Source organism: Meriones unguiculatus, chromosome 16 (assembly GCF_030254825.1).
Source record: "Meriones unguiculatus strain TT.TT164.6M chromosome 16, Bangor_MerUng_6.1, whole genome shotgun sequence".
Lineage (NCBI taxonomy): Eukaryota > Metazoa > Chordata > Mammalia > Rodentia > Muridae > Meriones > Meriones unguiculatus.
In genome coordinates this window covers 28,295,005-28,529,303 of record NC_083363.1, presented here as the reverse complement: position 1 = coordinate 28,529,303, position 234,299 = coordinate 28,295,005, and the positions used below count along the sequence as shown (strand labels likewise).

General features: G+C 41.6%; 3 protein-coding genes, 1 non-coding gene and 1 pseudogene across 10 annotated transcripts; 3 read left to right on the top strand and 2 right to left on the bottom strand.

Annotated features, from left to right (window-relative positions):
* Window positions 1-14,202: 14,202 nt before the first annotated feature.
* On the top strand, window positions 14,203-67,216 carry LOC110560706 (E3 SUMO-protein ligase RanBP2). 2 transcript variants are annotated; one of them, XM_021656716.2, is made up of 29 exons: window positions 14,203-14,370; window positions 20,074-20,141; window positions 21,845-21,956; window positions 23,380-23,532; window positions 25,671-25,901; window positions 26,418-26,563; window positions 27,272-27,464; window positions 30,106-30,193; window positions 31,375-31,584; window positions 33,707-33,888; window positions 33,972-34,147; window positions 34,290-34,413; window positions 35,131-35,292; window positions 35,516-35,653; window positions 35,734-35,880; window positions 37,257-37,436; window positions 37,529-37,612; window positions 40,197-40,332; window positions 44,607-44,701; window positions 45,510-50,301; window positions 52,703-52,873; window positions 53,693-53,785; window positions 54,233-54,411; window positions 58,209-58,410; window positions 59,910-60,011; window positions 62,247-62,392; window positions 64,620-64,893; window positions 65,015-65,349; window positions 65,992-67,216. In XM_021656716.2, the coding sequence occupies exons 1-29, from the start codon at window positions 14,299-14,301 to the stop codon at window positions 66,295-66,297; spliced, it is 9,297 nt and encodes a 3,098-aa protein (XP_021512391.1). In that variant the 5' UTR covers window positions 14,203-14,298; the 3' UTR covers window positions 66,298-67,216. The 2 variants fall into 2 exon arrangements, with proteins under 2 accessions (XP_021512391.1, XP_060225544.1); XM_060369561.1 differs by lacking the exon at window positions 37,257-37,436.
* Window positions 34,878-34,983, bottom strand: LOC132648427 (U6 spliceosomal RNA). The gene has a single exon (XR_009586829.1). It is a non-coding gene; the product is annotated as a U6 spliceosomal RNA (small nuclear RNA).
* Window positions 67,217-68,537: 1,321 nt separating the features above from the next.
* Window positions 68,538-149,501, top strand: Ccdc138 (coiled-coil domain containing 138). 5 transcript variants are annotated; one of them, XM_060369521.1, is made up of 17 exons: window positions 68,538-68,677; window positions 69,783-69,877; window positions 69,969-70,013; window positions 70,176-70,233; window positions 78,789-78,909; window positions 82,236-82,369; window positions 85,779-85,960; window positions 92,654-92,812; window positions 96,239-96,358; window positions 97,494-97,571; window positions 98,765-98,872; window positions 103,124-103,285; window positions 107,966-108,082; window positions 123,718-123,910; window positions 136,306-136,482; window positions 144,964-145,102; window positions 146,839-149,498. In XM_060369521.1, the coding sequence occupies exons 3-17, from the start codon at window positions 69,978-69,980 to the stop codon at window positions 147,002-147,004; spliced, it is 1,950 nt and encodes a 649-aa protein (XP_060225504.1). In that variant the 5' UTR covers window positions 68,538-68,677; window positions 69,783-69,877; window positions 69,969-69,977; the 3' UTR covers window positions 147,005-149,498. The 5 variants fall into 5 exon arrangements, with proteins under 5 accessions (XP_060225504.1, XP_060225502.1, XP_060225505.1 ...); XM_060369520.1 differs by having other exon boundaries at window positions 68,560-68,677; window positions 69,735-69,877; XM_060369519.1 differs by lacking the exon at window positions 69,783-69,877 and having other exon boundaries at window positions 68,543-68,677.
* Window positions 141,182-141,576, top strand: LOC110544312 (cytochrome c oxidase subunit 6C-2-like; annotated as a pseudogene).
* Window positions 149,502-155,970: 6,469 nt separating the features above from the next.
* On the bottom strand, window positions 155,971-233,982 carry Edar (ectodysplasin A receptor). Of its 2 annotated transcripts, none has more exons than XM_060369518.1 (12): window positions 233,743-233,982; window positions 186,212-186,280; window positions 185,499-185,621; window positions 184,706-184,887; window positions 178,078-178,163; window positions 169,368-169,454; window positions 167,914-168,039; window positions 167,727-167,804; window positions 167,405-167,477; window positions 164,832-164,991; window positions 163,519-163,579; window positions 155,971-161,281 (listed from the first exon to the last, which is right to left on the bottom strand). In XM_060369518.1, exons 2-12 carry the CDS (start codon window positions 186,260-186,262, stop codon window positions 160,959-160,961), a joined length of 1,350 nt encoding a protein of 449 aa, XP_060225501.1. In that variant the 5' UTR covers window positions 186,263-186,280; window positions 233,743-233,982; the 3' UTR covers window positions 155,971-160,958. The 2 variants fall into 2 exon arrangements, with proteins under 2 accessions (XP_060225501.1, XP_021517423.1); XM_021661748.2 differs by having other exon boundaries at window positions 167,727-167,801.
* Window positions 233,983-234,299: the final 317 nt, after the last annotated feature.

Below are 234,299 nucleotides of genomic sequence, written 5' to 3'. Positions count from 1 at the left end.
TTTACTCAAGTATTCAATTCTCCATAGCCAGTTCTTTTTAATATATCTGATTTTGAATATTATTTTTAAACTTTAGACTTAAGTATTAGACTTAATTTTTGAAAACATACATAGAAGGAGATATATAGATATATTGTTTTTTGGTTTTGTTTTGTTTTGTTTTTCAAGACTTTTTTTATGTAGCCCTGGAAGTCCTAGAACTCACTCTGTAGACCAGGCTGGCCTTCAGTTCAGAAATCCACCATGGTGGTTTGAATAGAAATGGCCCCCAGAGACTCATGTGTGTGAATGCTTGGCTCGTGGGGAGTGACCCCATTAGGAGGTGTGGCCTCGTTGGAGTAGCTGTGGCCATGCTGGAGGAAGTGTGTCCCTGTGGGGCAGGTTTCAAGCTCGTATGCTCAAGCTGGGCCTAGTAGGGCTTTCACTTCTGATACCTGCGAATCAAAGTAGAGAAAGACCTTTCAGCCCTTTCTCTGGCATGTCTGCCTGCACACCACCATGTTTCCCACCATGATGATAATGAACCAAACCTCTGAAATTAAATATTTTCCTTTATAGAAGTTGCCGTAGTCTTGGTATCTCTTCACATCTGCCTTCTGAGTGTTGGGACTACAGGCCTGTGCCACCACTGCCAGCTACCAAAGGCTTTATAATGAGAAATATAAATTGATCTCTGCCTCCAGTTTTATCTCTAGAAATGAATTACATTGTATTTGGTATGACTGAAAATATACAATCATTTATATATGCAAATATTCTGAGTACATTAAGAACATTTAATTATAAAGTGGCTGATCATTTTTATGTTTTAATCACCTTTGTTTAAACAATTAATGATAAATTATTAACTCATGAGATTAGGATTTTATAAACTAAGGTAATTTTTTGGTGTGTGGGGGTGGAGGGAGTTTCAAGACAGGGTTTGTGCCCTGGCTATCCTGGAACTCACTCTGTAGAAAAGGCTGTCCTTGAACTCAGACATCTTCCTGCCCCTGCCTCTCAAGTCCTGGGATTGAAGACATACACCACCACTGGCTGGCTAAACTAAGGTAATTTATTTCTGTTAAAAATTTGAGCCTTCGCCAGGCACAGTGGCACACACCTGTAATCCCAGCACTCAGGAAGCAGAGGCAAGCAGATCTCTGTGAGTTCAAGGCTAGCCTGGTCTACATACCAAGTCCACGATAGCCAAGGCTACCCAGAGAAAAACTGTCTCAGAAAAAAAAAAAAAAAAAAAAAAAAGCCTTGGTCTTTCTGTCTTTTTTCAGTGGCAGAGGAAGCAAGGTGATGAAACTGTCACAGTAGAACACACACCTTGTGCTGTGGCTCCAAGGATACCAACTGCAGAAGTGGAATATGCCAAGTGCAAGAGAGAGTGTGACTGGAGCGCTAAAGCTAAGAATCAAAGTGCTCTGAGGACTGGGCAAATGAGCATGTAAGATTGTCTATTGCGCTCTCTTGGTCCTTTCTCTCTTGGTCTCTCTTGTTCCTGGTCTCTCTTGTTCCTGGCTTCTTCGCTCTTGGCCTTCTCCCCTTTCTCTATTGGGGTGCCCCCTTTCTCTTTTCCCCTCTCTCTCATTCTCCCCATTATGTCCTGCTCTCCCTCCTCTCCCTCTCTTTATATCCACCTAATAAACCTCTTTTATAATTTAAAAAAAAAAAAAAGATTGTCTTTCACACCTTAAGACACAGATTACTTGAAGGAACAACACCTAAACCCAAGAGGGCAACTATTACAACATCTGGTTCATCTTACAGCTTTCAACAGTCAGTCCTAAAATAAATGTCTGGTTTCAAACAAACAAGTAGACAAACAAAATGTATAATGAGCCTTACAAATTATATTTTTTGAATTGAAGCTCTTCTCGTACCAAAATAAGCTTTAAACCATAAATACAGTTTATAGGGAAACTGAGAACCTCACTCTCCCAATCCTCTCATATAATAGATGGGGTTTTTGTTTTGTTTTGTTTTTCTAGACAAGGTTTCTCTGTGTAGCCTTAGCTGTTCTGAACTCACTTTGTAGACAGGCTGGCCTCAAACATCAGTCTGCCTACCTGTGCCTCCCAAGTGCTGGGATTAAAGGTATGTGTCACCACAGCCAGCTAACAGGCCTTTTATATTAAGTAGGTGTGGTGTCAAATGCCTATAGTCCCAGAATGTAGTTACAAGAACAATAAGATTGGTTTTCATAAAGGAAGTATCTTTAAGCCAGCTTTTGTTAACATGAATAGTTATAATCTTAGGAACATTAACAAATTTATAACTTATAGCACATTATAAACCATATACATTTCATCCCCCATACACCTCATATAACGTGTTCAGACTTCCTGTGATTTGGCTTTGAGCTTTATAGATTTGTTTTTATCTTCGTTTATATAAATCTTCCCATCTAAAATAATTTATTTTTTTAACTGATTTTAGTTTTTAGCCTTTATACCCTCATTAATCCAGAAAACCTTGAAGCTTCATACAGTTAAGTTTAATATTTATCTTTTTAAATTCTAATATTTGTACCAATAAAGACAAAGGAGGCATAAACTAAGATAAAAACCTGCTAGCTCAGCAAGGTAACTTTATTTTCTTAACTATATACAAAATATATATTTACAAGCCTGGTTCTACAACTAATTTACTAGCTCTTTAGAAATCTTTTTTCTATCAGTGTCCTTTAAACTAGTGTCACAAGTACTTGATTATGCTGGAGGACTTTAACTGAGATGCCACAAAGGGCAGCAAGGTATTGATAAAAGCCAACGCCAGAATGATTTTTGAATGCTGCTTTAGTCACACAAATCACACAGATATCTAAGAATTGCAAAGCACATTATACATCTTATGGGGAATACAACCTGGCCACAGGGCAGGCTCGGGCACTTTTAGCTCCAGCGTCGGTGTCTTCTAGTCCCCGGAACTTCGTAGTTCCAGCCGGACCTCAGACACATTTTCCGATGACTTGATAGGCTTCTGCGCTTTTCTGCTCCAGCCAGGCCTCAGGTGCAAAGGAAGCTGTGGTTGCATGGAAGCCGCCTTCCAGGGCCTGTCTGATAAGGTGGTCCTTTCAGGGCTGGTTTGTTAAAGGTGGTCTGGGATTTTTCAAACAGCCATTCAGGAATAGGCTGGTTATTGGCGATCTTATGGCTTCCTCATCATGAGTCTAGCCTGCCGTGCCTGTGTAGGCTCAGGCTGCAGTTTTATACACTTTTGGGGGGCATGGCTTGGCTTATCATTCTTTCAAACGTGCCAGCTGCTAATCAGCTGACATTACCTAATTTCATTACTCAATATCTTAGGGGCGTTACTTTAATTGTTATATTTTATTCCAGAGCATCGCTTAGCTTATCATTCTTGCGCGCGCACACACACATACACACACACACACACACATACACACACATCAGCTGCCTTAGGGGCATTACTTAGTTACTGTCACTATGAATATATTCTTCTCTATCCTTGACAGCTCTGCTGTCTTACAAGCTCTCAATGTCTTAGGGGCGTTGCCCAGTCACTGTCACCAAAAATGTCTCTTAACTTTGCTCCTGACAGCTCTGCTGTCTTACAGGCTCATTACACCTAGCTAGTCTACCTTTCTCTTGAGCTCCTCGAAACCCAAGAGGGCTCCTTCGCTCTCTCCTAGCTTATGGTTTTAACTGTGTCTTGCCAGCTGCTTCTCTGTCCCTGCAGAGAGAACATCCCTATCTCTTACCTGGAGCTCCTTCCATGAGGGCTCTTCCAAGCCAGAAGAGAAACAATGCTTAAAAGTCCAACTGCTATATCAGAAGTCCCTAGACCCTCCTCTACACCCTTTGCAGACTGGATCTACCTCATGGAGGTGGGGCAGGAGGTGAGGGATGGCTCCAGGCTAAGTCAGCAGGGCAGAACCAGTAACAATTAGGTCCTAGCTGCATGCAACTAGCTAGAAGGAGTAACTGGTTAGTAATGTGAGGCACCCCACCAAAGGAATGTTAATGTTTAACAACCTATTCCGCTTAGAAGATACTGGGCAGCATATATTAATAAAAGATGTAGGGAAATGTAAATTATTATTACCTATGTATCAAATCATTAGGCCTTGTATGTTTCTGGGTAATACAGTTTTTATTAAATTGATGTAATGGCATCTAATAGAACTTAGCTGACTATGATGCTATGGTTATTATCAAGAGAGTTTAGACAGGGTCCTTTTTATCCTTTCCATGTATGAGCATCCCATTAGCTGGTTTTATTATACACACCTTTATACCATGAGATAAACAGTAATAGCCTCTATTGGAAATCGTTTACCTCTTAGCTGTTCCCAAATGCATAATTCCTTTTCCTGGGATGCTCTATTGTTTTCCTTCTCCCTGGCACAGAGTCAGGGGGTCAGTCTGACTCAGGACAGGGGTTTGAAGGGAACTTTGCAACAAACATGCTTGGGTCTGAAGTGAGTAGGCCAAATCCTATCTCCAGAGCCAGCTTTTCAGTGAGCATATAACAATTTAAAAAATACTATCCATGCACATCCCAAAGGAGTTTTTCTTTTAAAAATTTATATTTATTTTATATGTACATGTGTTATGTCCTCACATATGTCTATGCACCATATACATGCCTGGTGCCCTTGGAGGCTCACAGAGGGTGTTGGATCTCCTGGAACTGGAGTTATAGATGGTTGTAAACTATTATGTGGGTGCTGGAAACTAAACCTAGGTCCTCTGTAGCAGCAGCCAGGTGTTTGTTTTTCTGAAAGACTGAATCCAGTTATCTCTATATTCATAACCAGTTTTATGTGGCTGCAGATGGGGCAGACAACCTGAAAAACTTAGTAAGAAAGATATCAGGTGGGGTTGTAGAATGATATAATGATTCCATGAGACAAGGAGATATAGGCTCCTTTATGGGTCAATTATATATCTTTAGTTCTTTTAATCTTATAAGTACCTGTAACCTATAGAACATTAAACAGAAAACCAGACATGTAAGGCACTCAGAAAATGGTGACATCATTTTTTTTCTTTGCCTTTACTTTATCTATGTCTTTATAACTGAAAAGAAGAAACAAAAGCAAGGGTATTCCAGACTTGGTGGTACAGAACAAAGGAGTGTGCACAGGGCAAAGGAGTCCCGAGAACAGAAAGATTATCCTGTCTCAGAAGAAAGGAACTGCATAGCTTCTCTTTCTAGTCTCCAGCCCAAGCAGTGCAACTAAGGTACTTCCCACTCAGGGACACTGGCCCTTTGCCCTAGGCCACACTGAGGTAGATCCCTAGACTCATTAGCTGGCAGGGCTGCAATATGCCTGGGGTCTCCATAGGGGCATAGAAGTTTGGGAAAGAGCTGTGTTGGTCCTGCCTGCATTACAGCTCTTGGTGAAGTGGCTTCAGCAGCTACCATGTGCCCTGTACCACAGGCCCTCCTGTCCTGGATAGAACCTTATGGTACAGGCCTCAGTCATGGAGACTATATGACCCAGTCCCAACTGTCTGGAGGAGCCCTTTGGGAGAAGGTGGGAAGGATGGAGAGTGGGAGTTGACTACTATCAGGCTTTCAGTGAGGCCATAAGCAGGGAGCTGAGAGGAGGGGCTAAAAATGAGGGGATGTGGGTTGTCTCCTCCTCCTTAAAGGGAGCAAACTGGAGATGGCAACAATGAAGACGAGGCAACCCCAATTGACAACCAGGAAGTTGGGACAAGAAAGAGGATGTAGAAGACAAGGAGGTCCTTGTGCTCACAACTATGCACTAGGGGAGTCAAGAATGTTAAACGCACAGGGTTGTCTACACAGGGAAAGATGTACACCATGATTTCTGCCCAGAAGACTGGCCCCGTCATTACTGTCAGCTCTACTGTGCTGCCCAGGTGAGGGGCAGGGCCAGCTCTATGAAGTATGGTGGCCAACAAAGGATGGGGCCAACTCAGTACAGCACCTCATATGGCAGTTTAGATCAGGGATATCTGCATGGCTTTTCATGGTAACACAGGCCTGAGAGATCAACATAGACCCTGGCTGCCATAGGATTATGAACCCAGACATGGCCCCAGGCAGCAACCTGGGCCTGGATATCCCCCTGGCCTCAGGTGGTTGCACAAAACACTCAGATCAGCATGTTCCCCTAGGAAGTATGCTCCTCAGATATCTACATGGTCTCTGGTGGCAACCCAGATCACTGACGTTTGCTTGGCCTTTGGTAGTAACTCATGCCACAGTCATCAACACAATTCTAGCTGCAACAGGATCATGGATCCAGAAATGGCCCTTGGTGGCAGCCTGGGCCAGGACCTCACCATGGACAACTCATCTCTGACTGTTCCTCACCACCATCAAGTGTCCAGTTCTACCTTTCTCCACAATATTTGAACCCCTTGGCTTGCTTTCTCTTTCATCTCTCTACCACATACTCCATCTTTCCATCTCTCCTCATACATTCATCCATCAATAGTGAGCAGGTGCTTGAGTGTCTTTCTTCCAGCTACCCTGACCCAGAATTTTCTTTTTTAAATTCATGTGTCTTCGTTAGTGTTCTATTACTATGAAGAGACACCATGGCCAAGGCAACTCTTATGAAAGGAAGCATTTAACTGGGGACTTGCTTACAGTTTCAGGTTAGTCCATTTGCATGGCAGCATGAAGGAATACATGGTGCTGGAGCAGTAGCTGAGAGCTTTGCTTTTGACTCACAGGGAGCATGCAGAGAAAGAGAGATGCTGGGCCTGTCATGGATGCTTGAAACATTAAAGCCCAACCATGTGGTGGTGGTGCACACCTTTTATCCCAGCATTCAGGAAGCAGAGTTCAAGGCCAGCCTAGTCTATAGATCCATTTCAGCCACATCTTAATCCTTGGAAACTGGGGACTAAGAATGTATATAATGAACCTGTGGGGGCCATTCTCATTCAAATAACTGTATCATATATAGTCCAAGATGGCCTCAGACTCTCAATAATCTTCCTGTTTTAGCCTCCTGAGTGCTGAGATTACAGGTGAGAGCCATCACACACTGATGGATTTTTTTTTAACTGACCCTCTGCATGTAGCAGTGACTGGTCTGGAACATACAGACATCTGCCTGCCTACCCCTCTTCAGTGCTGAGATTAAGGCATGCAACACTGTCTTAGTTAGGATTTCTATCTCTGTGAAGAGACACCATGATCATGGTAGCTCTTATAAAGAAAAATATTTAATTGGGGATGGCTTACAGGTTCAGAGGTTTAGTCCATTATCATGGTGTTGGAGACAGAGCTGAGGGTTCTACATCTGGATCAGCAGGCAGCAGAAAGGAAGAGACACTGGGTCTGACTTGAGCATTAGAAACTTCAAAGCCCACCCCCAATGACACACATCCTGTAGCAAGGCCACACCCATTCTAACATGACCACACCTCCTAATAGCGACCCTCCTTGGTGACCAAGTGTAGTGACAGTTTTGGTTTCTTTAAAAACCCAGCTATGTTATATGAATATGCTTTTGTTTTAATCCCAAAAGGCTACTTCATAACAAGTGATTATGTTTTGCCTTGTGCTCTAGTAGGGGTGTGATCTTTGCCAGCTGCAGATAGTTTAATTCTGGGACTCTGGAGAGGGTATAAATGGGAGATCCCTAGAGGGTCTTCAGTGGCTTCTGCTCCCCCTGCTGCTTCCCCCACTACTGCTGATTAATCCTGCTGCTGTGTTTGCTGTTTCATTTGCTATTGTTAGATTTGGTTTGCAGGAAAAGATGACTGCTGCCAAGCCTGGCAATGTGAGTTGGATTCCTAATCACATCTTATGGAAGAAGAGAATAGATTACCTACCAAAAATTATCTTCTGACCTCCAGACATATAGGTATACCTCCATTCTCTCTCTTTCTTTCTCTTTCTCTCTCACACACAAACAAATAAATAATTCCCTGACACCTAGCTGTGGTAGCTGGATGCCAAGATGGAAGAAGGTTTTGGGTTGAAGCATTACCAGTTAAGATAATGAGGTTGGTGGTCAAGAAGAGGGTGAACTGTGATGCTTAGCTGTGGATTATGGGTGTTTTGTATACCAGCCCCAGTAGGACTCCAAGAAACCAAAACTCCATAGAAAGCATTCCTCTCCAGTTGGCATAGCTGTGGTCTCTGGAGGACACAAATAACCCATGAAGCTTTTCTGCAACTCTCCTTCCAGCTTCTTGAGAAATAGCTATCAAGCCTCAGTTTCTGATTGGAAGACTGAGAAAAGAAACCTCAGCAAAGAAAAGTACCAAGAAAGAAAATTGTTAGGGGAGCTCTTGGGGAAGCAGAGTAATGATATTGCTTATGAGTCTGTGGCTCTGTACCTTCATAGCAATCCCTTCGTAGGATCCAGTGTTGAACTCCTAGGCCATCACTCACACCTGCACAGTATTCTCTGCTTACCATTTGGTGGTGCTCAGTGGAAACAACTGCATTTGACTTTGGATCCACAAACAACAGAAAATGGATTATACTTGGTGCCTTAAACCTGGCAAATAGACTTCCTGCTTCAAAATGAAAGTCAAAGTTTCTGTGCACTAGGTCCAGAGTTTGATCATTTCAAACTACCACTTCAGCTAAACAGAGAATAGTTCACCAAACCGATGTGTGGAATCCTTTCTTTGGTGTGTTGCTCATGCCACTGAATATGTTTGTTCATGTCTCCTCAGGAAAAGTCACAAAACAGTGGCTCTCTCTCTCTTTCTCTGAGACAGGGTTTCTCTGTGTAGCCTTGGCTATCCTGGACTCAAATTCACAGACATCCTCTGCCTCCTAGAGTGCTAGGATTACAGCTGTGCACTACCTCGCCCAGCTTAGCCATCACTCATCTTAAAATAACTCTTTAGTAAGTGTGCATTTAGTTTGCTTCTGCCTTTGGCTACTGTGAATAATGCTCATATCAATATTCATAAATATGTGTTGTGTAGATAAATGCTTTCATCCAATTCATGAGCCCAGGTTATCTGCTCATTTATTAGGATATTGCATAGCTTTAACCTGCAAGTTTTACTTTTCTTTGGTTAAATTAATTCATGATTGTTTTATTCTTTTGATGCTGTTGTAAATGGGAGTTTATCAGATTTAACTTTCAGATTTCTCATCACTAGTTGCCAGTGTAGACACTGACTTTTGTCTATTAACCTCTTATTGTACAACTTTACTAGGGTCACCTTCTCAAAAAATCCAGTGCTTGAGAGATGGCTCAATGGTTAAAAGCCTGGCTGTCTTTCCAGAGAGCTTGGGTTAGATTCTCAGAACCTATGTGGTCACTTACAACAACTACAGTTCCAGAGGATCCCAACCCCTACTCTGGTCTTCCTGGGCAATGTACAAATGTAGTGAATAGACATAAATGCAGACAAAACACTCACACACATAAAATAATAACATATTCTTTTTAAAATTTGTATTCAGCAAATTTTGGTGGCACACCTTTTGGCATAACTATAGCCATTTTTGTTTCGACCCACCAACCGCATAATCTCAGCTTGTTGCTGACATAAAAGAATCTCTGTACAAGGACAGGTTGACCATAAACTATGTTTATGTTTAAGTTCCCATAAATTCCCCAACCATAAGCACAGTTGGCCCCAGCTGCCAGGCACACTTTCAAGGTTAGCTAGAACTGCTTGTCTAGCTAGCAAAAATAACTTGAGTCAGAGCTGACCAACTTGTTCCATCTTATGCCCCCCCCCATAAGAGCTAATTGTGGCTTTTGCCTTTATAAACTGACTCTGAAAAATGTTGCAGTTCAGCTCCTAAGTCTGAACTGTGTCCCTGTTCACAATCAGTCTTGGGGTGTGCATTCAATAAGCAATCTATATCTGACTGAGATTGGTGTCTGAGTGGTTTATCTGGCTTCCTCTGGACCCCAACAGAAATGCCACATGTTGTAACCAGCTAATATTGCTAACCTATGAACATTGCATCTTCGTCTGACCTAACTCAATGTTTACATCAGCCTACAATCAGCAAGGTATTACTCACACTGTAGCAAGAAAAAGATAAAAGTTCAAACTATGAGAGGGGCTGGAGATGGCTCAGTGGTTAAGAGCACTGTCTGTTCTTTCAAAGGACTGGGATTCAGTTCCCAGCACCCACATGGCAGCTCACAACTGTCTATACCTCCAATTCCAAACTACTGAATTTCTGTTGAATGTGTTTTGCTTTTACATCATCATGAAGTGAACAATTTCAAGGCCCAGATGCCTGCCCTCAGGTCAGTGTATCATAATGAAAATGGTCAGTGTGGTGGTGAAAGTTTCTAGGTCCAGCACTGGGTATGCAGAGGCAGACAGACACCTGTGAATTTGAAGCTAGCCTGGGTCCACAAGTGAGTTTTAGGACAACCAGGACCACACAGTAAGACTCAATCAATCTCTCTCTCTCTCTCTCTCTCTCAAAACAAACAAGCAAACAAAAACCCTCCAATAATGCAAATGGAACTTCAGTGTCTTACAAAAAGCATTGTATAAAGTGAAGTAAAACATGTGAAAGTTCCTAATTCATGAATAGTTTTACTGCTTGTAAAACACACACACACACACACACACACCTCACACAAATGGGTAGTAACCAGCCACTAGTTGGTGATCCAGTAAATAGGCACACACAATTGCACATACAAGCAAGTATAATTAAACTTCTGGGTTTTAAAAATAATGTAAAAGTGGAAAGGGGAAGGAGAATATGCTGGGAAGAAATGTTGGGAAGGGGTTAAGAAAGAGGATGAGTTCCTTTCTCTTTGCTCTGGGTGATCAGAACTGAGGGCCCTGTGCAGACTATTGAAATGATCTACTACCAAAGATACACCTCAAGTTTCAGAAGAAGTGTTCTTAATTCCTCAAGAAGGTTCTTTGTCCTAATTATTTTCATTATATCTAACTTAAATTAATTGTATCACTCTTTACAATGATACAGTTGAGTGTGGTTAGGTGATTTACTGGTCATTATCTTGGCTTTCTGGTCGGTTGTAAAAGTGAGTATAGTAAGATATAATGTCATCCTCACAGTAATTGAGGAGATTACGTGAACTTCTACATGTGACATGCTAAGAGCCCAAAACAGTAAGCATTTACTTCTTAGCCATGGTTATTGTTAGTGACACATTTACAAACCAAACTCATGATTTCCCTTGTCATTTCCTAGTGTTCATTATTTCTAAGGCCATCACAGATCTCATGATATGGGCAACTAAGGATTCCAGTAACAACTCAACTACCCTCACAATCTCAGAATTATGTTTTTCTTTTCTGTTATTCACATCCAATATAGTTCTAAATGGTTTTTTAAATATATTTATTCATATATTAGTGTGTGCTTGAGTTTATGTATGTATTCCATGTGCATGCAAGGTCCCTCAGAGGTCAGAAGAGAGCATCAGATCCCCTGGAACTGGAGTTATGGGTGGTTGGGAGTTGCCATGTAGGTGCTGGGAACCAAACTCAGATCCTCTGCAAGAACAGTGAATGCTCTTAACCACTGAACCATTTCTGCAGCCCCAAACTTTTACTTACGTGTGTATGCCTTTGTCTCTCTGTGTGAATATATTATGTATATATTGCTGCATGAGCCTATCTAGGTTTGTGGAGGCTAGAAGAGGGCACAGGGTCATCCTCTATCACTCTCTGCCTTTTTCTTGATGCAATGTTTCTCCCTGAAACTGGGATGTGGATTTAATTTGGTAGGCTGGAAGCCAGCAAACCCCAGAGATCTTACTGTGTATTCCAACCCAACACAGGCATGGGGTTACAGGCATGAGAAAGTATGAATGTTGAGATTTGAACTCCAGTCCTCACTATTATGCACTAAGTGCTCTTAACTACTGAGCTCCCCCTCTCTCCCTCTCTTCCTCCTTATCCTTTTACACTTTCCCTTCCTCCCCCCCCCCCCTCTTTTTTCCAAGACAGGGTTTTCCTGCATAACACTGAATATCCTGGAACTCACTCTGTAGACCAGGCTGGGCTCAAACTCAGAGATCTACCTGCCTCTGCCTCCCAACACTTGGGAGGCACCATCACCACCTGCCTTGAACCAACTCTATTTAGAAACTTAAAAAATAATTCTTAATTTGTTCTTCAACTATTTCACACTTGCATATAATGTGTTTTGATCAAAATCATCCATCCAACCCCCAACGAGGTAGGCAGATCTTTGTGAGTTTGAGACCTGCCTGGTCTATAAAGTGAGTTCAGGACAAGTCAACGCTACACAGAGAAACCCTGTCTGGAAAAATGTTCCCAGCATGAAAACATTTTGTCTTGTTAAAACAAAGATTTTACAATTCAAATTTCCAAAGTATTTTTAATTATTGTTTGTGGGTGTGATTAATGAGGCACAGTAATGGGAAATCAAGTTTGTTCTGTCTTTCTACCATTTTACATGAGTTCAAGGGGTTAGAACTCAGCTTCCCAGTCTGGCAAGCTACTTTAGCTACTGAGCTATCTCATAGGCTTTAAAGGAGTATTTTGGAAAATTTAGAAAACACAGTGTCAATGCAAAGAACAAAACAAAACAAAACAAAAAAACCAAAAACCAAAACCCAAAAACAAACAAAACAACAACAACAAAATCCAGTTTTCATCTTAAAGGGAATAAGTTTTTATTTTGTTTTCAGTATGAGTAACCATGGCCTGGAAACACAAATTTAGGTTACCCCAAACTCCATCTTCTGACACAGAGGTGGGCAAGAGGCTGTTCTGGAGCCTAACCTAGGCCAAAATAGGTGTATGCAAGGGGTGAGGTGCATAGTAAAGAAACTGAAATGGACACTCTATGGGTGAAAAAGGTAAAGTTTATTCCAAACTACCAACGTTGTCTTCAGGAAAAGGAGAGAGAAGGGAGCTGGGAGAATGGGTATCTGGGAAGGAGGGGAGCCTAAGGATTGAATGGGAGGGGAGAGAAGGGCCAGGATGCTGGCAAGGGCCTTTGAATTGTATAGCCAGTATTTGTAAATAGGGACTAGGGGAGCCTGGAGGCTAACGTAGACTTTGATATGCCTATAGGCGCCATAAGCATTTGTTAGATGCACAGCTATTTGTCCGTTTCAGCCAGAGGCAAAGGAAATTACTCCTTTTGGCAGATAGGAACCTGTTTCACAAGTTCCTGAGGAATGCTGGCTTTTATCTAACCGCCAGGAATCCTCGACAATCCAGGCTGAACCTGGGTCTAGACTCAATTTGGAGTCAGTGGGTCAGTCCTTTTTGGGGGGAGAAGGACCCTTTGGATCTACAATAAGGTAATTATTCTCTGGACCTGCACCACTTCAACCTCTCCACTGCAGTTTTAATCAGTCTTTGCTGTCACAGCTTCTTTTCAAGAATTCTCATTTATGACAGTTTATTCACAATCTTGAAGCTATTTAAAAAAAAACAACAAAAAAAAAAGATTTGTGCGTACCTGAGCACGTGTGTACTACCGGGATCAGAACCTGCATTTACATAGATCCCTTGGAACTGGCTTCTGGGTCCTTCGGAGTTGAAACAAGCGTTTTTACCCGCGGAGCCATCTCTCTAACACAAAGATTTTACTTTTAATATTCTAATATAACCCGTTCTGCTAATTGTTAAGTCAAAAACAGGCCCCCCAAAAAGGCAGTGCTGCAGACAATGTCCTAGTTTCTTCCCCGATTCTTACCAGGGAAACAGAAATTTAAATTCAGCATTCCTTGGAAACCTCGTGATGCCTGTTTCTGTTTGTCAGGAAAGCCACCACTTCCCTTCTCTGCTTCTAACGGTCAACTAGCCCCAGCAGACTGCAGCTCACCATGTGACGCTAGTATTTCCACTGTTTTTTTTTTTTTTTTTTTTTTTTTTTTTTTTTTTTTTTTTTTTTTTTTTTTTGCGAGCAGAAAGTCACAGTCCAATATTAACCTTATTCTACTGAAACCGGGGGCAATGATGAAGTTTGTCTCCTTAGAAAGGAAATCAACTATTAAACTTTTGACTAGATGGAGCACCGAAAAGGTCGGATTCTTAGGACGCTGTAAGCAACAGTGCCATTCTGGCTAACCTTTGTGACGTTCTACTAATGAAATAGATAAAAGGAGTTTTTTTTTTTTTGCATTCGTTTCAAAAACAAAAAACAAAAACACATACACACACACAAATAAAAAACGGTAACTTGGTCTGAAAGCGGAGGCAGCGAGCAAGCGCGTCAGGCCGCAGCGCGGCGCACAGTGATGACGCGCGCCGCGCGCCGCCCGCCGCCTACACCGCCCCCATCGGCTCACGACGGAGCTGCGTCACCGGTGTTCGGCGCTCACCTCCTGGAGACGGCAGTCGCTGTAGGCCCAGAGCTGGCCTCCCGCTCTCGGGGAGCCTGGTCGGCGGCGCGATGAGGCGCAGCAAGGCCGACGTGGAGCGGTACATCGCCTCGGTGCAGGGCTCCGCCCCGTCGCCCCGAGAGGTGAGCGGGTCCGGCTTGGCCGGAGGTCTGCGCCGGCGTCATGGCTCCCGGCGGCCTCGGCTCCCGCTAGAGTGGAGGCGGCCGCGGGCGTCGTGGCGCTGCTGAGCACCGGAGGCGTGGGCACCGCGGTCGCCAGCGTTTCCTCTTCCTGGCGGGCCGCGGGCCCTGGCGGGCCTCGGCGCGGTAGGCCGGCCTGGGGCTGCCTGTGGGGCGCGTCCGGCCGGTGCCCTCGGCCTCCGGGATGGCTAGGCCGTGCGGCGGAGGCCGGCTCTCCCCGTGGGCCGTGCCGCTCGGCGGTGGGCTGTTACCGTTGTGTGGGTGGACGGAGCTGGAACAGCCGCGTTCGCAAGGGCGCGTCAGCACAAATGACACGGAAGGCCCGTAATGAGTCTTCTCTTGCTGTGCCGTACTCCTTACATCCCCTTGCCCACACTTTCTATGGAAGCTGCTGTTCTTTTGCTTTGTCTAAGTTTTTTATTTAAAGGAGGAAGGTCAGGTAATTTTAAATTTCTTACAGGCAGTAGTTGCGGTGCCTTAACATCTCTAACGTTTTTCCGTAACATGTTCTGTTGTTTTGTTAATTTGTGTTACATTTATTTTGGGTTCTTCAAGAGTGTTTGCCCATGGAGAGAGATGTACAAAGTATCTAAAGTCAGTTTTTTTTTTTGGGGAAGGGTGTGGAGTTGAACAAATCTGCCATTTGTAAACTGGGATTTGGTAGAGTATAGACTCTTCATCAATAAAACGGAATTTTGAAAGTGTTAACAAGCATGATTCATGTTAAACATTTGGGGCAGACCTTGAGATACAGTTAGCTAGGACTTTATGTACTACAAATACCCGATTCATTTGTATATTATTTTTTAAATTCTGAAAAGAAGTTGTCTCTAAGGGTTTTGTGGCCTGTTGGGATTACAGACTTGTGCCACCTTGCCTGGCATCTTGTTGCCTTATTTAAAGTGGTTTTTTTTTTTTGTTTGTTTTTGTTTTTTTTAAGGAAGCTTCTACGGTTAAATAATTCAGTCCAATAAATCAACTCGCCCCCCTCCCCAAATTAGAATCCAAAGTGATTTTAAAAGTCTCAAGTTCATTTAGTGCCACAGGTGGGAATCCACCCCCACCTCCCACCCCAGACAGGGTTTCTCTGTGTAGTGCTGGCTGTCCTGGATTCACTTCGTAGACCAGGCTGGCCTACGAACTCATAGAGATCTGCCTCCCTCTGCTGAGTGCTGGGATTGAAGGTGTGTCCCATCGCACCATGCTACCAGTATTTTGTGTGTGTGTAAGTATAATCTAAGGTTGGTTTGTGTTTGTTAGTATTGACTTGGATAGTGACAGCTGTAAGAAATTTCTCATTTTAACTAGTTTCTCTCACTAGTCACTTTAGTGGCATTAACATTCATAGTTGTATTGTTCAACCGTAGACTTTTTGAAATTTTTTTTAATTACGCCAAACAAGTTTTATAACCATTAAGAAGTAAGCCATGGTCCTTTTTTTCCCATGTTCCTGGTGACCTCTTGCGTTCTGTATTTTGTGTATTTGATTATTTTGATTTTTCATGTTTGTAGGACCTTATATTTGTCCTTTTGTATCTAGTTATTTCACCTAGTATATTTTTAAGGTCACCCATATTGTAGGAGGTGTTAGTGGTCTCACTCCTTTTTGTTTTTTTGAGACAGGGTTTTTCTGTGTAGCTTTGGAACTACCTTTGTAGACTGGCTAGTCTCAAACTCAAGAGAGCCAGCTGCCTCTGCCTCTTGAGTACTGGGATTAAAGGCTTGTACTACCACTGTCCAGTTGTTTTTGTTTTTTATTTTGGGGGGGGTCTTATTTTTTAATGGCTGATAATTATATGTGCATATTGCCCTTCATATGCCACATTTTGTTTATTCATTCACTGTTGATTGACACTTGCTGTTTATATCTTTTGCCTAATACATATAATGCGAACATTGATGTAAAGTATTTGAGTGCTTGTTTGTAATTCCCTTGAGTTACACCAAGAAATAATTACTGGACTATATGTTAACTGGTGTTTTTCAGAGGAGCCCCCAAACTCTTTGTAGTGACCATACTTTTTATATTGTTGCTGTCAGATTATGGGGCTTCAGTTTATCCATGCATTTACCGATGCTTTGATATCTAAGTTTATTGACTTAGCTGCATTTTATTTTGTGAGCATGTGTGCATGTGTGTGTATGTAAGTAAGTACATGTGTGGAAGTTAAATGAAAATTTACTAGAGTTGGTTCTCTCCTACCATGTGAGGCCTAGGGATAGAATTTAGGTCTTTAGACTTCATGGCATGTGCTTTTACTCACTGAACCCATTTTGCCAGTTGTAATTCTCTTCAATCTTAAAAAAAAAAAAAAAAAAAAAAGCCCACACTATGGCACATGCCTGAAATCTCAGCACTCATTCAGAAGCAGAAGCAGGTGGATCTCTGTGAGTTCTAGGCCAGCCTGGTCTACAAAGCAAGTCTAAGGCTACACAGAGAAACTCTGTCTCAAAGAACAAAACAAAACAGAATAATTTCTTTTTATGTGTATGGGTATTTTGCAAACATGTATCATATATCATACATCATATATATCATACATATATATATCATGTGTGTGCCTATGTCCAAGGAGGTCAAAAGAATGATTCAGATCCCTGGCATTGCAGTTACAGATGGTTGTGAGTGACAGTGTAGGTGTTGGGAATCAAACTTACATCCTTTTAAAGAATAGACAGTACTTTTAACCACTGAAACATTTCTCCAGCCCAGTTATCAAATGATACTCATGTACTTTACAAATTATATTAGTGGTATATCTCCTGTTTGTCCTTCTAATGAACTTGCAAAAGCACCTCTAGTCAGACATACACATTGATTATATAGTTTAATACTTTTTAAAAATAACTAAACAGAATGCCGAATCACAACTTACTCTGGCTTAACTAAGAATTTAAGTGGCTTAGAGATTAAGAGCACTATTGCTCCTGTAGAGGACCCCAGTTCAGTTCTCAGCACCCACACGGTGGCTCTTAATTACAATTAAGAGTTCCAGGGGTTACGTCACTCTTTTCTGACCACCTCTTTTAGCATCAGACACTTGTGTAGTGTATACAACCTACGTGCGGAAGAAGCACTCATACATACAAGATGAACAAATTGTAAAACAATTTGAAAGTAAAATTTAACTTGCTACTGTTTTGTCATGCTCAGTTTTCAAATGCAGTCTTGTAAGTGTGAACCTTTGTAAAGTTGGGTAGCAGAAAGAGGTATTAATAAAAGCTGGGTGTAGTAGCTCATATCTGTAATCGTAGTACTTTGGAGGCTGAGCTAGGAAAATCACTGAGTTCATTTGCAGCCTGGGCTATAGTAGCATGTCAGGTCAGTTTGTGTTAAGAGTTTGAACATGGCTTAAAAACATGTTCTGTTACACATGATAATTTGATTTCTGGGTTGGTAAGATGGCTCAGTGGTTAAGAGCACTGTCTGCTCTTCCAGAGGACCTGAGTTCCATTCCCAGCAACCACCTGGTGGATCACAACCATCTACACTGGGGTCTGATGCCTTCTTCTGGCATGCAGGTGTACATGCGGATATATAAAATAAATTTAAAAAAAGAAAATTTGGCTCCTTTCCAAAATATGGAGAAAAAGATTGGTTGTTTAATGGATGGGTTATTTAGTAGGCATTTCTTGAAAATTGATAGTTGGTTACTGACTTTTTAGAAACAAAAGCTCCTTTGTAGGCTACTCAGAAAAATAAGTGTTAGAATTCAAAGTCATTTTAGAGAAACTGAAAGAATATAGGGATGAAGATTTTTATCAATCTCAAATGAGAGTGGTCTTAGCATAAGAAAGAGTAAACAGCAAAGAAAACATTTTCATTGTTTAAGAAATCAGTCTGGAGCCTGGTGCAAGTGGCGCACGCCTATAATCCCAGCACTCAGGGATGCAGAGGCTGGCAGATTTCTGTGAGTTCGAGGCCAGCCTGGTCTACAAACTGCATCTAGCACAGCCAAGGCTACACAGAGAAACCCTGTCTTGAAAAAAAAAAAAAAAAGAAAGAAAGGAAAAAGAAAAAACAAAATCAGTCTTGCTTTGGTGACCCCTCTACTGCATATTAAATTATCAGATTAAAGAAATGAAAAAACAAAAACAGCTGTTCTTAGACATTTAAATACTGAATAGAACAAATGGATGAAAACTTTATGAAAAGAGTGAAATTTTATATTCTTTGAACTCTTTTTGAAATTAATCCCAAGGAAGTCATGCCTATGCAGATTTATTTGTACTTCAATATGTTTTGAGTACCACCTGTGAGTTCATGCTTGTAATCTAGACATCAGGGTTCTACCAAAGTGGACTCTATAGTTGAAGGGATGGATTAACAAGTACAAAAGCAATAAAAACGAACGGGACTTTGATCACTGCCATTAAAGATAAAAGCATAATGTTGTGGTAGTTACAATGGCAGTGCCCCGCCTGAATCAGTGAGGACACTTGGAGACTAGCTATCTGAAAGAGTGCTGTATTCTAGGTGTTCTTTGAAGCCGTCAGCTAGAATGTTCTGATAATGGTTTAGGTTTGTTAGTTCAGACACTACTATCTCACTTTAGTTGAAGGATGATTGCTGAAACAGCTTGTCAGTAGCAGAGTAAGGTTAGTAGGTCTCATGAATGTCTGAACCAGTTCTGTTAGCAACAGTCCAAAGATAGGTAAATTATCTTTCACAGGAAAAGGATTGCCTCCCCCCTTGAAAAAAAAAATCCACCCCTGAATACTTGAGTATCCAAAGCCACTGGCAACTTTTATTTTTTGATTTCATGTATGTGAGTAATTTGCCTGCATGTCAGTTTATATACCACTTGCATGCTTGGTGCTTATGGAGGTTTGAGCTGGAGTTACAGATGGTAGTGAGCTGCCATGTGGGTGCTACCCTTAGTTAGCCACTCAGCCATTTCTCCACCATAATCTTGTGTGTAGCTGTATTTTGGACTTGGAGTTTATGGTAATAAAGATCAAGGGTATGAAATAGATTTATGTGAAGAATTCACATTTATTTCAAAGCCAGGTATGGCACATGTTTGTAATCCCAAAACTTGGAAGGCAAAGGCAAGTGGCTCTCTTGAATTTGAGGTTTTTCTGGTTCTACAAGAAGCCTTCTTACACATGGTAGGAAAGGAGTGATTTTGAGTGTATGTCCCTTTCCCCAGAAAAGCTGGTTTTTACGTGCTTATCTGTAAAGTGATGTCAGTACAGCAGTACAAAGCATTCTGGTTAACACATAGCTAAGGTGTCCCTAGCTTGTCTGAGTAAAAAAAAAAATTTTTTCATTTTGTGTGTGTGCACATGTGTGTGATGTAGCGAAAGCTTGTTTTGTTGATGGCTTTGAACTCATCCTTTTGCTTCTACCTCCTGAGTACTTAGGACTACAGTGAACTACTTTAGGACTAAAGTGAACTACTTTACCTGCCTTGAATTGTAGCTTCTGATGTCTGTTTGAACTATTCTTGAATTTGCTTGTTATGATATGAATTATAGAATTTGGAACCACTACCTTTTAGAACATACATGCATTTTCAGGCATGTATGTCCTTTTATATGAGAAATATTAGTATTAAACTTGTTAGTCATTTTTTTTTATTCTTTGAAAAGTTGCACAATATTTCAAAATGTAAACAGTAAAACCATTCAATTCTTTTTTAGAAGTCAATGAAAGGATTCTATTTTGCAAAGCTGTACTATGAAGCTAAAGAATATGATCTTGCTAAAAAGTAAGTGCCAAACTGGAAATATGTTTTAATTTTTCATCCTTGAAATAAGAAAAACTGCTAAAGAACACAGTTTACTTAAAGTGTATCCTGTGATAAGGGATTCAGTCACTCTCAGACATTTGTTCGACTGAACCTAATGAGTAATTCTTACTGGCTTCTCTTTATATCTAGTGCAGAACATTTTTGGCTTAAGATACTTTTTCTAAAATTACCCTTGGGTAGAATGAAAGAGAGCATTCCTGTATGTAAAGTTCTTCCTGGTTGGAAATATGTTGCTTCAGTTAGTTGGAGAGAAGCAACAAACACAGTCTTAATTCTGGCAGGGAATAGCCAACCTACCAGCTCAGTACTTGCTTGCTGTCTTATCACTAAGGTAAGAGACTTGTGATTTTAATTTCCCTACTCAGAGTAGCCTAGAGGAGGAAGTTAAAAGGGAGACAGATTATAAAAGCAGTTATAGGAAGAGAGGACTGCTAGTGAGAAAGACTGTAATACTGATTTTACAAATATAGTTCTTTAGAGTCACACTTAGCTCTGATGAATTTATGTTTGAGCAGGGACTTTGGTTTAATCCTTAGCAACCCCTCCCCACTAAAGGAAAGGGAAATGGAGATCTTGTATTATCTGAAACACTAAGGCTGTTAACTATTTTTCATTTTCTTCCTTAGTTTTGGTCTTTGGTCTTTTTCTCTTACATTATTAATGAACCTAGAAGATAACTGATTTTTACTTGATTTAATATTGCTTGGTACAAGAAATAGAAAATAGATGCTGTTGGATTAGTGGGTAAAGTTGCTTACCAATCATTCTGATGACCTGAGCTGTACCCCTGAAATCCATATAGTTGAAGGAGAGAGCCAGCTACTACAAGGTGTCCTTTGATTTCCATATATACACTACACTATATTCACTCTCAAACTGGTGATGGAAACTGTTTGACTAATCAAGTACTTTTTCTTCTGTTCAAATTTAGCTGTGTATGGTACTTAGAAATTATTTTGTTTAAAAGGTAAATATATTCTCTTAGTTTGGGAAACAGGTCTTTTACTATTTTGTATATTCTCACTTTTAAACATTTATTGTTTGTAGATTATAATCATTTTGCATATTTTTATGTGAAACTCTTCAGTGCTTTACTAAATGTGATCAGGAAGAATTTACATGTTCCTTTCTTACCAGTAAAGATAGAAAAATCATTTGGCAAATGTAGCACTTTCTAGTAAAATGAGGGGCTGGAAGTATGGTGAAGAGTGCTCAGTTGCTCTTGCGGAGGACATGGTATCTTATAAATCCCTGTAATTCCAGCTCAAGGAGATCTGGTGCTGCCTTCTGGTCTCCATGGGCACCAGGCACCATTGTGACATACATACTTTATGCTGGCACTTAGATACATATAAAATAAAAGTAAATAAATCTTGAATAAAATAGTAAAATGAGTAAATATGTCGTTAGCACTGTATGATTATTAAATACTTTGCAATTAATATTTTTAGACTCATGTTAAATAAGTAATGATAGCCGGTAATTAAATCACAATAAAATAATTTTGCCTGGCTTAGGATGTACTTTATTTTTTTTTATTTTTTTAGGATGAACTCTTCTGTCAGTATTTAAGTCTAGTTGTAAATAATCTGAAGATTATTTTTGCATTTTAAATTATTTTAATGTTTACATTAATCTATTATTTTTGTATTTTAAAACAGATACATTTCTACATATATTAATGTGCAAGAGAGGGACCCTAAAGCCCACAGGTTTTTGGGTCTTCTTTATGAAGTTGAAGAAAATACAGACAAAGCTGTTGAATGTTATAAGGTAATTATAATACAGCCTATGTGGGGCTGAAGTGATGGCTTCGCAGTTCAGAGCTCAGGTTGCTCGTCCAGAGTAGCTGGGTTTTATTCCCAGCACCACATGGTGGTTCACAGCCATTTGTAATTCCAATTCAGAGGGATCTGACATCTTCTGGCCTTCCTGCTATACATGTGATGCATAGATATACATGCAGGCTAAAAACTTGTACATATTAAAAACAAAAAAAAGGTACAACCTTTGCATAGCCTTTACTGGTGACGCCCATAAGTAATTCATAGGCATTTTACCAATGTAGTAAAAACAAGCATTAATATTATCAAAACTTAGCCATAGCGAAAGGTATACACAGATAAACCCTGTGTTTTGTTTTTTTCAATTTTGCTGTATTTGTTTTTTTTTTTTTTTTTTTTTGTTTTGAGACAGGGTTTCTCTGTGTAGATTTGGACTTGCCTTGTAGACTGGGCTGGCCTGGAACTTACAGAGATCAGCCTGCCTCAGTATCCCTAAGTGCTGACCATCTAAGTTTGATTTCTGCAACCTACAAGGTGGAAAGAGGGGGTTGTCCTATGACTTTGACTGGTGTGCCATGGCACAAGAGCAACTACAGTCCTAGATTAAGATAAATAAAATTGTAATTTAAGAAAAAGCCAAAAATGGTCAGAGATAATGATTTCATTCATTCTTTTAAAATTTTCTAAGCAGCACAAAATAACTTGATTTTCTTTTGCAAAAAAATTGTTTTTGTTTTGTTTTTTTTGAGGCTACCTTATATATTTCTAGCTGTCCTAGAATTTGCTCTGTAGACCAGGCTGGCCTTGATCCCCCTGCCTTTGCCTCCTAAGTGCTGAGATTAAAGGTGTGCGATATCATACCTACTTTATAAAAAAAACTGATGCTTTAACGGCTGTAAAATAACATCATTTAGGAATAGGATTTTTAGAGGCTGGAGAGGTGGCTTAGTTTAAGAGCACTTACTATAGCTGGGCCTGGTGGTGTATGCTTGTAATCCCAGCTGAGGGGCAGAGGCAGAGGCAGAGGCAGAGGCAGATGGATCTCTGTGAGTTCCAGGGCAGCTTGGTCTACTTGGTAAAGTAAATCTAAGACAGCCAAGGCTATACAGAGAAACCCTGTTTTGGAAAAAACTCACTATTGCTTACTATTCTTATTGAGTTTGGTTCCTATCACCCACGTGGACAGCTCACAACTGCCTATAATTCTAGTTTTAGGTTATCTCAAATCCCCTTTTGGCCTCTTTGTGTACCTACCTTGTGTGTGTGTGTGTGTGTTTGTGCACACATAATTTAAATTTGAAAGAGAAATAGGAAGGAAGATATTTAATATGTACAGTAATGTTTTTGATGATTATATGTACTTGTATGCAAATTAAAATTTCTATTTTTGGTATTATTTTTTCTGATACCAGCGTTCAGTGGAATTAAACCCAACGCAAAAGGATCTTGTGTTGAAGATTGCAGAGTTGCTTTGTAAAAATGATGTGACCGATGGAAGAGCAAAGTACTGGGTTGAAAGAGCAGCCAAACTTTTTCCAGGAAGTCCTGTCATTTATAAGCTAAAGGTAAAGTTTCAAACCAGGCAACATATGGACAGAGAAAACCAAGATTTAATAAGTTTTAATATTTTGAAGCTTAAATACTTCTCAGTAGCAAACTTAACAGAGGAACACATTCATGTTTTCTTTAAAAATTTAAGTAATTTCTTTAAAACGTTTCTGAGTGTTGTCTTACTAGGCAGCATAATACTTTTCAAATGATGTCTCAATTAACTCCTTGGAAATAATATTTTAGTGAGTTTACAATTTCATAGTTATGTACAGAGTAGGTGGTATGGTAGATTGTATCATTTTGCATCAGTTTTGTGTGTGTGTGTGTGTGTGTGCGTGTGTGCGTGTAGCTAAGGTGTAAATGAAGTTCTGTCTGGCATAATTTTTGCTTCATTAGATAGTTACCTACACGTCGAAGGCTTAGAATTATTATAGCTGTGTTCTAGCCTGTCATGGTAGTGCATGCCTTTAGTTCTAGCCACTTGGGAAACAGAGGTATATCTCCACGCCCAGCCTGGTGTAACATAATGTAGGAAGTTTTAAGCTATCCAAGGCTGTGTAATGGCACGCTATCTCAAAATAACAGACAGAAATGTGTTTTAAAAACTGGAAGTGTGAGGCTTTCAAATAAAAAATAAAAATGCATTTTATTCAAAACAATTACTAAAAATGTTAAAAAATTCATGTTACGTTTTTTGTTTGTATGGTTTTTTTCAGGGAAGTCTAGGCTGGCTTCTAGTTCTGGGATTATAAAGGGAGCATTACCGTACCCAGACTATTAGGTTTTCTTGTTTTTGTTTTTGATAGTTAACAGTCTTGTTTATGTATTGTAGACTGGCTCCAAACTCATGCTCCTCCTGCCTTAGCCTCCAGAGTACTACGATTAAAGGTAGTTCTTGTTATCCTTCTCTGAGTAAAACAGCTCACTAAATAACTCTTGGAGAAAATATTTCATATATATAGATATATGTATACATTATTAGGCATGTACAGGATTAAATGAACTATAAATTGATATGTTTTTATTTATCTTTATGTCTATTTATGTTTTTATGCTATTACAATCTTTATTTTTATTTTATTATTTTTAAAGATTTATTTCTTATCAATACAGTATTCTGCTTGCATGTGTGCCTGCATGCCAAAAGATGGCACCAGATCTCACTATAGATGGTAATGAGCCACTGTATGGTTGCTGGGAATTGAACTCAGAAACTTTGGAAGAGCAGCCAACACTGTTGACCTCTGAGCCCTAAATTATTATTATTTGCGACAGAGTTTCTCTGTGTAGCCCTGGCTGTTCTAGAACTCACCTTAGACCAGGCTGGCCTCAGACTCAGATTTACCTGCCTCTGCCTTCCGAGTGCTTGAATTCAAAGCACTTCATCTAGCTTATATATGTCTTTACAAGTTTTAACACTTGTTAAATGGTATGATGGAATACAGATTTTGAAGACTCATTTTAATGATGAATATCTGATTTTGGAAGTGAAGTTATGAGATGATTAAAGAACACCTGAGCTACTTAATTGGTGTTATATTTCATTTGCTAATTACAGTGGTAGCTATTAGGGATGAAAAAGTTACTCCCCGTAGAATTATATAAAAAGTATGGGAAATGTGATTTGGAGGTGATAGTGGGGAGTGAAGAAACAATTTTATGTGTGTATAGGCTGCAAGAGGAAGCTGTTATGCAGAGCTGGTGAGGGCTCTTGTGACATGATAGCAATCACTGTTCATTTAAGATCAAGAGGGGAAACTGCTTTGAGAAGATGTTGAGGATAGCAGAACAGTGTGAGACACTGGGCTTGAGGGATTGAGTCACATTCTGTGAGATACAGAACATAATGAAGGTGAGGATCCAGGTGGTAAGGATTGATTGATTGGGTAGTCCTGGGCTTTTGGTGGTGACAGGTGTATAGGGATGTTAAGCGTCATTCTAGTCTCTGAGGTGAATGTGGGCAATCATAGCCACTGTAGTAGCTGGATGCTACTTTGCACATAAGCTGTTAACATCTGGAAATAACTCTGAAGAAGGTAACATGTAGGATGCTGCTTCCTCCTAGTTATAGTGGAAGTTTGTCCATGCACCAGTAGCTTATTTAAAATTGTGTAGATATTACTCAACATTTAATGACTTTTCTCCCAAATAGGAACAGCTTTTAGATTGCAAAGGTGAAGATGGATGGAATAAACTTTTTGACTTGATTCAGTCAGAACTTTACGCAAGACCTGATGATGTTCATGTGAATATCCGACTAGTAGAACTATATCGTTCAAATAAAAGATTGAAGGATGCTGTGGCACACTGCCATGAGGCAGAGAAGAACATAACTTTACGTTCAAGTTTAGAGTGGAATTCATGTGTTGTACAGACTCTTAAGGTAGGTGAAAGCTATTTCTCTACAGTGTTTTCTGACATTTAAATTTCTTTCATTGATAAGGCACAGCTATAAAATGAAACTTTTGTCAAGCACATTTTATGCCTGCAGGCTAGAAGAGGGTACCATATTTCACTGTAGATGGTTGTGAGCCACCATGTAGTTGCTGGGAATTGAACTCAGGGCCTTTGGAGGAAGAGCCAGTGCTCTTTACCTCTGAGACATCTTTCCAGCTTCTTCAAGCCCAATTTAAATGCATCAATTGGGAAAATGAGTTCGGAGTATATGTGTTTTATATTAGGCATATTTATAAGGTTAGTGTACAACACATCTATGATTTGCTCTGTGTATGTGTATGCATATTTACTATTTTTATTTATAAGGCTAGTGTGAAAACTCTCATTTCACACAGTTCTAATAAGAATGGGCCAAGGAGTTTGTAGGCACACAGTGGTCAGTTTCTCAGAATCTGTTAGTTTTTATAATTTACTGTGTTTTTCTAAAAAAAAAAAAAAACAGGAATATCTGGAGTCTCTGCAGTGTTTGGATTCTGATAAAAGTACTTGGAGAGCAACGAATAAAGACTTACTTCTAGCCTATTCTAACCTTATGCTGCTTACACTTTCCACCAGAGATGTGCAGGAAAGTAGAGAACTACTGGAAAGGTATGCTGATTTTAAGAGGGTTTGCTAAATGATTTTTTTTTTGTAATAATTGATACAGGTTTCTCTATACCATTATTAGCATTCCTCTAATTTACCTATAGTTCATACACTAAAACACTTGGAGAAAAATTACTTTTACTATTATTAGGAGAATTACATAATTGTATGCAACTTATTTTTAGAGAATATTTTTTTTAATTTTTAAATTATATTTTTTATGTATGTGGTGTCACATGCAGTGGTGTAGGTGTGGACTTCAGAGGATAATGTACAGGAGTTCTCTCCTTTCATTTTGTTGGTCCTGGGGAATGAACTCATTAGGCTTGACTATAATTGCCTTTACCCTCTAAGTTGTATTGCCATCCCTAGAAGATTGTTACAGTTCACCTTTTAAAATTACTATTAAATATGAATATTCACATTTTATCAAAATGTGATATTTGACTTTTTTTAATGATTAATAGCTATTTTCGAGAAAGATATTCTTGTAGCATATGTTTAAGATTGAAGTAACTGCTGGATGAAAATTTCCATCAGTTGTGTGATCTGTGATTAACCACTAGGATGCTTTATCTATGAATAAGAATATGAATCTGGAAGATGAAGTATAAAATAGGCCTTAGTAATTTTGGTTTGAATTAAATAATGAAACTGATTAGACACAGTGTGGTAGGTTTGGAGTACCTGTTTACTCTTTTCATTTTACAGTTTTGATAGTGCTCTTCAGTCTGTGAAATCTTCTGTGGGTGGAAATGATGAGCTGTCAGCTACTTTTCTAGAAACGAAAGGACATTTCTACATGCATGTTGGCTCTCTGCTTTTGAAGATGGGTCAGCATAGTGACATCCAGTGGCGAGCTCTTTCTGAGCTGGCTGCATTGTGCTATCTCATAGCATTTCAGGTAAGCCTTTTCCAGTTTCAGATGCAGTTGTCATTTCAAAAAGACTTTATTGTATTTGTCATAGAGATATGTGAATAAATATTATGTTAAGCATTGTGTTAAAATTAAGATGAAAATTAGGTTGATAACTAACTATAACAAGGTGAACATAAAGTTTAGGGTGGTGAGATAGGTGTGTTGATAATATTCTTGTGACAGTGTATATTGAGCTAGTTTATTTAGAGATCATTTTGAAGCCTTGGATCTTTTAGCTTGGCCATGTATTAAAGATGAAAATTTATTTATTATAGTTATTATTGTTAACAATTTTATTTCATGTGCATTGGTGTTTTGCTTACATGTATGTCTAAATGAGGGTGTCATCCCTGGGAACTAGAGTTACATACAGTTGAGAGCTGCTATGTTGGTGCTGGGAATTGAACCCAGGTCCTCTGGAAGAGCAGCTAGTGCTCTTAACCACTGAACCATCTCTTTAATCCCTAAAGATGAAATTGTAAATGTAAGTTAAGCTTGATTCAAAGTTATATATGGGCTAGATATCCTTCCCTCCTTCCTCCACTTTCTCTTCTCTCCTATCCCTCCTCTTTCTCTTTCCACCTCTTTCTTTTCTCTTTCCTGTCATTTCTCCTTCTCCTCGCCTCCTTTTGGTCCTTTCTTCTTTCCTCCCTCCCTTCCCTCTCTCCTTCTGTCTCTGTTCCTTTTAACAATTTCTTTTTTATTAAAAGTTTTTCTTTTAAGATTTATTTATTATCTATACAGTGTACTGCCTGCACTCCAGAAGAGAGCACCAAATCTCATTAGATGGTTATGAGCCACCATGTGGTTGCTGGGAATTGAATTCAGGCAGGACCTTTGGGAGAACAGCCAGTGTTCTTAACCTCTGAGCCATCTCTCCAGGCCAAAAGTACTTTTCTTATAATACATTCTGATTACAGTTAGCTCTCTTTTTCCTCCTCCTCCTCCTCCTCTCAGTTCCTCCCTATCTTCCTTTCCATTTTGATCCATACACTTTCTGTCTTTAATAGAAAAACAAAACAGGCATCTAAGGAATAATAGTAAGGTAAAATAAGAACATACAAATTGGAATATGATAAAACCAAACAAAAAAGAGCCCCCCCCCAAAAAAAACCATGATGAAAAAGGCTATATATGTATTGGTGTACATGTTTGCACACTTAGGAGTCCCAAACTAGAAGCCATGATATATGTGCAAAGGAACTGTAAGGTAGAAAAAAAAGAGACAAAAAACTTTCCTGACTCAACATTATGAGGCAAAGAATCTCCAAAGATGCCCTTGTTCGTTTTGTACCTACTGCTGGGCACAGGGCCTACCTTAAGTGTGGTTGTTCTCTGGTGAGATTCCTTTGGAGGAAACTAATTTTTCATTTGCAAGTGGCAATCAATTGGATATAGTTTCTGGCTTAGGAATGGGATGCTTCCCCACTTTTAGCTCCAGTACCCCATGTGGTGCAAACCCATACAGGTCCTGTGCATGAGTCACAGTCTCTGTGAGTTGTTAATGTGCAACTAAGAAGGCCTTGATTCCTTAGTTTCCTTCACATCTGGGTCTTACACTCTTTTTGCCTCCTCTTTGCAGAATTCTGAGATCTGAGGGGAGGAATTTGATGGAGACATTTCTTTTTTAGGATTGAGTATTCTTAGTTTTTGCATCTTCTACATATTGTCTGGTTGTGGGTCTCTATATTTGTTCTCATCTGGTGCAGGAGACAAGCTTCTCTAATGTTAGTTGTGCCATGTAAGGATTTATGAGTGTAGCAGAATGATGTTAAGGGTTTTTGCAACATTTCCTTTAGCAGAACAGTCGTACTTTTTTCTCTAGGTCACTGACCTGTTTTGTCTCAGGTTCTTGGCCACCCAGGCAGCATTGGTTGTAGGTTTCATCTCATGGAGTGGACCTTAAATCAAAGCAGTTATTGGTGGGTTACTCCCACAAGCTTTGTGACACTATTGCAACAGTGTATCCTTTTTTTTTTTTTTTTTTTTCCAAGACATTTTCTCTTATATGTAGTCTTGGCTGTCCTCTGCCTGGGGTAAAGGTATGTACCACCATGCTCAGCTGCACTTTCAGGCAAGTCACCATTGTAGATTGAAGGGTTTTGTGGCTGGGTTGGTGCTTACCTTTTCCCTTTGGTAGTGTGAAGAGTACTGTCTAGTACCATGATTTGTAGACCATGAATTGTGGTCTCGAACTCAGAGCAGTCTGCCCGCTGCTGCCTCCCGGAGTGCCGGGATCAAAGGCATGCACCACTATGCCTGGCTCATAATTACTCTTTGTGCTAGACATGGTGGTACATGCCTTTAATCCTAGCACTTGGGAGAGAGATGCAGGTGGATCTTTGATTTCGAGGCCAGCCTGGTCTACAAAATGAATTCTGGGGCAGCAGTGACATACAGAGTAACCCTGTCTTGAGGAAGAAAAAAAAAGCCTCTACTATTTTGGGCTTTTTTTTTGTTCTTGATTTTTTTTAATAGATCATATAAATTTTTTGCTTGCCAGCTGTTTTCCGATTAAGTTTAATCAGTAACTGACCAGTATTTAAAAATAGTCTGGAAAGGAACATCTGACAGTTGGAAATAAGGATATCATTGAGTTAGATTCTTTCTGTTCTAAAATTGTCAGGTTCCAAGACCAAGGGTTAAATTAATAAAAGGAGAAGCTGGACAAAATCTACTGGAAATGATGGCCCATGATCGTCTTAGCCAGTCAGGTAATAATATTTTAATTGATTAAATCTTGAAATGGTAAAAACTTGGGGTTAAATATTTATTTGTGTTTGTATGAGTCCTTAGGCTTGGTAGCAAGTGCTCTTAAGAGCTGAGCCATCTTGCTATCCCAGACTAAAACTTTGATTAGGCTTCTTAGGTATCCAGAGATAATCTTTAGTATCCAGAGATAATCTTCCATAAGTACTTACTCATTTTTGCCATATTTTATTCCTATTTTGCCAAAGGTGTTAAGGATGACTGGAATTAAAAAAAAAAAAAAAGTAAAACATTTTTTAACACCTCACTCTGGGCGGTAGGTCTGAGGACTGACTCTAGGACCTTGTACTTGCTTTGCAAGCATGCTACCACCGAGCTAAATCCCCAGTCCCCATGGCAATTTTTTTCTTTTCTTTTTTTCTTTTTCTTTCTTTTTTATTAAGATTTATTTACCTACTTAATTTTGTTTGCTTCCTAGTGGAGATAATTTCTGTCTAGGTGCAAGATCATCTGTCTTGAGTGTGTAAAAATATTTCCATAGTGAACAGTACTGCTGGTAAACACTGCTCTTTAGGAACAGAATCTCTGATTGCCTAAATGGAATTTATAAAATGTGTATGGGTGGGTGGTGGTGACGATGACCCTATATTTATATTTTAGTATATTTTTCAGGGTCCATCCATGGCATAATATGTAATAGTACTTAATCCAAGTAGTGGATTAAAACAAATTCTTACCCCATACTTGTAGAATAAAATATTTCTGTCAGTAGACCTAGAAATAGATACTTCCATAGAGCTGTTTAAAAGCAGCAAAGAATCTGAAAAGCCAGTTTTAGTCAGCAGGACATCAGATCAGAGCTTTAGGGCTTGGTCTTGCTGTTTTTCAGAGGCTCACTTAAATCCTACATTTTTCTATCTAAAATGCAAATACCTTTGGCATTTTTTATGCACTTTGCCCTCCCCCCCGTTTTACTTTATGTAGACATACATATTGTGAAACCTGTATTTTGTTTGTTTTTTATAAAGTACCATTTTTGTTGTGCAGTGGTGATTTGCATATTGGAAGATGAGGTCTGATATAATCATTTATTTCCTTCTTGGTCATCTCAATGAAATTATTAAGAGACACTAGTAAGTAAAATTGGTGTTTCAACATAAAATGATGGAAATAATTTGTTTTTCAGGGCATATGTTATTAAACTTAAGTCGTGGCAAGCAAGACTTTTTAAAGGAAGTTGTAGAGTCTTTTGCTAATAAAAGTGGCCAGTCTGCTCTCTGTGATGCTCTGTTTTCCAGTCAGTCATCCAAGGATAGATCCTTCCTTGGTAATGATGATATTGGAAACCTTGATGGACAAGTACCAGACCCTGATGACTTGACTAGATATGATACTGGTAAGTTAGAGCTTTCAAGGAAATGTTCTTCATCATCATCCATTTATACCAGAAAGGCTCAACAGTCTTAATATTTTATTGATTTTTTTGCATGTCTGTTTTGGCAGGGGATGGAAATTAAAGAGTATGAGTGTAGATGACACATTTTTTCTTTGAAATCTGTCTGTCTATATGTATCTATCAGTCTGTTTAATCTTATTTTTGTTTCTACATGTAACAGAGCCCTGGCTGGCCTGGACTCATTGTCTGGCCTCGAACTCAACAGAGATCCGCCTGTCTCTGCCTTCCTAGGGCTGGGAGCCACTATTTTTGTCTTCTGTGTTTTGTGTTTTTTGAGACAGGGTTTCTCTGTGTAGCCTTGGCTGTCCTGGACTCGCTTTGTAGTCGAGGCTGGCCTTGAACTCGCAGAGATCCACTTGTCTCTGCTGGGACCACAGGAGTGTGCCACCACACCCAACTTATTTTTGGCTTTTCAAGATAGGGTTTCTCTGTGTATCCACTTCGTGAATGCTGGAATTAAAAGTGTGTACTACTACTGCCTGGTAAAATATTTATATTTATATATGTTTTGTGAATTTTCTATCTTGTATGTATGTATGTATATATCTATATATCATTTGTACATTGAATTTATTTACAGGTGGTTTTTTTTGTACTATTAAAATAATACACTGAGAACTTTGGACTGGAGACTGGGTCTTTTTTTTTTTGTTTTTTTTTTTTTGAGGCAGTGTCTCTCTATGTATTCTTGCCTCTCCTGGCCTGGAATTAGCTATGTAGGCAATGATGGCTGTGAACTCAGAGACCCACTTTCCTTTGCCTCCCAATGCTGGGATTAAAAGTGTACCCTACCATGCCTGGCCTCATTTAACCAGGTTTTAATGAAAGTTGCATGTAAGATTGATTCTTATATTCTTGCACCTTCTCAGTTGTTTTCTTCCTTGTGTTTGGCCTTGTTCTTTTCTATTTAGTGAGAATTGGCTTTATGTTCTAGGTTTTTTTATGTTTTTTGTTCTGCTTTAGTTCAGTGACAGCCACCTGCTGGGGTGAATGCCTGTTTTGACAGGTGTGCCATTAGCCTTTTCTTGCTCAATGAAGATGACCTTATTCCTGTAAACTTGGACCACTTTGCCAGTCTGCTGACCTTTTTAGTGTCCTTGTACAACCTGAACTACTTCATCCTTTCAGATGGGCAGTGATGATCACAAAAGGGAAGAGTGTGAGAGAACTTCATTGATAGACAGTACATGTTTTAGAATTCATTTTTTAAAATGAAACTACAGAGACAGAGAAGCACTACCTGTTTCTTGCAGATTGCCAAAATGCTAGCATTTCTAGAAAAGTTGGGCTTTTTTACTTCCAGGAGCCCATTAGCTTTTCAGTATTAAAACTTTTGTAGAAGAAAACGTTTTTTTATTATGCTCATTAGTTAATAGAACAATATACCATTGTTATTTAATGACTCCTTATTGAAAGGAAAATCTTTTGAAAAATGTTTGCAAAGTAGGCATTATTGTTTTCTGTTGGATTTGTTTTATTTTTTGTTTTTGGTTGGTTGGTTTTTGAGACAGTTTTTCTGGGTAGCCCTGGCTGTCATGGAACTCCGCTTTGTAGACCAGGCTGGCCTGCCTCTGCCTCCACTTCTGCCTCCTGAGTGCTTGGATTTTATTGTTTATCTTTTAAGTTTAGTTTTTTTTTTTTTTCTCTCTCTCTCTTATTTATTTCTTGAAGAGTCTTTTCAGATGGCCTAGAAAAAACTTTCTCATTTACACCTGTTTAAAAAATTCATAAAGTATGGCTGGATGTTGTGGCACATGCCTTTAATCCCAGCACTTAAGAGGCAGGGCAGATTGATCTCTTGAGTTCAAAGCCATGGAATGAATTCCAGGACCCACAGGGCTACACAGAGAACTCTGCCTTGAAAAGAAAAACAAAGAAAAACAAAATTTATAAAGTATGAGTACATGAAATAAAAATGTGAAATTTTTGCTTTTCTGTTTCTCAGTTTTGAAACAAAAAAAGCAGTTTTGTAATTAAATTTTATGTTAGTTTAATTCTTTATTTTGGTAAATTATAGACCCAGAGACAATGTACCAACCATACATGGTCACTTCTGTTTCAGGTGCTGTTCGAGCACATAATGGTAGTCTTCAGCATCTTACCTGGCTTGGCTTACAATGGAATTCATTGCCTGCTTTACCAGCAATTAGAAAATGGCTAAAACAGCTCTTCCACCATTTGCCTCAGGAAACTTCGAGGCTTGAAACAAATGCACCAGAATCAATATGCATTTTAGATCTTGAAGTAAGCAATCATTATAATTAATTACATATTTTGAGTCTTCATAATTTGTTTTTCTAAATTTTTTTTTTTTTTAAACAAACCAGGTGTTCTTGCTTGGAGTTATATATACCAGTCACTTACAATTAAAGGAGAAATGTAATTCTCACCACACTTTCTATCAGCCACTGTGTTTGCCATTTCCTGTGTGCAGACAGCTTTGTACAGAAAGACAGAAGTCCTGGTGGGATGCTGTTTGTACTCTGATTCATAGGAAGGCAGTGTAAGTAGTAAACCAGTAATAATCCTTTAGCTTATGACCTGGGCTTTATTAGGGGTTTAATTCTCATGTGAAGGTTTAAAGTTAACATATATGTAAGTGTTGAACTGCATTTCTTTAAAGTAATTCTATTAAACTTTTTTAGACCTGGAACCTCAGCAAAATTGCGACTTCTAGTTCAGCGTGAAATAAACACTCTGAGAGGCCAGGACAAGCACGGCCTTCAACCTGCTCTACTTGTGCATTGGGCACAATGTCTTCAGAAAACAGTGAGTTAATTGAAGTCTGAATTTTTTTTAAAGAACATTGCCTTAAACAAAAGTTTTTCCATAATAAATTTAATGCATTTACACAGAAGCAATTAGTAAAAATACTAGTACTAGTATGCACTACATATCAGATTAGATATAGATGTTTAGCTATTTGACCAAAGTGTTACTTTCAGGGTCAGAATTTGGTTATCTAAAAATGACAGTTTTTTTTTTTTTTTTTTTTTTTTTTGCAGGGGGTTGAATTATAGAGGAAATTCACATAGCCTGGGGTGGTCTTTAGCCTGGGGTGTTCTTGAACCTCAGGTGGCCAAGGATGACCTTGAACATATACCAACCCACTTGCCTCTTCATCCCAAGTATTAAGATTACAGTTGTGAGTCACCATACCCACCTTAAAAATAGCAACTTTTTTTAAAGATATATTTTATTTTTAATTTTATTAATTACAGTTTATTCACTTTAAAAGTGTGGAACGCTTCACGAATTTTGTGTCATCCTTGCGCAGGGGCCATGCTAATCTTCTCTGTATCATTCCAATTTTAGTATATGTGCTGCCAAAGTGAGCACATGGCAACTTTTAAAAATAGATTGGGCTGCCTCATTAGTAGAGGCAGTTAATAACTTTTCTTTTATTCCATTTAATTTTGATTTGAAATTTTTTTCAGTTTCTTTAAACTATTTATAAAGTTGTGGACTTCTTACTTTTTATTTTAGGGCAGCAGTCTTAATTCCTTTTATGATCAACGGGAATACATAGGCAGAAGTGTTCATTATTGGAGGAAAGTTTTACCATTGTTCAAGATGATCAGAAAGAAGAATAGTATTCCTGAGCCTATCGATCCCCTGTTCAAACATTTTCATAGTGTGGACATTCAGGTAATAGTGAATGCTAATGAATTGATTGCATATATACTCTATACATATATAAAAATTACTACGTAAGCAAATTGTCTTGATATTTTATGAAAGTGTTTCTTCTAAATCATGTAACTGACAAAAATTATTACTGTAATGAAATGTTAATTTTCTTTAGATAAAATACAATCTTTGAAATTTTGTGTTTTAAGCAGTTTTACTAACAGTTATTAAACATACTTAGGCATCTGAAATTGGTGAATATGAAGAAGATGCACACATAACTTTTGCTATATTGGATGCTGTTAATGGAAATATAGAAGATGCCGTGACTGCTTTTGAATCTATTAAAAATGTTGTTTCTTATTGGAATCTTGCACTGGTAAGTGATGTGAAAATTGAACTGAGTTTTGTTTGTTTGCTTGCTTGCTTGCTTTAAAAATCTAATTGTATTTTGTGTAGATTTTTCACAGGAAAGCAGAAGACATTGAAAATGATGCCCTATCTCCTGAAGAACAGGAAGAATGCAAAAATTATCTGAGAAAGACTAGGGACTACCTGATAAAGATTTTAGATGACAGTGATTCAAATATTTCTGTGGTTCAGAAAGTAAGTTGCTGGCTGTTGTCTGAAGTTCAGTATTGTTGATAAGTGCTCAGGTTTTATATTTTGGCAGCTCTGAAATCTCTCAGTATTTCTTATGGTAGATGTATCAGGGATCTTTGTGTAGTAAATGTGTATGAATGTTTAGTCTCTTTATCTTAGGTTTGGTATATCTTGAAAGAACAACAGAAATTGGCAGTTGGGGCTGGGGAGATTGCTGTGCAAGGGTGAGGGTGGTCATAACCACCCACCTATCATTCCAGTACTCAGGAAGCCATGACAGGAGATCCCTTGAGTAAGCTTTCTAGTTAGGCTACTCAAGTTCTAGGTTCAGCGAGAGACCATGGTTCCGTATATAAGGTGGAGAGTGATCAAGGAAAAATTCTGTCTTCCACATGCAAACATGTGCTCATATTCCTGCCATGCACATAAATATCTATACCACACATGCGCACGTGCACACATATACAAACAAAAACATAAAAGTGTGGTATTTTAGGTACGTACTGGTTTCTAAGATAAATAGTTTTGTCATTTTGTCATGTAATCAAAATGAGCATGAACTAGTGAGGACTAGTTCTCTTTTTTAATACAGCTTTTAAATTTTTATTTAATTTTTATTTTATGTGCATTAGTGTGAAGGTGTCAGAGCCCTTGAAATGGGCATTACAGACAGTTGTGAGCTGCCATGTGGGTGCTAGGAATCGAACCCGTCCTTTGAAAGAGCAGATGGTGCGCTTAACCACTGAGCTATCTTTCTAGCCCCAAGGACTAGTTCTTAACGAATTTTTTTGACGTGAAATCAGATTTTTTTTTTCTTATTTCCTGTGGACTAGCTTTCAGCAGTTTCACATTCATACTGGTTTTATGTTTAGCCTGCCTTTTGAGAATTTCATTTATTAACTGTATTGCTGCTCTTAGATTACGATTATATCATCTGGTGTATTTCTGCATCTGTATTTCACTCTATTTCAAAATATCTTAGAAGAATGGGTAACTGTTTATGGGTAACTTAGGAGAATGGTAATGGTAAGAATGGGTAACTTAGGAGTTTCTTGAGTTTACTTTTCTTTATTACTGTGGCTTAAGATAATAGAAACAACTTAGACTTCAGATTTTATAATGCTTTTATATGTATAAGTTACAGTAAAATGTTTGCTAAAATGTCCTGGTAGTCTTCACACTTGAAAGGCTGATACCCTGGTCTACAAATTAAGATCCTATCTCAAATAAAGAAGTGAGAAAAATGTGAATAATTTAATAAAATAGAGGCCTTTATTTGTAAGTTATTTTGGATTTTTTTTTGTTTTGTTTTTCTTTTCTTTTCTTTTCTTTTTTTTTTTTTTTTTTTTTTTTTGCAAACTAAAGCCTTTTATTTTCAGTTGCCCGTTCCCCTTGAGTCTGTAAAAGAGATGCTGAACTCAGTTATGCAGGAACTTGAAGACTACAGTGAAGGAGGTACTCTTTATAAAAATGGTTGCTTGCGAAGTACAGATTCAGAGATAAAACATTCTACACCATCTCCTACCAAATACTCTCTATCACCAAGTAAAAGTTACAAGGCAAGTAGGAAAGAAACAAGTTATTGCACTGTGACAGTTTTTCCTAAATGTTATAAACATTTTTAACATTTGTGTATATGTTTATATTTTAGTATTCTCCAAAAACTCCTCCTCGATGGGCAGAAGATCAAAATTCTTTACTGAAAATGATCTGCCAGCAAGTAGAGGCCATTAAGGTAACCACTTCATTTGGCTAAATGGAACTCTTATGCTAATATTCTTTCTCTAATCATTTCCTTTCTTTGGTTTTTCAAGATAGTTTTCTGTGTAGCCCTGGCTCTCCTGGAGCTTGCTTTGAAGACCAGTCTGATATTGAACTCAGAAATCCACCTGCTTCTGCTTCTGTCTCTCCTTAGTGCTAAAATTAAAGGCGTGTGCCACAATGTCCAGTTTTTCCTTTTTTTTCTTTTTTGTTTTTATTGTTTTCTTACAGTTTATCAAAATGTGCTCTTGCTATACCCTATAGAATCAGTTGTATATCGTTTTGCATTAGATCTGTTGACTCTTAGCCATATTTTCTAAATTACTTAAACATCTTTTTCCACGAGATGTGAAACTTTTTTAATTAAATTTTTTTACATTAATTATATTTTATTCACTTTGTATCCCAGCTGTAGACTCCTCCCTCATTCTCTCCCAAGATATGTGAAACTTTTAAGATAAAACATTTTACCTAAAACATACGGTTCCTGTTATCCACGTATGAGTAACTTGTACTACTACGCACTATCATACCTTTTTCTGTTTATTTATTTCTCATCATGGCTATTGATAAAGTATGTCAAGTTTATCATTAGGAATTGAAAAGTTGTCTGAGCTTGTTTTTCTGTTTAAATACTTTTAATATGACTGGCTTAACGATAGTGTAGCATTTAACGGGTTTTTATTTTAGAATTATAAATACAGATTTTTTTTTCATCCTTTTTGGCCAAGAACTAAATTATTCCTATACCTAATACTATATATACTAAGTAGATTTTGCTAGGTGGTGATTATTATGGTATGTATGATCCAGCAGTGTTTGGTTTTGAAAACTGGTTAAATAATGAAGTTTTGAATTTGTACAATTAGTTTTTGTTAAATAAATCATGATAACACATTAAAGTTTCTTTCAACATGCAGGTTTCAGTCATTCAGCATTGTTTTCTGTGGAAATGTAGTGGAACATTATTTTGTGAGCCTGGAAGACTGGGTGCTACACTGAGTTTTGAGTCTAGTTACTGTTTTGGACAAATTGATTTCTTTTTATCTTTTTTCTTTTTTTTTTTTTTTGTAAAGTTTGAGAATTGTTGAAACCAGTTATCATATTTTCTGGTTTTTTAAAAAGTACTTTTAAGAATATATATACATGCAGGTGGTTATGTTTTCTGTTAATTTCTACTTTGTCTTATTCTCATTGTAGGTGGAATTTACCAGTTGGGTAGATTTATTGGCCAGTGAGCTCTAGGGAATTCTCTAGGAGTTTTGGTTCATACCACCAAACCCAGCTTTTATGTGGACACCAGAGTCTGAACTCAGATCTTCATGCTTATACAGCAGTCACTTTATGGAACAAGTCATCTCCTCAGTACTTTTAATATTAATGATTATTGTAGATCACGGTTAGAACTATGGGTCAGATACCCCATCATTTCTTATAGTTTTTTACATATGGATGTACAGAATCTAGGCAGAATTGAAGAGGTAGATGAGTGGGAACTATTTTTAACTTGAAAATTGAGGTAAGGAGATATTTGAAACACTTGTATTTATTTGTTTATGTGTTTGAGACATTTTTATAGTACAAAAAGGCCTGAAACTTGTGGCAGTTTTCCTGCCTAACTTTCCCTTGTGCTGGGATTATGTGTGTGAGCTATAATTCCAAATGAAGCACTTTAGAACGAGAAAGCAGGTATACTAGGTTTTTTTTTTTTCTGATTTCATTTGTTTGGATGCCTAGGCAGAGAATTTTGAAGCTGGTTCAAAATTGACACGTCATCTGGTCTACTAAGCAAGTCTAGGACAGCCAAGGCTACACTAGGAAATACTGATTTGCAGAAAAGAAAAAGAAAAAAAAAAAGCAGTAGTGTGTCTGCCATCTCGTCTGGCAGGAGAGAGTTGGTATAAAAACATTTTGAAGTCTGATCTGGATCAGATATCAGTTCTATCTTTTCCTGCATCTATCTGTCTATATCTATGATCTGTCTATTTGAGATATGAGTTATGTTGTTTACTAACAACATGGTATGACTAAGAATGTATACATGATAAATTCTGAGCAGATACTGTTTTCAGTTGCTGCTGAGTAATTTGTCATTACCTTGGAAATTAGCTACCTCCCATGTGGTTAAGAAATGATTTTCAGTGTTGAGTAGTCCAAACAATCAGGAAAATTTATCAGTGTGAGGAGAAAACCTAATAAGCTGAGTAGATAGCTCAAAGTGCTTGTGATTGTCAGGAAAAGAAGTTTCATTTGTAGGTCTTAATTTTTTGAGTGGTTAAGTGTTTTGGGGGACTAAATTTTATGAAGATTAATCTAAGTAAGTATGGAATGGAAGTGGAGTGAGATTTAGAGAGTTCTTTGGGGTACAGTTAAAGTGGACAAGTAGACAGATTTTTAACAAATTAATTAGTCATGTTCTCAGCATTCAGGTTCCAGTGGAAAGTATAGTCTAAAAGATACCACCAAGCACTTAAGTCTAAAATATTTGTTAAGTGTTTGCTGAGACTTTCTAGCATTATGTAATTAAATGTTTTACATTCCTTTTTTTTTTTTAATAGAAAGAAATGCAGGAATTGAAGCTGAATAGCAATAACTCTGCATCCGCGCATCGTTGGCCTTCAGAACATTATGGACAAGACCCAGGTCCTGATGGATATCAGGGGTCACAAACTTTTCACGGAGCTCCACTAACTGGTGAGCTGGCAGCTGAGCAACCCCTAGATTCCAATAAAATAATACTTCTTTAAAATTTTTTTTTCCCTTTTTTGTATTACTGAGACAAATTTGGAGTCTTGTGCTTGCTAGATAGGTGTTCTGCCCCAGCTCAGTCCTCCCCCATTTAAATAGGTAACTTGTGAATTTAACTTCTCTGTGCTTAACATGTCTACTTACATTTTTGCCAAAATACTGTATTTGATATACTGAAAATTTTAGAAATTCAATAAGAAACAAAACAAATCTTAACTAAATCTAAATACATTAACGCTAAATCTTTTTACTTATGTCTATTTACTTACATTAAGCTAACTGTGAAATGTTTCATAAGTTGAAACATGTTAACCAGTGTAGTTACATACTAAGAGGTACCTAATAAAAACTTAGACCTCTTGAATTATTTTGATGCTATTTAGAGAGACAAGAAGTTAATTCATTTATTTTGATTGTGAGCCTACCCTTTAATTTCAGTCATCTCTCCAGCTCTTTTTGAAACATGATAATTTACAGGAAAACTCATAATGAGTTCTCTTGCTCTTTATTAACTATATAGTTTACCTATTTATGTATCTATCATGTATATGTGTGTGTGTGTGTGTGTATGTATTTATCATATCAGTCTATATCTATATCTTTCTCTTAACTATTTATAGAAATTCATTCACCTGCATCTTCCTCCAAAATGCTGAGATTATAGGCATGAGCTCCATAATAAGTTTTTCTTTTTCACATTTTAACTATATAATTTAACCCCTAAAATATGGAGAATGATACTTACTTCACATAATTATTATGAGCATTTATGTATGTGCTAGTAGTTTAGTAAACACTTATGAGCTAAGGTTACTAATAGTGTTTATTGTGGGTTGATTGCAAAAATACATTTTGTATGTAATTTTAACATAGTAACAGGATGTAAATACTTTTGGTAACTCAGTTTTATAGATGAAGAAATAGCTTTAGAGGGGTTAGTTTATCCATTATTACTTACTATACAGCTAGTTACTAATAGAAGTGTCATAGTGAAAATATCCTATACCATACACTAATATAACAGGTTGCTCTCAAAATATAGATTCACTGACAATGCTGTGTGAAATTGTCAGGCAGGGTACGATGGCAGACATGCTTGTAATCCAGTGCTCAAGATGCTGGGGCAGGAAGATCATAAGTCTAAGCCAGTTTGGCCTCCATAGTAAGGCCCTGTCTCAGAAACAAATCCACAGAACTTCAGGATGAATTTATGAAACATGAATGAATTTAGTGTTATTTACTTTCTATTCTTAAGACATTTTTATGTATATGCAACTATTCTGAAACCTGAAACACACCTTTGGCACCAAAAATTTTGGGCAAGAGATACTTAACTAGTATCAATAAATATATTGATTATTTTGTTCTTTTGTTTTTATAGCATCTTTGTAGCCCAGGCTAGATTAGAACCCATGATGTAGCTCAACTGCCTTCAAACTTAAAATGATCCTCCTGTCTTTTTTTGAAGGGTGGGTTGAAGGTGTGGAGCCACTATTCCCTGAAATGCATGCTGTTTTCTACTTGCTTTCAAATCAGGAAGGTTAGAATGAGATCTGGTTTAAAAAAGCACATTTGTGTTCTGGTTCATAGAGCCACATTTAAGAAACTTACTCTGATCTCTTCTTACAGTGATTCTAAGTGTTAGCAGAGTTTTGTGAAGTTAAATTTTAAGTGTCATATCTTACACAGATAAGTATATGTTTAGAGCGTAGTCAGATATTGCTTGCTTAAAACCCCTGGGCATCGTCTGCAGGGCAATTAGGGGAGAACAGGCTGACAACCTGTAGAGTTGGTTAGTGCTTGTGTGCGGTGGGTACTTTAGCATTTCTTTGGTTACTATTTCCAGTTCTTCTGTGTAAAGGCAAAAAGGATCCTTTTGGTGTCATATAAGCATATAAACAATATTCATATCCTCTCATTCTTGTAATGGCAAGGAATTGTGATAACTGGCAAGTACATCCTTGTTTTATAGTGAAGAAAAATTTCATTTGCTTGTTGACAGGGTCATAAACTTATTGGCAGCTTATTTTCCATCTGTGTTCATAGATGATGAGTTCTTGTCTTTTAAAAATGAAGATAAAGATAAAGAAATAAACATCCTTGGAAATTCTGAACAATGTAAAGAAAACTAAAAGCTATCCTTTAAAAACACAGTCTTTAAATTTGTTTGTTTGTTTCATGCACTGGGTGTTTTGTCTGCATGTATGTCTGTGTTGTGCATGTGCCTAGTACATGAGGCCAGAAGATGATGTTGGATCCTCTGGAACTGGAGTTATAATTATGATCTATCATGTGGATGCAGGGAATTCAACCTGGTGTTTCTGGAAGGGCAATCAGTGTTCTTATCTGAAGACCCATCTCTCTAGCCCCTAAACACATAGTCTTAACATTTTGGAGCATTTTCCTTTTGACCATTCTTTTTGTATACATAAAATGATTTTATGAAATTGTTACTATTAATTATTTATATAAGTTAGCCTGCTTTTTAAATGTTACTTTAACTTTGGAGCATTTTAAAATAATCTTTGAAAACACTGTTTTTGGGCTGGGCATAGCATACGCCTTTAATCCCTGCATTCAGGAAGGCAGAGGCAGGTGGATCTCTGTGTTCGAGGCTAGCCTGGTCTATAAAATGATTCTTGGACAGCCAAGGTTACACAGAGAAAACCCTGTCTTGAAAAACCAACAATAAAAAACTGCATGGTATTTCCTCATCTGCAAATACAGCCAATATTCTTTATTTTTTAATGTTTCTAGTTTGTGATACTCTAGAATAATGCTTAGATACATTTTTAGAGTTTTTAGGCATCTATTTCACCTGATTTCTCCTATTTTACTTACATTTCTTCTGTGTTATTTATATAATATATATGAATGTTTTGCCTGCATGCATGTGTGTGTGTGCTGTAGGCATGCAATGCCTGTGGCAGTTGTGAGCTATCATGTGGATGCTCTGCTGCAAGAGTAGCAAGTGTGGCTGTTATGCCATGTGTCCAGCCCCTTATCTGTACATTTTTCAGATTTTTGTCTCATAGCTATCAACTTGTAATTTCTATGCCTGTTTCCTCTTTGGGGTAGTTCTACAATTACCATCTCCATCAGTGCATTCCATTAGCTTTTTAGATTCAAACTTGGGAGTACTTAATTTCCTTCTATACTTTTTACTGCTTTTTCAGAATTACTTGTTCACGTTTCCAGTTTTTTACTTCATATACAGTATGGAAGGTCTTTTGGTTTTTAGTTCTGGTAAAACCATCATAAAATAGATTGAGTATACCATTATAGGTTTTGCCATTATAAAAGTGTCTTTTGATAGTTTCATTTTCTGATAAACCTCAAAGGACAGATAAAGTATATAGTTTATATATCTGTATTTGTATGTATGCATGTGTGCACACATGTGCTTTAAGCCAAAGAACAAATTTTATGTTATTTGCTGATTTCAAATTTTAATGTATTATTTCTGTATGTCTGTATGTATGTACATGCCACAGCATGTGTAGAGGTCAGAGGACAACTTTCTACCTTTACGTGTGTTCTAGAAATGAAAGTCAAACACTGCTAGGTTTGTGTTGTAACTACCTTTACATGCTGAGCCATGTAGTTGGCCATATATGCTTATTGTGAGATTTCTTTTGTGATTGTATTAGGTCATTTTAAGCTTGAAAATTTCAGTAATAATTTGAGTTCATACTCTAAAACCCTGTCATCCTTTAGATTTTCAAGGCCTCTTTTAAACTTTAGGCCATCAGGTGCATTTAGGTTACTAAATCTTTTGTGACTATTTTATTTCTAATGTTGAGCAGTTCTGTGCTCAGATCCTGTTAATCTTAGATGGACCATTTACTTTCTTTGTTTTCTTTTGAAGAAGATCTCTCACTATGTAGCTTTGACTGGAACTTTCTTCTGCCTTTTTTGGGATCAAATGTCATGTGCCACTCTGCCCTGCTCTGGGGTGTTTGTTAAGTACTTGTTCTTGTTGACCATAACACTGTTCTTTTATTATTATTATTAATATTTATGATACTTAACAGATTTTTTGAGCTTTTTAATTCGTTAATTGCTTTATTATATACTTTAATATGTGGAAATGTGAAGACCAGAATAATCAAAACTTTCTTTAATTCCTACTTTATATTATAATTGTCTAGATAGTATTTTAAACTGTAGAATAGAACTTTTAACATTGTTTTCTTTTGTTTGTTCCTTTTTTTTTTCAGTTGCAACTACTGGCCCTTCAGTATATTATAGTCAATCACCTGCATATAATTCCCAGTATCTTCTCAGACCAGCAGCTAATGTTACTCCCACAAAGGTAACAAAGGAAAACTTACACATTTATAACTATTAACATTTTAAATGTTTAGGTATCTTTTAAAGGAATTGAAAGGAATAGTTCGGTATTGGAAGTTACGTGACCTTGACAATACAGGCATTTCTTAGTCACCTTATTTTTGTGTTTTAACAATAAATTGAAACATTTGAAATATTTCAAATACAGAAGGATTGCGTAGTTTTGGTCCATGTATTATTCTATTTTGATAGGAGTTATATTCTTGCTTTGCTAGGCTGGTGTATCGCCATCCTATGAACTCAAACTGGCTATTAATTATGACAGTAATTGAAAATGAGGACTTTAAGGACAAAGAGCTGGGGGTGCATTTAGACTTCTGTTTTTCTGCCTATTGTGACGGTGGGCAACTTTTTTTAATCTCTACCTCTTAGGCCACCTATTTTAAAATGAACTAATACTACAATTAATAGCATTTTTGAGGCTCCTAAAATGAGATAAACTGTTTAGAACAGTGCCCAGTTGATATATTAATAAACACTCAATAAAGTTAAGTTATCCTCACTGCTAACATCATTTTGGTAATTGTTTAGTGAATGAAGAAACTTTTCCTAGGCATTGTAAGTATATATTTCTAAGGTGCTGTGTTATCAACACATGCCAAATATATATTTCGGTGTCTTTGTAGCACCATTGGTGTCTCTTCATGTGCTGTGTATGTTGTTGCTGTCTGCTCAATAATACTAATTTGAGGCTTGTGAGAGTTGAGTTGTATGTAGATCTTTATAGTTTTATGGATAATCCATGAAGTATTTTTAATCTTTTCTTTTAGGGTCCAGTTTATGGCATGAATAGGCTTCCACCCCAACAGCATATTTATGCCTATTCACAACAGATGCACACACCACCAGTGCAAAGTTCATCTGCTTGTATGTTCTCTCAGGAGATGTATGGTCCTCCCTTGCGTTTTGAGTCTCCTGCAACAGGAATTATATCACCCAGGGGTGATGACTACTTTAATTACAATGTTCAACAGACAAGCACAAATCCACCTTTGCCAGAACCAGGGTATTTCACAAAGCCTCCACTTGTAGCTCATGCTTCAAGGTCAGCAGAATCAAAGGTTATCGAATTTGGAAAAACCAATTTTGTTCAGCCCATGCCGGGTGAAGTAATAAGGCCACCTTTGGCACCACCAGCACATACAACACAGCCGACTCCCTTTAAATTTAACTCAAATTTCAAATCGAATGATGGTGACTTTACATTTTCACCACCACAGGTAGTAACCCAGCCTCCTTCAACAGCTTACAGTAATAGTGAAAGTCTTTTGGGTCTTCTGACTTCAGACAAACCTTTGCAAGGAGATGGCTATAGTGGCCCAAAACCATTATCTGGTCAAACTAGTGGGTCTCGAAATACATTCAATTTTGGAAGCAAAAATGTGTCTGGAATCACACTTACAGAAAACATGGCCCCAAATCAGCAGAAGAATTCTGGTTTTCGTCGAAGTGATGATATGTTTACTTTTCACGGTTCAGGGAAGTCCATATTTGCAACACCTGCTTCAGAGCTAGCAAATAAGAGTCATGAAACAGATGGAGGTAGTGCACATGGGGATGAGGATGATGATGGCCCTCACTTTGAGCCTGTGGTACCTCTTCCTGACAAGATAGAAGTAAAAACTGGTGAGGAAGATGAAGAAGAATTCTTTTGCAATCGTGCAAAGTTGTTCCGTTTTGATGGTGAATCCAAAGAATGGAAGGAACGTGGGATAGGCAATGTAAAAATACTAAGGCATAAAACATCTGGTAAAATTCGCCTTCTGATGAGAAGAGAACAAGTATTGAAGATTTGTGCAAATCATTACATTAGCCCAGATATGAAACTGACACCAAATGCTGGCTCAGATAGATCTTTTGTATGGCATGCCCTTGATTATGCAGATGAGTTGCCAAAACCAGAACAGCTTGCAATTCGATTCAAAACTCCTGAGGAAGCAGCACTATTTAAGTGTAAATTTGAAGAGGCCCAGAACATTTTAAAAACGTCTGGAACAAATGTGTCTACGGCACCAAATCATACTCTCAGAATTGTAAAAGAACCTGCAACTCAGGATAACAAGGATGTTTGCAAATCTGATGGTGGAAACTTGAATTTTGAATTCCAGATTGTAAAGAAGGAAGGGTCTTGGTGGTATTGTAACAGCTGTTCATTTAAGAATGCTGCAACTGCTAAGAAATGTGTATCATGCCAAAATATAAACCCAACCAGTAATAAAGAGTTCCTAGGTCCACCATTAGTTGAAAATGGCTTTGCTTCTAAAACTGGCTCAGAAAATGCTCAAGATCGATTTGCATTGATGACTTCAAATAAAGAAGGTCATTGGGATTGTAGTGTTTGTTTAGTAAGAAATGAACCCACTGTGTCTCGGTGCATTGCATGTCAGAACACAAAGTCTGCTAACAAAAATGGGTCTTCCTTTGTTCAAACTTCTTTCAAATTTGGCCAGGGAGATCTTTCTAAGTCTGTTGACAGTGACTTTAGATCTGTTTTTTCTAAAAAGGAAGGACAGTGGGATTGTAGTATATGTTTGGTCCGAAATGAAGCAAGCTCTACAAAATGTGTTGCTTGTCAGAACCCAGGAAAACAGGCTCTGCCTTCTGTTTCATCTCCTGCTTTTAAGGCTAGTACTTCAGATATAAGTAAAACTCCAAAGAGTGGATTTGAGGACATGTTTGCTAAAAAAGAAGGACAGTGGGATTGTAGTTTGTGCTCAGTGAGAAATGAAGCAAATGCTGTAAAATGTGTTGCTTGTCAGAATCCTGTTAAACCAAGTCCATCTACTGCTGTTCCAGCACTTCCCTCTTTCAAGTTTGGTACTTCAGAGATGAGTAAGGCTCCCAGGAGTGGATTTGAGGGTATGTTTGCCAAGAAGGAAGGACAATGGGATTGCAGCTTGTGTTCAGTCCAAAATGAAGCAAGTGCTACTCAATGCATTGCTTGTCAGAATCCAAATAAACAGAATCAGCCTACATCTGCGGTTGCAGCTCCTGCCTCTTCAGAGACAAGCAAATCTCCAAAGAGTGGATTTGAAGGCTTGTTCACCAAAAAGGAAGGACAGTGGGAGTGTAGTGTTTGTTCCATACAAAATGAGAGCTCTTCCCTAAAATGTGCGGCTTGTGATGCCTCCAAGCCAACTCATAAGCCTGTCGTAGAAGCTCCTTCAGCTTTCACAGTGGGCTCAAAATCGCAGTTAAATGAATCTGCAGGAAGTCAAGTAGGAACAGAATTTAAAAGTAACTTTCCAGAAAAAAATTTTAAATTTGGCATTGCAGAGCAGAAATTTAAATTTGGCCATGTGGATCAAGAAAAAACACCTTCCTTTGCCTTTCAGAGTTCTTCTAATACAGAATTTAAGTCTATCAAGGATGGATTTAGTTTCTCCATTCCTGTATCTGCTGATGGGTTTAAATTTGGCATTCAGGAAAAGGGAAATCAAGAAAAGAAGAGTGAAAAACATCTTGAAAGTGATGCTAGTTTCCAAGCTCATGATGTTAGTGGTCAGAAGAATGATAATGGTGTGATCTTTGGTCAGACAAGCAGTACTTTCACCTTTGCAGATCTTGCAAAGTCAACTTCAAGAGATGGATTTCAATTTGGCAAAAAAGACCCTAATTTCAAGGGATTTTCAGGTGCAGGAGAAAAATTATTCTCATCACAAAGTGGCAGAGTGGCTGAGAAAGCAAATACTTCTGATCTTGAGAAAGATGATGATGCCTATAAAACTGAGGACAGTGATGACATCCATTTTGAGCCAGTGGTGCAGATGCCTGAAAAAGTGGAACTTGTAACAGGAGAAGAAGATGAAAAAGTTTTGTATTCTCAAAGGGTGAAATTATTTAGATTTGATGCTGAGATAAGTCAGTGGAAAGAAAGGGGTTTGGGGAACTTAAAAATTCTCAAAAATGAAGTCAACGGTAAACTAAGAATGCTTATGCGAAGAGAACAAGTCCTAAAAGTTTGTGCCAATCATTGGATAACCACTACCATGAACCTGAAGCCTCTCTCAGGGTCAGATAGGGCGTGGATGTGGCTAGCTAGTGACTTCTCAGATGGTGATGCCAAACTAGAACAGCTGGCTGCAAAGTTTAAAACACCAGAGCTAGCTGAAGAATTCAAGCAGAAATTTGAGGAGTGTCAACGACTTCTGTTAGATATTCCACTTCAGACACCCCATAAACTTGTAGATACTGGCAGGGCTGCTAAGTTAATACAGAGAGCTGAGGAGATGAAGAGCGGACTGAAAGATTTCAAAACATTTTTGACAAATGATCAAGTAAAGGTCACTGATGAAGAGAATACAAGCTCAGGTGCGGATGCTTCCAATGCTTCAGACACCACGGTCAAGCAAAACCCTGAAAACACTGGGCCTACCTTAGAGTGGGACAACTATGACTTAAGGGAAGACGCCTTGGATGACAGTGTCAGCAGCAGCTCAGTTCATGCTTCTCCATTGGCAAGCAGCCCTGTGCGGAAAAATCTCTTCCGATTTGGTGAGTCGACTACAGGATTTAACTTCAGCTTTAAATCTGCTTTGAGTCCATCTAAATCTCCTGCCAAATTGAACCAAAGTGGAACTTCAGTAGGCACTGATGAAGAATCTGATGTTACTCAGGAAGAAGAGAGAGATGGACAATATTTTGAACCTGTTGTTCCCTTACCTGATCTAGTTGAAGTATCCAGTGGTGAGGAAAATGAACAAGTTGTTTTTAGTCATAGAGCAAAACTCTACAGATATGATAAAGATGTTGGTCAATGGAAAGAAAGAGGCATTGGTGATATAAAGATATTACAGAATTATGACAATAAGCAAGTTCGCATAGTGATGAGAAGGGACCAGGTATTAAAACTTTGTGCCAATCACAGAATAACTCCAGATATGACTTTGCAAAATATGAAAGGGACAGAAAGAGTATGGGTGTGGACTGCCTGTGATTTTGCAGATGGAGAGAGAAAAATAGAACATTTAGCTGTTCGTTTTAAACTACAAGATGTTGCAGACTCATTTAAGAAAATTTTTGATGAAGCAAAAACAGCCCAAGAAAAAGATTATTTGATAACACCTCATGTTTCTCATTTGAGCACTCCTAGAGAGTCACCATGTGGCAAAATTGCTGTAGCTGTATTAGAAGAAACCACAAGAGAAAGGACAGATTTAACTCGGGGAGATGAGCTAATAGATACAACTTTAGAAGCTAGAGAAACATGTAGTACCTCTGAAACAACACCAAAAGCAGTAGTTTCTCCTCCAAAGTTTGTGTTTGGCTCAGAGTCTGTTAAAAGCATTTTTAGTAGTGAAAAATCAAAGCCATTTGCATTTGGCAACAGTTCAGCCACTGGATCTTTGTTTGGATTTAGTTTCAATACACCTTTGAAAAATAGCAATAGTGAAATTACTTCAGTAGTCCAGAGTGCATCTGAAGGAAAAGTAGAACCTGACAAATGTGAACTGCCACAGAACTCTGACATCGGACAATCTTCAGATGGCAAAGCCAAAAATCTTACTGCATTTCCAAAAGAGGACTCTTCAACTAATTCTACATTTAAAACACCAGGAATGGGTATGTACTTAGTCTTTACAGTTAAGCAGATTTTTTTTTATGTGTACCTTTGACTCTTTAAGGAAACTCATATTTTAGTCAAAGTTGTATCATAAACACTAGTTTGTAAACCTTCAAAAGTATTTGAAGAGACGAGATTAGCCCTTAAGTAAGTTTACCTTTGGAGTATTCAAACTGATAGATTATAAGAGATTCATTTCGGTAACTGGAGAGACACACATAAAGCTGAAGAACCTAGTACAGTACAGAATCTCATGTACTTGAGTCATGAGTATTAGAGTCTTTCAGATGTTGTTTCTTCAGTGTTTTATTTTAAAAATTACTTGAAGCATGTGTTATCGAAAGTTGCAATATGTTATATGAGTTAGTATTGCCACCTCTTTGATTCAATCAGCAAAGAAAGAAACCTTGTGCATAAATGAATATGTAAGACAACCAGATTGGTATAAATTGAAAGTTGTGAATTTTTAAGTCATTCATTTTGTTTCACAAGATGTTAAAAGGTGAAATATTCTTTATTTTCCTAGGATTTAATTTTAGCCTTTTTAAATCTAATCCAATGGCCTTTTGGACCAGCATTCCTACCTCACAAGCTGAGAGCAAAGGTATAGAGCTAGCATTCTCACTGTGAGGTGACAACTAGCTGGTAGTACTTAGCCAAGTAATTGTGGCTGTATGAATTGAAGTATATAATGTTGCAGTGTGCATGTTAAAGAATGACAAAACATACTTTTTGAGTGGTGGAGTAACAGCCTTTAATATTATTTTTAAAACCATACCTGGATGCTATCTCTGTGCTTTTGTGCTCTCTTTGCTTCATTTTTTTTTTTTTTTTGCTTTATAATGTAAGCTCTGCTTAATATCTGTCTCATTGCTTCATTTATCCTTTTTAACTGTTTAATGAAGACCTGTTTTTTTTAACATTTGGCTTTAGCCACTACTGTCTGCCAGTAGTCAGATATGATGGCTGTTGAATGTATATAATGAGTATCTATTTAGAGTTTCGAAACTATATTTGAAAGTAGACTTCATTTTTAGCAGCTATCGTTCTATAACTCATGTTCCTTATGTAGTGCAGATGTTTATAGAAGTAAGTGATGCTTCTTGACTTAGTATGCAGAATTTGTAGAAGCCCATTAAGAGCAAATGAGGGGAATATATCCAGTAATTCATCTTGACCTTACAGAAGTATGAATACCAGTTTTCTTCAGGAATGCCATCCAGTAGAAAGAAAGTATGATCTGTGTATCTAAAGTATTCTGAGAGCAACATAGAAAATGAAACACAAGAAATAGGTGGCAAAAAGAAAATCAGTTTTAATAATTATTCAATTGAATATGTATGCACAAAATTTTTCTACATTAGTCAGGTTTAAAAAAAGCTGAACAAAAGCTAAAATATTTTCTATATTATGCTAAGCCATTTGAATCCAGTGTGTATGCTTATACTACTTCTGGTACATCTTAGTTTGACTTACCCTCTTTCAAGTATAAGGAAGTCACGTGTGGATAGGCTACCATATTGTACATGGCAAGTTTAGAGGATGTTTCCCTTGTAGTTACTGTCACATGCATATTTCGTGACTGGTTTAAGACAACTGGTTTATCAGTACCTATAAATTAGAGATTTTTAATATATCAGAACAGACTTCTTATATAGAGTTTCTTTTTTTCTGAATTTTTGTCTTTTCATTTGCTGGGAGTAGTACGTGGGATGTTTTAGGCACAGAAATTGTCTTTATAATGTAAAGTATGACTGAAGAATGATTATTTAATTTTATCTAGTTTCACACTTGTAAATTTGCAAAAAAATGGATATAATGCTATCACCTGTCATCCTCTAAAATTGCTGTGTTCAGTATGGTAGCTTACCCACATGTGACTCCCTTACATTTTAAAAGTGGCTGAGTCAAACTAAGATGTACTAGAAATCTGAGCATGTCCACTGGATTTGAATGGCTTGGCATAAAAAAAGAATGTATCCTTTGCAATTAAAAGTTGTTTGCTTTCTTTATAGGAACTAATGAAGGTTGGCTCTGGGTATACTAATATTTGTGTTGGATTATACTGGAGACTGTTTTCAGTTGCAAATGCATGGATACTTTGCTGAATTACTGTTCAGTGTATGGAGTGTGGTTATAGCAACACTTTTTAGATTACAGAAATTAGTAACTTCAGTGACTAGTAAAAAGATTTTTTTAAAACTTTGTATTCTCTAAGAATTTTTAATAGGACATGAAACCAGGCTTGTAATATAATTCATGATCATTGTAGAACTTTGTTCCAAAGTATGTGTTTTTATTTTATTGGTGTGCTATTTTTAACGTATAGATAAGTTTCATGTTGTTTGTTTTAGTTAGGCTGTTTATTTTGTCTTATCAGTTGTTTTAACTTGGTTGCAGCACAAGAGAAGAATAAACCTGAAGATCCTCCCTCAGATAGTGATGTTCTCATTGTGTATGAACTCACTCCCACTCCTGAGCAGAAAGCCCTTGCAGACAAACTTCTGCTTCCTCCTACTTTCTTTTGTTACAAGAATAGGCCAGATTATGTTAGTGAAGAAGAGGATGATGGTAAGTTTTTTGTTAATTGAAAATCACTCCTGGTAATCTTAGTAACCGAAATACATTTTGTTAATTGAAAATCACTCCTGGTAATCTTAGTAACCGAAGTATAGTTTAATTATTTAAAGTCTGACTTCTTGACAGGCATGATGGCTCATGCCTGTAATCCTAGCACCTGATAGGCTGAGGAGGATAGCTATGGATTCATATTCGTGGGGAGTTTTCAGGATATCTGGGTTATAGGGTGAGATCTCTTTTCAAAAAGAAACAAAATCCAAACAGACGTTTAGAACTTAGACTAATATCCTTATAGGTAGGTATTTTTCCTGTGTATATGAAATAGTTAGTGCATGAAATGATTAAAAGAATGCCATTCCTTAAAAAGCCCTTAAAAAGATGATTATCATATGCCAGGCAGACATTTTATGGAAACTGGAAGTAATCATAATTCTAGAAGTATTCCAAGTTAAAAAGGGTCACTGGGTGTTGGGCGCTGTGCTGAAGTGACAGAATGTTCAAACATGAGGGGAACACAAGTGGGAAACTCCTAATATCAGTAGGAGGTGGCGGTTGAGCAAAACTGAGTACTATGTGAATATAAATAAATAAATAATAAAATTAGAAAACTTTGCTAAACAGTATGTGAATATACTATGAATATATATATTATATACCTATATATGTAAATATACATATGTATATTCTCTGTGAATATACATATATATTGCATTCTCTAGAGTGCAAGTATGAAGATCCCTTCTAGGTTTGTGGCTAGGAAAACCTACCCACTAAAATTTTTTTATTCAATATGATCAATTGCATTTGAAGATGAAGATTTTGAAATGGCTGTCAAGAAACTTAATGGGAAACTCTACTTGGATGACTCAGAAGAATCTAGATCATTGGAAGAAAATCTAGCAGGTATGTTTGTATGATTTAACTTTTTTTTTTTTTTTGTAGACAGGGTTTTTCTGTGTACAAGAGCCCTGACTGTCTTGGACTTTGTTTATCAGGCTGGTATTGAATTTACTGAGATCTGCCTATCTCTACCTCCTGAGTGCTGGGATTAAAGGCATGTACTACCATGCCTGGCTAAGTCTTACCTTTTAAAGGTACCTCTTAACTCAGATAGTATCTGTAATTTTCAGTTTTATTTGTTGGGTACATTTGTGCTCATTTAAAATATTTTTAAAAAATAATACTAGCTGAAAGACACTGATTACGTTTTGGTAGCCATGGGCTAGCTTCAGGAGCATTCATAGTCCTTGTCATGGAGGTCTTTAAATTTCATTGAAAGCCATTCAGACTGGCAGTTGTGGAGTGCTTGGGTTTCTGATTGTCTTTGCTTGTGTTGTATGGCCTTTTCAGATAATGACAAGGAATGTGTTATTGTTTGGGAAAAGAAGCCAACAGTTGAAGAGAGAGCAAAAGCAGATACTTTAAAGCTTCCACCTACATTTTTCTGCGGAGTCTGCAGTGATACTGATGAGGACAATGGAAATGGGGAAGATTTTCAGTCAGAGCTTCAAAAAGTTCACGAAGCTCAGGTTAGACTGTCTCCATTGTTTTCCTTCCAGTTCTCTTGCCTCTGTTGATGCAATACACTTTAAAATCTGATTATCGAATGGTAATAATTGGCCTTAGCAAGCACATGTGTTACATAAACAGGGCCATGTTACTGTTCATGAAGGATATCAAATGATTAGGATATCAAACTCCAGATTAAATGACAGACTTAAATCCTATCAGTTAAATATCACTAGGATTCTTTGTAGTTATAAACAAATTGCTTTTTAAATTTCTTTTTTTAACAGTTAAATTATAGCTAATATAAGTAATTTTTTAATTGAAAAAAGCTTTTTTTTTCTTACATAATATGTACTGATTACCATTTTCCCTCCTTCAGCTCCTTCCAGTTCATTTCCACCTCCTATCTTATCAGGATCTCTCATTCTGTCTCTCATTAGAAAATAAACGGTTAATATAATAAATATTTAATATAAATACATAAAATGTAATAAGATAAAAACTAATACACCAGAATTGGACAAAACAAATAGCAGGAAAAGAGCTCAAGAGAAGGTATAAGCAACAGGATTCTACTTGTTCACTCACTTAGGAATCCCATAAAAGCACTAAATAAGAAGCCATAATGTATATGCAGAGGATCTGGTATAGCTCCGTGTAGGCCCTTGTAGGCTGCCTCAATCTCTGAGTTCATATGTGTGTTAATCATGTTGGTTTAGAGGATCTTTTTTTCTTTTTCCTCCATCCCCTCTGGCTCCTAATACTTTTTCTGTCTCCATTTCTACAGGGTTCCCTGAGCCCTGAGAGAAGGAATTTTATAGACACATCTTGTTGAGGGCTGAATGTTCCAAGGTCTCTGATGAGCTGGCTCCTTGTTGATTCCACTGGGGAGGCCATCACAGTGGCCTTACTGGGAAGGAGTTTTTTAATCCTAAGTGATTATTGAGTGGTGTTCCATCTTACTGTTTTTACTGAAGTGATATAGATCTTTTTAACTTTCGTATGGTTCTGGCACTCGTAGGAAAGACTTCACTTATGGTGTATTACAGTTTTGTATCATTTAGTTACTATTTGTGAACATTTTGTTGCAACTTTTAAAAACCAGTGTTCCTTGATAATACTGTTGAGTTGTTTCCTGGTATTATCTTTAGCTTTCATATAAAAAAACTGGGGGCTCTACCCTGTAGGGTATCAGAGCAGATGCTGAGACTTATAGCGAACTTTTGGGCAGAGTTCAGGGAATCTTATGAAAGAAAAGGGAAATAGTAAGATCTAGAGAGGACAGGAGCTCCACAGAACCAAAAAATTGGGGAGGGACACAGGTGAATTAGGGAGAGGGAGAGTAGGATTGGGAGGGAAGGAGGAAGGGAGCTACAGGGGGGATACAAAGTGAATAAACTGTAATTAATAAAAATTAAAAAAATTAGTACTGGGGCTGGATAGGTGGCTTAGCAGTTAAGTGTATGCTGTTCTTGCAGAGGCCTGGAGTTCAGTTTACAGCACCCATGTCAGTCAGCTGATATACTACCACCAAGGGCCCAGTACCCTCTTCTGGCCCCTGTGGGTATCTGAACTCACTTGTGCATAATCTCTCACACACATACAAATAAAAATTAAAACTTTACACTGGGCTGGGGGTGATGGCCCACACTTTTAATTTTGTAGGAGCAGGTAGCTCTCTTAATTCCAAGTCAGTCACAGCAAAATAGTAAAACCCTACCTTTTAATGGTATTATTAGTAAATAGATTGGGAAGTACTTTTCTATTTTGCTATTTTCTTTTTTGGTGCCCAGGATTGATTTTTTTTGAGACAGGGTTTCATAGTGTCTGGACTCACTTTGTAGACCAGGCTGGCCTGGAACTCAATGATCCACCTGCCACTGCCTCTTGAGTGCTGGAACTAATGGCATGCACCGCCACTGCCCAACTACTTTCTAAAGGAAATTTTGTCTGATTGATACTGTTTCCTTTTAAGTGTTTGATAGTTTAGTTTAAAGGAACCATGCCAGGTCTGGGTTTTCTGAAGATCTTGAAAACAGTGAAATGGAAAGCTGTATTTGGTATGTCTGTTTATTTACCTGTGACTGAATGAATTCTATATGCCTTTGAAGGAATTCTCAAATTTAAACTTGTAGAACTATATAATAAACTTTTATTAATTTTGGTATGGAGACAGGACCTCACACTATAGTATAGGCTGGCCTTGACCATATTGGGAGCATCTCATCTCATCTCCAGTGCTGGGATTATAGGTGTTTGCCACTACATCTGGCTTTGATTATCAGTCTCCTAATGCTTGTCGGTTCAGTATTACAAGGCCTTATCTTCTTTGCCATTTTTCCAAGGGATGTAAAGGATGTATCGATTTCATGAGTTTGTTTTCTGTTGTTGTATGTTGCTTTCTCCCCGTTCCTGTCCTATATCTTTTTTTATGGTTCTTGGCCTCGTTCCCCCACAGTATAAACAGATTTAGGCTATACATACTTCACCTCGTCATTAAATTTTATTGATTTCTGCTCTTTATTATATCTATTTATGCCAGAATACTTCATTGCGATTCTTTTTGACCTATGGTTGTATGCCATCTAAAATAGTGCCTTAGTGATTTGTAGCTTAATTCAGTTATGTTCTCTGAGCATAATTATAGCTTATATAGTTTCCATTGCTCCATGTAGATTATATAAATCTGTTATGAATTATTATAAATCTGCAATGAGTAGTATCCTACAGAATGATTTAATTGCTGTTGAAAGGAAGGAAGGAAAGAAAGACTGGCCAAAACCTCTATGCTCTATGAATCACCCCTCTTCCTCTGTAATGCCCCAATGTCTGGAGGACATTCATTTTTTACTATGATTGTCTGGCTCTTGGTTTATAGACTATTACAGAACTGACATTAGGGGCTGGTTAGACAGAAGAGGGAGTGAGAATAGATCAGTACTACAAAACCAGCCCTACCCACTTTAACTTCAGTTCACAGTTCACCTTTCAGATTGTTGTGGTTCTTTGGTTAATTTCCAGAGTAGATGAAAGAGTTGATTGTGATCGTCATTCCTTGTGTTTTCATGGAAAAAAAATATTTAAGATGATTCTTACCCTGCCATTCTCAGAGAATAAATTGATCTTTCATAACTCAAGTCTGCTTTTTTGATAAAGATAGTCTTTTTATGTATATGTATATGATATACTTTTTTTAATCTTTCATTTGTCTTTATCATTATGCTTTTATCCCTCTAACTTCCCAGCCTCTTCCTACACCCTGAGCATCATTCTGTTAATGTCCTGTGTGTGCTTCTTTTCCATGGAACCAAACACTGGTCTTTGCAATTGGTTTGCAGACACTTTTGCTACTGAGATAAATCCCCAACCCCAGTGCATTTTGTATTATAAACAAAGAAACCTGATTAAATAATCTCCCCCCCCCCCTTGAGGAAGGGTTTCTCTGTGTAATAGCCCTGGCTCTCCTGGACTTGCTTTGTAGACCAGGCTAGCCTCAAACTCACAGAGATCTGCCTGCCTCTACCTCTCTGAGTGCTGGGATTAAAGCTTGTATGCCTGGCTAAATAATCTTTTACTAGCGCTTAAGACAATTTGACATCCATTTAGTCAGTGAGAGGTAGGTTGGTTCTAAGTTTATTGTTTACTTTCAGTTTTCTGTCACTTCCTAGTTTTCATTACTGTTAATTTTCCTGCCTCTTCAGTGGTTACTGTAAAGATATAAAACACACACCAAACTTTATAGTTACTATTTTTCGATTTCTTTTGGTGGCAGTAGGGAATGGTTTAATGGTATATTTTATTCTTTTCTTCTTTGCAGAAATCCCAGAATGAGAAAGTAACTGATGCAGTAGGTAATGAGCATACAGGTGCAACTGAAGTGACAAACCCTTTTGTCTGTAAGTCTGAAGAACCTGATTCTAACACCAAGCCTAGTAGCTCATCCTCTGTGTCTGGGACTGTGGACAAGCCTGTAGATTTGTCTACTAGAAAAGAAACTGACACAGAATTTCCAAGCCAAGGTAAAATTGACCATGTGTTTATATTATACAATATATAAGATACTGCCTGTATATTTGAGAAAATAGATTTCGAAAGATAGGTTAGAGCCTAAGAACTTAGTTGAAAATGTTTAAAGTGAATATAGGAACAGTGTATTGATCACAATTAGATAAATCATTGCCTTCTCAATAAATAAAACAGTCAGTGATAACATTTTCATCATTTGGTTTATTTTATGTTTTTTTAAAGACGGGTCTTGGCTAACTTGGCTCACTATGTAGATCAAACTGGCCTCAACACTCACAGAGATCCACCTGCCTCTGGCTCTCAAGGGATTCAATGTGTATACTACCACACCGATCTAGCATTTGACTTTATACTATTAGGGAATAGAAAGCATTTTGATTGCCCTGTCTGCATAAAAGAGAATAATTTGCATGGTAATTTTCTTGGTTTTATACGTTTTTACGTGACTATTGTTACTAATATTACTAAAATATTCGCAGTGTTTTAGTTACAAATTATTATAATAGAAGGTTAATATTTTATGATTCTAAAATTTGTATAAGCCTCAAAATTCACCAACATGTAAATTACACTGATTACTGTTAGTATTATTATGTCTCAATTTTTCTAAGTTGGAAATTGTAAATTTCTTTGTGAATTGTGTTTCTTTATAAATGGACATTATTTACATTAACTTTTTCTCTCCTCCAGAAGTAGTCCTAACATAGGTCACAAATACTACATTTATGGGCACTTTCTACTAAGACAAAAAAAGTAACTTCACAACTAAAATCTCTGCATTTTCAGATAAAATTAAGTAGGCCAAATCAATTTCAGAGATCATGAAACTGTGCAGGAGAAACTATTCAGACAAGGCCTCCAAACTTGAGATGCGCACATGTATGAGTTTATTTATAGTAAAGAAAACACAACAATTTAGTACAAGTGCCTACTGCTCTTTTAGAGGATTTGAATTCACTCCAGCTCTCTTTCTGGCATTTTGGCAGCCTGCACTCATGTACACTACCCCCACACAGACACACATAAACACAGAATTTATTACTCTTTTCTAAGGTCTTGCCTTTGACTGAGGGTGCAAGCAATTTGATAAAACAGAAACTGTGTAGTCCCATAATGTAGCTTAGTGTGGACAGCATTACAACTCCATGTATTTTGAAATGAAATGAATTTGGTTTAGGTTTAGGATTTGTTCATTAGCAATAGGATCTTTAAACTTAATGTTACTGAATAAGCTTGAAATTGAATGGATTTTGTAACTTAAAATGTAGTTTGTAAAAACAACCCAAAAATGTGGCTTGAATTTGAAAGCATTTTAGAAGAATAAATACTAAGTTTAAAAATGTAGTTTATTTTCTCCCCATATTTGGAGTACACAGTCCTGTTTCTTTTGGATTTTGGGTCCGGGGTCCTGAGGAAGGTTTTGATGTGTTACCTATCTTAAATAGGAAATTGTTTTTTGTTTTTTGTTTTTTTTTCTTTTCCTTTTTGTCAGGGGAAAGCAAGACTGTTATGTTTGGATTTGGAAGTGGTACAAGCCTGTCATTTGCAGACTTGGCTTCAAGTAATTCTGGGGATTTTGCTTTTGGTCCTAAAGGTAAGATCAAGAGGAAAGATATTAATGATCATGTTAGCCAAGTATAACTGAAGAAGACAGTCCTTTTCATGTTGTGACTGTAAGTAGAATGGCCTTGTCCTTGGTTTGCTTAGTATTCTACTATTTAAGATTTCACTTTCTAATACTGATGATAGTAACTGGGAGGATTTTCTCAATGCTGGTAGCACTTCCTTTCCTCTTACACAGATATGTTTTTCAGTTTTGTAATAACTGTTTTTAGATTTGTTAGTATTTCAAGATTTGTAACTTTTTTTTAAAGACAGGTTAGATCTCTGCATTAGGATTGTGCAAATTTGTTGTGCTAAAGTAAGTTACAAATTAGTGTTCCTTCTCATTTATCTCAGTGGTGTTTTTCTTTTTAAGATTTATCTATTTTATTTATATGTGTGTGTTACATACATGTATGTGTTTTCACCACATGCATGTAGTGCTCTTGGAAGACAAATCCTGTGGACCTGGAGTTACAGAATGTTCTGAACTGCCATGTGGGTGCTATTTGTTTGCAGTTTTATTAGCTTTAGATATTTACTCTTTCATATTGTGAAGATAGCACAATTTAAATTATTGTATGTTTGGAGAATACTTGTTAAAATGCTAAAGTAATAAAATTTAAGATTTCAGTCCTAGCCTGGCACTTGGTAGAAGCCTGTAATCCCAGCACTCTGGCAGGTGGATCTCTGTGAGTTTGAGGCCAGCATGGTTCACAGAGTGAGTACAGGATAGCCAAGGCTACAAAGAGAAACCCTATCTCAAAAAACAAAACAGAAAAGATTTTAGTCTTATTCCTGTATATACATTTTACATGTCAAGATACTTATAGAAACATAATAAACTTTTAGAAATGATTGATAGGGCTGGATAGTGGTGATGTCTGCCTTTAATCCCAGCACTTACGAAGCAGTGCGTTCAAGGCTAGCCTGGTCTACATAGTAAGTTCCAGCACAACCAGGACTGCACAGTAAAACCCTGTCTCAAAAAAAAAAAAAAAGAAAAAAAATTTTATGACTGCTAGAGCTGAACTGCAGAGAGCCCTTCTCAAAAAGAAAAGTAAAACAGATAAATGATTAATAACAATTCAGTTTTACTTATGCCAAGATATGTTTTGTAATGTGTGTCCTCAGCTGCCTGGAATTCACAAAGATCTGTTTTTGCCTCCTGAGTGATGGAATTAAAGATGATATCAAGTTTTTAAACTTTGGTTGTAACGTATTTACTAGCTCAGAATTAAAAGATAGGTAATAATGAGTAAATGTAGCAGTACAGTAGGTATAATTATCTACTAAAAAAAAAGCCAAATGAAAATTGATAGTGATTTGTGTATTTAAAATATTATGCCAGTATTGTACACTATATTGAGATAGAGCTTAAATACCAGGTGATCTTTGTCTTAGTAAATCTTTTTTTTTTTTGGTCTTAGTAAATCTTATTGCTTCATGATCTCTTTCCTTTTTTGTTTTGTTAAGATATGAAGTCACTTTTTTTGTTTTGTTTTGTTTTGTTTTGTTTTGTTTTTTCGAGGCAGGCTTTCTTTGTGTATAGCTTTGGCTATCCTGGAACTCTGTAGACCAAGCTGGCCTCCAACTTACAGAAATCTACTTGCCTCTGCTTCCCAAACACTTGAGATCAAAGGCGTGCGCCGTCACCGCCCAGCTATGTGGTCACTTCTTTTGCACAAAGTAGACTTTTCTTTTTAAAGTAGATTTTGGTTTTTATCAGTTCTTTTTTTGTTTATATTTTTATTTCAGTGTATTTGCTTTTTTCTTTGTTGAATCCTTACTTTAGTTTGCACTACTTCTTTCCCCTTTTTTCTTTTTTCTCTTTCTTTCTTTTTGTTTGTTTGATGGTTTTGAGACTGGGTCCTGTAATATATTGCTGGAACTCACTACATTGACCAGGCTGGCCTTGAACTCACAGAGCTCCACCTGCCTCTGCTCCCTGAATGTTGGGACTAAAGTATGGGCTACTCTGTTTGGCGCTTTCTTTTTTAAAACAGTATTTCTATAAATATGCTTCAATCAGTTGTATATCATAGTTGTTGAAATGGCCAGAATAATACTCCTTTAAACACCCCAAATAGGTTTATGATATTGTTGAAAACTAGATGTACTGATGAAATAATTGAAAAGTAATCTACAAAATACTCTTTTATAAAAATAAACCTCTTTTTATAGAAATTTAGAGTTCACTGTTTAAATAGACTGATTTATTTATCAGATAAAAATTTCCAGTGGGCAAATACTGGAGCAACTGTGTTTGGAACACAGTCAACAAGTAAAGGTGGTGAAGATGAAGACGGCAGTGATGAAGAAGTAGTTCATAATGAGGATATCCATTTTGAGCCCATAGTCTCATTACCAGAGGTAAGTACCAAGGAGTAAACGCTTTACTAGTGACTTAAGTATAAAATATGCTATGAGTTGATTATTTTTTAAATACTGCTACTTACATTTTTTTCAGAACAGTTAAACATAATTTTCTATTTGTTAGATTTCCAGACTTCTAAAAATTACTTATGTGTATGAGTCTTTTGTCTGAATTCATTACTGTGTATCACGTGTGTGATTGTCTGCAGAGGTCCTTCATGTCTCCTGAGGTGTCATATCCTCTTGGATGGGAGTTATTTTTACATAAAAATGGAGTTGCATATGGTTATGAGCTGCCATGTGGTTGCTGGCAATTGAACGTAGGTCCTCTGGAAGAGCAGCCAGTACTATTACTGAGGCAGCTTTCTAGCCTTTAAGAAGGAATTGTTTTGAATATTTTTGTGTATAGTGCTTGGGATTGAATTCAGGGCCTTGCTCATGTTAGCAAGCAGGTTACTACTTCAGTGCATATTCAAGTTTGTCCCAAGGCTTTTATGTAAATGCTGCTTGAAAAATTCTTTATGCAGTTGTTGGAAAGAAATATTTTGGTGGTTTTCTTCTTAGTGTTTTAGCACATATGTGTATGTGTTTAGAGTGGGATGGGAGGGAGGTATTTTATTATGCCATTAGCAGATCATTTTTGTCTTCATAAGATAAGGGACAAAATAGAGAAGAATATTGTTTTTAAAAAATTGTCATGTTCATTTTCAGTCATAGTAGTTACTATCATGCTTTAAGAATCAGCACTGCTGTGGCTGCACAGAGGTGGAGTTTGTACTGTTCTTGTTGGTTCCCAGCATCCACATCAGGCAGCTCACAGCTGCCTATAACTCCAGCTTCAAGGGATCCAGTACCTAGGCTTTTGTAGACACCTTCATTCATCCACACATACCCACATCCACACCTACACATACATAAAATTAAAAATCAAATACATCTTTAAAAAAACAAGCCAGGCCTTTGATCCTAGAATTCATGAGGCATAGGCAGGCAGAACTCTGTGAGTTTGAGGCCAGCCTAGTCTACAGACTGAGTTCCAGGATAGCCAGGGCTACACAGAGAAACCCTGTCTCAAACAAACAAACATAATAAAAGGGTTAGAGAGATGGCTTAGTGTCTAATTCCCAGTACCCACTTGGTAGCTAACAACTGCCTGTAACTCTGCTTTTAGGGTATGATAACCCTTTCTGGATTCAGGGGCAGTAGACGCATGCATAGATACACATGCAGGCAAAACAGCCATATATATAAAATAAAAATAAATGTTACAAAACTAGAAAGAATCAGCACTTCTGGGTAGGGTATTGTTTTTGAGATAACATATTGTTATATTGCACTATCTGGCCTGAAATTAACTGTGTAGCCCAGACTGACTTGTAGCATCTGGTATTTTTGTTTGTTTGTTTTAAACCTACATTATTTTGAGTCTCATATCTACCTCCCTTCTAACCCATATTCCACCCTAATTCCTTCTAACCTCCCAACACCAAGTAGAAAAGAAAGGTTAGAGGGAAAGGGGGGTAGCTTTTTAGGCTACTTCTTGCTGATTAGGGGTGTTGAGTTCCTTGGGGCAAGTCCAATTTTCATCTTGTCAGGACATTTACAACTTCTTTTATCTTGACCACTTAACAAATCAGCAACAGCAGAAAAAGAAGCAGGAACCAGCAAGAGGAACAGCCTCACCCCCTCTCTTGGGGCTCTGGTCTTTTTACACCCTCCCTAGAGTCCCCAGAATTAAACTATCTTCAGCTGGCAGAATTAGGCCCCTGTCAGAGCACACACAGGGCAAATAGTTTGCTTCTCTGGACAATCTGAAGTATGTCCATATCCCACACATGAGCTTAAAACAAAAACATGTTTACATAACTATCTGAGTTTTTAAAGACACCCAAATTCTCTCTACATTGACCTCAAACCTTTAGTAATTTTCTTGCCTCTCAGAGGTCTTTGGAGTGCTAGGATTATTGTATATCTACTCTAGTCTCATATAGCCCAGGCTGGCTGTGAACTCCTGATCCTCATTTTATTTTCACTAAGAAAAGTAAAATAGTATATAATATGAAAGTATCTAATGATAAATCATGTCTTTACTTAACCAAATCAGATACATGACTAGTATAGGGTATTATTAGTTACCATGAGATTGTCAAACCTGTTGGCATTGGTTAATGGACTTGTTATAACCAGTTGTTTATAAAATAGCCATTCTCATCTGTTGTCATAGGTAGAAGTGAAATCTGGAGAAGAAGATGAAGAAATTTTGTTCAAAGAGAGAGCCAAACTTTATAGATGGGATAGAGATGTCAGTCAGTGGAAGGAGAGAGGTATTGGAGACATAAAGATTCTCTGGCATACAATGAAGAATTATTATCGGATCCTAATGAGAAGAGACCAGGTTTTTAAAGTGTGTGCAAACCATGTTATTACCAAAGCCATGGAATTGAAACCTTTAAATGTTTCAAATAATGCTTTAGTTTGGACTGCCTCAGATTATGCTGGTGAGTTTCTTCAAATGCCTTTTAATTTTATTGACTTCTCTGAAATCTACAACACCCACATGCTTTGTACCTTGCTTTAATTTAAGGTCCCAACCCTCCTCCCCTTATCCTCTTTTAACAGATGGAGAAGCAAAAGTAGAACAGCTTGCAGTGAGATTTAAGACAAAGGAAATGACTGAGTGTTTTAAGAAAAAATTTGAAGAATGTCAACAAAATATATTGAAACTCCAGAATGGACAAGTATCCCTTGCAGCAGAATTATCAAAGGAGACCAATCCTGTGGTGTTCTTTGATGTTTGTGTGGATGGTGAACCTCTAGGACGAATAATCATGGAATTATTTTCAAATATTGTTCCTCAAACTGCTGAGAACTTCAGAGCATTATGCACTGGAGAGAAGGGCTTTGGTTTCAAGAACTCCATTTTTCACCGAGTAGTTCCAGATTTTGTTTGCCAAGTAAGTTTCACTGTGCATACATCGTGGTTAAATCTGCTAAGACTAGACCCCACCAACTTGGCAAGGAGTTTCTTGACGTCATCCTCATCTTGGGGATTTTCAGCCTTCCCATACTATAGCTGGCATTGAACTTGAGACTCCTTTTCAAACATTCAGACTAAAAGGCTCCAAATTTCTAATGCTTGGTACCTGCTAGAAACACAATAAGGGAACCCCCTTCCCAAAACAAATTTTTTTTTTCTTTTGTTTTTGAGACAGGGTTTCTCTATTTTGTGTAGCCCTGGCTGTGCTGGATCTCACTCTGTAGACCAGGCTGGCCTTAAACTCACAGAAATCCACTTGCCTCTGCCTCCTGAGTGCTAGGACTAAAGGTATGTGCCACCACTACCTCCCTGTCAAAATGTATTCTTAAAGAAATAGAGCATTAGCTTGGCACCATTGCACATACCTGTAATCCTAGCACTCGGAGAGACAGGTCAGCCTGATCTACAAAGCGAGTCAAGGATAGCCAATCCTACACAGAGAAACCCTGTCTAGAAACAAAACAAAACAAAAAATACAGAATTTGTGATTCAACCTGGTATGCTAATTTCTGTGTTTTAATGTTTGAGTCAGTATTAACAAAGATTTTTTGGTTTTCAGGGGGGAGATATTACCAAATTCAATGGAACAGGAGGACAGTCCATTTATGGAGATAAATTCGAAGATGAAAATTTTGATGTGAAACACACTGCTCCGGGCTTACTATCCATGGCCAATTATGGCCCGAATACCAACACTTCTCAATTTTTTATAACACTGAAGAAAGCAGAACATTTGGACTTTAAGCATGTTGTATTTGGGTTTGTTAAGGATGGCATGGATACTGTGAGAAAGATTGAATCATTTGGTTCTCCTAAAGGGTCTGTTAGTCGAAGAATTATTATCACAGAATGTGGACAGCTATAAAGTAATTTTTCACAGTGAATTTTATCTATATAAGCAGTTTAATTGATGCTTAATTGTTACAGTATGGTAATTATGTTCACCTTTTGAAAACATGTTTCTGATGTATAAATGTAAAATTGTAGCTTATAGCTGTTGCCACTTTTTAATGTGTAATAATTGATCTTGCATGGTGTGAAATAAAAGTTTAAACACTGGTGTATTTCAGGTGTACTTGTGTTTATGTACTCCTGATATATCTGTATTAGAATGGCTAATACTAATTTTGTTAAAAGCAATAGAGCTACCCAGACTATTGAAGGAATATGATATATGCAATCTTATTTTAATTCCTGTTAAGATATTTGGACTTCCTGCATGGTACTTACCATTGAACTATGGGACCACAACTCAGATACTTTTATTTTAGATTTGAAATATATATGGTAATCTTAACTATTTGTGTACTCATTTATGTATAGACTCATTTATGAATGGATAGAGCTACAGAAGATATGAGTTAACCAAAGTGCTCTTTTGTAATTTTTATGCTCCTATATAAGTTAAAAGTTAAGTTTTAAGTAGGTTATTGTCTTTTATGTAGTGCCCTTTTGAAGACATTAACTTTTACATTTTAAATAAGTTAACCACTTCCTTAGCTAGCTTTCTCTTTTTGCTTCTTTCTCCCCATCTTTCTTTTTTTTCCTTTTTTTCTTCCCTTTTTTTTCCATTCACTTTTCTGTTACCTGTCTTTACTACCTCAAAAACTTCAGCTTGGTCCTGATGATAGAATTGAATTTTTCTCTAGTTCTTGTGATAAAGTATGAATATTTTTAAAAGATCTATACCATGTTCTTTGGTTAAAGATTTGCTTTATATTAGATTGTTGCAGTACCTTTTTCTGGTGAATTTTGTAGCAGAAATAAAGTGATAATTGATAACAGCCATGACATTTAAAACATTCATTACTTGTGCATCTAAGTTGTCTGTTGCATTTGTGACTACATGTAAAATGAGATCAGTTAAAGGTCAGTACTCTGAGCTCTAACCTCAACATCAAGAGTGTGATAAACACTGAAAATGAACTTGGATGTGGTTTGTGTTGTTAGGCAAACTCTTAAAGGAAGAGGTGTTCTTATGGGCCTACTTAGTATAGAACTACAAGGAATCTAGTTAGACCATAACATTCTCTATAATCCAATCTATTGAGTCTGTTCTGTTTTCTTGTGTCCAACTATTAGACGAGGGCAAGGAAGGTTTTGGCTTATGTAATGGATTATTTTTCAATATCATCACTACAAAAATCTTATCCCACAGCCAGGTATATGGTACAAACCTACCTCAAGTTGGCCTTGTAAAGAGAACCATGTACGTTTAGTAGCTTCTTTGGAAACCTGTGTAATACAAATTCATGTAAAAGTATTGAAGCTCTTTAGCTGAGAAGTTGATGCCTTATTTCTTAAGTAAATGGAAATGTCTTTTAAAAATAATCTGTAGCCTTGAACTTTTTTGTAGGTGAAGCTGGACTTTATGCATGATTGCAAATGCCTTTTGAGAGACATTTTATGCTATTTCAAACCATTATGGCTATTAAAGATCTTTCAAGACAGGGTTTTTCTGTGTGGCCTTGGCTGTTCTGGACTTGCTTTGTAGACCAGGCTGTCCTCGAACTCTGAGATCCGCCTGCCTCTGCTTCCTAGAGTGCTGGGATTAAAGGCGTGAGCCAGTAGTCCTGGTTAGGTTTTATGTTTTAAACCAGCCTGTGTGCTTACAGAAATTTTCTGAGATAGGTCTCCCTGTGTAGCTGAGGCAGCTGTCCAACTGATTATGACTGGCCTCCTCCTCCCACCTTCCATGTTTGTCTCAAATTTATTTTAGTGCCTTGTACCACCTATGGAAACTGGCAAAGGAATTGTAAAGGTAATCTGCACTTTATGTGCTTAGCGTTCAGACAAGTCCTGATTTTTCTGTGACAGTAAACCACTTTAGATGAAGAGACCTGTTGTTAGGCTAGTTCTAATGCACAGTAATCTTACCCTGTGGCCCACGGCCCTGGGGAGCATAGTGGCTCTCAGTTGTGCAGAAGATAATCGCCCTGCTTTTTACTCCTCACATTGTTTATTGCGGGGTTGAAAGACTTGGAACAGAAGCTGATGCAACGAGCTTGCAGAGTGCCCTTCTCCTCATACTGCCCTTCCTACTGGCTTCCGGCTTCCCTGGGGGCGGGGCCGGCGCCGGCGCCGTGACGTACTGTCCGCTCCTACGCAGCTGTGAGCGCGGTTCCCCAGGCGACCGAGGTCAGCGGCCGAGCATGGAGCGCAGGGTGGTCAAGCCACCCGGGCAGGACATTATAGTGGAACGTCTCAAAAGCCGCTATGGCCTGGCGGGAAGCTGCTCCGTGGAGGTGAGGGGAGTGGAAGCCGCGGTGGGTTCTGCTGGGCGGCTGCGGGAGGGCTCCGGCAGGGCGGCTCATCAGCGAGCGCTCTCAGAGAAACCGCCGAGGTGGACGGGCCATGGCTTTGGTCCTGCTAACTAGTGCTGGCGGTGACCCGCGTGCAACAGGCATGAAGACCGTGTAGTTCCTTCGGGAAAGAAGCTTACTCCGAAGTAATTGCAACCTTAGAGAAAAGTGGCTGCGTGCATTCTTGTAGCCCTCCCCTGAATGCGCCACTCACGGGGGAAGTCTTGCCGTATTTGCTGCCGGTCCCCACAAAGGCAATTTGCTAACACCCTCTGAGAAGTTGGCCAGATCACATCTAAGAATCCTGGAAGAGTACAAGAGGGAAACCAATTGCTGTCCTCAGTTTGCGTTATGAGGCTCATGTTTATCACCCCCTCTTTGATAACAGAGTTAGGAGTTAGAGTTCAGCTAAGAAGCCTCCTTTACATCACAGCATGTTTGAGGTCTTTTATACAGCACAACAATGTTGTCTTCAGAAATAACAACAACCAAAACAAAACAAAACAAACATCTGAGGTATGGGAACATCATTAACCCTAACTGCCCTCCAAAAGTTGAGGAAGGTCTCAGGCATTCCTGTGTTCCTTTCTACATTTGCTGGCATTCCAGAATCTCTTCTTGAGAAATGTTAATATTTTTCAGTGTTCCCATGCCCATGTCACAATTTCATTCTATCCTCACATAATCTTAATTAAGACCCCAACACATACTCCTAGTTTCCTGTGAAGTACGTTCTCTTTTAAAGCCTCATCGATATTTTCAGGAAATTTAGTATTGCCAAAATAATACAGGATAATGCAGAGTTCATGCTCAGATTGCCTCAATTATGACCTTTTGTAGAGAGTTGTTCCTGGTGTGGATACTGCCTGGGTCTGAGCATTACACTTGTTGTCTCTCTTGTTCCCCCCGCCCCCCCTCCCCGCCCCCTTCGTTTTTTTTTCAAGACAGGACTTCTCTGTGTAACAGATTCCTTTCTGAACTTTCTGAACTTGCTTTATAGACCAGGCTGGCCTCGAACTCATGGAGACCCGCCTGCCTCTGCTTCCAGGAGCCGGTATTAAAGGGGTGTGACACCAAGCCCAGCTTCTTTTGCCTTTAATCTACACCAGATGCCCACACTTACACCATTAATGCTTACACAAGGTCAGAGACTGTTGTGTATTAGAATGTATCTCAGTTTGAGTTTGTCTAATGGATACCTCCTGATTTGATTCTGGTTTTGTGTTTTTGGCAGGACGATGACATGAGTGGTGTGTGGGCTGCTCTAATGAATCAACAGGTACATGATGTTTGTCTAATTAGTAACACTAATGTTGGTTAGGGTGGTACCCATAGGTCTTTCCATGCTGACCTTTGTAATTGACAGAAATCTATGGAAAAAAACTTTTTAAGAGACTGTTTCTTAGTGTTTAAGTTAAGTGTATCTTTTTTCCCTCCCTAGCATGAGCTTTCAAAGTTTGCTCAGACTAAATTTAAAAGAAGAAGTCTAACCTCCCCAGGTAAGCCAATAGAATATTTTGTATACTTGAACATTTTTAACAAATTTAATTTGAGAGAGGTTTTTGTAAATGTTTAGATTTAGGATTAGTGTTACTTTTTTTTTTAATTTTTTCAGTCTGATAATCACCTAATAATTGTGAATTTAGAGGTCAATGTGTGAGATGCCTTTAAAAATTAAATTTAATAGGGGTTTTGGTGTGTGTAGTGTTTAACTTATAGTATATGTGTCTTCCACTTATTTATTTATTTTTCTATTTATTTATTTATTGGTTTTTTGAGACAGGTTTTCTTTGTGTCGCCCTGGCTGTCCTGGACTTGATTTGTAGACCAGGCTGGCCTCGAACTCACAGAGATCTAACTGCCTCCTGAGTACTGGGATCAAAGGTATTCGCCACCACACCCAGCCCTTTTATTTCATTCCTGTGGTTCTGAGAGTCAAATCCAGACTCTTGATCATTAATAAGCAAGTGCCCCATCACTAAACTATGTCCTCAGCGGTATGTTTGCTTTTGAAGATGTTACAAATTGAGAAGACTATATTATAAGAACACTAGTTTATTTTAGGCAAGAGTTTACTAGGATAGGCACTAAAGGAAAAATATATCAAGTGAATGTACTTGGAAAACATAATTATACTGTGGGTTATAATATTTTTTATAGTAGTAATAAGTATTTTTTGTAGTAATAAGTATTATTAATTCATTAGTTTGCTGATACTTAAGTGCTATATTTATTAGTTAAACATATTAGTCACTAAACTTTGGGAATTACAGCATGAATACTGTTTTTAATTTCATCAGGATGTGGGAACGGGGTCTGAGGACTGGCTGGTGGCCTGGGAGAGCTGTATTGATCTGATTTAGATAAGTCTGGGGCACAGGTCTGATTTCTAAAGTATATTACATATTGATAGGGGACAAACTGTGTCTTGGATAAAAGCATAAATGAATTTGGTGGTAAGTTAAAAAAAAAAAAAAGCCACTCAGTTTAATACCTTGTCTGCAAGGATTCCAATACAGCACTATCAGGAAAGCTATATGTAACATTAAAGATAGAATGGTTAAAGTTGCTGGAATTTTAAAATTAGGTAGTCAGACAGAATGAGATCATTAAAAAAAAAAAACAGTTAAATTTGATGGCTGAAGTGATAGTCAAAAAGGACTGACAGCAAATATTCTGGATTTTAAGAATGAATTGTTGGCTCGATATGGTGGCACATCTCTGTGATCCCAGCACTCTGGGAGGCAGAGAGAGACAGGCAAATATCTATGAGTTTGAAGCCAGCCTAATCCACAAAGCCAGTCCAGGACAGCTAAGGCTACACAGAGAAACCCTGTCTTGAAAAAACAAAACAAAAAAAGAATTGTTATTTCCACTGCCAACAAAGCCAAAGAAGAGAAGTTAAAAGGCTTTAGAAATCAGCAGACTTTTATAAAGATTTACTTGGTCTAGAAATTAGAAAGTTATCTGGTAATTTCACTAGTTTATAGTCACTGAGTGTATAGTCACTGAGCTTATAGTAGTGGTAACTCTAAAACCCTAAGCATCCTGAGACTGTTTGTTTCTCCGGAGTCTAAATGACTCAATATTGCAGTGATGAATTTTGTCTCTCATCTTGAGTTCATGGCAGAATTTCTGGAGAACGTTAGGGACACCTACAGTTTTCAGGGTTGTTGTTTTTTATTCCTCCTCAGTGTTTGTTTAACTTTTACTTTATGGTCTATAATTTATAAATATCATTTGAAAACTTTTTTTTCCTATTGAGAATCTTTTTGTAATAGACTAATCATCTGTTATTTACCTGAAATTCTTTTGCACTTTGTGATTTTTTTGGTTGTTGTATGAAGAAATTTAGAACCTTACACCCCTAGATATGTCCCTTAGATATAAACACTGTAAGAAGCAGCAGAGTCAGGTAAGCCTCAAGGATGGAGGAGATGGCTCAGTTGGTGAAGTGCTTGCTGCAGAAGCATAGGACCCGAGTGTGGATCTCCAGCACTCATGAAAGCCAGGTTAGGCAGTCAGTTCTGGTAACTCTGTTAGGGAAGGTGGAGACAGGTCTCCCTGGGACTTGCTGTCTTGTCACTTCTCTAAGAACCTAAACTTTGTTGAAGATTCTATGAACATCAGAGGTCTAAGCCATGGCCTTTCATTGTGGTTTCTCCTATGTGAAGTGTACTGTATACATTAATAAACTTTCTGGCTTTATTCTTGCTAACTTGTCTTTGGTCACCAGTGGTTCTCCCCATGTGTGAATTTGTGAGGGTTGATTGTTGGGGTTTGGTCTAATGCTAATTACTAGCACTCAAGGTTTGGTTACTGCCCGCCAGATACATTCATCCTTGTTTGTGTAAATCTGTCTAAAACATTATACTTGATTGGTTCATTAAACAGTATACCTGGACAGGGCAGAATAGGGTAGATGTGGCTTTTGAGGGTGAATGAATCACGAGAATCATGGAGACAGACAGACAGGAAGAGAGGAAGAAGAAAGATTCCATGATGGATTAGCCTGGAGAAGAAACCATGTGGGGCCGGGATGAAGGACTCCAGTAATGGCATGAAAAGGCCGAAATGAAGAATAGAAGCAAGTATTTATAAGATTATGGATGGAAGATAGGATGGATAAGGAGGATGGCATTGGATGGGGGCTGGGAGATGGATAGTGAGATTATTCAGACAGCGTAGGTAGAATATCTGCCCGGCCCAAGGTAAATAAGGCAATTATAAAATCTAACAGGTGTCTGTGTATTATTATTTGTGAAAGCAGCAGGTTAGATAATAATGCTGTGATAATCATAGGGAAAATAATAAACAATATATAGCCCAACACTCATCTTTTTAAATTTATAACAACACTTGAAGAGAGATTGTGTTTGCTCTCTGACAGATGTATTTCTTTAATTAAAATTTTAGGGGAGAGTTGATAAAACACATGCCCTTTATAAAATGAACGATGGGCCATCCTGCAGCCAGCATTGCAGGAGCCCCATCTTCCACCCTACCTCCATTCCTTGGGGACTATGGCTCTCGGTGCTAGTCCAGGATATTAGCTCTCACATCTGACCCTCAGCCTTTCCCTTTCCTATCTCTACTCCTTATGTCAGGTGCCAGTCTGCAGAAACTGTCTACCAGGGACCATTTGTTCCTCCCCCCACCCCCCAGTCACAATTGGCTGGAACTTGGGTAGGCAGTCTTCAGTATTCTTCCTGTCCTCAATTCTGATCTCATCAGACTATTAGTTCTATAGCGCCCTGCCTACAGCAGCCCTTCCTCCCACCCCACCTCCATTCCCTGGGGTCTCCTTTACCTCTTGGTGTGAACCCAGAATCTCCTTAGACTTTGCCATTGACTCTGTCAGCCATCCCTTGTAGCTTATCTCCATTGCTTTGTGTCAACCTGCAGAAGCACTTTCTACTATACTAGCCTAGGATCCAGAGTGGACAACAACAACTAAAGAAAGGAACACCCACCCAGCAAAGACAAGACCAGATATCTACACCAAGAAATACCTCAAGCATCAAAACTCTCCTAGATCCCAGCACAAAAACAGACATGAACAGCGAGTATTCTTATTGCAATAGGCCTTGAGAGACAGTTTAGCTGAAGTATGAGAAAAGGATTTAAGAATAGCAGTTATGCTTGGTGGTGGTGGTGCATGCCTTTAATCCCAGCTCTTGGGAGGCAGAGGCAGGTAGATCTCTGTGAGTTCGAGGCCAGCCTGGTCTACAAAGTGAGTCCAGGACAGCCAGGCCTATTACACTGGAAACCCTATCTCAAAAAAAAGAATAGTAGTTATAAATATGCTCAAGAACTTTAAAGAGACTATGAATAAATGTCTTAAGTGAAGACTCTAAAAACATAGTTGAATGACATAATGAAAACATGAAAGTAGAAATAGAATCACTAAAGAAAACCCAAACTGAAATAAAACTGGAAATGAGGTCAAAAACCTCAGCGGTAAGCCATTAATTGTAATTTTTAAAACGTTACAACACACAGAAGAGAGAATTTTAGGTCTTGAAGACAAGGTAGAAGAAATGGATAGCTCTGTCAAAGAAAATGTTGAATCTAAAACAAACAAACCAAAGAAAACATCAAGGAAATCTGGGACATTCTGAAAAGACCGAAACTGTGAATAATAGATATAGAGGAAGGAGAAGTAACCCAGGTCAAAGGCACAGACATTTGTTTTGTTTTGTTTTCATTTTTTGAGACAGGTTTTCTCTGTGTAACCCTGGCTGTCCTGGATCTCCCATCATAGACCAGGTTGGCCACGAACTCATGAGGATCCACCTGCCTCTGACCTCTGACTAATGACTGGGATTAAAGGCATGCACCACCACTGCCCAGCTAGAAATTATTATCATCATCATTATTATTATGATTGGTTTTTTGAAACAGGGTCTCTCTGTAGCCTTGGTTGTCCTGGACTTGCTTTGTAGAGTAAGGCTGGCCTTGAACTCACAGAGAGATAGATCTGCATACTTCTGCCTCCCTGAATGCTAGGATTACAGGCGTGTGCTGCTATACCTGGCTAAAAACATTTTTAATAAAATCATAGAAGAACATTTCCCCAAGCTAAAGAAAGATGCTTACTAACATAAAAGAAGCATTCACAAAGCCAAATAGAAAAGAAATTATACATGACATACAATAATCAAAACACCAAATGTATACAACAAAGAAAGAATATAAAAAGCTGCAAGGGAAAAAGACCAAGTCACATATTAAGGCAGGCCCATTAGAATAAAACCTCAATAGAGACTGAAAGCCAGAAGAGCTTATAAATGCTGAACAATCACAGATGCCAGCCCAGACTGCTATACTCAGCAAAACTATCAGTGACAATTAATGGAAAAAGAAAAACATTACACAATAAAACCAAATTTAAGCAATTTCTATCTACCAGTTCAGTTCTATGGAAGGCATTTGAAGGAAAACTTCAGTTTGCAGAGGTTAATTACACCCAAGAAGACTGGGAATAAATAATCCCAGAATAGTAAATAAAAAAGGGGAATGGACACTCACACCATAACAATGAAATAACAGTAATCGTAAACATTCTTCCCCCAATCTCATTAAAAAAAAAAAAAAAATTTTTTTTTTCTATGTAGTCTTGGCTGGGCTGCCCTGGAACTCAACGTTGTAGACCAGGCTGGCCTCAGACTCACAGAGATCCACCTGCCTTTGTCTAACGAGTTCTGGGGATAAAGGCATGTACCACCACTGCTGGCTTTCATAAATAATTCTTAATGTTAATGGTTTCAATTCCCTGGTAGAAAGATTGTCATTGGATTAGAAAATAGGATCTAGCCAGGCTCAGTGGTGCATGCCAGCACAGGAAGGTGGATATCTGTGAGTTTGAGGCCAAGCCTGGTTTATAAAGTCACCCCTGGACAGCTAAGGCCTTGAAAAAAACAAACAACAACAAAAAACAGAAAAAGAAAAAGAAACAGGATCTATCTTTGTATGGCATCCAAGAAACACACCTCAACATCAAGGGTTGACATTACCTTAGTGTAAAAAGATGGGAAACAATCAGTGACTTGATCAACGCACATTGGAGAAACATGCTGTAGATGGAAAATGACATAGAGACCCAGAACTAGACAGTGTTCAGAGAGTGAGAAACTTTGGAGCACTCTGCTTTAAAAGGTATATTTTCATGAAGCCGTCAAGGCTCAAGGATTTATGCCCCAGGGAGGTAGAAAGAGCCAGAGGTGATGGATGACTTTGAAGAAACAGTGTCTTTAGACACAAATGCCGCACAGTTCAGACAAGATGGGGTACCGGCACGAGAGGGGGAAAGGGGACATGGGATTCCATTCCTAACCAATAAGCTATCTGTAATTGGTATGTGCTATCAAAGGGAAAATCAGTTTTTTCCAGTGGACTATCACTAGGTATATCACTCATACTTCAGGATGGGTCCCATGCCCAGGAATTTGGCCAACATAAAAATAACTCAATGGTATTTTATGGACTTTTTGTTTTATTTTGCTTTTTTTGAACATTTTTTTTTGCCTTTTTTTTTTCTTTTGATTTTTGTTTTTGTAGGTTTGTGTGTATGTATGTTTCTTGTAGTTTCTGCTTTGTTTTTATTTCTTGGCTTTTTAAAAATTTATTAATACTTATTAGAATTTATTAACTTTGTATCCTGGCTGTAGACCCCTTTTGGCTTTTTTTTTTTTTTTTTTTTTGAGAGAGAGAGGAAAAAAAAAACGTTCATTGGGTAGATCTTGGAGGAATTGGGGGAGGGGAAACATAAAAATATATTGTATGAGAAAAAGGTTTTCAATTAAATAAATGAAGGGCAAGAGAAATGGTTCAGTGGTTAAGGCTACACCCTAGATGCTAGAGAGATGGCTGCTTTTGCAGAGGACAAGTTTGATTCACACATAAATCTACAGAAATGAGTGGCAGTTAATAACTCATTTATATATAATTATTTTGTGTATTAGATGTGGGGTTGTTTGTGACTAGCACTGAGAATGGGAATCTGTATGCCCTACACTGTATCTTACTTGTCTCTAACCTTCTGAACCCCAGCTTCTGGAGGATTTAACTCTTTATATTAAAAGATTAAATATTTAGAGATTTAAAAAAAGTTTATCAAGTGGTTTATTAGGTTATTTCATTTTTTTTCTAAGCTTCTTACATCTTGAAATTTTATCAGTTAAAACAGTAGAAATAGGAGCTTGCTATGTAGCCTGGAATCCTAGTTTACCTTGTGTTGCTATGATAAGACACTATTACCAAAAGCAAGTTGAGAAGAGAATGGTTTACTTCAGCTTACAGTCCATCAGCTTCTAAGGAAGCCGGGGCAAGCACTCAAGCAGGATCTTGAACTGAGGTAGAGACCTTGGAAGAATGCTCCTCCTGGCTTGCTTCCTAGCTTCCTTTTTAGCTAGCTTCTTATATAGTCCAGGATCCCCTGTCTAGGGCTGGTGCCATCCACAGGTACCTGCTACGTCAATTAACACTTAAGAAAATTCCCAACAGACATGCGCACAAGCTAATCTGATGACAATCCTCCAAGTGAGACGTCCTCAGAGAACACTGTGCTGTGTGAAACTGACTGCTGACGTGAACTGAGAAACCCAGGCTGTCCTCTAATTTCCTGTTAGTTTTCCTGTCCCAGTCCCGGGAGTGCTGTAATTATGGTATGCACTACAATGTCTAGCTATTTTGAATTTTTGAAATGTTAGTTTATGGATGCTTGCTATGGTAGAGTAACTGAGTCAATAATTGTGGTTTGAACAAAAATGGCCACAAAAGCCTATAAGGAGTGACACTTTTAGGAGGTGTGGCCTTGTTGGAGTAGGTACCCTTGTTGGGGAAAGTGTGTCACAAGGGGTGGGCTTTGTGGTCTCAGAAGCTCAAGTCAGGCCTAGTAGCTCTTTGCCTCTTCCTGCTGCCTAAGGGTCCAAGTGTAAGAACTCCAGCACCAAGTCTGCCTGCATGCTGCCATGCTTCCACTATGGCTATAGCCATCTAACCTCTCAGCTGTAAGCCAGCCCCAGTGAAATGTTTTCCTTTGTAAGAGTTGTCATTCTCCCTGTTCAAAGGAAGCCCATTGGTTCCTCAGTGTCCAAGTGGGTTCCCTTGGGGGTACAGTTCCAGTGGGTACAGGGGCAGACTGTCTGGTCACTTCCTCCTGGCGGGTGCAGCCTTGCCAGGCCTTAGAGGAGGAGGATGCAGCCTGTCCTGATAGACCTGATAGGCTAGGGTCAGATAGAAGGGGAGGAGGACCTCCCCTATCAGGGGACTAGGAAAAAGGCATAGGGGGAGAAGAGGGAGGGTGGGTGGAAAAGGGAGAAGAAAAGGGAGGGGGCTGCAGAGAGGGGATACAAAGTAAATAAATTGTAATAAATAACGTATAAATAAAATTAAGTTAAAAACAAGAGTTGTTGTGGTCTGCTGGGCAGTGTTAGAGCACACTTTTAATCCCAGCACACAAGAGGCAGAGGCAGGTGGATCTCTATGAGTTTAAGGCCAGCCTGGTCTACAAAGCAAGTTCCAGGACAGCTAAGGCTACACAGAGAAACCCTGTCTCAAAAGACAAAACAACAAGAATTGCTGTAGTCCTGGCATCTTATCACAGCAATAAAAGCCCTAACTAATACAGTAATCATTTTATTTTTATCTGAAGTGAGTGGCCCCTTCCTTGCCACTGGATTTGGATAGAGTCTGCCAGTGCTTAAAAAGAAATGCTTGAGGACCCTACTTAAGAGGAAAGAAAGATGTATTCTGATTTCCAGGTGACATACCTGGTTCACATCAGTTCTCTGGTCTTTAGGGTTCTAACATACAATAGACTTAAATTAAAAGCACCTATTATTTTATAAACTCATCACCTGGGTCAAATGAGAATGGAAAAGCGTTGTGTAATCACTAAAATACACTATGAATATGAAATTTAGCCTGTATTCTCCATGCTCACATTAGAGAAAAAGATGAATCAATCAGTGACTATGGTGTCTTTTAGGAGGCTAAAGTGAGATCATTAGCATCTGACATCATCATGTAACTTTTTTTTTTAAATTGACAGATTGCTTGGATACCTACTGCTCTGGAGATAAAATTGGTTCATCACTAAGATGCTACTCTGTTGAAAGGAAGTTTTCTACAGCACCATTCTGCAGTTCCTTCAAACACGTAAATGTGAACTGGTAAGGCATTCAGAATAGATATTGTTACTATCCTGTTAGCACCTCAGGAAACAGCAATGGAAAAGAGGTGTGTGTGTGTGTGTGTGTGTGTGTGTGTGTGTGTTTTCTTGAGAGGATATAAAAGCAGTCTGGATCCTGATGAATAGTTGAAGAGCCAAACCTCCTTTATTATTTTATTTTATGTATATGTGCTTTTTCTGTGTGTATGTCTATGCACCTTTTGTGTGCCTGGTTCCCCGAGGAGGCCAGAAGAGGGTATCTGATCTGAAACTTTAGTTACAGACAGTTGTGAATCACTGTGTGGTGCTAAGATCTGAGCCCAGATCCTCTGTAAGAGCAGCCAGTGCTCTTAATCTCTAAGCATTACATTCCTATTTATTATTTATTCATTTATTTATTTATTTTGTGTCTGTCAGTGGGAAATGGTGCCAGCATGTCCCAAGGCACCTGTCAAGGTCAGAGCACAATATGCAGGAGTTAGTTCTCTCCTTCTACTATGTGGATCCTGGGTATCAAACTCAGGCTGCCAGACTTGGCAGCAAGTGCCTTTGCCTCCTGAGCCATCCCCTCCTGCCCTAGGTTATTAAGTAGTTAAAAATTGTTAAAGATTAATTCATTTTATTTTATGAGTACATATGCTTTGTCTGCATGTAAGCATGTGTACTATGTGCATGTCTGGTACCCTTGGAAAAAGAGGTCATCAAATTTCCTGGAATTAGAATTATCGATGTTGAGAGCCACCATTTAGTTCCAGGAACTGAACCCAGGTCCTCTGTAAGAGCAACAAGTGCTCTTAACTGTTGTGTCATCTCTCCAGTTCCCCTTTAAAATGTAAAAAAGATGTATTTATTTTACTTTATGTGTATCATGTCTGTATACCATGTATGTGCTTGTTGGATCCCTGGAACTGGGTTATGGAACCATGTGGGTGCCAAGCCGTCTGCTATAGCAACAAGTACTCTTAACTGCTAAGCCAGCGTCCTCAGTCTGTAGGTTGCCATCTGTTTAACGGTCAGATGACCCTTTTAGAGCGGTTACCATTGGAAAACAGGTATTTACATTGTAATTCATAACAGTAGCAAAATCACAGTTATGAAGTAGCAATGAAAATAGCTTAATGGTTGGAAGTCACCAGAACTTGAGCAACTGTATTAAATGTTCACATCATTAGGAAGGTTGAGAAACACTGTACCTACTATATAGTTCTTTGTATCACATGTGTGCATTGCCTAAGATGGCCAGGAGAGGGCACTGTAATAATGGTTGTTAGTTGCCATGTCAGTGCTGGGAATTGAACCTGGATCCTCTGGTAGAGCAACCAATGCTCTTAACCCCTGAGCCATCTCTCCATCCCTATTTATTTGTTATTTTGTTTTGTGTGTGTGTATATGTGTGACAGAGTCTTGGAACTGGCTATGGAGACCAGGCTGGTCTCAGATTCACAGAGGTCCTCCTGCTTCTATCTCTTGAGTGTAGGCTTAAAGTGTGCACCATTATGCCCAACTTTTGTTTTATGTGTCTGAGTGTTTTCTCCGCATTTATGTATGTGTACAACATGTGTATGTGCCTGTGGAAGTCAGAGGAGGATTAAGATTTCCTGGAACTGGAATTATAGAGGGTTGTGAACCACACCATGTAGTTGCTGGGTCTGCTGCAAGAGCAACAAGGGATTTTAAGAGCTGAGCCATCTCTTCAGCCCAGAGCTATTTTATTTTTTAACTAGTTTACCAAGTATTAGCTTCCCTTATGTTTTTGTTTTTTTTTTTTTAATTCTAAATTGGTTCTGGTTGATCCTACTTGTACTTTCCCTGTGCCTGTGCTCTTAGGCCCACTTACACCTCTCTACTTCGTTAGTACAGTTATTTTACTCCCTTCCAGTGCCCCCATTTATATAAATCTGGGTGTAACTACAAATTCCAATGTGAACATTTTGGCCCTGAAGACTTCATTTTCATAATGTCATTGGGCTCCCCCTCTTGTGGTAACTCTTAGTCCTAACCTAGTTTATGAGGATGTTGTCCTGCCAGTAGATACAGTCACAGATAGCTGCTTAGTACTTGAAAGGGGCTGGTCTGAAAAGAAATACGCTATAAATATAAAACACACCGAGATATTTCAAAGACATAGCGTGGTCAAGATAACATAAAATCTTTTTATGTCAGGCTGTTTTTGTCACTGTCACAAAATCCCTGACATAAAGAAAAGGAGAGGGTTTATTTTGGTTTTTGGTTTTAGACTTATAGTCCATGGTTGCTGGCTGCCATCTTTTTAAGCCTATGGTGGTGCAGAGTGTCTTAGTAGAAGGTTTGATAGAGTAGAGCTCTATGCTTTATAGCTGCTGGGAAACAGAGATAAGAGAAATCTCTGAAAAACACCCTCTTAGTGAACTGCTTCTCTACTGAGTCCCTGTTTCCCAACAGCTCATGTAGTAGGGTGGAATAGTAGTGTGTTAACCTGTTAATAAAACTAGCGTGCTTTGGGACTCTGAGATGGCAGCCCTGGAGCCCTTAGGAATACTTTACACACAACCACAGCAACTTCCATGTCTTACTTTCATTCTGTGCTGAAGGACATTTTATATGTTCTGTGAAAGTCTTGCCTCTTTCTTTTTAATGTACTACTATGGGCTGAAGAAATGGCTCCGGGGTTGGGAGCACAGGCTGCTCTTCAAGAGGACCCAGGTTCTCAGTGCCCACATGGCCGCTCACCACAGTCTCTAACCAGACACCTCATTTAAAGGGCTGGAGAGATAACGCAGCAGTTAGGAGCACTATCTGCTCTTCCAGAAGTACTGAGTTCAATTCCCAGCAACCACATGGTGGCTCACAACCATCTATAGTGAGATCTGGTGCCCTCTTCTGGCCTACAGGCATACATGCAGATAGAGCGCCCATATACATAAAATAAATAAATCTTTAAGAAAAAAAAATTTTAATTTAATGTACTACCAGAGGAATGATCAAATGTGTCTGTAACTTACATTATGTTCCTTGTGAGCAGTGCTGCCCTGAGGTAATCTCAGAACATGGGGTTCTGTTCCAGTTCATAGGCTAGCTGGTAATTATCTTAACCAAACTATAGATAACAATGCCCATCATGTCTCAATTACTGGGTATTGGAAGGGTTTGGTAGCCACAGAGCATTCTAAAGCTTTTAAACTGTTTTAAATGTGATACACTTTCAGGATTTTTAAGTTAACTTGTACATTTTACATGCATATTTAAAAGTGATTTTTACATTTTCCTCATTTGTGTTACTGTCTTTGTTTGTTTTTGTCCATTGTTGTAGTGAACTTCTGGATTTCTGATATATATCTATTATTAAAGCCTAGATGATGATGATGAACTGGATTCTTTTAATGAGTTAAAGAAAGGGGAAACAGAAGAAGAATTAATTGAAGATGATCATAGAGATGGTGCCTCCAAAATAATAAAGCAGTCCTTCAAAGAAACAGAAAAAGGTAAGAGAAATATTCATAAATAGTGATTTGATGTATAGGGAAAACCATGCTTACCTCACAGTAGTAACTGCTCCTCAGAAGTCTGTATATTTTTGTATCCAGAGTTTTTATAAACCTTACTATACTTACTTAGCATTAAATTAAAGGAGAAGGGAGATAAAGATAAACATACTATTTTCTGGTTCTGCCCTCCCATCTCAAAACCTGTCCAAATAAGTTCATGATTAATTGAACTTTTGTGATGCCTTTAGTTCTTTTTCATGTTTCCTTTTATGGAAAGGGCTTCTGAGAATTGCTAAGGCTGGCTTCTCTGCTGCTCAGGAGCAGGGCCTCTCTGTCTACCTGAATGTTTCCCATGGTTCTCTCAGGATTTCAGGGAAAGTGGTTTCTGTTCATTGCCCTTTGGCTGCAAGAGTTGGAGCACACTGTTGAAGCACTGGGCCCATACTGTCTGCATTTCTTTTGCTTTCCTTGTCCTCCACCATCCCCTTGGTCTCAGCATCTGAAGATGATAAAATGTGACTCAGCCTGTACTTGTTTTTCCCATTAGGTGGCTAGTTTTTCTACTGAAAATGTAAGAGAAGTTTATTTTAAAAAGTTGAGTGCATTTGAAAGTTGACAAAAGCACTCAGGGAGGCAGATGCAGGTGGATTGCTGTGAGTTGGAGGCCAGCCTGGTCTACAAAGTGAGTCCAGGACAGCCAAGGCTACACAGAGAAAACCCTGTCTCAAACAACAGCAAAAATAACAACAACAGCCCCCCCAAACAACAACAAAAAGAAAGTTGACAATATATATAGATATTGTGCCCAGGCTGGGAATTGATCAGTTAGGTGCCTAGACAGACTTTTTACTCATTTGCTTATCTCAGTAATGAAACTTTTTGTTTTTCGAAAAATTTATTTTATAACATTTTTTTGTTTTCAGTTGCATTCTCACTCGGTAGCTCAGACTGACCTTGAACTTTCGGTGCCTTTACCTCAGTCAGTTGCTGGGATTATGGGTATATGCCACCTGCCTGAAAAATAAATTAGTTGTTTTTGTTTTGAGAAAGAGTCTCTCTCTGTGTAGTTTTGGCTGTCCTGGAGCTCACTTTGTAGACCAGGCTGGCCTCAAACTTACAGAGATCTTCCTGCCTCTGGCTCCCGAGTGTAAATTAGTATTTTTTATTTTGGTTGTTCTGTCTCTCTAAGATGAGGGAATATAATGAAAGACTTTTGATTTCCCAAGGCCACTGTGACAGAGAATTTTGTTTTCTAATGTTTGAGTTTCATTAATTATGTATGAGTTTTTATTGGCATATATTCTTTATGGTACTGGGTTTTATAGGAAACTTTCATACAACTATAGAATGTACTTAGAGCATATTCTCCTCATTTTTGCCCCTCTTAATTCCTGTTAATCTCTTTTGTTTCCAGAAAGGTTGCTTCTCTCTCCATGCTATAGCTATATACATGGCTTTATGTGTCTATTTTTATTTTCTTGTTTTGAGACAAGGCCTCTTTATGTAGCCTTGGCTGTCCTAAAACTTTTATAGACCAGGCTGGTCTTACAGAAATCTGCCTGCTTCTACCTTCCATGTGCTGGTACTAAAGATGCCTGCCACCATGCCTAACTTTTGTATCTATTTTTATTATTGGTTTTTCAATAATAAGACAGGGTTTCACTGTGGCTATAGCCATGGCTGTCTTGGAATTCACTCTGTAGACCAGGATTGCCTCGAATTTAGAGATCTGTCTCCCTCTAAAGACATGTTACACCACTGACTAGTGTGTCTTTCTTATTTTTTAAGTGTATGTGTATATGTGTGTCTTTGTGTGTGTGTGTGTGTGTGCGTGTGTGTGCACGCGTGTGTGCGCCATCAGAGGCCAGAGGATGATGCCAGAGCTGTAGTTACAGGTGTTTGGCAGTAGGGTGCCATGTGCATTCTGGGAGCTAAACTCTGGTCCTCTGAGAGCAACAAGAATTCTCAACTCTTTGTCCACCCTTCCAGCCTTGAGTTTATGCATCCATATAAAAATCTATAAAATGTAAATATGAGAAAACATGCCACATTTGTTTTTGAGATTGACTTAATTCACTTAATATGATAACCTCCAGTTGAATTTATCTTTCTACAAATAACATAATTTTGTTCTTTATAGCTGAATAAAATCCTGTGTGTGTGTTCATGTGTGTGGTGTATCACAATTTTTAAAGTTATTTTTTTGTTGATGGAAAACTAGTTGTTTGTGTCACTTGGGTCTTGTGCATAGTGCCGCAGCAAACGTGTACACAGTATCTGTGTGGCGCATTGCCTTAGAGTCCTTCACCAGAAGCCGTTGACTGTTGTGTGGTAGATACATTTTTAGTCCATTGAAGAGTCTAAACTGATTTTCTTAGAAACTGGTCTAGTTCCTTTTTTACAAGCAGTATATATGAGGGTTTACTTTTTTTTAAATTTATGTGTGTGAATGTTTTACATGTATGGATGTATGTGCTTCATGTGTGTGCATGGTGCTTGTGGAAGAGAGCCTCAGAAGAGGGCATTGGATCTCTGGAACTAGAAGTTTGGATGCTTGTAGCTCATGGTCATCTGAAGCTGGATCCACTGCAAGAGCAGCATGTTCTCAGCTGAGCCATCTCTCTAGCCCCAAGGGTTTGCTGGTGTATATAATATTGGTAGGGGTTAGAAGCAAGTGAAATGTATCCACTACTGTTCAGACTGTTTAATCACTTTGGAAAATAATTCGTCATCATTAGTAAAGTTGAACTTGTACATAAATCCTAAAAGCCAGCAAAATTTTGAGATCTCTCTATGTATCTCCTGGAGACATTACTGACCATGAGGGACAAGAGGCAGAGGTATGACTATGTAAAATCTACATAACCAAAACACCCTAAGTACATGTCTGGGAGAATGTTGTCATATATTTATAAAATAGGATAACCCGCCATTCTGCAGGCAGCATGGGTAGATTTTAGAGAGCATGTTTAGAGGAAGGGGTTATAGAAATTGTGTAACACAAAGCCTAAAATAAACAAAGCAGGCTTTTGCAAAGTTGGCAGAGGAAACTGAAAAGTAAAGGCAATGATTAGCACTATAAATTGAGTTGGTGGCTAATTTTGTTTTAAGGTCTAGAGGGAAACATGATTAGAGTTTGTGAGGTAACATTCCATGTCTTGGCCTGGGCTAGTTAATTCATAGAAAGTCTTTATCCACATGTTAAGTTTGAAACAATCTTAGATTTACCAGAAACGTTGCACAAAGTACAGACAATTCATTTATACACTTTATCCAAATTTTATGTTACATTTTGCTTTTTTTTTTGCTATGTCATTCTTTCTAAATTTTTAACAATACTGTAATTTTTATTTAAAGTAACTCTTTCTGAAGACTCTCTGTCTAATAAAATTCAAAACTTTTGCAGATGCCCTGCTGACTAATATGGCCTCACCAGGACTTCAGACTGAATGTTGCAATGATTCCATTGACTCTCCTTTGAAACATGTCATTTATCCAAAATCCAAAGTGTCAAAGAAGCAGGGTTTGCTTCCACACCAGATAAATCAAATATATGATGAATTATTTCATATATATATGAAACTACAGGTAAAGGCCAAATGTTGAATTGAGAATTCAGAAATATTTGTGTTTTAAGATTATTGCAAAACTTCAGTATAAGGACTTTGATTGGAATTGTACATAAACAGGTCAAGGCAGGTCAGAAGGGGTAGATTTACTTTTAGGAACTGTTAAATAGGAAATGTGGTGGCTGAGAGAAAAGTCGGTGGTGGTAGTTTGCTGGTAATGTTTTAGATTTTAGACTGTCTTATGTTTATTTTCAACCCAGCTGATCCTTAAGCTATAAAACAAAACGTGCTGATATAAAATGTGTTATTTGAAGACATTTTAAGTTCATTGTTATAAATACCTATGTATAAGAGGTCCTTTGTCAAAATTCAACTCTGAATGTAGCTATTTATGTTATCTTTGGGGTTTATATCGACAGGGTATGTATATGTGCTTACCAAGTGTCTAGATGGAGAAGAAAACATGAGTTTATTTAGTGTAGTTTGTGTAATTCTTTCCCTTGGAAGTAATCATACATAACCATGAAGTAGCTAAAACATTTTATTTAGTTAACTGGTTTTTAAATAACAGTGTCTCATCTTGTCAAAATAATTGAAACTATGGTTACTATGGCATTTAAAAACAATTATTTTTAGCCTAAATCACCCAAAAATATTTTGAGAAAGACTGAGTCTGGTCCTTAACTGGAGGTAGAATTTAGAAAAGAGAGCAGTGAGAATGACATTCTGGGTACAAAGACATTGGCCAGGTGAGATGGCACACACATTAGTCTCTGGAAACAGAGGCAAGTAGATTTCTTTCTGTGAGTCAAAACCAGCCTGGTCTACACAGTGAGTTTCAGGACGGCTAGGACTACATAGTGGGACCCTCAAAAGAACTATGATGGTGTTCATGGCCCATGCTGCATCAGAGGGCCATGTTGATGTCTGTGGTCTGTACTTCCACCGGGCACCATGCTGAGGGTGAAGACCATTTGGATGTCTGTGGTCTGTGTTGTCACCAAATGCCATGTGGAGTCCATGATCTGTGCTCCCGCTCACTGTAAATGGCAAGGAATCTTCTTCTGCAGTGCTACTGATGACTGCAGACTCACAGTCTTGAGAAAAAGGGACATAGAAGGCTTCTGTGACAACCTCTACCTTTATCCCATCTTCCCCCTCCCCCCAAATAACAGCTTAGACAGAATCATTGAAGAAAACCCTTAAAAATTAAGACAAGGGGATGAACAGTGGTGGTGCATGGCTTTAGTCTCAGCACTCAGAAGGCAGAGACAGGAAGATCTCTGAGTCTGAGGCCAGCCTGGTCCACAGAGTGAGTTCCAGGACAGCCAAGGTTACATAGAGAAAAATCCTGTTCCAAAAAATAAAACAAAACAAAAACAAAATTGTGAATGGATGCTGGTGTGTAGTTCTCCCCAGTTGATGGCTTTTGCTGGGGTTAACAGGCAAGGAAAGACTCAGTTTTCTGTAAGGGGCTGGCCACAGGGAGTTTGACCATGCTCCAGTGAGTATATAGATACCACAAATCTCCCTCCTCCTGCTTCTGCTTCTGCTTCTGCTTTTGCTTCTTCTTTGTTTCTTTTGCTACTGCTCCTCCTCTTCTGCTTCTCCTCCATCTTCTTTCTTTCACTTTGGGGGAGGAGGTCAGAGGGTTGGCAGGGAGACCTGGAAGGATGGGGAAGTGAGTGATTTCGGTACTTGATGTGAAATTCCCAAATAATCTATAAAAACATTATGTTGAGAAAAAAAAAAAAGAAAGAACAAAGGTGGTATTTATAAGAGGAGATTCTTAGGTTGTGAATTAATCAGACCATGTAACAAAACAGAAAACTCATGCGGGCTATCTTACAAGATTTTAATCTAAGGAGTGAAAATAAAACATCATGTTTTGGGAAGTGCCATGTAGGGTAAAAGAAAAACTATAAAGATGTATCAGCCAACAATACAAAGTAAAAACAATGAAGTTAATGTGATTAATGTTGGCTTTATTTACCTCTAGTTTTATTTGCTTTTAAAATATATTCCGTAGTGTTAGAGTTGTCATTAAACATATAGATTTTTGTGACATGTGACTTTATCCATTTAATAAATATTTTAGTAATATGGTTATTCATATGTTCAGTGCTGTGTATCTATGCAAGTGAATAAAATATCCAGGATCCTGCTACATGTATCTTATTAAAAGCAAATAATGAATAAAATATCCAGGGTCCTGCTATACATGTAGCTTATTAAAAGCAAATAATGAATAACCATGTTAATATAGATATATTACATACATATATATATATACATATATAATTTTTAGACAGAATCTTATTAGTAGCCCAAGCTGCCCTTGAACTCACTATGTAGTTGAGCCATCTTTGAATTCTCCATCCTCCTGTCCCAGCTGATGTGCTAGAGAAGCTGGAGCACAAATTTGTACCACCAAGCCAGGCAAAATTTATAACTTTAAATGGAAGAATAACAGAGGTATATCATGGATATCTGATTATGGGAAAATGATAAGTCAGGTTAAGTTTTGCTGACATTTAAGTTAAATCCCAAATTTAACGCTAATTAGTAAGAGGGATGCATTCTAGATAGTATAAAAAGCTCTTGATTTAAGAAAATAATAAACATCCGATGATTTTTAAAGCAGGAAAGCTACATAAGCTACTGTGCTCATATGAACTAATTGGTGGGGGTTGTAGGAGTAGAATTTGGGAGACTAGATAGGATTCTACTGTAGGTCACTGGATGAGAGAGAGACGGGTGACATGGAGTGGACTGGTGGCAGGGAACGGAGCTGCAGAGAGTAGAGACTTTAGTGTGGAGGTGGACTTGGTGTGCTGGTTTGGATGAAGCATGCAGGAGGTGTGAGGAGCCCTAACTTAGTTCTTACCTTTCTGGTCTGTGCAGTATGGAAGAAAGTGGATTTCAGGAAGGAGAAGATGTCACTGGAAAGGGTGGGTTTGGGTTGCTTTGGCAGTTAAATGTATCAGCCCGATAGTCTCATCATTAATCTTGGGTAAAACCTAATTTGGGAGTCATCTATTCAAGTGAGTATTCCATCTCTGACAAAGTACTCAAAACAATCAACTTAGGAGCCAAATGCATGTCCCATGTAGTGATGTATGCCTGGAGTCCTAGCTGCTGGGAAGGTTAGGGTCACTTGAGCCCCCCACCCCCATTGAGAGTATTCTGGGAAAGATAGGAAGATCTGATTTCAATGAAGAATAATTAAAAATGGTTTGCTTTGATTGTTGCTTTGGAGGTTATGATCTATGAATGTTCTGTTTGCTTTCTATTGCTGTGATAAAGCACTGAGACCAAAAACAACTTGGGGAAGAAAGGGTTTATATGGCTTATACATCCAGATCACCGTCTATCATGAAGAGGAGTCAGGGCAGAAACTCAAGACAGGAACCAAAGCAGAGGCAAGAGAGCAACACGGGTTACTGGCTTGCTCTCCATGGCTTGCTCAACTTGCTTTCTTATACAATCCAGGACCATCTGCTCAAGAGTGGCACTGCTCTTAGTGGGCTGGGTCCTCCCACGAAATCAATCATTAATCAAGAAAATGCCCCCACAGACATGCCTAAAAAGACATGATTTGGATGTATAAGCTAAATAAACCGTTTCTTCCCCAAGTTGTTTTTGGTCTCAGTGCTTTATCACAGCAATAGAAAACAAATAGAACATTCATAGATCATAACCTCCAAAGCTAAAATCAAAGCAAACCGTCTTTAATCTCCATCAGTGTGATAGAGATTTTTTCTCAATTGCATGTCCCTCTTCCCAGATATAAAATTAAATAAAATTGACAAAACTAACCAGTACAGTGACTGTTTTGGATCTGTGATAAAAGCACTGACAGAACAAACTTACTTCATGGCCATGAAGCAAAGGAGAAAGACCAGGGTTCTGTAATGTGCTTCCAGAGTGTGGTCTGATGACCTAAAGACCTTCCAGAAACAGCTACTTCTAAAAGGTTTCAGCACCTTCCCTTAGTACCACTGTGGGGACCAAAGATACATTGGACTTTGAGATGTGTCCAACTCACAGACCACAGGCTATAAAAGCAGTTATTTTGCCCAACCCATGATGTTGCCATTACTGAAGCTCGTGCTTGAGAACTGCAGCTGAGTTATAAGACTAGACAAAACATCATAAACATTTCATGTTTTGTAAGTTTACAATTTTTTTATTTTTATTTTTTATAAGTTTACAGTTTTATATTGGGTCATATTCATATATGGGCCATGAGTTGGGCACGCCTAATTCTCAGCTGTAATATCTAAATGTGGGTTAGTATCTTTTTTAAATTTATAATTACCAATTTTATTTATTTCTTTATTTAATTTTTTAAAAAATATTAATTACAATTTATTCACTTTGTATCCCAGCTATAGCCCTTTCTCTCATTCCCTCCCACTCCCACTCTTCCTCCCTCATCTCCTCCCATGCCCCTCCCAAGTCCTCTGATAGGGGAGGTCCTCCTCCCCTTCCCTCTGACCCTAGTCTATCAGGTCTTATCAGGACTGGCTGCATTGTCTTCCTCTGTGGCCTGGTAAGGCTGCTCCCCCAACAGGGGGAGGTGATCAAAGAGCCAGCCACTGAGTTCATGTCAGAGACAGTCCCTGTTTCCATTAATAGAGAACCCTCTTGGACACTGAGCTTCTATGGGCTACATTTGTGCAGAGGTCCTGGGTTATCTCCATGCAGGGTCCTTGGTTGGAGTACCAGTCTCAGAAAAGCCCCCTGGGCTCAGATTTTTTTTATTCTATTGCTCTACATGAATTAGAAACAAAGAAAACAATTCAAAGAATCCATGAGACCAAGAGCTGGTTCTTTGAGAAAACCAACAAGATAGACAAGCCCTTAGCCAAACCAACTAAAAGGCAGAGAGAAACTATCCTAATCAGCAAAATTAGAGACCAAAGGGGGGATGTAACAACAGACACCGAGGAAATCCAAATAATCATTAGGTCCTACTATAAAAGCCTATATGCCACAAAATTTGAAAATCTAAATGAAATGGACAATTTTCTTGATAATTGATAATAATCAAGATCAGGTAAATAGATTGAATAGTCCTATATCCCCCAAGGAAATAGAAGCAGTCATCAAAAGTCTACCTTCCAAAAAAAGCCCAGGGCCATATGGTCTCCGTGCAGAATTCTACCATATCTTCAAAGAAGACCTAACTTCATTTCTCTTCAAACTATTCCACAAAATAGAAACAGAAGGAACATTACCAAACTCATTCTGTGAAGCCACAGTCACGTTGACACCTAAACTGCACAAAGACCCAACAAAAAAAGGACTTCAGACCTATCTTTCTTATGAACATTGATGCAAAAATGCTCAATAAAATACTTGCAAACCAAATCCAAGAACACATAAAAGATATCATCCACCATGACCAAGTAGATTTCATCCCAGGCATGGGTTAGGATCTTAAGTTGTCATCAGTAGTTAAGATCTAAAGAGATGGTAGGCTGTGTAGTGACGGTGATAGCCTGATGATATCTTGGATTAGGATAAGGATCTCAAGGGTTACAGAGAATTGAATAAACCATAGAGATATTTAAGAGGTGGGTCACATCAATGGTACTGAGATTATTTGATTTGGGATTATGTAATAAAGTTTAGTCAAGGGAAAATTTTATGTTTTTTTATTTTTTTGGGTAGTTGAATAAACCAGCTTTTTGCTGAGCTTAAAAATGCATTTTGAATCCATAACTCATTAATTTTAATGTGTTATTATCTTAATATATGCATGGAGTTGTATACAGTACCAACCAATTTAAAAATACTTCATCATCACCAAAAGACAACCATTAACCTACTTTCTGCCTCTCTAGACTTGTACATTCTGGATATTTTACACATGATGTCCTATAGTATGTAGTAATTTGTGACTGGCTCCTTTCACTTAGCATATTATTAAAGTACATTCTTATTGTATCATGTATAAGTACATGCTTTTTATTCCTAAATATTACTCTATTACATATCAGATTCTCTTTCTTTATTCATTAATTGGACATTTGGGTTGTGTCCTAGTTTCATTTCTGCTGCTGTGATAAAATACTCTGGCAAAAATCAACACAGAGGAGAGAGTGGTTTATTGGTTTACAATCCCAGACTGCAGTCCACAACAGCAGGGAAGTCAAGGCAGCAGGAACTTTAAAGCAGATAGTTATATCCATAGTCAAGAGCAGATGAAATGTATGTTACTCTCTAGCTTTTTGTTCTGTCTTGCATAGGGCAGGACTCCCTGCCAAGGGAATGGTTCTGCCCACAATGGCTGGACAAGCCAGTCCCCCATAGGAATGCACACAGGCCAGCCTGATCTAGGTAATTCCTTACTAAAACACTCTTCCAGGTAATTCTTGTTTGTGTCAAGTTCACAGTTAAAACTGACTAGTTATAGGTTGTTAATACTCTTAGCTCTTGTGATGTTGCTGTCAGCATTTGTGTTTAAGTTTTATATGAATATGTTTTATATGAATATATGCTTTCATTACTCTTGGAATGCTAGGGTCAGATGGTAACTACATTTAACATTTTTGAGGAACTACCAGACTGTGTTCCAAAGCGAGCACACCATTTTACATTGGCAAAAACCATTTGATTAAAGCAGTGTCAGTGGATTAAAACAAAATTTTTCATAATTTGTGAACTAATTAGGAAAAAAACACTTAAATTGGTATTTTGATAGAGTGAAACTTCAGCACAGCAGAAATTTGCTGAGGAACTTAAAAAACGGGAACGGTTTTTAGCGGAACGAGAACAGCTGCTTTTCAAACATGAAACTGCCTTGAGTAAAATTAAAGGTGTTGAAGAAGAGGTTCTGACAAGATTCCGAATTCTAAAGGAGGTAATTATACTTTGATTACAGAGTAATGTTCCTTTCTCTTAGCTTCATTATTACCATTTTGCCATATTTGTTTATTTCACCTTTTTCCTGTTTGCACCTTCTTTTCTTTTTTATCGGAAATATTTTTTTTCATACAATATATTCTGATCACTGTTTCCCTTCCCTCCTCTCACAGATCCTTCCTACCTCCCCACTTATCCAACTCCATGCCTTTTTTCTTTCTTTCTTTAGTAAATAACAGGCATACAAAAGAAAACAGAAAGCAAAGAAAAAGCACACACACACACACACACACACACAAATACACATGCACACACACAAAACCCATAAAAAACAAAATCACAAACCAGAAATGAAAATATATAAGTAAAAAATGTCCAAGCAAAGTATTATGAGACAAACTGAAACAAAGAAATCCAGAAATAGCATTGAGTTTGTTTTGTGTGCTGCTGAGCCTGGAGCCTGCTTCTAAGTGTGGTTTGTACATGTGGTGAGACTTCACTGGAGGAAACCATGTTTTCTCTTTTTGGCTGGTTGACAATTGAAAATAGCTTCTGGATTAAGGATTGGTGCTTGTGTCCACTTATCCTCTCAGTGTTGGGACCCCATCTAGTTTGGACCTATGCAGGCCCTGTACATGCTGTCATGGACTCTGTAAAGTTCATTTGTGTGGCAATCTTGTGTCTGGAAGGCACCGTTTTCTTGGTGTTTTCCATCCCCACTGGCTCTTATGATCTTTGTACTTCCTCTTCAGCATAGTGAAAGGTTTGATTAAGACATCCTATTTAGGAATGACTGTTCCAAGGTCTCTCACTCTTGGCATATTGTGGTGCTCATTAGTTGCTATCTCCTGCAGAAGGAAACTTCTCTCTCTAATGATGGCTGAGCAAGACCCTGATCTATGAGTATAGCAGAATGTCATTAGGAGTTATTTTATCACTATGTCTCTTTAGCAGAATAATAATTTTCAGTTTTCCACAAGGTCCATGGCCTATCTAGTACCAGGTTCTTGGCCATCTGAGCAGTGTCAGGCATGAGTTGCCCTTCTTAGAGTAGACCTTAAGTCCAATCAGATAGTGGTTGCTTTCTCCCACAACTTTTGTATTAAGTTAATGTATCATGCAGGTAGACCACCTTTGTGGATTGAAGGGTTTGTGTTTACCTTTCCCTTCTGGTAGCATGCAAAGAAGACTGGGAAGACTACTCAGTAGGGTGAAGGTTCTAGTTAGGCACCAGCTCAACTTCTCTGTGTTCAGTGGGATTTGTAGGTGTTGTCAGCAATAGAATCTTACCATCACTTTGTGGAGAACAATCATCTGAGTTGTTTCAGGGTCAACAATTCAATAGGTGCAAAAACAATTTTTGGCACTGGTGGTTTCACTTGCTGGCGAGAGATATCTAGTTGGGGCATTGTTTTCTTTGTTATTTGGTGATTTTATTCATATATATATATATATATATTTTAAAGAAGCTTCTATAGTAGTAGGTTTTCATATGACCCCTCAAATGGCCCTTAGTGTTAGCTGTCTCTCTGTGTCCCCTTCCTTACCCTTTCCTTCCCTCACTCTCTCCATTTATTCCTCCCATTTCAACCCCCCCCATTCCTGTCTCTCCTTAACTATAGTCTGTTTCCCCTTCCTCGGGAGTTATTTTCCTTCCCCTTAGTCTCTTAACTAACTCTGTGGTTATACAGATTGTAACATTGCCTACTGAAGCAATCATCCACATATAAGAGAATACATACCATATTTGTCTTTTTGGGTCTGGGTACCTTACTCAATGATTTTTCTGGCTCTATCAATTTTCCTGTGAATTTCACTTTCCTTTAACAGCTGAGAAATAAGTATGTAAATGCACTACATTTTCATTATCCATTCATCTGCTAATGGTCATCTACACTATTAGAATAGAGCAGCAATGACCATCATTAAGTGGGTAAATGGCTCCTTTATATCACATCCTAACCTGCATGAGCTATTCATTTTATTGATCTTGGCAATTCTGACTTGTGTAAGATGAATCTCAAAGTAGTTTCTATTTGCATTCTGTTGATGACTAAGAATGTTGAACATTAGCCACATGTGGTGGCATATGCCTGTAATTCCAGCACGCAGGGAGGCAGAGGCAGACGATCTCTGTGAGTTCAAGGCAAGCCTGGTCTACAAAGCAAATCTAGGACAGCTAGGGCTAAAACAGAGAAACTGTATCTAAAAAAAAAAAAAGGTTGTTGAGCATTACTTTGTCTTTCATCTTTTGAAAACACTGTTTGTCCTGTACTCCATTTTTAATTGGGTCATGATGTCCAGTTTTTAAAAAAATATTAGTTTTCTATCAGATGACTAAATAATGATTAATTTTCCCATTCTGTAGCCTGCCAGTTTGTCCAAATGCTGGTGTCTTTTGCTTTGTTGTTTTGTTCATAAAAGCTTTGCAGTTTCATGAGGTCCTGTTGGTTAATTGTTGTACTTAGTGTGTGTGTGTTGTCTTTGTCCTGGTCAGGAAGTTTTTCTTGTGCCCATGAGTTCAAGATTATTCCCCACTTTTTCTTTTGTCAGATTCAGTTTATCTGGTCATATGGTGAACTTCTTGATCCATTTGGAATTGAGTTTTGTACAGCTCTATTTTTATTTTTCATGTAGCTGTATGATTTGACCAACAATATTTGTTGAATATGCTGTCTTTTTTTTTTCCATTATGTATTTGTTAAGAAATCAGGTACCAATAGGTACGTGGACTTATGTCTGGGTCTTCGATTCTATTACATTGATCAGTGTGGTGTTTTTTTTTTTTAATGCTATCACTGTGTTGTGTTTATTATGATAGCTTTATAATATAACTTGAAGTCAGGTTTGGTGATGCCTCCAGCAGTATTCTTTATTATTCAAAAATTGTTTTAGTTATTCTGTTTTATTTGTATGTGTGTTTTCATAAGAAGATGACTTTTTTTTTCTTCAATTTCTGTTAAAGAATTGTGTTGGAATTTTGGTGGTAATTGCATTTAATCTTTAGATTGCTCTTGGTAGGATGGCCATTTTCACAATATTTAACCTACTTATCCATGAGCATGGGAGATCTTTTCATCCTCTGATATATTCTTTATTTCTTTATTGCCTTAAGTTGTTTATTATACAAGCCTTTCACTTAGAGTTGCTCATATGTGTGTGCATACATATATATAAATATATATATGTTTACACACACCCATACACACATATGTTACCTATGCTTAAATACATTTCACCTGTACTTAAATACATTGATTAGAGTTTTTGTGATGGAAGAATTTCAGTTTTTTAAATTAGTTTATGATTAATAGCATTTGATTTATTATTTTTGTGGTAATTTAACTTATAGCTTTAGTCATGTTAGTGCTCATTAATATGGGACTCTTAGCTGTTGCTTAGATCAGATTCCTCTCTCTTCTAGCAACACAGTACAGAAGTTGAACACTTAATGGAAGCTCTGAAGGAAAAGAATAAAGAGAGCAAGAGAATGAAGTCCTCCTTTGATACCCTAAGAGAGCTGAATGATAACTTAAGAAAACAGGTAAGACCTATTCCATATGTATTAGATGTTAAGATTATATTTAAGAAATTTAAGTGAGTCTTAAAACATTTCAGCTAGAAAGAATCAATTGCATTTGTTAGCTTTATTATAAGATTCTTGTAGACATAAATATTTACATTCTTGTTTCATCTTTATTACACTGTGGTGGCAAGTATCTGGATTTTGCTCATGGGTTCCTTTTTTTCTTTTCTTTTCTTTATTCCTTTTCTTTCTTTTGTTTTTGTTTTCTCCAAACAGCATTTCTCAGTGTAGTTTTGACTGTCCTTGAAATCACCCTGTAGACCAGGCTGGCCTTGAACTCACAAAGGTCTATCTGCCTTTGCCTCCCAAGTGCTAGAATTAAAGGCATGTGCTGCCACCACCCTTACTTCATCTTTTTCATCTAGCTGATTTATTTGGCAATCTGAAAAAAATTAAAACTGAAAGAGCTTTACTAGATTAACAGCAAGCACTGGGATTAGAGAGATGACTCAGTTGTTATGAGCCCTGACTACTCTTCCAGAGGACAGGGGTCATCTCCCAGTACCCACATGGCAGCTCACATTTGTCCGAAACTCCAGTTCTAGGGGATCGGATGCCCTGTTCTGGCCTCCACAAGCACTGCATGTATGTGTGCACAGACATGCATGCAGGCGAAACACCCATGCTCATTTTATTTTTAAAGCAAGCATAAGAAAAATCTTTGTAATTTGAGAATGAATCAACTTTCTCTTTTTATGCAGGCTAGAACCCAAGCTCTCAGATAGCGCCACCCTGTTTTAGGGTAGGTCTTCCAACATCACTTAATTAATAAAGTGGGATTATCTTAATTAATCAAGATAATGCATCTGAGGTGTGCCAGAAACCTAACCTAATTTAATTCCTTCTGAGCCTGCCTTGTGAACAATTACAGACTCTGTCTTATTATTGACAGTCAACACTAGCCTTCATATGAATTTTACAAATTTTTCATAAAATATAAAGTTTCCTAGATTCTGTTAGAGTTTAAGAGTGAAATGGGAATTTTTGGCTGTTTTGTTAGGTATCTGGTAAGATTAGATCATACATTGAGAAATCCTTAGTATTAAAATAGTTTAAAATTTTAATTGAAATTTGTAAGTTTTCCTTTCCTTAGCTAAATGAAGTAAGTGAAGAAAACAGGAAGATGGAAATTCAGGCTAAAAGGGTTCAAGCTCGTTTAGATAACTTACAGGTAAGTTGCCTGCTTTTCTCTCATTAGTTTTTGTTTTTATAATTTTTTTAGTATGTATGTGTGTATCTGAGTGAGTGTATACCCTATATGTGCAGTTGCTCAGAGTCCAGAAGAGTGTATTGGAGCCCCTGGAACTGGAATTATAGGCTGCTGTGTGCTATCCAGCTGATGTCTGTTCCTCTGGCAGAGGAGTGGCTCTCTAGTCCTTGTCATGATTTTTAAATTAATCATTTTATGTATAAGTGTTTTGACTGCATGTATGTCTGTGTACCACATGCATTCTTGGTGCCCTCAGAAGAGGGCATTGGATCCCCTGGAACTGGAGTTAAAGTGGGGTTACAGATGGGTGCTGTGCACTGAACTCAGGGCTTCTGAAAGAGCAGCCAGAGCTCTTAACGACAGAGCCATCTCTCTAAGCCCTTCTTGAATTTTAAATGGTTTGCTTGCTTTTTATAAGATTGGAAGCTAATCAGGAAGGAGGACTCTGGCTAAGATGCTCAATCCCCATTCAGAAAGGCAAAGAGGATGGACATTGCAGGAGGGAGAAAACAGGGAAGAAGACAGGAGCCTACCACAGAGGGCCTCTGAAAGGCTCTACCCTGCAGGGTATCGAGGCAGATGTTGAGATTCATAGCCAAACATTGGGTAGAATTCAGGGAATCCTATGAAAGAAGTGGGAGATAGTAAGTCCTGGAGAGGACAGGAGCTCCACAAGTCGAGCAACAGATCCAAAAAGTCTGGGTACAGGGGTCCAGCCAAGGACCACTCATGGAGATGGCCTGGAACCCCTGCACAGAGGTAGCCCATGGCAGTTCAGTGTCCAAGTGGGTTCCATAGTAATGGGGACAGGGATTGTCTCTGACAGGAACTGATTGGCCTGCTCTTTGATCATCTCCCCCTGTGGGGAGAGCAGCCTTACCAGGCCACAGAAAAAGACAATGCAGCCACTCCTGATGAGACCTGATAGACTAGGATCAGAGGGAAGGGGAGGAGGACCTCCCTTATCAGTGGACTGAGAGAGGGACACGGGTGGGGAAGAGGGAGGGTGGGATTGGTAGGGGAGGAGGGAGGGAGGTACAGGGGAATACAAAGTGAATAAAATGTAATTAATAAAAATAAAAATAATTAAATAATAAAAAAGTAATTTAAAGCATAAAAAAGATTGCTCCTTATTCCATGACTTTGTGTTGCAGAGGAAGTATGAGTTTATGACAGTACAGAGACTGAAAGGATATTCCCATGCTGCTCATGAAATGAAAAGTTTAAAACAAGAAAAAGCACCAGTTTCAAAACCTTTCAAGGTATGATATGATTAAAATTCCTCTAATGAGCCAAGAAATGTTTTTATCTTTTAATCATTTTTCTATTTTAAGCAAACTATATTTTTTGTTTTGAAAGAACTAATCTTAATTATTCTACAGAGAAATATCTGTGTAATTATATATAAAAAAGAATATATATACATATATATAATTATATATGTATATATATTCTTTTTCCTCCAAAAACAAAGTAACCTTTAAGGTTACTTGTTGTTAATTTATTTTCTTATCAAAGCCACACCCTGGCTCTGTTAGCTTTTTATCAACAGATTTTAGTTCACAGTTTCAGTGATTTCAGCCATGGTCATTTGGCTCCCTGTTTTGTGGGCTGTTAGGTTTTTTTTTGTTTTTGTTTTTGTTTTTGTTTTTGTTTTTGTTAGCTTTACACAGCTTTCCAGAGTCATCTGGAAAAGGGAATCTTAATAGGGGGTTTTCCTTATCAGATTGCCTGTAGGCAAGTCTGTGGCATTTTCTTGATGGTTCATTGATGTCTACTCTATTGTTGATAAAAAGCTAACACCAAAGCTAACAAAAAAGAATTCTGTGGACATGTTTTTATTCTTCACTATTTACTAGAACCAGAATTTCTAAGTTACAAGGTAGATGTGTATTTTTTAAAACTGTCAATTTTCCAAAGTGATTGTAACATTTTATAATTCTAGCAATGTATGAAAGTTCTATTTACTTGACAAACTTGCCAACATTTAGTAATTAATCTTTTCCAAAACTTGAACCTTATAATACATGTATGATAGTACTTACCATGGACTTTGTTTCAATATGTTTTGTAGTTCTTCTTGTAAATTGGAAAAAGGTGGACGTTTTATACCCAGGTACTGACTTGGAGAGATGGCTCAGTGCTTAAGAGCACTGGCTACCTTTCCAGAGGACTTGGGTTCAATTTTCAACTTTCTGAAATTCCAGTTTCAGGGAATCCAGTGCTTTCTGGCCTCTGAAGACATTGAACACACATGGTTTGTAGATATAGATGCAGGTTTAACACTTATATACATAAAAAAAAAGTCAAAAATATATCCAGGGGCTCAGGATTATCGAGGTTTCATCTAAAGGTAGTTAGTTTCTACTTGAAGAAAGAAAATGAGGTTTAAAAGTATTCTTGCAGGGCAGTGAGGTGGCTCAGTAGGCAAATGTTGCTGCCACATGAGACTGACATCTTGAGTGATTCCCAGTACCCACTGTAGATGGAGAGAACTGACTTCCCAAAGTCTCTGTTCTCTGACCTCTGCACAAGCATACACTCAATCATACATGCATGCATTATATACGCACAATAAATATTCTTCTTTTAAAAAACATGGTACTTATTTATCCACCATTTGTTTTCACTTGTCTGATTTTTGTCCTTGTGACTGCATACTGCTGTATACTTATTACATCACATTTTTCTATCTATGTCTTTGTCTTCTCCCTTTGAGGCAGGAGCTCACTATTTAGCCCAGTTTCAGCTGCAATTTACATCAGTCCTTCACCTCCACTTGATATCATGTGGGTATCGCAGGAATGAATCCCTGCACCCGGCTTCACTTCGTATGTTTTGTTTTATTTATTTTGCAGCAGGGTCACATGTAGCCTAGTGTGACCTCAAGCTTACCCTGTAGCTGAAGATGACCTTAAACTTGTGATCTTCCTGCCTTCACCTCCTGAAAAGACAAATGTCCAATTGAGCTGCATCCCAAGCCGTGGCTTTACATGTTTAAAAAAAATAAATCTAGCATACTTTCCTATTTAATGATGAATTATTATGAAGAACAGTGAATTAAATTGACCAGAATTATATCTTTTAAAATGATTTATTTATTTATTATGTATATAGTGTTCTGCCTGCATGTGTGTCTGTATGCCAGAAGAGGGCATCAGATCTCATTATAGATGGTTGTGAGCCACCATGTGGTTACTGGGAATTGAACTCAGGGCCTTTGGAAGAACAACCAGTGTTGTTAACCTCTCAGCCATCTCTCCAGCTCCAGAATTGCATATTGAAGGTATAATTTTGAAGGTATAGTTGTCAAGCAAAAAAATATATATATATATAATTGTCAAGCTGGAGAGAGAAGGGAGTGTCTGAAGACATTCACACAAGCGTGAAAAACAGAGTTCTGATCCTCTGAAACTCCGATCCTCTAAACCAAGCCTAAAATGCTGCATGAGTTTAGCCAACCACACAGGGTTCCCCAGAGCAAGCTGTCTAAGAAGACCAGCATGTCTATGAGCTCTGGGTTTGGTAAGAGACCTTAACACAGTGAATATCATGTAAGAGCTATCTAGAATAAGAGCCATCATAACAACCTTGGACCTTCATATGCATATTCATCCACTGCATGTAAAAAACATGTATACACATTCATACCACACACATGAAAACTGGGAAAACAAAAACATAGAGACATGAACTTTCATTTGGAAATAATAAGATTGTACTCCAAGACAGGTCAGCCTCATATAACCAGAAATTAAAGCAAAGTTTGGGAATTTTATTAGGACAAAGACATCTACCAAGTTATTCTGAAACAAAGTTCTTTGGAACTCTTGTTGCTTGTAGAAATGCTACAACATCTGTTCAGCGAGTAGAACAGTTTCTATGTAAAGCCAGGGCTCATAGTTGACAGTTGCTGAGTGAAAACAGTAAAAGATAGGACAGACCATTTGTTAGGTGACTCTGAAGTAGTTCTTAGAGTAGGATCCACGTTTGTCTCTGGGATGTGGCAGGAAGGATTCCATTTTTTGTTGCTTTGTTTTTGTTTTTATTTTTTGAGGTAGGATCTCATGTAGGCTAGGCAGACATTGAATTTGCTCTGTAAACTGAGGGTGACTCTAAGGGTTCTCTAAAGCAACAGAACTGATAGGATGTATATGTGTATATATGTATATACACACACACACATGCATATGCATACACACACACACACACACACACACACACACACACACACACACACACAAGCGGATGGATATTCAAGTGGCTGTCTCCTGGTAGAAGGCTGAGAGTCTGATAGTTGTTCTGTCCATGAAACAGCAGTCCCCGTCTTGTGTTGAGAACTAGAGAGCTGCTGGTCTTTAGTCTACACTGGAGTCCCTAAAAATCAGCTCTTAATACCAGTGAAGGAATGCCTCAGCAGCAGGATCTTGCCAAGAGAGTGAGTGCAAGCAGGCAAAAAGCAAAGCTTCCTTCTTTAAGGTCCTTTTGTTTTAGCTGCCACTAGAAGGCCCAGACTTAGGGTGGGTCTTCCAATCTCAAATGACCCACTGAAGGAAATCCCTCACAGGTTTGCCCAGCTGCTTGGGTTTTAATGAAATTTTTATTTTTTTGTGGGACCAAGCACAGATCTCACACATGTTAGGCAAATGTTCTACAATTGAGTTATATCCCCAGACCTTTATTTTACTCTTTTTTTCTCCTGTTTTGGTAGGCTCCCAGAGAATAGGATTTCCAGAAAAAAAAAATGCACATCATGTTTATATCCAGTTATTTTTACAAAGAAAGTAAGTTTTGTGGGAAGAAAATATGAAATCCCACAATAGAAATTCTTTAGTTTTGGGATTCATTGAGTCTGTATTGTTAGGCTTTTTTAGATAGGGTGGTTCATGCTGTTGAATTAAAGCCCCCACCCCCTTTGGTTTTTGGTTTTTGGTTTTTGGTTTTTTGAGACAAAGTTTTCTCCGTGTAGCCTTGGCTGTCCTGGACACAGTTTGTAGACCAGGATGGCCTCAAACTTGAAGAGATTCTACAGCCTCTGTCTCCCCCAGTGCTGGGTTTATAGGTGTGCTCTACTAACATCTGCCTGTCACTTTTTATATTTTTGTAATATCAAACAAATAATTTTAGTGACAATTATTTAAGAACATTTTTTGTTGGTTTTGAGACAGGGTCTCACCTTGAACTCATTATCTTCTTGCTTCATCTTTTCTAGTACTGGGATGGAGTTATAGTCTAGGGCCACAGAAAACTCTTTATAATAGCAATAAGATATACTTTTATTTTCCTTATTATGATGAATTTACTTGTCTTATCTAAGCACATATTTTATGTTTTTAATATTAATTGAGAATATTTGATTTGGAATTTATTTTTGCAGAGGTAAGCACCTAAACACTTATATAAATATATTTATTCTGTAATCCTCAAATTATTCTATAATCACCAAATTTAAGTTCTAGTTTTTTTGGGGTTTTCAACTGAAGTAAATGTTTGATTTAATATTTGCTCAATAGATGACACTCAATGGACAAGTGTATGAACTGTTAGTTGTTTTCATGGACTGGATATCAGACCACCATCTTAGCAAAGTGGAGCCGGAGGAACCTGGTGTGGACGGTGAAAAGCCATCACTCAAACCTCCTCAGAGAAGTGACATTCAAGAGAAGTGTGTGAAGGTTGGTTTTTAAGATTTACTTATTTTTACTTTATCTGTTTGTGTTTTACTTGTGTGCATGCAAGTGCCACGAGTGTTCCTGGTGCCTGTGAGGCCAGAGAGGATGTTGGGTCCCCTGGAACTGCACTTATAGAAGGTTGTGAGCAGTGTTAGCGCTCCCAGCTAACCTGAGTCCTTTGTAAAAGTAGCAGGTGCTTTTAACCACTGAATTGTTTCTCCAGCCTCCAAATTTTATTTTTTAAATTTTAATAATTGATGATTAAGAAAGAAAAAGCTTCTGGCATTGTTATTTATTTTATTTCTAGAAAGTCACCTCTATTTATTTAATTTCAGGGGTGGGAGCACATGTTTAGCACCACACATGCATAGAGGTCAGAGAACAACTTTCTGAAATCTAATCTCCTTTCACTGTGCACATCCCAAGAATGGAACTCAGTTCCCCAGGGTTGGTAGCAAGCACCTTTACCCACTAAGCCATCTCGCTGGCCCAGCATTTTTATATTTTAAATTAGATTAATATATTTTATTCATGTGACAGTATTTTGCCTGCATGTTTATATATATAGCATGTGTGTGTGTGTGGTGCTGCAGAAGTCAGAGCCTGCTTTGGATCCTCTAGAACGAGAGTTACAGATGGTTGTGAGCTACCATATGGTGCTGGGAACTGTACCCAACTTCTGACATGCTATAAGTGGGAAACGTTAGAAGTATTTTTGTTTTGTGAGGCAGGGTCTCAGTATGTAGCCTGGGCTATTCTTAAACTGTAGTTTAGGATGACGTTAAACCTAGGATTCTTTCTACTCCATGTTTCTGGGATTATATATATGTGCTTCTATATCTGGCTTAGAAGCATTTTTGTCAGAAAATTGTCTATACCAATATTTTTTAAAGATTTTTTCTTTTTTCTTTTCTTTTTTTCTCTCTTTCTCTCTTTCTTTCTTTCTTTCTTTCTTTCTTTCTTCCTTCCTTCCTTCCTTCCTTCCTTCCTTTCTTCTTTCTTTCCTTTTTTCCTTTCTCTTCTTTCCTTCCTCCTTCCTTCTTTCTTTCCTTCCTTCCTTCCTTCCTTCCTTCCTTCCTTCCTTCCTTCCTTCCTTCCTTTCTTCCTTTCTTTCTTTCTTTCTTCCTCCCTTCTTTCCTTCTTTCTCTTTCTTTCCTTTTTTCTTTCTTTCTCCCTTTCTTTCTCCCTTTCTTTCTTTCTTTCTTTCTTTCTTTCTTTCTTTCTTTCTTTCTTTCCTTTCTTCATGTATGTGAGTGCTTTATCTCCATGTACACCTGCATTCCAGAAGAGAGAATTAGATCTCAGTATAGATGGTAGTGAGCCATCATTTGGTTTCTGGGAATTGAACTTAGGACCTCTGGAAGACCAGATAGTGTTCTTAACCTCTGAGCCATGTCTCCTGCCCCTATACCAACAGCTTCTAACTTGATTTTTTCAGACCTCAGTATTAATTTATACTAAATTTGAAAGGTTTGTTTTATGTGTATGTAAGTTTTGCCTACATATGCGTATGTGTGCCAAATGCATAAGGTGTTACTCAGTGATGTGAATAGTTCTTCCTGCATACAGTCTTAGATTTGAAGCCTATTGGGATAATTCTATTTTGCTAGTTCTATTTGGGTTTAAGGGTAAAACCTTTGCTTTTTTTCATTATCAAAGGGAAATATTTCCTGATGTCAATATTGGTACTCAGGATTTATAACTAGTATGAAAGATCTTTAGAGATTGACACTTAATATAAAAACTTTGAGGAAAGGACATTTTTGGTTTGCCTGTTATTTTCAGTAATAATTTCATGATTATTAAGTATAGTCCAAGATTTTGAATAAATTAAAAATGCTTGCATTCTGATCTTCAGAACTTGTCAGTATGTTTTGGTACATGACAAAGGGGAATTAAAATTGCCAGTCAGGTGCCTTTTTTTAATTTTTATTTTTTATATTGATTATAGTTTATTCAAACTCTTTATCCCAGCTGTAGCCCCCTTCCTCCTCCCCTCCCAATCCCACCATCCCTCCCTCATCTCCTCCTATGCCCCTCTCCAAGTCCACGGATAGGGGAGGTCCTCCTCCCCTTCCATATAACCTTAGTTTATCCTGTCTCATCTGAACGGGCTGTATTGTGTTTTCCTGTGACCTGGAAAGGCTGCTCCCCCATCCAGGGGTGGTGGTCAAAGAGCTAGCCACTGAGTTCATGTCAGAGATAGTCTCTGTTCCCCTTACTAGGGTGCCCACTTGGATACTGAGTTGCCATGGACTACATCTGAGCAGGGGTTCTAGGTTATATCCATGAATGGTCCTTGGTTGGAGTATCAGTCTCAGAAAAAAACCCTGTGCCCATATTTTGGTTCTGCTGCTCTCCTTGTGAAGCTCTTGTCCTCTCCACATCTTACTATCTCCCCCTTCTTTCCTAAGATTCCCTGCACTCTGCCCAAAGTTTGTTTATGAGTCTCGTTATGTGCTTTTATACACTGCTGGGTAGAGTCTTTCAGAGGCCCTCCGTGGAAGGCTCCTGTCCTGTTTCTTGTTTTCTCCTTCTTCCAATGTCTGTCCCATTTGCCTTTCTGAGTGATGATTATCTTACCTAGGGTCCTCCTAGCTTGCCTTTTTTTATTCTTTGAGTATTTGCTTAACTTTCTTTTTTTCTTTTTTTTTAATCCCCCTCCCTCATTCCCTCCCAATCTCACCCTCCCTCCCTCATCTCCTCCCTGCCCCTTTCCAAGTCTATTGCTTGGGGAAGACTGCCTCCCCTTTCATCTGACCCTGTTTTATCAGGTATCTTCAGGACTGGCTACAAAGTCCTCCTCTGTGGCCTAGCAGGACTGCTCCTCCCTTGGGGGGGGGGGGGTGGGAGGTCAAAGAGCCTGCCATTGAGTTCCTATCAGAAATAGTCACTGTTCCCCTTACTATGGGAAGCCAGTTGGTTACTGAGCTACCACAGGCTACATCCGAGCAGAGGTTCATCCAGGTTTATCTAGGTTGTATCCATACATGGTCCTTGGTGGAGTGTCAGTCTCAGAAAAGACCCCTGTGCCCAGATATATTTGGTCCTTGTGGAGCTCCTATCCTTTCCACGTCATACTAACTCCCCCTTCTTTCATATGATTCTCTGCACTCTGCCAAAGGTTAGGTTGTGAGTCTTAGTATCTGCTTTGATACACTGCTAGGGGCCCTCTGCGGTAGGCTCCTGTCCTGTTACTTGTTTTCTCCTACGTTCAATGCACCTCCCATTTGTCTTTCTAAGTAAGGATTGATCCTCTTACCCCAGGTCCTCTTTCTTGTTTATCTTCTTTAGGTATATAGATTTCATTATGTTTATCATATCTTACAGGACTATATGAGTGAGTATATACCATGTGTGTTTTTCTCCTTCTGGGATACCTCATTCAGAATGATCTTTTCTAGATCTCACCATTTGCCTGCAAATTTCCAAATACTCTAAATAGGTTAGAAGAAAAAGTGGGGAAGAGCCTAGAACTCATTGGCACAGGAGACAACTTCCTGAACAGAACACCAATAGCACAGGCTCTAAGAGCAACAATCAATAAATGGGACCTCATGAAACGGAAAAGCTTCTGTAAAGCAAAAGACACTGTCGTCAGAACAAAACGACAGTCTATAGACTGGGAAAGGATCTTCACCAACCCTATATCTGACAGAAGGCTGATATTCATCATATACAAAGAACTAAGGAAGTTAAAAAGCAATAAATCAAGTAATCCAATTAAAAAATGGGGTATGGAGCTAAGCAGAGAATTCTCTGTAGAGGAATAATAGAATGGGAGAGAAACACTTAAAGAGATGCTCAACATCCTTAGCCATCAGGGGGATGCAAATCATAACGACCCTGAGATTTCACCTTACACCCATCAGAATGGCCAAGATCAAAAACTCAAGTGACAACACATGCTGGAGAGATTGTGGAGAAAGGGGAACCCTCTTCCACTGCTGGTGGGAATGTAAACTTATACAACCACTCTGGAAATCAATCTGGCACTTTCTCAGACAATTAGGAATAGTGCTTCCTCAAGATCCAGCCATACCACTCCTAGGCATATACCCAAAATTTGCTCAAGTACACAACAAGGACATTTGCTCAACCATGTTTGTAGCAGCTTTATTTGTAATAGCCAGAAGCTGGAAACAACCCAGATGTCCCTCAATGGAGGAATGGATACAGAAATTGTGGTATTTTTACACAATGAAATACTACTCAGCAATCAAAAATGAGGAACTCATGAAATTAGCTCGCCTTTTTTAAGTGTTCAGATTCTTGTGGGTTTATCCTATATTATATGTCTAATAACCACTTATGAGTGACTATATACCATGTGTTTCTTTCTGTTTCTGGGATACCTCATTCAGGATGATCTTTTCTAGATCCCACCATTTGCCTGCAAATTTCTTGATTTCCTTGTTTTTAATTACTGAGTAGTATCCCATTGTCAGTCAGGTGTCTTTGAAACTGGGTTTCCAGGCATGTCCAGCACATTGAGTCTGTGAACTGGAAAGAAGAGTGAGAAGAATATGTTGGATACTCAGTGCACCAGCATTACAGAAATTTCAACTGGCTCCTTTATAGAAATTGATAGACCTAACAGTCATTCATTTTGCCTTTGGAAAATTCTGGCAGTTGGTTTCAGCTATCTAAGAACACTGTGCTTCTGTTTCCCACCACCTTCAGCTTTTGCCTATGATGACAGAGCAGCTCCAGTGGATGCCACTTGTGAATGCTAAACTGCATGAGCCTTATGTAAAGTTTATCTATTGGTCTCTAAGGCTGCTGGATTCTGGCACACAGGTACTGACTCATTGGGTTCTATCTTCTGGCAGACTCTATTTAGTGTCAGTTCTTTTGGGTATGTTTCACAGAAAAATAAAGTGTGTGTGTGCGCGCACACGTGCGTGCGCTTGCACATACATGTACTTTGTTCTCTTTGTTTGAGAAAATATTGCTCTAAGGTTTGATAGGAATTGTATTCAGCTTTCATACCAGTTTCATGTGCTCAGTCTTTTCAACATAGGAACATAGACATCTTTTCACTCACAGCTTTGTTTTTGTATCAGTGTTGCATAAGTTTTGCCCAAAATTCATGTGCACCCTCTTTTTAGATTTTCAACTATTTACATTTTGACTGATTTTTATATGTTAAATTTTGTTGTTTATATGTTTATGATAATAGAATGTAGACATTTAATTAATTAATAAATATTAGGGTTTTTTGTGTTTTTAACTTTGTCTGTTTGATTTACAAAAATTGAAATAATCTCATCCTTTATATTTCTTAGAGGTTATTAGGTAGATAGTAGGAATTCTATCTTAGAATCAGGGAGATTTTCTTCTTTTTATTTTTCATTTTTTTGAGACAGTGTTTCTCTGTGTAGCCCTGGCTGTCCAGGAACTCACTATGCAGACCAGGCTAGCTTCAAACTCACAAAGATCCACCTGCCTCTGCTCCAGAGTGTTGAGATTAAAGGTGTGCACCACCACCACCTGGCTCCTCTTTTTATATTTTCTTTCTTCGTTTTATATGAGTGTTTGCCTGTGTGTGTGTAAATGCACCATATACATGACGTGTCCACAGAGGCAAAGAGACGAACATTGGATAACCTGGAACTGCAATTACAGAGGGCTGTGAGTTATTATGTGGGTGCTGGGAAGTGAATCTCGTCCTCTGCAAGACCAGTAAGTGCTCTCAAGTGCCAAGCCATCTCTCTAGTTCTGAGATTTATTTTGAGGAAAGTTTTAAATTATGGATTCAATTTAAAAAAATATGACTTGTGTGTGTGTATGTGCCCATGTGTGTGTCCATGCAAGTGTTTGTACACCCATGTTCCTTTGTGCCATATGGAGGTCAGAGGACAACAGCTACCATTTAGGTGCTAAAGATTAATCTCTGGTTGGTAAATTTTTTTTTTTCAATGCAGTTTATTCAGGAACCTTGAACAATCATCGGACCCCGGGGAAAGCCAGCCCACAGCTTAAGTAGCCTCTGGGTAGCCAACCCAGGCGTGCCATGTGGGCAATGCAGATAGGTCCACATACATGGAAGCAAGCCAGATCCTCAGCCTTAGCCAAATATGGAGTTGTTTGTGACAGAGAGCACTCACCATCGGGAAGGTGGAAGGCGGAAACCAGCTCCATCTTTAAGGCATAGCATTCCGCAGCTCTCTACAGTTCCCCCTTTTTGTTTTAGACGCATCAGGCAAGAGTAGAGGTCTGATCTCTGATATTAGAAATAAATTGGGACTTTGTACCGATGTTCATTTAGGTGTCATCCACCCAAAGAGCATCAGACCCGTCTGATACCTTTTTCTCAGAGGCGGGACCTGGGGCATCAACCCGCATGCAATCAGACTTGCTCTTCTCTGGGTCGAAAGCGGCTGACCCTGAGTGCAGTGCTTAGCCTTGCATCCTGAGCGTACCATTTTAGCTTTTTATGGTAGCCAACCATGCTTGGGGAGACTGTCCTCCTTCAATGGCTGTAAAGGCCTGAATGGTCATGGCTGCATTACACTGTTGTGAGACTCTAATCTTGCATATATACCACAGGCAAACCAAGGAGACCAACACCAGAAGGCCTGCTAACGCTCCCATGCCCGCCCACTCCTTCAGATGATTCATGGCTGCAGCAATCCATGATGATAATCCTGTGGCTAGTCCTGCGTCCACTCTGGTAGAATTTACTGTGACAATGGCCACTCTCAGCTGCTCCATCGTAGTATCGAATTCTCCAGTCCAATTACCTAAAATATAGCTAGACAATTGTTTAGACAGATTTGCAGCACAGGAAAAATTCTCATGTTGTATGCTAGTGACACAAAGTCCAGCATACTTTCATTGACAGCCAAGTTGAGTGATTTGCCATAGGGTATCAATTTGCTCCTGCACGAGGTCAATCCTCTGATTGAACAACATCAAGCCTCCTTTTAGTTGAGCATTAATTCCTTTTTGTACATCTAAGGCATGAGCTACATTGGCTAAAAGATTATTCAGGGTCTGAGCAGTCTGCACAGTATGACTCATGGCTAATGCCACGGTGGTAGCTCCAACAGCCGCCAATGAGATGGCAGTAACAATGGCGGCTGTAGTTCCAAGATCCCTTTTCTGTCTGAAGAGAGTCATAGCGTGAGGGGCATCAACGGGCACAGGCACCCAGCGAGGCATGCGAGTAACCAGGGCATACGTAAATTCACTAGCATTCCAGCATTGGGCAAAAAAGCAAGTATCATCACCACAATTACTTGGCTCTATCTGGCTAATAATGAATAAAAATGGGGGATATAAACAAACAGGTGTGGGCTTATAGGAAATATTATGAGAAGCCTCAACCCCCTTGTTGGAACATCTTGCATCAGTTCTAGAACTAGCAGTGGTGGTGTCCGAGGTCTGAGTAGGTTCAGGAGACCATTGCCCCCAGGGGCGAGACATGTTCCATGTAAATTGACTAACTCCATGTTTTGCTCCACTTTTGAAAGTCATTTAAGGTTCTTAAATTATTTCCCCCCTTTTGTTTTTAATTTTTCCTCAATTACACTTTATTCATTCTGCATCCCCCTATAAGTCCCTCCCTCCTCCCCTCCCAATCCCACCCTTCCTCCTCCCTCTGCATGCATGCCACTCCCCAAGTCCACTGATAGGGGAGGTTCTCCTCTCCTTTCTGATCTTAGTCCATCAGTTCACATAAAAAGTGGCTGCATTGTCCTCTACTATGGCCTGGTAAGGCTGCTACCCCCCAGGGGGAGGTGCTCAAAGAGCAGGCCAATCAGATTATGTCAGAGGCAGTCCCTCTTCACATTACTATGTAACCCAATTGGACTCTGAACTGCCCTGGGCTACATCTGTGCAGGAGTTCTGGGTTATCTCCAAGAATAGACCTTGGTTGGAGTATTAGTCTTTGGGAAGTTCCCCGTGTTCAAATTTTCTTGTTCTGTTGCTCTCCTTGTGGAGACCCTGTCCTCTCCAGCTCTTACTATTTCCCAGTTCTTACATAAAATTCCATTCACTCTGCCCAACACTTGCCCATCAGGCTCAGCATCTGCTTTGATAGTCTGTAGGGCAGAGGGTTTCAGAGGCCCTCTGTGGTAGGTTCCTAGGTTGTTTCCTGTTTTCTTCTTCTTCTAATGTCCATTCTCTTTGCCTTTCCGGATGGGGATTGGACATTTTAGTTAGGGTCCTCTCTCTTGCTTAGTTTCTTTAGATGCACAGGTTATAGTGGGTTTGTCCTATGTTGTATGTCTATATGAGTGAGTATATACCATGTGTGTCTTTTTGCTTGTGGGACAACTCACTCAGGATGATCCTTTCCAGATCCCACCATTTACCTGCAAATTTCATGATTTCCTTATTTTTCATTGCTGAGTAATATTCCATTGTGTAGATGTACCACAATTTCTGCATCCATTCTTCAGTTGAGGGGCATCTGGGTTGTTTCCAGCTTCTGGCTATTACAAAGAAAGCTGCTACAAACATGGTTGAGCAAATGTCCTTTTTGTGTACTTGAGCCTCTTTTGGATATATGCCTAGGAGTGGTATGGCTGGATCATGGGGAAGCACTATTCCTAGTTGTCTGAGAAAGCACCAGATTGATTTCCAGAGTAGTTGTACAAGTTTACATTCCCACCAGCAGTGGAGAAGGGTTCCCCTTTCTCCACAACCTCTCCAGCATGTGTTGTCACTTGAGTTTTTGATCTTGGCCATTCTCATGGGTGTAAGGTGAAATCTCACGGTTGTTTTGATTTGCATTTCCCTAATGGCTAGTGAGGTTGAGCATTTCTTTAAGTGCTTCTCTGCCATTCGATATTCCTCTACAGAGAATTCTCTGTTTAGCTCTGTTCCCCATTTTTTAAGTGGATTACTTGGTTTGCTGCTTTTCAGCTTCTTTAGTTCTTTATATATACTGGATATGAGTCCTCTGTCAGATAAAGGGTTGGTGAAGATTCTTTCCCAATCTGTAGGCAGTCGCTTTGTTTTAGTGATGGTCTCCTTTGCTTTGCAGAAGCTTTTCAGTTTCATGAGGTCCCATTTATTGATTGTTGCTCTTAGAGCCTGTGCTGTTGGAGTTCTGTTCAGGAAGTTTTCCCCTGTACCAATGAGTTCTAGGGTATTCCCCACTTTTTTTTCTAGCCGATTTAATGTGTCAGGTTTTATGTTGAGGTCTTTGATCCACTTGGATTTCAGTTTTGTGCAGGGTGATAAGTATGGATCTATTTTCATTTTTCTACATGTAGACATCCAGTTGGACCAGCACCATTTGTTGAAGATGCTATCTTTTTTTCCATTGTATGGTTTTGGCGCCTTTGTCAAAGATCAGGTGTCCATAAGTGTGTGGGTTTATTTCTGGGTCCTCTGTTCAGTTCCATTGATCCCCTATTCTGTTATTATGCCAGTACCATGCAGTTTTTAAAACTGTTGCTCTATAGTACAACTTAAGATCAGGGATGGAGATACCTCCAGAAGATCTTTTATTGTAGAGGATTGTTTTAGCAATTCTGGGTTTCTTGTAATTCCATATGAAGTTGAGAATTTTTCTTTCCAGGTCTGTAAAGAATTGTGTTGGTAATTTGATGGGCATTGCATTGAATCTGTAGATTGCTTTTGGTAAGATGGCCATTTTTACTATGTTAATCCTGCCAAGCCATGAACATGGGAGATCTTTCCATCTTCTCATATCTTCTTCTAATTCTTTCTTCAGAGACTTGAAATTTTTTTCATACAAGTCTTTGACTTCCTTGGTTAGGGTTACTCCGAGGTACCTTATGTCATTTGTGGCTATTGTGAAGGGTATTCTTTCCCTAATTTCTTTCTCAGCCCTTTTATCTTTTGTATATAGGAGGGCTACTGAGTTTTTTGAGTTAATTTTGTATCCGGCCACTTTGCTGAAGGTGTTTATCAGCTGTAGGAGTTCCCTGGTAGAGTTTTTGGGGTCACTCATGTATACTATCATATCATCTGCAAATAGTGAGAATTTGACTTTCCAATTTGTATCCCCTTGATCTCCTTCAACTGTCTTATTGCTCTAGCAAGGACTTCCAGCACTATGTTGAAGAGATATGGAGAGAGTGGGCAGCCTTGTCTTGTCCCTGATTTCAGTGGGATTGCTTTAAGTTTCTCTCCATTCAGTTTGACGTTGGCTATAGGCTTGCTGTATATCGCCTTTACTATGTTTAGATATGTGCCTTGTATCCCTGATCTCTCCAATACTTTAAACGTGAATGGATGTTGCATTTTGTCAAAGGCTTTTTCAGCATCTAGGGAGATTATCATGTGTTTTTTTTCTTTCAGTTTGTTAATATGGTGGATCACATTGATGGATTTCCGTATATTGAACCACCCCTGCATACCTGGGATGAAGCCTACTTGGTCATGGTGGATGATATCTTTGATGTGTTCTTGTATTCGGTTTGCGAGTATTTTGTTGAGTATTTTTGCATCAATGTTCATAAGGGAGATTGGCCTGAAGTTTTCTTTTTTGTTGGGTCTTTGTGAGGTTTAGGTACCAAGGTGACTGTGGCTTCATAGAATGAGTTTGGTAATGTTGCTTCTGTTTCTATTTTGTGGAATAGTTTGAAGAGAACTGGACTTAGCTCTTTTTTGAATGTTTGGTAGAATTCTGTGCTGAAACCATCAGGTCCTGGGCTTTTTTGGATGGGAGACTTTCGATGACTGCTTCTATTTCCTTTGGAGATATAGGACTATTTAATTGATTTACCTGGTCCTGATTTAGCTTTGGTAAGTCAAATCGATCAAGAAAATTGTCCATTTCATTTAAATTTTCAAATTTTGTTACATATAGACTTTTGAAGTAAGTCCTGATGATTGCTTGGATTTCCTCAGTGTCTGTAGTTATGTCCCCCTTTTCATTTCTGATTTTGTTGATTTGGATGGTGTCTCTCTGCCTTTTAGTTAGCTTGGCTAAGGGTTTGTCTATCTTGTTGATTTTTCTCAAAGAACCAGCTCTTGGTTTCATTGATTCTTTGAATTGTTTTATTTGTTTCTAATTGATTGATTTCAGCCCTGAGTTTGATTATTTCCAGCCGTCTGCTCCTTCTTGGTGTGTCTGCTTTTTCTTTTTCTAGGGTTTTTAAGTGAGCCATTAAGTTGCTTGAATGCGTTGTCTCAAATTTCTTCTTGAAGGCACTTAGTGCTATGAACTTTCCTCTTAGCATTGCTTTCATTGTTTCCCACAAGTTTGGGTATGTTGTGTCTTCATTTTCATTGAGTTCTAGGAAGATTTTAATTTTTTTCTTTATTTCTTCCCTGACCCAGCTGTCTTTTAGTAGCAAGTTGTTCAGTTTCCATGTATGTGTAGGCTTTTTGCTGTTTTTGTTGTTACTGAGGTCCAGCTTTATTCCATGGTGATCAGACAGGATACAAGGGATTATTTCAATCTTCTTGTATCTGTTGAGGCTTGCTTTGTGACCAACTATGTGGTCTATTTTGGAGAAGGTTCCATGAGGTGCTGAGAAGAAGGTAAATTCTTTTGTGTTTGGGTGTAAGGTTCTGTAAATGTCTGTTAGGTCCAATTGATTCATGACCTCTGTTAGAGATATTGTTTCTTTGTTTAATTTCTGTTTAGTTGACCTGTCCTTTGTTGAGCGTGGGGTGTTGAATTCTCCCACTATTAGTGTGTGGGGATCTATGTGTGGTTTAAGTTTTATCAATGTTTCTTTCACAAATGTGGATGCCCTTGTATTTGGGGCATAGATGTTCAGGATTGTGATGTCTTCTTGGCGAAATTTTCCCTTGATGAGTATGAAGTGTCCTTCCCCATCTCTTTTGATTAATTTTGGTTGAAAGTCTATTTTATCAGATATTAGAATGGCTACTCCTGCTTGCTTCTTGTGTCCATTTGCTTGAAAAGCCGTCTTCCATCCCTTTACCCTCAGGTAATGTTTATCTTTGTGACTTAGGTGTGTTTCTTGTATACAACAGATTGCTGGGTTTTGTTTATGCATCCATTCTGTTAGTCTGTGTCTTTTTATTGGAGAATTAAGTCCATTGATATTGAGAGAGATTAATGACCAGTGGCTGTTAGATCCTTTGAATTTCATGTTGGCTGTGGTCATACGGTTGTGTGCTTGGTTGCTTTTTGTTTTAATGTAGTGGGGTTATTTATTTTCTGTGTTTTCTTGAATGTAGCTAGCTTTCTTGGGTTGTATTTTCCCTTCCAATGTCTTCTGTAATGCTGGATTTGTTTGTAGGTATTGTTGAAATTTGTTTTTGTCATCGAATATCTTGTTTTCTCCATCTATGAGGACTGAGAGTTTTGCAGGGTATAGTAGCCTGGGCTGACATCTGTGTTCTCTTAGGGTCTGCATGATATCCGTCCAGGCCCTTCTGGCTTTCATAGTCTCTGTTGAAAAGTCAGGTGTAATTCTAATGGGTTTGCCATTACATGTTACTTCGCCTTTTTCCCTTGCAGCTTTTAGTATTTTTTCTTTGTTCTGTATACTTACAGTTTTGATTATTATGTGGCGGGGGATTTTCTTTTCTGGTCTAATTTATTGGGTGTTCTATAGGCCTCTTGTATTCTTATTGGTCTCTCCTTTAAGTTGGGGAAATTTTCTTCAGTGATTTTGTTGAAAATATTTTCTGGGCCTTGGTGCAGGGAATCTTCTTTTTCCTCTATTCCTATTATTCTTAGGTTTTGTCTTTTTATGTTGTCTTGAATTTCTTGGACGGTCTGTGTCAGGAATTTTTTAGATTTAACATTTTCTTTGACAGATACATCTATTTCTTCCTTTGTATCTTCCACACCTGAGATTCTTTCTTCCATTTCTTGTATCCTATTGGTTATGCTAACCTCTGTAGTTCCTGCTTTCTTCCCTAAGTTCTTTCTCTCCACAATTTCTTCCATTTGTGTTTTTTTTAATTTTTCCAATTCTATCTTCAGGTCTTGAGCTATTTTGTTGGTTTCCTTCCCTTGTCTGACTGTATTTTCATGTTTTTCCGTCAATTCCTTCAGCTGTTTGTTTGAACATTCCACTGTTTCTTTTATTTCATTCAGTGATTTAAGCATTTCCTCTCTAAAGGCCACAGACTGTTTGGCTGCAGCTTCCCGTATTTCTCCACGGATGGCCATAATCTCCTTGTCTTTAATTTCCTCCATTTCTTTACGGATAGCCATGATCTGTTTGTTTTTATCTTCCTCTAATTCTTTTCATATTTTATTTGTTTCCTCTGTTATCTTCTTCATGAGCATAGATGTTAGGTCATCTCCTTGAATTTCATTTATGCTGGGGTGTCTAGGGCTATTTGCCCCTGGATAACGGGGTTCTGGAGATGCCATATTGCTCTGGCTTTTGTTGGTTGGACTTTTAAGCTGTCCTCTACCCATTGGGCTATCTTAGTTGTTTGAATTTAGTTTCTGGTTGTTCCTGGACTCTTGTAGTGGAGAGAATCCCTTTGGCAGGAAGATGGTTTTTCCTGAAGGAAGCCTTTCCAGCTTTTTGGGTATAGTCACTGGATGTCCGATGTTTTTCAGGAGTTGCTACAGCTCACCTCAGTCCTAGAGACCTGGGTAGTAACTGTGGTCCTGATTAGTCGAGAGGGCTTTCCTCTCACTGGGAGAAGTCCTGGAGACAGTTGCCCTCCTTCTGGGTTTCTTGCTGTAAATTTAGTGATCAACCTCTGTAACCTGTGTGTCCCGTGGTTTGGTCGGTTTTGTTGGGGATAACTGGTTGCCCCTTGGAGCAGTATCTGGGGGGTTGATCTCAGGGTTCCCGGACTTTTGTACATCTGAGGTTGGGGCTCTGTGCCCCAGAACCCAAGAGGTAATTTGTGGCGGGTAAGTACTGCTCTGGTGTCTTGGGGCGTACAGTTCTGCCTGTAAGGTGTATTTGGTACAATGCAGGCCTCTGGGCTGGTGGAGCGTGCGCCCGCCTGCTAGTCCGAGGAAGCTGAGTTTCCGATCACTCTGTGCTCCCTGTTTGGGCCCAGATCTGTGGTGGCTGGGCGTACTCACCTATCTGGGATCTGCAGGCTGCTAGACTTTCCCTAGGTGACCCCAGCAGCACGGTTTCTTCCTTCCCTGTGGGATCCTCTCTGGACAGGGGTTCCCAATCCCTGTTGTACTGGGGCGCGCAGCTTGTCTGTACCGCTGAGCTGAGTGGGCAGATCTCTGCACGGCAGGAGCTCAGTTGTGTTGGCCGTGGGTACCCGCCGTCCTAGCGACCTTCCGGGGATAGACTGGGTGACCCGTGATCAGTCTGGCAAGTTTGTTTCCCAGTGGGGTCCCCCCGAGGCTGGGACTCCCAGCCTCAGGCACCCTTGTGCTCACAGATCAGCCTGGGCAAGTAATTGGGACACGGACGCTTGCGGCTCCAGCCCGGAGACCCAAAGCCCGCGTTACCAAGGATTTCTTCCGGGTTCTGGCTGGGTAGCCATGAGTGGACCCGACCGATTCCCACACCGTGGGAGCCTCCCCTCACCTGGGAAACACGATTGATGTAGTTTCAGGGCCCAGAGTTCAGTCTCCTGGTCTCTGCACGGCGAGTGCTTCTCAAACGCGGTGCTCTCCCGGCGCCGCCATCTTGGCTCCCTCCTAACCTCTGGTTGGTATATTTGACAGCAGGGGCCTTTACCTGTTGAACAGTCTCATCAGCCCCATCAAATTTCCTCATAGTTACAAGGCTATTCTGAATTTGTTTTTAAACTTCTGGCAGTTTGTGCTTTTTGAGGAAATGAACCATTTTGTCTCATTGATGAGCTTACATATCTAGTATTTGGACTATAAAGAAAATGAAAACAGGTACAACATAACTGGCTATCTGAAATCAGATGCTGTAGGGTGACTGTGTGTTTTCACAGTGGCCTGATGTGCCTTAGTGTCCAGAATAGTACCGCCGTTACACATCAGCATGGACAATTTGCAGGCTTTTAAATCTTTACTTAAGCTGTTTTTCCTAAGCATTTTGTTTTTGTTGTTGTTATTTTTTGTTTTTTGAGACAGGGTTTCTCTGTGTAGCCCTGACTGTTCTGGATTTGCTTTGTAGATCAGGCTGGCCTCAAACTCACAGAGATCCACCTGCCTCTGCTTCTGAGTGCTGGAATTAGGCATGCACCGCCATGCCCTGCTCTAAATATTTCTTTGTTTTTCTGACTTTCTATTTTTTTTTGTTTTCAATTTAATTAAGTTCTTCTACGATAAATTTATTTTGTTCTCTTGATTCTACATTACTGAAATGAAAGTTTAGATCATTGATTTAAGAATTTTTCCTGTTTGTGTATGTGGTAGTGTTTGGGTTGACACAGTTTTAGTGTGTAGCGGAGGCTGGCCTTAACTCACAGGCCTTCTGCCTCAGCCTCTTTAGTGCTGGGATTACAGTATATGCTACCAGACCAGCTTCTCTCTCTTCCTATCTCCCTACTCTTTCCCTTTCTTTCTCTTCCTCTCTATCTCTACCCCTTCCTCTTCTCCCTCTCTTTCTTCCTCTCTCTCCCTCCCTCTCTTTCTCTCTCCATCTCCCCCTCTCTCCCTCTTCCGCTCTATTCCTCCTCTCTCCTTCTCTATTTCTTCCCCTTCTCCCCCTCTCGTTCCTCTCTCAATCTCTCCCTCTCTCCCTCCTTTGTCCTTCTCTCCCTCTCTCCCCCTCTTCCCCTCTCTCTCTCCTTCTCCACCTCTTCTTCCTTCCATCTCCTCCCCACCTCTGTGTGTGGGGTGTGCGTGTGTTTGTACTCATGCACATGCATGTGGTTGTATGGATATAGAGAACAGGTGTTTTCCTCAGTCACTCTACCTTATTTATTTAAATATTTATTTTATTGTATATGTATGGATACATGAAGTATAAGTATGGGATGAGTGCCACAGCATGTGTACAGAGGTAAGAGGACAACTTTGTTTCATTTGTTCTTTTTTAGCTTTCTGTAGATTCCAGAGTCAGGGCATGTGGCTTGTGGGACAAATGCTGTCTGAGCCATATCATAAGCCTACTTTTTTGAGACATGGTTTCTCACTGGACCTGGAGCTTACTGATTGGTTGAAATGGCTGGCTGGTGGTGCCCAAGGATATGCCTATATCTGCTCTCCTGCCAACCCCCACAATGCTGGGGTTACAGATGGGAGTGTTCGTCTCAGTTTTTTGTTGTTGTTTTGTTTTGTTTTTACTTTTTATTGATTTTTTTTGTTAATTTCACATAATGCATCCAAATCCCACTCATCTTCCTATCTCCTCATATCCACCCTCCACACTTGTAAACTCCCTTTCCCCTACAGAAAAAAAAATTCATCATGGAAGTATAATGTGTCACAGTGTATTCCACAATATATCGTTTTATCCATACATCTTTACTTGCAAATGTTCATTGAATCAGTGGTCTAGTTTGAGGCCTCTGGCTTCTGCTACACTAGTAATACTGGATCCTCACTGGGACTCCTCTTGGATATTCTTTTATTGTCCTGTGTCATGTCATGGAGATTCTACAGCTTTGGATCTGCAGGACTGGCCCCTTCACATGCTCCAGCAGTTCATATGGTCTAGATGTTGGGGTGGGCCACCTTAAAGCTCTGGATCTGGGCCTGGATGGTAGCTGAGTAGATCGGCCTGCCAGCTCTCCTGCACCATACCACCAAGGCCAGCTCTTTAGCACTGCCCAGATAGCTCACCCAGTGCATCAAGCTAGCAAGTGGCAGGACCAGCTCTACACAGCCCTTGGACATTAACATGGTCCCAGGTGGCATCCCAGACTTTTGGTGGTAATGTGACCCACTGATATCTACGCAGACCCCTGCTGCACAATCATGGACCCAGACATGACCCTCAGCAACATGAGCTTGGACTTTACCATGGCCTCAGGTGTCACATTAGACCATTCCTTTCCACCCTCGAGTCTCCAGTTCTGCCTCTTCATGGTGCTCGAAGGATTCAGCTTCTCTTTCTCTCCCAGCTTCCCACCACATGCTTGCACATTGTATTGGCTCCCCCACCACACACTTCACATACTTGTTCCCGCTGCAGGCAAGCCACATGTCAGGCAGGCTTCTGGGTGTCTGCCACTCCTGCTGCATGGTGGTGGGCGGCTCTGCCTCAGGTTCTTGCTTGTACAGCAGCACTTAACCATCTGAGGCACTTACCTTTTCCCATATGTCTGATATGTCACATTTTCACTTACATTTTTAAAATATTTTATTTTTATTTATGTGTATGTATGTGTGTTTTTATGTATATATTTATATCCTCACTGAAACTTTTGCCTAGTTCTACTGTCAATACTTGGAGGGTAGTGTGTTGAAGTTATGTTATATCCTGTACATTTGTGTTTCTCTTGTACCATCCATTTTTGTTTTAAAATGTTTTAAAATGTGAGCTAGGTGGTAGTGGCACATTCCTTTAATTCCAGCACTCAGGTAGCAGAGTCAGGTGGATCTCTGAGTTTGAGGCCAACCTGGTCTATGTAATGAGTTCCAGGACAGTCTGAACTACACAGAGAAACCCTGTCTTGAAAACAAACAAACAAACAAAAGAAATTTTAAAAAAGTGTGTGTTTTGCCTGCACGTGCATGCAGTGTCCATGGAGATCAGAAGAGAGCTGTTGACTCCCTAGAGTTGGTGTTACAAACAGTTGTGAGCTGCCATGTGCTGTTGGAAACCAAACCTTGGTCCTGTGTGAGAGCAGACGGTGCTCTTAACAGCCAAGCCATCTTTCCAGTCTCTGTTTCACATTCCACAGCTTTGTTGGTTGGTGAAGATACATTTAGGATTATAATGCCTTCTTAGTATATTAACCCTGTTTTTATTATATAATTTTCTTTTTTTCTTGATCATTTAAAATATTTTGAATGATGCACGCTTTAATTATTTTAGACTTTTAAAAATAGAAACATTTTACATGCTCCTAAAAATACATACTTTCCCACAGGGATACTGAAATCATATTTACAATACATTTAAATCAGATCACACTGTTCATACCACTCATTGCCCAATCATTTGATACTCCTGAATATCCTGAATACTCCTCTCAGAATACCTGTTTCTAGTTTTTGGTGTATATATTCAAAATGTGTTACCCACATGCAGCATCAATGCTGAGCTTAGAATGAGTTTAAATTGTCCTCTTCTGTGTCCTGGTAAGGCTGCTTCCCCCTCACGGGGAGGTGATCAAAGCGCAGGCCAATCAGATTATGTCAGAGGCAGTCCCTCTTCCCATTACTAGGTAACCCACTCGGACACTGAACTGCCGTGGGCTACATCTGTGAAGGGGTTCTAGGTTATCTCCAAGAATAGACCTTGGTTGGAGTATGAGTCTCTGGGAAGTTCCCTGTGTTCAAATTTTCTTGTTCTGTTGCTCTCCTTGTGGAGACCCTGTCCTCTCCAGCTCTTACTATTTCCCACTTCTTACATAAAATTCCATTCACTCTGCCCAACAGTTGGCCATCAGGCTCAGCATCTGCTTTGATAGTCTGCAGGGCAGAGGCTTTCAGAGGCCCTCTGTGGTAGGTTCCTAGTTTTGTTTCCTGTTTTCTTCTTCTGGCTTTCAGAGGCCCTCTGTAGCAGGTTCCTAGGTTGTTTCCTGTATTATTCTTCTTCTGATGTCCATCCTCTTTGCCTTTCAGGATGGGGATTGAACATTTTAGTTCTTGCTTAGTTTCTTTAGATGCACAGATTTTAGTGGGTTTGTCCTATGTTGTATGTCTATATGAGTATGTGTCTTTTTGCTTCTGGGACAACTCACTCAGGATGATCCTTTCCAGGTCCCACTATTTACCTGCAAATTTCATGATTTCCTTATTTTTCATTGCTGAGTAATATTCCATTGTATAGATGTACCACAATTTCTGCATCCATTCTTCAGTTGAGGGGCATCTGGGTTGTTTCCAGCTTCTGGCTATTACAAATAAAGCTGCTACAAACATGGTTGAGCAAATGTCCTTATTATGTACTTGAGCCTTTTTTGGATATATGCCTAGGAGTGGTATGGCTGGATCTTGAGGAAGCGCTATTCCTAGTTGTCTGAGAAAGCGCCAGATTGATTTCCAGAGTAGTTGTACAAGTTTACATTCCCACCAGCAGTAGCCACTTTTGATGAGAACTGATAGACTAAGATCAGAAAGGAGAGGAGAACCTCCCCTATCAGTGGACTTGGGGAGGGGCATGCATGCAGAAAGGGGAGGGAGGGTGGGCTTGGCAGGGGAGGAGGGAGGGGCTTATGGGGGGATACAAAATGAATAAAGTGTAATTAATAAAAAAAATGGAAAAAAAAAAGAATGAGTTTACAAATCCTAATGAAGATGTGGAAAATCATGAAAATCAGTGACAAGGCCTGGAACATAGAACACAATACAGTAACGTCTATATTATTTCTAAGTCTAGCTTAAGTATTCTCCTTTTTAGTAGCTGGAAATGATTTCCCTTCATCTGTCATAATGAGTCTGTGGAAGACCATCAGGTCCCATGTTATTTTGGAGATACCTTATTCTGTGCTGACCATTTTCTGGTTGCAATTTATTCCATAAGAATTTTCCATGATTCCAACCCAGTACTTTCTCCTTTTGAAAGTTACATTTTCAGAGTCACTGGGGTTATTTATAGTGAGACCAAGCTGAAAACATAAAGTCAGGCATTTGATAAGGAAGCACTTCCCTGTGCTTGCCCAGGGCAGACTTGGTAAGGTCTGACTGGAGCTAGGGCAGGACTGGAAGGAGTTACGATTTTGGTTCCTGGGAACCTGGCTTTTCCTCCTTGAAGAGACTGTGGTTACCAGTCCCCAGGCCACTGTGTGCTTGGTCTGTGATACACCTGAGATACCCTGTGCTCCCTTGCACAACATGGCTTGATCAGCTTCCTGCAATGTCACCCTTTATCAAGGCCTCTGGGAAAACCTTGGATTGCACTCAAAGGAATCCAACTCTTTTTTTTTTTTAAATGTTTATATGCCAGATTTAACTTGATCTTAATTTCTTTTCTTTCCTTTTTTTTTTTTTTGTTTTTTGTTTTGTTTTGTTTTTCTTTCAAGATAGGGTTTCTCCGTGTAGCCTCGGCTGTCCTGGACTCGCTTTGTAGACTAGGCTGGCCTCAAACTCACAGAGATCTGCCTGCCTCTACTTTCCTGAGTCTGATCTTAATTTCTTTTTTTTTTAATTTATTTATTTATTATATATACAATATTCTATCTGCATATACACTTGCACACCAGAAGAAGACACTAGATCTTATTATAGATGGTTGTGAGCCACCATGTGGTTGCTGGGAATTGAACTCATGACCTCTGGAAGAGCAGGCAGTGCTCTTAATCTCTGAGCCATCTCTCCAGCCCTGATCTTAATTTCTTAAGAAAATATTTTAAGAAGTCTATACTTGGTTTATAAAATTTTAATTATATAGTTTAAATTGTAATTTTGCATATTTTCTACTCTATTTTTCATAAATATTTGTTTTAGGGCATAAATTTGATCAAAGTATATAAAACACATGACTATATATTTTTAACAGCATTCAACTATGACATCAACATTGAGGAGATTGGGTGAAGACATATTTAAAGGAGTTACAATTAAAGGAACTCAGGATAATTCTTTAGAGCATTCTGTAGAGAACAAACCAAAGACAGCAGCATTCTTCAAGAGCTCCAATTTATCGCTGAGATTTTTATCAACCTTAATTGTCCTCAAAACAGTCACTCAAGGTAAGGTTCCGAGTATTCACTGAGTAAACAGTTATGAGCAAGTAGTACATTATAAAGTGTTCTTTTATAGTTAATTATGCTCAACATTTTTAGAATGAGATTTTGAGCTATTTAATAATAGTAGCACATTTTGAAAACAATTCTTTGTTATTCCTGAATTTAAGAAAATAAACTCAGCTGGGTAGGAGTGGCACACACCTTTAGTCCCAGCACTTGGGAAGCAGAGGCAGCTGGATCTCTGTGAGTTTGAGGCCAGCCTGGTCTACAGTGTGAGTTCCAGGATAGCCAAGGCTACACAATAAAACTCAGTGTCTCAAAAAATTAAAAAGAGGAAAGAAAAAAAACCAAAAAGAAAAACTCTTTAGATTGATGCATTCTTTCAGAGCTATTGTTGATTTGTTGTTGCTTTGAGACAGGGTCTCTCTGTGTAGCTCTGGCTGTCTTGGAACTCACTATGTAGAACAGGCTCATTTCAAATTCACAGAGACCCTCTGCCTCTGCCTCCTGAGTTCTGGGACTAAAGGTGTGTGCCATCATGTCCTGCCTTTGTTGATTTTCTTGCATTTTTTTTTATGTGCCCGTTGCTACTTTTGCATTTGTTACATGACTTGAAATTGTATTGGTCCCACTAGAAACTGGGCAGGAAACTACAGTCCATAGTTGCATATTTGGCCACTGTCCGATTTGTAAATAAACTTTCTCCCATTGCCATATTCATTTGTTATGGTCCATGTATGGCTGTTTTTCCATAGAAGATGGATGCTTAGTTGACAACAGAATCCACCTGGCTCCAAAGCCTGTACAGTAGTTCCTGAGCCTTACAGAAAGAGCAGCCCTGCACAGCCTGTGAGTTCACCAAGGGAGACTTGTCACTGTGTCTTCCCCACTAGTCCTTGGTGTGCAAGAGTAAATAAGGAGTGAATGATCAAAAGCAGCACTACAGCCAGAGTCAAACATGGTTAATATGTATTTTTAATGTAGCTATAACTAGTTATCTCTTTCTGGATTGTTTAAAAAAAGAATTTTCAGAAAAAGGAGTAATGTTAGCAAATATACCATTTTTATCTTTTCCCTATGTGCTGACCTATCTCAGTCAGAATAATCAGTTGCCCCAATGAGTTTCACAGTAGTTTATTTCCTTTGCAGTGTGTTCTGCTAAGTCACTCCTGATGGCTTGAAACCAAACTACTAACTCAAACTTATTGCTTGGTTGCCTCATGGTTATGGTTCTCAAATTTGTAATCATAGATTGTTGATAATTCTGAAAGATCTCTCATGAAAAGGCACTGTTAGACCCAAATAAAGTCCACCACAAACCTATCTTAGAAACTTTTCTGTTCACATATGTATGCACATGTATGTACACATGAATACACGCAAATGTACACACACATGCATACACATATTTTAGAAAGCAGTTCCTAACCACACATAAAAACATATATACATGTATATTCCCCAGAGGTAAGTAAAGTCAAGAGCAGGCGCTCAAAGTCACTCTGTCAATCAAGGAGAATAGTCAGAGTCATATGTCAACATATATCACATCATCTAGTGAAATGTAATGTTTATTCTTTTTAAAATTTATTTTTTATTACATTTGAATTATTTATTTATTGAGGGTGCACATGTAGCCTGTCACACATGTAGAGGTCAGAAGACAGTTTGTGGGAATTAGTTTTTTCTCCTTCCACCTTTTAATTCTGTGGATTAAATTAGGCCTTCAGCTTTGATGGCAAGCACCTTTACCTACTGAGCCATCTTGCCAGCCCATAAACTTTGAAATGGCAAACATGCAATAAGGTCTGTTTATTTGATGTGAAATAAAATTGAATAAGATGCTGCCTATCATACCTCTTGTATAGTATATTGAACAGTACAATATTGAACATGCTACTGTTGTGAATATTGGAAAATAATAGAGGAAACTATAGGGTTTTTATAATAAAACCTAAAAAAATCAGTAAAAGAGAAAAAGTGCAGCAAATACACCAAAAAGATGACAGATACCTTATTTTAAAAGCAAAACTTGTATGATGAAAAATACAACTGTATTCTTCCTATAAGAAACTCTTAATATTTAAATTGAATGAAAGTAAATGAAACACTAATAAAAGGAAAACCAACACAATAGCTGGATATGGTTTTGCATATCTTTAATCCCAGTATTTGGGAGGCAGAGGCAAGGGGTCTTTAAGTTATGTAGCCTGATCTACATCGCAGGTCAGACAATCCTACATAGTGAGATCCTGTCTCAAAACAAAAAGAGAAGACATAATAGTAATATTAGTCTCTGGACACCTGGATTGCTTTCAGGTCAGGGTAGCACAAATAAAGCTGCTGTAGACAAATCACATGCAGGCAGTTTGTGCACATATGTGTACATATATGCCCCATTTCTCTTGGGAAAACGTAATGGGGGAAAACATAATGGGGGAAAATGGAGGCATACGTGTGTGCACATATGTGCACAATAAATGGTGATAGAACCACACAGTGATACTACTCGGAGAAAAAAAAGGAAAAAATTATTGACATATGCAGTGGCACAAATTAGTCTAAAAATAATTATACCAAGTAAAAGAAGCTAAAATATGTTGACTATGATTATTTAACTAACATTGTAGAAAAAAAATAGCTTGTATGTATTGTAGCCTGAAAGGATAGAAAATTCCACCCCATGATAGAAACCTTTTTTTTTTTTTAAAGTATAATTACATCACTTCTTCCCTTCCTGTTGACTTAAACCTTCAATGATTACTTAGGTCTAGAAATGTTGAAATTATGAAAGGTTTTGGAGTGACAGGATGTAGTAGCAGTCATGACTAGGAATTTAGAGGTATGAAAACATAAGATTTTTTTCTTTAATAAAGCTGAAAGCATCACATTAATGATTGTTTTTAGCTTGGTGAATCAATGAGTTTATTGGGATTACTTACAAGAGTGTGGACGAGGGTTACTTTAGGAAGCATGGGGGATGTGAAGGCCTCATCAAAAAGCCTAAAGCTGCTTGCCCAGACTGCAGGCAGCTCTCCCAGAGAGACTCCTCCATATGTTAATTGCCATATTTTCTTTGTACACAGTACTCAGTTTCATAAAGACATTGTAAATAAGTATATAACATATTTTGAACGTGTCTCCCTCATACTCCGTACTCTCCCTTTTCTCCTCCTTCCTCTTCCCATCAGCCCCTATGCTCCCCTAGACAGTCCTGCATTTCATTACTTATGTCCATACATGTCTATATAAAATCCAGGACCCACAAATAAGAGAAAATGTGCTGTATTTGTCTTTCTGAGACTGAACTGACTTAATATGGCAATTTCCAGTTGTATCTACTTTTCTACAAATGACAATTATGTTCTTCATGACTGAATAAAATTCCATTGTTCACAGGGAATATTGCTATGCAAGTGTTTCTGCGATGTATTCACTTGGGTCCTCCGGGGAAGTTCACATGAGCGGGCTAGCTGGCCAAGGGGTAGATTTGTTTTTAATTTTTTGAGACACCTCCGAATTGGTTTTCACTGAAGCTGACCTGGTTTACGCTTCCCCAAGCAGTACATATAACGGTGCAGCCCTAGTCCCACACCTCCCAACCCCCTCCTCCTATTCTTGCCAGCATCTGTTGCTTTGTGTTTTCTTAAGGACTACCATTCTGGATGGGGTGAGAGGGGATCTCCTTGTAGTTCTACTTTGTATTATTTTGATGGCTAGTCAAATTGAACATTTTTTCATGTTTTTGGCCACTTGTGTTTCTTTCTTTTTTTGAGAAAGGACCATTTCTTTCATTAGTTCATTTATATATTGTTTTATTTTTAATTTCTTTTTATTTCACTTTTGAGTTTCTGTGTTCTTTGTCCATGGTCCCCTACAAGGTGTATCGTTGAAGACTTTGTCCATTCAGTAGGTTTTCTTTTCGGTTTTACTATATAGATGCCTTTGAAGTAATGAAATCCCATTTGTCAATTGCTAGCCTTATTTCCTGAGCATTTGGAGTCCTTTTCAGAAAGTTGGTGCCCATGCCTATATCCTGAAGTGTTTGTTCTGCCTTCTCCTCTTACAATTTGAGTTTCAGGTATTGCACTAAGGTTTTCGGTCCACATGGAGTTTTTGTTTTTGTTTTGTTTTGTTTTTTGTTACAGGATAAGAGAAGGTTCTAGTTTCATTCTTCTAATTGGGGATTTGGAAGAAATATGCCAGTTTTTGTGGTACATTTGTTGAAGATGTTGTCTTTTCTTTAATATATATTTTGGCATCTTTGCCAGCATTCAAGTGGCTGTAGCTACATGGGCTTATATTTGAGTTATTTATTGATTTTAAAGCTATCAGTTATGAATAAAAGGAATGTACTCCTCTTCAGGAGATATATAATTAATTGCCTAATTTATGTCTTCTACAACTTCCTTTGTTTTTAAACAAATCTTTATGTTTATATATTTGGTTTTTTGAGACATGGTTTATCTGTGTAGCCCTGGCTGTCCTAGAACTTGCTCTGTAGACCAGAATGTCCTTGAACACTCAGAGGTCCTTCTGACTTTGCCTTCTGAGTGCTGGGGTTAAAGATACCTGACATGTTTGTCTTTTCTTTTGATTTTATAATTTTTTTAAACTTATCATCCATGTTTGGAATGTATCTTGATTATGTCCTCCCCTCATTCTTTCTCTCTATTGTCCCTACCCTCACCTCTTCTAACATAGCTTCCTCACTTTTAAGCTTATGTTCTCCTTTTAAAATATTTATAATCCCCTATTCATACTGCCAAGGACAGGTCCATACCAGTGTGTTTTTGATTCCCATTGTAACTTAAAGGAAAATGCACACAATATCCAGAGTCCTTGATGTCCTACAGATGAAGGAAGAGGATGTCTTCAAATTCCTTTCTGTAGGAACCCAACTTTGGTGGCACCAACCTTGATTTCTAGATGGTTCATCCACAGGAGGAAGCCGGAAGGTATCTATATCATAAAGCTGGAGAGGATCTAGGTTGAAGTTATGGCTTACAGCTTGAGCTATTGTTGCTGATGTCTTCACCATCCTTTCTGGGAACACTGGCTAGCAAGTCATGTTAATGGTTGCTGCTGCCACTAGAGTCATTCCAGGTGCTGGCTGCTTCACTCCTGGGACTTCAACTAACCAAATCCAAAGAGCCTTTAAAGAGCCTCATCTTCTGATGGTGACTGTTCCTGGGGCTGACCATTAGCTCCTCACAGAGACATCTTATGTCAACCTGCCTACCATACCCTGTATCACAGATGCTGCTCTGTGCTGTGTGGACATTGTTACACCAGGCATCAACAAAAGGGAGTTTACTCAATAAGTCTGATGCGGTAGATCCTGGCCTGGGAAGTTCTGTGCATATACCATCTGTGAGCACCCATGGGAAGTCATGTCCAATCTGTCCTTCTACAGAGACCCCGAGAAGACAGAACGAAGCACAGGCCAGTTCTGAAAAGCCTGTGCCATGGAGGAACTTGAGGATGGATGGACTGTGCCAGCTCCTGAGATCACTCTGCTCATTCAGAAATGCATACTGGTCTGAAGGTGCTCTCTGTGCCAATCCAACAGACCCCCACTGAGGACTGGAGAGCCCAACTGTCCCCTGAGGACTGGTCTGCAGCTCCTACATTCAGGCCATCAGCTCCTACATACAAGTCATGAGCTCTTCTGCAGACATGTGAGCAAAGGCAAAGAAGGTGGAGGAAAATAAAGTTTCTCAAAGCCAGGGGTAGGGATGGGGGAATGCACACACACACACACACACACACACACACACACACACACACACACACAAACCCACTGATCTGGAATAGAAATGCCCATGTGTGCATGAGTATGGGGTTATCCACTGAGGCATGGGTAACCTTCTAGGGGCCACTCCTCAAAGAAAGGTAACTCTCCCTCCCCCACCAGCTATCAACTGCTAGTAGTTCCTTAGCCTCTTCCCATACCCATATAATGTACTTTCATCAGATCTGTCCTCCATCCCTTCATTTTCAGTTTCCCCTATACTTCCCCCACTTTCCCCTGTCAACCTCATGAATTTTTTTTTTTCCCAGAGATGAGGAACCCAGGGCCTTGCGCTTGCTAGGCAAGCGCTCTACCACTGAGCTAAATCCCCAACGCCTGAATTTGTTTTTTTAACTCACCCAGTTGACTTAGTGCTGCCATATGTGCATGGTTATAGAGCCATCTACTGGAACGTGAATGCTTCCTCAGGCCACATGCTGTCCTTCAGTTGCCAATAGTTACGTAGATGTGGGATTATATAGCCTGACTCTTTTCCATCCATGCTGGGGTTTATTTATCTTTAAACATAAATTTATCTTATTTAACTTCCGGATCCGTACGTATAGATTGAATCTGTTAGTTTTAAAATATTTTGTTTAGTTTTTTTTTAACTTTTTAGCCAGTCATCACTTAATCATGATACCAATGGGATAGTTTACTCATTTATTTTTGCTACTGCAAATATTAACATACACTTACACCTACCTTAGCACTTTTTACCAACATGACACTGATATATGAAAGGACATACCCTAATTTCAGTTCACTTTGCCATCTTTCTCAAAAAAGTGAGGCTATTATATCCTGTCAGCTATTATAATGTGTATGTATCTGTGCGTGTATCTGTGTGTGATATGCATGTACATGTGTATGTATAAGTATGTGTCTGTGTTTGTATATATGTGGAAGTATCTGTATGTCTATGTGTGTGTCTGTACACCTGTATGTACATGTGTTTGTCTTCGTGTATGTCTGTATTTGTGAGTGTGCTACCATTTCTTGAACCAGCCATTCAGCATTTAGGGTGCTGATTTTTTAAAATATTTGTCAGTCTTATTTAATGAAAATATGGCTTCATATAATGATTTTGTTCTATTTTTGTAGAGATTCGGTCTCACTGTGTAGACCTTGGTAGACTGGAACTTGTTTTAGTTTTGAGATAGGGTCTCACTATGTAAACCAGGCTAGTCTAGAACTCACAGAAGTGTTCTTGTCTCTGCTTGCAGAGTGCTGGAATTGGTGGTATGTGACACCACTCCCAACTTAACTTTGTTCAGTTTCTCTTCTATAGATTTTCTGTTGATATCTTTGATCTATTTTCTGCCAGATGAGTTCTCTTTTTCTTACTGTTTTAAAATGATGTTAATCCTTTATCTTTCATAAAGATTTATTTTTACTGAATATATGAATGCTGTGCCTGCATACATATATGTGTACCAGGTACATGCCTGGTACCCATGGAGGTCAGAAGAGGACATGGGTCCCCTGGAACTGGAGTTTGCAAGTGGTTGTGAGCTGCCATTGGGTTCTGGGAAATGAACTTGGGTCTTTTTCCAAGTGCTCTTGGCTATGGAGCTATTCTTCCAGTCCCAACAGGTAACTTTTAAATTACTGCTTACTGCTTACTGCTTTGTGACATGAGCAGATCAGTTTTTTTTTTTTTTTATCATGATATTTTTAGGTGGGTAGGCTTGAGACGTCTCGTTATGTGTCAAGGCCCACCTGGAACTCCAGCTCCTCCTTCTTCATCCTCCCAAGTCCTGGGATTTATATATGTTGTAGCACTGGCCTAATTTACAATTTACTTTTTAAAGACTTATTTATTCAATGTATATGAGTGTTCTGTCTTTATGCACACCAGAAGAGGGAATCAGATATCATTACAGATGGTGTGAGCTACCATGTAGTTGTTGAGAATTGACCTCAGGTCCTCTGGAAGAGCAGCCAGAGCTATTAATTACTGAGCCATCTCTCCAGGCCTACAATTTTACTTTTTAAAGCTTAAGTAAAAGAATTAATGTAAAAGTTCAGCAAAAGTTTATCATATAGTAAATTCTTATTTAGCTGGCTGTTATCAATAGACACTGCTTATTTTTAAGAATTGGTTTTACTTGAAACCACAATTAAGGTTTCAGACTGCATTAGCTGTCTTTTGATGTAATGAAATACCAAACAACTTAAAACAACATATACAGAGCTGGAAAGTATTTAAGAATACCTGCAGCTCTTACAGAGAACCAGGGTTTGGTTCCCAGCACCCATGTAGGATGGCCCACAATTACCTCTAACATTAGCTCCGGGGGATCTGGTGCCCTATTGTGGCCTCTATGGGTATGAGGCATGCATGAGGTGCACACACATATTAGAAAACAAAACAAAACTGTCATAGCCAAATCCACTGGAAACCATGAGAGTCATGAAGCCAGCACAGCTGCTTGACACAGTTCCGGCAAAGCTGAGCATATTGCTGCAATCACTGTCATTCTGTCTCTAACTTTTAGGTTTTGGTCTCTGCATGTTACATTCTTAGGGACTTTCTGGTTCATTTTATGTTTTTCCTGAGAAAATTATGTCTGAGTCTTTTTACAAAAATCCTAAAATTAACTTTATCTGGACACTCTTTGGAAGTCTTCCTTATGCCCTGGAGATTATTAAGCACAGATAAACGCATAATAGATGAGGCTATTACTCCAGGAATCTTCCTGGGGTATCTGCCCCTGAGCAAACTCAAACAGTATAATTTTGTTTTGGTGCAGAGTAAACAGAAACAATTGACAAACCTTGACTGGCCAGGAGAATAGGTTACAGATTCAAGGCTTAGAGCTCTCTGAAAATATAGTTTAAAGATGGGGGGGAGGGTCATATAGGGTACATTCCTGAAGGAATTAAACTTGGTAAATAAGACAGATTGACTGAAATTTTTTTAAAATATTTTTTAAAATAGAAAAAAAACTTTTTCTATTTTATAGCATAGCTGATGGAACATATAGTAAAAGAAGTTAGGTATTAGTATTTGCTATTCATAAAAAGACTGGTTCATATATTTTCTATTTGTCTGGAGTGCTCTCAAACTATAAACACTGCCAGGCTAAATGTAAATGTGTTTGCTTTGGAGAAAATATTTTTTAGATTCTTTAAATTGGAGGAATAATAATAATAATAATAATAATAATAATAATAATAATAATAAAATCTGCTCTGTTTGTATTCTCTAATTGTAACTGAACTTGATACCCTGGACATGTAATGAAAAATCAAACACATACTCTGTATCACTTGGATAACCATTAGTACGTCTTTATTCTGTGAAACTTGTATAAATAAAGAAGTACGTGGTTCCTTGTGAGGCAGAGAGCTGCCAGATTCCCCTGACCAACTTCTTGGCTCCCTCCCTCCCCTTGCTGATTCCTTATCTCCTCTAGGGCTGCCCTGTTAGCAAGGACTCTTGGCCAGGGAAGTCCCCTGTCCCTCCCCACCACAGAACAAATCTTTAAAAAATATATTCAATTTACTAGTTTACAGAGCCTTGTATTAGAAACTTGGCCTGGGCTTAGCTACCTGGTTTTTTCTGGACTGATCGTCCTTGCTCTCCACTGGCTTCTCATCATGGGATCTATTCTGGGTCTTCTTCCAGAAGACTCACGAGCACACGATGCTGAGTGCTTGTCCACATGGCATCATTTCTAGATGCTTTGGCCAGGCCACCAGATTAAGCAAGGGTTGGAGGCTGTCAGCAGCACTCCCTTTTCTTTTTTCTATTTTCTATTTATTTAATTTAATCTCTTTACAGCCTGATCTCAGCCCCCTTCTTCTTTTCTTCCTGGGCTCCCCCTCATGCCCCCGCTCTCCACTCCCCCCTTTCCCCAAGGGGTATCGACCCACCCAGGCTGGACTCAGTGATGAACATGTGTAATTAGCTCTAGGTAAGCCAAGGCAAGCGAACTAAGGCAAATTTAAGGCCAGCCTGATCTAGATATGATGTTCCAGACTATGCAGAGTCTTTCTCGGCAAACAGCCCTGTGACAGTCCACTTGATCATGTTAGCTGTCGCAGGTAATTTCAAATACAGTAGGGGGCACTGCTGCAAAACTTGTTCCCGTGAGGAGGTCTGTATTGTTGCTTGGTGGCTAAAGTATCTGCTGGGCAAGTATGAAGACCTGAGTTTAGGTCCCTAACATCCCTACAAAACCTGAGCACAGCAGTGTGTGTCTCTACTTCTAGCACTGAGGGCTGCAGACAGGAGCATTGCTTGGGCTCACTCACTGGCCAGCCTGTCTATCCAAAATGTTGAGATTCAAGTTCAGTGAAAAGACCGTGGCTCAAAACAAGAGAATAGAGGCCATGAATTTGAGAGTATGGATGTACATATGAGGAGATAGAGGGAGGAATGGGAAAGGGAAAATGATTTCAAAAATAAGGAAAGAGACACCTAACATGAGTGTCTGTCCTCCGCATGCACAGGAACAAGCCAATATGCACAAATGAAGTTGAGAGCCAGAGAAATCTGAACAGAACCTAGTAATTTTTCTTAATATGCATTTGTTCGCAGAGTTTATTTTTAAGTGAAAAAAATTTAAGTAGTATTGGTTTTCTTTGAACTAAAATGCTTCTAGAAATAAAAATAGCAGACCATAATGACCATAATGGATACAGATTAGAATTTCTCAAAATTTCTTTCATACATGTTTTAAAGAATTATTTCTTATTATTTCTAATTTTGTCTATGTGCCTGTGTGATGTGTGTGCATCTGAGAGGCAGAGGTGTTGGTTCCCAGGGGCCTGGAGTTGAGAGGAGGTTGTGAGTCACCTGACATGGGAGCTGGGAACTGAACTGAGGTGCTTCCCCAGAGCGTAACAGTCAAGTGCCATTGCTCCAGTGGGCGCAGCTTGCCCAGCAGGCTACTAGTGCAGTTTGCCAGGGCCACAGCTGCATAAGACTATTATACTGGCCTTTTTCTCCAGCAGCCTCAGTGGCCTCCTCCAGGAATGAGAAAGCCAGCAAGGAAGCAGCTTAGGGACAGCTTGAGTTCTCCATGTTCTGCAACATACTTAGGACTTTGAAGCTTGTTTTTGTTTTGTTTTGTTTTGTTTTGTTTTTTCTTTTTTTAAGACAGGTCCTGGCTGTGTAGCCCTGGCTGGCCTGGAACTCAAAGAGATCTACCAGCCTCTGCATGCTTTATGGAGCGCTTATGCCACCCTGTTTGTTAAGCCTTCTCCTTTAAAAAGAAATATTAACTAAAAAAAATAAAAAGTTAATGTAATGTGAACAGCATGAAGTTTTAAAAATTTCTTGGAATCATATACTGAAAGAATGTTTTGGAAAATGAATTTACACATTTAAAAGTGTTAAAATTTTAAATGTAATAATGGGGGTATCTGCAGAATCAAAGTGTAATGATACAAGTCTCTGATTTTTTTTTTTTTTTTGCATTGATTCTAATTAAATTAATGCTTCTTAGAAGTGGGAGATAGTAAGACTGGGAGAGGACATGAGCTCCACAAGGAGAGCAACAGGTCCAAAAAGTCTGGGCACAGGGGTCTTTTCTGAGACTGATACTCCAACCAAGGACCACTTATGGAGATGGCCTGGAACCCCTGCACAGAGGTAGCCTATGGCAGTTCAGTATCCAAGTGGCCTCCATAATAATGGGGACAGGGACTATCTCTGACAGGAACTGATTGGCCTGCTCTTTGATCACCTGCCCCTGATGGGGAGCAGCCTTACCAGGCCACAGAGGAAGACAATACAGCCACTCCTGATGAGACCTGATAGACTAGGATCAGAGGGAAGGGGAGGGACACGGGTGGGGAAGAGGGAGTGTGGGATTGGGAGGGGAGGGGAAGGGAGGTACAGGGGAGATACAAAGTGAATAAACTGTAATAAATAAAAAGAAAAGAAAATTTAAAAAAAATAGTGCTTCTTGTGATTTAGTGGCTTGCCAGTCACAGGTGGAACATTTTAAAGGGAAATTTAAGGAATCTGATCTCAAAGTGCCATTCCATTGGTGGTCTTGGTAAAACCTTGCTGTCGTTTATAATGATGGATGGGTTATAGAGGGTAGTGGACCAGAGCATAGCCTAGTCTTTTTGAAGTTGTTTTTTGAATGGCGTGATATTTGCTTTTTAGGAGACAGAAATCCTTGTCTAAAATGTGTTGAGCAAGTTGGTTTATAGTTACAGTTTTAAATGGAGAGGCATTTAGAAGCCAGCGGTAAGATCTTAGAAGCTATTTCAAAGATACACTGGTACTGTTTAAATCAGTGGAAGCATGTAGTAATTACAAACAAATATGGAAATATGTGCTACTGTGTTATTTAATATTAATCATCAGTTTTCTTTCTTAGTATGAACAAAATGGAGCTTATTATTTTAATACTAAAATATGAACATGCTAAATGAATTTAACCCTTTGTAATTGGACTGCCATTTCTCTCTCTGTTGGGTTCTAATAAACCAATAAGGAATATGAATCCAAATTTAGTTTGTGATCTCTTGTCATTTAATTTTTTTGTATTTATATTTTTATTAAAACAGTGGTTCTTTTTTTTTTAACCTGTTTCTGATTGAGTAACCAATGATAGATGGTTGTTTATGTTGTTTCTAGCGGACTACCTAGCTCAAGCATTTGATTCCCTTTGTTTGGACTTGAAGACTGATGAAGGGAAAACCTTGTTTTTGGAGTACCAAGCTGTTCCAGTAATACTAAAACACCTGAGAATATCCAGTAAAGGACTGTTATCCAATGTCATTGACAGTTTGCTTCAGATGACGGTAGACTCGAGTAAGTTTATATGTTTTATGTATGTAAAGAAATGGTGCTTTCATCTCCTAATCAGAATGGGTTAACCCCACATAACAGGACTTCAGCTTGTAAGTGGTGACTATTGTTAAAAGTTACTATTCAGGTCAGCACACAGAATGAGACTTCATTGTGGCATCTTGATATGTGTATGTCATACTTTGTTACTGTGTGCCCTCCCCTCCCTGCCCTCCTCTCTGTCCTTCCTCCAAGAGACTCCTGGTATCCCTCCACTTTGTCCTCTTTGTACTTTCTTATTACATGTCTTCTGTTGTTATTCCTATTTTCCACATCCCTTATGATCTCTTCCTCCCCTCTTATGACTCCTTTTCTAGTTAAGTGAATACAAACATATGGATATAACTACATATGTATTTATAAATATATGTATATAAACATATATGTATAAACATATATATGTATATAAACATATGTATATACGTATATAATATATATGTGTATTAGAAATGATGTGATATTTGTCTCTGAGTCTGGCTTATCTGATTTAACATGATTCCATTTACATCTGTTTTCTGAAAATATCATAATTTTTTTATGCTGCATAAAATTCCTCACATTGATGGATATCAAGAATTGCTTCCACTTCCTCAGCTATTGTGAATACTGCAGATCTAAATGTGGGTGCACAAAGGTTTCTGTGGTGTGCTGACTTAGTATAAATGGGTGATAGTGTGGAACTATTTTCAGGTTTTTTTTGGGGGATCTCCACACTGATTTCCACAGTGGCTGTACAAGTGGATTCTCAGTGTTTTCAAATTCCTGGTTGCTCTTTGAGATTCAGAAGCAATATATCAGTATCTCAGGAATTATCAGAAATTTTAAAATTGTGATGACTTTAAACACACCTGCTTCACTCTGTGTTAATTGGATAGCTACAATTCATGTAAAGAATATACTAAATTGAATAGTATTTACAAAGATCTGCATCCTACAGTATTATTTAAATGATGAAAACCATAATTTAAAATTCCTGTCTACTGGTCAGGTAACAGCTTCTCATGGAAACACAGATGGCCAGTGCCCATTGAAGCATGTGCTCTGTGCTGAAACTGTTATTGTCTCGAGAAAGCATTCAGAGGACCTCCTTGCATATAATACATATGTGAACTCATTCATATATATTTTCTTTTTGTTACCCTTTATTGTTCCCCTTCCTAAATGTTATACTCACATGTATATTTGCTTTTATATATACATTGTAAACATTATGGGTTAGCGTTCACATGTGGGGGAGTGTGTGTGTGTGTGTGTGTGTGTGTGTGTGTGTTTTCCCGGAGAGTGGATGAACTTGCTTAATATTATGCATTATAAGTTCATCCATTTTCCTGAAATTTTTCTAATTTTGTTTTTCTTTGGGGCTGAATAATACTCAATTATATATATGTGTCAAAATTTTTTTAATTTTATTTCCTTTTATTTGTTTTTTTAATTTTATTTTATTAATTATACTTTATTCACTTTGTATCCCCCCCATAAACCTCTCTCTCCTCCCCTCCTAATCCCCCCTTCCCTCCCCCTTCTTCATGCATGCCCCTCCCCAAGTCCTCCTCTCCTTCCTTCTGCTCTTAGTCTATCAGATCACATCAGGAGTGGCTGCATTGTCATCTTCTGTGGCCTGGTAAGGCTGTTCCCCGCTCAGAGGGAGGTGATCAAAGAGCAGGCTAATCAGATTATGTCAGAGGCAGTCCCTCTTCCCATTACTTTGTAACCCACTTGGACACTAAACTGCCATGGGCTACATCTGTGCAGGGCTTCTAGGTTATCTCCATGCCTGGTACTTGGTTGGAGTATGAGACTCTGGGAAGACCCCTGTTTTCAAATTTTCTGGTTCTGTTGCTCTCCTTGTGGGGTTCCTGTCCTCTCCAGATCTTACTATTTCCCACTTCTTACATAAGATTCCATGCACTCTGCCCATTGTTCATTGACTTCTTGAAGGATGCCAAGAATGTCTTCCATTTCCCTGTTGTACTGAATAGAGAGGCAGTGAAAATGGGGATGCAGATATCTCTGCAGTAGGATAAAGAGTTCTCTGTGTATGCTCAGGAGTCAGTAGCTGTTTCATATGCTAGTTTTGTTTCCAGTTTGCTGAGGATCCTCCAAGCTGATTTCCATCATGGTTGTATCCTGCCAGCAGTGAATGAAGGTTCTTCTTTCTCCACATCTTCTCTAATATTTGTTCTCAGATTTCTTGCTGACAGCCACTCTGACTGCACTGTGAGTCATTATCTCAAAACATTTCCCTGATGACTAAGGATGCTGAACAATTTTTAATGGTTATTGGCCATTTCTCTTTTCTTTCTTTCTTTCTTTCTTTCTTTCTTTCTTTCTTTCTTTCTTTCTCTTTCTTTCTTTCTTTTTTTTCTTTTCTCTCTTCTTTCTTTTAACTTGCTGTATTTTAAATTCTTTGAATTACCCTATTTGTTGAGTTGCAGGTTTATTGCCTATTTTTGCAGTTCTTTGTAAATTCTTTCCTTCTTCCTTCCTTCCTTCCTTCCTTCTTTCTTTCTTTCTTTCTTTCTTTCTTTCTTTCTCTCTTTCTCTTTCCTTTCTCTCTCTTTTCCTTTCTTTCTCTCTCTCTTTCTCTTTCTTTCTTTCTTTCTTTCTTTCTTTCTTTCTCTTTCTTTCACCCTTTCTCTCTTTCTCTCTCTCTCTTTCTTTTCTTTCTCTCTTTCCTTTTCTTTCCTTTTCTTTCCTTTCCTTTCCTTTTCTTTTCTTTTCTTTTCTTTTCTTTTCTTTTCTTTTCTTTTCTTTTCTTTTCTTTTCTTTTCTTTTCTTTTCTTTCTTTTTGCCTGTTGTCTGAAGTGCAGATGTTAAAGGTTTTCTGCCATTCTGTGGGCTATATTGGTATAGTTTCCTTCAGCTGTATAGAAACTTAACTTTCATGTAATCCTATCTGTTGATTTTTGGGGTAGTTTTTGTGCTATTGAAGTTCTATCCAGAAAGTTCTTGCCCATCTCAATCTTTTGAACAGTATACCCTGTGTTATCATTTATAAGTTTCAGCTTTTCTTTTTACTAGTTTTTAGAAAATTTTGTACAGTGTATTTTGTGTTTTGATCATATTTGCTTCCCTCCCCCAGTTTATTTCAGACCCACCCTCTCTTTCTTATCTACCCCAATTTGTTTTTTTTTTTTCTACCATCAGTTGATGCTGCACAGCTATTCTTGAATGTGTGGTCTTCCACTGGAGCAAGCTTGACTTACCTGAGGTTACATTCTTAGAGGAAACTGACTCTCAGCAGCTAAAAGTTGCCAATAGCTAGCTCCCTGGCTAAGGACAGGATTTTATGTCCAACTCCCCGCTTCATGCTGGGATTTGGTCTGGTTTGGGCTTGTACAGTTCTTGTGAATCTTGTCACAAACACCATGAGTTAATATGTGCAACTGCCTGATGTGTCCAGAGGACACTGTTTCCTTTTAATCACCCACTGCCTCTGGCACTTAGACTGTTCTTTCCCCTCTTCCTCAGTGATCCCTGAGTCTTGAGAGGAGGAGTGCTCTATGTGTTCCACTTAGGGCTGAGCATTCTGTAGTCTCTTATTTTCTGTACCTTTAATCCCAGCACTCAGGAGGCAGAGGCAGGCCTGGTCTACAGAACTAGTTCCAGATATCCAGGGCTACACAAAGAAAAGCTAAAACAACAACAACAACAACAAAAGGGTTATGATAAATCATTAGGAGTTGAACGCTGTCTATTTAGCAAAATAATAGTAGTAAAGTCTTCCCTAAGGCCTATGTCCTGTTTAGCTATGGTTCGTAAAGCATGGCTATAGGGTGAATTATAGAAGTATAGATGGCACAATGAACTGGAAAGCCCATCCTAGTATGGGTTGTATCCATGGAGCTCAATACACAACTTTGCAACAGTTCCATGAAAAACAAAGTGACTGCTTGTTTAACTTTAGGAAGGGACCTTGTGGATCTTGTACGCTTGTGAGCTCCTTTTAGGGGAGGTAGCTCATGCGTTTCTTGCCTCCCTCCAAAGGGAGTGTTTCTATTTAGAGGAAATAGCTACACAGATCTCATTCTCTAGTGCTTACATAGATAACCCCTCTTCTTTTTCTACCAGCCAATTTCTGTTTCCCTGGCTTTACTTATGGTTTTAGATTTTGTTGTTTCAGTAGTTTATCTTAAACAATACAAAGCGAGTCCAGGGCAGTCAAGACTACAGAGAAACCCTGTTTCAAAAAAATCGATAAACAAGCAAACAGTAGAGTCTTGGGAGGGGGCTAATTAGCCTGTAAAGTGATTAAATAAATAGGTGGAAGAAAAGAAAACCATACAGTCCCACTATGGTAACATACAAGCCTTCCAAGTTGTTTTTTTACAATTAAAATGCAAGATGAATGCAAAGCCATCATGGTTTTATATCTTTTATGGGAAGTAACTTTCTTGCATTTATTTATAAAAGCCTTTTGCAGAGGTTTTTTACTAAAGAATGAAATGCTTTAAAGGCCAAAATTGTGTGATTTTTGTTGTTATTTTCATCCTCCCCTAACAAGCTAGTACCAGTGACTTACGCTTTCAAAGTATCTTCACCTATTATCTTGTAATAAACACGATGAATGAAGTAGGGCTTCTTACCTTTGCAGGCATCTCTACTGGATGCTTCTTAAAGGCACAGTTTCTTTCTTTTTTAAAAAATAATTTATTTGGGAGAACCGGAAAGGACGTTGGTCCAGAGGACATTCACTACCATGAGTTCCGGTGCATTGCCTAACCCTCAGATGCGTGGTCTTCTGGCCAAGCGTCTGCGGGTTCATATTGTTGGGGCAGTCAGTTGTGGCCCAGGGAGTTGCTGCTTCCTATAAGTTTGGCGTGGCTGAACAAAGAAAGAAGGCATATGCAGATTTCTACAGAAATTATGATTCCATGAAAGATTTTGAAGAGATGAGGAAGGCTGGTATCTTTCAGAGTGTGAAGTGATTTCAGAATGCAAAGAATTCTTTGGATTGTGCTCCACAGAAGTTCCTCCCTGACGTGGGTTCCTGAACTATGAAACTTGACTATATGGGCTATGGAGTAGTTTTTCTCAATAAATAATTATATGGAAAAATAATAATAATAATATTTTTTTTTTTATCTTATGTGCCTTGGTGTTTTGCTTGCAAGTGTGTCTGTGTGAGAGTGTCAGATCTGGGAGTAAACAGACAGTTGTGAGCTGACATGTGGATGCTGGGAATTGAACCCAGATCCTCTGGAAAAAACATCAGTGCTCTTGACCTGTGAGTCATCTCTCCAGCCTCAAGGCACAGTTTCTAAGTAAAAGGATTTTTGCATTTAAAGCTTTTGGTAACAAATTTGGAAGACTTCTTTCTTTCTTTCTTTCTTTCTTTCTTTCTTTCTTTCTTTCTTTCTTTCTTTCTTTCTTTCTTTCTTGTTTGTTTTTTGAGACAGGGTTTCTCTGTGTAGCCCTGGCTATCCTTCACTCTGTATACCAGGCTGGCTTCATCTCACAGATGGGAGGCCTGCTTCTGCCTCCCAAGTTCTGTGGTTAAAGATATGCACCACCACTTTCTGGCTTATTATTTTATTCTTAATGAGATTGAATATATTGTGTTCTCTTATAGTTGCGTTAGTTGTGCTCATTAATAAAAATACTAGGTACATCTTTTCTAATTATTTATAAGAACTCATAGTAATGGTATAAGTTTTATGGCAAATATATGCAAAGTCATCTCTGCTTTCCTCTTTTCTATGTTAGTCATTTCTTTCTCGTTTTGGCTATTGTAATATTTGTTTATTTATTTATTTATTATTTTTTAATTCTTTATTAATTACACTTTATTCACTTTGTATCCCCCCTGTGGTTCCCTACCTCCTCCCATCCCAATCCTTCCCTTCCTCAACCCTCTGCATACATGCCCCTCCCCAAGTCCACTAATAGGGGAAGGTCTTCTTTTCCTTCCTTCTGATCCTAGTCAATTAGGTCTCATCAGGAGTGGCTGCATTGTCTTCTTCTGTGGCCTTGTAATGCTGCTTCCCCCTCAGGGGGAGGTAATTAAAGAGCAGGCCAATCAGTTCATGTCAGAAACAGTCCCTGTTCCTATTACAATGGAACCCATTTGGATACTGAACTGGCATGGGCTACATCTGTGCAGGGGTTTTAGGTTATCTCCATGCATGGTCCTTGGTTGGAGTATCAGTCTCAGGAAAGACCCATGTGCTCAGATTTTTTGGTCCTGTTGAACAGCCCAGATGCCCCTTAGTGGAGGAATAGATACAGAAACTGTGGTACACCTACACAATGAAATATTACTCAGCAATAAAAAACAAGGAAATCATGAAATTTGCAGATAAATGGTGGGATCTGGAAAAGATCATCCTGAGTGAGCTATCCCAGAAGCAGAAAGATGCACATGGTATATACTCACTCATATAGGCATATAATATAGGATAAACCTACTAAAATCTGTACACCTAAAGAAACTAATCAAGAGGGAGGACTCTTGCTAAAATGCTCAATCCCTATCCAGAAAGGCAAAGAGGATGGACATCAGAAGAAGGAAAAAAGAGGGAACAATTCAGGAACCTGCCACAGAGGACCTCTGAAAAGCTATGCCCTGCAGACTATCAAAGCAGATGCTGAGACTTATGGGCAACCTTTGGGCAGAGTGCAGGGAATCTTATAAAAGAAGTGGGAAACAGTAAGATCTGGAGAGGACAGGAACTCCACAAGGAGAACAATATTTTCAATTTCACTTTTAATTTTTCAAATAAATTCATCTTTATGTGAAAACTTAAATTTTAAAAGATTTTATTATGTTTTGAAAGTATAATTACATCATGCCACTACCCTTTTCTGTCTTCAAACCTTTCTGTGTGTGCTTCTTTGTTCTCTTCTAAATTCAATGTCTTTTTTTCCATTAATTGTTGTTACGCATGTGTGTGCAAACAAAAACACACACACCTAGATACAGGAATGTAATCGGCTCAGACTATGTAATGTTACATGTGTACACATGTTTTCAAGGCTGACCATTTGGTACAGGGTAACCAGTTGGTGTGCTCTTCCCTGGAGAGACTATTTCCCCCACCCTCAGCATTCTTAGTTTCCTGTAGTTCTTCATGTAGGAGTGAGGTCTCGTGAGCTTTTCCCCATCCACTTTGGCATATCTGCTGTCTTTGCTGTAAGCAAAAACTGTAAGCAGTCATGTTGGTGAGCCTTCATAGTTGAGCTTCTGACATCCTGGGAAGCACAATCCCATACCAAACTCCTTGATCCTCAAGTTTCTGTCCCCTCTTGCGTGATGATTTTTATTCTTAGGTTTTTAATCTGTTATGAATCTTTCATGTTTTTAGCTCTTTATGCTCAAAATGTTTTTTCCTGTCTAATACTTAGAATTGTTACTGTGGTTTTAAAGAAAAATAATTTACCACTTTAATGGAATTTCTTACTTACAATCACCCCGACTGGACTTCCAATTAGAAGTTTATTGAAGAAGCTCCTTTCCCCTTTTCTTCAAACGTGCTTTGCATTAGATAATGACCTGCTCCTGTGATGCTCAGCAAGAGCCAGTGGCTGTCAGAAATAGTCCCTGTTCCCCTTACCAGGGTACCCACTTGGATACTGAGCCGCAATGGGCTACATCTGAGCAGAGGTTCTAGGTTATATCCATACATGGTCCTTGGTTGAAGAAACAGTCTCATAAAAGACCCCTGTGCCCAGATATATTTGGTCCCTGTGGAGCTCCTGTCCTCTCCAGGTCGTATTAACTCCCCCTTCTTTCATATGATTCCCTGCACTCTGCTGAAGATTTGGTTATGAGTCTCAGCATCTGCTTTGATACACTGCTAGGTAGAGTCTTTCAGAGGCCCTCTGTGGTTAGGCTCCTGTCCTGTTACTTGTTTTCTCCTACATCCAGTGTCTATCCCATTTTTCTTTCTAAATGAGGATTGATCATCTTATCCCAGGTCCTCTTATTTATCTTCTTTAGTATGTTTATCCTATCTTATAGGTCTATATAAGTGAGCATATACCATGTGTGTCTTTCTGCTTTTGGGATACCTCACTCAGGATGAGCCACATGAACTCAATGGCAGGCTCTTTGACCTCCCCTCCCCCCCCCCCCCCAGGGAGGAGCAGCCCTGCTAGGCCACAGAGGAGGACTTTGCAGCCAGTCCTGAAGATACCTGATAAACCAGGGTCAGATGAAAGGGGAGGAGATCCTCACCTATCAGTGGACTTGGAAAGGGGCAGGGAGGAGATGAGGGAGGGGAATACAGCTGGGATACAAAGTTAATAAACTGTAACTAATATTAAAAAAAAAAAAGAGCCAGTGGCTGTTTTCACTTTTCAAATGATAATTTTCACTGGAAGTTTAAGGATGAAAGAATGAAAGTCCAAGCCAATATGGAGGCATGCCTCACACAGTTCTGGCTTTGCTTTTTAAATTTCTTTTGTATACTTCTTACCAGTAAAGCTTGGTGATTTGTTTTTCAGAGGCCCTGCAGCCTTTCTTGGAAGCCTGCAGCAGCTCTTTATTTTTTCGTACTTGTTCTGTGCTGCTCCGGACCCCTAAACTTGATCTTCACATCCTAGAAAAGCTCAGTATTATCCTACAGAAGCTTTCCAAAATCAAGTAAGAATATCTTTTTTTGTAACATTTTAAATTTATTATTATATTGTGATTATGTTAGGGCTGCATTTTCAGTCTTAATCTCAACCCAGTTTTACTTTGATTACTACTTTGTTCTAATTTGATTATTATTTACAGTCTGTAGATGTAGAAATTTAAGAATCATGAATATTAATGATTATTGAAGACCACATATTTGGGGCTGGGTGGTGCTCAGCAGGTAAGAGTAGTTACTTGATAAGCATGAGGTCCTGAGTTCAAGTTCAAATCCCTAGTACTCACATCAAAAGCTAAGTGTGGCTGCATGCACCTGGGAGCCCAGCACTGTGGGGAACGGCCACAGCAAGATAGCTCCAAGTTCAGTGAGAGACCTTGTTTCAAAGATGATAGATAGTGGAGTGCTGGACATCCTTCCTTGTCCTTTATGCATACACGCACCTGCATATGCCTGTACCCTAACACACACACACACACACACACACACACACACACACACACACTCTTAATAATAGTCTACTAGTCTTTGAATGCATAGTTTCTCAATTGTTTCAGTTATCTAACCAACTTTAAATATCAGAGATAGCATGCAATCCAAGAACAAGGCTTCCTAATTTGAGATGTTGAGAGGGTATATTGAGGGTAGCTTTTAGTTTTTATGGTACTCGGAACCCAGGGCTAACTGTATAGCAGACAAACTATATAGTGGAAGACAAATGCTCTTCCACTAAGAACAAGTTTACTAGTCAAGCGATAACATCAGAACAGATCACTGCACACTGATACTTTATATGAGACAGGTAAGAAAATCAAAGTGATAATAAAAGTGCATTTTTATAATTCCTTATTAATGCCTGAAGTATGCCTTTAGTGAAACAAGCAAAAGTGTGTGTGTGTGTGTGTGTGTGTGTGTGTGTGTGTGTGTGTGTAAGCCCAAGGTTGATGTCAAGTGTCTTCTTTTTTGTGATAGGGTCTCTCATTGAACCTGGAGCTCACTGATTGGCTAGGCTGCATGACCAACAAGCTCTAGGGAAAACACCAGTCTCTACCTCCTTTAATACTGGGTTATTTGATAATTTCTCTGAAAAAACAAATGTAACCAGATAAGAAAATAAAATATGGTTGAGTTCTGTTTTACATTTAAGATAGTATTCCAATTAAAATGAAATTACTGAATGCCTTTTCTTCTCTTCCTCTTCTTTCTCCTCATCTTCTTCTTCAGTCTTCTTTGTTTTTCATTCTTCTCTCTCCTCTTTCTTTTGTTTTGTGAGACAGGGTCTCTCCATGTAGTCATGGATATCCTGGACCTTGCTGTGTAGAACAGGCTGTCCTGGAACTCAACTCTACCTGCCTCTGCCTCAGAGTGCTGAGATCAAAGGTGTGTACCGCTGCATCGAGCTTGAATGTCTATTAGAGGAGTGATTGAAAAGTAGTGTATTGCCTCTGGAGCCTATAGATAGCTGCTTGGATCTGTCTAACTGTTGGAAGGGGAGATCACTTGTTCCCAGTAGTTATTCTCTGTTAGTGAATAGGGTTCAGTTCTCAGAATATAAACTATTTTCTTTTTTGCCTTTGATGTTTTTCCACTTCAGACTTAGCTCATAAAACCTAGTTTTCTTAGCATTTTAATCCTGTAGTCATCTATTTTGTCTGTTGTTTTAAAAAAAATAAGTGCTGTTTCCCCTCATTTGCATAAGTTCCTTCAAGTTTATAAGTAATTAAATATACCTATTCTTTTACAGGAGTAACAAGAAGCTTTTTGAAGTTTTCACCATTCACCTGATGCTTCAGGAAATACAAAGGACAACACATCCAGAGCACGCCTTTCTCTGTATTAACCTAAATTCAACTCTGTTCAACCTGGGTTTAACAAAAAATAACTCCCTGGTTTCCAGTAGCAGCCATTAGAAAACTGTGTGTATGTATGTGTCTGTGTCTGTCTATGTGTTCATTATTTGTCAAAGTATAAAAATCACCAAAGGAAGATTCTACAGAGTAAAGTTATCAACAGCCTCATTTATCATGAAAAATATCTAGAAAGATTTTTCAGCTATGTAATTGAGACCCATAGAGAGTAGGGATGTTTTAGAATGTTTCCGTTTAAAGTAGTGCTAATTACTGTACAAGGTGACACTTCCAGAACTTCAGGCATTGGGGTTACTTTTTATAAAACATTTTAAGAAAAGTCTTTCTTGAAATTATGTGATTATTTGGAATATAATTTGTTCTTATGTGAAAATAAACTAAATTTTTATAGCAAAGTACTTTTTTTTTTTTTCCTAAAAAACAGGGTTTTTATGTAGCACTGACTATCCTGGAACTGGATGTGTAGATAAGGCTGACCTCAAACTCATAGACAGTTGCCTGCCTCTGCCTTCCAGGTTCTGGGATTAAAGGCATATGCCACCACAGCCAGGCAAGTACTTACCTTTTATTTGTTGTTCTATTTTCTTTTATTTTTACTTACCTGTGTTATGGTTACTGGGGGGTGCTTGCTGAGCTACAGCCCCAACATAGGCGTGCCTATGATATATGCAGTATTGTTTTATGAACTGGGTATATATGTGTTAAGAGTCATCATATTCTCCTGGTGGTCTCTTAAGCAGCATGAAATGACTGTCTTTATCTTTTTCACTAGTTTTAGTTTGAAGCCTGTTTTGTCAGATATCAGAACACTAGCACTTGCCTCTGTCTTAGGTCCATTTATTTGGAACATCTTTTGGTGTCTGTTTGCTTTTTATTTCTGGGATAAAACACTGACCAGAGCAACTTGGGAGAAAAGGGCTTATTTTATCTTGCACTTCCACGTCACAGCCTGAGGACAGTCTGGTCTGGGACTGATGGGAGCCTGGAGGCAGGAGCTGAAGCAGAGACCATGGAAGGGTGCTGCTTGCTCCCTTGCTCTCCATAGCTCACTCGTCTTGCTTTTTTATACAACCCAGTAATACCTGAACAGGAGTTGCCCACCCATAGTGGGCTGAGCCCTCCAATATCATTCATTAGTCAAGAAAATGTCCCAGCAGCTGGAGAGATGGCTCAGCGCTTAAGAACACTGGCTGCTCTTCTAGAGGTCCTGGGTTCAATTCCCAGCATCCACATGACAACTCAAAACTGTGTGTAGTTCCAGTTCCAGGAGATCTGGTAGCTTCACCCAGAAATACATGCAGGCAAAAAATACCAATGCGATGATGCACATGAAATAAAATAATTTTTAAAAAGAAGAAAATATCCCACAGACTTGCTTACTAACCAGTATAGTCTGGATAACCATCTCTTTTCCAAAGCTTAGAAAATTGTCTTTTTTTTTTTTTTAATGTTTTCTATGCCTTTAGAACTAGACTCCCTTTCTAGGCCTATTGCCCATAGGTTAGTGTCACTTAGGTCTTGGAATTCTCACTGATATCTTCTAATTTTATCTTTGACCTTGTTTGGTTATTCCAGTTCCTAGACCTTATCTTCAAGCTCAGATTGTCTTCTGTTTGATCCATTCTGTTGGTGAGACTTTGCACAGACCTTCTGAAGTGAATTCGTATGTTTTTCATTTCCAACAGTTCAGATTATTTTTTCTTTAACATTTCTGTCTCTTTTTTTAATTCTCCTTTCATGGCTTGCATTAACTTCCTTATTTCATTAAGCTGTTATCTTCTCAATCAGGAGATTATTTTCTCAAACAACATCAGCAACAAAACACTGCAAACTTGAAGCCCAAACTCAAGAACACATCAAAAAGATCACTCACCATGATCAGGTTGGCTTCATTCCAGAGATACAGGAATGGTTCAACATGCATAAATAAACATACAATAATGTAAAACATCACATAAGTGGATTCAAAACAAAATTCACAAGATCATCTCAATAGGTACAAAAAGGATTTTTAACAAAATCCAAAAGACCTTCAGGATAAAATTTCTGAAGAAAGTGGGAGTAGAAGGAACATATCTCAACATAATGAAAGTTATTCTGGACCATATCAGAGGCTACACTTCTGAGGAAAATGAGATCCCCACCTCCAGCAACCATTAACTGCCAGTATTACCCCAAGGAAAGGTGGAGCCCTCTACCATCATGGTGGAATGACGGGTGTAGCCATAGAGAGGTGTGATGCAGAAAACCACAGTGTCAGTGAGCTCATGGGTGCAGCAGCTTTGTCGGGTCCAGAGGCTGCTGCACACTCCTTTATCCACTGGCCCTTACAGCCTTTCCTCATCCTCCTCTGCATCCTGAGTCTTTCCAGTGCTGCAGATGTCCATGTAGGGTGGAGCACTCCATCACTTAGCCTTGACACTTTGGCCAGTTGTGTTTCCGCATTAACTGCCCACTGCTGTAATAAGAAGCGTCTCTGACAAAGGCTGAGTACAACATTAATTTTAAATGGCAGACTGGCAGACTGGGAATTGAGAATAATAATGTTTTATAAGCTGTGCCTCTTTAAAAACTAGTTTCAAAAATCTTTTTGATAACTTGAAACCTTAAAATTAAATAAATTTTATACTTATAAAAATGTCAGTATCAGTGGGGCTGGAGAGATGGCTCCCTAGTTAAGAGCATACTGGCTGCTCTCCCAGAGGACCTGGTTCAATTCCTAGCTCTCACATATGGTTAACAGCAGTCTCTAACTCCAGTTCCAGGACATCCACTTGCCCTCTTCTGGCTTGTCTAGGTGCCAGGCATGCATGTGGTACATAGACATACATGCCGACAAAACACTCATATACCTATTTTTTTTTTTTTAATCTGAATAATTTCCAAGTAGGTTGAAGCCTATCACTACAACTTTTCCTGTCTTAAAAATTGAAATATTGGGCTGGAGAGATGGCTCAGAGGTTAAGAACACTGGTCCTGAGTTCAGTCCCCAGCAACTACATGGTGGCTCATAACCATATATAGTGAGATATGGTGCCCTCTTCTGGTGTGTATGGCAGAACATTATATAAATAATAAATAAATATTTTTTTTTTAAATTAAAGTATTTACGGAAACTTGTAGTTACTGAATCCAAAGCCCACTTAGAGATTTGTTTTTTTTAAATAATTGTAGTCAATCTGGTCAGTTCCAGTAAAATGTAAACATCAAAGGAATTAACTTATGTAAGGCTTAAAAAGCAATTCTTTGTGTCTTAAGGTCTACAGTTGTTTATGCAGAAGTCTAAAAGCACTTCTTGATAAATCCATAGTAGCTGGTTGAGATGAGGCCAAACCAGAAGGATGTCTGTGGCTGACGTTACTGTTAATTCTATGGATAAACACAAGATCACATATAAGATGGCCTGTTGTATTCTGGGCATTGTCTGGCTTCTGACTTCTTCCAGACATCGGCATGACATAAGAGCTATATCCTTGTACTTTTCCAGACATAAATATAAGCAGCTGCGGCAGGGGACTGAGCCAGTGTGGGCCTTGGTGTTAAGGAGCTGGAGCTGCAGGCAGAGTTGCTGTCGACCTTCTCTCAGGTATTGAGCCTCGATGCAGTTGCAAAGCCTCTGCAACACCCTTGGTCCTGGTAAGGAGAGAGCTCACAGGATCAGTGTTGCCAATCTGTTCGGCTGGGCTAGAATCTTACATAGGGCCCCTCTAGAACCAATTTGCTCCCTTCTCTGCTGGGAGGCTGAAATGAGCTTCTATTGGACGTGGCAAACCTCAAAGGTTTCTTTAAAGGACCTTTAACTTTCCTAGTGTTTCCTCATGTCCATGCCCTGCCAGGTTGTCCCTGCAGGAACTGAGTTTGAAGAAGGAAACAGAGAATGAAAATTTAGACTAACTTCACCAGCAAGAACAGAGCTTATTTAGCCTGAAGAGGCATACTAAGACCAGCAGCACTGTGACTAGTGTGAGTGCACAACAGCAAACAATCTAAGTGGGGCTTTTCAGGGTGAGGGAAGGGCAGGGAGTAATTAGGAACAGAAATAAGCTATTTTATTTTTTCTATGTAAGTTTGTTTGTTTTTAATTACAGGAGGGGGGATAGGTCTGTTGTCTGTTTCAGCAACCACTGGGGTTCAAGTCAGCTGCTTTCCTTTTTCCACCTTTGGGAATTATACAAATGGCTGACTTCCTGGAACTTTGAGCCCAGTTTAGGGTCTTGTTTTTAAGGAGAGATGGGAATCTCCCTTTTTTACACATCAGAGTCACTTCAGACCTAAGAATCCCAAAATAATAATCCTCCCAATCAGGAAGTAGTTACATCCAAAGAAATGGTGCACATATATATGATATCATATATCATGTGATATCATATGATACATGATATCTATATTTGAGAGGAGCTTTGACTTTATCTTGTCAAGTGTGGCAGACTATGATAGCAGTAAGTTGTCCAGGTAGAATCTCTGTAAAAGTTTAAAAGATAAAATAAAAATGTAAGTACCTGAACTGAGGAAGGAAGGGGGCAAGAAAGGGGAGAGGCCAGGATGGGAGGGAACGGAGGACCTGTCTGGAGTGAAACTTGCTGTTGGCATTTTTGTGCCACGTTTCTAAGTCTTTGGGCCCTGTTGTAAACTAGTTTTCATTTGTTGGTGTAGAAGCAGCATTGTTCCTGTAGGAGAATTCATGTTTCTCTGTGGACTATAGGCAGGAGGTCTAGCCCTCTGTAGTTTTGGAGCCCCTCAGTGGCCAAAGAATCAAGTTGACCTTGAAGGGTGGGTGTCAAGCTGATCAAAATTTTCTCAAGGTGTTCTCAGAGCTGGAGAGACAGAGATTGATTGATATGAAGATTTCTAGACCTACCACCAGTTGCAAGCCTGGAGAGGATGCCTAGAGTTGTTCGTAAGGGGGTGAATCAGAGAGCTGTTTTTGCTTTTATTGGAGTAGAGGCCAGCATGGGCAGTAGGTAATCTGGAGAGACAAGAAAAATGGTAGGCAAGAGCAGGCCAAGGTGCAAGTCCTTGTGCAGTTACTAGGCAGGCATATATAGGCGTTTGGCCAGCAGATCCAGAACAGCCCTGTGCTGTAGGAGAGCTGTGGAAAAGGGGGAAACAGGTTATTGGGTACAGTTTACCTTTTCAGTTGTGCCATAAGGAAAATGAGTGCCCTAGGGACAAGGTGGTAAAAGGCTGTAAACCTGGCTAGGCAAGACTGGTTAATTGCGGGGTTTTCCTGAATTAGGTGGAAGGTACTGGTGTCAAGGGAAAACCGGTAAGGTGTGGGGGTGTTTAGAAGCCAACAATTGGGTGTGGAATCAGATATGGAGAGAATTTGGCTTTTTGGAAAAGACTTAACTAGCCCTGAGAAATCAGGTCTCTTCTCTCATCCTCAGTGATCCTGGGAACCTTAGGTAGATTTAAGCAGATTGAAGGTTGGAAGACCAGTAAGGCGGATGTTTTCTGAAGAACCTTGCATTATAGGGGCATCTTAGGTGTTTCTTTGGGGGAAAATATGGTGAGAGTGAGGTGGCCTTGACATAGCTGGAGGTCACCAACAGGAAGGGATAAAGGGAATCAAGGCATAAGGGTGCCTGATAAGGTAGGGCCACCTGGGCTAACATTGATTGATCAAGATTCCATTTCCTGAATCCCCTAAATCAGTCCAGAAATCTCCCTGTATGTTTCTGAATTCAGAACCAATCCACAGGACACCCTTTAGTTTGCTTGTTATTGTATGTGAGGGAGAAAGTAAAGAAACTTCTCCCCATAATTGGGGGGAGGTTTTTATTGTAGAAGAGAGAGAGAGAGAGAGAGAGAGAGAGAGAGAGAGAGAGAGAGAGAGACCATCCAGAGGCATTTGGAAGAGTCCAGAGCACAGAGAAAGAGCAGCAGGCTGGACATGACCAGGGCTACCTACCAGGGAATAGGGGATATGGAGATTAGTGTGGACAAGGGGGGAAACTTTGCTGTTATAAAGGAATGGGGATCTGGAATGGTTTGGGGGCTAGCATAGCCCAGGTGGAATTGTGTTTCTTTAAAAGTTGTGCAGCGTAGTGGTGGCTCCCAAGTTTAATCCCAGCACTTGGGAGGCAGAGGCAGGTATATCTCTTTAAGTTTGATGCCAGCCTGGCCAGCAGAGTGAGTTCTAGGACAGCCAGGGGCTACACAGAGAAACCCTGTTTCAAAAAACAAAACAAAACAAAAAAACCAACAAACAGAAGTTGTGTTGTCAGAGAGACAGTTGGATTTAGGTAGTCTGGGAAAGTATGAGTTAGGATGTAGGTGCCTGAGAGGGGTGTGGGGTGTCCCAGATGACCCAGCACTTGTGAGCAAAAGCAAAGGGTAAACAGAGAAAACAACAGATTCCTAACAGCCTCCTAGATGCAGGGCAGCTAAGGGGGTATTTTTATTCAGATTCCATTCCCTGGGAACTGCTTTGACTAATATAGAAAGCATCAGGCTTATTGTTATTGTCATTATGAGAGTCATAGCGTGAGGGGCATCAACGGGCACAGGCACCCAGCGAGGCATGCGAGTAACCAGGGCATACCTAAATTTACTAGCATTCCAGTATGGGCAAAAAAGCAAGTATCATTACCACAATTACTTGGCTCTATCTGGCTAATAATGAATAAAAATGGGGGATATAAACAAACAGGTGTGGGCTAATAGGAAATATTATGAGAAGCCTTAACCCCCTCGTTGGAACATCCTGCATCAGTTCTAGAACTAGCAGTGGTGGTGGCCAAGGTCTGAGTAGGTTCAGGAGACCATTGCCCCCAGGGGCGAGACGTGCTCCATGCCAATTGACTAACTCCATGTTTTCCTCCACTTTTGAAAGTCATTTAAGGTTCTTAAATTATTTTTTCCCTTTTTTTTAAAATTTTTCATCAATTACACTTTATTCATTGTGAGAGTCAGGCTAGAGTGGTGGCACACACTTTTGATCTGTGAATGTGAGGCCAACCTGGTCTCCAAATGTGAGATGCAGGCCAACTATGGCTACATAATAAGACCCTGTCTCAAAGATAAACAAAAGAACAAAGAAATTTTTTTTTTTTTTTAGTTAAAGGTATTGCAGCCTGTCTTGATGAGACCTGATAAGCTAGGGTCAGATGAAAGGGGAAGAGGACCTCCCCTATCAGTGGACTTAGAGAGGGACAGGGAGGAGATGAGGGAGGGAGGGAGGGTGGGATTGGGAGGGAATGGGGGAGGGGGCTACAGCTGGAATACAAAATGAATAAACTGTAATTAATATAAAAAAATAAAAATTTAATAAAAACAAGGTATCGGTATTCACGAAGTGCAATGAGAAACGTAAGGGTTAGCAGGATGATGGTAGGGGTATTGTAGAGCAGTAGTACAGTGAGCAGGACAGCCAGAGAAGTGTGTTTGTATGAGATACAAAATCAGGAGCTGAGCAAAAAAATTCATGTATTACACAGAAAATTTACCATGTGCAAGAAGAAACTGAAGGCATATTGGCCATCAGTACTGCTCCCTTGTTGGGATGACGTGGTTCCCCTTGCATTCAGTTGTCTTTTCTATCATCTATAAGTGGCAGTGGTGGCTACCTGTCCTAGTTACTCAGGCCAGTTCAGTCCACTTCCTGCCAGAGGTGAGTCCCCTGCCCTCAATTATAGCTTGTCTGGGATGCACAGGGATCCCATCTGAGGTTCTCTGTGACTGAGTCCCTGTGGGGTATGCAAGGTCTACCTATCTGTGTCTGCCACTGTTCCCAGAGGCCTCTTCAGGAGGCTACACCAACCTTGGCATGGCACGTCTCAGGATCCCTGTAGCTTGTTTGGGTGAGCTGGAGTATGGCCTTATCCGGCTGCTATCTCCAGACCCCAACTCTGCCCTTACACCACATCCTTCTTCGATCAATGGTCTCTTGCACTCCGTAGCCACCACACCCCATGCTGTCATGAGTGGCATGACATTCTCCCTGTTTGAGGCGACAAGCTGTCCCCACCTGGCAGGGGTTGGAGCACCACGTACAGCTGGACTCCGGCCTTCCTGCTTCTTGGTGGAGAAAAATCTCAGCTATGCTTGTTTCTCTTGTTTTAGCTCTTTCTTTATAGGAACAGGGCTTTTTGATTCTAACTCTTGCCTTTTATATGGTGGTACAGAGCAGATATTAATCTACCTTATTACCCAGAAGTTAATGCTAATGATCATCTTTTAAGTATTTACCTTAAAATAAGGTTCTGTAAACTCCATTTGTCATGAAAATGTAATAGAATATATGTAACTATTAGCCAGGCTTCTGTGTTTGTAGGACTTGCTTGGCTTAAGTAAATAATTTCAAATAAGGAATATATATTGAAAGTATTTGTGGTGTTTAAAGCAATGTAATTTATATCTATAAAAATTTCCAATAGCAAAAATTCCCGATAACTTACTACATATCTGAAGTTTAATAATCCACTTAACATATTCCACAAAAGTTAGCATAATAAAATGACAATTGTCTGGATACATGGAGAAAACTGACTGAAATCGTGTTAAGTGGAAAAAACAACAACAAGAACAACACAGAGAAACCAAATCTGTAATGTTGTGCACTTACTTGGAATCCCATGGTTACTTAAGTGAAGAGGCTGTGAGTAGAGACTTTTTGGTGAAATAGACTGATTAGTGAATGCCTTCATACAAAAGGTACCAGGCGCAGGGACTGAACAACAGTTAGTGGCCTGGCACCCATTTGGGGGCTAACTTCCCGCCTAGGGGAGGTTGGGAGCAGAACTGCAAATGTGGTCACTGACTATGAGTCTGGGAAGTTGCATTCATGGGAACTTGGCAGAAGTTAAGTTTAATTTGGGGCAGATCTGTACATCTCTAAGGTGTGTACTATGAAAAAGGGTAAGGACCAGGAACATGCAGACAGAGGCTTCGGGTAGGCTGGGTTGCTTCTGAGAACACAGCATGGTTTTCCTGCAAGTAGCTAGGTAATGAGGTCTGGCACTGTGTAGCAGGTCCACACAGCTGCAGTGCTCAAGACCTAGGTCCTACAGCCATGCCTGCAAGTACAGTCCCTCAGGAGTCAGAACAGGTCCGTGTTCTGTTATATTGATAAATTCCCCTATTTAATAAAACAAATACGGAGCGGTAACAGTGGGGTGGTATTACAGTTATTTTTATAAAACTGTTTCTCTTAGTTTCTCTTTTAACCTAGCTATCACCCAACTAATTGAGACTCTATTACATTATTTTAACAAGCTTTACAGCACAGTCCTAAGTAGTATTAACTCTATTCTTAGCCCTCTAAGTTAATCTGGCTCCTCCCAGCCCATAGCTCAGAGGTACTTGCACTTTGTGTCTTCCCCTGCTGAGCTTCCTGGATATCAGCCCATAGCTGAATCCCCTACTTCTTCCTCCAACTCCTCTTACCCCTGACTGGCAGGAAGTCCAGCCCTTTTCTCTCTCCTGCTCAGTGATTGGGCGTAAGCTGTTTTATTGGCATTATCAGGGGACAATTGAGGAATAGTGTTTACACAACATTGAGACAGGAGCTTCTTGGAATAAAGTTTGCAACCAGATGGGGGGGGAGAGTGAGAGAGAGGGGTGTTTATAAAAATCAGCATTTGGATTACACAATACAGGTTATCTGAGTAAGACCTAGTAACCTTGAGATGATGAGATGTTAAGGGAGCAGGTGGAGTGGCACACCTGCCTCTTCCATCCCTGGGTCTGTGTGCTTCCTTCTTATCTGAAGACCAGGTCTTCCTAGACTCATCCCTACTCAATGAACTACCCTGCCCATATTGATTGTGGCATGTCTTGATTGTGTAAAGTGCCCCTTCCTGAAGAAGGACCGTATAAGGTACAAATAAAGTTAAAGATACATTCACACACCATGGCACTGACCTTTAGGTTTTAAGCTAATGGCAGCTTGAACTTGAATTCTGGAATATATAAGTACATTTGTTTGGTGTACTGCAACTTTGAAGGACTCTTTTATCCATGCTGTACACTGAATTTTGAATTGCAAATGAACCATAGGATGCTTGGTTTGTTCTTAGAGGTCAGGTTAGTTCACAGCAATTGTCTCTGGCATTTGGAAAATGGACTTAAAGACCAAAGTAGGAGTCTTGTACCTTTCATGCAGTGGATGACATGACCTAGGGCCTACAGGGTATGGAGACAGAGAGTCTTCTGTGAAAAGGCTGCAACTTCTCAGGGAGTTAAGAATCTGTGTGCCAAGAGTCAAGCGGACTTCCTCTTTCCTTGTATCCTACACAGAGACTAATGCTCCTGGTAGTGATTGTAGCAAGTCATTCAATAATATTTGTTAACCAAATCCTACTTAGAAAACTTTGCAGTAAGCTTATTAGTTTCCGTAGCCTGAAAGATGGCTAATAATGCTGTGATTATAGTGAACATTTATTATTTATTATTACCTGCCAGGGGAAGTGCTGTGTAATAATAAATGTTCACTATAATCACAGTCCCCCAAAAAACATATTATTACTGTGTGTGTGCAAAGAAGAAACTGAGGCATAGAGAAGAAGCTCACCATTGCTGTCAGAAGAGGACTGTTCCTAATCAAAAGGTAAGCCGTGCCAGTGATGGAAAGTGGAGGAACTGAGGGTGGCAGGGGTGGCTCCATTTTGTTTCTCAGACTCTACCTTAAATTGACTGACCTTGGAGTGACTTGACCCCACATTTGGGTTCCAAGAAGGGCCACATGGCCCTCCACCCTGCAGGCTGTCATGGATACCACAGAATGTATATGAATGTGTTAGTGGGTCCTCCACTCCAGCCAACAGGTTATCATACAGATATCTTAGATATCTGTCAGTTTGGCCAGGTGGCTTGGAACAGTTAGCCTAAAGGTCATCTCGATTGCTGAATCCCCCTACCCAAAACTTACCCTTCTCTGTAACTCTAAGGCTTGGAATTCCCCCTCTTGCCATTTTTCCTTTTAAAAATTCTGTCCCCGTGAGACTCGGGGCCTCACTTTGTGACCTGCTATGTCAGGGAAGATTGGCAGCCCTAGCTTAAGCTTGAATAAAGATCCTCATGTGATTTGCAACGGACTCCTAGTGGTCTTTTGGGGTCTCTTGAATCACGCACAACAGAAGATGCACACAGGAGCACCAGCAGCCCTCTCCTTGGAACCGAGAGGTTTTTCCAGGATGTTTGATGTTCATGTTCAGTCACATAGGTTTAGTCCTCTCTTCCCATTTTCACCTTCTTATCTCCACATTTAAAAGTTAAACAGCTTCTAAGGGAAACAAACCATTCAGACACCAGATAAGTTTTGTTCCCTTGCGTTCAGCAGTTCTCCAATTCTCTGGATACTAAGATGATGCTTGCTGCTCTTCAGCACTGGTGGCCGATTAACACACTGTCTTACTCCCCATGGCGCTTGTTATTTGTTCCCACCTTAGTGCACTGGGGTGGTCTCCTTTCTTACTCTTGCCTCTGGGTCTGGCCACTTGGTTTGCTTTGTCGATAGGATGAGCCAGAAATGACAGGAGGTCAGTTCTAAACCCAAACCCTCAGATGGCCTCCATTCTCCTTCCTGGCTTCTGGCATTGCCATGATGAGCATCATGCCAGCTCAGGCTCTCCAGCGGGTTTGTGGAGGAGGATAAAGGATGATGGAACAGAGCTGCCCTAGTCAAGGTTGTCTAGCAGGTAGAGGCCTGAACACAGCCCAGTCAAGTAGACTCCGCTGGTCCTTACTAACTCAAAAGCTACAGTGAGAAATGACTATGTTCTAAGACATAGTAATTTGGGGTTGGTAACACTGTTTATAACTAATGGTGGCGACATGGAAAAGAGTGTTCCATGTTTTTGCATGTTCCCCATATATGCCTGTCGCTGTTCGCGAGCACCTCCATGCTCTAACATTTTAGATTGTTCATTCATGGATGGCCACAATTCCGTAGTCTCATCATACACAGTACAATGACCAGGAGTACTCATTTCTCCACTCCCACTGCAGCACTCAATAAGGGTTCACACGGTGCCAGTCTGTACGTCTTCTTTTTATTAACATGTTTATTGAGCTTATAAAAATATAATAAATTATATAAACAGAATTATATAAAATATTCACAATTAAAACTTTACTGTCTAAGGACCTCAGACCTAGCCTGGGTGTGTACTAAATACCTTTTCTGAAAAATAATGACAGTCTCCAGACAAAAATGGCAGCATAGAATTTTATCGAGCATTGGTCAGTAAGAATCATGGCATTGTTGGTTGGGAATTCTACAGCACAGGCAAAGCTCATTGAAACAAACCCTTCCTGGATTTATTGTCGAAATAAACGACAAAGGACTAGCTTCCCTAAACCAGCAAGCTGGGAGTCGATGAAATGATCTGGATGCTGGCTGCCCTCAAGCCTTGAAATCTAATAGGGCGAACAGAGGCCAGCCTACACTGCTGACTGCAGCTGCATTCTTCGCCAGAGTGACAGCTGGAGAGGAGCCTGCTATCCTAGACCTGCTCACTCATCACAGATGACGTTTACAGTCCAATTAAGGGCAAGCTCAACATCATTACTGAGGGGTAAGGAGCCACAGGCTCTCAAGGAAGAATTAAAAGGGTAATTAAGCAGACCATTTAACTTGCGGGATATAGCAAGTACCTTCTAAAACACCAGCACAAACAGACACAGTAAAATGATCATATTACATATCCAGGACCTATTATGGTCCTCTCACAGTATGGTCTATATTCAGTGGTGGGAAATTGCTTGATGGTTTTAAACACACAACTGATTTCCCCAAAAGGCTTTTGTTCAGTCATATGACTTGTAATTTAAAAAGTCCGCAGCCTTCTAAACCAGAGGCTTTACTGTAATTTAACAATCACTACAGCCAGTGCTTCAGAAGGGAGTGCAGCAGCCAGCTCTGAATTAACCCCCTGGCGGGAAAGCTCCCTTGGCTTCCCATTTCTTGGCAGTTTCAGGTGTAGTAAGAGAATCTGCCAAGAACAATGCCCGTTTATTAGCTCTGTAAATGCTGTCAACACTACAGTTGCCCTTACATGAGAATTGCAGCTGTGAGTTTCCCTTTTACTCCCTTTTTGTGTGGCTGCCCACACTGTATCTACCACATGGAGGCTCCTGTGGCCTCTCCTTTCTTGCCTCCATTTTCTTTTGCTTACCTGACCCTTGACTCTCCTTGCTACAGACATGAAGACCAACCTCTCATTTGCAGAAGAGAAGCTAAATCTAGGGGAAGAGACAACAGCCACCTTGGATGACTCCCCCAGGACTCCAGGCCCCAGCTCTGTACTGTACCTCAGGCTCTACCATACCTCACTGGGCAGGATGCTGTGCTTGAACTCACAAAGCCTTATCCATGAATCTTGGCTACTCCTGAAATCTAGACTCAGGCATGGTCAAACTCTTAGTCATCATTTCCCTATCTAGAGAGAACACACACCTAATATGAAGCAAAGCCAGCCTGACACATTGTAGCTGTTGTGTCTGGAAGTGGCGCTGGAGGCCATATCTGTCCACATTTTTCACTGGGCAGACATGCCTTGTGTGTCAGTGACTGCAAACACAGGTCAAGTTACCTCTGACTTCCATACACCAACAAACTGCTCAGTCTGAAACAATGCAGGAAGTGGGATGTCTGTATGCTGTAATCATTTTACTAAAACCTTCAAGCTATTTTCTTCATTCGGATGCCCCCATTTTTAACTCCATGAGAGATGCCATCACCCTTCTTAGAACTTTTGCTATGTTTTCCTAGCATCCCTTCATTTAGCCTGTGTGATGCTCTGGTGACACGGTCTGTACCATGCCCTCTGGCTCCCGAGTGCCTCCTCAAAAGACAGGATCAAATCCTTCACCTGTGTCATCCCCGCATGGTTTGGTTCATCTGAGCTCGAAGGGCTCTTAGTGCAGCCCAAAGAAGACAGTGACCCACCAGCATAAGCCTTGAGTTTTGGCAGTCTGATGGCATCATCCACAGCTGCAGTGGCCTCATTGGATCCCCAGCTGGTCCCAGGGAGGACAGCCCAAGGCACACTCCTCAGGATGCAGCTTGGGGTGGGGAGGCAGGTGGCACAACCCCGGCCCACTCCAGTATGTCTGCACACAAGGACTCCACAGCGTCCAGCCGCTCTATCTGCACCAGCTTGGTGAGCAGCTCTGGGATGCTGTAGCCCGCAGTGCTGATTCGGTCAAAAAGCTGCATGCCATCGGTCATACCCCCAATCTCATCCCTCTTCAGTCCAAAGCTCTCGGCAAGGTGGCGCCATGTTTTCACGACCGCTTTCTCAGAGTTGTACGTGGAGCTGAGCATTCGGCTTGTCTTCTCAAGGCAGTCAAATGGCAGCTCTGTGGGGCTGAGACCTGAGAGAAGAGTGGTCACAGTTACATGTCACACGTGAAAGTCAGTGGGAGATCAATTCTAAACATCTACCGAGTGTTTAAAAAAGAATTAACATTAGTTCTAAATAGTCTCTTCCAGAAAATAGGAAAGAAGGAAATATTTTCCAGTCTGGTACCGAAAGTAGGCCAAGTCCAATATGCTTAACAAAGAGGATTCAACAATACGACAATTTACTATGATAAGTGACACTTATTCTAGGGACACAATTCTGGTTCTGTATTCAAAAGTTAGTGTGACTTTTATGTAAGCACTGTGCTTATTGGTAAAAGCTGAATAAGTTTGCCTAGGATCAAGACCAGGGCTCTGCTCACAGTCCTTATATGTGACAACATGCCAAAGTAATGAAGCCAGAAAAAAAAAAAAAAGCACACACAGATTAGAAAGGAAGCAATAAAACTGTCCTTGTGTGTGGATATGATTGTCTATGCAGACATTTCCAAAGTCTACCCAGACTACAGAGTGAGTTCCAGGACACTGTAGCCAGGGCTACAAAGAAACCTGTCAGGGGCAGGGAGTGAGCAGGAAGAGTACGTCAATAAAACTGCCTTTCAAAAAGCTGAATGGCTTTGGTGCCATGCTAACCACATTAGGCTCTGGAGGAAGCTGGGCAGGCTGGGTAGGCAGTGAGAGTGAGTGTTAAGGTCTTCATGTGACTCTAATGGTCTTGGGAGCCAAGCCATCCTGGCCTTAAGAACTCAGCCTTGGCTGTGTCTTACTACTGTGGCATTAGGAGGCACACATGCCTAGGCTATCAAGGGGCACCTGAGGGCATAGGCTTGAAGCTTCCACCATACAGGACCCACTGGAGGGCTCTTCTTATGGTTGAAGTTTTAAATTAATTAGAAAGTCACAGTCCTGTGGGTTTGGTCTTTCAAAAGCCAAGACATTCTTTGGAACAGAGAAGAGCTTTTGGGCTGCTGGAATGTAGCTCCTAGACCGTATTCTTCTGGGCAGCCACCATGCCAAGCTTGACTGAGCAGTCTGACCAGGCATGTACTAATGGAGCCATGCCATGTTTTAGAAGGCAGCCAAGAAGAATTCTTGGCCCTGGAATTGCTGCTCAGTGGTTACTTCTGGCCAAACAGAGCATCTAACCGGCCTGCCCCAGCTTAGGACCTGCACTTCTCCCACATGGGACCTGACTGGCAGCATGTGACTCTCTTCAGGCCCATGGTTCAGCCAGACCAGAGGTGTGTGGAGAGATGCCAGCAAGGAAGGAGGAAGGGAAGTCCCTTGACATAAGCAGTGTGGGGCTTATTTCCAGGGTGAATAGAAGTTAATTTAGGGCCTGGATTTCATAACAGGGGAATTACAGACTGGAATGTCTATGGCTCTTGTCCTGTGATCTCTTCCTCACTTGCCTGCTGAAGGCAGTCTGACCTTGCAGCTCATGTGCTTGTTCTGGAAGGAGGGATAAGCCCTCTATGGCCACTTCAGTGTGTCTTGTGGAGCTCAAGACAGTAGATAACACCCTCTAGGTACAGCCATACCCTGCATGATGATGTTTCTGTCATTGACAGGAAACTCTGGCGCCACAGGTGTACCTACTGATGTTGTGACCATCCTAGTTTGTGTTTGTACACCTGATATTGACACAGGACAAAATCCTATACCTATGTGTTTCTTAGAATGTGTACCCATTGGCCCTTACTACAGGGTGCCATGGGTTATTTCCCTGGTGGCAATACCAGTATAGAAACAGGCACAGGAGCTATGGGGCCCCATTGCTCTGTCCCCATGTGGCACTGTGTCAGCACACTGGGCTGGCTCTTGTCCTGCAAGTGAAACACTATGCAGTGCTTCAGTCTAAACCAGGAATCAAATTTTCTTTCCCTCCACATCAGAAGTCAGTTCACTTGGCCATTCTGATGGGGGCCTGACAACATTCACCAAATGTATATAGCTGTCCTCAATTCTTCACACAGCCGTTTCCATGCCCAGCATTGAGGGGGTATCATCTCAGGGAAGAGTGCCCTGGATGGCTCTTTGTTTGTTTGTTAAGACAGTTTAAGACAGAGCCTCCCTACATAGCCCTGGCAATCCTGGAACTCACTATGTAGGCCAGGCTGGCCTCAGGCTCAGAGATCCCCCTGCCTCTGTCCCAGGTGCTGGGATATGCACTTACAGGTCTGCCACACCACACCCGGCTGTGGGATTAAAGGTGTCTACCACACCTCCATCTCTGATGACTCCTTACCTTCAACAACACCACACACGTTGGCATACACATCCAAGATCTTTTTCCTTCGGCTTTGGATCTATAAATGAACAATGAAGAGAATGTTCATCTTCAGAAAGGGGGAAGTCAGCATCAAAGCCCCAAATCCTCCCCTCTGCCCTGGCTTGGCCGTGATGCTTCAGCATACTTGCTGTGCCCAGGTCTTAGGTGGAAGCAACCAAACATACCAGGAGGGAGAATGTCCCGAGGGTTTTATGGAAACACTCCCTGTGCATGCTAATTGTGCACACCAGGGCTGCTAATTGTCTTAAAAAGGACACACCATTAGCGCTGTCATTGGTGTGTTTAGAAGAATGGCAATGAGGACCCCAGATGGCCACCTGGGCAGCCATTCACGCAGGAGCTAGCAGAGCTATGGAAGCCTCTCTCTCCCGGGGCAGAAAGCTCAGGGCAATGATAGGCAACGAGTGGCCCTGGGTGAAAAGACCCATGACTGTGGTGGGCAGCACAGACTCCAGGATCTTCGATCACTGCACCTAGAATGCGGGAGCAGGCCAGATCCAGGATCTCTGGGGGTTTTCTTTACTACCAACAATGTTGACACATGGTTTGGCAGGGCTGCCTGAGGCACAGACTAAAGAAGGAATGTATACCAGAGCCTCAGAGCACACCCTGTGCCATAGACATTCCAAAGCCTGCTTTATGGATAAAAACCCTCTGGAGAATTTGTGCCAGTGGGTCTGTTGCTATATAAGTATATGTGTGTGTGCACACACACATGTGTTTACATATATAATATCATTCCTTGGTTCTAGCACCTTTTAGGATATCAATGCCTGTGCTTACGACTACTAGGTAAAATGTCTATTTGCATAGGTCCTATTCACATCATCCCATATACTTTAAATCTTCTTCAAATTATTTCTAACTAACACATGAAGTGTTATGCATGGTTTAGGGATTCATGGGAATAAGGAACACATATTTAACACAGTTTTCTCTTTAGCTCTGCTAAATGGACTCATGGATTGAGAACCCACAAATACACACAGATGTGTGTGTGTGTGTGTGTGTGTGTGTGTGTGCATATGCAAGTATAACTGCTTGAATATGCATAGTATGTTTGTGAAGATTTTTTTAATTTTCTCTTTGTCTATAAGCAATATATTTAAGATAAATTTCTTCTTTTTCTTTCTTTTTTTGACCTGTTGCTTTGCTTAGCATCCTAGCTAAGAAAGTGTCCTAAGCAGCATATTGAGTATGAGGACTCTTGTCTGATGGCTGTAAATCACTGCACCAGTGTACCATAGGCCATGCTGCCAAAGCCTCACCCCAGCAGACTTGTTACTGGCTGCAGACTTCTCCCTGGCCAGGTGAACCAGTGACAGCAGGCATAGCTCTGGGGACCCCTGCTTGTCTGGGGCTGGCTCCTCATCACTGTCCACACTGCGACTCAGCAACTGCTCGTTCTCAGAGGAGGCATCGTTCTCACTGAGGAAATAAGCAGAGAGAGTACCTGTCAGTGAAGCCGGGAAACTGCAACCCTGATGAGCTACCTCGGCACTAATCTTGTTAGCTGGGTATGGGCAGCACTGGACAATGTCTTGTTCCTTGAGCACTTTCTACACCTCGTGAGCTCTAGGTAAGAGGACATGAGCGAGAAAGGCACATCTTATTCCCTGATACACAAGCAGTTCTGGGACTGTGATGTCTGGGGCTGTAGATGCCTGTAGATGTCTACATGAGACTCCCAGGAAGCAGTGGTTAGGGCTGCACATGCACATCTTTCTACACTGTCTGACACCACGGGTGCTTGGTGAAGATTCACTGAGCGTGTTCTAGATTCCTGCACTGAACCCCAGCAAGACAAGTTCAACCATTACTAGGTCAGACGGCTGAAACTCAATCCATCCGGGGTTTCTAGAGTAACCAAGAACACACAAAAAGTGCAGGTTGGGAAAGCCCTCTTGACCCGTGGCTTGATGTGACACCTTGTAGGAGCTGCAGAGAGGCCCCAGCTGTGGACAGGATGGTGATCACACACACTAGCCTCATGTGCTGCACCCTGCTGATTGCTCAGGTCACACGGGACCTGGCATCTGTGGGTTAGAGCTTACACCCTCAAATCATCATTCAAAGTAAAAGTATATTCTTTTCGCAAAGCATTCTGCTAATTTTCTTGCTTTGGCTAAAGAACTTGAGAGAAAGGGATTATATTTGCCACACTGTCTATTTGAGTATTACTGTTAGCAGTGAAAGACCACATGCAAACACTGCCCTGGAGGCAGAACAAAGAAAAAAATAAAAGAAAAAAAAATGTTATGAAACAGTCTAACAGAGCCCCTTTGTCATTGTGCTTGAGGACCTAAGAGGGAGGTAGCTGGCCTGTCCCCATCACTGACTGGCAGGCACATGGAAATGCATGACTGTATCCCTGTAGGTCACCTCGTGGCATTCCCAAAGATCACCACATAGCCCCCAAATCACATTTCCAAGATCCAAGAGCTGCTTGTAGGGACAACGGCTCATGACCTTGTCTTTAGAGCAAAAGCTTAATATTTACGTATGCAAAGAGTATATATTTCCCCAACTACTGTCTACAAATTTTCTCCTCAGGAGAAACTCAAGCCATAGGCCACATTCTTGCCTGTTCACCACCCTGTTTTCCTATTTCAGGAACAAAAAGTCCTGAAAGGATGGAAGGGCCAAGCTGGGACCGAATGGGATGGCACCATACCTAGAGAGAGCCCTGCCTCAGCCTTGCCACTATGTCTGACAGGGTGCCACTGCCCAGAGTCTGAGCAATGACCAGTTAGAATTAAGGCACTGTGGGAACTAAGTCCTGTGTTGGGAGTTTTTCAAATAGGCTAATGCACTAGGCTGGCCTTCCTCAGTGCCTGGTAGCTGGAGTCCAGGTGGCTGGAGTCCTTATCCTCAAGTAGAAAGGACTTGGCAGAAATTCTTGGGTTGTGGGAAGATCCTGTCTTGGGTCAGGAAGGATGGTTTGGCATTCTGCTCTTCTGGCATTTGGCTTGGCAACCCTTGGTAACTCTGCACCCCAGTTGCAAAGAATGGCATTGGATAGATGGGGTTCTTCCCATTTTTGCCTGTAAAGCCACAGTGCATGGTACAGCAGAAGGAGCCAGGAGCTGGGAGCCAGTGCTGAGGAGTTGCAAGGACCAAGTCCAAATGGCTACTCAATGGGGACAATAGGAAACAACTTCCCTCCTCAGTTGATTTTAAAGCAGAGGCAAGTTCTATGACCCAGTGTTTAAAAAATATACCAAAATACCATCAGGTAAATCTCTTCCCCCAGAGGCTTATTACACCAAGCCTTAATACTTCATGGTTGACAGCCTAGACTTTGATTCCAGCTCTGTTGATCACTAGTGTGTGATCTTGGTCCAGTTGTGGAAGTGGGGATGGCATCAGCCTGTTACTTTTATTGATATGTCAAGGCCCGTCTTAGGCCTGGCACTGTTAGTTTTAAAGCATTTTAAGCATAGTTGGCAGCTATGGGAACCTGACCAGGGTGTATGTATCCTGGCATTCATGTTCTTTCCTCAGTTTGAAGAGAAGGATGGAGGAAGATGTTCGGGGCATCTGGGAGAGCAGGCAAGTGGGGAGTAGCAGGCAGGTGCTATGCCTACCCCAGCATACACCAGCTCCTGTAGTCAACGAGGAAACAGAAATTTAATGCTAGTGTATATTGCCTCCTTCTCCAGCAGAAGATGCTCTCCAACAATCCTGGAACAGCTCCAGGCCAGGCGCCAGCTACCCAGTGCACCCACTGATACAGCTTGCCTGCCTGCTCAAGGACATATTACCCAGCTGGTAATTCAGTCCTGGGGACTGGGTCTATTCCACCAAGTAGTGAGTGTAGGGGAGTTCCTGTTTCACATACCTCTTGGGCGTCTTTGTGGGTGTTGCTGTCAACTTCTGGAATTCACCATTCTCAGGGAAAGTCACCACACTGTCTGTAGGAATGGAAGATGGGGGAAAGTGAGAGTTAGCTTGCAGCTCTGAACTTGGATCTCCCTTCATGTTTCCCTTTCAGTAGATATCCCTGGTGGCCAGGTCCCCACTTGGGGACAGAACCTCCCTCCAAGGGTTCTGGAATCAGATATGGTTCCAGAGACTGGGCTGCCAGGTTTGAGGACAAGGTGGACATACTCCACCTTCACACTAGACATTGTGGTGGGGCAGCATGGGCTGTGTGTACAGACCTGGGGCCTCCTTCTTCTCCTCATGTGTGCTAACTGGGGTTTCTGCGTTCTTTCCTGGGGGACTGGTACAGCAGGCTGCTTGAAGAAAGAAAGAAAAAAAGAAAGAAAAAGGTTGGCATGAGCTCCCTGGCTCTCTCAGGAAAGGTGACAGAGTGTTGGGATGGAGACATGGGTGTGGGGATATCACCTGGAGCTGAAGGCTTAGTCTTCACGATGTAGAACATGATGATGAGGACGATGGCAATGGCCATGATAAAGATGGTAGACATGGCAATAATCAAGGCGGTGGCCAGGTGTCCTTGGCTTGAGAGCTCTGCTGGCATCAAGGAGAGGAAGATAAATGTCTTTGAAGGCCCTTCCTCCAAGCCACAGCACCCACCCAAAGACCCAGTCACAGGAACGCTTCCAGGGATCATACTTGGCCCATGAACATGGCCCTCAAAGTGTGGCTGCTAGGTCAGAACCACCCGTCAGCTCCTCCTGCACTGTCAAGTGGGCTCATACACACTAGAGTTGGAAGATCAGAATGCAAAACCAAGAAGTCATTCCTGGGTGCTTACTCTGCGTTACTACTCTGAGATCCTGGGAGAAAGGAGGATGAAAGAGCATGAATGCTGGAGACAGCATAGTCCAAGTTCAGGCTCTTCCAAGTGAAAGGCTGCCCCTCGGGCTAGAGATTAGGTTCCTGGTTTGGTTTTACTTGCACCTCATCTTCAGCACATTAACAAGAGCCTCAGGGTAAAGAGGGCTGAACTGAACCAGCAATTCCAACTGTTTCCACTTCTGCCTGGCTGTTGCTTATCCTGGAGCTGTTTGCTTGGTTCCCTGATACAGCTCTGGATATGTGGACTATCCGAAACCTTCCTCAAATTCTCCAAAATAACCAAACAGGACACCTGGTTCCCATGAAGCAGGGTCCAAATGTCTTGTCACCCAAAGAGTCAGTGGCAGGCATCTGGAGCTTTGGGCCATCTGAAGGGGGTGCAGAGCTGACAGCCTGCTGGGACTGTCCAGGCCCCTGACATCATCTGGTGCATCATGACTACAGGGAGAGGGGGATGGGTGATGTAGGTCTTGCTATTCTTGGTTGCGTGCAGTTCCCAGGCGCTGGAGGAAGTGAACTGGGAGTGTCTGCACACTGCCCTCATCTCTTGTGTCGGGATGTAGCTGTACAATGATGCTTTGAGGGATCTTGAAGGTGCCCCACACCTCATGGAGACCCAACCCCAAATATGCTTAAAAATCAGATGGCATTAAAACCATAGAGAAGGGACAAGCTGAAGGGCTTGCTTTTAGAGAAACACAGGTGGGGAAGAGTGTCTCTCAACCATATTTCCAATGAGCTAGGGAGAAGAAACAGTCATTGGAAACAAGTATTAAAAGTGTAAAACACTGTTGACACTGGCTCCTGACTGTCTAAGTACTCACTTCCAACCCTGCCAGTGGCTGGCGGAGAAACAGGACACCCATGGAGTGGAGTAGTAATTCTGCACCAAGGTCCTGCAGCTGAAGCTCTGAGTGTGATCATGTGATAAGTGACAGAGGGAAGGGCGCCATCCTCATTGCTGACAGCTGACCCTCTCCCTCCTCACTCTCAGCGCTCTGAGTTCTAGCAGACCCACAGCTGAGCACCCTCCTCACCTTTGTGAGCATGCTGGAAGGGGGACGAGGTGCTGCCACCAGAAGTGCTGGAGGAGTGAGCAGAAACCCCGGAAGTGGCTCCCACACCTGCAAGGAAGCAGATAACCTCAGAGATCTGGCGAAGCCTCACCTTCCAAGGATGGAAAACAAGACATCAAGGCAAAGCGAGCCAGTCTGGAGTGCTAGACCATATTGCAGGGAGTAGGGCAGAGAGGAAGTGCTTTCATTTCCTAGCGTGTTTAATGTTCCCCAAAGAGTGTTCTGACATATTAGAAATCTGTGTGTGTGTGTGTGTGTGTGTGATCTGTATGTGCACCATGTGTGTGCAGGTGCCTAGGAAGGCTAGAAGAGGGCCCTGAGTGCCTGGAGCCGGAGTTTCGGGTGGTTGAGGCCCAGCAGTGTGTCGCTGGGAAGTGAACAGCAGCCCTCCTCGAGAGCAGCAAGCGCTCTTCCCACCGAACCATCTCCATCCACAGGGGCTCTCTTTCTTTAAACAAGAAGACAGCTCTGCCTCATCCACCCAGTTTTGCTATAACTGCGACAAACAGCGTGCTCTGTGTGAAGGACAGCACACATCTAGGAAAGCATTTTAGGGGGTATAATCCTTGATTAATTTTTTTCAATTATGGAGAGCAAAAATATGTTCTTAAAATTTTTCAAGTTAAAAAAAAGTAGTATGTCTTCCTTACTAAAAATCTGAAAAAATGAATCCTAAGGAAGAAGCAGAAGGAGGCAGTAGAGCCTCACAGTAACATTCTCAGCTCTGATGTATTTCCTCTGGGGTTCTTTCTAAGATTCCGTGGTGCCGGCCTCATGGGTGCCAGGCAAGCTCTGTACAGCACTCTGAGCCGAAGACAAGTTTTTATGGTAGTTTCAGCCAACACATTTAAGAATGGATGTGCCCTGCTCTCCCTCCTAGCCATGGCTCATTACTCTCCTACCACAGGAAAATAAAAGTGTCTCTCTCTGTCTCTGTCTCTGTCTATGCTTCTCTCTCTCTCTCTCTCTGTCACACACACACACACACACACACACACACACACACACACACGAGTGGTATTGTAGTGCTTGCCTTTAATCCCAGCCCTGGGAGGCAGAGGTAGGCAGATCTCTGAGTGTTCAAGGCCAGCCTGGTCCTCACAGTGACTTCCAGGCCAGTCAATACTACATAGAGAAACTCTGTCTCAAAAATATAAAAACAAAACCAAACAACCTAACAAGCAATCAAAAAAAAAAAAAAACAAAACAAAACAAAAAAAACAGATAAAAAAATGAAAAAAGAAAAAGTGTCACTCAGCATGGAGAAAAATGGAAGCTGATTTGCAACCAGACAAACCACAAGTGCATGTGTTTTTTCTGATAAGTATCCTTCTTTAGGTCAAATGAGTTTTTCAGTTGATAAAAAACAACCAGGGTTGGACTGTAGCTCAGTGGCAGAGGCAGAACACTTGCAGATGTGACACCAGCCTGCGGTGGAGAAGGGAATTACATTTTCTTCTCTTTTTCTCTTGTCCTTGCTGGTTTTCCTCTCTGGAGAGGTTTACAAAATGACCCTCTGCTTCTGAAAAGTAGCAGTGAGTCCAGACAGGGCCACCAACCTCCCTGAAGTCATGTCCTTGCAACCCTTCCCAGCCAGCCAAGAGGACTGGCCTGGAAGGTGCACTGGGGTCAGCTCACAGAGCCACCAGGCTTCGGTGAGGAGTAAGCAGGAGCAGCAGTCTCACAGAGAGAAACACAGGGATGCTGTGAGGAAGGCCTCCCACCATCTGGCCTGTGCCAGCCCAGGAGCCCAGTCACTCAGAAGTGCAATGTGCGGCCTGCTGAGTTAGCTGACAACCTCTCTGAGTATGTACCCTATGGAGAGAGGCAGACACTTCTGTCTCTGTCCTTATTTCTAGTTCAACACATAGACAGATGGCCAGGTGAACAGTGTGGCGGTAGAAGAGGCCATCACAGGCTCAGCACAGGCTGGAGGTGGATTTCTGTGTGTCCCTGAGGTGCCAAGGTACTCAGAGACTAGCTTGTCCCTCAGCATTAGACAGAAATGGAACTAAGGATGTGGGCCAAGGGAACAGTCACTTGCCCAGGGAGGAAAAGATGTCTCCTCCTCTTTCTGGGGGAGACCGGAAGCTTTCTTGTGGCCTGTAGGCCCCAAGCTTACATTGTGCTTTTAAAGTTTATCTTCGGGGATAACTCTTAGGGAGGAACTGGTGAGGGGGTCCCCAGTGGCCGTCCTGTCTACATAGCTATGTACACCTGCTCACCTATCAAATGACAGACATGCAGGCTGTGCCCACCCCTGCTCGAAGACCCCACCAAGTCCTCTGCAGGTTGGCAGCTGCTCCAGCCAGCTAAGGCAAGCTCCAGGGTCCTGCCATTTGCACTTTGCTGGGAAACAGCCATCACATGTCATCAGGTGGACTGTCCTGACCCAGCTTTGAATAGAATCTAATTTTCTTTCTCTAAAGCAAATAGGACATTGAAAAGAAACTGATCTGTTGGTTTGGTAAGGGGCTCAAGTGAGCTTAAGATATGTGGGCAGAGGCAGGGGAAAAAAAAAATAAAACAACCCAAGGGCTGTGTCTGTGGACGCCAGCAATCTCTGTCTTTTCTTGTCCCTTCTTGCTAGGGCTTGCAGACCAAGGCAGTGACAGGGCTTGGGGATAGGGCACAAATACACCCAGGCCTATGGTCTAGAAAGAAACAATGAAGGTAGCGTGGTGAATACAGACTTATGAAATGCCCCTGTGCCCGGGAGGGATGGCTACATGACATCGCCAAACACTGGTGCAGGTTGCTGCTTGTTAAGCTTGTCTTCCCAAGCCCCCGATGCTACCTGCTTGGACCAGCTATGCCTTGCTCCACTATCCCGGACATTCCCCAAACTGAACTCTAGCTGCCATCCGTGGACCATCCAGGCTGCACAGGCTGTGGAGCTGCCAGGTACTCCCCAGCCAAGGATGCCCTGCTGAGTACATCTGAGAATGGGGAAGTGGGGATGAGGTATGGCAGAATAGTGGACCTCTCTAAGCCAAACACCTGCAGCTACCAAATTCTTCAGGTCCTCCACCCCACCCTTTCTCTGTGGTAGACCTCAGGGCCCTTTCTAGAATCTGCAGGGAGGTAGACATTCCCTCAGGAACGGTGCAACAGATGCCGAGGCCCATGTTGTATGTAGAAGGAGCAGAATTGCATGATTTCAGCCAGGCCTGCAGGCCATGCAGGTCCTGAAGGGCAGCAACCCATGGCCTGGCCTGACTGACAATGGGCTTCTCAGAATCAGAGCTGGCAAGAGAGACTGGAACTGCTGTTTCAGAGAGCTAAGAAGACTCAGCAAATAAATGCCTGAGTGCCAGATGTTCTAAGAGACAGCTGTTTCAGCAGGTGAAAGGAATGTATTTTATAAAAACAAAAACAAATTCAATAGGACTGCTCCGAGTATAGTAACGACAAAAAACAACCTGCATCTTATTGGCTGTCTTTCACCCCCAATTCAGTGCCCCCCATTTCTCCATGAGGGAGGAGTGACACGAGCAGAGCAACTCCCAGCCCTGCCCATTCCCAGGCTGATAGGCTGAGCTCACCATCATTATATATCACCATCAACACTGGGGCAGGGCAGGCCCAAAGGCTCACCTAGAAGCAGCAGTGAGTGTGGTTTGAGAATGAGTATCAGGACACCTGCAGACCTTGGGAGGCAGAGTCTGGTCCCTAGCAATGAGTTCAGGACCCTCCTGTTGTTCCCTAGAATGGTTGGAAAATTCCCCAAAGGAGACAAACACCTTCTCTCTATTATCCCAAGCCCTTGAAAAACACATAGCAGAATTATAGATGTGTGCATATTATGAACACACTGTATCATGTTGAGTAAAGTGTGCATGACACATGCTGGGCAAAACTCAAAGAGAGAAGGGGGAGAGAGATGAAGAGAAAGAGAGAGGGGGAGAGGGAAAGGGAGATCGCCAGCCCAGAGACCAGCTATTGCTGCTCTTCACTGCACACCTTTCACCAGCCATGGCTCTACAAACTATCCTATCTTACAAGGTAAGTGGGTGGGCCCAGAAGACACCTTAGAATCTGCATTGCCCGTCATGGAGGCACAGCCACGGTGCACGCTCCCGAGAGCAGCATGCTAGGCTCCCTGCGCACATACTCTTCTGGATTAGGTTGAACTTGGTCTAATGTGGACTGACTCTGCACTAGCAAAATGTTTGGCAGCTGGGCATACCCCATACAATCCTGTGCCCTCGCTCGGTCATTTTGTCCTCCACAGCAATCTCTGGGCAGTCAACTGTGGGTGAATGTTTGCCTCCATAGGACCCTGGCTGTAAACGAGCAGGATGAAATGTTTGATAAAAGCTGGTTAAAGTAAACAAAACAAAACAAAAACCAAAACTGATATTCCAGAAAGTGGGCAGAAATTTCTACTCGAGGTTCATTACCAGACAAGATGGTGGGGACAGATGTGCCTACTTCACTAAGAATTCCCAGGCTGGCTGCTGGGGCTCAGCTCACCTTCCTCAGGGACTTAGTGGGATGTGAGCACAAGGCTTAGTGGAGTTATACCTCTGTTCAAAGAGATGATGGTATAGAAGGGGCCTTTGAAGTTGCTAATCCACACAATTTATCAATGTGCCAGTCTGCATTAGAGGCTGGCTGGCATTCTCTAGAGAGTGTAAACAGGTTGGATTCTTAAGAGTGATTTGGTTCTTAGAGTTGTCAAGGAGGTGCCCCTCAACTCTGGCATTGGCCACACACCCTGGTGGTGGATCTGCAAGCAGTGGGTGGAGTCCTTGGCTCATAGCTGTAGAAGTGAGAGCAGTACGTTGCTTCTGCCCAGACCTGCTCTACAGAAATCTGCTGCTTACCATGTCCTTGGTGCTGTGTGGCATGTTCTGGTATGATAGTACTTTACAGAAACAATGGGGTCCATGCTTTTGGAGGCCATGGCTTTCTGCTCATGGAGGAGTCATCTGAGCCAAACAAAACCACTACAGTGCTGTAAGCCACAGTTCAGTCTTTGAACTCATGGGTCTTAGCCACTGGCAAGTAATTAAAAAAATAAAAAGAAAAATGACAGAAGATAAAAAAGGCACAACACAGTATGTCCATTGCATTGTGTCCTTGTCCCCTGTAACCTGTGTCCCAGATGAGCTGTTGGGAATGCAGGGCCGGGGCTGTATGCACTGCCCACTGCACTGAGATATGTCACCAGCACTGACATGGCCACAAGATCTCAGAGGAAACTGAGGTATGGAGAGGGAAATCACTTCTCGGGGCTGGAAACTCACAATGGAAGCCGAGTGGAGGCACACCATTCTCCATTCCTGGGGTTCTGCCTCCCGCTACACAGAACTCTCACCAGTTGTCAAAACAGCACAGGCCTGTCTACTTAGCTGCCCCGGTACCTGCATTCTCAGGACAGCATGGGGGAAAGGAAATCATAGACAGAGCTTCTCACTCAAGCACATCTTGCTCTTTGGTTTACTTTAAAAAAAAAAGGGGGGGGGGGGCTTTCCATGTCCTTGAACTCTAATGTGGATTCACTCATGATAAACACTCTAACAAAGGCAGAGAGGTTCTGGAGCTGGGGCCTTTAACCTTCACTCAAATGTCAGACTTAATAAAAATATGTCTCCCCCTGACCCCAGACCTACTGAATCAGAGGTAGGCCCGGAAACGTGTGCTACCTCCAGCATTTCATGGGAATGTGATAAGAATCATACTCCTCTCCCCAGTGCTCAGAGAAAATGCCAGTGCAGGCTCAGTCTCGTGAGTGAGCAGAGTGACCCCTGTCCTTCCTGCCGAGGACATCATGCTGATTCAGGCATGTAGCCGGACTGGCTGTCCTGCACCTGGCCTCCTGCCCACTCCAGCTCTACCAGGCATGTAGCTGCATCCCCATGTGCCCCAGGTCCTTGACTCACAGTACCAAGAATGACAACTTGGTTCAGCATGGCCCAGGAAATCCACCCTTCAGGAAGAGGTGCAGCCTAGGCCACCAGCCAGATGAGGTTTGGCCCAGTCCCCAGCTTTCCTTGGGTGGGGCTTCGGATGCTCAGCGTATGGGTCTCCTACTTTCACTGGGCTATCGTTATAAGCAGTCTTTCCAGCCACAATACATCCTGGGTAAAGAGTAGAGAAGGGTAGAGTAGAGCTGCCTTACATTCTGAGGGAGCCTCTGACCAGGCAGTGCTCTACCTACCATAGCTATCACAGGCTTGCAGGCAGGGCAAACAGATACCCGCACTGGCTTGAGAGGGCTCCAGCGGGAGCTGACTGGCCTCGGAGTCAAGACTGGAGGTTGTCTTCCTGGATTATAAAAACCTACAACGAGGCCCTCCTGGGATCTGGCTGTCAGTTAAGCAAGTAGGAAGTAGAGGGAGGGAAGAACTGCACTGACTGCTTTAGATCTCTAGGACTCAGGCCCTTTGCTGGGCTACTGGGCTCCCCTCGGTTGGATGCTCTTCTGACTGGCCAGGCATTTAGGGAAAGGTATGTATCTGTGTGAGGGCCCCTGAAGAGAGCTGCTCTTCTCCCAGATTCCACAGGCAAAGAACCTTTTCTGCTGGGTAGTGTGGTCCTGAGAGCTTCCACTCAGGCGAGAGCCTCTTCCCAGAATTATCAGGCATTTAGTTCACATAGCTCCCTTGACAGAAGACATATTAGCAATGGCAGCTGACTTCACCACAGGAGGCTGGCAGCCAGGAGCCCCAGGGCCTCCTCCAATTTGTAAATTAATTAGCATATGACAGGTAGGAAGTTCAATTTTAAACACATGCAAATCTATTCCAATTGCCGAACTATTTGGAATGCAGAGAAAGGTCTGGCCCTCTGATTCCTCAACTCCTAGCCTCCCTGCCTCCAGGTCTTATCTGTAGCCCAGTCTTATCCTGTAGTGCCTGGGAGACTATGAGGCTAGCCTCCTTCCAGCCTTCCTTCATCCCACCTCCATTCAGCAGGTCTTGGTGACCCCCAAACATGTTTTTAGTAAGTTTGACATTCAGATTCAGGTTAAGGGCCCTAGTTGCAGAACCTCTCAAAGTCACCCCCCCCATTTGTTAGTCTTCTGAAACAGAGGGAGAACCCTTCCCCACAGATGAAAGATCATAGACCTGAAAAGAAGCCGCCCAAGGAGGGTTATAAACCCATGAGGGTGAGAGCTTACATGTAGTTTTTGGAAACCAATTCATTTCCTAATAACTTGTGAATATTTCTACATTTCTCATGGTCTTGTGTGATTCTATATATACACAAGAACTTAAAGCTATCTAGCACTTTATAGTACTTTCAAAATATCTTTGTATCTGCAGTTCCCTCGGCTTTTGTAACAGTCACATACGATAAGCAGGTCCAGTCTTGGGCCCTCTCTCTAATGTGACAGCTGGTACAGCCAGGCAACTTGTTTGAGGCACTGCTGGCTGACCTGCATGGCAGCCTTAGTATCTATCTGACTCAAAAAACCTCACAGCAAAGCCAACACCCTGTTTATATCTTTGTTTTGTTGGTCTTAAAAAGATTTTATTTTTATTAATTTGTGTGTGTGCCTGTGCGCGCGTGTGTGTTAGGTGCCCATAAAGGCCAGAAGAGGACAGTAGACCCCTGAGCTAGAGGTGGGTGTTGGGAACTGAACTGCAGTCCTCAGGAAGAGAAAAAAGCTGTCGATAGCTGAGCTGCCTCTATCTCCAGCCCCTACTGTGCTGATCTTATCTAGGCATTGGACCGGGCTTCATTCGAAACAGTGGTAGACAACACCAGTGCTGGACAAATGGGGCCGTGTGGTGGTGCGATAGTGCAGTTTTTTTTTTTGTTTGTTTGTTTGTCTTAAAGAAAACATTCTAAGAGATTGGAACTTTTGGTGGACCTTACAGCGAGTTACTAATACACCATGAGGTGACTTAGGACTTAAGAATTCTATCCTACTGTGCACTTAGCATTTTTGTTTAACCTACTTTTAAGAGAACAGTGTAACAACCAACCTTACTGTGACTTGGATTTCCCGTGTAATCAACTTCACAACCTAAGATAGCAGGTGGCTTTAAACCTAAGTGATGTGTAACTCACCTGTGGTGTTTATGTCTGTTATAGTAATGAGAGCTGAAAACAGCGACCAGGTCGGAAGCCACCTCGTAAAACATATCCACCATAGACGCAGGTTGATAAGTGGTCTTCCGTGCCTTTGCAATAGTGTTTGTTATGTGGGGCAGCTGCAGTCAGTGACTTAATCCCCTGTAAAACTCTGTCAAAGATTTCTGTAAAATTTCCCTTCTTCCTTCCCTGTGTGATGCTTTCTGTGCTGTTCAATACAAGAAAGAGTGAAGTCCTTTGTTAGGCACACACAGCCACACATACACACAGGCACAGGACAGACAGCCTTCGGCAGGCACAGATTCATATTCATACAACAGACAGGAGAGAATTATCTGGGCTGCTCTCGGTGAGGTGAGGTGACTCCAAGGGGAAAGCATGGACTTCTGTTCCGGAGTACACCCGCACACACCGTGGGCGCTGTGGGCGCTGTGGGCGCTGTGGGCGCTGTGGGCACTGTGGGTGCTGTGGGCGCTGTGGGCGCTGTGGGCGCTGTGGGCACTGTGGGCACCGAGGGCGCTGTGGGCGCTGTGGGCGCTGTGGGCACTGTGGGCACCGAGGGCACTGTGGGCACCGAGGGCGCTGTGGGTCATTGCTAATGCACGGAAACAACAGCACTCACATTCCTTGGTGTTGGGAGGTGCCAGGAGGCACGAGTAGCAGACCATGCCGTAGATGTTCCTGGGTCTGTTCTCCAGCATGTAGTAGCTACAGGAGGCAAGACGAGACAGAACAAAGGCAGATGAGTGAGAAATACCACACAGGCACAACCCAGATGTCACCAGACCGCAGCTGAAGCCAGGCATGAGATGCTTGCTGAAAACTGAGGACCTGAAGGGCTCCCTCAGTTTCTTGGGGGATGTTTAGCATGCCCTGCAGTGAAGCGGTCTTTTTCCAATACTGGGATGATTTGGGGCCTGACTTCACATACCCTTCTCTCTTTCCTTTCCTGAAGAGTTTGTGTGTGTGTGTGTGTGTGTGGCACGCACACGAGTGCACACATGTGTGTTTACTATCTTCACAAAGGCTTTCAGCAGAAATATATGTGCCACCATATGCCAGCACTGGTGAGTTTCCTGCTTCTCTCCCTCTCTTGTAACCCTTCTCAGAGCCCATAGGTTGGTGGGGTTGCTCACAAAAGGCCTACTTGGCCCTGGGGCTATTGGGACCGACACTGGCCAGACAGGTCACTGCAGGTAGCCTTGAAGATGACCCAGAGTGAAACCAGGTACTGATACAACTGCCTGCCCTGGCTAAAGGCATCTGTGTAACTGCTGAGCTCATTTGCAGTTGTACTGGGAGGGAAGGATGAATCACGCAGAGTGAGTCTGCTTCGAGTCAATGCTCCCAGACAATGCTCCTGCTACTGCTCATGCCCCACCCTTCAGAGACCCAGCCGCAGCATCAGCCAGCCCTCCTGTAGTGCCATGCTTTGACATTTTGGCTCACGTCTTGGTATGAGCCATTTTCTACAAACCCACACTGTATGGTGATCATGAGGCCATTTATCGCACTGTGAGAAGTCTAATCAAATAGAGTAAGCTGGTGTCAGTTATAACGCAAGCCCTCTCTGCTAGAGCATCCGCCTGTGATTTTTTCCTAACCTCTTTTTTATTAGCTATTTACGGTGAAGGCCCTCCTGATGGCTGTGGGTGGTAAGATGTGGTTCTCATTGCAGGATGGCGGGCTGGGGCACCCTGGACCCCCCTGCCTGCCTGAGCTTGGACCATTACCAGTAACATCAAGGTTGTAATTGCTTGCCCTTCCTTCAAAGCTTTTTATCCTCAGATCCCTGAGTATCTTATAAACATTAATTAACCAATCTCAAAAACACCCCTTGGAGAAGCCACAACAGTTTAACTGTTAAGCCCTCTGGAAAAAGCTCCCTAACATACCCTCTGGTCCCCCAAGAAGCCATCTTTGTCAGGGAAGCAAGGAGCTACATGTGGACAGTGGTGGATCTGCCCACTGCCAGCAGGTAGCCTCGCTTGCAGCTCTCTGACATCTCACTCCCAAGTCCATGCCATTTTTCTCCCATCTCCTTAAGACCAAGAGGCCAGTGAGGATAAACTGTGGTCATACATCTTTCCAGAAACCATGGAGGGACAACCGCTGCTAAAGATTGGCCAGACAAGTTAATGAATGGCACTGTATTCTCCACAGTTCTGAGTACAGAGCTAGAGAAAAGCTTCAATGGTATACCACTCAGCAGAGGCCCTGACTTGTCTGTCCCAGTTATAGCTGGATGTCAGGCTCTGTCAAAGGTAAGGTCCAGAGCCACACACATAGAAGAGATGTGGACCACCTGGACTTGAAGACCTGGGTATTTAGGACCTGGGCAGGGGCTGCTAGCCATTTGGTCCAGGACTGCCACCTCCATTGAGGTAGCCTTTTCTTGGTAGGCAGGCAGGCACTCTCTGCTGTAGGCTGACCGCGCCCATCTGGGTGTCTCTTTCTGATTCCCACAGGGGCTTTTGCTCTGGCCCTGACTGCGCATTTGACCAATCTGTATGAAGTTACTTAATAAGAAGCACTAATGAAAGAGTGTAAAAAGATTTTTATTGTTTGTTTTTATCTTATGAGATTGGGATTTTGGTTTGCATGTTTTGTTTGTGTACCACAGGTATGCCTGGTGCCACTGGGGGTGAGAAGAAGGTGTCATATCCCCTAAGACTGGAGTTACAGACACTGTGCCATGTAGATGCTGGGAATCAAACCCAGCTCCTTTGGAAGGGCAGCCAGTGCTCTTAACTGCTGAGCCATCTCTCCAGCCCTGCTATAAAAATTTTAAAGATGGGTTGGCTCTAGGAAACTGTTTAGAAGTTGTATGGCCTTCCTGGCACAAGTGTCAAAGGTCTCCGTTCTAGCATATATTGTTGCAAGAATTTTGCATGTGTTTTCTATGTACGTGTTCCTGTGTGTATGCACGTTTCTATGCAGTGCACATGTACTTATGTGGGCAAATATATGACTCACTCCTCAGCTGATTTGCTCTCTGCCTATAAAGACAGGGTCTCTCACTGAGCTTGGAGCTGGTTGATTCAGCCAGGCTGGTTGGCTAGTGCACCGCAGGGATCCTGCTGCCTCTGTGATGCTTGGTGTCACTTCTGGCTTTTATATGGATATTGGGGATCGGAATTCAGATCTTCATGCTTGTTCAGCAGGCACTGACTGAGCCTAGTTCTCTCCAGCCTAGAGAACATTTTTAAATGTTAGGTTTTTTTTTTTTTTCTTTCAGTAGTAAGCTAAACTAACCTAAAAGTTTGCACTTACAGTTCTGTACATAGCCAGACAAGAGTGGAGAACCTATCTTTTGCCATCTGACAGGTTCTTCAATTGGAAGTAAAATGTTCATTTGGGCACCTGAGGCCTAGCTAGTGTCAAGACTATTTATCTTCCTGTAAAGATGCGATCCATACTTTTTGGTTCATATTTTGACTTTCTCTGTAGATGCTTCTGGACTTAGCACGAGGTTGTATTCTGATAAGATCATTGTAAGTTAAAGAAATTGTTAAACAGAAAATGCAGTCAGTACACCCAGCCCAGCACTAGCTGCTGGAGCTGTTCGCAGCACGCTCAGAACATGCACATTTTGCCCTACAACTGGGGTGCATCACCTAGCACAAAAACCAGCTTTGTAATACAGCCTGTCTCATGTATTTCTGCTCTGGAAGTGAAAGACAGAGTGGGTACACGGGGGACTCTACAGTAATTTTAGGTTAGCCCAGGCTGACGTGGTATTTCTCCTCAGTGAGTAGAAGCATCATACTGTAGAAAAAATGCTAGGCGGAGCCACTGTCAGCTGGGCACTACCTCAAGCGTTCTCTCTTCTTTTCTGTTCTTCCTGGCCCAAATTGTCTAGCTCAGGGCAAAACTCAGTTCAAACAGGATCAAAGAGTCTTCTGTTCAGACTGACTTCCTCTAAGATGATAGGAATTGATTCCTCTTTCAGATTCCTGTTTCTTATATCTAAGCTTTCAGTGGATGTTCTGGGTCCTGCAATGCTCACTCCCTTCAACCTGTGAGCTGCAGATGCCTTTCCCAGCCCATGGGCCATGCTAAGCCTCTTGTATAAAAGTCGTGGCTGCGGTACAACTGGCTGCCGGAGGTGCCCAGGGGATGCCAAATGGGGGAGGTTATGGTGGTTACAAAATCTAGCCCCTTCCCTGGGCCTTGTCCTTGCCTCCTGCTGTCTCCCACACAGACCTTTCCCAACAGGAAAGCCCCATATGCTGCTATTGTTCAGGGACTGTCTGGGCCACGTGGGCCTCCAGAACTAAGAATGGGAGCCAGCACCTGCCAAACCACAGGGAGGGGAGAGGGCCAGCCCACAGCCTTAAAAAGACAAACACCAGGTAAATCTACATCCTGGCTCATAACCAAAGGGGTTCATGGAGCTAATCTGCCCAGCTTGCCAAAATGCCCCATAGGCCTCTGTGACAGCATGAGAGCCTCATTTTGTTCTGTAAGTTTAGGCCATGCAACAGGAAGTGGGTTCGGCCCCTGTGGAAGTTGAAATCCTGAGAGAAGGAGTAGTAGTTCCAAGAGGGCTTTGAAGACTTGGGAAGTGGAGCCTTTCTGTTTAGTGGCTTCAGGAATGAATGGTTTAGCAGACATATCTCACTGCAAGCTAAATAAGGCACTGACTACCAGTTTCCATGTACAGTGATGTACAGCACACTGAGACACACATTGAAGACAGGCATGGCCATGTGCCCCTTTCTCACTTAGGAGGTACTCAAGCCTTGATCTGTCCCAAATACTGAAGATACAGTTACTGTTCCATGGAACAGAGAAAGAAGTACTCAGGACTTCAGAGCCGGAAACATGCTTCTGAAATCCGTGCCGCCTTGCCATTCATTCTGCCAGTGGCATCTACTTGAAGCCTTCTAGAAGAAGGGGGCTCGCTACCATTAGCAAATGTCTTTGGAGAATGGATGCTTTCTGGCAAACAGTCTCCATGGCTCTCGAGTCAGCTCTCCAGTGCTGGCTGGCACCTGCCTTTGAGTAGTGCAGTCCCTGCACCGTCCCAGGCTTGTCTGCTTTAGCTAGAGAGTTTCTGTGGCTCCAACAGCCTGGACTGGCTGCATACAGTCACTGCCTCTTTTAGATAATCTGGAACAGAACGGCAACTGCTCCATGGACCCCGCTGGGGCACTGTCACAGGGCTTCCCACAGCCACTGGAGAGCTAGGTGTGGGGTTGGAGGGCTTCACTATACCCTGGCCCGTACTCCCTGCACCGTGAAGCTGCTTCACGGACCCCATCTGGACCAATGGCTCTAGCGCAACTAGTGTTCAACACTCAGCTTGGGTGCTGCACCTCTCCTTCCACCATGTGAGAGTTTGGTCTGTCCCACGGCACTGGGTTTAACACATCTGACTTCCCCCTGTCTCTACATCCCCACCAAAACTTCTGCCTCCTGTACTCTACATATGGACATAGGGCAGCACCGTCCACACTGACACAGACACGGGCAGCTCTTAGACTCTTGCCTCTACAGTGCCTTTGTCCCGGTTGCTCCTGCTCTCCATATTGTCCTTTCTCTCTGGCCTCCAGGCTCTTCACTCCTCAGTTGTTTCCTTTGTTGCTGACAAAAGCATCCTGCTGATAATGGACCCTGGGGCATCCTTTCGTGACTGGACATTCCGAGTGGGGACTGCGTCAGTGACAAGCTGAAGGCCCACAACATTTCCATCTGGTTCCACCTGCCTCTAGTGCCACCATATCTGGCATGAAGTCCTCACCGAGGCCACAGGAACCAGAGGACCAGGCCCTGAAGATGCCTGCTGCTTTCAGGAAAAATAAATGACTCAGCTGTTACATAGCTCACAACGGGGCTTCCACAGAGCGCTCTCTCCCTCCAAAGGAAGCATGATGGGATGGATGAGCCTTATGCAGGTGACCTCCCAGCTGCTCTGCATTTCTTTGTGTATTTTCTTTTGAACCAAGAAAAAAACAAAACAATCCGAAGCCAATGAATAAATGGATCAATCAAAATAAAATTTTAGGAACTGTGTAAGCTATCAGAGACTAATTCTGTCTACCATCAGAACTCACTGAGTTGCCCTCACTCAGAGGCAAGCCCAGGCTCTACACCAACCAGTTGCTGCTGTTCCTTTTGGGGGAGTCCTACAACACAGTAACTGCAACAACTATGCGGGTAGAAATTGATTTTTCCCTCATCTTTTCAAAGGGAATAGGTGACTATCCTTCCATGTATAGCTCTCTGCTCTTCTGCATATTAGAGGATAAGGTTACAGGATGAGGCTCTCCTGTCTCACAGATTCACTAGACAAACACATTTGACTCATCTTAGTGTCAGGGACCTGAGCACGGGACCAGCTAGCAAATATTTGGATATCTGAGTCTGTGGCCCAGGAGGTGGCCTGAGATGAACACAGAACTCGGGGAGACCAGGGTGGGAGTTGGTCACCAGCAGGGTGTGGGTGTGTGCAGGCGTGTGACAAAGAGTGAATTCATAGCTCGCTTAATGTTTAATGTTTCTGATGTTTTGTTCTTCCTTCCCGTAAGATATTACAGCTTCCCTGCCCCTCCTCCCAGGCCTACCACATCATGGCCACCAGCACCATACAGTCAGCCATCACTATCACCACCACCATCTCTACCACCCCACCCCCACCACGCTTTCCCTCTTCATCTCTAGTCTTGCAAGACATGATGTTTTGTGGCCACTAGAGGGAAGCAGTAGCAACAGCTGTGCCTACTATTGATTGAGTGTCCAGACAGGAATTTTCTGGTTTTAGGCAGAATTTTCTAACACATTCCATCAGGAAAAGAGAAGGATTTTTTTTATCTTTCTGTCTTTCAGACCAGTTGCATTCTCACTTTGCTTTGTGTGTGTGTGTGTGTGTGTGTGTGTGTGTGACTACAGCAGCGCAGAAAGCACAGACATCATAGTACTCACACTTTTACCAGAGTACTAAAAATAATATCTTCGTATAGAATAATAGATTCCCCCTCCACAATGCTTCTCATGTATTGTTTCCTGTGTTCAGTATACACAGGCTATACATCATAGTCAGGCTCTGATGATGCCCCTGGTCCAGGCTCAAACACAGTGCCCGAAGGCTGCCTGCCTATTTCTGGGCAGCGACAGGACTTACCATCCTGTTGTTATGCCCAGCAGAGGGGGACTTTGTGAAGGCCTGTTGTGCTAGTGGGGGTCTGCTCACAGGGTCGTTGCTCCTTGTCAATCAGGGGTCAGCCCAGCAGCATGCCCACACTTACCCAGGGAGACACGGGCCACACTCAGCGTCGTTCTCCATGTCCCCTGGTGTCAGCACGGTGGCCCGGAAGAAGCCCTCGCAGTCCTTGTGGCGCCTGCATATCTGGTAGCCTCCTTTGGAGAACTTCTCTGCAGGGCAGGGCACACAGCCATAGTCCTCGTCTTTGGTGCCATAGCCACAGGACTGGTCAGGAAGGCAGAGGATATGAGAACACAGCAAGCGACTACAGCGGCCTGCATGGCGGCCTGCTGGCTGTTGCCAGCCTTGGCTGCCCACCCTCCAGGAACTGTAAAAGCCTGGCTTCCTTGGCTCTTTCTCTAAGCCTGCTCCTCTCTACCAGCTGATGCTGAGTGGCAGCGTCCAGCCTCAGATGTGCTCCTTTAACTAGTTCCACTGGCTTCCCAGAGTGCTTCACGGGGAACCTCAGTTTTCCCAGTACCCTGCCAGAGCCCCAAGTATTGCCACCTCACACATTTCTCTGGTGCTTCAAAGAGCATGTATGCTTAGCTTTTCCACAGAAGCACTCAGAACTGATGGACTGTTCCTGAAAGGCATTTCTGTCACACTTCCAATTCAGATTATGAGCCCAACAGGGCAGAACGGGATACCTCTTTAAGAATTCTAACACCTGAGAACTATGCGGGTGAGTGCACATCTGGAGAATGCACATCTGGCAAGCACACTGGGCTCTGCAGCTCACACCGCCCAGCCCTGGTGACCTGTCGGTCCTCAGTGCCAGTGTGAACATTCACACACCCCCTCCCCAGAGTTCATGGGCACAGGCTGGTCCTTACCATGTAGGGCTCCTCGCCTGGCCTGCAGGGAGGACACTGGTGACACAGCCCAGTTGTCTGATTGTGGTATTCATTCTCACCACAGTTGGAGTCCTCTGCCTTGGCTGAGCACATCAGAGACACCTGCCACAGAAAGGTACTTGGCCTCCACACCTTGCCAAGATGCAGCAGTTATGTGGGAACAGTGCCCAGAGAGCCACCCCTGTCTCCCATCCACAGCCATTCTTACAACCACTTCCTCCTGCCCCCGCTGTCCAAACCCATCCTCTTCCTGCACTCATTCTGCTTTGAAGTCCCTTAAGGTCATGAAGGAGGCACCCCTCTCTTGAGTCTCAGCTCTCCAGGTACTACAGATGCTTATCCTCTGGTCTCATGGTTTCCCAACCCACAGGGCCAGGAGGAGCTCTAGAGGGCAGGGACTTTCCGGTCTTTTCCAGCTGAGGGCCCATCACATAGACTAACACTTTACCAATAAGCATTGAGGGGCACTTTTATCTACATGCCCTGTGAAGGGAGTGGCAGGTAAATGGTCCAGTTAGAACTGGGGGCACCACTGTCCTCATCCCCTTCTCAAAGCTGGGGAAGCACAGGTATAGGGGCTGACGGCAGTCTGAGGTGGTAGTCTGAGTGAAGGTTTCAGCCTAGGGGAAAGCGCCTGCCCTGTAGGTGCTGAAGTACATGTTCAGTGAAAACAGGCACTCAGAACCACTCACCACCAGCACCGGGAGCCAGGACATCCACTTGCAGTCCCCGACGTGGGCCATGATCTCTTGGAAGCGCACCTGAAAGACATACGGCATCAGTAGAGGTGGTACAGCTGCCTTCATTCTCATCACATCTCAGTGGATGAAGGTAACTTTCCAGCAGACAGCACGAGGGATGGCACACCCCACAGAACACACAGACTCTAAGGTAAGCTCCAAGCTGTGACCCGAGGCCATTCGGGCACCCTCACCAGCCTCACACCCTGCCCTAGAAAGAACCCTCAGAAGGAAGACTGAGCATGTGGGCCCTGCTGTTAAGCTGGGAGCACGGGGCCAGTATTTACCATGCTCTTCATGTAGGAGGAGTCTTGTGAAACCTTGAACTACGAGCTGCCCTGGCTGGTCCTACCTGTTGGGATCCAGCACAAAAGTCTTGGAGATTCTAGTGTGGTCTGGTGCATGTCCTTGCTCTCATAGCCCATTAGAAAGGTCTGCCTTCTCTCTGAGAGGCCATTAGAATGTGTGAGTCAGATAATGCAGTTTAGCCACCTAATTTCATAGTAGAAACAACTGAAGGCCACAGAGGTTAAGTGACCTGTCCATGGCCATGACTAATGTATAGAGGATAGCCACAGAGCAGGGAATCATACTCGCACCAACTACTACATTAGCACACTGCTCTGCCATAGTGTTATCCGCTCATCTTTTCACTGTGAACTAGGACTTGGGTTTCCAGGTCAAGCCATTTTATGGGAGTATGAATATAAATTAGCCTACGTGTTAATGAGAGATGATAAGCTCATGGGAGCTATGGGTTCTCCAGGTGTTGCACAACAGTCATGATGTTAGCATTGGGGCAGTGTAAGTACAGACAGCATATTCTCTATGAGCGGTAGAGCACACTAGGAGCCTTCCAGAATCCACTGCTGATTTAAGCCTCAAATCAAACTGAGTCATCAGGAACTTCCTAGATATTTTATCCCATATTCTCTTGTCCTTGTGCATGTTCATGGGAACCAGTGATTTCCAATAGCACACAGAAGAATGCTGGGTAGGGAGACTCAAAGCAGATACAGCACCCGGAAGCCACTTTATCCCTCTGTCCCCTGATCCTCCCCTCTTTCCTCCTACTTGTAGGAACTTGGTCCTAAAGACTCTGAGAAAAGTAGCCAAAGGATTGTGTGTTGAAAATAAGTTAGTGAGGAGAGAGGAGATGCACAAATTGGGTAGGGTCAGGGAGACCCTGAGTATTTGGACGCTCAGCATCTACTTTCTGATCCCAACAGGTTTTGGGTCCTGCTAAGTCTGGGTTCTAGACGAGAGTGTATATTTAGGAGAGTAACACCCCAGGAGTAAAGAGGCCAGAGGCAGCTAGGGTCTGTATCTGAGGAGATTGGGGTCTACAGCTTTCAGGACCTGTTTCCTTCCTAAGCAGTCCTGTCCAGCCTCCTGCCTCCTCCCCATGGAGCAGGAAGTGTCCACATTCTTGTTTAAGAGGGGGTGGTGGTAGATGGGATCCAAGTAGTGGTCTGAGATGTCACTCTTCTCTATCACCATAATAAGCAAATAAGACAGTTCTGGGCTGGGGGAGCAGCTCAGTGGTGAAGTACTATCACCAGCATGTGTGAGGCCGAGGGTCTGGCCTCCAGCACAAGGACAAGAATGTAGGTGCTTCAGTCACCTGGAGCACCAACTGTCCACTGCGGAGTAACAAAGACTTCCTAGAGAAGACCTTTCTGCCTGCGGCTGAAGCTGCCTGTATGCACAGGGGTGGGCTCTGAGTGGCACCTTAGTCTTACAGCACAGATCGATTTGTGCTGTAATAAAGAGTGTAGAGGCAGCCATGGACCGAGGATGAGAGTGGATGCTTTTGTCCACTTTGTGAACTCTGTGAGGAGAAAAAACAAAACTGCAGAGCTACTTCAGTCTGGGGAGAAGTGTTTTTCCAAGAGCTGACTGAAGATGGACATTCTGCAAGAGTCCAGGAAGAGCTGGCCAGGGTCACTGTCAAGGCCTAGAGGGATAGAGTCCAGGTCTTCTATGGACTCATCCACATGCTCAGGCACCTCAAGGTTGCTCTCACAGATCACTGTCTATTGGGTGGTCTTCCAGAAACAGTGGACCTTCTGGACACTTTTACACCTCAGCCCAGTGAGGCAAGATGAAAGTGCCCAGGATGCCCTCATCTGTGAACTTGTTGGGTGTTTTCCTTCTGGCAAGGAGCAAGCTGGGGCAGGCAGCAGGAGAGGGAGTCTAGCCTATAGGCTGAGAGGCTGGCTACAGCCCTAATGGGTGGGCTGGGGTAAGGCAGCAGAGGTCAGGCAGGGGCTGCTTCCTCACACATACACACACTCCTGCCTTAGGTCCACAGCTCTAACCTTGCTTCAGCACAGTCGGTGTAGCAGGTATGAGTTTCCACCATGACTGTGGACAGAGCCAGAGGCTCTGGGTACTGGAGGCCTTCCAAGAGGCATATCGCTGGTTTCTAATTTAATTGACTTCTAATTATAGCAGATTCTTGGGAGCTTCCCTGAAACACAGGAAAGGGCTGTGAGCTTACACACTTTGGTGTGAGCCTAGCGCACTTTTTGAAAGGCTCGTTAGAGATGTGCCCAATAAAACTAGGGTCAAAAGGAAAACAAATATACAAAGGTAAACAAAAAGCTAGTAGCATCTTCATTGTTTTCCCCAGTTACCCTGGAAGCTGTAAAGTCTGGGTGGGAAGGATTGCCCTGTGGACTGTGCTGTCTTGAACATCAAGGGTGCAGATGGAGGTTAGCCCTGCCTGGAGGAAGTGGGGGATCAGCTGCTCCCAGCTGTGACCTCTTATCACTTTGGGGACTCTCATTCTCCACACCAACAGTGGTGTAAGGGCTAGAAGCTGAGAAAGTTGCCTTCAACCTGGGAGGCTCCTGGCTGGGGTGTGATGGCAGTGGCATCTACTCCCATCTACCTGCATGCAATGTGGATGCTTAGCTTGACAACCTGTCAGATGGTCAACGACCCAGGCCAGGGTCCTACAAACTGCACCCGCTGGTAAGTCACCAGCTCCACCAGCTGCAAACACAGTCCACTGCAGTTGCCTGTTACCTGATGTCTGCAATGTTTTTCATGGTCCAGCAGAGACCCTGGGCTCAGGCAGACTACATGAGCCATGTATGCCACCAGGAAAGGAGGGGCTGCCACTGCCTCATGAGCAACTCTGTGAGAAACAGCACCTGCACTGGTTGGCTTTCTCTTTCTCTTTCTCTTTCTTTTTCTTTTTCTTTTTTTCATCCTATGACTAGCCTATGGGGCAGCAGCTGTATATAGGTAAAGGCAGAGAAACATCAGAGAATGGGCTGAAGGCACCACGGGGTTCTGGTGGGAATGTCGTGGTGAGTCCCTTATGTCTGTCCCGCCCGTGCCATGTGTGTGCTCACTGTATCAAAGGCCTGCTGCAGACCTTGGGAATGGGGCAGAAAATGAGAAGGGTGTTCATCTTCATGAGCACCCTTCCTCACAATGAATGGCCCAGGCTGAATGTTCTACAGTGATGTGCTTTGTCCACAGAACTCGGTGGAGAAGGCCAGGGTCAGGTACACAGGTAGGCACACTCCTTCTCACAGGAACTGGAGGGAGGCTTGTTTCCACCTCTCAGCAGGAGAGTGTAAACAGGGAAGGCGCCATGCTTTCTCGCATGGTGGTGCCTGGAGGCACAGGTGGCTTCTTCTAGGTGGGCACATAGATCCCACCCACCCCTGTGCTGCTGTGGGCCCTTTGGGGAAACATACCCATGGCCACCGGCTCTCTGCAGCTGAGGCCATCCTCTTCTCATTTCATAGCCTCAGCTGTGGGTGGCATTGGAACACAGGGTGGTGGTGGTGGTCGTAAAGGTTGTCATTTCTATAGTAGACCAGGCACATATTTAATGTATGTTAAGTCATTTAATCTTAGCACTACTATGCAGGGAGACTCCTATAATTCCATTTTACTCGTGCAGTAGACCAACACAGACAAGCTGAGTAACTTGCTCAAGGCTGCGCAGGAGTGGGAAAAGTGTGGATCTGAACACACATGCTTTGGCCAACATCTGTTCTTACCACTGCCCCGAGTCTCCGAGTGAACAAGCTCTAGGTCCAGAAACGAGACTCCATGGAGAAGGTCTGCAGGAGTGAGGGACCCTCTGCTTGGGTGTTCTATCCTCCCCTTGCCTGGTACCTTTACAACCCTATTTGAGGAACATTATGGATTTCTCTATAAAACTGGAGTAACTTGGCTCCTTATCCAGCTGAGTTAAAAAGGGCCGATAAGACAGGGGTTGGAGCCCTGCTGAGGTGATGGGATGGTGTGTCTGTGCCAGCCTCTCAGGTTGGAGGCAAGGGCTTGCTTCCTTCAGTGTGAGCTGCTAGGCAATGCCTGAGATTCAGCACTGTCAGCACAAACTTCTTCTGCAGTCAGCCTGGATGTTCAGACAAGGCACAAACCCAGGCCAGACCAGAACACACTGGCCTTGCGGCTCCCGGTGGAGGCCCAGGCCCCACATCACCAGTGTCTTCTGGGGCCCTGCCCAGACTTGCTGTTTGGGGATCTGCATTTCCACTGCATCTGCTGCTTCTGAGCACACTGAGGTGTGAGAAGCATCCTGTCGGTAGCCTCCTGGGAGCACAGTGAGGAACTGAATGTTGAACTAACTCCCAGGAACACAGAAATAAAGACAGACTTAGCTAGGTTTCTTTCTGCTTATGTCTTCTGGCCAACAGCATCTCTCATCTATACTTTGCAGAATCCTTAATTTTGTTCATCCATGCAAGCATGCATCCATGTTTCTGTACAGCCGCTGTAAAATTGTGCACGCAGATGTCTTACAGACCCTGGTTCAGAGAGACACAGGGTTCCTGTCTGAGGACAAATGCACTAAATTATATGGGAGTTATATAAACACTAAATTATATAGGAGTTTAGGCACATTGTCCCAAGTTCTCTCTTCAGACTCTGTGTCTTAACTGGGCAGCTTGCCCAGTTCTCCGAGGGTGGCTAGCCTTCTAGTCACCATAACCTAGACAGCCCTCTAGGTTATGCACCTCTGCACCTCCATGTTCTACCCTGCTGGGTCACCCTTGAGTGAGGTGGAGCTACCTATGGGTTTATTTCTTATGTGTGGGAGGCAGATGCCGACCATATCCTCAACCCTTCTCCCTCTCCTCCACCTCCCAAGCTTTCTCCTGCAGGAGGCACCTGAGGGGAGGCTGCTGGAGGCCTCCTCCCCTTGCCTTAGGATCCCTTGATCTCCCAACAGCCCCCCCCCCCCGTTCTCTCTAACATAGAAAGCCCTTCATTCCCAACAGAAGCTGGGGTTCATCCCACAGCAAGTAAAAGCACTTCCGCTTGGTGAGTGACAGCATGGGGGAGTACTAATTATTGCTCAATGGTGCAGAGATGAATCCAGCCTCCCTTTCTTGTGTCTGGAAAATTTGCTTCATTTGCTCTACCGGACCCTGAGGGGAAAGGGTCTTTGTATAGTGCTTGGTGTGACAGTGTACCTCAGGCACAGGTCTTCAATGACTGTTTTGAACCAGAACCTCCATTTCTCTTGTTTCCTATGGCCCCGAGACATGTGAGGCCACCCCTGGTTCTGCTAGGAAAGGACTTTCATGGCTACCTGGCTAGGGACATCCCAGAGCAAAAAAACTTGGCAGTCTCACCAAGCAGAGGCCTGGAGGGACAGAGAATGAAGTTGAGGCAGAAATGTTCAAACACTAAGTACGTGGAGGCACTGAAAAGTTCAAACCACACCACACAGGAGTAGAGAACCAGGAACCATCGCTTATCACTGCACTGAGAGGTCTTCATTCAGAAAGTTCTCAGTGATAGTCTCAGAGGGGTGGGGGTCATCTGGTTTCTGCTGTCTCTTAAGGGTTATGGGGCACGTCTGTATGTTCTCTCAGTGGACACACAGTACATGAAAACACAAAAGTACATGTACACAGATAATAATGGGGATGTTTTGAAGAAGTTATTCATATATGGGTGTCGTAGATTGCTTTTTCCCAAACCTAAATGGTACAGCCTAGCACACAGCAGGCTGCTGGCACATGTGGTGCAGCCTACTGCTCCTGGCACCATGCTGAAGAGAATGACTGGAGACACACGGAACATAAGCGAACGGTGTAGTGAGGAGACACAGTGAACGTGGGTGTCCACACCTGATGTCAGCGCAGCACAAACTCTGCTTCAGAGTCAGCTCTGTTGCTTTCAAGAGTTTTCTGTGTGTATGTGCGAGTGCAGTATGTGTGCGAATGAGCGTGGAGGCTCACCGAAGCCGGAAAGAGTATCAGCTCCACCAGGAGCCAGCGTTCCAGGCAGTTATGAGCCTGCAAGACATGGATGCTAAGAACTGAACCCGAGGCCCTCTACAAGAGTGGCTCACACTCATGATAGCTGAGCCACCTCGCCAGCCTTCCCTTGTTCCTTAATAAGTAAAGCAGTGCACTCTAAAGCAACAATTAAAAGTTAATATAATAAGTATGTAACTTATTATATTAGTAGCTTATTATCATCAGCTAATGTGAAGTGCGTAGACAATTTTATTACATGTTTTCTTGTATGCAGTTGGCACCACAGTAGGTCTGTGTATACCAGCGTCACCACAAAACAAATGAGGAATGTGTTATGCTACAAGGTTCTCATGGCTGCGATGCTACCAGGCCACAGGAATTTCTCAAAACCATTATAATCTCACAGAATAACTGCTGTATACCCAGTTTATTGTTATACTTTAATGTGTTACGTAGCCAGCTCCCCCTTTTCTCCCTTCCTCCCTCTTTCCTTCCCTGCCTCCTTCCCTCCCTTTCTCCTTTGTCCTCTCTCTTCTGTTTGTGTGCATGGAGAACTTATCTCTCATGGTCTGCTATCTGCCAGTCCATTTGTCCATCACAAAGCAATAGAGTACCTACTCCAGACAAGACTGAAAAATCAGGTTGACACTGTCCTTGTCCTGCAAGCATTTCACAATTTGATGGAAACCACAAAAGGCTAACACAAGTCAGCAAGATAAGTACTGAGGGGAATTAGTGATGAGTTTAGTGGGAACACGGTGGGCACAGGAAACTGACACATTTGGGAGGTCAGGAAGACTCTCCCAGATGCTTTGAGGGGAGAATGGCCAGGTGTTAGCTGAGCCACTGTGGGAAAGCAGAGGAAAGTGAAGAATAGGGTGGTCCACAGCTGACATGTCCCAATCAGCAATGGGAAGTCCTAGCATGTCCTCTTCAGGATCACATCTCTGTTTTCCTTTCTTACCAGCAGATAAATTAATTATTTCCTGTGTTTCCATGAAGTCTAGAATACCCTGTTTTATGTTATGGAAATACCATGCCAAGTTCCCCCTCAGCTCTTCTCTCATTTCTTTGCTCTCACAGGCTTCAGATATTTGGAAAGCAATGTGCTCAGCTTGACACCATGTCAGCTGTCACCATGACACCAGCCATCTCTCTCAAGAGGGCTCTGCTAGGGAGCAGGAAGCTGGTGGTAGTCATGCTGTATAGAGAGAAGGCCTGTTGCACAGTTCTGTAGGCATACGGCCACAGTCCCAAAGCATGTGGGACAAATACAACCTTGACTTTAGTGGAGATAAAGGGCAGAGCTGCAGTAGGCTGTAAAGTACAGACTCTCAGAGGCTCTTGGCTCCTCTGAGATTGTTAACGTGGGCAAATTAGTCTGCTCCCACGTGGATGGGGCTGTCTGAAGGTGAAGGCATGCTGTGGACGTGCAGAGGGCCGGGCAAGATGTGCATGTCTTCAGGGTAACCACCCCCACTGGGGCCTACATTCGTGTACTCCTTGTTGCCTTCTGAAGCCACCATGATCCTTGGGAGCAGGAGCGTAGACAGGAAGCAGTGGGACTCTTGAGAGTCCCCGTCAGACTTATGGGAGCATCTGAGCCTTAGACGGGACCCAAGAGCAGTTTTGGTTCCCTATTGATCCCCAGCACCAAAGTGTTATCTTCACTTAGCACAGAGCAATATGCTGTCCCACTTTGTGACACGCAAGGCAAGGCAGGGCTGGGATAAAGACCAGCAGAGCCTGCAGGAAAACAATGCACCATGGTGGCAACTGTTCTCGGAGCCTGCAGGCCTCTGGAAGACCCAAAGTCTCACTGTTCTTATTGAGGGACTGTATTTTTATATTCACATTGCTGACTAAATTAGTTTTAAATGCTCATTTGTTTTAGGAGTCACTCAGAATAAAACCATACAACTCCCATATCCAGGTAGCAATTCTGATCATTTGTACCTACGTAGATATCAGAGTCTGTAACAAAGCACCTTCTCTCCCTTCTCTTTGTCATCAGCTGTCTCCCGCCCAACCCCCGCCGTTGCCTGGCCGGTTTTTGTCATTATGAATCGAAACGGCCTTGAATTTGCAACCCTTCTGACTCTACTTCCCCAGGGCGGAGATTGCAGGTAGTCCTCACTATGCCCTAAAACAGTGTCCTGTATTTTGCAGACTGTCTGGCATGTGGAACCATGTAGCTTGCCTGTCTGTGAGCAGAGTAACTGGGCTTCATCATATGGCAGGATTTAGTGTCTTGATCTTTTCTACTGCTAATTCATGTTCTACAATATTAAAAAAATGAAAGCATTTTTTCATTTGCCTTTATTTCTTTTTGTTAAGATTACATTTTAAAAAATGGTTTTGGGTTGTCTCCTGGACCTGGTGATATCTTGGCCCAATGCTTGCTGTAGGAAGCAGGTTTCAAAAGGGGAGCACCCAGCTTTTGCCTATGTCTTTTTTTACTCTCCCTAGAGATAGCGCACACAGGTTGCAGTCTTTCTTCCAGTCTATAGGTAAGCCAGGAGACACCACATTTTTAAATTGCTTTCACTGAGTTTCTGAAGGACCTTTGTCTGTCTTGTCTCACTGGCCAGGCGGACAAACATTCAAGAGCTAGGGATGAAATGTGCAGCTTCTTCCTAGGCACCCATGAATGTGGCAAAAGGGAACATGGACAGTTTAAGGCAGTAGTTTTCAACCTGTGGGTGGCCTTTGTAGGTCACATATCAGATATTTACATTACGATTCACAACAGAAGCAAAATTACAATTATGAAGTAGCAACAAAGTAATTTCATGGTTTGGGGTCGCCACAACATGAGGAACTGTATTAGGAAGGTGAAAACCACTGGTTTAAAGCATAATAGGGTTTGCCCAGAGCCACCACAGCCATACTCTTCCCAGAATCACAACAAGAAAGTGTTGGCTATCATATGTAGTCACCCTCAACAAAAGCAACAGCTTTTGTGTGACCTCTGTCCCTCTGAGCTGGGATCTTGGTCCTGGTAGCCTTCTCTGGCTTAGGAAGAAAACTGGGTATCTAAGGAGGCCCAGTAAATCACTCAGTGAGTATGGGATTAGGCAACACTGCTACAGAGTGGACAGCAGCAGCCAGAGAGAAGTGCCTTGGATACCCTCAGGCGTCCATGATGAGAAGCTCCATCACATACAGACTTCTTTCTACCACCCAGCACGGCCACTCCCTACACACTCTGCAGAGTCTATGAAGTAGCAGAGAGATCTACCATTCCCTGCAAGTACCATATCAGGAATGCTTTGGGAAGCCAAGGTACCTGCAGGTCCTACACATGGTGAGGACTGTTGAGGAGCAAGCCAAGAGCTGCTTGAGGGTTTCTTCCTTTCCAGGGTTTTGGGAGGAGAAGTGACAGAACCAGAGCCAGACAGCAAGGCAGCTGAGGCTGGGGTCTCAAGTCAGCAAAGGGGCAGGCTCAGGGTGCTGTAGGCGTGGCTTCCTGAAATCCATGGAAATCATAAGGATCCGTGTGTCCAAGTGACATCTCCTGGGAGATGTCAATGGTGGCTTTGCTGCTCACGTTCTGACTGCACTGGGAAGCGAGGCTCCTCTTTCACCTCCCACCTACACGATGACCCATGACCATTTCTGAAACTTTTCCCTTCCAGTAACGTTCCTTCTTTCTTCTTGACCCTTTCAATATCAGGCCAGCTTACCTTCCTGGTACAATCATATAACATCCACACTTCCCATGAAGGGTTCACACTCCAGGAATCAAGTGGGAGAGTGTGTAAGATCACACCAGAGCAGCCACAAAAAAAAAAAAAAAAAAAGCAAAACAAAAAAAACAAACAAAAACCCCCACTTGCTCCAGGCTTTCTAAATTTGAGTAGACAAGATCTGGTTTGTTTGTATTTCAAAAGCAGGTGTGCCCCTATTTCTGGGGTTAGGCCACCCCCGTTTTTTCCCACTGACCCAGCACAGGTGTATTGCTTCACACAGATGACCCGGATGGGGCAGACTATAAATAGCCATTATGTGTCGCCCTTCAGAGAGCACTTTGTTTTTTCTCTCTTAAATTCGAGTCCCAACATGAAGCAAGGAACTTAAAGATTTGGATCCTTCCTGTCAAAATGAGAGTCTTGTTCCACCGGTTTGAAAGAGCCTTCTCTTTGCAAGTACAGTAACAGGAAGGACTCAGGGAGGCCATGATACCTTGCAAGTGCAGCCAGGAGCCCAGAGATGGATCTGCTTTGTATCCCCAGGGCCCCTGCAGGACAGCACAGAAGACAGAGGCTGCTCACATCCTCCTGAGCTTGGGAATCAGTGACACTGAGAGCAAAACCTGTTTCTGGCCTCATTCATTCTTCATACAGCTAAACCACCCACTAACAGAGGTAGATTACAATGCAATTACCCTCTACCCTCTTTTCCACTTTGGACCTTTCTTCAAGGTGGAATAGTTGAAGTATTCAATACATTTCCTAGAAAGGGAATGGAAGGGGCTGGGGCTGGAGCTTAGTGGAGATTACCCAGCATGAGCGAGGCACTCATTCTAGCCCAAGAACTGATTTGGAAAAAAACCCAAACCAAACCAAACCAAACAAACAAACAAACAAACAAAAAAGGAAAGTAGGATTGTCCTTGCTGACACAGGCTGTTACTAGCCTGGAAGAGCCCTACCCAGGGTGGTTCCAACAGTCATATGACAGTCACACAGATTTGGGTAAACTTGCTTCCAATGTCACCCTGACTTCTGCACAAAAAGTTCAGAGCAAAGACTGGACTTCAATGTGGTAATGGGACAGGAGGAAGAGATTCTAATGTTCTGCTGCATGAATAGGCAGCTACAGTTGATGACAATTAGTTGAACATAAAGAGAGCCTATAGTTAAATGTTCCCAGTACAAAGAAACAATAAATGTCTGATTGACATGATGGATGTGCCAATCATCCTGATCTACCACACAATACTTAAATACCATTCTGTACTCCACAAATCTGTAAAATTATTATGTGCTAATTAAAACAAAACAAAAGATCGTGGTATGACCTGGTATATTGAATAACAGAGCACAAGTGCTTGCCTGGGTCTGTCTTCCTGCATGCTGCTGTTTGCACACCCCTGGAGGGACATTTCCAGTCAGCTGTCTCAGGGATGCTACTGGCTGGGCCAAGATGGACAAGAGACAATCTGAGCAATGACCTTGTCGGAGTCATTTCTTCTCTCTTTGCCTTAGTGACCTCACTTCTCAAATGGGGCAAAAAGAGGTAGGACTTTATCAGATGGTAAAAAGAGGAAGGGTTTTAAAGTCAGGGGCTTAAGAAGACTTGGATTAGCAATGTGCACATGTAATCAGAAGAACAGTGTTTTCTTTCAAAAGTCAAAATAGTTTGACTGTGACAGTGCTGGTGGGAGCTGCCCCTGTTGTGCCTAACCTAGTGGGACTGTCATTCATCTCTCAGTGGGACCCTTTCCTGCTCTAGGAAGAACCCAGGACACTTATGCCATTGGTGGACAGGATTTCCTTGCTACTGCGTCTGCTTAGCCTTGCAGTGCTAAGTGTCAGAGTTGGGGTTAGGGACAGAAAGGCCATCAGAGCAGAGCCGTGAGCAGCTCAGGTCCAGGGAAGGAGAGATGGGATGCAGTTCCTATGGCCCAGAGAAAAGAGCTGGGCCACAGAGCAAATTCCAGATGCTCTAGACATCACTATCTCAGCACAAAGGGCAGAGGCAGCTACTGGCTACAGAGCTGGCCCAGGCTTACCATATGATCTCCATTGCTGCCTGTGTGGATGACAGCCTAGGGGGAGCCAAAGCGTCTCTGCTTAATTGATATTGGGGCAGTTGCATGATGAAAGTGATGCAGTGATTATCATGTTACACCAGTTTGGTGATTTTAAAAAGCCTGCTCTCTTTTAGTACAGCTTTGAGCCTCTGACCACAGGGCACTGTGGCTGTATGCATTGTGGTATTGCCTGTTTGCATGGAAACCCAACCTTCTGATGGCACTGGGATGGGATCTTATCTGGTGACAAAGGATCATACGAAGCACAGTGTGTGTGGCTGAGCCCTCCTCCAGAGGCCCTGGGAGAGGCTAGTGGGTGCTCTGCCAAAGAATGAAGCAGGCTAAGCAAAAAGAACTGTTTAGTAGGTGTTCCACATGCGTTTCAATGCTGTCATGGTTGGAATGTTGTGCTTTATTTATCCCTACACCAAGAGCCCTCCAAAGATGCCAAGGTATTTAGAACTAAAATATACTGGTACTACAATAAACTTAAAGTTTAAAAGCCTGAAACCTGCTAACATTAAAATCTTGGAAAGGGTTGCTTTGAGACCTCATGAGAGCCGAGTGAAAAGTTGGTGGAATGAATAAAATCTGCTTTATTTGTGCATCATAAACATCACCCACTCAGAATTCCAGGAAAAATGATTGGAAAATAATACAGCCAAAATAAAAAAAGAGACATTTATTTCAAAGATCAGGGATTCTAAATAGATTAAGAAAACGTGGTCTGCAAAATCAGTGGAATATAAGGAAGGAAACCCTGCCATGTGCTTTGTGGCTTAAGGATAAGTGTGGTATATTTCCATTTAGTAAGGTGTCCAGAGCCTCTAACCCACAGGGACAGAAAATAGAAGCATGGATGCCTGGGGCAGGCCCTACTCTGTGAGCAATCGTTCTATCCTTTGCTTTCTTCTGACGCTGCCTGAAGTAAAAGACAATTCAACCAAACTAGAGATTCCCAACCTAGATCTGTCACACGGCACATCTCTGTCTTGCCGCTGGAAGCACTAATCCTCAAGCGTGAGGAATCAGCCATTTGGGAGGGTTGCCAAGTGCTCGGTGTCTTTGAGGACAAACGGCCCTCCTCCTGGCAGCCCTCCATTCCAGGTAAGATGTGCTCAGAGTGCATCCTGGCAGCACCACCCGGCACTCCCAGCCTCCCTTGCTTCACAGAGAGGCTCCTTGGAATCACCCGGATTCCTGCTAGCACCTGCAGCCAGGGCTGTTCTTTGGGATGGTGACACACCTGGGACAACAGACATATGAGCATGTCTCCATCAGCCCAGGTCCTGCCCGAAGCAGGGCCTCTGAGAAGCCTGTGGATCTGCCCTGACCCATCTGTGCCTCCGACAGAGCACAGCCTCTGCCCTACGCTCCTCAGCTGCACAAGTGAGATGGTGTTGGCGGTTACCATTCTCCAGAGAGAACAGCTTTAAGGCTGAGCTTTTGTCACTTCTTTCACGGATGCTGCGTTCCTTTGAGAAGTAGCCGAACTCTCTACTGGAAAAACTCCAAGGACTTTTGCTCACACCTAAAACCACCCACAGCACCTCTGCTTAATTGACGTTGGGGCAGTTGCACGATGAAAGCGATGAGGTTCCCTGGTTATCGAGTTACACCAGTTCAGTGATTTTAAAAAGTCTGCCTGTTTACTGCAAATTAATAATCGTAACTTCTGGGTGAGGGAATTAGGGGCCCCCACACTTGATTTCTTGTTCATATTTATTACCCTGTTTAATTTTTAAACTTTTAGCATAAAGGTTTTTTTTTTGTTGTTGTTATGTTTTTTTCAAGATAGGTTTTATCTGGGTAGCCTTGGCTATCCTGAAACTCACTTTGTAGACCAGGCTGGCCTCTGTTTCCTGAGTGCTGGGATTAAAGGCAGCACCACCACACCTGGCTAGCATAGACTATTTTTAATAAAAACAATAAAACAATTATTTTTATGAAAAAAAGAATAGCATTCATATATGTATACATATAGATAGATACATACATAGATACATACAGATAGATAGATGGATAGATAGATAGATAGATAGATAGATAGATAGATAGATAGATAGATAGATAGACAGATAGATATTGTGACAATTTTGATTTTCAGTCAGTGGTAGGATATACGTTTATTTTATGGCAATGTTAGCAGGACCTGGGCCAGCTGGTTCAGGATGACCTTGCCTTTACCTCTGATTATGATTTCCTGTTGCCACCACACCTAAGACACCAGCCTTCAAACCAGGGCATGATTTGTGAATAAGTTCACAAAACACCTTTTATTTTCTGTAGAAACTGCCTGGGGATTCCTTCTCATGCCCATTAGATGGGACACTTGAGGTTGGAAGCCAGGCATGGGGCTGCAGGAACCAGCTCCTCCTACCAGAAAGCCCCTTCAGCCCATAGACTGCATGGAACATGGATGACCTCATTTTCCCCAAACCCCACAAATATGCACAGCCCATGACTTATCAGTGCCCACATCTTCATAGTGTTCAGTGGGAGATCTCATGGGTAACCAACAATTGGATGCCACGTCTAGCTCAAAGTTTTATGAGCTCCCCATGGCCAACAGCCTCATTTTGTGAGGGTTATGAAGCAAGTGACATCTGGTTAGAAGGCCTTGCCTCTCTGGAATGTGGAGACAGCTGTGGCATCTGGGCCCACCAGGCTGTTAAATCGTGCATACGCTGGGTTCTGCCAGGCTGTGAAGATGGAGGGAGGACACCTGGAAAATGTCTGACCTCAGGGAATGGCTGCAACACATCGGGACACATTTCACAGCAGAGCAATCCACAGCTCTCTGAAACATTCTTTCTACGTGTTCAACAGTCCCCAACTTACAGTTTCATGAAAGAATAATGGTAAGAAAGCAACATGTGGAGAGGTAGCCTGGTGATTAAAAGCACTGGTTGCTCTTTCAGAGTATCCAGGTTCAATTCCCAGGACCAACACGGTACTTTACAACTGACTGTAATGCCAGTTCCAGGGGATCTGACACCCTCACACAGACAGACAGACATGTAGGCAAAACACCAATGCACATAAAACTAAAATAAAAAATTTTAAAAAGGAAAAGCAATGTGCATTTCATAGCAGCCACACTTTAATGACCACAAATCATATCCAATGGTGAATTTTCAACCACACAAGGTAGGCCTTGTGTTAGGCGAACCAGATGCAGGCTTGTGTAAGTGTTCTGAGTATGTGTGAGGCAGGCTAGAAGCTCCAATGCGTCCTGAGTAGTTTTAGAGTAGTTTTAGATTTCGTATGTTTCAGCAGGACCTTGTTGTAGGTCAATATCATTATTTCTTACAAGGACCAAAGCTATGAACAGCAGTATGTGGGGTAGGGGCAGATTAACACAGGAAATGCAAGGACTGTTTAATCTTTTCTGTTCCAACGCCATGTGACTGAGAGGTGGGGCAGGGCATGGTTTTTGTCTTCATGCTACAGAGGCATCAAGTCTGTCCTGTGGATGTAACGCTGAGTACATGGTTATGCTGGCTAGTTTTACGTCTATTTGACATAAGCTAGAGACATTTGGAAAGAGGGAATCACAATTGAGAAAATTCCTCCATCAGATTGTTCTATAGGCAAGTCTACACTGTATTTTTTAAATTAGTTGTTGATGGAGAGGGTCCAGCCCATTTTGGGTGGGACCATGTCTGGGCTGGTGGTCCTGGGTTCTATAAGTAAGCAGGCTGAGCAAGTCAGAGGAAGCAAGCCAATATCTGCATCCGTTCCTGTCTCCAGGTTTCAGCCCTGCCTGACTTCCTATCTAACTTCTTTGGATGATGGACGATGATGTAGAAGTGGAAGCCAAATAAAACTATTCCCTCGCAAGCTGCTTTTGGTCATGGAGTTTCATCACAGCAAAAACCCTAACTCTAAGGACATGGCTTTGAAACTGGCCTTCGTGGGGGATGAAGAAACGACAAACATGTGTACAGGAATAGCTGGGATTGGTAGTCCACACACTCTGATGACAATGCACCAGCAGCCCAGCAACTCAGCAGTCTATTATACACAGCTGAACAACGAGGTGGGTTTATTATATACAGCCAAAGAAGGAGGTGGGTTAGCTCATCTCATTAGGGGTCCCTGTAAGACCTCAGTCTCAGGCAATAGTCATCCAAGAGGAGGAAGTTGTGGCTGATACTTTTCTGCACACATTGTCAACATCCATACTTGACCAGGGGAAGGACTTAGTTTTCCTGTGGGTTTGAGGCATTAGGGTCTTTGACATGACCACGATCACATTCACTGGAGACTTCTTCTGCTCCCCCTACTCTCTATTCTGCTGGTGCTGCCCTCAGCCTGGCCTGGGTCCTCCGTTCCACTTCATAGATGGAGCTCTCCAGGACACAAACCTGGTACTTGAGATGGAAGTTCAGGGAGAGCTAGCGGTCAATACCGCTAGCAGAGGGAAAGTATGGCTGCACTGTAGTCTCAGCAAATGATGTCCTTGCAGTGTTGCCCTGGAGCCCCCACCTTTACACCCTGGATGAGCAGGAATTGCATGTGGCTGATAAAGGTAGGAAGGGTGTTGTTGGCTGGGCTGCTGGCTGGGGACTCAGCTGTAGCTTCTGCTATGCATTACTTCATTCAAGCATCTGGTAGGACAAATATGTTCTGGGGCCATTTAGGCAACATATCTATCTATCTCTGGTGCTTGTTCACCAGGCTGATAACTATATACCTAAGTGTTTCTCAGCACCCTGAGAAATCTATGGCAGTTGATGGCAGCTATGCATTGAATCAACTAGTACCATCTTCTGTGTCATCTAACTTGATGGAATGCCTAACCTCCAGAAGATGGTCAAGAAAGACTCTAAACTTAATAGACAGTCACCAAGAGCTGAACTGACACATTTCTGGTACCTTAGAACTATGTCTAAGATCATCTAAGGCCAGGATGTCTGTCATTCATGACTATTATACTATTAGGTCGTGAATGTCAGGAAGATTGAAAGTAATGCAAAGCAGATTATAAATGATGAGGGGGGAGGAGGTTAGTCACATTAAAGTTTAAATGTGTATTTGAAAGCTGTTGTTTCAAATCCTTTGTATAGCTTGTTTATGAGCTTGCCTCTAGGTGGTGGCAATGTTTAGAAAGGAGTGCCGTACCACGATGGATAAAGACACTTCACCCAGGCCTTCAATTTCTCCATCTGCCATGCACACTGAGGATATGGTGCTAAATATATCTAGAGGCTCTTGTATTTTACCAGCCCATGAGCGCCTCTTAGGACTACATCATACAGTGAAGGTTGAGAGAAATATCCAAAGGACTACCCTGTGATAGCATAGCTATGTGCTTATTAATTGAGTGGACATTACTGTGCTCTGAGACCAAATGGAGTGCCCATATGAAGAAAGCAGGACTGCAGACAAATGAGCAGGACTGAGGACATTTTTACACAAAAGCAGAAGTGCTAGCTGCTTTCCTGTAGTGCTGCTGTGTTGTTTGTTTTGTTTTGCTTTTTACATTCATTCAATTGGCAGAGGAGCAAAAGGAGAGGTCACATTGCCAGCTCCCACTGAGGAGCACTTCCTGGGTAAAGGCACTTGATGCCACCTAAGGACTTGGAAAAGGAGAGGGTTTGAGATGGTCGTGATGCTCAGAAAGATAAGGAGATGGTTATGCTAGTTTGTTCCTGGGTGTGATGGGTACTTTGGCCAGCTTGCCACAAACTAGAGTCACCTGGGATAGGGGACTTCAATTGAGGAATTGCCTTTGTCACAGTGGCCTGGAGGCAACTCTGTGGAGCATTTTCTTGATTAATAATTGATATGAGAGGGCCCAGCCCACTGTGGGCAGCACCACCTCTAGGAAGGTCCTGGATTGTATAATAAAGTAGGCTGAGCAAGCCGTGGGCTGCAATTGAGTAAGCTGTGAGCTTCCTTGGCTTCTGTTTCAGCTCTTGCCTTAAGTTCCTACCCCAACTTCCCTCAGTGATGAATTGTTACTTGGAAATGTAAAATGAAATAAATCTTTTCCCAAAGTGTTTTTTTGTTTTGTTTTGTTTGTTTGTTTGTTTTTTGTTTTGTCTTAGTGTTTACCACAGCAACAGAAAAGCAGGCTAGAACATGGATAAGGTAGGGCCTCAAATGAGGTATTATGAGATATAGGTAGAAGGTAGTTTGAGGATTAGCTGCAAAAGGTCAGGAGTATATAGAGTCTTTCTGCAGTGAGGAGGTAAGGCAGGAGATAGTGTGCTTCTGAGCAATGGAAGGGCATGAGAAAAATTGTATTAATCCTACGATTTTTTAAAAAATAATTTCAACTGATCTAACTTCAGTTCACTGCTCCTTTATAGCCTCCAAAGTGTTAAGCCCTTTTTCTTTTTAGTTCTGGAGTTTCCTTAAAATAACAACTCACTTTCTTTGCTGAATTTCTCCATCTGTTCACTGATTGTGCTCAAATTTTCCTTTAAATTCTTGACCATATTAGAATTAGTTGTTCTCAAGTCTTTGTTACTTCCAACAAGGGTTACCTTGAAATTGTTCTATCAACTATTTTTAAAATTATTATTATTATGGGTCACATTTTTCAACTTCATGTAGCTGGCATTTTTTTGTACATAACATTATAAGGATTTATTAGAGGGAATCTAGAGACAAGAGTTATACTTTGGCAGTTGTTAGGTTACTAGAAGGTTCTATTGACACTGGCAGGCTTGACTTTCTTTATCAGGGCTGAACTGTTGAAGTTACTGCCTTTAGCCTTAAGGATTGAACTGATTCTTTTACCTTTCAGAGGCTTCAGTTGACATAATTTCTCCAACAAAGCCACACCTCCTAATCCTTCTCAAACAGTTCTACCAACTGGGGACCAAGTATTTAAATACCAATACATTAGATCATTTGTATTTGTTTCTCATATACTTGGCTTCCCAGTTGCCACAAGAAAACAAGTAACAAAAGTCCTTGTGTTCACTTAGTAGTTATGTGTTCTTGAAGACTGAACTATCTGTGTGTAATGGTTGTCTCATCAGTAAACACCTCTGTCTAGAGCCTAGCCCAGAGTGTCTGGCACATAGGAGTAGTATATTTATTTTCTGCTCTTTGAAGAACTGGAAATAAACAAAATACCCATAAAGGAAATAGAATCCCAACCCCATTATGCATTTTATCTGGGTTTTTATTTGTTCAAACACACCTTTTAAGAAAAGATTAGGCTAGCAGTTTGCTTTTCCATTTCCTTGAGCAGTTGTTCTCAACCTTCCTAATGCTGTGAAGCTTTAGTACAATTCCTCATGTTGTGATGAGCTCCCCAACCATAACATTATTTTCATTGCTATCTCATAACTTCAATCTTGCTACTGTTATGAATTGTAAATATCTGATATTCAGATATCTGATATGCAACCCTCCCCAAAGGGGTTTTAACTCAGGTTGAGGACCACCACCCTTGAGCCTTGATTACTAACCTTTTTAATGGCTCAAGGAATTTCATTATATTGAGGAAACACAAATAAATTAGTTCTCTAATATTTGACCTTCATATTGGTCCAATTTTCACAATTATACTGTTGCAATAAACATTTTTTTGTGTCTATATGATGGAGTTCTTCCTATAAATTGTGAAAGGAAGAATTATGAAGCTAAGGGGCACAAGATTAAGACCTGAGATGTGAGAATGACACCCTTGGGCTTTATTAAATCCTAAAATGAATTTGCATCACCTGAACAGGCAGATTCTGATATCTATCTGTTCTGGGAAGCCAGAACCACACACAAGCCCAGCTACTTTTGTAATTGTTTGATTGAGTAGAATTTCCCTCTATTACTACATTGTATTCAGCCACTTTCATCTTCCAGGTTATCTTCTTGCACCATCAGAGCATGCTAAAAAAAAAAAAATCTGTGACTTTTTACTGCTTTTGCTTTTTCTTCTCCACCCTGGGCTTTTGCAATTGGGATCTCAAATTTGTGAGGCCCCCACAGAGATGACAGCCTGTTGACTCGTTGCACATGCACCTACAGTTCCTTGGGTCTGCAAACCATGTCTCTGGGATTCCTTGGTGGCCTTTACTGTGGTAGTGTTCCATCAGCTCTGTGACAGGGTAAAGCTCATGCGCTGCTGTTTGAAAGCAGAGCCATTCCCTTTGAACTCTCCCATGAAAGCCACAGGTCTTAGTCACAGGGTTACCTGAGTTAGTCACCTGAGTAGGTACAGAGTTAATCTGATTCACTGTTTTCATTTCTAATGACCATCTTCAGAGGGCTTGAAAAAAAGTACCACCTCGCTTCCTTGGTGCCTCCAGCAGGCTAGATTGTTCCAGGTAGCCAGCTTCCTCTGCCCTGCCTATTCTTTCCCGCCTCCCCTCACCAAAACTGAGGCTCTCAGCCTGTGATCTACATCCACACACCTGGCTAAACTTGGGTTAAGCTGCCACTGAATCCTCAGGTACTTCCAACTGCAGTTGAGGTGAGATTGCTGGGGCGTTACAAATCATTTGATGTCCAAACTCTGTCACCAGGCCTACCAGGGGAGGCTGGCAGAGGGAATGATCCCCAAAGATCCTTACCTTTTAATGTATCTGAGTTATTCCAAAGGGATATTTGTTTTCTCTCTACTCCTCTAATTGACGCAGCTGTTGCCTGGCCTCATCTGCATTAAGCTAAATATTATGTCTTTGTAACGTTTTTGATCTTCATTAATTATAGCTCAGGAAAGCTGACAAAGGCAAACTGCCTCTTTAATATAAACAAGATTAATTGCACGGTTCCTGCAGAAAATGAACTACTAGCAGTTTAACAAAAAATGTTTGTCTTTAAGCAGCCTTTGGTTAAAAAAAAAAAAAAATTAAAACTGTTACAGGAAGTGCCGGAGCTGCCAAATTACCATGCCCGCGAGCCTCGCCCTCATTATCAGACTAAATGAACGCACACACCCCTATACTTTCATCCTGCTCCAGGCCCAAGGACAAGAAAGGCAGGATTGAAAAAAAAAAGGGCCTTTATTCAAAGAAGTGTCTCTGAAGTCTGGAATGCACCCTGGTGTTTGAAGACGAGATTTATACCTGACACCTTTCCTTAAGCTCATTGTTGGGACTCGCCTGTTTTCACATCAACCGCAGACTGCTGCTGGAGCTGTTTCAGCTCCTAACGACCATAATCTAATATAAATACATGGGGATTGCGATCACTTTCATTAGCAACCATGAGCTATTCCCTCCTTCAGTGGGAAAGCCTAAAACAGGCAAATGTGCTGAGGTGGGAGGCTCAACCAGAGGGCTTGCTGAGGGCAGAGGGCAGAGGGAGGATGGTGAGGCAGAGAACTGCTGGAGGCCAAGATGACAACTCCTTGTAAAACCACAAAGCCAAGAGTTGGGAAGCTGGGTTCCACCTGAGGTCTCTAAAGGACTGCTTCTGTGGAAACACACAGTAGCCTGGGGTGGGGGTGGGGACCGGGGAAACCACCTGACAGAACTGAAGCCGTAGGTTACTCCAAAGGATAGGTGGGGAGCACAGGTTGTCCTGCCTTTAGGCTACGTGGGGAAAAAACACAGGGTCAGAGCTGGATGGCACGTGGCAGCTATGGGAGTCCCGGCTGCATCATGCGATATCACTCTTCTTTGCTGAGTTCTCTTGAAGTGGCCCCACAGCTGATGGCAGATGTAATTGGAGTCACCAGCCATGAAGAACAGATGTTGTGCTTGCTCCTAAGGTCATGCTTGGGATATGGGCAGCAGCCAGGGGAACATTGGTGCCAACTCAAGCTTTCCTGACTTCAAGAACATGCTGGAATAGTGCCTAATGGTGTGTGTATATGGGGGAGGGGCTTTCTATATGGGGAAGCCAAATGTCAATAACACTCAAGGCTGTTTGCAGGGTCAAGCTTGGGAGTGTGGCTGCTGGAACACCCTGGTGTCAGTACTGGAGACTTGTGTTGTTTGGTGGGTAAAGAGTTGAACTAGCAGTGCAGATTTATTCTCCAAGACTATGAGACTCACAGGAACGATCTGAGCTTGTCAGTGTGTGAAGTAGGAAGATACTGAGAGCCAGGTGCCTGAAGCCAAGGCATGGTAGATTCTTTATTATCAGGCAATTTGGGACCCCCTAGACCCTCCATGAACACAGCACTGCTTCTCTCCCTGCTTTGTTTATTTGTTGTATTCAAAAACCTATGCCAAGATTACGTAGGTTTACAGATTTCAAAAGAGCCTGGTTCCTATGGCAGTCACAGGGCTTAGGAGCAGTGGCACCTACATACCTTGAGGCCTCTGGCCAAGAGAGCCTGTGTAGGGGTGTGTGGTAATTTGAATAAGGATGCTCCCCCACCCCTTAGGCTCATATATTTGAATGAATAAATCAGGGAGTGTAAATCCTTCATAAGATTAGAAGGATTAGGAGGTATGGCTTTGTTGGCAAAAGTGTGTCACAGGGTGGACTGTGAGGTTTCAAAAGGGTATGCCAGGCCTAGTCTCTGTCTCTCTGTCTCTGTCTGTCTGCCTGTCTGTCTCTCTCTCTCTCTGCTTGCTGGTCAGGATGTATCTCTCAACTACTTCTTCTCCAGTACCATGCCTGCTGCCATGCTCCCTGCCCTGACTAGGAGTAACCCCAGGAACTGGCTCCAGATGCCCCATATTTGGCCAGCAAGCACAGGGAATGCTTGCTACATAAAGTATGTAGAGGGCATTCAGTAGCTTGCTGGCAGTACTGACCAACAAGAAGCTGTGTCTGCCCCAACACTGACAATTGAACATATCTGCTGCCATAGCAACCAAAACCATACATCACACACGGAGACATTTTTCTGAAGGAAATGTAAGGGTCTCTGAACCAATGCTTATTCCATGAGAGTCTGTCTCCATTCTATCCCATGTTACAACACTGGGCTATTAAAGAAAATGCTAGTCTTGACCCACTCACTGGAGGTCACGGTACACTAATCAGGGTGTCCTAGGGATCTGAATGTCCTTCAGTGAGGGCACATGTGTCAGGTGCCTGTTGACAAACCTGTCACACTGATGTCCCCACCCAGCTATCAACCAGGATTGAGGGCAACTGGGCACCTAACCCTCAAACAGCAAACAAAAGGAAACTGTGGATTAAGATAATTGTCTAAATTCATCCAGCTACCAGTGAGGAAATATGGCCCCACCCCAAAGCCACCATTTGCCAGAATGGCATTCTCATGTTTGCCTATATACACCACACACAAATTTTATGGCCACATATAGAATCAGGCTGTGCTTGGCAGAGTGATGTTGGGTTAAAAACACAAATCTAAAGATCTTCCCTTTTCCATGGTTTTGTTAAAAATCTACAAACAAGAGATCTAGGGACAACACATGTGTCATAAGCTAATGAAAGAGCTTCCCAGCAAGGTGAGGAGACGTGGTGCCTATGCTGATCCTCACAGAGATTTCAAAGTGACAACCAACTACAGGTAGCAAAGGCCCATGTACCAGGGAAGGCTGCTCGCTGTCCCCTGCATGCCCCTCATCAGAGTACTCAAGAGGTTGCAAGACCCTGATTCTCACAACATAGATCATTTGGCCATGCAAACGAGTAAAAAACAACATATTACAGTACTGCAAAGCATGTTATAAAATTTTACATTATCCAATCTTATCAGAAATCTTGTGGCAAAGATTTTATTTGTGAGCAAAAGCATAATAAATAAGCTACAGATTTAGCAAAGTTCACAGGAGCCATGGGAAAAATAACTTCCGTTTGCTTTCAGAGGTCCTTTGTTGGTAAAAGTTAAATTATAAAAATTGTGAGAAGGCTTTTTTAAAGGTAAGTGTTTAGTCTGTGGTCATGGTAGCTATGCTTGTATCATGGCATGTTACTGCGGTGTCCCCTGTCACTTTCACCCAGGTTGCCACTGGGTTCACATATAAAGTCTCAGTGTAGTAACACTATACCATACAATCCCGCAAGAGCATCAATGTTCCCAACATACTGAGCAGTCTCTACTGGACAGGTGAAGGACTTGATTTCATAAAATGTGTGACGCAGAAGAATGAGCACCCCATTCAGCACATAATGACCCTGGGGCTCCCACAGTATGCTATGACCAGTTGGGGTGACTCTGAGGTAGAACCTGACCCTGTGATCTAAAACCTACAAAGGAGAATCCCTCCTCTTTGATATTCTGAATAGGAGATGGGCAGTGAAGAAGGCCCAAACCTACAGTGGACAGGGAGGTAAACTGAGCCCGTTCAGCTGAGCTGAGCCCTAGTCCTGGCCAAGCGCAGCCAATCCTCATCTTAGCTCAGTCTCATGTCATCCTCAGCCCCAGTGTGCATCGTAAGCCCCAGTGTGCATCGTAAGCCCCAGTGTGCAGCGTAAGCCCCAGCGTGCAGCGTAAGCCCCAGCGTGCAGCGTAAGCCCCAGTGTGCAGCGTAAGCCCCAGTGTGCAGCGTAAGCCCCAGCGTGCAGCGTAAGCCCCAGTGTGCAGCGTAAGCCCCAGCGTGCAGCGTAAGCCCCAGCGTGCAGCGTAAGCCCCAGCGTGCAGCGTAAGCCCCAGCGTGCAGCGTAAGCCCCAGCGTGCAGCGTAAGCCCCAGTGTGCAGCGTAAGCCCCAGCTCTCCTTCAGCTCAGCCCAGCCAAGTCCCATGTTCACTACATACACAGCCCTGCCCCAGCTCAACACCAGCACCTGCCTCTCCCCAGCCCCGTCCATAGCCTCAGGCCCAGCACAGCCTCAGCCCAACTCCAGCCTAGGCCAATGGTTACCTGAATGGTTTTCCTCAACCAGTAGTTGAGACCTATTAGGGTTGTGGCTGAAAACTGTTTGCACTCTGGCTAGCGTGCTTGAGACACTGACTTCTTCGTGTGTGAAGATTAACGAAGTGTATGCAAGCAGGCATAGTGGCTTGGGGCTACCTCAGAAGGCAGACTTCCAGATGTGCCTCTCCAAGAGCTCAAACTGAAAATATCTAGTTGTCTTGGTAAGCCTTCTCTCAGTTGGATCCAGGAAGAAGCTGACCCTTGGAGACCTGGAATTTCCTGAGTTCCTACTGATAAGGTGCCTACTCAGGGTGCTTCAGACAAAATCTTTTGGGGAAATTCAACAAGCCATGCATCATGACAAAAATAAAACTGTACACTAGCAATTCATTTAGAACAAGGATCAATTCATTCACTTTAATTTAGTGAGGTCCTGCAGAGTTCAGCTTAACATTGAAAAATAAAAATTTCAACAATCTAAAGCTTTGTCTCCAAAACTACTATCCACCCATATTCTCAGGACTTCCTAAAAGCATACTTTAATATTAATCCTACTTAAAACATTTTTCCAAGTCAGAAAATATGCATGCAGGTATGTGGATGAAGAGTGGTCCCAGGTGTCTCTTTTAATGATAGTATACATTTCACTGTCTTCAAATCCACTAAGAAGAAATTACCAACACGGAAATGCTTAGGAGAGTTTCATTCTGTTGAAGATTTTTCCTCCTGAAGACTGTAGGTCTTTCACCCTAACTTTGAATACTTTGTGCTTTTTCCATTTCTATCTGGGCGCGGCCTTGGTTGGGAGGTGTGTGGCCTGCACGGGTGCTAGAGTGGCATTTGATGCAGAGGACGTATGGCATTTGGCAGGGGAAAAGAAGGAAGCAGAGGTTTTATCACATCACAGAGGAAACCCAAGACGGAGAGCTTTCATGCCCAGAGACCCCTCCCCTGCTTCAGGTTCATTTGCCCACGGTTTCCCTTCTAGAACCAACCCTTCAGGCAAAGATGCATTTCCTCCAAACTGGAAAAACCAGGTATTCCCAACCTCAAATCAGTGCTAATTAAATTTAGTTATAAAATTCAGGTCCAATTTCCTTATCTTTGAGTGACATCTTCTACCTTCCAAATGGGGCTCTTAATATGCACCATGAAAACATTTGACATCATCGTATCCTTGGATCTCCTGCAGATTCTGGCCCTGAAGAACTTCTGATAAGAAAGCTATTAGCACATTCAGGTGTTTTGATCAGGTTAACTTTGAAGCAATTCTCTCATCTGTATTTCCCTCTTCCATCCTTGTCCTGCCATGAATTAAATTTTAAAAATTCAAAGATTTGTTCACATAGCATTTTATTAACTAGCTAAGTTTTTTGTTGTTGTTGTTGTTGTTATTTGTTTGTTTACTTTTAACACTAAGAATCCTCCTTGACTTGGGATGGTTTGAGATACGCATTCAGTAGCAACTACTTGAGACCTTGAATTTGGATCCTCAAGGTGCTGTGCATGGGCATGGCAGTGAGCCTGGCTTCTAGCCAGTTCCAAGTGTACAACTGATCTGTTCAGTGTGGAGGGTAAATGCAATTAGTGTATTTTCTAGGGCTTATTTTTTAGTTTTGTGTGTATGTGTATTATGCCAAATGTGTGTAGCTGCTGCAGCCATGTGTGTGTAAGTGCCATAGAGACAGGCATGGGTTCCTCTAGAAGTGCAGAGGGGTGGCTGTGAGCTGCTCAGTGTGGGTGCTGGGAGTATGTGTTCCGAACTGCTGAGACACATCTCCAGCTTCTATTCAACGCATTTTTGACGGGATACTTTTGGTTAAGAAAGTTTATCAGGACATAACCTCACTCTAATTTGAGAAACAGCTATAACTTTAAGTCAGATAATCTACAATGAATGCTTAGAGGTTAACTGAAGATTTTAATATTTACTAGTGTCACTCAAAGTCTTTGGTTGAACACAGAGCACGGAGCAAGGAGTGAAGGGTTAATTGCCTAAAGCCTCCGGTGGACTGAGGAGCTCTGTGCAGGAGGGTTGGCTTGACTGATAACACCCCTGGAAACTTCTGGTAAGAAGATCTACATACTAAACCCACTGGTATCTACCACTTGGAGACTGCCGGAGAACTAACCTGCAGATGGAATCTTCCATCTCCAAAGTTCATTCTTTTTTATCCTAGAAAAATGTCGGACCTCCTCCCCACATGCCCACAGTCTCCATTCCCTGGAGAGACTTCAGCCTTTCAGTTGTTCTGATTAAAGAACATTTCTGCTCTGGGAGCTCCTTGCCTTTCTTTTGTTTTCACTTTGCCTCCAACAGTCTAGATCTAACAGGGATCTAGAGTTGGATCCTGGAGTTCACAGCCTGAGCTTTTTCAGGATGGCCCCTCCTGGAACAAAGAAACTCCCTTTAACATGAGTGTCCTATGGCCACAGTGCAGTTCGGTGGGTCATGGCCTGGATTGTGGGTCTCAGTCATGCAGTGTACCCTCTCCAGGAGGTGCCACTGAAAGCCTGCAAGGATAGAAGCATCTTTGTTCTGAACACCAAGGATAATGGGATTACAGGATGATGAGCCTATGCAAATGATAGGGAACCCTCCTGGTGCCTTTGGTTTTCAGGAGCTCAGTTGGCTCCATGGTAAAGGACCCCCTCTCTGAGGGGTCCATGGTAGCTGGGATGGGGGACTTACCCTGGGAGAGGGCCCTGAGTGCATGTGGACCACGGTCCCGCAGCTCAACAGAACAATAAGAGAACAGTTCCACAAACAAGAAATCAAAGCAAAGGGGGAGAAAAAAAAAAAAAAGGATTTGCCCCAGAAGGCCGGCCAATCTTGTGCTTTCTGAGATCAAGCGTCTGTGATAACCACTGTGGGTTTATATTTCAGAGACAAACAGGAGAGAGGGAGAGAAAATATCAAAGGCTAGAATTTTCTTTTACTTCAATGGTTCGTGTTTTCCCTGAGGCTGCTGTGAGCGCACTGGGGAAAAGATGGTTTGAGGGCCTGCAGGCCGAGCAAAGGGGCTAAGGATGGGGAGGCTGCTGCTCTGCGGGTCTTTCAAGTCGCTGTTGCTCTGCTCCTCTCTTCTCTTTCATCCTGTTTTATTATCAGGACATTCACAACAGCACAGTGTGCACCTGATTTTTCTGTGTGACTTCCTGATTTTTCTGCCCAGATGAAGTGGTTGTAAAACTTGAAATAAGGTTATCTGTGCAGGAGAGAGTGCATCTTTGCAGAAAAACTTGGTAAGGGTTTGATCATTTAATTGCTTCAGTCTGACTTCACAGCCAGTTGTTCACCCCTCTCCCCTCCAGAGCTCCCAATAACACAATCTACTGGGGGGCAGGGGTAGACAGGATGGACTAGCGTGTTTCTGTTTGCTTGAGGGTTTCACAGGTGGAATTTTTTTTTTTTTAAAGGAAGGTAAGAACCAGCAAGATAAACGTCTCTTCATGTAACGTTATTGAGAACAGTGACTTCCCAGAGACAAAAGACAGAAAAACCTAGAGATTAGAAAGTCTAAGTAACCTGCCAACTCTAGCTTTGGGGAGACTGGGAGTCCCGCCCCAGCCTGCCAATCCAGGAGCAGAGCTGCTCAGAGCAAGGGACTCCTGCTGTCTCCAGGGAAGCAACAGAGTGGAGAGTGAAAGTGCTATCAAGTGCTCACTGTCAGGGCACCCAGGACTGTCTCCAGAGCCCCTCAGTGTAGTACCATGGCAGTGCCTGCCTGGCATGGAGAGGGACTCCTTTGTTTGACTGTCACCCTTGCATTTAACAGCAGCAACCGGAGGATAGCATTGACTTTACTCTCACTGTTGGGGAAACTTTGAGGTGTGCAAGGTGCTCCAGCTGGGAGCCTAGAAGGAGTGCAGAATCTGGTCAGGTCCCTGACCACTTCATCCATATCTGCCTTAAGTTAAGTTCTCAGGTGGCTCAAAGGCACAGTAAAACTTGAGATGAAACAGTTTGGAGCACACATCTCCAAGCCTTCTACTTTTTTTGTTTTTATCTTTTTTCTCCTCTCTTCCCCTCTACCTTTCCCTCTTTCCTTATTTTTGCATTATGCATCTCTAGCAGCACACAGAAAAATTCACTGGGGGCTGGAGAGATGGCTCACTGGTTGAAAACACAACAACTAGACTTTGACTCCCAGCACCCACAGCAGGTGCAGCATAACTCCAGCTGAGGGAGGGGAGAAATCCAACTCCTATGGTCTTTGCGGGCACCTGCACTCATGTGCACACACCCCACACAGACACATATGCACACACATAATTAAAAATAATAAAAATGAACCTTAAAAATTGTTTGAACCAAGCCGGGTGTGGTGGCACATGCCTTTAATCCCAGCACTCAGAAGAGGCAGGTGGATCAATGTGAATTTGAGGCCAGCCTGGTTTGCAAAGAGTCTAGGGCAGCCAGGGCTACACAGAGAAACCCTGTCTCAAAAAATTTGTTTGGACTACACATTCTATCTATCTGACAGCCTATATTATCTGATGTGCATTGTAAGAGTACACAAATAAGCAGAGAAAAGCATGAGGATGAGAGGAAATAAACCATAGTACTTATTCATAGTTACAAATCCTTTCTTTTGTTGAAGTTTTTCAAACTAGGGTTGGAAGCTGGTGCTGGTACAGGATGACTCTCTTTTGAAGCCCCCCCGGGGATTTCTGGGCTGTCCCAGAGCTCAGGAAGACCCTGTGGCTTAGTGAGAGTTGAAGCAGGATTGTCTAGCAGACACCCTCAGTGGGGGAAGCAAGGCTTGGGGTGAGCAGCTCCTTCTACGGCTGTGAGGGAAGAAGTGCGCTGCTGTTTTCCATAGTACTGTGTGAACAGAATGCGGCTTTCACTTGGGGTCACCAGAGCTAAAGCTTGGTACTGAAGAAATAAAAGCTACCAGTGGAGGGGGTGGGGATGCAAAGAAAACTGTAGAGATGGAGGGTGGGCTATGGTCATGTTTCATTGTACAAATGTATGAAATTATCAAAGAATAAGAAATCTCTGAACCCCAATCCAAACTAACAGAAAAACCCACCAGAACTTGTATATAAGCCACCTGGAGAAAAACTGGTTTTCTTGGGACCTACGTCTGCCGGAGATGATCAAACCTCTGGGTGAGTGCATGCCTTAGTTTTACTATTTGTTTGGCCAAAGTCCAGTCACTATGGGATTATATTAGCATTCAGATTTTGGTTTTGTAAAAAAGACATCAAAGACTGTCTTAATGTCATTGCCCTGTAGGCCTCTAGGCAGCATCCTCTTGAAATGCTCGGTGCTCCTAGAGTCGCATGGCCACCTTACAGGCTCCCTCGTCCAGTGTCCAAGCATACACACTTCACATCTGACTACTGGCTTTAGTTCCTTAAAAGTCGGACTGGACAACATAAGAAGACAACCATGATGGCTTCCCAGAGCCTCCAGGCAGGACAGAGCTCTTCTTCGCCTCTGCCTCCCTTGCAGCCCTCATCCTTGCTCCTCAGGCGTTTTTGGTCAGCTCTGTGTTTCTCAGCCCTCATTTGAAAAGTGTTTCTCCATTGGTTGTATCTTCTGCTATGAAATTTTATGACCATGGCTGAAGACAGACAGCTGTATCTCCCTTGATTCAGGGCAGTTAGGACCCCACACTTTGGGCATTTGCCACATGTTAATGAAGCCCAGATACCAGAGACCCACACACAGGCCACTCGTGAGGAACCAGGAGGATGTGAGTATGCATGGGGATGTTGGTGTGCGTAAGCACCAGTTGTGCTACAACTCAGGGAACACTAGGGAATGGTGTGATTACACTTCAGCTGAGTTCTTTATTTTTCTTTTTAAAATTTTTTTCTTTCTTCACAATTTATTCATTATATATCCTGATTGAAGCCCCCTCCCTCAGCTCCCCCATCCCACCCACCCTCTCTCTTCTCCTCATCCCTTTCCTTTAGTCCACTGAAAGGAGAATTCTCCACTCTTGCCATCTGCCCATAGCTTGTTAAGTCTCATCAGGACTGCTTGGATCCTCTTCTTCTGTGGTCTGGCAAGGCTACAACATCAGGGGTGAGTGATCAGAGAGCAGTTAACTGAGTTTGTGACAGAGACAGCCCCTGATTCCCTCACTCAGAGATCCATATGGAGACTGAGCTGCCAATCGGCCACATCAGAGCAAGGGGTCTAGTTCCTCACCATGCATGGTCCTCTGTTGGTGCACCAGTCTCTGCAGAACCCCCTGGGCTCAGAACTTTTGGGTTTGTTGGTCTCCTTGTAGGGATCCTGTTCTCTCCATGTCACTCTAATCCCATCCCTCTCTTCATCCATAAGACTCCCTGTTCTCTACACAAAGTTTGGCCCTGAGCTTCAGCATCTGCTTTGATCCCCTGTTGGGTGAATCCTTTCAGAGGACCCTCTATAGTAGACTCCCACCCTGTTTCCTCTCTTCCACCATTTCAGGTTTCTATCCTGTTTGCCATTCAGAATGAGATTTAAACATTCTCCCTAGGGTCCTCCTTAGTGTTTAGCTTCTTAAGGTCTGTAGATGGCTGTCAAAACCATACAATGGAAAAAAGATAGCATCTTAAACAAATGGTGCTGTTCTAACTGGAAGTCCACATGTAGAAAAATGCAAATAGACCCATATCAATCACCCTGCACAAAAATTAAAGTCTAAGTGGATCAAAGATCTCAACATAAAACCAGGCACACTATATCTGTTGGAAGAAAAAGTGGGGAAGAACCTCGAACTCATTGGCACAGGAGACAATTTCTTGAACAGAATACCAACAGCTCAGGGCTCTAAGATCTACAACTAATAAATGGGACCTGGTGAAACTGAAAAGCTTCTGTAAAGCAAAGGACACTGTCAGCAGAACAAAATGACAACTTACAGACTGGGCAAAGACCTTCACCAACCCTATATCCAACAGAAGACTAATACCCAGAATATATAAAGAACTCAAGAAATTAAACACCAACAAACCAAATAATCCAATTAAAAAATGGAGTATAGAGCTAAGCAGAGAAATATCAACAGAGGGATATAGAATGGCAGAGGAACACTTAAAAAAATGCTCAACATCTTTAGTCATCAGGGAAATGCAAATCAAAAAAATTCTGAGATTCCATCTTACATCTGTCAGAATGGCTAAGACAAAAAAAAAACTAAAAAAAAAAAAAAACCTCAATGACAGCACATGTTGGAGATATGTGGAAAAAGGGGAACCCTCCTCCATTGCTGGTGGGAGTGCAAACTTGTACAATTACTATAGAAATCAATCTGGCACTTTCTCAGAAAATTGGGAATAGCACTACCTCAAGATCCAGGTGTACTACTCCTAGATATATATACAAAAGATGCCCAATCATTCAATAAGGACATTTGCTCAACTATGTCCCTCAACGGATTAATGGATATAGAAACTGTGGTGCATTTACACAATGGAATACTACTCAGCTATTAAGAACAAGGAAATCATGAAATTTGCAGGCAAACGGATGGAACTAGAAGAGATCATCCTGAGTGAGGTAACTAGAAACAGAAAGACAGTCATGGTATACATTCACAATTAAGCGGATGTTAGCTGTATAATATAGGAGTTCTTTATTTTTCAAACCACTTTTTAGAGTGAGCACAGAGGGCGTAGGCATCAAGTTCCAGGGTTCTATGACTATTTACAATAGCATCCTGGGGGACAGAGGGGAACACAAGACAAAAAAATCCAAAGCATGTAGAGGAAAAGTAGGACTATGGTTTAATTGTAGCTTTCATGAAATTTCTTTAAAGGATTTCTGCAGGCCTAGAATTTCACATTACAAAAACAAGTCTGGAAAGAGCCTTAATTTGTTGTGGGATCGATGAAGCGAGCTTGTTAAACAATCCATATCTCACCCTGGAGCTAGAGTACAGCCCTGATCAAATGACAACTATAGATTTGACAATCTCTTTTCTTTCCTGTTCAGTAAACTAAACTGTGAAAGAGCTGGAGACACAGGGCTGAGCTGGGCTCTCCGTGGCTCCTACTCTGGGGATGGAGGAGTGTTTGATGCTAAGGGGTCAACTGTCAGGGCCAGGCCGCGTGAGGTTTCAGGGTCTCCCTCACTCCTCGGCGGTTTTGTTCCTAGAGGGTGCGATTTACCTTTATATTTCTGCACCTCTTGGTCGGACTTCTAGAAACTCACTCTTCAAACTGTCCTCTTAGAAGCATCACATCAAGTCGGACATTCAGAAATGTAAATTTCAGGTTTTCCTACCCTTGCCGTACCAACGTCTGCACTGCACTAAGAGGCCAGGTTTGAGCACATTCACGCTGGAAGGTGAGGCTGCCGGTCCCCCTGCAGCAGTGTCTTGGAGGGAGTTATGTCAAGGTGGGAGGACGAGTTTATTGTCAGTTGTCTTAGTTAGGGTGTCTATTCCTGGGATGAAACACTATGGCTAAAAGAAAGTTGGGGAGGAAAGGGTTTATTTGGCACACACTTTCATATTACTGTTCTGCATCAAAGGAAGTCAGGACAGGAATTCAAACAGGGCAGGACCTAGAGGCAGGAACTGATGCAGAGGCCATGGAGGGTGCTGCTTACTGGCTTGTTTCCCCTGACTTGCTCAGCCTGCTTTCTAATAGAACCGAGGACTACCAGCCCAGGGATTGCATCACCTACAATGAGCTGGGCGCTCCCCATTGATAATAATTAAGAAAATGCCCTACAGCCATATCTTATGGAGGTATTTTCTCAATTGAGGCTCCCTCCTCTCAGATATTGCTAGCTTGTGTTGACATAAGTCTAGCACATCTACCTTGGACCAATTAAAACTGAATTTCTTTGGGTTTAGGGGAAAGACTGTATTTTTAAAGGAGCCTCAGGTAAGAAAAGAGTTAGACACAAAGCAAGAACTGAGTAGGTGTTTAATAAGCAAATGCAGCCATTGACTGAATTATAGGGTCTGAGTGCTGACACAGAGGCTTTATCAACCTGAACAGTGCTCTCATTTTATAAAAGAAGAAACTGAGGCTTCAGTTTCCAAGCATTTGTTCAATGAAACACAGAAGTCAAGGGCCAGCTGGGGAGAAACAAGGCATCATGATTTAATAAAATCCACCTTCAAAAAGGTGGAGCCTAACTTCTGCCTCTGGATTCTAGTGACATGTTCTAATGAACAAGAGAGAGCGTGGGAGGGACCATGTGCAACTCAGTGGCCACAGAAGGTGTCATGGCTTTTAGCTAGCTCTCCCTATCCCATGTCTCAGCATCCATGTTGTAGGACACTTGGGTAGCCCGTACCCACAGACGGTGTCCAGCCAGTTATGAGCATGTGGCTGTACTTTTCTGGCTATGGATCTTTAGCTCCGGCTCAGTCTGCAGCTATAGATGCAGCTGCAACCTCAGGAGAACCCTGTGTCACACCCACCATCCAGATCACTTGCAGTTGCTGGCCCTCAAAGGCCTGTGAGAAAGTCACAGTGCTACCCTAAGCTGCTACATTTTAGGATCATTTCTCACCACCATACATGACTAAGACACCTTCTAGTCTTCTGTCATTTCAGCTACACTCCATGGGGAGACATATCCACAAGGCACCCAATTCCAAGCTACAGAACTTCAGACAGCATTCTGGCCCCAGTGCTGGAGAAGTTAATGATTTAACCAGGCAGTGACTATGGATAAAAACATAGGCGTTGACACGGTGAGGGTCCTAGCTCACAGACAGACAGCCATACTGTGTCCCCACTTTTCTCTCTGCCCCATAAACATCCAATCAGTCCTTCTGGCTGGCTTTTGGGCCAACATTCCAGCCACTGCCCTCTCTACCCCTGCCAACTGTGAGAGCTCAGGGGCAGAGTAGGCTCAGAAGTGTGTGCAATCTTAGGCTGGGGTATGACATCCTGCCTGCTACCAAGCATTGGCAAGACCAGTGACCAGCCAAGGTTACTGGTTTTCCCCACTCTGCTTGTCTTGGCTGTGACTGCACTGCAGTGAGAATTTATCTGGCTAATTTGGACATAAAACAAATCATCTTTGCCTGATATGCTAGTTGCCAAACAATGGCCCAGAAAATAATGGAACTATGTACGCTATCTCATCTACATTGCATAGAAATGGGCCATAGATGCTGGCAATTCCTTCCAGAGGCAGTCAGGGGTAGGAGGGAGGTGCTGAGCCCAGACCTAGAAATTTAGGGTCCACCAGCCTCAGCAGCCTCAAGTGAATGTCCCAGGTTATTCTAGGTCTGAACTTAGGTGGCACTGGGGGAGTATGGCCTCCAGAACTTCCCACACCTTCTTCCCTGGTGCTGGGCTTCCCTGGGCACTGAATGAAGGATAGTGTGGGGGACAGTGTGATGGAGAGTCCACATCCAGCTATGTCTGGAGCCACAGGTTCTTTGTCCTGATAAGAAGAATGTGTCATCAGCACTCTCAAAGACCCTTTAACACCAGGCTCTTTTGGACATCACACCGGCATTTGAGTTTAATAAGTCATGATGTTTTGTGGGACTCGTGGTTAGTTGTACATAGTGCTTGCTCAGGTGCTCGCCCTGTAAAAGCAAGAGCAGCAGATCTAAGCATCCCCTATTCCAAAAGGTTCAGCACCCTCCCTCTACAGAACCTGAGTTCATGTGCACCCATTTCCCAAACAGGCCTCTGTGCCAGGAACTGTGGTGCCCTTCACTAACGCCACTTTAATGCTTTCGCCAAGAAAGCTAGAGTCCTAGTTTACAAACAGAGGCACTAGCCTCTGCAAGGAGGAGGGCTTGACTAGGCCATGCTGATGCTAGAGCCAAGCTCTTCCTTCTCTCTGGACTGCCTCCAGGCTCTGGCCTTTCTGAGGCTTGCAGGGAGCTCTGGAGAAGAGTCAGGATCCTTGATACCATCCAGGCAGCAGTTCTGTTGGCTCCCTTAGTGTTGTCCTTCTACCAGGTGCCCTGAGTACCACCTGGGCAAGCGCAGCTAGGCCCAAGGCCCAAGGGTAGCAAGTGATGATACACAGGAGTTACTTCCAGCATTGAACACGTGAGGCAGGGATGGTGGAGGAGCGGGGCAAAAGTAGATCTGAATTCTGGAGTGGGGTCAAGCGTTAGAGGAAGAGGTACAGAGTAAGTTCCTGCTGGCTGCCATTCTAGGTCTCCCACAGACACCTCCTATCTGCCTAATACAACTGGAAGCCAGAAGGGGCCTGCCTATCTGGTTTAGACAGTAGGTTAGTCTCCTATGCTTAGAACTTGGGGACAGCAGGTTGGGGGAGAAATGGAACACCATGAGCACACGGGGACAAGACCTGTGACTTCTACACATGGTATGTATGTGTACACCTCAGGTAAGCTTATGGTTGCCAAAGGAAGGAAGCCCACTCATTCCCATTCCAGCATCGGAAGCAGCCAAAGCCCTGGGAATGAGCTGAGGCATGGGACTGGGTCTGGGAGCTCAGAAGCTTGGAAAGGGCCTCAGAAGCAAGGTCTTTAGAAGTCTATTTAATGTTTAAAGAAATACAAAGTGATTAGGCCAACAAGAGCAAGTTTGGCAAATGATATCTGAGGAGTGGGCCTGGCAACCCAGGGCAGGCTGACTTTATGGCTTTCTCAGGATGCCATCCTGGACCAGAGAGGAAGATCACAGCTGTCTGGAGGGAGTACTGAAGGGGGTGGATGGGAGGGGCTGGTAGACAGCACAGAGAACAGGGAGGAGTCCTAGCTAGGGAACTCCTACTAAACCTTTTACTTAAGGAAATTTTAGATTTATAGATTCGTGCAGATCTCAGCCAGAGTTCTCACATGCTTTAGGGTTAAGTTCATACAGCACCGTGTAGTCCATCTTACTTAGGAACCGACACTGACGCCTCGCTGCTAACTACGGACCACCCTTTCCCTGCATTTCCTCACTGTTCACTGCTGGTCTCCTTCTGCTCCAGAACCCCACCCAAGACACCAGAATGCACAAATTCACAGTGACTGACAATTTCTCAGACTTCCCTTGTGTTTGATGTCATGACCATTTAGGAAGCAGTGCTATTAATAGAATTTCCCAAAATGGGAACTTTTTTCTCTATTGGATGGGTTTATAAATTTGTTTTTTTTGGGGGAGGAAGGGGGAAGCATAGCACAGAGACAAATCTCATCACACCCTGTCCAAGGTGCATAGTCGACATTAGTTTTTACAGCTGGTGTTCACTGTGACTCCCAGCTAAGATTCACCTCCACACTGCACTCTTTGGGGACACTCTACAGTGCCCCACTTAAGGGCAAGGATGATGTTTTACCTCCTGAAGACAGACAGTCTACCCACTTTGAATTCTTCTGAAGCATGGATTGATCTTCATTCATTCATTCATTCATTCATTCATTCAATTGTTTATATCAGGAAAACAATGGACAGTTATAGTAAATTCTAGGTCCAGCACCACATTATATATTTTGTTGCTTGAACTGTTTTCTTAATTATTTTTTTTTGCGAAAGGATCTCACTCTGTAGTTCAGTTTGGCCTTTAATTTGCAGCAATCCTCCTGCTTCAGGCTCTTAAGTATTAGGATTATAGTTGTGTACCACTATATTAGGCTATTGTTGATATGTATTTATTTTGGGAGACTGTCACAACAAGATGGTCTGGGATTGGCTTATGTTTTCTCTGCTCTGTACCATGATTACCCCCAGAATTATCCACTTGTCCCAGGAGCCCAGTTACAGCCCTGGAAAATCGTTCCAAGTACTGAATGATTGCTTTGGGAAATGGGCAATCCCACACAGGCTGTGTGGCATGTACATACCCTGTGTGGGCTCATGTTTGTGGAGGTCCCTGTCTGTGATGGGCAAGTAAGCAAAAGTGAACTCACAGTGTTGGCCACACTCACCCATGAATTCCACTGGGGTGACCTGGACACCTGCCGGGAAGCCCAGCAACCCTTATACTGCAGAGGGGCTCCTAATGTTTACACTTTGCACGGTCCCTGCAAATAAACCAAGACAAAAGGGGTTGACTCTTCCAGCCCCTGCTTTAATGGGAACATTGATCCGATCCTTTGTGACAGTCACCTGTGCTGCATATGGGCGGAGGTGACACAGGTGAGGTGCAGACTGCCTGGCACAGCACTAACTTCTGGATGAAGTGAAGGCGTCACATCAATGTGGCTTCCTCAGAAAAACCCAGGACCTTGTCAGCAGCCAATGAAAGCCTCACAATAAATTTCTGATGTGAGGGGCTCCCAAGGTTTTTAAGGGGTTTGAACATCCTCCCAGTAAACGTTGAGGCCAACAGCACGACAGAATTCTTTGTTTTGAGGTTTTTAGCAATCTGCTGAAGTTGTGAACGCATTAGAACTAACTGTTTGGAATCTGAGCTGCAGTGAAGTCTGGTCTGAGAAAATGAGTTTGAAGCCATAGGAGACCATATTTTGCCCAAGACTGGGCGAGTCTCACTGTGGAGACAGCTTGCCCATAAAGGCAGAGAAAAGGGAAAACTCCAGTTTGAAAGCAGGAAGGCTTCCATGTCTCTGTTAGTACAGCTGCAAGGCTGGTGAGATTAAACTCCACAGCAGAGAGAAACAGATATCGTAAGCTACGTAGAATTCAATGTGAAAACGTTGCAAAGAAACCTGCTTCTTGGAGAAAGTCTTCTGGGCACAGGAGGCACGAGCTTCACACATTCCTCTTCCATGGGTGCGCAGCTTTCTACTCAGTAAGGGGAGAAGTGTTAAAGGTGTGTGCCACTGTGCCCGGCTTTAATCCCAGCACTCGGGGAGGCAGGGGCAGGCAGATTGCCTTGGGAATGAGGCCAGCCTGGTCTACAAAGCCAAAGCTACATAGACAAACCCTATCTGGAAAAAAAAAGTTCACTGGGTGGAAAAGATGCACTAAAGTTCACAAATGCAGAACTGTCAGAGCAAGCCTCCTCCAGTTTACTCTGAGGGTCTGACCTGCAGCTAGCAAACAACTCCTGCTCGAGGCAAAAGGGGGAATCTGTATTGCCTTTAGAGGAGAGACACAAAGGGGCAAAGGTGGTACCCAGATAGGGACAGCAGAGCTGGACTGGCCTTTTCTGTTTAATGGAGCTCTAACCTCCAATGTAATGTCCTTGCTGGCTGGACTTACCTACAGCTGCCTTTTCCCTTCCACTTCCTCAGTCTAGTTTATACCTCATCCTAAGCTACATGCATGATCCCTAGAAAAACATATATACTCACCCATAAACACACACACACACCACAGGGAGAGAGGAGAGAGGAGAGAGAGAGAGAGAGAGAGAGAGAGAGAGAGAGAGAGAGAGAGAGGATGCCCTATAGCATGCTGTGGTCTTGGGGGCCTGCTGTAAGGCAGTAGGGATTGGAGGACATCTAGCCAGACTATTGAAGGGCAGGGTCCAGGCAGTGTGGCTGTGACTGGAGCTCTCCTAGCTTTTCATCTGAAGGCCAGTAGGGTACATGATGCTCCCCAGCTTGCTGTGAGCATTAGTGACAACAGACTCGCCAAACCTAACAGCGTGCTCTGTGAACTTCCACAGTACATGGATGACAGGGGCAGCTTGGTCTGGTGTTCTCGCTGACTTCAAGAGCCCACTGTTCCTTCACCTCAGTACATTGTGACCTCTTCCTGTTTGCATTCACTGAGTCCAGAACATTCTATACGGAGAGGATCCTAGGGAGGGCCAGATCTGCTCATGTAAGAGCTCTGCAGGAGAGAGTAGGCAGACATCTCAGGTAGATTTGACCATGGAGAAACCACAGCACATAGCTGCTGAGCCCTTTGACTCTTAAAGTCAGCCTCAGTGTATGTGTGGTCTTGGAGGACAGGAAGCATGTTCTATCTTGTTAAGAGGTGTGCCTTCTTCTAGAGTGTAGCCCTGTTATACCCTCCCCGCCACAACTCCCAGCTTGGCATAATTGAGAGATGGTAAAACACTTAGGAAGTGGGCCAAGTGGGTGGTCTTCAGGTCACTATGGTGTGCCTTTGAAGGCACTGTGGGACCTGGATCTCTTCCTCTTTCCCTCTGGCAGGTGAGGCAGATCCAGCTTGGTGTGCTGCCTCCCTGATAGAGAACAAAACCCATTCTTCTGCATGGCTGAGGACCTTTAAAGCTGTGAGCTAAATACACCTTTCCTTTTCATAAAGTATCTCTGACACTTGATATTGTAACAGAACCTGAAATACACCCACCTCATCTCACTAAATCTGCCCTTGGCATCCTCTCTTAGGGACCTGCCTCTGATATCGCTGCCCAAGCAGTGTACCACCTGAGGCCATACCAACTGTAACAGGACATCCCCAGCCTGACTTTAGACAGATGCTGAGGCTGGTGCAGTCCTGGATCATCATAGCCAGGTGTGATTCTGACACTTGTGTTTGAGAACATGGCCACCTGAGTCTGCTCTCTGCCTTGGGGGCACTTTTGTGAGCTGCATCCTCTAGCTCTGAACAACACTCATGCAGGCTTGGGCAACCATAGAGTGACTACTGTTGCATCCTGGGAGCTCAGTGGTACCCAGCCCTGTACACATCTGTGTAAGGACAAAATTTCCCCATAGCCAAGTAGTTATGGAACAAGGCTCAACTTCAGTCAACTGTAGGATCCCAGACCCCAGCACTGGCTTTCAGCGGAACAATATACAAGCTGAAGTCTGTGTCCCTAGGTGAAGACCCCCTCCCCTTTCTTGGAGAGAGTTCTTGGGCAAGTTGCCTCACTGCTAGGAGTCTTCCTTTTTGGTGTAACAGGGTGTGAGAACAGGCAAGGAGCAGAGGCCTGAAGACGGATTTCCACACATCAATCACACACGGGGCCACACAGCTAATGTTGCTCGCACGAACTTTCTTCCCATGAACTTTCATTTTTGTTAGTCTGTGAATCCTATCACTTCCATAAAAAGTGGAAATAAGTCTTTTACTTCATGTAGTTTTCAACAAATTTTGAGCAAAATTGGAGCTCATTGTTCTTTGGCAGACACAGTCACCTTAGTCCCCCAGGAAAACTTGGGACTGTTGTCATCTCTAGGCCACCAAGGTGAACAGGAAATATATCCACCTAAACTCACCCAAACCCCCAATCCTGACCCCACATCCTGAGATCATTTTGATGAGAACCTAGGTAGGCTGGGAGACCCTAAGATCCTTCTTGGGTGTAAGAACACTTGGCAACTGAGCCTGTGTCTCCATGGGCCCCTCCTTTGCTTGGTTTGGTAGTTGATGAAGATCATGAGCTGGTCCTCACAGGGAAGTGCCTTTGTCACTGTCTAGATTCTGCTTATTCTGTAAACACAAGGAGGAGCCCAACATTCTACTGTTCCTAGTTTTGCAATCTTCACAAATTAAATATTTGCCTTCAAAAGCAACAACTGTGATAGCATCAGGGTAATATTCTAAAGCACCGTTTCCTCACATGCCAAGTGCAGAAGTTAAAGCAGCATGCTGTGGGTGGTCTGTTTGGATAATGGTTTTCATGTGGAAACCTCAAATTGGAAACTAACTGGCAAGCATTCTGGAGAAAGTGAGGTGTCCTGAAAGTGAGGTTCTCAGAGCTGACTTGAACCAAGAGTCTCTCAGCTGAGTGAAGCTTCTTTGCCCTCTCTTCTGCCTATAAAATGGGGAGTAATTGTTCAGTGACTTCAGGAAGTGACCAAGATGCTGGGGAGCAATAGGCATGTGCTTTGCATGCATTCATTTTTCAGGAAGGACCCTCTCCAAAGTTCTATAAGAGTGAGATAAAACTCGAAAGAATTTTCACTGAATGGAAACCTATACTTACTGGAAAGTTTATTTCCTCAGAGTAAACCCATCAGCAGCCAGAATGCCATCGAGGCACAGTGAGGCCAGGGGTGAGCTATTGGTGTCCTGAGTCCCTGGCCATGATTCTGGAGAGCCAGGCTCTCTGCCAAGGAAGGCATGTAAGTGGCAACACCAGTGTATGCTACGACCCTTCCGGGGAAAGGCTGTCTGCAGAGGAGGGAGTGAGGAGCCTAGCGTGTACTCTTACTTCCTCCATGATGGGCGGGAGGCTTTAGAAGCAGCAAGTGGGCTCTTTTAAAGGACAACATCTTAAAAACAATTTGTACAACACATCTTTTATTTCAAAGTGCAGAAGACCATTTTCTTTTTGATATTTCTTTTGAGTCAATCCATACGAGAGTATGATCTTTGAAAAGGTCAGGCATGGATCACACGTTGACATACAGGTTCTAGATGCGCCTTCTGAATGCAGGTAAATACACGAGGGCTCCTCTTTCCCTGTCCTCTGCAGAGCCTGTTATGGTCCTCATGGTCCCTGTTCTAGGTCTCTCCCATATCAGCCATGATCTTCCCATAGACTACTTTTTGTTGTTGCTGCTGTTGTTGTTTTGACAGAGTCTCACTATGTAGACCAGGCAGCTTTGAATTAAGAGATTAGCCTGCCTCTGCCTCTTCAGTGTCGAGATTACAGGTGTGTGCCACCAGACCTGCTTCATAAAGCTTTTATTTCTTCAAATCCATGTTTTACTTGATATTTCTTAATTTTGACTTATTTTTCTGGCCATCAGTTCAATTTCTGAATGATTTAAAATCTTTGGAAATCCCATTTAGAAAGTGGTCAGGCCTGCGGAGCATCACTTCTGTGTCTTCACATTGTCTATGTTTCATTAAGTCTTGGAACAGCACCGGAGAGCTTCACATTCATCATGCTTGTTCCCAGCTCAAATACCTTTAACCTTTTACTATCAGAACATGTGAGACTAGGGAGCTTGAGTAACAGCCAGCCTTTATAATATGACAGAGATTTACAGTATTTCTTTAAAGTCATCACCATCATTGGTTTTTCCATACCTCTGTATAGCCCTAACTGTCCTAGAACTTGCTCTGTATACCAGACAGAGATCTGTTTACCTCTGCCTTCCAAGTGCTGGCCTTAAAGGCATGTGCCACCATCACCCAGCAATACTGAAGTTATTTTTCAGTTGGAATAAAAAGTAATGTATACCCTTTTATACACACATGTCATTCTGTTCTGTCACTTTTCCATCCTTTCCCCCAATAGTGCCTGCTTCTGCTTTTAGGCCACATGACTGAACTAGTAGCAGAGCCACTATGGGTAGTCTGGTGGCTTCACACAAAACTAGAAATAGAATTGCCAAATAACCATCTCAACATGGAGCTTTTAAGAGAAGAGATTTGGTAATGGTCTGATTGCCACCAAAATCGGGACACCTCATTTTCCATTTATTATCTAGTCTGTGTGTCTTTTAACAAAGTATTTTATGCCAGGATTTAGGTGATTAGCAAAATTCTGTTATTTTTAGGAGATTTATTTCAGAATTTGTCATGTCTTTTAGCAGCTTGTATCTAGATATCAAATAGTATCTGTTAACAGCAATTCCCCCAACCCTGTCTCTTGTAGTACAGGCTGACCTTGAACTCACTATGTAAGCAAGGATGCCATGGCACTTCTGACCCACCTTCCTCTGTCTTCCACATGCTTGACTGTAGCATATATCACCAAATCATGTTTGACATGGTGCTGAGGACTAAGCCTCTGGCAGAGAGCAGGTTAAGAAAGCATTCTACCTAGGCCCAGTCCATGCATGGTCTCCGCAAGGCTCTCTGGGCCCTGGTTAGTTGGCTATGTTGGTCTTTTTGTGAAGCTCCTGTCACCTCCAGGTCCATCTATCCTCTCCCTCTCCTATTGCCTGCTTTTTGATCACTTCTCCATGGTGGAGCTGCCTTATCAAGCCACAGGGGAAGAGGATGTGCTCAGTCCTGATTCGACTTAATGAGCTGAGGTGGGCTGGTTAGGGGGAGCTCTCCTTTTCTGAGGAATAAGGAAGGGGAGATGAGGGAAGAGGTAGAGAGGGTGGAACCAGGAGGAGAGGAAGAAGGTGGCTATGATGGGGATGTAAAGTGAATAAATAAATACATTTTTAAAAGGAGAAAGTGCTCTACTAACTGAACTATCTCCTGATCTTCAGCTCAGTGTGGCTCCCATGTCCTGGTGTGGTGCTCTTACAGGCACTGCTAATGTGCTGTCTATGACTCACTGTTCAAGGTTCCTTCTGTGGGGCAGTTTGGCTTACTGGCTGGATACAAAGCTTGCTGAGTGTGTGGCTGGAGATTATCAACACAGGTGCATTTTCCTCCACCAGGCTTGTTACTTCATATGTTAAGAGTGGAGAAGAAAGGCTTCTTGGCTAGTCGTATGCTAAAGGCACTTTGAGAGCCACCAAGGATGAACATCTTCGGTGATTTCATGTTCCACCTGGGGAGTCAGGCTGTCTCACACTGTGAGAACTGAGCTAGCCATGCCGAACAGATGCTCTGTCCATGAAAAGGAGATCTTTGACAGCTGGGACTGCTTTGCTCAGTATCTTAGGTTATGTGGATGTGTGAGAAGCCTACCTTGTCCCATGTGTGATTAGGATAACTTCGATATAAATGACGCAGAAGCTCAAGCTGGGCCTAATGGTTCAGTCTCTCCCTGCTGCATGTGAATCTGGATGGAGAGCTCTCAGCTTCCTCTCCAGCACCATGTCTTCCTGCATGCCACCATGCTTCCTGCCATGATGATAATGGACTAAACTTCTGAACTGTAAGCCAGCCCCAATTAAATGTTTTCTTTTATAAGAGTTACTATGGCTATGGTGTCTCTTCACAGCAACAGAAACCTGGATGAATAACTAAGACACACTGGATGAATGACTAACCTGCCAAACCCTAGGACAAAGCTGCCTCCCTCCTTTGATTGTACAGACATAAGCACTCTTGAAAATTAAATGTTAAATACAGTGAAGTCTCATTCATTTGTATCAAGAGAAGCCAATGAATTGGGTTGCCTGAACCCCAATCCATTTTGAAAATGTCTTAGTTATTGATCATATAAGACAAAACAATCTGCATTTGCCTATTTGTGATAGTTTTTTTTCTTAAACTATTAAAAATTCCAAATTCTCCACTATTTCTCCAGTGTCCATGCCTTTGTCACAATAGTTCATCTTGGCCCCCATGTGATAAGGGCAGGAAGTGAGGAATTGTTTGACTGGGGTTGTCATTACCATGGCAACTAAAAATGTATGAAGCTGAGAGTTGTGTTGCTCACTCTAGCATTGGTGGTTGACATTGCTTGTCTCCTCACATGCACAGGCCCCAAACAAGCCCCAACTACAAGTTACATGTCAGCATGATGCCTATGCTCAACCCAACACAGCCATGAGTGTCCTCATGTGGTTGTGTGGTTTTAGACAGTCAGAGAACTTCTTTGAGCCTCGAATCTGTGGAAAACAGGGAGAACATGCATACAAATGCTTTTAATGAATGAGGGCTCACAGGTCTGTGTGTCTGTGAAGGCCAGAGGCTGACATCCTGGCGTCTTCCTCAACCTTTCTCTATCACTAGAGCCCCATCTCCTTGCTGAATCCAGAGCCCATCACTTAACTAGTCTAGCTATTGCCGAAGAGATTTCTCTGCCTCCACTTCAGCAGGTGTTTGTCTGGGCTCTGAGGATCCAAATTCTGGTCTTTGTGCTTGTGCAGTAAGTGAGTTATCCATTCAAGCCATCTCCCCAGAGCTCTTTGCTTCATCAGAAAGGGAATAATGATCCTGTAGATCAAATAAGAGTCTTGCCTAAAATGTTCAAATTTAAGGACTGCCTGGAAGGTAAGTGATGGAGGTGAAGGCTGGAGCTTTTGTTTCCTAATTGCTCAGTGAGTTTAATGTGGGTTAATTAATGATGCTATTGGTGAGTGGAATTAGCTAATGCAAAACCCAAAACAGCATCAAAGGAGCAAACAGGCAGGTGCCATCTAGGATAATTGAGGGAAGAGAGGCCAGAGTAGAGCTGCTAAGGGTTATGCACCAAGCTGCTGGGCAGGCCAGGGAAAACCAAGCCAGCCTAGGGCTGAGCCATTTAAGCAGTGAGGCTGGCTGCCAAAATGCCATCCTGTTTACAGCTCCTGTGTTTGAATTTCAGATTTGCTTGAGTCTTTGAAGCTGGGTTCCTGGGCCTTTCCTTGAGAATAAATTCCATTCTTTAGAAACCACAAAACACACTGCCATAGTCCCAGAAAGGAATGTGAGCTGCCTGGCTTCTGTGTAACCCCTTGGGACTGAAGGGACCTTTCCTTTAGGAGATGCTCCAGAGTTAAAAGAATCAACCTGGGTTTGCACCCTGCAGACAGGGGGTGGCACATGCGGGGCAGCCTCACAGTGGCAGCACTGAGCTGGGTGTGAGGACAGGAGAGATCTGACAGGAGAGAGCTGACAAGCAGGAGACAAGCAGGAGAGATCTTCACAAGCACACTCGCTCTCAAAAGACTTACAGAGAATAGAAAGTGTTATTAGTCCCCCTCCCCCAATTCATGTAACCTGCAGAGCTTCATGACTGGGCACCATGGCACCCTACAGTCTATCAGCTGTCACCCTTTCCTACTCTGGAGAACAGTGGCTGCCTCTGCTGCTGATCAGCATCCAGAAACAAGTGTGTATCACCAGCCAGGGAAAGGATACAAGTTCAAAATGTGAAGTACAACTTCTACTGAATGCCAGTTGCTTATGCAGTATCTTAGAGAATCTGGGTGGGATCCTTTATACATCTCTTCAGCAAAAAACTAAACAAAACAACAACAAATCCCAACCAACTGAACAAACAGTGGCCAGAGAGTAGGCATATTACTTCAGCAAATTCTGTTTGGTTTTTCCTGCCAAAGAATGTGACCTTCTAGGACTACCCTCCAACAATGCCATCACAAATGGACAGAGAGGAACAAATATCGAGAGGCACAACACACACCCGGGACATTTCTAATGTGAAGTCCCCCTAAGTCACTCTCTCAAAACGTATCTTTATAAAGGTTTTAAGTGACTGTCACCTAGAATGTCCCTGTCCTTTTCCCATCCTTTATGCCCTTTTGCATCTTTGATACTTTGAACAAATCTCAGTTTTGCTCTGGGTTTGAAAATGTCCCCAAATGTCACTTTAAAACAGGGTATGGCCCACTGAAGAAGTGGAGAAGTCAACCCTGCCACACTCCTCCACCTCTCTCCATGCTTTAATTTCAGTCCTGAAGGGGGCATGTGTCCTACTGACTGTTCAGCACCCTGACTGACCAGGGCTTCCGCGCTTGTCACCACTCTCGCCTTAGCTATCCCCTGGTGATATGACTCCAGAGCAACATAGCTGCGACTCTAGCAGTGACCTTACCTGCTGTCCCATCCGCCCCGAGAGCACACATTTTGCCCTGCCTTTGCTCTCTTGCAAAAGCCGGAAAATGAAGCTCTACGCTGTGCATGAGGTTCATCCACCCCAGGTGCCTCAGAACCCTGAGAGAACCTTTGGCTAGAAATGAAAACCTCCAGTATCACAAAGCCCTGCCGACACACTCCTTCCCTCTCTTCTGACAACACAGGTCTATGATATTAGGTCTCAGACTTGATTAGAACCCCTGTCTGACTGGTCTTTTAGGACATTGAGACTTCCCTGGGGACAGGCAGGTCTCAGATGCCGCTTGCGTTCTTCTGTGAGCCAGTCTCCTGAGCAAACTGGAGAAATAGCGTTCTTCTCCCCGGACGGCAGCACGTGTTGTTTTAGTAGCACAAATACTACAGTGTGAAACACACAATTTGGCGCTCTAACTAAAGTGCACTCAACAGCAGAATGGGATTTCTGATGTTTTCACAACAAAGGAACAACCTCAGGTCTGCGAACTTGTAGCACACAGTAATCAGTAACGCTTGTCCAAACACAACCCAAAAATGACATGCATTTCAAAAATGCACCTGGGATCCGGGATTCTTCCTAGCCAAGGACACCTTGGTTTTGTCCACAGTCGAAGAATACGGAAAACCAAAAGTGAAGGACCAGGCTTACCTGGTGCCTGAGTGAAGTCAGCTTCTCGCAGCAGAGGATGGGTCTACGGAGAAGGGAAGCAGGTAAGGGATGGCGGGCAGGTTCCACAGGCGTCCTCCGCGTCCTCTCAGAAGCAGGTGCTCCACAATCCCGGAGCCAGCCGGTGACAGCGACCAGGCACACCCCTGCCGCCAGCCCCGCTAACTTTCTACTTTGAAGGGCTCCCGGGAACTTTCTCTTGACTGCTCCCAGTCTAGTGTGTGAGAGTTTACAAACAGTCGGACGTAGAGGCGACCCACGCTGCAAACCCACCCGCGCCACCTAGAGGCCGCGCCAAGCATCGGCATGCCTGGTTACGCCAGCTTCAGGCTCTGCCGCCAGATGCACCTGGTTCCTCAGGACTTCCTGCCCCTTAAGGGACACGCTGGAATGTGTAAAAAGCATTGACTTTTTCTTTCCTTTTGAGTGCGTGGGGGTCTTGCGTCTATAAAAATAACTTGGGCCTTTGGGCACAAGAGTGATGAAAGGTGAAATTTGCATTGAGCTATCATTAATCAGAACTTGAGCACAGCCCCCTT

Coding starts and splice junctions, on each gene's coding strand:
- LOC110560706 (XM_021656716.2), top strand. CDS start 14,299: ATGAGGCGCAGCAAGGCCGACGTGGAGCGGTACATCGCCTCGGTGCAG. Junction 25,902..26,417: donor GTGTTGTACAGACTCTTAAG/GTAGGTGAAAGC, acceptor AAAAAAAAACAG/GAATATCTGGAGTCTCTGCA. Junction 44,702..45,509: donor CTAATGTTACTCCCACAAAG/GTAACAAAGGAA, acceptor CTTTTCTTTTAG/GGTCCAGTTTATGGCATGAA.
- Ccdc138 (XM_060369519.1), top strand. CDS start 68,585: ATGGAGCGCAGGGTGGTCAAGCCACCCGGGCAGGACATTATAGTGGAA. Junction 108,083..123,717: donor TGCTGGATTCTGGCACACAG/GTACTGACTCAT, acceptor TATTTTTAACAG/CATTCAACTATGACATCAAC. Junction 136,483..144,963: donor TCAGATGACGGTAGACTCGA/GTAAGTTTATAT, acceptor TTTGTTTTTCAG/AGGCCCTGCAGCCTTTCTTG.
- Edar (XM_060369518.1), bottom strand. CDS start 186,262: ATGGCCCACGTCGGGGACTGCAAGTGGATGTCCTGGCTCCCGGTGCTG. Junction 168,040..169,367: donor CTTCCAGCATGCTCACAAAG/GTGAGGAGGGTG, acceptor TGATGCCAGCAG/AGCTCTCAAGCCAAGGACAC. Junction 161,282..163,518: donor CGTGTGTGGTGTTGTTGAAG/GTAAGGAGTCAT, acceptor CTCTTCTCTCAG/GTCTCAGCCCCACAGAGCTG.